This window comes from Hoplias malabaricus, chromosome X2, assembly GCF_029633855.1.
Source record: "Hoplias malabaricus isolate fHopMal1 chromosome X2, fHopMal1.hap1, whole genome shotgun sequence".
Lineage (NCBI taxonomy): Eukaryota > Metazoa > Chordata > Actinopteri > Characiformes > Erythrinidae > Hoplias > Hoplias malabaricus.
The window spans coordinates 13672845-13961202 of record NC_089819.1 but is presented as its reverse complement, the minus strand read 5'-3'; the positions used below and the strand labels follow the sequence as shown (position 1 = coordinate 13961202).

The window sequence follows — 288358 nt, the reverse complement described above, 5'->3', positions numbered from 1 at the left end:
CACAAATTTAAATGAGGATTGCTCTATTCCTGCTACATGTGTTGATAATATTGACTTATTTTTGTTGTTTAGAATCACAGGTGGAAATGTCTCCAAAACCGGAAGAAGGCTAACTGCATAATCAAAAGTGCTACAAAACTATGAGTAGAAAACAAATGAGGTTCTGTGGTAATTCAAACAGTGAAGAAAAACTTACAGACAAGTTAAAATTCAGCCATGTATAAACATCAGTTGTTATTTTCCACCAAACATACCATTCCACGTTAAAAGAATTTAGAGCTGCATTTCCCCACAGTCGTCTCCATCCCCTTTAATGCTGAATGATATACATTATACTGGTTTGGAGCAAAATGCTGCTTTCCAGACAATTTTTCTGGGAAGGCTTTACTTATTTCAAGGCCAATTCACATTCTGCATGGATTACAACAGTATGGTTCCTTAGGAAGAGTCCAGGGGCTAAATTAGACACTCCTCAGAGACAGTCACCTGTAGCGGGACTCAAAACCACAACCTGACCCTGAAGCTGTGTGACTGTAACACTACTTGCTGCCCAAATGGTAAACATTTCACTTTAAAACTATAGCATATGGTCCCTTTAGTTACCAAACATTTGCAGTGTTGGTAAAATAAGAGGTGATACAACACAGTGGAAAAAATGCCTTTGTTCCAAGATGGTTTTTGTTTTTTTCCTCCAACTTATGTGTTGCTGGGATTAAAGTTAAAATGGTCAAAATGTAATAAATAAATGTTGCCTTTTTCAAATTTTCTTTTAAATACAGAGGGTTTTTGATTTAGACATCAGTGCATTTTGTTCTTATTTACATTTCACACATTTTCACAGTATTGTGACATTCTTTTTATCAATAACACTCAACAAAGGTTTATTCTCTCAGCATTCAGCAAATGTTTCTGTATCTAAATTTAGAAATATATCTTTCCATGCAATAATGAACTGAGCTTTAAGGAAATGGCACCATTCCGGTCAGACACTGAATGGAGAACATCTGTGCAATGTTAGCAGTAGTGTTAATGATTATCTAGACTGTAAGTAATAACATTTCACAGATACTGAGTATGACACCTATCAAATGAGACACAGATATTTTCCATGGTTTGCATTCAAAAATTTGCATGTTTTCCTCCCACACCCCTCAGCTCTGCCACAAGAGTGCTGGTTACGGACGCTCTCATCAATAATCTATGAGAGCTGTTCAGCCTCTGGGAAGTACAAATTTGGTGTTAATTAGGGCTGCGCAATGCAGACGAAATAAACTGCAATTACACTGCAAGTGAGATACTTGTATTATAACAAACTTGGTTCTCATGAAGAACAGATCAAAATAGTGGCTGAAGATTTTTCAGATCATATCTGTGTACTGAAATTATTTATTTTGTTATGTGTTTAAACATTCATCTGCCAGGAGCAAATGAAAACAAGCCATTCGATTAAAACTCCATTTACACACTCACAGAAATGCTTGACACATGATTTGTGCTGATCAGAGTACTGAGCAAATCAGTCACGTCGGTAGTTCAGTACAACATTCATTTAAGTACACATTTTTTATAGGAGATATTCCAGTGGGACATTGCAAGAGCGATGATAGAACCTAATGAGATTCCTAAAAACAATGCAAGACCTTTGCCATATGTCAAGCATGCATCTTTAAAAGACTAGGGCTTAAATCTTGCTTCGCATCTTAAAAAAAAATCCACAGGTTTTTCAGTTCCTCCTTCTACCGTGTAGAAACCAAAAGAAACCAAAAATAAGAATGTGCAAATCAAAATATGAGGCTTCTAGTGTCCTCAGGGCAATGGACTGGCCCCAGAGTCCACTTAAACTGAACATGTTTTGGATATGCAGTTGTTTTCTTTTAGGTCCTCTGAGACTCAGGGTGGTCCACAAGTTCTACACTATTGTGAATAATAATAATATATAATAACCTTTTTCCATATAGCACCATTACTGAAGGTAATGACATGATACACAACAGAGACAACAACTAAAATAGAAGAAAAACATATCCATGGAACAGCACAGTGCATAGAATAGAATAGAATTCTGGAGCTGTCACAAATGAGAATAAAGTCATTATGTCCAGTGTCAAGAGCTGGCAGGAGGAATATAAATCCCCCCAGCATTGGGCCATGGAACAGTGGAACTGTGTTCTTAGGAGTGACAGAGCTCCAATCAATTTGAACTAATCATCCAACATCAGTAAAGGAACTCATTAATGCTGCTGTCAACTTCTTCATAGTTATTATTTACACATTATTACCAGTTTACCCCAGTTGAAGGGGGAGAACTATCATTAAATATCCTTGATTTCAGGAGAAACTGCTGCTACAATTTGGACACTGCATTTTTTTTAGCAGAGCACAAAACAACTGTATTAAAAACAAACAATACTTTTTGAAACCCAGCTCTGAATGTTGTGAATTATTTATATCATTCCTACCAGACACGGCTTCCTAGTTTGGGGAAGAGTGAGGTGTGGTTAAACAGGTGGCACAGAGTGAAAGAGGTGCCTAGCTGTGGTGTAGTGGAAAAGCTAGGGCGTACATGTGGGTTGATCAATGGACGGGGTTAAACAACACCTTTGGCAAAGGTCCGAGAATGTGGAGAAGAAATAGTATAGCTAACATCACCCCCCACCCCTCTTTGTGCCAACAATCCTGCACATTCACTGAGTTAGAGCCAAGCCCAACAGGTTTCTCCATCCTAGACGCATCAGTCTAACAGAAGAACCACCACCTTCATTTTGTAGCTGGACCATCGTTAAGGCAGTCATTGTCTGTGTGCAACCTGTTAGTGGGATTCTGTTGCTTCAACTTGCTCGAAAACATCCCCAAGTGATCTTCCAGCAAAACACCAGCCTCTTCACTGGCGGTTAAACCAAGCACGAAGCCTTTACATCATCCCGCGGACGCACTGTCTTCAAAAAAACGTTAATGGAACGTTTTTCCATCGTCTTCTCGGCGTCGTGGAGCAGAGACATAAACAGCGCAGGCCTGGACCTATAAGACACAACACGCCGCCGTTGGAGCGGCTGAACGTGAGTAAATAAAGAGCGCTTACCGGTCCCCTCCTCTTTAGAGAGACGTTTTTCCACAGCAGGAGGTGGAGCTGGTGAAGGAAGCCCATGGTCGAAGCTCTGGGAGCGGATCACCTATCGGACTCGGACTCGCCTGGGTCAGCTCTTCTCCATCCATCCGTCCATCCTATTTCTCCTCGTCTCGGTTAAACTAACTCTGGCTCTGTGTGTGTGTGTGTGTGTATGTGTGTGAAGCCTGAGCCGGAGAACTGTGGGCGGAGACCCAGTAGACTGACAGCTATAAGCGAAGCCCGCGGACGAATCGGTTCTTTATGAATCAATAGAACCAATCCAGCAGGCCGGATAAATTAGATTAGATTTAGATTAGATTCAACTTTATTATCATTGTGCAGAGTACAGGTACAAAGCCAATGAAGTGCATCTAACCAGAGGTGCAAGATAGAGTATATTTACATATAGAGTACAGAGTATATATAGATTATATAATGTATGTATACAGAGAATGAAGGGATACTGGGATGGTATAAAAACTATTATATATATATATATATAGGCAGGTGCTTTGCTGTGCAGTTGAGGTATTCCACTTGGTTGTTATGTTGTTTCCACATAGGTTCAGTAAAGTTGTTATTTAAACATTACTCACTGAGGTGGTTATTAAAGATACATTGTGTAGAAACTGTACCTTATAATTATAACTTCAAAATCATTGTGATGCTCCACTGACCTGTAATAGGAAAACAGAATCTCTGTCATTGCTATTCTGGGCTCAGCACTGCAGAAACTGCACATTGTGTAACTTTTAGAGGAGGGTACAAAATACCTGTGGGTTCATGTGACTGTCATTGGAGGTGTTTGGCACAGTCTCTGCTGTTTGAAGGGATGTTATGAGGTTGCTATGGTATTTGAAGTTAATGTGCATATGTTTGTTGTTAGTCTTCAAAATCAGAATTGCTTTATTTTGGCTCATGTAACACACTAATAAAAGACCAGGTGTTTACACAGATATTTACACAGTCAAGAGTAAATATGACATTAAACTAACAAAAGTATAAAATAAGTATATAATAGAGTAAAGCTATGGATTCATGAAATAAATGGTTTGTGGTTATTGATTTGGCATTGGCAATGATTACCAGTGGTTTTTCTGGTTTCCCAGGTGGTTATTAGAGTGTCACTAAGTGGACGCTATGGTCTGGCTGCTCAGTTGTAATATTTCTCTAACAAATATAAACATTTATCTTTTATAATTTAATCTACAAGTTAACCTCACTAACCCACACAATAAAACTCCAAACTGTAAAAAAGAATAATCTCTTTGACTTATAATAATTATTAGGATTTCATAAACCAATTTCAAGTGCTATGGTCAAATTGTAGCCTATGTTTGTCAATTGTTTGCAAACTAGCATATTTCAGTGGAAAGTTTATTTGGAATGTTTATTGTTGAAGAAATGTGAAATATGCCATAAAGTTTTCTTTATGTGCATAAAAAACTTTTTCTAACATGTTCAGGAAAGTGTTTTTTTTTTACTGATAAAATCAACAATAACTTGAATTGAATAACTGTGTTCAAACTTTTGCAAGCTTGAATTGAGTCAGTGAATCGTTGAACAGGACACTCCTGTCGTTGGAACGGACGTTTCCTAAGAGTCGGTTCAGCACACCGAATTGAACTTGAGCGGCTGCTGTTGAAAGCAGTTTAGTGTAGTGTGAGTATCCGTGGAAGAGAGGAGAGGAGGAGAGAGCAGAGAAGAGCGCTCGCGGTGGTGTGGAGCTGCTTCAGCTGAATCAGCAGTGATGCTGAGCCTCGTCTCTGCGCCACAGTACCTATTTATACACAGCAACTCGTGCATTAGTGTGGAGGTGGTGGTGGGGGCGTCGTTTACAGCAGCCAGGGGAAGAAACTCCTGTACTCAGGGTTACAGCTCCTTAGAGTTAAGTATTCTGCCTGTGACATCTACTTGATAAACTTGTGATCCAGACCTTCCACAGTAGCCTTGGGTGTGTTGAAACCTTCCTCATTTTTTTAAATGAAAGATGTTTCACGTGCTATTTCAGGTGCTATTTCAGGTGGTTGCTAGGCAGTTGGTCTGGTGTCTCTGGTGGTCGGTAGAATGTGTAAACACCTAGGTACTGGAAACCAATGCAGACATATGGCAATGGTTTCTCTCATTTCCATAGTTCCTAAAAGTATATTAGTGAAACATATGAAGTCCATTGTGTAGTTCCTAAGGAGACTTTTGATAAAAAAAAACCCTAAACCATTTTCACTGTTTTTCTTTAATTATGTACATTGAGAGATTGCCAATTAGAACCCTGCTGATGCCTCAGTCTTATCCTGAGGAGTCCAAAGGGGAACAATTAGCCTCACTCTCTGGGGATGGGAGGATGGCCTCCCCTCTTCCCCATCACACAAGCAAAGTGCAGGCAACTATCGGCTGATGTGCAACTATTGGCTGATGTACAAGATCTGGGCAGTTGGTGTTCTCCTCTAGTGAATTGAGCTGACACACATCACTGCTTTAGTGGCAGCTGGCTTCACATTTCTCAGGGGAAACAGTTTCCATCACCCTTTCATGTTGCTGGCATGCTGTGTGTGATTGGGGGAGTACTAACAATCATGCAGATACTTGGGATAAAAAAAATTCAAATCCATATGCAGCATTTTGAAATGGAATGCTTAATATGGCAACAATGGGTTGGATTTTCTATTATGATGTCACAAAAAGAGATTTACATACACATCTGTCTATTAAACTAAAATGAGAAGTGGTATATATATTTTATTATAAATTGCAGAGGAAAATATGTCTACAACAAAACTACAAACAGTTACTGCCCACAGGAGAATGAGAAGAGTCAAAGTACTTACAGATATATGCTAGCCATTAAAAAAATCTTTTTCTAATCTGGATTTAAAAACCTGCAATATCGTCTGGAGCAACCTTCAGAGTTTCTGAGATCTAGAAGTAGCTGTAACACGTTTCTTGTGCAATAATGGTGTCGTACATACATAGATGCATTAGTACATGGCTCTAAGCTGTGTGCACTGGGCATGTGATGTTAATTGAAAACATTAAAGTCTGTCAATGTATTGAGTGTGATTAGACTGTGTGATATTCAATAGGGCAGGTCCAGATGTTGCATGGATATTCGGGGCGATTTCTAGAGCTTTGGGCCATAAGCTGAGGGATTGCTGAGTGACATCACTATTGCGAGGACATTAGAAGCTGAGGCTTATAGGAGCTATGTGTGCATCGCATATTGTGCCCTGTTTGGACTCTTTCAGGGCAGACGTAGTTCCCTGTTCTGCAGGATATTACCTGTTTATTAGAGCTCATTCTCTCTGCCTGGGTTTCTTACACACACACACACACACACACACACACACACAAAATCACTAGAATGGTACTATGAGGTTCAGAGATTAATCCGAATACCAAATCTCAGATTTCGTATGCTTTTTGAAGAGAGATAGTGAACCCGCTGACCCCTGTGAGAATTGATGTTTTTGTTTGTTTTTCAGCTCCCCCTTGTGGCTAAGAACAATTTGGCACGTTCGCCCTTTAGGCCTGTGCTCCTGGCCTCCTGTGCACACTGGGTTTAAAATAGTGTCTGCCATTGGAATGATTTATGGATTAATATTTGTATTAATTGTGTTTCCACAATTCCAATTCTCCAATTACTTTTTTACATCATGAACTTGAACGAAAGTAAGCTCAACCAATCAGGGTTAAGTATATTTAAATATGATAATAAAGCTTTTATAACCAGGTCACGCATCTACACAAATATCCCAGATGTTTGATGTTCTTGCATTTATTTGTTAATTACAAAATTGTATGTATATTATTTTAGAAATATTTATGTAGGTTTCACTACCAAATAATCTGTAAAACTCCACTTTGGTTGAAATAAAGTGCTGCTAATTCAAAGCTGAGTTTGGTGTTACAGATATTCAGCCATTTATAGAAGAATGAAAGAAAACTTAAATTATGAAGTAGTTATGCACTGTTTTTGGGCCAGATTTCCATCCAATGATTAGACAGCTATAGTTCCACAATTTTAGCTATTAGTCACTGAACAACCCACACCACTGGAGGCCTGTCACATCAGCCAAAAGACACCTGTGCATCCTGGCAACATGCCTTGTGTTAAGGGGAGGACTGGAAGAGAGGGGGCCTATCCAGAAAGCAAAACAAAGTGTGCTCTCTACAGATTCCTGATCTCAGATTGCTGAGATTAAAAATGTAATATAAGTATAAAATGACAGTTGAAATTTACCTGTTTCACCTTTAAAAAGGGCAGAAAGTCTTTTCTATTATTGTGTCACAGTTCACTGTTTTTGTATCCGTTGTATTGGTATCTGAGTGTGGACCCACACCCTTGCCTCGCCACACAGTAATCATTGGTTGAATGTAGAAGGTCTTGACTGCTGCAGGCATTCAGATGAGTTTACTGAAAGGAAGTCTTATCGAATAGTCATCAGTAATGAAACTGCTGATAGCAGATTCCTTTCTGAATAAGGTTATAACACTTAGTTTCCAAAAACCAAACTTCCAGAACAGTTCACTTGCAGGAGAACACAGAATGTTCTCTATTATAAATGTAAGTTTATGCTAAGACAATTTAATTCCAAGTCATGTTGGAATATTTTCATTAATCTGTTCTTCATGACAGTTTCACACTGTGTAAAGGACAGCGACTGTGTCCAAATGCTTGTGAGTATATTAGTCACTCTACTGGTGATTAGAACAGCACATCCACACTGGAAACCCACTGGTTCCTGTCAGTTATCTGCTTGTACTTTGGGCAGGGCTCAGTTGAGTACATTTTGTCAACACACCAGCTTTCACAACAAGAAAAATGGTGCTCTAGGTTGACTCATCCTTTTCCTGTGGAAATAAGATTTAAACAAATTTTTTTTATTATTAGAGTAGCTTGAAATGGCTCCAATGGAGAAAGAAACAAGTAGCCCCTTTGCACTTTGTGGTTCAATTTTTATAAAATTAAACACTAATAAGGAATTAGTGTTAATGGCTTAATCCATATTTGGTAGATTACCTACTCGTAGGATCTGCCTATTTAATGTCATAAATTGTCTCTCTCTCATTTGCTTTCTATCCTGGACTTGTGCTTTTTTTTTGTCATACTTTACCACACCCCCATCTGTTGTTCACAGACGTCTCACCTTTCTCTTGTCATGCCCCCTCATTTGTGTCACATCACTGTCGTTCACAGGTGTCTCTCCTTTCCTTGTGTTCCTTTTCCAGCGCTCTTGTGTATATAAGCCCTGATTAGTCTTATATACCTTTCTGCCTTAGTGCTGTGTTAGCTTCTAGGTTCTTCTCTGTTTAGGGTTTTCTTCTTTATTTATCTCTCTTTAGTATATTAAAATCAGAAATTTTGTGAACATGAAATCATGTGAACAGAAATCATGTTTGTGAACATGAAAGTGATTTGAACTCTAGGCATGATCTTCTCCACAGCATATCATTTGCTTACATATTTTTGACTGCACCTCTCTTTGAATCGTGCAGCCCAGAGACAAATGAAGCCTTCTCTACAAAAGTAACTGCATTAAATATTAAAACAGTGCTGCCACGTGTAAACATATACGTACAGGATTTTCTGACAGCATCTTATGTGACCATAGCTGCCAGTTTCATACACATCTCTTGGGTGTACCATCACGATTCAGAGAGAGGTGCAGTAACAGTCAAAACTGTGTAGAGTTTTAATCTGCTTTTTTACTTTTATATTCACAAATTGTAGCACATTTAAAATTCAGAGATTACAAGTATGACACACTGCAAAAAATTAAATCTAAACAACAAAGTCAGAAAGTCTTAATGTGTAATAAACATGTTTTTTTTAGTTTAAGAACTGTCTTGAGTAGGTTTTTGTGTAAAATAAATCTAGTTTTTAGAAACTTTTTCTAGAATTGTCTTATTAAGAAAAAATTGCTCATTATATGGACATCTTTAAATGATATAAAAATGTGTTTTTGAGACCAGAAGAATTAAGGAAATCTCCACTATATATTAAAAAATTAAAGACAGCTTTACTTGCAACTCCAAATCCAGTGAAGTTGGGACGTTGTGTAAAACGTAAATAAAAACTGAATATGATGACTTACAAATCATTTTCAACCTATATTCAACTGAATACACTACAAAGAAATGATATTTAATGTTCAAACTCATTCATTCATTATCTGTAACCGCTTATCCAATTCAGGGTCGCGGTGGGTCCAGAGCCTACCTGGAATCATTGGACGCAAGGCGGGAATACACCCTGGAGGGGGTGCCAGTCCTTCACAGGGCAACACAGACACCCCTACGGACACTTACTGAGTTGCCAATCCACCTAACAACATGTGTTTTTGGACTGTGGGAGGAAACCGGAGCACCCAGAGGAAACATATCAACATACCAACTCCTCACAGACAGTCACCCGGAGCGGGAATCGAACCCACAATCTCCAGGTCCCTGGAGCTGTGTGACTGTGACACTACCTGCTGTGCCACCATGCCGCTCTAGCTGAATAATGATGCATAATAATTATTAGCTTTGATATTTGCCAAAAGATTAAAACAGATTTTGCATATTAGAACTGGATTTATGTTCTATAGACATATTGGCAATAATATAAGATTAATATGGGATTATGGTTCTGTAATGAGAATGGTTATTGAAAAATCTGTAGGTGTGTCTAAGGTGTATGTAGGTGTGGTCTGTAGGTGTGTCTAACAGAGTGGACAGTGTTTGTAAACTCCAGTCTGATCCACTTGTACCAACACAACACACCACCACAATACCACTGTCACTGTAGCAAACCATACCTGCTCTGTGGTGGTCCTCTGGAGGTCCTGAGCAATGAAAAACAGGGTGTATTTGGGCAAGCAGTCTGTAACTGTAGAACTAGAAAGTGCTCCTGTGTGGACAGTGGAGCTGAGAGTATAGACAGTGGGTATAGAAACAAGAAGAAGCAGACGGTTACATATTTAGATGTTGTAGTATGTACAAATAAAAAATTGAACTTTAATCCAATTTTTTGAGCAAGAATTGCAGTAGTTTTAATCAGTATTTGATTAATGCTGGGATTCTTCTAGTGGCAGAGTTGTTTTATGCAGTAAAGCCAAAAGAATTCACTATTGTAACCCCCCATATGTATACAGTATACTGCACACAAATATCTTTTTTATTATTATTATTAGAGCCAAACATGATTGTTTATTTTGGTAATATCTTAATTGGCAACACTGATATTAAAAATGGCTCATTTTAAAAAAAAGTCATTAGTCGCCAGAATTTTTTGGTCATCTTTTGACATCATAATAATGGAAACATTGGAAAACCCTAAACAACTACTGTATTAATAACAAGGTAAAAGAAGTGGCCAATATATCCTAATGTTTTTTAGAAATATTTTTATTTAATTTAGAAAAATATATTTATTTTTTGTGGATTAGAGAAAGAATCAGGATTAAAGGATATATTTTCTTAAATTAGTTTCTAACATAATGAATGTCAAATTATGTAAATATAATTAGAACTACTCAGTTGTAAAATATTATTCTTAGAATGTTTTAGACCCTCTCTAAGGGTGAAGAGGGTATTGACGGTTCCACGCTTGTGTTCAGATACGGCAGTGGTTTCCGTTTGGGGTGCCCTCAGTTATGTTTTAACGGTCACAGTACTGCACATTAATTTCACACTTGTGCCCTCCCAAATGGTACAGAGCAGTATCAGTCATTCTGTTGCATTTGTTACAAACCTATTAACCACAGACACACAAACTCACAATATACAATAAAGTGGCAATACAAATTATGCAACCTCAGAAACTGGTGTCTCGCTATGCATTACATTTGCATAACAGCAAAATGGTGCTGTAATAAGCATTAAAATGCTTGTCATGAAGGGGTTGAAAAATTCTGAGTCTGCAGCAATCATTAAAAGTGGCATTTTGTGTTGAATTTGGAAAACCACTTTGTTAGTTGTGTTGAGCAATTTAAATTGTTCTTCTTGATCCGCTTATTGCAAACATCTGACAATTTGTAAATCTTGCAGTGGGGGGATGAAAAAGTTTCATAGATATACAATGTCAATTCCAGAAATATTTGTTAAATATAATATAACCATAAATGTGTGATTTATTAATTCACTTAAAAATGTTTTACCTGTTTTTCTTTAAAATCTTCTTTAAATGAAGATTTTCTTCCTTATTTAAATCTTCTTTGAGAAACAGCAGAGCTGCAAAAGCTACTACTGCTTTACATCCTTCCACTGTGAGAATATAACTCTGTACTATGGGCCACAAAAAAGGTGTAGTTGTCTCCTAAAAATAAAAATAAACTCCAAAAAAAAGGTGATAAGAAAGGGTGAGAAATAACATAAAACCACATATAAAAAAACATGTTTGTTGAAGAGGTGTGTGTGTGAATTTAAAAATACATTCACAATTTTGCCCATTCAAGTTATTAGCAGAAATGTTTCTTTACACACAAACACACACACACACGCACATATATAATATATAAAAATAATTTCCTGTTTTATACAAACCTTTATTTAATGCCAATTTTGTTTTGATATATATATATATATATTTAGAATGATTAAAAATACTAAATGCCTCTTCATTGCTAATTGTTCCTTATTCATATGCCTTTGTTTATAGCTTGATTATGTTGTTTTTGTATAAATGAAGAGAGTGTTTTTGTGCAGGTGAAATATAAAACAGTAGAGGAATTGCAGAAAGGTGGGGCAGGACACACACGGTTATAAACTATACAAGGGGCATCTCAGTGTGCATTAACCCTTCAGCCTCAGCTCCACAGCATTGTCTTTAGGTATGTAAGTACTTAATATATTTGTAGAAACATTTGGGAGTATGCCCTAGAATTTGCAATATATAACCTCTCTGCTCTGAATATATAACCTGTTGCTCTGTTCTTCTGCATGTTGTGCAGTGTGCCTTTTGTATTTATCATATTTATTGTATTGTTTTCTGCTCTTGTGTTTGCATCTTTGCACTTTAATTAGTGTTGTGTTTTGTGTTGCTTTATTTTGCCCCATGGACAAAATGATTTTATGTCTTCCCATGATTTTTAACTCTCTGATAACTTGTGGCAGGGGTGATGGCTTTGGTGCTATATAAAGAAATTGGCATAAAATATTCTCAAATTAGTTCTGGAGAATTGTTTTAATTTGTCTTTTGAAATTATGTATGCCCACCAATGTTTTGTGTATTATTGTTTACCACCGTCAAAGGCTTATTAAAGCACATTGTTAAAGGAATTAGCTGATTTACTGTCAGATGTGGTTGTCAGGTTTTATTACTTGGTGATTTTAACCCATAAGAGCCCAGACTCATTTCACCATAAAGCCAATTTGAGAAATATAAAACAGATACTTTTGCACATTCATTGCAATATTCTGTAGGGTTATTATCATTTGTATCTATAATTATTACTATTATTTTGAATCCCAATGTAATCTAAACATCACAACAACCCATTTTTTAAATTGTATTTCAACATTTTGTTATTGAAATGGGATCAGAATGGAACACACCTTTTAAGAACTTAAATTTGCTTTTTAAAATAAGCATTTCTATTGTCTCTATGTACTCACAAGCACACCGTCATTTTGTAAATGTCACATGCAAAAAATTCAAAATTTACCATGTGACTGCACCCAACATCTTCAGTAAAGGTCACTTAGTCACCTCATAGTTTAAAGTGAAGGGGGTCTGGGCTGTCCGCTCGGTTTGTTTGACTTTGTAGTCTAGTGATGATGAGACGAAGCTTCGTGATAATGTTAAACCTTTCCAGCCAATGTGTTGCAAAATAAAAAAATTAAATAATAATAATAAAAAAAAGTTAATTTGTCAAGTCTTCAGGTGGATATTACCAGACTCATGGGGTCAAACGTATGTATAGGCCGGTGTAAACAATTACACAACACTGTTACAGTTTAGGTCAGTAAATGCTGATAATAATGATTTATATTTTATATAAGTGTCTGCATGTGTTTGATAATAAATATAATTTTATTGGACGTGTTAATATAATATGTATTAATTTTATTATTATTATTATTAATAATATCAATTGAAAGTCAGTGATGTTTAAATGGGCTATGAAGGGGAGATTTATACTATGTATGATATTGAGGCAGCACTGTGGCCTCCCACTTTCACAATCACACAATCACAGTGTCCATAAACTGTAAAAAAAAAAAATAAATAAATAAATAAATAATCTGTAAAATTTACAGAAAAAAAACAGCTGTATATAGTAGTGACAAATGAGAGAACGGACACTAAGATTTAGCCATACTGCATATATATATATATATATATATATATAGCCCTTTTTTGCTTAAACTGCATACTATTAGAACATTTTACTTTTTTGTCACGTCACCTGTTGTTGTTTATTAATATTAATAATACTTATTATTAGAATTATTGCTGATAATGATTAATTATTTTTTAATGAATAATTCAAATTTCCTCACAAAATGCAAAAATGACATTGGACTTTGCAGAAGTTAAATACAACTTTATTAAATTTGCATTCCTTAAAGGAACAGGAACATCTCTCACACTTCTTATTGTCTTTCATATTTCTTTCATGGCACGGTGGCGCAGCAGGTAGTGTCGCAGTCACACAGCTCCTGGAGGTTGTGGGTTCGATTCCCGCTCCGGGTGACTGTCTGTGAGGAGTTGGTGTGTTCTCCCCGTGTCCGCGTGGGTTTCCTCCGGGTGCTCCGGTTTCCTCCTACAGTCCAAAAACACACGTTGCAGGTGGATTGGCGACTCGAAAGTGTGAGTGAATGTGTGTGTGTCTGTGTCTGTGAAGGATTGGCGTCCCCTCCAGGGTGTGTTCCCGCCTTGCGCCCGATGATTCCGGGTAGGCTCTGGACTCCCTGCGACCCTAAATTGGATAAGCGGTTACAGATAATGGATGGATGGATAAAAACAGAGTAACTCTGATCAACAAAATAAAATTTGAGCATTTAAATCATAATAGCCGTTGTGGAATAGGTTCAATACGTTAGTACACGGGATTCTGAGCAAGAGCTCAAGCACTCATATAAAATTAACTTACAAATAAACAGAAATAAATGCTCATTTATTCTGTTTTATCCTGAGTAAACAGATACCTAATTTTTTTTAGACGAAACTACCTCAATATCTACATTGATATCGTCAGACTTTGCAGGTATTTCAGCGTTTTAAAACAGCAAATCACAGAGAGTATTCGCGTTTATTTAAAATCCCCACTGTCTCTCCAATGCTGAGCTGCAACATGGATTACGCATGCGCAGTCCAAAATACATTGGACACTGAGTTGTCACTTAAAAATTCCTTAGCCAATGGGAAGGCACCCCTGAGAAAACCCGCCCACGCGAGAGGTTTGTGCCAAAACTGGTCGCAAAATTCAGGGATCAGGCGCACAGAACTGAGAGAGCTCGCGCATAGAACGCGTGCAGCTCGCGCACAAAACTCAGAGAACACGGGCAGAACGAAGCACTCGCGCACAAAACTGAAAGAGCACGCGCAAACGTCATGGAGCACAAACGTCAGAGCTGGTTATTTTGTTTGCAAGTTATAAGTTTTATGTTTGAGATTATTTTTGTGCGATTCTCTTTGGCACAAATCTGAGTCCATATGTTCTCGCCTTTGGCTCTGACTCTGGACCCACCGCGACTCTGATTGGATAAGCGGTTACAGACAGTGAATAAATGAGTTTGATATTGGAAAAGAAAGTGTGCAACACATTTAACATGAAAACACATTTGAATATGTTTATATTTAAATAATGAATTTGTATTTTTATGAAGACAGAGCTGTTTTTCAACTTTCAAATAGCTAGGGCGGTTTATTTTTAATTTACGTGTTCATGAGTTCTTAAGTCTTTTCCTGTGTGCGCTCCTGCTGTTTTTTATATAATTAGAAAAATCGCTTTAAATATTTCAAGTGTTGATTGATGAGCACATTTGCCAAACGAAATCAATGTAATGGGTCTTGTTTCATTAAAAAATAAAAAACAATTCCATTCACGAGTTCATTTTATTTTTACAAGGGTGATAACTCTATTTACTTTTCCTTTATCATATTTTCATTATTAATCCATGAAGATTTATAGAGATCTGCGCAGCAAGTATGTGTGAACATTCCCTTTATTTTACCGTCATTCATAAAATCCATAACTCCGAATAAGGAGCCAATTTCAAGCTGCGAATAAGAAGCAGTGAATAAGGAACCAAAGGGGGGCCGCGAATAAGAAACTAACTTCAGCGTCGTGTGAAACGAGTTGGTAAGATGTTATGCACCACTAATTTTAAAAGAAACTGCACCAGGGTTAAACCGTTGGTAATTATAGGAAAGAAAAAGCTGAGCGAAAAGGGAACCTATATAACTGCAAGCTTATTGTTTTAATTTAAAATATATTGTATCTTATTTTTAATTCACGTTAGGAATGTGAGCGGGGCTTTTTTAATCGCATTTCAGCCTAAGCATAACCCCATTCTTATTTTTTTTAAGTTAATCATCTTATAAATGGCACTTCCTCGACATTTAGTTCCTAAGCATACTCAGCAGAGACCTGAGTTAGTCCTGTTTTACCCGCGATTTTTTCAGCCGTGCTCCCTTCCCATTGAAATACAGTTCTTTCTACACAAGTGAAACCAGTCTCACAAGATTTTGTTTCTATTTTGAAAGGCTTGCATCCTCCTCCTGCAAATTTGTTGTTATGCCCTCAATTTTTTAACAGGTTTTTGAATAACTTATTTTAAACTTAATGGAGAGGAAGACAACGGAGCAGCAGGGCTGTTTCTTAATGCCTCTTCATTTAAATTTGCAGCCTCCAGAAAGAGTTCAGGGCAGCCTTTCGACATTTTGCCCTCTTAAAACTATCATTACTAGACAGACATATGAATCAAACGTAAATGACCTATCTGTCTTCCCTTACTGCCCAATCTAGCCAATCAATCTGACTGGATTCGAGGTAGGCCCGCCCACTGACTAATGATGGATGATGTTTAAAGATTAATTTATTTCATAGTGTTAGAAATAAATATATACATTTTAAAATAATTAATTAATAATTTAAATAATAGAAGTTATAAAGTATTTAAAATGCACATTTAAATAATGATTAAATCACAAATTAATTTAAGCTTTTATTTATTAATAATTAAATGACATATTTAATTAATTCTCCTTTTAATTAATTATTTCTTTTTTCATTTAATTATAAAATATTGCCATAAAACCCCTCCATACACCGTAGCTCTTAAAGAGAGATAACAAACCAACACATAACAGAAGCAGAACAGAACAGAAACATAGATGTTTAATTCCAAATCACTCCATATGAATGTAGTGCACTATGCAAGTCATAGAATCACTGTATCTAGATATTAATAGCACATTTATATTTTATATAAGGGTGGCGCAGCAGGTTGCGTTGAAGTCACACAGCTCCAGGGACCTTGAGATTGAGGGTTCAAGTCCCGCTCCGCGTGACTGTCAGTGAGGAATTTGGTTTGTTCTCCCTGTGTCTGTGTGGGTTTTCTCTGGGTGCTGCAGGTTCCTCCCATAGTCAAAAGAAAACACACATTGGTAGGTGGATTGGTAACTCAAAAAAGTATCTGTAGGTGTGAGTGTGAGAGTCGCCTTGTTAAGGACTGGCGCCCCCTCCAGGGTGTGTTCCTGTCTTGCACCCAGTGATTCCGGGTTGGCTCCAGACCCACCATGACCCTGAACTGGAAAAGCTTTACTTTGTATTTAGGTGTAATGCATTGTAAAGCACTTTTTACTTGTTCTAAAAAGGTGCTATATAAATAATCATTTACTAATTTAGATTTACTTACTTACTCTCAACAGGAAAGAACTTACCCGCTGTGGTTAAGCTGGATGACCATTTTCTCCATGGGGTATTTACGGTGTTCAGTAGGTGCCCTTATTTTCCTCAGCTTCATCTCTCTAATGCTACATCTGCTGCTTTTCTGGCAGCTGAAACCCAACCAGGACCATGTGCGTCCCCAAAATCTGACCATCCTGCTGTGGCAATGGCCTTTTGGAGTATCCTACAGCCTAAAGGGAAATGTTTGCTGGGAAATGTTTAGCATCCCTGGTTGCTTCCTTAAAGATAATCAGTCTATGTTCTCTCATGCTGACGTGGTGGTTTTCCACCACCAGGAGCTTTCAAATGGTTGCTCAATGCTGCCGTTACATCTGCCTCGTCCACCAAGGCAAAGGTGGATTTGGTTGTCACTGGAGCCTCCACTCAACAACCACAATCTCAGTGCCTTCAATGGCTTGTTCAACTGGACCATGAGCTATCGCAGTGATGCAGACATCTTTATGCCTTATGGAAAGCTAGTCGCAAAAAAGAACACGAGCACATACTTTATCCCACAAAAACAAAATTGTCTAGTGGCCTGGGTGGTCAGTCACTACAAAGACCAACAAAAAAGGTCCAAGGTATACCAGCAACTTAGAAAACACATCCCGGCTGAGTTGATTGAAGTATATGGTCACTGGACCCAAAGACCACTGGCTGACAAAAATTTACTCTCAACTATATCTCGGTGTCTCTTTTATCTTGCCTTTGAAAACTCAGAGCACAAAGATTACATCACAGAGAAGCTGTGGCGCAACTCTCTGCAAGCAGGAAGTGTCCCAGTGGTGCTTGGACCTCCTAAATCCAACTACGAGCGTCTGTTGCCCTTAGATGCCTTCATCCATGTGGACGACTTCAGCAGTGCCAAGGAGCTTGCTGGTTTTCTACAACATTTGGCCTCTGATAGAAAAAGCTATGAGGCCTACTTCAGATGGCATGACAGTCATGAAGTGAAAACCTACACAGACTGGAGAGAAAGACTGTGCACAATCTGTTCAAATTACCACAAGCTACCTATGCACAAAGTCTACCAGGACCTGTATGGCTGGGTCAACAAGTAGAATCACACTTGATGCAAAAGATGATTTTGGTCTAAGACTTTTATTGTTTAACCATTTCATTGTTATCCATAAGTTCCCTTAATCAAACATCTGTGACATGCTTTGGTCAAAAAGCTCCTGTCCCTTTAAACGTAGTGTCAGCCATAGATGCTCCACCCATAAGGTGATGGAGAGTCTGGTGCTACATTCATGTGTAAGTCGGGTGGTAGATTCCTCAGAGGTCCAACTTGTTTCCTCAACTTGGTCGCATTCATGTGGTTTTTGTGGGAAGTTTTTTAAAAAGCATGGATGCTCTCAAGAGTTCCTGATTTTAGCCCTGTTTTTGAACATAAATATAGCAGAACAACATGAATTAAGTACAAATTGTACATTATTATTTGATATTTAATTGCTAATGGACTGTTCCGCCATGTTGGAAACAAGGCTTACATCACAACTTGGGTAGTTCGTGCTGCATTGAAAATTTTCAGAGGGTGTTCATGTGGTGTCTCCTGGTGGAAACTATTTTCCAACACCACTTGAATGCAGCATGATACTTACAGTGCACAAAGCTGGCCTCAATGTCTGGATTCTGCCATTGCCTTGCATTCTGATTGGCTCTCTGTACATCCGCATATACGCACTTCCACATGCATCAATTGTACTGGCTCTTACTGGTCCATCATGAATCCCCTCCTTCTACATGTCAAGCCAAATTAGCAGACTTGTTATTGGTCCTTTGCATGTCAGTCAAGTTCCTTTTCCTGCAGTAATAGACAGTTCTTGGCCTCTTTAAATGGTGAAAGTTACCAGATTCACCCTAGAGAATCTGGCAATGCGAGACTACTTTAAGTGAAACTGACCCACAGCACAATTCAGTGTGAGAGCCCAAAATTGAGGAGCAGAAGCTCTTGTTTTAGCCATTTTTTCTCTCTGTTTTCTTTAATATCTGTTATTGTTTTCACCATATTTCACTTTCAATAATTTATCATTTATCAATAATTTATAATGTAATGTTGTATTTACTTTGCTACACTTGACCTCGCCTTTTCTCAGTCACAAAAACATAGGTCAAGTGCTGTGATTGGAGAGGCTCAGTTAACACAAGCTGGAGAAATTTAGACGAGGAGGCAGGACAATTCTGAAACACAAAATTTACTTCTTTTTTTCCCACATTTTCCCACAGATTTATGCAGATCACAAAATTGAACTGGTCTGTTTAATTTGATTTCAGGTTGCAGTTTGGCAAGAGTGCCAGTTCCCCAAATGAATGTGCACATGTGCAATTCTCAAAATGATGTGCACATGCACTGAAACAGTAATTTATTTTCATAATGTTACTTTCAAAATGCCACAGTGCTGGACTGTCCTAGATCTACACGAGGCAGGTTAAAAACATGGTTACACCCTCTGCCCTTTTGTAAAAGGGAAATGGTAACAGTTTTGCATTTAAGATGCTAGCAGCACAGAAGATATATGAATTAATCTGATATTTGTTAAATCCATGCAGATACCAGAGCCCAGTTGGTCAAGTGATTTCAAATTGAGCGATAACATTTGCAAAAACCAAACCAAAGAATAAAAAATATCCTTTTTCATCTGTACAATTAAGTTTTTGGTGCTTTAACAATTATACACGTTTGTTATAATAATGCAAAAGCATAGTTTACATAAATATCAATGAAAGCTCCTTCAGTTTTTGTTATAATATACCTTATAACATATTATACCTATACTTAACATCTTTAACAACTTCTCAAAATCACTGTGTTGTTGGTTCTTATGAAGTGAGTGATTTGTAGCTGCAAAAGTTCCCCTTTTTCTCAGAGGAGGTGGGGAGAGTAGTCTGAGTTTGTTGGAGATGTTTGCTTGTGAAACTGAAAAGGTTGTTGACTGCATGTGAGTCAGAATAGACTCTGTCCACACCAGCCATGGGTGTGTGCACATGCAATAGTTTAAATAGAACATCTCTTTATGAGAATATGTAGTTCCCACAATGAGTGAAGGTGTCAAGAAATGACTTGAACAATTACATAACGTGTAGCAACTTTATACTGTAAAAAGGATTTTCATATTAAAACTATTCGGAAAAAAAGATTATTTCAAGAAACGAGAAGGTTCTTTAAGGCAAGGGGTGGGGGGGACTCTAGACCTGGACTGCAGGACTCCACAGATGGAAATTGTATTGGATGTTAGATCAGATGGAGAAGGAGCTGCAGGCCCTGTCCTCTAAATACTTTCACCACACCTAAAAAAATTTAAAAATTCTTTAGGGAAGCAAAAGTGGTTTCTGTATTGTGTCACATCAAATTGTGTCACACCACAGGAGAAATGCTAGCACAGTATCCGTAGTTTCAGGTGCTGCACATCTTGATGGTATGGTGTGGTATATGGGGTACAAAGATAGTGGGGCTATTCTTCATCAATGGAAACCTCAAGGCCACTGGATATATGAAATTGCTACATGATGATGTGTTTTCCTCTTTATGCACTGAAGCTGGCACGTTCACTGAGTTTTTCCAGCAAGGTGGTGCACCACCACATTATGGGCGTCAGGTCCGAGCATTCCTAGATGAACAGTTTCCTGGAAAGTGGATTGGTCGTTGTGGGCCAGTTGAATGGCCCCCAAGGTCTCCCGATCTGACCCCCTTAGACTTTTATTTTTGGGGTCATCTGAAGGCAATTGTCTGTGCTGTGAGGATACGAGATGTGCAGCACCTGAAACTGGATACTGGAAGCCTGTGCTAGCATTTTTCCTGCGGTGTTGCTATCAGTGTGTGAAGAGTGGGAGAAGAGGGTTGCATTGACAATCCAACACAATGGGCAGCACTTTGAACACATTTTATAAGTGGTCAGAAACTTGTAAATAACTCTCTTGTAAATAGAATAAAGTTACATTAAAACCAATTGTTTTCTTGTGAAATTCCCAATAATTTTGATGTGTCACATGACCCTCTTCCCATTGAAAAAACAAAAGTTGGATCCAAAATGGCCGCATTTAAAATGGCCACCATGGTCACCGCCCATCTTGAAAAGTTCCCCCCTCCCATATACTAATGTGCCACAAACAGGACGTTAATATTACCAACCATTCCCATTTTATTAAGGTGTATCCATATAAATGGCCCACCCTGTAATATAGAGACATTGCCTGTTTCTTACAGATGACTGACCTTCACTTGATATAAAGAGCCCATAGTCTCATATTTCTAGGGTGACCAGACGTCCTCTTTTACCCGGACATGTCCTCTTTTTTAGATCTCTTTTTTAAATCTTCGGATTGGACGGTCTGACTGTAGAGCTACCGTTATTGGTCAATAACCTTCTCTGTAAACATTTAATTGGTCAGTCTGCACGTCAGTAGTCGCCCACAACCCCCCCCCCCTCGGAGTCATGTCCTCTTTTTCACCATCTCAGGTCTGGTCACCCTACATATTTCTCCTTTTGGTTTGACTCATTTTTCATGCGTGAGTTTATGTATCTGAAAGTCATTCGTTTCATTTTGACCTCTCTCTACTACTTTGACTTAAAGTGAGAGTGAATCAATGGGGGCTAATCTACTGTAGGTGAAGATGAACTGCCATGTAGGTGGGTATATATATCTTAGCTTTTTTGACATGGGCTCTTTTTCTGCAAACAGAAACTGGGCTGGCCATCAGATCTTTCTGCTTCTCTTCCTGAAAAGAAATATTCTCAATGTGACCCACTGTTCTCACCTAGTGGTCAAAGCTAACACTACATAAGCACTTGTACTGTGCTTTTTAATTCTGATTTATATTAAAGAGAAACATCTCAGAATCATTAACACACTGGTGCAGCTGCTCTGTAACTTCACACACAGACACACCACACACACACATGTGAAAACAACATCTGTTGAATGAGTGTAATGAAATGAAAATAAAATTGGTTACTGTGAGAATTCCACTATTAATCATTTACCAGATGTAACCAGGAGTTTTGAATATAAACACAACCTAGATCTCAATGAATAAATTTTGAATATGAAAATTCCAAAGTCTTTATTCATTACATAGTGGAGAACAACAATAAAAATGATCAATGTAAATCAAAATGATCCCATGGAGGTCTGGATTTGGAATCATACAAATTACAGATTGATCCAACTTCAGTGGAAATTCCTCAAGACAAGTTAAAATGAGGCTCAGTAGTGTGTGTGGCCTCCACGTGCCTGTATGACCTCCCTACAATGCCTGGTCATGCTCCTCATGAGGCAGTGGATGTTCTCCTGAGGCATCTCCTCCCAGACCTGGATAAAAGCATCAGTCAACTCCTGGACAGTCTTTGGTACAAGGTGGGTGATGTCCCAGATGTGCTTCATTGGATTCAGGTCTGGGGAAGGGGCAAGACAGTCCATAACATCAATGCCTTCATCATGTAGGAACTGCTGACACACTTCAGCCACATGATGTCTAGCTTTGTCATGCATCAGAAGGAACCCAGGGCCTACTGGACCAGCATATGGTCTTACAATGGGTCTGAGGATCTCATTTCGGTACCTAATGACAGTCAGGGTACCTCTGGCTGGCGCATGGAGAGCTGTGAGGCCTGCCAAAGAAATACCTCCCCACACCATTGCTGAGTGTTGCAGGCAGCAGAAGGTTCTTCACAACATCTCCAGACTCTGTCACATCTATCACATGTGCTCAGCGTGAACCTGCCCTCATCTGTGAAGAGCACGGTGCGCCAGTGGTGAATCCGCCAATCTTGGTGTTCTCTGGCATATGCCAATCGCCCTGCACGGTGTTGGGCTGTAAGCACAAGCCCCACCTGTGGATGTTGGGCCCTCATACCACCCTCATGGAATCTGTTTCTGACAGTTTGCGCAGAAACATGGATATTAGTGGCCTGCTGGAGTTCATTTTGCAGGCCTCTGGCACTGCTCCTCCGGTTCCTCCTTGCACAAAGGAGGAGGTAGTGGTCCTGCTGCTGGGTTGTTGCCCAGGGCTAATTGACTCTCGTTTCTACTGGTTGTCTGTTCCATTTGCACAACAGCAGGTGAAATTTATTCACGGTCAGTGTTGCTTCTTAACTGGACAGGTTGGTTTTACAGAAGTGTGATTGACTTGAAGTTACATTGTGTTGTCTAAGTGTTCCCTTTATGTTTTTGAGTTGTGTAGAAGAACTGGATTGAATCTGATTCTATTTTATCAAAATCTAGGTTATTTAAGGAGATTCGCTGATTTCAACAATCTTGGGAGACAAAGCTAACAACTATTAGTGATTTTGTGTATTTGTATTTGATATGTGCATTATCTAAGCCATAAGGTGTTAATCAATGTTTATCTATTTAGTTTCTTGTCTGTTTACTTTAAAATAAAGCCAGCTAAGAAACAAAAAAAAAATCTAAATGCGCAATAATATACACTGAACTCATCAACAATCATGAATAATAGTTTAAATATAAATAAGACATTTCAGTTAAATAAACATCTATAAATAATAAATAATGAATTTTATAAACCTGAATCAATTCTCTTTCCCTGAGTGCACTCAGTCCCTACCGCCCCACAACACAAAGTCTTTTGTCGCTGATCCCATAGATGCTGGATGCCTGAAAGCTGAAGGCGTGCTCAGCAATGAGCAGACGATGCGATGACGAAGACTCCGCTCAGGGAGGATAGTAAAGCAGTACAGTTCATAGCGCAGTTCCAAATCCCCTCAAAACATTTAAACAGGATCTGTCCATGTAGCTTATATGAAAGTGAACAGTCTTCTTTCTCCATTTATTTCTGCTCATTTAAAACAATCTTCTAGAGGTAGGCATCAAAATCATTTGGAGTCTTTGTTATCTACACTGCTACTGAAGGAGCTACAGTTTGTTATTTGTTTTTTTTTTATTTGTTTTGAATTATAATAAACAGTAACTGACTAACTGACAAAACATTCTAATGGCTATATTTAAAGGGACAGTACAGCACTTTGCTTGTGCACTAGACTGCATTCTATTTTAGTGTATTATGTTATAAACCACACTGACATGGTTACACAGACAAATCGTTTTTCTAAGTTCAAAAATCACACACAGCAACTGCATGTACAGGACAATTTTATTAGCATGACACCACAAGTGACATACAGAGAGCCACTTCATTATGAGCCAAAATACTAATTAGAAAATTGTTAAGTATCCTTAAAATGTGACAAAAAGTGATTATCAGTATCAAAACTGTTTTTATATAGTACTGAGCAAAAGAGAGAGACCAAATGAATGTGTTTGAAGTTGCTTCTCACTGTCCAAGTAAATTCAACGACTTCTAATCCTATCTTTGGAAGTTTGAAACACTACCAGCACATTTCTGTAAGAAACTAAAAGCAAGACTTATCAAACAAATGGAAGGTATAATAAAATGAAAACTGAGCATAAAAAACAAACAGAATAATCTTCTGTAAAATTTGCTGTGAAATGTTTTCTGCTTTTTAACTGTTTCGAATGAAAATTAAATCACTGAATCCTGATCTCTGACTTTTGCAAAGTACTGTAAATTCCTTAAATATAACTAAAGTAGAAGTGTAAAAATACAATAACACAAACAAACAAGAAACAAAGTGTGCAAAAATAAATCACTTTCTACTGAATTACTCAAATGAGTTATAAAATTGTGAATATTGGAAATCTATTATATAAAAAAAGCCAAAATCAAGACATATTAAGATAAATAACAGAAAAGACATTCAAAATAGCTTCTGTATTTGTGGTGAAATGCCCACATCTTTAGGTTCCCTGTATATGACAGCAGTGTTGTAAGTCTGAATCTCTATTATTGAAGAAACAACTCAGTCTCAACATGGTTTCATTCATGGTTTGATAAAGGGAGTTTACAGGGGTAGGTGAAAATTGCGTTAAATATGAAATACCATATTATATAAACCTCAAGGAATAATCATTCCATATTTAGAAATGTACTTATTTTGTACTAGAAGTAACAGTAAATATTTTAAGCCACTCTGTTTCTAATAGCATAAATATTAGCAAAGTGGCTTTATAGAAAAAAAAGTGAAAAACATTGAACTGAACTGACCTTTTAAATTTCCATATAGTTCAATATTAATGGTGTAAACAAATTAAGTGTAACGTTATAGGCTTCGCTTTAGAGAAAAAAACGGATGTGTTCTCAGTATCGGTGTCAGGAACATCGGAAAGAGTTAATTTCCTCTGACATTGTTTTATTATAGTTTAAAGCAGCATTTCTCACCCCTGATTTTTAGGGGTTGATTTTTTAGCCTTGAACCTAAGAAATTTAAATTATCATCACAATGCTTGCAATTTGAATGTAATTTTGCACACGGATTGATGACCAATTATGCATATAAAAGAAACATATTGAAAAGTCTTAAAAGAACATAATGTGCATTTTATATCCTCAAATATCTTATCAATGTATTGATATTGTATTACAAATATTTTTTTAAATGCCATCTTATATAAAAAAAAATAATAATAAATAAAAGCAAATGCCATCTTAAATCCTAGTGCCTGTAAATGTCAGGTGGTATAAACTATGTGAGTTGGCAATACTGAAAACAAGTATGCACTAGCCGTTGTACTTGGAAATCCATATTAACATTTGTCCTTGAATTCAAGTTCATGCATTCATTTTTTTTCTTGTTTTTTTTTTTTTTTTTTTACAAATGAATTCAAAATATAAGGTTTCCTGCTCACCTGGCATTGTACCATAAAAATTACAATCATATAAGTGTTTATTTTTTATGAAATACACTGCTTATTTTTTCTTAAAGCATGTCAGAATAAAAATGCCTTGTTTTTGGTTGTCCCATGTGATGTTTGAGGGATGGACAGCCACACCATATTGGATTTTTATAGGTTGGGAGGCATAAAAGTTTAAATTAAATTTTAATTTTGTGAAAAGGTTTGGTGAAAATATTTTCATTTAACAGAGATATTGTACAATAATGTCCTATATTTATTAAAATATTTAATAAGCAAAATGTAACGCTATATTTAAATATAAATATTGCAGTTTAATGAACATTTCATTCACTGTCTATATTATCGAATGCAAGTCTGTATAACTTCACTTGTTATAAAACTATGGAACAAAACCATGGAAAAATTATAAAAGTTTACTCTTCTCTGTGACAAAAAAAAAATTGTATAAACAACAATTTTTTTTTACCAAATTACACCATAATAAAATATCTTTTCTTTTATGTACAAACACAAATATGATGCTCTTTTCTTGTACTCAGCTTGTTTAAATGAGGTAAGAATAGGAAATAATCTGTATCCGATTAGTATCAGACTTTTAAGGGTTAAACATTTCATGTAAACTGTAATTGCTGTTCCAAGGCCATTAATAAAGAACATCTGTCATATCCATAATGTAAATAACATTTTACAGTATTAACATTTTAAAGCAAATAACATCATATTATCAAAATTGCAATTTATAAATTCAATGCACATCTCATAATCAGTAGATGAGAAATCAAATAATAATTCTCTTTATGGTCAAAGGCTTAAACATAACGTTGCACTGCTATAATAAATGTAATGCATCAGGAATTACATACTGTTCTGTTATTGAATTCTTCAGAATTTTACAGAATAGTTGGAATGTGTATTAGCATAAAAAAATAAATAAAATGTACACAGTTTTTCTTAAAAATAATCAAACAGCCAAGATCTGTCAATGCTTGTATCTGAACTTTCAGATAGTAAATCTGTCATGGCTAAATGAGCAAATTTGGTATGTAAATTGTATTTTCCTGTGCATAATTCATTTAAATAATGTATTTCCCTATTTCTGCAAGAAAAAGGCTTCAGCACTCATACATAAAGTATTGTCCAAGGCTATCTTGAAGTATTCATATTAATGAAAGTTCTAAAATCAGTTTGATGCTGTGACCTTGTCAGTTAATGAGGCAAAAATGAAACATATATGTATATAGTAAAAGCTAAATATATAATTGACACCCGGTATTAACAGATTATAGAGGATATGATGTATATGGAAAGAATTATGTGTTCTATGTAGAGCCTCATTGTATGGCACATACATGTGCACCTACGTCACTGCGAAGAGCTGAAGAGTGCGATAGACTCTGACTGATCCCGCTGTTTCTCTGGTAAAGCATGAATTGGCTCTAGATCCACTGTTGGCTTCAGTGCCACTTTTATCCTCTGCAAAAGATTATGCACAATATATAGCATTTCAACAGAGTCATGTAATATTTCATATCATTAATTTTGTAAAAATACATTTTTGAAAAAAGTTTAACCAAAATCAGTATAAGACTGCAGTAAAATAACGCTTATTTTCCATATGTTTATTGAACACTGATTCAACACAGAAGTGTACATGATCTTGTCTATTATTTTGGCATCAAATTTAAGTTAATTAGTTGAAATATTTACATTTACATTTTTCTTATGGTCACTTCTTTTTTTTAGAATAGGCTTTTTAAATGCTATTTGAATAAATCAGCCTCTCTTCACATTAACAATTAATAAGGAATTGGCCAACACAAATTTTCCAAAATGATGAATTACTTGGAATAAAATCCCTCTATTTTAATTTACATTCATTTATGTAAATTCCCATGTACATTTTCAGAGATATACATCAATACCTCAGAATTATTTGTGTGTGTGTTTGTTTATGTACCTGTACTAAAGAGCCTTTATTTCTCCAGATTTCATGTGCAGCCCCCAGTGGGATCCAGATGATGGAGATTAGAGAAATGAACCAGCCCAGCACTTCAGCCCATAGAGGATAGGTGTAGGATTTGCCGTAGCGTGCAGGTGTGTACTGGATTATACTGGAGATCAGAATCCCCTGAACACAGAATGTGTCCTTGAGTTCGATAGTTGCTCTCTACAAAACTGGTACACTTTCTTTTGTCCTATGTTCAACCACTTAATGTCACTGGATCATCTGAATTTTGAGCTAACTGAGCCAAATATGAATAATGCTACATGTTGTAAAGAGAAATGGCAATTAGATTATGATGGAAATGCTTTGGGTTAAAGGTCAGTGTTAGGATGACAAAATTATATGAAATAAAAAAAAATAAAAAGCTTCTGTTCCCTCACCAGCACCAGCATGGGGGAGAGGAACTGCCAACAAACGCGAAAATACAAGTTTGGCCTTTTTCCCAACATGTTCTCCACCATCTTGCAAATCCTCTCCACACCTGTGGATTAGTGTGTGTCAGTGAAAGATATGAAGAAATAGATAAAAAATGATTCAGAAAAGAATGTGTCTCATACGGAGCAAATATATATTTCTGGATTTGTAACAACTGACATCTTACCAAAGATGACTGTGACTGCCAGCACCTCAAAGAATGCCAGAAACATGAGGGAGACGACTGCAGTATAGTGATCCATCAGCTGAAACACATATATACCACCCTACACACAAACACATAGAGAGATAATGTTATTTAATAACGAATATAAACCCCCAGCTACTAATCATCTTTAAGATAATTTTATATTTTCTATGAGGGGATTCAGAACAAAATTAGTACAATAAAATAAATTCAAAAGAATTACCATTTCTGCTTGCATTAAAATATTCTTGCAAGTGATCCTGTGTGTCTCACTCTGCCTTTGATTGTATTTTATGTGTAAAGTAAAATTTACTGACTTAGTAATAAGTGCAAAGGCTGGTCTATGATTGCACTACAAGGTTCCCACCATGCTTAGGAGGGCAGTCCAACTCCCACCTCAAATGGACAGCTCTTATCAGAGCTTACATTCCTGAACCCAAAGGGAAATGTTTGTTGAAGGAGCAGGTGTTTGCAAACTTTGGAGATTTCACTACTGTGTTTCAGTACTGTATTCAGAGTGGTATTGACTATGTTAATTGCTGGGGAAATGTGAGTTTTATGATGTAAGTTGATGTTTTACACAAAGATATAAAAGTTTGTTTACCCTGGTGATGTGTGGAATACCCAGCAGGAATCCCACAGCGCACACGGCCAGCACCAGCAGCTCCTTCCTCTTAAACACACGCAGAACCTTCACCCCGAACCCATCCATGATGCACGTCACTGCCACCTCTACCATCGCAAACTGTACGCACAATCACAGATTAAACAAACCTGTCTCAAAGTCTTTTACTCTTTTTGAATCTAAAGATGTCTGCTGTGTATGTTGATGCATTAACACTTTAGATTTATGTTCTAATTAGATCAATTTTGTTTCTTTGACTCTTTTTATGTACGTATGTAATTAATATGGAAGCACACATTCGTACATTCAACACGCACATTCAAAGGACCCTTTCAATGCATTTGTTATACACCAAAAATGGTATACACTCACTAAGCACATTATTAGGAACACTATAGTACTACTAGAAAAGGGCCTCCTTTTGCTGTCACGAAAGCCTTCATTCTTCATGACATGCTAGGGTGGCAAAAACATATTCTAAACAAGTCTAGAATTATTTCCCTGTGGCACTAGCTTGAAACAGGCAATGTAAACACATTAAAAACTGAATTGTTTTTTTTAAATGTATTGTCTGCCTCCTTCTTTTCCATTTAGAGAACACGAGGGAAAACTCAGAAAACAAACTGGTTCCTTGGTGGTTTAGTAATAAACGGCTTCTGTTGTTGACACGATGAAACTGATTCGAATCTCTACAGTGAACCAAAAGCATGCCATATCTTTCTGAATTACTCTTTACTCAGTTACCGTATTAACCCTTTAACAGTTACAGGTTATCTCATTAAGATTTCATCCAGAAAAACAGTGTCTTGATCTCATTATCTCTTTTTTCTAAAACAGAAGGGTTCTAGTGTTTAACTAATTTCCTTATATTTTAAATATATTTTATATTTTCTTTTCAGACATTGCAAGATACTATGTACTAAATGTTTGTCACTTGATGCAGTCCAGTCTATTAAACACTACTACACTAGATAGATTTAAACATCCTGAAATATATATGGAAAAATAACTGTTTACAGTAGTAACAGTTAAGAAAATTTCATCACACATTTTGTAAACAAAGGTTCCAAGTGTCCTATACTTTCTTTTTTTTTTCCTCACTGACAGTGCATACCTGGGTCATTGTACCTAATACCAGCAGAAATAAACATTACAATTTGTACTAAACTGTCACTAATCTCCATTCTGGTGAATTTTTAAACTGTGCAGCAGGAACTATGTGTGTGCATATGTGATTAATGGACAATTATTACTTACTGCTGAGACCATATTTGCACCACAAGGCCTTAACATGTGCTGAGATATTTAATTGATTTATTTATTTTGTTTAACACCAATTAGAGCAGCAACAGGTTTAAACAGATTACCTTTTTCACAATTTATGCAGAATTCATTTCTGCAGTTATTCCGCAAGGTTTAGTGTGAAAAAAAGTGTATGTGTGTTTCTGCTATACCTCACTGTCCAGGCCAAGGCAGAGCAGCATGAAGAAAAAAAGAGGAGCCCAAAGTTGTGAAATAGGCATAGTGGAGAATGCCTCTGGATATACAACAAACACCAGACCAGGACCTGAATACACACACACACACACACACACACACAAATTAACAGGACATGTGAACACACACCAGCACTAGCTCACAGGTGCCAAAACAACAGGCAACCATCTCTGTTTACAACCTCCTTCACAATCTCCAGTTAAACACAGTAAAGTGATATCAAAGTACACCCATTCAAACAGAAATACAACTCCACAGCAGTTTGACACCGGACATTCAGTACTTCTTCCACACTTAAAAATTCAGTTATCAACAGGTCTGAAACAAAAGAAGACCATCAGGAAGTGACAGCACAATAGTTATATATAAAAAAAAACACAGCAAAACAGACCTGAATCACTCACCCATTATGTCTTATTGTTTACTGGTGATAATAGAACAATAAAATGCTTTGTAGTTCAATATAAATTATTTCTTAGTCATAGCTCAAACAAACTGGATAGATCTCCATCACGTCATAGAATACATGCTCCACAGTCTAACTGTCACAAATGTTAAACAGGAAGAAAGATGCAAGTGTGTTTTGAAACACTGCTACAAAATTGCAGAACCCAGAAATGTGCGCTATTATGAAAATCACAGAATTTCCCAAGACTGTCCAGAATCTGTATGTTTTAAATCTTGGACTTTCTTTCCAGCTCTCCAATTTTTGTTAGGATAAATCATAAAACTGGTAGGGTTATAACTATCTGGAAGAGGACAAAGAGGCTTGTGAGACTGGGATTTGCATATGATTCGACTACATGTCATGAAACATCACAATCACAAACCCAGAAAGTCTTGAGTTAAATGAAACTTATACAAGAACCTATTGCATTGTTGAGTGGACTGGTTTATGGCTATGAATATGTAATATAAGGTAGTGTACAGTCCTTTTTGGCTAAGATAAGAGAGGAAAAGGAGGAGAAAGATCAGGTCTCAAGGACAAAAATACATTCTTTTAGTGAATAAACATCTTTCTCTGTACGTCTCTGAACCTGCCAAACTCGCCCACACCTGCTCAGTGTTCTATAATCACTTTGTTGTGTTTCTGGCAATGAGGTCTTTTTAGTGAGGCACATTTCATCAGGATATATCAAAAAATGTGCAGCTAGAATTTCTCACCCTCTTTCTTTGTTAGCAATGTTGGCAGAATGCCTCTATTCATAAAAGCTCAGTGCTATAGAAAAGCCTCTGGAAATCAGACTACTGCATAACATCCATATACAAAGCTGTAAAGTAACACTAAGAAGCTATATCATATAAAGTGCTGTATGAAACTGTTTAATTAATTCTAATACTTCTTATAGCACTACACAGATCAGCCATAACATTAAAATGGCCTCTACACTCATTGTCCAGTTAATCAGCTCCACTGGTGCAGGTGCACTTCACTGGTTTACAATTACAGACTGAAGCACACCTACTGCACTGCACACTTTTTTTTAGCCACATTTTAAATTATTTCTCAGTTGTCAGTGTCTCCGCAAGGCAGGTAATATTTGAGTGGTGGATCATTCATGCTTAAATGGAAAATCACTGATGCCTCATAGCTACAACATCAAAAGTAGAATTGACCAAGAGCCCATGTCATTAGGAGAAAAAAAGGAATAGGAAATATTGCTTTACCATCAGTTGCTATGTCATCCACAGGCAGGTTATGAATGTGTGCCATGTAGCCAATGGCAGAGAAGATCACAAAGCCAGCAAGGATACTTGTAGCAGAGTTAGCCAGAGAGACGACAAACGTGTCTCTATAACGAAACACAACAAATGAACCAGAACCTGTATAGAAATCTTTAAGTAGTTCCAGACAAATTTAAATTTTGGTTTAATCAAACCATACATTTAAACCAAGACCATTTTGGGAAAGGTTTTTGGGAATCATTCTGAAATTCCTCACCTGAGTATGTTGTTGTTGTACTTGTTGTAGCTGGCCATAGATATCATGGAACCAAAAGCAATTCCAATGGAGTTGAATATCTGTGCAGCTGCATTCACCCAAACCTTAAAAAGAAGGTAGGTGAGATTGTAATGTAGGAGACATGACTACATTTCCTGGTTAATTATAATAACATCTTGGGTAGAAAAGATTTAACGAAAGCATGCTCAAGTTTGTACTGTTAAATTGTAATTTCATATGTTAAACTGTTAAGTGTCTGAGGAGTGAATCTTACAGAATTCCTTGATATCATTTTATGGTAAGGTATGCTTTAAAAAGTTATATGTCCACTACATAAGCTTTTCATGACATGGGACATAAAACTACATCCGTTTTCTTAACAATCTCTATTAAATCCCATTAAAACGCACATGTATTTTCACCTCTATTACAGCATTGCCCTATAAGGACAGCCATGTATAACAGTGAAACTGACAAGAAACTGTGTTCACATTTTACATGTTCTTGATCTCAGACACTCAAAAACTGTCATGAAATAGATTCCATCAATGGGACAACCAAGGCAGACTGAAACTCACATAATGAAGAACATTTCTCAATGATCTGGTAAGACGCCTATTTTCCACTGTTGATCAGAATAGATGGCACAAACTAGCTGCCCTGGGTTTGATAAAACTGACTTTTACCAAAGCTTTTATGACATGTAACATTTGTTGGAGGGGCGGCACGGTGGCGTCGCAGTCACACAGCCCCAGGAACCTAGAGGTTGTGGGTTCGATTCCCACTGCGGTTGACTGTCTGTGAGGAGTTGGTGTGTTCTCCCTGTGTCCGCGTGGGTTTCCTCCAGGTGCTCTGGTTTCCTCCCACAGTCCAAAAACACATGGTGGATTGGTGACTAAAAGTGTGTGTCTGTGTTGCCCTGTGAAGGACTGGCGCCCCCTCCAGGGTGTATTCCCGCCTTGCGCCCGATGATTCCAGGTAGGCTCTGGACCCACCACGACCCTGAACTGGATAAGCGGTCACAGATAATGAATGAACATTTGTTGGAATATACCTTTATAATTTTTAATGGAGGTTTATATCAGTTGTTATGAAAGGTGTATGTAGGTGTGGTGTAGCCTGTAATAATTAACAATGGTTTAAAAAGTACTGGAATGGTTCTTTTTGTTGACAGACCACTATTCTATCAGCCTCATGGCTCCAGATCAAAATTACAGAGTTTAATAAAGTACCAAAACAAATTCATCAATCACTGCACCATGTTATCTCACCTGCACTTCAAGCAGCTTGCTCCATTTTGGCATGAGGAAGAAGAGGATGCCATCTTTTGCTCCTGGCAGCTGGACATTGTTGATCAGTAATGCAAATAACATGAAGTAAGGAAACGTAGCAGTGAAATACACAACCTGCAAAGAGAAGTTTTAGAAGTTTTAGTTTGAATCTTTACAACATTACAGTAGTAAGAAACATCTTGTGTTCTAAAGGTTTAATTTGTTTTTTATACAAATTAAAACTATTAAATGACTGATATACCATATAGTATTATTACCACAAGCATCTCCTACCCTGCACACCAGAGGTCCTCATTCTGAGGAGATCCTATGACAACACAGATTTAACTCACCTCCACCTCATCTACCCCTTAAAAAGTCACTCTCTTCCTGACACACATTACACCTGACACACTTTCAAAAATTTGTCTGACAAAAACATTCATTTGTCTTGCAAATCTTCCTGCTTGGTTCATTGGTCCCTAATGTCTAATTTTCCAAAGAATGCTACGTAGGAAAACTGACCTTTCCTGTGGATTTGACTCCTTTGAATATGCAGAAGTAAATGATAAGCCAGGCCAAAGCCAGGAGGCCAAACAACTCCCAGCGGACACCTCCAGCCTCCTCAATACCACTGGTCATCTGCAGTAGCTTATGGCTAAAAAACATCACACATAAGTTCCAGTTTTGTGTATTAAAGTTAGTCTGAGATTATCCTATTAATCTTGTTTCAAACAATTGAATTATCACAATTGAAGGGAAGACAAAGAGGTGGACATAAACACAAGGAATGTTTATTTACAAAACAAAAGTACAAACAGAAAATACACGAGCTTCAAATATTAACTACAACTAAACACAAACAAACAGGAAACAACCATGAACTAGTATAGACATACAAAAACACTCAGACACAAAAGCATACATCTATAAACACACAACATCAGACAAGGGAGCGCTGAAACCAAAGGGGTATATATGGAGCACAGACAAGAAACACCTGGGAAGGATAACAAGAGGGCAGGACCACAAAGGAGGCACAGGTGGGAACACTAATGACAGGACAGTGCTAAGGCGGAGCTAAGAGAGGAGACAGGAACCAAAACAAAAACAGAGCAGAAACAGGGAAAAAGTGTAACATAAACCTACAAACCTAATTCCAAAAAAGGAGTGTTCTTGGAAAAAACTCTTCATTTAATTCATTTTCTGTAACATTACTAGAATTTTTAGGTGCTCTAGATAAGACCAAAAAAGTTGTTAGAAAGACAGTTTTAGTCTAGAAATATTGTTAAAGGTCCTGAAAACATCTTTAAAAAGTTGATGCTTCTGCATAAAAGAAGCATGCAGGAAATACCTACTCAAGAAAGGCCTGCCATTTTTGCACAGATTAAGACTCAAGATAATGAGAATGTTTATTTATATATAACTGAAATATTTTTATTCCATCCCCATATGATTATTAGGTGTTCCAACTTTTGTAGAACATGGTGCAAGAATCAAATTTAAAATGAGCTTTTACAAAATAAATGAATAAATTTACAAAATAAATTAATAAATAAATAAAAACAAAATGTGTTTTGTAATTAAACAACATTTATGAATCACGGCATTATGTTTTTACAAGCATTTCATACATTTTCCAACATATGAATTAAATTTATACACCTGGTACTCACTCGAAGAACTGCTGACTGGCAGACTGAAGGTGGGTGGAGTTGCCAGCAAAGCCGGTGGAGCAGTTACTGAGCTTGTTCCAGGTATTATTGCAGGACTGCCAGGGCAAATTGGAGCCAAAAGAGTTGAAAAGGTAGTACAGAGCCCAGGTCATCAGAACGTTATAGTAGGTTGCCAACACATAGGAAATGACCACTGTAGCTAGTCCCACACCTAGGGACGCACAGGCAGAGGACAGAGTTATATAGCAGACAATGACACCGCTGCCCTTTCAGCATCATAGAGTCCTCCACTGCAGACTGAAAACACTTTAGGGTGGGTTAATACTGGAGCTAAAATTATTTCATGAAGTAGAGCATAAAACTGTCTGTGTAAAATATCTTAAGCTGCAGTTACACTGGATTTTCATGCCTTGATGGGAGGTTCTTGTTTTAGAGACAAATTCCAGTCCAGGATTTGGGCTAATCACAGCACTGACAAAGTTCTAATTAAGGTCATTAATGACATTTGATCTCAGTGCTGTCTTTCATACCATTGACCATAAAATTCTTATAGACAGATTTGCAAACAGGGTTGGATTCTCAGGAAATTCTTAAAGTGGTTTGTTTCATACCTGGAAAGCAGGAACTACTTTGTAGAAATAGAAAATAATATTTCTGAGACCATGCCACTGACCTGTGTTGTCCCCCAGGGTTTTATTCTTGGTACACTTCTATTTAATTTATACACGCTTCCTCTTGGCTACGGGTCTACAAGCCTATAGGCTGTCTTATTACAGCTATGTAGATGATTTATTAGGTCTGTCCCCAAATGACACTGGTCCAGTTAACTCATTGTGTAAGTGTCTTGAACACATCACTAACTGGATGGGACACAACTTTCAGCAGTTGAATAAAGATAAAACAGATAAGATTTGGCAACAGCAATGAGAGACACAGATTGGCTGCATATCTGGACTTAAGAGCCCTCAAATCTAAATAACTGGCTCGCAACCTTGGTGTATAGACCATTTTTTGTTTGCAAACAAAATGAGTGAATGTCATTTTGAATCATGCTTTTGCAATATATATATATATATACTCATTGTTATATCTGTCAGTACATCTCAAGTACTACAGGTCCAATGTTGACAGTTATTGTACCAAATTAAAGCTTAAAGTCACTGATTTCCATTGATTTAGGACTAAGGAATTAAAGCCAAAATAAGATATCCAAACTTCAGATTTCTTCCTCATCAATGACAAAACCGCTGCTTCTCGAAGCCTGAAGAGCCCACAAGTGGCTCACACACAAAGTTAGCACAACAGCTCTTACCTTAGATAGTCCCCTTAAAAACAAGACTAAATCTGAGTCTCTCCATCAAACTTTTCATGAGTAATCCTCATGTTTGTGTCAAGAGTACTGGCCGAAAAAAAATCCCCAAAAAATAGTACACATTTTCAAATTTTTTTTTAAATATGATACCTGTGGACCCATGTCACACTGCCATACTGATGTAGCTTAGGCGCTCAGCTTTCCAATGACATGTCAATCAAGTCTGTAGACCAATCAGTGGCAGAGTAATGGCAACGCGCATCCAAGGAGGAGGGACAAACACACAGCACAGCACATAAGTTTTCAGCACCTAACAGACCCAGACACCGCGACAGAGCCTCAAACAGTTCTGTTTGGCAGCCACAAGCTCCACAAACAATAATCAAGTCAATAAAAATGTTTCAAAGCTTAGATGTATTTTACTAATAAAATTTCCCCACTGAGGACATTTAAATGTAGCAGGGGTGTGGGGGAGGTTGCCTTGCTCTACAGCCAATCAGAGTGCAGCTCTTGTCTTTTAACACATCAGTCATTTAAAGGAACACTGTACTCGGTGAGAAACAAGTGTAAACATTAGAAATAAACTCAGTATATTAGAATAAAACACACCATAACTAATGTTTTTTACTGTTTGGTGTGTAAATGGCCACACCAAATGGGTAAATGGCCACTTGGTGAGGGACAGGTGACGAGTTTCTCATAGAAAGTAAAGAAAAACCCTAAGATGTTGACATTAGGTCTAGACAAGATATATACACTGTATTTTTGCAGTAAAAGTAATTATTTTCCTTATGGAGAGCTTGGGGTCTAAAGAGACACTTGGAGAGGTCATCTGTCCACTGTCTGCTCCAGCTTGAATAACTTCAAATCAGTATGAGGTATCAACTCCAAATTTTACCTGATGAAAATAGACACATAGAGACACAATTTTAAAAAGAAAAAAGTAATGGGACTCATGAACTCTTCAGTTTATAGTCACTAACATTTTTTTAAAATAAGACAAGCGCCTACATTTTAACACAAAGTAATATCATTCAGACAAAACCATGTTTTACATCACTCTTAACCACATAACACAAACAGTATGTGGTGACCTTGGTTCCTACATAAGTTCATTTAAAACGATGATTTTAAACACATGTAAATTAATTCCACCCGTTTTGATTGTCTAAATGGAATTAACTTCACACAGTTGTAGCCATATGAAACTTATTTACCATGTAAGAACTTAGGAATTAAGGAATGTTTGATTCTTTTAGTTTTAACAGTCTTTAAGATTTAAGTGTGAGAGGACACTGAATCCTCAGATTCCCATTTGGGTTGTGGGTGACATGAGTGACTAAGAGTGAAGAGAGGTCACTGATAACTTTCAGCAGATTTAGTCCCAAAAAGTCAAATTTCTTTTACTAGAAATTAATGCACATTCATCATGCTGCACTACAATCCCCCCTTTTGGTTTGATATTTTCCTTCTGAAAGCAGCAGACCAAGAATAAAGAGATGAATGTAGACAGTAAGGTCAGTGGAGACATTCATTCATACACTCAGGGTTGATGCCATTCTGGGATCATTTCATATGGGAATAATCCTTTATTGGTTTTGATCCAATATGTAAGCTGGTATTAGTGTTCGCCTTACTTTAAAAGTGTCTGTTAGCTAGGGAAAAGTTATTTTTACCAAAGGAAATTTTCAGGGGTAGTTACCCATGCAAATACTTTCAATACTCTTTGCCTTAGTGACAATTACTGGATAAGCAGAGAGTTCATCTATAGTTGAGCTTACTACTGAGAACACTGATTTAAAGTACCTAGTGGCCATAAGCCTGTGCACTATGGAATGTGAGTGTTGTCACCTTAGATTACTGAAGTAACAAAGAAAAATAAGTTTTTCAGTAAATAAAAAAAATTTACAGCAATACTGTATGTGCTGACTGCGTCATCACCTTTTGAATAGTTTATCGTGACTTAATGAATTAGCTGTGTGTAGCGACGGATGGTGATACACAAGGTAAAATATGAAAGACAACTGCTTTTAATCAACTTGTAATTACACAAATCATACACAAGGGTGCACCAGAGAAACTTTAAATGCCGTAGCGCAAGTCATGAGAAAGGGGGCACCATAAATTGATTTCAGTTGCAATAGCACAAGTCAGCCACAGGGTTCCTGGTGTTTCCAGTGTTGGGTCGGTGCTGATACCTATTTACTTAACTCCTCCACTTGGAGTAGGTTCACTGGTTTGGCAAAATGGAACCACTTCAGTTCAGACACTGAAGGGCAAACACCCCCCACTGCCAGTCTTAAAAAAGCTGGGACATTTTGAGTCCTGTTTGAGCCTCTAATCGTGGGTAACTTCCCACTTTAGACCGACTTCACTATTCACATTGTTTCACAAATTCAAGGCATGAGAAGAAGAATCTGTTAGTTAATGCAGAGCACTCAGACCTTGGCTCTGTCCTGCACTGCCGTGGGTATGGATGAGAATGGTGTTTCTCAAGGAGGGATTCCCTCCAGGATGAGTAGGTCAATTTTGTGGCATTCTCTGGAGCCGGAGTGACGTAGTCTGGGTTGCTTTTTTGTTCTCACTGGGCATTTCCATTGGAGCCAGCAGCTCTTGATTTGCCTCGTCAATCAGTTTCAGAATGAAGTCCGTGAACTTCTATCTTATCTATTTACTAATCACAGGGATGATTCCTTATTCTGGCCAGAAATAAGTTTCACCTGCTTTGATCAGCCATTAGTAAGATGTTTTACTGGGCAATAAAAGAAACAAAACAAGCAATAATAAGTTGTGACTGACACTGACAGAGTTATTTCTTAAAAGGCTTACATCTCTGTGAGCTAAAATCTAGAACTGATCCAAGCATCCTCGGTTCAGTTCTCAGATGGGTCCTTGTTCTTCTTCGTTGTGTCTTTTTGGAGCTTTCTTTTCCGAGCCTCTCTGAGTGAGTCTGAGTCAGCATCAGCATCAGAGCTTAGTTCTAGATCTAGGGCAAAGGGGAGAACCATAGGTTCCTTGATCAAAAATATTTGAATAATCCATAATCTTGAAGGTGATCAGCATACCTGTCCAACCTCCACTACATTACAATCTTAAGAATTTCAGTAAGATATGAGATTTTCTGACTACGCCACACCTGGAGGTTATACAGGCTGTTGCTCTGTTTTTATCTGTTTTTTATTTTTCTATTTTACTCAGGCGAGGACAGTGAAAGTACAGTGCAATTATAACTTTTATTTACTACATTTTATTTAGATTTTACCCTGAGAAACATTCTTGGATTTTCAGTGACTGAATCAGTAAAGTCCGCTGACTACCAAAGAAGAAATCTACAGAATGTCTTTTTGAGTTCCTGAGCAACTATGATGCCAAATTGTTAGTCTTCTACAAAGAATGACTGTTTTGAAAACATTCTGACCTTGTTATCAGAGTTTAAGGACTAGCATTCCTGCACTGTTCAAGGAGTATCAGAGAGTGGAAGTGCTGGCAGTGGACAGCGGGCAGTGGAGACGCACAGGACTAGACCAGCAGAACATCTGGATGGAGCCCCTAATGTAAGTACAGCTGATAGAAATGAGAAAAAATAGCAATGAGTCCACAATGGAAATAAACCCAAAAACTGTACTATATTCAGCAGTGCAGTCTCATCCTCCACCCCTGCAAGCACAGCCCATCCAGCCAATGCTAAAGCCAGTGCTGCTGCACTAAGGTAATAGCACAAAGCCAGAGGAGGAAATCAGTTCTAGTCACTTCACTTGCAGAACAGATTAGTATGTAGTGTGGTATGATGAAGGTGTATTAATTTCTAATAAGAAATTTGACTTTCTGAGATGTGATTTTAAATATCCAAACTTTCTTTGGTTTTCAGAGACATCCCCAAGCCACACCAAGCCAAGATTGGAATTTGAGACAAGTTTTTCAGCAAGAACGGGCTCCAAATTGATGCCTGAAGGTCTGTGTCAGAGAGTCATAAAACTGACACCATAGGCTCTTTTAAGGACAGTTTACGACATAGGGTCTGGAGGGTCATGCAACTCTTCTCAAATGCAGAATGCAGAGAGACACACAGACTCAGATAATATTCCACTTTGATTCCATGTCCTCTTACACCTTTTTAAAGACTGTTAACTCTAAAAGACTCAAACATCCCAGAGTTCTTACATGGAACACAAGTTGTATATGGGTACAACTGTGTGAAATTAATTCCATTTGGACAATCAAAATGGGTGCAATTAATTTACATATGTTTTAAATCACCTTTTTACATGAACTTATGTAGAACCAAGATAGCCACATATTCTGCGATATTAGGTTAAGAATTATGTAAAACATTGGTTATTCTTAATTATATTACTTTGTGTTAACATATAATCTTTTATATTGCAAAAGTATGATTCAGAATCCTGGGACAATCATTGAACAGGGATGGTACATGTTGTTTAATGACTCTATGGAGCTTATCAAAATGAATTAAATAATTAATTATTAATCAAATAATAATTCATTATCATTGACTCCACTATGTAGTGCTTATGCCACAGCAACGTGTGCATACTATTTCCACTACAAGAACCACTGCAAGACCTCTGTGAGCTTCCTACTGGCAGGGAACATACTTCAGGAGAAATAAGAAGGGCCAGCCATTCAAAGCACCCCAAAAGAGCCATAAGACCCCAGTCCATGGCCACAGCCAACACCCTTGTATTTGGAGGTGATTCTGTTCATGATGTGAAAAATCAGAAATACATAGTTCGATGTGACCATTACATCACAGTTTCTGAACTGAATGAAAAGCTTCCTACATTGCTGGCTGAACACACAACGTGTGAAACGGATCATTGTCCATGTTGGTAAGAATGACACAAGGAAGGAGGAGTCAGCGGTACTAAAAAAAAAGATTTTAATGTTCTTTTTAACACTCTGCTCGAGCTAAACATCCAGTCATTTATCAGTGGTCCGCTGCCTGCAAGGAGCACAAATATGTTTTCCAGGCTATTTGCATTAAACATATGACTGCAAAAAAAGCTGCAGGGGAAATGGACTGATTTTTATTGATAATTTTAATCTGTTTTTGGAAAGAGAGACTTTTTATCAGGAGGTGTCATACTGTTGATAGAGAACTTTATCTTCTCTATGTGCCAATTCTCTGTTCCCAGTAGCAAAGACGCCTCAGAGTTGACAGCCAAGGACTCTGGCGTCAGTTCAGAGACACAACATCCTCCATCTACTGAGAAGGCAGAGTCTGCACTAACACTCAAGGACTCTATCACTCCAGAACAACATCCTGCCCTTTCTGACAGTACAGAATCACTGGATGAAGGCCATGCTCTACGGTATCAGCTGCCAGAGACAATGAAACTGCATGAGCAATCTACACCATCCTCCATCTCTACCTCACCATCACCCCACCTGAACCTTCCAGCAAAAATGGAGAAGCTGGTATGTGCAGGGACAAAGCTGTCACTTTCCCTGTCAGGTAGTCCTCTGGTACAGAGAAAAATCAGTCTAGATTCACCTCCACTACCATCTACTGCCCCAAGGGCCCAACAACCCTCCTTTTCCCCACTACACTCACCAATCAAGGAATTACTTAAAACTGCTTTGAATAAGCTCAGCCAGATAGTTGAACTGTTAAACAAAACTCTTTTATAACTTAGAACACCTCAAAGAAAAAGGTAAGCTCCAAAACCATCAGATAGGCAACTTCGCTCTCATCGTCAACAAGAGCTCCACCCACCTTCTTCCAATGAAAGGGAAGAGGCCATCTCAAGTAATCAGACAGGTAGAAAGTGCTCCCCCACACTACAGTTTTAATAGTGTATGTAGACAAAACAGAAAAGGTGGTGGGACAGCCGCCCTGTTTAAAAATATATTTCAATGCAAGCATGCAGCGTTTGGTGACTTCCTCTCTTTTAAGTATCTAAGTAATGTGCTAAAAGATGCACTTTAGATTTTAATACTTACTATTTATAGACTTTATAGATTTATAGAATTTATTGATGAATTTACTGAGCTGCTAACAGCCATTGCAGCTGACTTTGATCACTTTGTCATTTCAGGAGACTTTAATGTCCACATAGATAATGACACGGACAAAACCACAAATTTTATTCTTTACTTGATGTCTTTGGTCTGTCCCAGTATGTGAATGGACCTACCTGCAACCATGGGCACACACTGGACTTGGTAATTAAAAAAGTGCTGAATATTTCATCTATAACTGTGAAAGATTTAGGGATTTCTGACCAATCCTGTGTCTTTTTTAATATTGAAACCACTCTAGCTGTTCAAACTAAGTCTGTCGGTGTGAAGAAAAGATCTGTGTACTGAGAACACAAAGGAGCTGTTTATGGAGGCTATGTCAAAAACAGTGCAAAATATCTCATTCTCCTGAAAGTGCTCTTGTGAACTTTAACTCCAAAGCTCTGAATCTTATTAACTGTTTGGCACCTCTGAAACCATAAGCTGCAGAAAAGCAGAAAGTACCATGGTGTACACAGTACAGAAACAGTCCTCACAAAGATCCTAAATGACATCCGTCTGATCTCAGACAGCAGTAAAATATTTGTGCTAGTGCTTCTCAATCTTAGTACTGCATTTGATACTGGATCTTTTTAGACAGACTAGAAAACTTGGGGGGGGGGGGGGCTTTCAGGAACAGTTCTCAACTGGTTAAGATCGTATGTAGCGGATAGAAATTACTTTATTGCTATTGGTAACTATAAATGAAAACGAACATTGTTGACCTTCTGTGTTTCACAAAGATCCGTTCTTGGGACTCAACTGTTTAATCTTTACGTTACCACTTGGACAAATCCTTAAAAATAATAATATAACCTATCATAGTTATGCAGATGACACTCAGATCTATTTAGCTCTGTCACCAGGTAACAATAGTCCCATCGACACTCTCTGCAACTGCTTAGTATCAGTAAATAACTGGAAGCTTCCTTCAACTAAACAAAAAGAAGAGAGAGGTGATTGTGTTTGGCAGTAAGGAACAAAGATTTGAGGTCACTGCTCAGCTTAACAGCAGATCTCTAAAGCCTAAAAACCAGGTCAGAAATCTTAGCGTAATCCTGGACTCAGATTTGAACATTAACGGCCAAATAAAGGCAATAACAAAATCTGCCTTTTATCACCTCAAGAACATATCAAAGTTCAAAGGCTATGTGTCACAACCAGAAAAACTCATTATTGCATTCGTCTCTAGCAGGCTGGACTACTGCAATGGTCTCCTTACTGGACTTCCCAAGTCCACAGTTAGGCAGCTGCAGCTCATTCAAACTGCAAACTATATAACTAGTTCTAATAAAATTACATATGATCCCTTTAGACAACATAATTAGAAAATACAATCATCATACTGATGAGGCAAAGCTTTATAAGTGGACATGGGAGTGTAGAATCCTAGAAAGTACAACTGGCAAGCCCTCTCCCCTATCACATATAACATGGAACATGGAAGACGTTGGCCTGGTCTGATGAATTACGTTTTCGTTTACGTCATGGTTTGTGTTACATCTGGGTGTGTATACATCAATTATCTGAGAAAGAGATAGCCCTATGGGAAGAAGGCAAGCCTACAGAAGAAATACAATTCTCTGGGCAATGTTCTGCTGTGTTGTCATTCATGAGGATATTATATTGATGTGTACCACCTACCTAAATATTTTTAAGAATAGCTAAATCCCTCCATAGCAAAAATATTCACTAATGGCTGAGGACTATTTCAGCATGATGATGTGCCGTGCTACTGAGTTCAAGGTCTTGAACTGGCCTCCAGATTCCCTAGATCTCAATCCATTTGAGCCTTTGTGAGACGTGCTGGAAAAACAAAGTCCAATCCAGAGAGGCCCTGCCATGCAACTTACAGGACTCAAAGGATCTGCTGTTAACGTCTAAGTGCCAGATATTACAAAACACTCTCAGAAGTCCGGTGAAGTCCAAGCATCAATGGGTCAGAGCTGTTCTGGCAGTATAAGGGGAATAATATATGTGCAATGGGGCAGCTGTGGCCTACAGGTAAGAGGATCCAGCTTGTGACTGAAAAATTGCCTGTTAGATCCCCTCTACCAGCAGAAAATATCAGGGTGGGCTGAATCGAATTTTGTCAATGTCTTATGAAGCTTGTACAACATATGTTAGAAAGAATTCATATGTACTTTATACATGGATAAGTGACTTTTATCAGATCTTTGATTTTGGCCTATACTATTAATAGCTATTTTTCTTGGCTTTTAGCTAGAGTTCAGAATGATCTCTTCAATGACTGTAAAATGTAATCAAACAAAGAGAGATGTTTGGAGGACAAAGGAACTGTGCCAACAGATTTCTAATCCATCAGATATATACAGCTTATAGACCTCATATGAAACCAAAGACCAGGATTTTCCCCATGGGCCACTTCTGAGTTCAGTTAAGTAGGATAGTGTTTAAAAGCCTGGGAATTTACAGACGCTGACTTTGGCTCCCAGAAGACATTCTAACATTACTTCTGAGCCTCTCAATAATGTTTTACTGGGAAAATAATTATACACAATATGTAGAACTTAAATTTTAATCAATTCTTAAGTAACAGAGTCTAAAGATCTGGGAACAGCAGGTTGAATGATATTATTCTAAACTATATCATATCTCTTACACATGTGAAGTTATGTATCTAAGTAGGCATAACTTCCTGAGCAAACCTTGCCCTATATTATTTGCTCTCAAAAAGTTTTAAATAGGATGCATAAACAACAGCATGTCTCAAACAATCATATTTATTTCTGAGAACATGGCTTACCTTATGAAGCTTATGTGAGAAGTAGGTTCAAAAAGTCACTTTAATGACTTTTCTTAACTGCCGTATTTCCATTTTTGCTCTGTGTTATTTGATACCCAGCACTCTTAAAAATAACACTTGCACTTAAAAGGGCCAGATCACAGTTTTTCCAGTGTTTTTCGGAGGGCCGGAATAACAGAATAGAGAGAACAGAATAACTGCAGCCAGAATAGAGAACATCTAGGAAAAAAATACTATATACCATGTCATAAATATTTTGAAATTAAAGTTGTTTATATGTCGAGAGTAAAGAAATAATATTTAGAAAGTACACGGTCCCTTTGAAGTATGGCATGGCAGTTAGTTCTGTTTGTGCATTTAAACTGAGTTTTACGGTACACGTGGGTGAGCGCACCAGGAAAACTTCTGAAAAGTGAAAAGTGCAGATATTGAATCTCCAAAAGAGCTGCGTTGAATCACAGATGGTGGCACTGTCACTTAATCAATACAAGATGGGGACAGCATCTCCTACGCAGCCGCCTGTTTACAGTGTATTGTCTCCTTACAGCCACAGCCTCTCACACATTAGGGATAAACGGCAAAGCCAGGTCCTATAAAATCTGTACACTGCTATTAGAGAGAAAAAATGATGACCTTGCAGAAATCTGTGGTACTGTGGTATCTCTGACTAGCATCTGAGTGTTGACTGGCCCATGAACTGATGGCTTAAGTCCTCGGATTAGACCACCGCACGTATTCCCTAATGTTAAGCTCCTGGGCTTTAGTCAATGTTTTCTCTTTTTGGCATAAGGCTCAGCAGAGGTTTTGTTAGATGCCTCTCCCTCAACATCCAAAACAAGGCTTAGCATACCATCCCAATGCTGTTTTTGGATCCAAATGTGTCCACCAAAGTCTCCAAAGCACTAAAGCCTTATGCTCCCACACTGACCAAGTAATAATTCGAGTCTGAGAGAATCAGGATCTTGAGGCAATAAAGAGACTTGGTCAGTAATGTACATCAGAGAATCAGATTCTTGAGGCAATCAGTAGCTTTAGTGAATCAGGAGCTTCAATTAATCAAGAGCCTAAATCAGGAGCTTCAGACAACCAGCAACTTCAGCAAAAGCATCAAAGAATCAGGAGCCTTAGTAAATCAGGAACCTCTGGGAATCAGGAAATTCAGTGACTCAAGAGCTGCAGAGGGTCAGGAGGATAAAAGAATAAGACGGTTCAGTGAATCAGGAGCCTGAGTAAATCAGAAGCTTTGACGGATCAGGAGTATCAGTTAATGAATTCTATAGACACTTTACATAGGAAAAGTAAGTAAATTAAATGATGGTTAAATTAAATAATGATTGAGTCAGGGTGCTTCAGAAGCTGTTCAGATTAATTTCTAGAAAAGTGTTAAAGTGTAGCAGTGCATCTTTGGAAGAAAAACTCTTGTTGATTTAACCATAACACCATGTTATACTCTTTTATTATTCATTCTCTCTTATGATTCTGATGCCTCATGACTAAACACCTACAATAAATCCTGCCACAATGACTACATAATCACCTAATAACAATTATTCAAGATGACTGCAAAAATTAAATATTTAGCTTAATTGTGTAGAACATAAATAGTCTTGATATCTTAATCAATCAGAATGCAAAATGGATGCATTTAGAAATATAGGTCATTGGCAATATTTACTTTTAAAAGAATTTACGCAATGATATTTGAGTTCATAGATCAAAAACATAAAAACAGCATGCCAATGTGTGTTTTCATATTGGTAAATAGTTTTAGAGAAAAAGGTACACTTTTTTGTATGTCATTCAGGGTGCTCAAAATCTGTACTCATTTATATACAGCATTGATAAATAAAAGTCTCTTTATCACACAGATTCATTAAAATGTTAACAGCGCTAAAGTAACAATTCACTTGAAGGGTTCCCTTAAAATCAATTGTCCCCATTATAGTCACAGCTATTTATACCCCAGTCAGGAATTGTCCTAAAAGCAAGAGTTGACTATCAGAGATGTTTACCGTTATTGTTATTGTGTGGAGTCCTCTGTGGGAGCTTGGTTTTGCATATTATGCTGATTCCTGATTGGAGCTTTAAACATATACTGGGAGGAGATTACATTAATTCTAAGAAAGCTGCGCCAATGCAAACTACCTGGACCTTCTGAAGTGAACATGCAAAAGCTAAAGAACAAAATAACCAGTCAGAAGAGTTTGGCATAAATGATTTTTCTTACTATTTTTAAGAACATATTGTTTAGCTAAGGTTTTTCACTCTGCCAGCCAATGTGGAATTGATATATTACATCTACTATAGTTTAAGAATAAATGTGTATTTGCAAGCAACCAGATTGGTATGGTCAGACTCTTGTCATATTGTTGACTAGTTTGACTAGTCAAACCTATGCCACATGTTCAAAAATATCATTTGAATCAGTTTTGAAAACATTAACAAATGAGACATGAATTTGACTAGTCTAATTTCCTGGTTCTCTTGGCCGGTTCACACTTCTGAGTATCTTACCTGCTTAAATCAGATATACCAAAAATGTACATGTGGGCTCTTTTGTTCTTTATATTTTACAGCAGTTATTAAATATCATATTGACTCTTTCTACTTTCTACTGAATGCCACTGCGGAACTGTAGAAAATGCAATTTAGTATATTAAATATTTGTGAAACGTGAGAACAAGGAAACAAATCCAAGGATATTTTCACATAAAATAAAAAACAAGTCATTCAAAATTACATACAGAAAGAGCTACCTGCATCAGTCCTTCTGTAAAGAAGCAGTCGCTATAGACTGAAATGAGTGATATATCAAGGACGGACCCAAAAGATTTGACCGGGTAGACTATCTCTGTCTTTGAGGAGATAAAAAAAAACTAAGGAGAGAAGTCTGGAGTTAGAGCAAATGAAAGCAAGACCTTTTATTAAAAACAAGACAGCATGATGACTGTTGATGGCTTGACCACTGATGGCCTTTTTGGTCCACAGCTTAAGAGAATTAAAGAAGATTCCTATCATGGATATCCATTTCAGAATCCTCTATACATGTCCAGTAGGAACCTTTCAAATTCAAAATTGTAACTTCTCTCAATTTATTTCATATTGCTTTTTGTGTATCTGTAATTCAAGGTACAAGGATGTTTAAGGTTACTGCTGTGGCCTTTACAGGATTATGTTAATTTAAATACAGTGCTTCCTGTATGATATATTCTAGCTGACATGGTAAGGTAGCACATAAATAAAAAGATAGGAAAGGATAAAGGAAATGTTGTATTTGCTAAATTTACAACTCTGCTGATATGCAAAGTGTCAGCAAATATAGCTGAGTGCCTGGTATGTACCTTTCTATGAATACTACCACTTAGAACAAGGAAACATGACTAAGGATATATTAAATTTCCCACAGTACATTCAACACTAAAACCAGCATCTTCATTTATACCATGACCGAAACATGGGAACTCGAAACTTGATTGGACTGCTGATGTTATGATAGGTAAAAGTTTATTCATTCATTCATTATCTGTAACCGCTTATCCAGTTCAGGGTTGCGGTGGGTCCAGAGCCTACCTGGAATTATTGGGCGCAATGCAGGAACACACCCTGGAGGGGGCGCGAGTCCTTCACAGGGCAACACAGACACACACACACACACATTCACTCACACCTATGGACACTTTTGAGTCACCAATCCACCTACCAACGTGTGTTTTTGGACTGTGGGAGGAAACCGGAGTACCTGGAGGAAACCCACACGGACACGGGGAGAACACACCAAACTCCTCACAGACAGTCACCCGGAGCGGGAATCGAACCCACAACCTCCAGGCCCCTGGAGCTGTGTGACTGCAACACTACATGCTGCACCACTGTAGGTAAAAGTTAATAAACTAATAATCCTAATTTTCTCTTTGCTGGACAGTACAAGCAGAAAAAAGGAAAAGGACTTAAGGTTTATGGTGGCTGGTCAAATCATGTACATCGAAAGCAAAAGTATCTAAATGCTCTATTTCATAATTTAGCTTTAACACAATATGGTGATGGAGGTAGCAATCAGGGCCCCTAAGTGGGTCATAGGCTGGGAGAGGTTCCATGATGGTACCGGGCTTCCCCCAGTCAGGGTTTACATGGACAACCCTGATGACAACTGTGCCTTGCACATGGTGGTTGCTGGGGAAGTTTAAAGATAATCTGAGGTTGGCTAGGCTGAAAGTTAAACCAAGCAAGTCTTGAAGTCTGTCGATTCTCAAAGGAAATTAGGATTAGGAAAGGATATTTGAATGGAGGGAGAAATGATTCCTACAGTACTGGAGAGACCAGAGTTTAGGTAGATGGTGCAGTGCAGTACTAAATGATACCGACCAAGTTGTGGGAATAAAGGCTGAATTAGTGAAGGTTATTAAGTAGTGTGGCATGGTAAAGGAGAGGGGTACTGGAGCTACCACTCACAAGTTAAGTTAAGGTATTTAAATGTGCAAATGTGAGTTGTAAGATCACTTTGTCAGGATCAAAGGATGCAGTGGTTAAAGCAGCAGCGCCAGTCACAAAAGCTGGAAAGAAGTGGAACCCATGAGTGGCAGTGCAGCTAGCCAGGAGCTCTTTAGAGCTAAGGGATGTGCTTGGCCAAGTGCAAAGTGGAAGAGTGAGCCTTGGGTCATGTGATTCGTGGGAAGCGTTTAGTAAGGCCACATCACCAGAGAGAAGACAAATGGTGACTAGATTTATTTGTGATCAGGAAGAGGAGGCACAGTGTGCAACAGCAGTGTCACAGGCAAAACAAGGCCTGTGGGAGAATCTAGAGAAGCGGAAGATCACTTGGCAAGAATTGTGGGCGATGGAAGCAAGTTGTATTAAGTTTTTGCTTGGAGAAACTTATGATGTCTTTCCAACTCCACAAAATCTTTAACAGTGGGTAGGTGAAGACCCTAGTTGTAGAGCTCAGCTTGTAAAGTTATTTTATCGCAGTGTAGGTATACATGGAAAAATAATCAGGTGCTAAGTGTTTTAGCATGTTTGTTGGACAGCAAATGCTTAGAGGTAAACTAATTAACGAGTGGTTAGGTTTGTGCATGAGGGTGAACGTATTCAAGAGTGTGCACAGGCTATAAATATTGGTAGATGGGGCAAAGCACGAGATTGGAAATTGCTGGTGGACATAGGCAAAAAACTGCAGGTCCAAGAGTGCATTGCATTAACTACACTGAGGCTAGATATGGTGCTGTACTCTGAAAGTAAGCGGATAGTTTATTTCATAGAGTTAACCTTTCAATTTGATGCAGTAGACGAAGCATTCGAAAGGAAGAAGCTGAAGTAGACAGACTTGGCTGCTCAGGTGAGGGAACATAGGTGGCAGGCACATGTTAGACTGGTGAAGATAAGTGTTAGGGGATTTGTAGTCAAGTTTTCCACATCCCTGCTTGTGCAGTTCAGCTTCAGGGGCCGGAAACTAAGGACAGCTGTAAAGGAATTATCAAAAACATCTGAAAGGTCTGAGTTTGTGGATAAGGAGAGCACAGATTAGTTGGAGAAATGAACTGTAGAGGTGCTGTTGTGTTGGTGGGTGATGTACAGTGACGAGGGGAGGTGCCTACCTGATGACCCCTGTGAAGTGCTAGTGATACAGTGGGTGGTTTGGGTACTCATGTGACGGGCTCAATGAGTAACCCTAGATGTTAAAGTTATCTGGTTGCAGATTGGATCACAACAACCTTAAGGTGTAGCTGTAGGATTGGAACAATAGAAATGATGTGGCTACCGGTAGGAAGAGAGTGGGGTGGGCCCTATGTAAAGCTCTCATGGATTGGCATAGGATATTTTTCATCTTATCTTGTGTATGATTATAATAACTGGGAAACCCTCATGAAATAATGCTTGATCAGATATCAAAAAAGAAAAGAAATTAGTTCTGATGATTGGTAATTTGGCAGATTAGTCAAATTATTTTTTCTGCAATAGTAGGTGGTTCTTGACCACATTAAGCAGCAAAAGGAAACAAATACTCCCTATGTGTCTGGCAGTGCAAGTAGTGGGAGTCCATGTAGTGGGTAATACTGCAAACGTCTCTGAAGAAAACCAGAATTAAATAATATACCAAAGTCTTTTTAAAATAAAGAACTTGAACTTGTATTTTTTCCTAACAAAAAATATGAACATTGCTAAAAAAAATCAGTGAAGCTCTGTAAGAAATATCTAGAATAATATCAACTTCTTTTTTTGATGATTCAATTACAGAGTCAGCTTTACTCAGATAAAAAGCAGTGTTTGCTAGAGTTAATAGAGTTTACTGCTGTGAAATCTGAGCCACTGACCTTATCAAAGCACCACTGAGTGATCAACCATCAACAGGTCATCAGATATCATCCCAAGTTGCAACAGACCAATATAACATGTTTGGTAACTCTTACACCAAAGCAAACAGAAGCATAGCAAAGGAGGGAGTGAAATGTTTATCAAGATCACAGAAGACAGTATGGCAAAATTACAGAAACAAGTGCCATCAAGAAAACATACATAATAATTACAAACAAATTGGATTTTGGATGTTCATTGGTTTACATTAAGATTAAAGATAAAACATAAATAGCACACAAGCTATAAGACTGATGTTTATTTTATCTGTTGTTGTATACTTGCAATTAAAACTGATCAGAATTGCTCAGACCAATTTTCATTATGTATGCCATAACAAATCTTACAATTTGTTGTTAAAAGAGAAGTCTCAGCAAATAATTATTTTTTCCGTATTGTTTCCAAGGTTTGTTTTCATTAGGCTTTCAGTTACTCAAAGAAATCTGAAGGTTACTTTTCCAAACCTCAAATTCAATTGCAATTCCTGTTACTTATATTCCAAGGGCTGTTTCAACTTGAAAAAAGAAATGCAAAGTGGTCTCTGGTGTTTTTTCAAAGAGCATTGTTGATTATCTTTATTTTTAGTATTTTTCAACATGCATTAGTATCAGTCATATATTTTTTGTTGTGGCATGTCATGTATTTTTGCCTCGAGAATGTGATTTTAAATTATTTTTTATGTCATGGAATGAATGAGAAGCAAGATTCAGTGCAAGGAAGTAGACTCTGTGCTTTGCAAAAATACCACTGACCTACTAATCTCTGAACCCACATGTATAGCTCATATGTGGGACAGAAAGTAATGAGTCATTACATTTGAAACATCACTGGTACTTTAGTTAACAGATACAAATACTTTCAGGTTCTTTTGCCTATTTGCTGGACGGAATATGCAGAAAGTAAGGTAAAATACTGAAGGTTTATGGTGGCTGGCAATCATTTATTCTTGCACAAAAATCACTCACCTTTGAGAATGGGACAGACTTTGGCCAGTGCATGAACCGGCCCCAAACGTGTGTACTGTCCAACAGCATACTCCATGAAGAGCAACGGGATACCACACAGGAAAAGCATGATTAAATAGGGGATGAGAAATGCACCTAAAAATAGACATATTTGTGGTAAATTACAGATTAAAGTTTAGTTTTTGTTAATTATTTATCAGATTTAAACATGTGCATTTGTACACTCATCTGAGGATTTGGAGTGCCTATCAACCCACAAACTGTAAAATAAAACAACTGAGTCAGTTCCTTCTGGGATGTAAACATTCTTACACAAAGTGCAGAGACTTTAGAATAACCAGCCCAAGAGAGGAAGAAATTCCCTATTCAAATCTCTGAGTGTGTACCTTGGAATGTGCATGTGTACACAACTTGTAATTTGGAATGTGCATGTGTACACAAATTTTAGGGTAAATAGTCTCTGCACTCCATATAAAATGCAGCACAAAATCAGATAGATTTGTTTTTGCCATGTTTTCTGACCACAAAAAAAATGATTGGGTTGTTCTGTTTTACAGTTTGTGGGTTGGAAGGCTCTAGACATTCCAATTAATTTTAGGATGTACACAACATATATTTGTTATTTTATGCCCGCTAGGTTGGTCCTGAAAATGCACCTAAACAAAAAATTAGGACTTTCTTGTGGTCCTTATAGCTAAAATAGTTAATTATTGTAAAAAATATTGGTTTTAAATTAGGGCTGGACAACAACTTAATATCAGTATACATCACAATATAAACTGTTTCAATAACAATGAAAGGATTTTTAAACACATTTTCATTATTTCAGTAAACATTATTTGGATTGGCGACTCAAAGGTGTCCATAGGTGTGAGGGTGTGAGTGAATGTGTGAGTGTGTGTTGCCCTGTGAAGGAATGGCACCCCTCCAGGGTGTTCCTGCCTTGCAACCAGTGATATTGGGTAAGCTCCGCACACACAGCAACCCTGAACTGGATAAACAGTTACAAATAATGAATGAATGAATATTGTATTGTAAACAAATGTACAATATATAAATGAAAATAAAATAAACTTCAATTTCATAAGAGCTATGTGGATTTGATAGTCTTTAATAGATAACCTTACTATGGTCTGGACAAGGTGCACACCCACTTTTCCAACAGTAGTATGCAGGTCCCCTTTTGCTGCAGTATTTCTGCTCTCCTGGGTAGGCCTTTGCAGCATTCATTCATAAGAGCAATAATGAGATCAGGTTCTGATGGTTGATTCGTTCTGCATCACTAATTCCACTCCATTAATCCCATACGTACTGAATGGTCCTCCATCACACTATGGAATGCAGTTACTCTGCTCCACAACCCAATGCTGGAGAGATTTATACCCCTCAAACCACTGCAAGGCATGGCACATGGTGACCATGAGCAGCTTCAGTAGCAACCTACTTCATTTTATGTGTCTGATCAACTGAATACCTGGGTCAACAATGGTTGTGTCTTAAACTACTTAATTCATTCATCATAAACATACACAGGATAAGATGCCAATCTATTAGAGCTTTACATAGGGCCCACCACACTCCCTTCCTAGCTGTAGCCACAAAATGTATGTTGTTTGAATATTACAACTCCACACTAAGGTTGCTGTGGCCATTTATGATCCAATCAGCAATCAGCTATATCTAGCAGCATTTAATAGTATCCTACACCTACCCACCTGGCTGTTTATGATCCGCTCAGCAATCAGCTATCCTTAACAAATACAGTTACTCATTGAGCCCAACACATGAGAACTCAAACCACCCACTGCATCACTAGCTCTTCACATGAGTCATCAGGTAGGCACCTCCCCGCATCAGTGTTTTGCTGAATGATGTCCACGACACCTGCAGAAGGCTCAACAGTGAAGTCTGTCATCCCTGACCTACACCCCTCCAAGCTATAGTGTTACTGTCCTACCTTACTCTTAAGCATCAACAGCTGTAATTCCAAACTGGCCTCCCTGGTGACTAAGGCTGTACCTAGCCCCACTGGCACCGTTAAAGCATGCTCAGTGCCACCAGTTCCATGTGAACTTTACATGCTACATCACCAACAACCACAACAGCACCTCACAGTGTTCTCCTTATGCACAACCATTGACTAGACCTTTCAGGCAGACTTGGCAACAAATCTCCACCGGTCTTACATGTGCCTGCCACTTGTGTTCCAACACCTCAAGTCATTGTCCACATACTTCATCCTCTTCCTTTTGAATGCTTCATCTACTGCATCCCCAAATGAAACTGTTAACTCTATGAAATAAACTATCCATTTACTTTCAGTTTAGAGCACCATATCTGGCCTCAGTGTAGTTGCACTCTGGGACCTTCAGTTTTAAACCTACGTCTACCATCAATTCTAATATAATTTATATGTCACCAAATGACATGTAGTGTTAATGTGTGAATGAAATTCCAGAGGAGGCAGACAGTTGAATTGACCTATATCTACCCAGGCACAGTGCCATATCAGTTTAAGATTAACAGCAGAATAAACAATGTAAACCAGAGTAAGCCAAAATCAGAGAGAGCATAATGTAGGTGAACTCACTGATGCACAAGAAAACTCAAATGTCACAAATTACAGGACTCTATTAGAAATATGTCCACTGTCAATGCTTAGTATACAGTGAAACCACTGTGTCAGGAGCACTGGTACTCTAACCACACGGTTATACCCTGCAGTCTACTGCTGAGGAAACTAGTCATGCAACTCAATCAGTGGCTTGCTTTCCTATACTCAGAGTACATAATCTCCCAATGAGCTTCGGTAGACAACAGTTAACGGTCAAATATAATGTGTTTTGTCACAGTTTTGATAGAAATGTCATTGTTTTTACCTTAGTCTCCAAATAAGCCCTCTGACAACCTTACAAGTTGTCTGACTAATGCTCAAACAATGGAACAATGAACTACAGCAGTGTTACCAGTATTTTTTTGATTACTTTTTTTTTTTTTTGCAGTGTTTTCACCCTTTATTTTTATCTTCTACAAATTTGGGAAATTCTCCACATGATTTCTTAAATGAGACATCCAAAGTGATGAATGCTTCTAAAACCTACCTCACAGAAAGCCATTACATGAAACTGTTAAGTTGTTACATTATTTTACAAACATTGTTCAAAAGGTTTTAGACTAAAATGTGGAAGGCTATAACATCATTATATATATATATATATATATATATATATATATATATAACTCACTTAGAACTTAATGGCAGCAATACACCTCAAAATAATTGGGACAGGGCCATGTTACAATTGTGTAGCACACCATCTTCTTTTAACAACAGTTTGTAAATGTCTGGGAAGTGAGGAGACCAATTGCTGGAATTTTGGAAGAGGAATCTTGTCATATTTTTGTCCAATGTTTTCTATTAGTGCTGGACTGCAGGCACCCAGTTCAGCACCCTGACTCATTTTCTGTGAAGCCAAGCTGTTGTGTTGGATGTAGTATTTAGTTTAGCATTGTCTTGCTGAGATATGCAAGTCCTTCCCTGAAAACATGTACTGTTCAGCATTAATAGTGCTTTTCCAGATGTGGAAGCTGCCAACACCTTAGGAACTAATGCAACCCTATAGCATCAGAAATGAAGGCTTTTGAACTATGTGCTGGTAACAAGCAGGGTGGTCCCTCTCCTCTTGAGTCTGTAGAACATGGCGTCCATTATTTGATTCATCTGAACTTAAAACAGTTTTCTATTTTGCCTCAGTCCATTTTAAATGAGTTTCTGGATCATATTAAGGCTTCTTCTTTGCATGATACAGTTTTATGACCTACAGGGCAAACTGTTCACAGATAATGATTTCCGGAAGTGTTTCTCAGCCCAGTGATTTCCAGTATAAAATCATTCATTCATTCATTCATTATCTGTAACCGCTTATCCAAGTCAGGGTTGCGGTGGGTCCAGACCCTACCTGGAATCATTGGGCGCAAGGCGGGAATACACCCTGGAGGGGGCACCAGTCCTTCACAGGGCAACACAGACACACACACACACACACACATTCACTCACACCTACGGACACTTTGAGTCGCCAATCCACCTACCGCCACACTCTTTTTAAAATCGCTCCTCTGGCTGTTTTTTATTAGTACCACTTACATTTCCAGTTTTTGTGAGGTGTTAGGCAGATTCACAGTGAACCATGTCACAATAAAATGCTGATGTCTCCTCCCTATGTTTTCAACCTGTTCCAGCTCCACACACGCCGGAGTAAAATAACCTGGAGACTGTCATGCTTAGCAATGGTTACTAGCCTTAAGTGTACATGTTTGAAGTGGAACGTGGGCCAGCTTGAGTAGGTGTTTCAGAGGACTGGACTGGAAAAATTACTAATGTCAATTAATTAACCCACCCATGGTCAGAAAATAAGGTAATATCTCTCTAAAATCCCAATATTTGCCCGTGCATCTATCATGACACCGTCTTAAATATGTCACACATGACATGATCACTACTCTGTCAGATGACGGATTTTATATAGTTCACTGATAACAGCCCGGATGATCATTTTCACCTTTGTCATAGATAACTTGATCTCTGTATTTCCTGAAAACATTTTGGAAGGTAGACTCATCTGACAACAGCAAGTTTACACTGTCTTTTTTCCACTTGCCTAATTTCTGCATACAACTGATGTTTCTCTTCCTTTTTGATATATTTCTTGATGTCAGTTCCCCTAAGTACATTTTTAATTATTTGTGTCCCTTGCCAAGTGTCTTTTTTTCCAGCTCTGTTCCTTAGCCATACCCTACACCTCTGAGCCTAGGTGTGACAGTGAAAGTATTCACAGGAGATTTCTATCATGCCTCCCTTTATTGACTCTCTCTGTGTCTTTTGTTTGTGGTTCACTGTTGTATTTCAATGTGTGAATGACTTGTTTTACAGGATTTATTTCATGTGTAATAAATTCCCACCTCGGTGTATCCTGCTGCTTCAGCATCTGCTTTGTTCACTGCATGATAACTTCCAAAGTAAACTGTCTTTTTATTTGCAGAATACATTTTATGTTTATGGGTTTTATTTTGTTGTTGTTGTTGTTGTTGTTGTTGGGGTTTAGTTTACATGGTACGTGATTTTGTGGGTTTATGTGTTGTCTGGTCTGTGGAGTAGTGATGATGGCCTGTTGGTCTGTAGTTGACTGTTTGAAAAATCTTTAAAGCACAAAGAAAGAAAAAAACTGGCACTGACACTGATACATACATGGTATGTGACATAATATATATAATGTCATAACACAGAGCCGGGTAATGTGTCATAACAAGTATTTGGTGTTGTCTCATAACACACAGGGAACTCCTGTCATAAAATCTATTGGATATAATGTTTTAAAAATATGGTGCATAGTGTCATAAAATCAGGTGTCAGGTACATAATATGTATTGGGTATTTTGTATCACATAATACCTATTGGGAACCACATCATAACAAAACTGCCATGTCATTACACCAAGCCTGTGGAACCATGTCATAACAGGTATTAGGCGTTGTGTTATAACACAGTGTACTCCTATTGTAATAAATATTTTGTCATTACACTGGGTTTCGTCTCATAATATCTATGGGGTATCATGTCATAACACATAGTGGGTACCGTGCCTTTATGTATATTGTGTATTGTTTCATAATATATTGTGTATAATTTTTTAAACCTATTGGGCTTTGTGTTATAACAAATGATATTGTACCGTAGTATATGTCGGTAAAAATGGAACATATACTCAAGTATCCTGACATATTTATAAAGTTACAACGTTGTCTTGTATAGGGATACGTATTGTGTATTTCAGCATTGTTTCACGTAAAGGGTGTAGTTTTGTAAAACATTGAGAAACAGTATTTACTATTACAATGCTACTGTTCTCAAACATCAATAATCTTAATATGTATTTTGTAGCCTAGTAGCAATGCGTATCAGCAACTGTAGTAAACTTATAAGTATCGCATAATGATGCCGTATAACCGTAGCGCGTCGTTATTCTCATTACGTGACTCACCTCCTCCGCTTCTGTAGCACAGATATGGAAACCTCCACACGTTGCCGAGACCCACAGCGTAACCCACCGAGGCCAGGACGAACTCCAGACGGCGAGACCAGGTCTCTCTCTCCTGTGACGAGATTTCCACATCCTCCAGCTTCATCAGCTCCACACCGCCGGCTTCCTCCACACTCTCGGTGGCCAGAGAGCTGCAGCCGTCCGTGGGAGGTTTACTCTCTGTTCCCTTCCCCATCTCACTGCAGAATACGAGCTAAAACGCTTCAGTTTCAAATATAAAAATGTAAAGGAGTGCAGAGGCTCAACCTGAGTAAGTAAAGGTCATAGAACTGACCGGGTGACAAAATGCTGGTTTTATATCTTCCTCAATTTGAGGCTATAGTCCAACCAGGTACCAGTTTATTATAAAGCTGATTTCTGACCGGCCCGCTTTATCTAGGTTCGAATGAATGGAGAGATAAACCTCACTGATCTACAATAATTCACATTTAATAATCCTTGTTTTCCCCACCCCGCAAAATTCGCCCTTTAGAGTGACTTCGATATGATTCCTATTACACAACTTTATTTCCTTGTAGTCCAGTCCCCGTTGTTTCCTTAGTGGCACGTTGCTGAGGGACGCCAGTTATACGGGTAAACCCCGCCCTCTTTGCACTCTGATTGGCTAATATAATCCTACTATTACAGCTGTATCTATGGCATACATTTCCGTTATTATCTGTATTACCTTTATAGACATTCCTTAAAAATAGTTGTTTCTGATTATTTACGGTGTGTATTCTGCCGTCACAGGTGTCTAAGTACACAAGCGTTTGTATCTACAGAGAAATACAATGTGAACCAATACATTTGAGATGGAGTGGCGTTTATTATCCAGAACGCATTATCCTTTAGCAACTGGACGGATATAGCCAAAATAAAAATAGAAACTCTGGCCATTCAGAACAATTTCAGGAGTCAGTAAATAAAAGAAAAGTATTAAAATAGTTTGAGACCAGTATAAGAACCCGTTCTATGATAACTCGATCAATCGGAGCACTGGGAGGGCGTGGCCTGGCAGAGATTGGGTGGAGCTACTGATAAGATAACGCTACTGGTTAAAGAGCGCGATGATGTAAGGAGACCCGCCCCTCCACACTGGTGTCTGTTAGACTCGAGGAAAGATGAATTTATATAATAATAATGTTTCATTTATATAGCGCCTTTCTCACATTCAGTGTCGCTTTACATCAATATAGACATAAATAAATACAGGGGAAGGAAAAAGAGAAACATTCAGTAGGTTGGCGAGAAACATTAATAGGCTTCGACCCTGTGCTGTCGAAAACATTTTAAACGCCCCTAAAACACAGCGAATTCAACCACTTTAAACTAAGCTCAATGTTAAATGTGGTATAAGTAGGCATAAAGCGTCTCAACATTGGACTGTGAAGCAATAAATCAGTGAGGGAGCTCCATTCAGTATTGGGAGGAGTTGGGGTAGGGCATGTGATACAGAACTTATAATCCCACACGAATACATGGTATACTAATTTGAATGCTATTCAATTGTATTTTTTTCAAAATATCTTTTACATAATTGTTTAAATGTGTTTATATAATAAATTCCTGCAATTAACTGCAATTAATTATTCCTGCAATTAATATTTTGGTTGTCATAAACAGATTATTATTAAATTTACACACCCACACACACACACACACACACACACACACAGAGAGAGAGAGAGAGAGAGAGAGAGAGAGAGAGAGAGAGAGAGAGAGAGAGAGAGAGAGAGAGAGAGATTGGCACATATTCCTCTCTATGTGTGATGTGTGTGTTGCTGTTGTACAATAATGTGATGCCTAAACAGAAGTCCCACTTGAACCTTAACACACTACAACCACTCATAGTCTGTACACTTCTCTTTGTCATTCATTCATTATCTGTAAGCGCTTATCCAGTTCAGGGTCGCGGTGGGTCCAGAGCCTACCTGAAATCATTGGGCGCAAGGCAGGAATACACCCTGGAGGGGGCGCCAGTCCTTCTCTTTGTCATTTATTTGCATCTTTATTACTTTACCACTGCAAAGCACTTAAATGTAGCTCTTTGGACTTATAGACTTGTTGCTAAGGAGATATATTACACCTGCACAAACTAGGGAAATGTCCCTAAAGGGAATTAAGTGAAATACCAGAAATTCAAGAATTGGTGTCCAAATGTAATTAATTCTCGGAATAATGAATGGCTCGGCTCGACACGCTTAAAACTTGTCGCTTTTCCACTGGCAAGGGTCTTCCGCGAAATGGAGACGGTGACGTCGAAAAAACCCGTCTCTAAGTGCACCCAACTTCCAAGACTGTTATTATGGACACACCCAGAACTTAAACCTGTATTTTCAAATATTCTCTCTCTCTCTCTCTCTCTCTCTCTCTCTCTCTCTCTCTCTCTCTCTCTCTCTCTGTCACACACACGTGTGCAAATCCAGGTATTTGCATAGAGCATTATCTATGTCAGAATCTCTGTTCAAGTTTGATTTGAGAGTGCAGCTCTTTGGAAAATAGTTCGTTCACCATGACACAGCAAAGATTGTTCACCATGACACGGCAAAGTTTGTTTACCATGACACAGCTTGTGTGTGTGTGTGTGTGTGTGTGTGTGTGTGTGTGTGTGTGTGTGTGGGTGTGTGTGGGTGGGGGGGTGTTGCTGAGAAAAGGGCTTGGTCTCACAGACTGACTACATACTGAGAACAATAACACTTTACACACAGACATGACCTAACATTAGTCCCATACAACAATGACTGGATACGGATGATACATTTATAGTTACTGGAGATATATAATATGTACTAATAATAATGAATACAAATTGTAATATATTAATAATTATTCCTTATTAAACCAGGCTATGAGACTAATTGTTATAGGTGTGTGATTTTCTATTTCACTGGACTTTAATCTGAGACACTACATGGAAACTCTCATTTGAATTCCATATTATTTCAGGTATTCAGTCTTTACTGGTCTGGCTTATAATGATTTGTCCCTTTAAAGGGGACAAACCCATTTTTTACCCCAAATCTCTTTATTATTCAAGGGGAAACCATTCGCAGTAAAAATAAATCCTATAAAATGTAAATTACCTTTCTGGTAGCTCAGCTAACACTAAAGTACCATTTATATTCAGTATATACTTGTCAAGTAAAATATAATTGTTTAAAACTTTTTACAAGGCAATGTGAGCAATGTTCAAACACAAAGCAATTCGAAATACTTTACAGAATCAAAAGAAACAGTAAAAATAAAACAATTAAGCATAATAATTAAAAACATAAAAGCCCTTTACAACAGTAATAAATGACATGATTAAAATTACATAAAAACATAAATAAATCAAAGCATTAGAACCTCATTAGAACATCTAGCACCTCAGAAAGGGCTTTGCACAAATAGTTAAAATTAAAATGATTGGAATAAAGACAATAAGTTAGAATATAAAATATGCAAGCTTTGCAAAAACTAATACGCTGTTGCAGAATTTAATGTTAACAGTACTTTAAAACCTGACTGACTCAGATGGTTCCAGAATTGTAATTTCACATACTCTGCTTCATAACTTTCATCTTTTATAAGATATATGGATGATTAAGGATATCATATGAGAGCTGGGACTGTATTCTTTCCTTTGTCGTGGTGTAATTTATGTAAATTATGTAAATAAATTATTAAAATAAAAACAAATAATGAGGAATCTGCCTCAAGCAAACAATGTACAATCCTTATTTTAAAAAAGGTAACTTTTTCATCATCTGTATTATAAGGGGAATTGTATATTATAGTGCATTACCTCCGATACCAAGTGCAGAAGGCACAACAGAGACTCTACTTCCTCAGGAAGCTGAAGCACTCCCACCTCCCTCAACACTTGCTGGTGAACTTTTACAGAGCCACCATCGAAAGCATCCTGACATACTGCTGCACAGTATGGTTCACCAGTTGCACAGCACAGGACAGGAGAGACCTTCAGCGAGTGGTGAGAGAGGTGGAAAAACTCATAGGAACTTCACTAACTCTTTTAACTACTGCCTGAGAAAGGACGCTAAAAACTGCATTTCACTGTTTTAACACTGTTCTTGAACATTGTTTTCTCAGCGATAATAAAAGCTATTCTATTCTTAACACAAGAGGGCACCCTAACCATTCATTTAACGCCTTATTCAAGGTAATGGAGGTCTCATTACTTCATTCATTCATCATCTGTAACCGCTTATCCAATTCAGGGTCGCGGTGGGTCCAGAGCCTACCTGGAATCATTGGGCGCAAGGCAGGAATACACCCTGGAGGGGGCGCCAGTCCTTCACAGGGCAACACACACACACACATTTACTCACACACTCACATCTACGGACACTTTTGAGTCGCCAATCCACCCATCAACGTGTGTTTTTGGACTGTGGGAGGAAACCGAAGCACCCGGAGGAAATCCACGCGGACACGGGGAGAACACACCAAACTCCTCACAGTCACCCGGAGTGGGAATCCAACCCACAACCTCCAGGTCCCTGGAGCTGTGTGACTGCAACACTACCTGCTGCACCACCGTGCCGCCCCGTAATGGAGAACTGTTTGACACAATTTTTTACACTATTCAAATATGTATTACTTTAAAAAAGGGCTAATAGCTACACACTTAGTAAGTCAATTATTGCTTGTTAGAACTCAATATTGCCCAATATGGCTTTTCATGGCCCATAAATCCATAACTTTCTTAGGGTCAAACCTCACATATTTTCTACTTTAAAGTGTTATTTTACAAAAAAAAATATTCCAAATATTTAGGAATTTATAATCATTCAAAATTAATTTAAACTTGTCTAATGTCTGAGCTCCTCTGATGGTCTCTGTCAACTATTCTATTTAAGAATGGCATAGAAAGTGATGGTGTTACAAAGCAGCTTTACAGACCTCTAAAATTAAAATTAAAATGAAATTAATAAAACCCCATGTGAGCAAGCTAAATGCAATTTTTCAATGACAAGGAAAATGTCCGTTGAAGCTGAAGCACCCTTTATCTAAAGAGAAAGGTTTATTTAAAGCAAACAAATTTCAGCCTAGATTTAAATGTAACAGACAATTCTGGAGAACTACCCCCCCCTGTCTATATGATTTATTCATTGTCTGAATCACCACAGAAACTCATTTGTAACTCGAGTTGTTTAGATTTGTAGCACTTTTTGTCTGTGTTTTCTAGAAGCCTGTTTCTGCCATATAAAATAATTTAAAAAATACATTTTTTTTTCATTAATATGTAAGTTGCTATCTCAATATCTCAAGACACTATCTCATCATTTGAGATACTAAGTCAATATACTGTGCCATCCAGAGTTGGATGATTGGATGATCTGTGAATGCTGTGTCAATGCAGAATTATGGATTTACAGTGAGTGTACATTATTAGACAAGTTGAATGTGTGCTGCCTGTCAAAGGTCTACACCTTGCCTTCTTTATTTAACATTTCAAAATAATATTTTTACTTGAGGTTTTACCTGACAATGTGTTGTTTTTTTCCAATTTCCAACGATCTCCATCAAGTGCTTTTATGGCAGAATTTGGCAAATAGTTACTCCTTTGTACCTTTAGGAGTCGGCTATTCCTATCTCCCTAGTTCAATGAAATGCTGAAATGCATATATAATAGGAGTTAAATACAATACAGATTAATACTATGAAGAATATAGCCTGAAGGCAGTGGTGCTGTGTGTGAGTGGTCAGCAGCTGGCGCTGTGGAATTAACTAAACGAGGTGGTGTTGTAAGGCAGTGGTCAACAGATGGCGCTGTGAGGTCAGTATTTTTCTGTCTTGCTCCTGAGCTCCTCTCCTGTTTCAGGTGTTAATGTTTGCTGTTTGATCCCTTCCGCTCTCCGTACAGGGATCTCACACGCGTTACGTCACCGGGAGGCTGCAGCAGCCTATTTCGCTCAGAATTGTAAAGAGGGAGGGAGAGAGAGAGAAAGAGAGAGAGAGAGAGAGTGTGAAAGAAAAAGAAACGAAGAGAGAGAGAGTGTGAAAGAAAAAGAAACGAGAAGAGAGGGAGAAAGCGAAGAGCAGTGGATTTATTACAGACTCGCTTTCTCAGATTTTCTCGTGTATTTTGTAGCACGTCGGAGCAGTAGGAATATCGGGAACAGCTCTCAGATGTGGAGTAGTATGTGAAGTGATATTAATGTTTGTGCTTCGAGGAAAATTCATCACAGAGAGTGAGAGTAGATGGACGAACAAGAAGGTAAAATACTAACACAGAGCGAGTCAGTAGAACTGAACACTGATGGACATTGTTACACGGACTGTTTCAGTGGTTTTTAAAACTTGGTTTTGGTATTTGAAAGTGTACGAGAGTTTAAAGGGCAATTCCACCGACCTTTCGATGTGTCCTGTGTGGTTCAGTCGTAGAGATGTCTTTTTAAAATGCTCCCTCCAGAGAAACTTAACGTTACTTTACGTCTTTACGGTTTTAAACTAACATTTTATCAACTATTTAATCACCAGTGTACCTACACTTTTTCTGATAAATGCTCCGACTTTAGTAGTTCTTCTTCAAATATATTTCCAATTTCAATGGCGCTTTTAAGCGATTAAACTCTTCAGAAGTCTAGTTATCACCACAACTGTGAACAACCGTGCTGTCAGTTTCTCTGGAAAACTGCATTTTTACATGCTAATCATTTAGCTGTACAGAGAGATTTTTAAAAATCAGTTCCCAAAATCAAATTGATGAAATATTGTAAACCAGAAAAGCAACAGAAACAATAAGAAGCATAGAAGTCAAAAGTAGTAGCTTAAACATATACTTATAAAATGAGTAACTTCCAGCCCTGCAGTGGAGTGTCTTAGTACATTCACTGAGCATAGGAAATTAAGGTCTTTATATAAATAAGTTTAAAATGTTCTAAAGAGGTTCAATCTAACATTTAATTTAAATTGTCACATGTATTTTTGTGCTCCATAGCATTGTATACTTCAGCCTTATTGATTTAACATAAATCTCACTTTTAATATCCATCTTAACTTTATCTTATTATCCATCTTTTAATATCCATCTTAACAGGTTTGGCCAATCATAATACAGCAGTGATTCTATTATTTCTAAAGCAACACGAAAAGCACAAAAAATATATATGAATAAATGTAAAAATGTAAACGCAGCTGTATCAGAGGGATGATATTGGATAATGGCCAGAGCAAAAAAAGAAGTAAAAATAGTCAGTTAGCCTAGTTTAAAGATCCCTCTTCTCTTCTAAATATAGCTATAGACACACTAACATAAACCATATTTTCAGCCAGCTCTCTTGGACACTGACCAGCAGGAAGTGATTACATAATGGGAGAGTAGTCAGACAGCTACAGTCTAACTGTGCCAAAGGAAAAAAAAATATTTGAAAATGGCAAGTAAAAGCATGCAGGGTGAGTAGTTTGTGATCAGGTGTAATGTTTTGTTGGTTTGTGTTTGATCCACAGATAGAACGGAGCATGTGTGCGCAGGATGTGGAGGCAGGATTCAGGATGCTTTTCATGTCAAGGTCCTGAAAGAAGCCTGGCACAATGCTTGCTTTCGGTAAGGTTTCGTTTCAATCTTGATCACAGCAGGGATCACACTCATAAAATGTGTCGTCCTACACTTCAATAAGTTCTGTGCCTTTTCATACTTACTATTTACATATTGCTATATAGCAAAAGAATGTTCAGAAATTACACTTTGTAATCTTCATAGCACACTGCTGCTCCTATTTCAGAAATGTTCTGAATGTTTCCTTGTCAAGTATTATCTGCAAATTCACATTTTGGAAATCACACATGGATATGACATGGAAAAACATGAATTTTCACTTATGAAAATCTTTTAAAGGTTAAGGCTGTATAGCCAACTATTTTATAAACGAGGCTTTAATAGTCTTTAATATTGATTTGCTTATTTTATTCAAATGTACTAATTTATATGTAAGGAGAGCTGTATGTTAAAAGCATCATTTTATTTTAATTGAGAATTGTAATATTTTTTCAAAAGTACTAGAAGAATTGTTGTGTTATACAGAAGATCATTCAGAGCAGATGGTGTATCATAGAGAATTATATTCATGCTGGATTGTTTTATAGTTATATTTATGATTATTATTATTATATTATTCCTGAGATTCCTTATGTCTGAGATTTTTTACAGCAGTGAAGATGCGAACAAGGTGGAGTGTTCCACAATAGGATTTCTCAGTTTAGTCAGATAATCTAAGACCAATATGAAGCCAGTCCAATGTGAGCCAAGTTGAGGGAGATTCCTGTTGGACAATCCTCAAATTTGGACTTAAGTCAGGTGGCTAATTGAGAAATCCTGCTTTGTGGAATACCCCCTATAGTTCACCCTGCAGGCAATACAAACTAGGGTATTATGTTATCCAGATTTACCAATGAATTCTAAAACGAGTATACGATTTCAGTCAAATATAATTATGGAAAAAAAAATGTTCCTTGTGGTTCTTTGGGGACTCTTATGCTTTATAGCACCCTGCTTGTATTACTCTGACATGAAAAGTACAGTTTAGGAAAAATCCTTATCCTATATACAACCTCATCAGGTAAAAATCTTATTACAGTGTCTCAGGCAGTGCTTTTATAACAATGTCTTGTAATACATTTATGAGGGAACTGTTAGCGACATTAAAGTCTTCAACCAGACTCCTTGTTCCTAGCACCATGACTGCAATCAGTTTTGAATCAAGTTTCATTTTTGTCTAAATTCATAATGAAGCCTTTCACATCAAATTCCACTGAATGACTTTGTTTATGTTTTAAGCATATAAATATGGCGAAAGTAGACATACAAAATACTGGATCATGGCCATTTTGATGGAATGTGAGATATTCAACCAGAAATAAGTACCAACAAAGATTATTTATACTTGGTTCACTTATCCGTGCTGTAAATATTGATTATAATAAGTTAAACATTAAGGTATGAAGAAGTAGTGCCATTGATTGGGGCAGGAATGCAGCTTTATTTCCTCTTCATGCATTTGACAACAATGAAGACAATTGTGGCTTGTCTCTAGGCTTATTTGCATAGAGGACTTGTTCTGTGGCCACTGGTCAGTCTTGTGAGTGACCACAGAAGTCCTGCGGTTGAGTAGTTTGGCTGTGTTAGTGTTGCTCAGTGTGTGTGGAGCTGTGTGTTTATGTTTGTGCAGAATGTGAGACTCTGTCATTGTGAACACTGTATGACAGGCAGATTCCACAGAACTGAAAGTGCTTTGTAATTCCAATGGAATGGAGTTGTTGATTCTGCAGAATGTTTATACACTCTGCTGATAAATTCCTTTACCTCTCTATTTGTTTTTCTCTTTTCCACACCTTTCCTCCTTCCTATTTTCTTTCTGTATTCTTTCATCTTGTTTTTTTTTATTTTCCCTCTCTACCTTATCATCTTCTATATGTACTATCACCCCTCTCTCTCTCGCATTCTGTGTTGTTATTCAGGTTTAATGATTGGTACGGCTAAGTGGTTTTTGAGCATGTTGTTGAGAGAGGACAGGATCAAAGTCCATTATCAGGCTGAACTGAGCTCCTGCAGAAACAACTCAGCTGGTTTCTTGCTTTGATCTATTGCACATTGGACTAAAAAAAGGCCAAAGTTTTGCTCTGTGCATATTCCTGGAGACATTCATTAATTGAATGTCCAACTTAAATCAATTTGAGCTGGCCTCAGATATATTCCTTTGAACTTTCTGCAGCAGTGGAATTATGACAATATTCAGTACAGATGTGCACTCAGGAGAAAAATCTCAGAATTGTGTAACACTGGTTTGCTTCACATTTGTAGTAACATTTGAAGAAAGCTTGAAGAAACTCGATGCAACATTTGAAGCCATGTACTTATATATAAACACACACACACTCACACACACATATATATATTAATACATACACAGGGTGAGTTGCAGGAAACCCTTTTATTTTTCGATATGCTACATGACCACCTTCCCATTGGAAAAACTTGCCCTTGATCTGGCTTTCAAGATGGCGGCCATGCTCTGGACATAGCCTACAAAGGCCCCCTCACACATTAATTGCTGGGGTATTCAGATAAATGGGTGTCCTATGATGTTTGACTCACCCTGAGAAAGTAACTGAACAAGAGTAAATTCAGTACATCTTAATATCATGTTATTATGTTCAAATATAAGGGAAAATATTCCATAAATGATGTTTGACTTGGATTCTATAACAATTCTAGAAAATCCTTTTTGTTAAAAGCATAACATGGTCTTCAGTTATTCAGAACAGAGCTCAGTGGCCTGCAGCAGTCTTACATAAACTAAACCAAGAATGGAAAAGTGTGTTTTGCACCTCTTCCAATCAAACTCTCATTAGATTTAATGGGAGCTGAAATCTCTTTTAGCAATCGTACTGAGTTAGGCCTTGGTGGCGGTTGAGGCCAAGGCCAAGACTCAGCCCAGATTAGAAAAGCTGTTTCTTTGAAACAGTTCATTAAAGCTTTGAGCAAGATTAAGGCCCTGATTAGTGAATTCCTTTAGCACATGTTAAATAATTAGTACATCCTGTTGTGCACAATTAAAGCAAGAGTTTCACTACAAAACAAAGTTGCCGTTTCCCTTTTATGCAAAGTGTAGTTGATCAGTTAAAACAACTTTACCTTTAAGTTCCTTACATGAACTTTAGGTACACTTTTACACTTTGCTCTAAGGATAATATAACCAAGTGAGGGAACCCTATGTTTATATAATATCATTGGATATACTGCCCTTAGGCAAAACATGGATTCTTTTCACTGAGTAAGGAATAATACCAAGAAATCGAGGCTTGCTGCAATTCCTTGCATTTACCAGGCTTTAAATACTCATCAGTAAGTGCTTGTGAGTAAATAAGCACATATAAAGACAACAATGAGGTGCTTAGGCTAGATAAAACTGTGAACGTACACTTTAGTGTAGGAACTGAGTTTGAAATTTCTTAATCATTCCAACATATCATGAAGGTGGTTCTCACAGTAGGGGGTGATGATGCATTTATCAGCTTTGATTAATGAACAACAAGTCTGTTTTTAGCCTATTGATGTGGCACACGTTAAAACTTAATCCCATCTTGAAAAGAAAAACCCCCTTGAAAGGGAAAGCAGGTCCATTAACTAAGAACACGGTTTCATTTGCTAGCATGGTTTTGTTTGTATAATTTCTTCACTCCAAAATGTAAAGAGCTCTAACTACATGAATTTTGGACAGGGTTTTAGAGAGGTATACCTTTGTTTGTTGTTCCAAATCCTGCACTTAAAGTCAAGTTAGACAAGTTGTCCCCATATATGTATTCTTATTTCATGATCTGTCCTGGATTTGTGAGACTTTAGTAATGCAGAAGGCCTTTGCTGTTTGTGTGATGTTAAGAAGACAAGGCCTTCGAATCCTAAATTTAGAGCCAAAGTCCAATGTAGAAAAGAAATGGTCAGGTATTCAAACTTCTTTCTGGGCCTGCAATAACTTTGTTGCAAATGTTAAATTGTGTGAGAAACCACATAAGCCAATATATTTGACATAATATTTAAATACAGTCTAAAGTAAGTGTTAATTGTCATGAGCTTCCATTCCATAGATATTTAACATTTTAGAATTTCTTGACAGTGTAGCTCAAGTGCTGAACTGAAGACGTAACCATAGCCACCAAACAAGTCTTGGCTGATTGACTACATTTGCAGGGCTGAATTTTTGGCAAACTTTCCATTAAAGTAAATGGAAGAAAAAAAGCTTTCTTCCCCTTAAACATGCTGGAATAGTTTGCATATGATCCATCTGTGCTGACGGGGGGTTTGCATGGTTTTCTGTAACCCCTAACACTGGGGCAGGTATGGACGTCTCTCCAAAGCTCTGCAGTCTACTCTTACATTCCTAGACGGCGATTCAGAGCTATCCAGACACACATCCTTACTATTACTCCTTCTCCTGGAAATGTCTGCTTGTCAGTCGTCCAATTAATGCCCCTTTGTGATCTGAGGAAGAGATGGTTGTTTTAAACACAGTTATGGGAGAGGCTGGAATGTATGCTGACCTGCTAATTGTGTTTGGGTTTCCCTTTTCTCGTAGGTCTGCCTTTTAATTAACATGGCAGGTTGTTGTGGGTAGCATCACATCCTCCTCGGAGTACAGGAGTCTGTGGATTAACTATGATTAAAATCTTGCTTTTGGCATTGAAATCTCTTTCAGTTCAGCACAGAAAATTGGAAAGAATTCCTCAACCTCTTTATTGTTAGTGATCAGACGCAGTCATATCATCTTTTGGAATAAGAGTGGAACAATTTGACTCTTTCTGCGACACTAGCATTCAACAAACAAATTCGTCAAGTAGCTTGGGGAAATTATCAAATTTTCAGCATTTTTTCCCTTACCCAGAATGTAGTTGCTAAGAGTTACTGGAACCATTCTATATATTTTTATGTATTAGTGATTAATACAGCTCAAGAATTAGGTCAGACTGGCTGGTCTGGAAAAGTGAGGATTTGAAAGAGGCTCAAACACAAAATCAACATCATACTGTTGGAGATATGATGACAGTTGTATGTCAGTCACTTGCTTTTCTGGAGGATGTCCTTTACCACGTTTTGACTCGGTTCTCTTTAGAAACCTTGTAAGCATCAGATACATCCAGAGTCCTCAGATTCATCTGCTCGGGGGAGAGGCCCAAATCACAGCCAGTATCACAAAATGTTCTTCGCATGTTTCATGAAATTACACATCTTAGCAGAGAGATCACTAAAAAGTTATGGCATAAAAGAAGAAGCTTCTGAATACAAATGATTCAAGTATTCCCATGTTTCAGGTCAACTTTCGATGGATTACTGTAGTACTTCAGTAGTGTTCTCTTCAAAGTAGCATCCTCAGAATGGAGATCATTTGTACTTGCTACGTGCCAAACCGTTTCCTTTTTTCCCCAGACACTGGCTACAGCTGAGGAAGTTAACAATGGAGTCAAGCTGAAAATTCAAAGCTCTTTTAAGAGCACTTAAAACAACAAAAGTGTTCATCCAGTCTCCCCATTTCCCCTCCCTGTACTTTTTCTTGGCTCAGACAGACATCAGCTTGTGCGCTTTATAAAGAAAACTCTACAACAATTGTACACACTCATCCATCGCTCCCACTCCATTTCTTTGTCCACTGAGAAGGTAGAATGGCCTATAAGTAGTGTGATTAAGGTTTGGAGAAGGGTGTATTGATGCAGGGTGTAAAAGCACTCCTTGTATTATTTTCATTCTTGTGGAATGAAGGAAGCACAGGACTGTTTGTTCTGTTTTGTTTGTCTAGGAGTGTCAACACTTGAACACCTTTCTTTCACCTGAGCGCTCTCTCTCTCTCTCTCTCTCTCTCTCTCTCTCTCTCTCTCTCTCTCATTCTCATTCTAACTCACACTCTTACTGTCTCTCCCTGAGTATTAAATGTAGGCATTAATTTGTCTCTGTAAAAAAAAAAAAAACAGTTTAGAAGCTATTAACATTCATTATACACAGTATATGTTTTGTGTATCATTATTGTGATGTTGACCTTTTTCATATTGCTGTTGCTTCAGTGTTTGTGGTCACAGGTGAGCTTTCTTTTAAAAGCATGGAGTGGAATGAAGTGTAGGATTTGAATTGTGGTGGACTGCTCTGACAGCACTTTACCGAAATTCTTAAGTCAGTAGGTAGTGAAAAATGCATGACTGCTCACTGTGTGCTTATTGTTGTACAGATGCAGGCAGGTGTTTTAGCAGTGGGAGGGGAAGGTGACAATAAAGCAAATCTTTGCATGCCTGTCTGGGTTTAAGGTGAAAGTTTATCGGTGAGCTGTGCTGGGTGTTTTTTTTTTTTTTTTTTTTTTGATGTGGGTGTGATGTGTGTACACCTGGAGGTCCTCCGTTACAGTCACAGGTTTTCCTCAGCAAGCGTAAGATTGTGTGAGAGTGAATGATTTACCAGTCCTCAGATCCACATGGCTTACCAGATGTTACCATGACATCACTGCACAGACACACACACACACACAACTATGGCTTACGCACTGATTAGGTTTATGAGAGTGTTTACCAACAGCCTATCAGAAGTTTGGGTAAAACTGGTATAAAAGCAATTTTTAAGGACTTAAATGAAGATATTTTTTTTTTCTAATAAGATTACGTTCAGACTTTAACCCCCCCCCCCCCCCCCCCCCCCACATGGTCCGTCAGGCTGGAGACAGGAGAACAAGACTGATTTCTTCACTCTGGCTAGTCTTCTATGCACTCCTTTTTGTTTTGTCTTGAACCAGAGCTTGTGATCTTCACATTCCCCTCAAACAAAGCACTCGCTGGGCAGTGGCCAGAGTCCAGATCAGTGGGCATTGCTCATGCTGTTTCTGGCTAATGTGATCTTTATCATAGTGGTTCTCAGCACTGAGCGGAACCTGCTCTTTTTCACTATGCTCTATTTTTATAATCTCTCTCTCGCTCTCTCTCTCTCTCTCTCTCATATTTTGTATTTCTATCTCATTTTCACTCTTTCTCTTATTCTATTACTTTTATCATTTCTTTTTCTGTTTCATTCTATCAGTCACTTTCACTTTCCTCCTCTGTCGTTCAGTGCTATATAGAATCGGATGTTTAGGCTGAACACAATGTTCCAGACACCTCACGAGAGACTTTTACTTTTTCTTTGTAGATGAATCACTGAGTGGCCCATGGCATTCAGAGCACACATGCAGGCTGGACTCAAATTAAATATGAAAAGCTTTCAAACCACTGCTCCAGATCTGCACATGAATCTTTTAAGTTGGTCTGGAATATGCCAGGAAACGAAGAAAAGCAGATGCTGTTCTGACTCCTGTTTTCTTTTCAGTTCCAGCAGCAGAACAACCAGCAATCAAGTAGACTGTGATATTGAAACCAGTAGTTTGATTTTAAAAAAGAAAAATCAAGTTTGCATGGTTTCTTGCTCACCTCAAATGTAGGGTTGGTGTGGTGGTGGTAGTGGGTAACACTGCTGCTGTCCATGTCAAAGACTAGGCTTCAGTTCACAAACAACTAGTAGGATTCTTTGGGCAAGACTCCTATGATTACGTTTACATTACATTACCTACATCTGTAGCAAGATTAGGATTCTAAGCCACTCTGGAAAAGACCAATAATGCGGTAAATTTAATTTACCAAAAAAAATGTACTTGGTGTCTGATGTCTCCTTTAGAGTTTTGCTGGAAATTCTAGTAGGAAACAAGTGATGGACACTTATAGGTTTATGGTTTGCAATTCACAGCCTCATATCTACTGGGAGCTCAGAATTGTCCATTTTGGAATATCCTACATTATACATTAAAAATTCTATGTTGTTTGAGTTGAGAAAAAATGTGGATACTAACCATAAGCTAGCATTGTACTAGTACCTTTGGGATGATTTGAGGTTGCCTTTGTTTCAAGGACTAACCCTCCAGCATCAGCATTTGATTTCAGGAGTGGCCTTGTGGCTGGATTCCATCAAATTCTAACAGAAATGTTCCAATATTTAGTCTAAAGTCTTTTCAGAGGAGTAGTGCGAAACCCACAGAGCAGTTATATTGTATATCAGTAATCATCTTACATCTGATCTGTTCATTGTTCTGAGTCTTTACATTGCTGTTACTGTTTTTCAGAAGTAGCAATTCCACCTAAATTGAAAAATGCTGCTTGAGCTCCAGGTGTTTTAGGAATGTGGAGAATGTGGATTACAGGTCTAGAATGCTTTGAACATTGTGTCCTCATTGTTGCATTGTTCACTGTGGTAAATTTGGACTGGTGAGAGTTGCAGCCATTTAATTGTATGCAAGGAATGGATGGACATTTTCTGAGCGCTTGTGTGTTCCTGAAGATAAGTGACACAGATCAGGTATTGCAAAAGTGAGTCAAAATTATTGCAGAAGGTTTTCACTGGCAATTTTAGTTGCTCGCACCCAGTGTGTCAAAAAAGGCCCGTCGGTCTTCTAAATTGTTCTTAAAAATGATTTGCCCTGACGAAACTTTAGGTAGAATTTTTCCTTAGGTAGAATTAAGAGCAACAATCTAAAGATCTGCTTTTCAAAGAGAATACTTAAAAATAGAGCTTAACAGATACTACCACACGCATATATATGAAGCCACAAGACTGATGGTAGACTAATACATGGCTAATAAGTAATAGCTGGCGCTCTATGAGGAAGCATGTTAAAATGTTGGCCTAAAATTCACAACCTTTTAATAGCTTTATGCCATGTTGGGTTTAGTCATTAAGTCCCAAATGAAATAAAATCAAAATCTTCAGGATTGGTGGGTTTTTTGACAGGTAAAACCACAGGATTGATGTGTTCACTGCAAATAACAATGCCTGCCATTTTCCATGAATACTTATGCCTCTAAACTACTGTCTTTTGTCTTTAGAACTGATGGAAATCTTGTAACAATATGAATTCCAACTAATTTCCTACTCATAACAAACTTTATTATATATAAACTTTGTTACATCTTCACAACACAGAGCACAACAATGTCACAAAAGATCAAAAAATATGCATTTACTGTTTATAAAACTGTGCTAATCCACATTAGAAACACACAAAATTACCTTTCCAATTAAAATTTCAGCAGTGTCCAGGGAGCTGCCTTTTCCAAGTAGTGTCAGTAAGTCTTTTGAGTTCACAAAGAATTAGTTTAAAAAGAGTTCCTGATGGCATCTTGCATTGTTTAGTGACTATTTTGCAGCATGCTTTCTCAATTGGATAATGAACATTAAAATATAGTAACCCCACCCCAAGAGATTGAATTGTTTTTAAAATTGAATGTCAAATTTCCAATCAGTGTCCTTCAGTTCCTTCCAAATGTCTGTTGTTTATGTGCAATGAATATGTAGGTGTTCAACTGAACAATGCATCTGCTAGTTTTGTTAGTTAACTTTCCTTTTTATCCCAAATTAAAGCAAACACACATTGTTTAATCGCATTGTGCATTTGTCTTCAGGGGAAAATAGTATCTACAAAAAAAAAATAAATGTTGTAACTGCTTGGATTCAGCTCTTATAATTTGCAATCTTCCATATTCCTTCTATTTTGATTTCTTGCTTTTTTTTATCTCATTTTTTTTCATTTGGTGCATCTCAGATTAGCAAAACTCAAGCTCAGGACATTAATGTCTTCTTTAACTGCCATAACTATAGGCATAGGATCACCTGTCCTGTCCTAACTGCTTTGTTTTTGATGTTATTTTAATATGCTCCAACTGTTACTTTATAAGTATGTGATCTCTGATGTCTAATTCAGCTTGATTTATAATAAAAGTGTGGCATCACCATTGGCTCGCCATTGTGATGTGAACTTCTTGTAACCTAGATTCACTCTTACCTTGTGCAGTAAAATTCACATAGAGCAGCTCTTGGTGGACATCCCTGCTTCACTCTTCTGTTTATTTCAACGTCCTTAGTCAAGAACTCATACATATCTATCTGTACCTTTTAGTTTCTCATAGAAGAGTCTGATCATACTGATAAATGTCTCAAAGGGAAATCATACTATATTAAGACAAGCCAATGATAATATCTAGAAACATAGTCAAAAGGCTTTTTTTTTCTAAACCTGCCACATGTATCTACCTTTTGATTGCATGTATGTCAGTATAATACACTGATAAAACCTATAATGTAGAGCGTCTTTTCTAGTACTTTTTTATAAACAAATAAAAGAATATTGGCCATCAGTTCGGACAGACATTGTAAAATTCAGCTGTGGCTGTTTACTCTACTTTGCCAAACTGTTCCTGAAAGACTGTTCAAACTGAAAGATTTATTCCTGCAGAGCTTGTGGTTTGATGGATGATTTTAATTTATTTCACATATCAAAAGGATTCAGACACAGACATAGAATCTAACCATTAGACTGATATGTCAGTTTCCCTTGAAGGCAATTGCATGTTGTTTTCAAGGCTCCACTTAGTTCTCACTGACAATGATCCAATCGTTCACACACTTAAACATCGCGGAACAAGCAGAGGCTTGTGCAGGACGAGCCTTGTACTTTCCATGTTCATCTAGATTAATGTTCTTCTGTAATAATAAAATGCCTGAGGGACTTTGCTCCACAGCTCTGAAGCTCGGTCGCCTTAAATTAAGTCAGATTCCCCCATTAGTGTGAGGTAGCAGCTGAAAGGAACATTTCTGTCTCTAGTGTGAGGAATGGTCAGCAGGGGAAAGTGTGTGACATCGCTTCATGATTACTTCTGGCTCAAGGCCCAAATTCCTCCTGTCTTGCTGCCTCAGACTTCATTCAGCAAAGCCCCTCTGAGTTTCTGTGGGTGGGCTTGTATGTGTGTGTGTCCCAAACCATGTCTTTTGTTTATCATTTCATTCCGTGTCCTCATCAAATCTCTTCACCAGCTCCAACAAGAAACATATTGAGATATTTTGAGCATGCTTAGATTCACTGACTCTCTCAGGCTCTCCTGTTTGAAAAGCCTCAAGTCTTTGAAACCAAACACCAGGGCTTTCCAGTGTGTCCTCACAATCACCTCATATTTCCTTTCCATTCTTACCTCCTCATAGCATGAGAGATTTTACCAATACTGCTTTGGATACCTACACTGTTTGACCAATAGACTGTGGGCACTTGTTTATCTGACATTTCATTTTACTGTCTCTATGATGCTTAGAATACTTTAGACTGGATGTTGGATTCCTGTGAGAATGTGGTGCCATTCAGCAACATGAGGTGAAGTTTTTAGTAATTTCTTCCCGCGATGGTTATACATAAATTAACTGAGTTGGGAACTCTCATTTTTTATAATTTCCTTAGAAATGCATGAGAAAAGACAATCTAGAGCAGAGGTTATCAAATCTTGACCATTGATCCAGGTTCCAGACTGGAATTTTAAGATGGCTTACAGTACCTGGCCAGTCAGGTACTTCAGCAGCTGCAGCTATAGTGTCATACTGGTTTGATACTAAAAATCCCGCACAAACCTAAGTCCACAATGCTCTGTGCCAGGAGTTGACTAGAGGGGTATAGAGCACCTAAGAATTGAGTTGTTCTCTGATGTGATGGAGCTCTAATGTTATATTTCGAATGAGCTGCAGTGTTTTTTTTTGTGTGCCAAAAATATGAGCGAACATCATTTGACTTCAGTAACATTATGGCTTTCTTTTTAAAATGGATGTTCTTACTGTACTTTTATACATTCTTATTTTTCTATATTTTGTCCTCAGGTGCTCTGAATGCTGTGATCGCCTGAAAAACTGGTACTATGAAAGAGACGGGAAACTTTTCTGTGGGAAACACTACTGGGAGAAGTTTGGGGAGCTGTGTCATGGCTGCTCACTGCTAATGACTGGACCAGCTATGGTGAGAAATAAATCATGCTGTCTTCTCTTGTTACACGTTTTCACATCGTTATTGACAGGAAAAAAAACCTTAGGGATTAGCGCATTGAGAAATGTAGTTTCAGATTTGCGGTCAGTAGATTAAATGGATTAAACAGAGTTTGACATTAAAGTCAATTAAATCTCTTCAAAACAACTATCACGATCTGGAACAGCAACAGCAATGGCAATTAAAATTTTCTTAACCTGTCAAGGCCTCTGGTTGTAATGTACTTCTGGAAATGAATACACAAATCTCACAGTGCAAAAAAGTCTACAAAATGATGTGTGCTCTAGATGGTGTGGTTTAGGATGGTATAATTAAAAGAAAATATCTTTGTAAATGGGTACTGATGTCAAATACAAATGGCAACTTCAAAAGTGCAGATAAGGGTGTTGTTTAAGCACCTTGGGTCTATGAGAAACGTTTGCTCTTGTCATATTTAGACATTGATTGAGAGATAAAGGAACAAATGAAGATGCTATTAAGCCATTTTCATATATCACTGATATCTACCAGTAGTTTGGCAGTGGGTGTGTTTGGACATCTCTTACTCTCACCACTCCCATGCAGAATGAATCATATGATGTTTATGAGATGGGAGGTTAGCTTATGAAATTCTGGATAAGCATCTGCTCATATGTCCAATTACTGTCTTTATGGCTCCTACAGGAACATTCCTTTGAAAGCTCTTAGTCCTGTTTTGCTATGTTTTTCTTGATGTGTCTGTATCTGGAGGTTTCAAAACATGTGCATTGCCATATAATCATGTGGAAATCCTACATGAATCAAAACATTTGAATAAAATACATTTAACTGCATTTATTAAATACCATTTTTAATATTTTTTTTAATAATTGTCTTTCTGCAACATTTCTGTTGTATTATTACATTAAACAATACATATAACACATTTTGGGTGACAGAGTGGTGCAGCAGGTAGTGTCGCAGTCACAAAGCTCCAGGTCACTGTCTGTGAGTAGATTGGTGTGTTCTCCCTGTGTCTGTGTGGGTTTCCTCTGGGTGCTCCGGTTTCCTTCCACAGAAACCTGGCGCCTCTTCCAGAGTGTGTTCCTGCGCCCAGTGATTCCAGGTAGGCTCCGGGCACACTGCAACCCTGAACTGGATAAGCAGTTACAGACAATGAATGAATGATATAACACGCTTTCCAGTACTTGGCCAAAAGAAGACCAGGTAACACCCATTCAGTAGAAACAAATGTGCAGATGTGGAGCTGATAGGGGTGCAGTGATACACAAATTTCACAGTACAATACATATACTCCACGATACATACGATAGTGATATTTTAATAGAAAAATTAAAATATATAAAAAATGGGGATATGGTGCAAATATAAGATCTATCTAAAAGCAGTCCTTTAAATTCCCAGTTTTTCAGCACTGACCTGATGCTCTCAGCACCGCAGCAGAACAATCCCCTCTAGGAGGGACTATGACTGCATTGGCTGCTGATTGGTTAAATAAAGGTGACGACCAATGAGATGCGAGTTCTCTGTTTAGACGCCATGGAGAATATTCCCCTCGCTCCGGCAGAGAGAAAGCTGCATGTTTCTGTCTCAAACCATCGCCATAACTATGTGACCTCAAAAATATCAGTTCAAAACAGAACACATCTTTTAGTGTCCAAAAACTAGCCAACCATCCTGTAAAATACGGAATCGTCCCGGGATTTTACAGGATGGTTGGCTAGTTCCAGCCCAGTTTTTCCATTCCACATCCAGCTAATCGTCCAATAGGCTAACCACAACTATAGCATGCCGTTGTTTCACCAGTAACTCTAAACACGGCATTCCTATTACGCACCATGTCACTAGATTCCGCATGAAACTACAGCATGCCTCAGAACTATGTCTTGCTCTTCAGGTGGCTGCAACTCATTAATGCGGGTTGACAAACTGCTCAGAATGGTTTTTAAAATAAAAATATTTATACATTTGATTCACAGCCCCTTTTGAAACCCCTGTATCAAGGGAAAAAAAAAAAAAAGAATCTTACTATTTGTATTGTGACACTCCTAGGAGCTGAGCGTTTATACAGTAGAATGGAATAGTGATCAGTTGGCTGAATATAAGCCAATGTGTGGACATTAAAAGAGAATGTAAGTGGAATATAACAGAAGCCAACAGGCAGTTATTGAATAGAATTTAAGCAAAGTTAAAAGTTAGGTATGGAATACAAGGGAGTGCAGCACCATACATACAATAGAAACCAGTCAGCAGGTAAAACAAAAGCTTTATACCTTGGTTTGTTTTGAGTCAAACAGTTGTATGTCCTTTTATAATTACACAGTAAAGGGTGTGGATTATTATGAGTGGTAATGGCCCTAATGTTCAGAGGTGGCAGATGGTAGGAAGGTTAAAATTTGTGTTTAGTATAAACTAAGCATGACACTGAGAGGAGAGTATTTGAATGTTACATGTCTATTCATCCAAGTCCTGGGTCTGCCCCTTCTCAAAACGTCTATGGTAATTACCTCCCACTAGTGAAGTTTAACTCCCCTGTTCTGTAGTAATCACTCCAGGCAGGGGGGAAGCCCTCCTCTTCTGCCCACCACTGGCATGGCAGGATTGCACTTAGTTTGTTTACTTGGTGCCCTGTCTTCATTTAGAGCTCTCATTATTACTTTCTCTCCTTTCTTTTTTTACATTTCTTTGTCTTTCATAGCAAAGTGAAAGCAGGCTGCCATTCTCCTCATTTGAACCGTTTAACTATTGAGTATACTTTGAGTCCAAAACTATAATCGAAGCCACAGTCCCACAGTTTGGAACAGGAATGGCAATATATATTTTCAAAATCTCTGAAAGGCTTCCTAAGTCTCAGTGCAAGACGATATCAATAGCACCTAGTTTCTATATGTTTTAAGAAGGTGTAAATGTTTTGATTCATGGGATGTGAAGATAACACATTATAAATGTGATTTAATACAAAACTGGCAACAGCTCCAAAGTGCAAACCTTTCTGTTTAATCACTGCATCTTCATCACTGCATCTGTATTGAAACACAACTTGTGTACTCTAAACAACTCTGATCAAAGCTAGAACTTTCTTATACCACCCCTAAACAGAAGAGCCTGTGTCATCCGAACTTTCTTCACATTACTGTAGTGAATGGAAATATGACACGTCACTTTTTTTTTTTCTGCCAAAATTTCTTAACGGCACATAACATTTGTGAAACGTTTAGAAACCTAGAGGGAAATTTGCTCTACTATTGCCTACTGATCAATAATACAATAATCAAACAGAGGTGCACTGAGGAGCTGTAAATGTGCTGGGTTAATAAATGTTTTAAACTAATGTCTTTTATATGTGTGCCTAACAAGGTAAACGCACAGTTTGAGTATTCATCTGAATATGTGGATTATAGCATGCAGATACAAATAGCACCTTCAAAGTGCTTGTGTTATTTAAGCATTGTTGGTATTTTAAGAACTAAACCTTATCTTATTTAAATATTTATCCACAGATAAGGGGACATGTGAAGATGCTTCAGCTCTATTAAGCCATTTTCCTATATCACTGGTATCTAAAGGTAGTTTGGCAATGTGTTTGGACATCTCCTTTCATTCTCACCACTCCCATGTAGAATGAATCATGATGTTTGAGATGGGAGATTTGCTTATAAGGTTAGCGTAATCAGTAATATAAATAAATCTGTTGTTTTAAAGGCTAAGTACCACTTAATGGACCTCCATGAATATTTCACATCATTTTAGTTATTGACATATATAAGTATGAATTAAAATGAAAATAGTAAGAAATAACATGTTTTCTGACTATCAATAAACACAAGTTAGGAACTCAAATTCCTCTGTATTTATTTATTTGACACTTTTATACAGCTGGTGCTTAGCCTTTAACAGAAAAAAGTACCCATTAAACATGCTTGATATTGTTTGCTGTTCTGGTTAAATATAAATTCATCCATATAAACAAATACCCGCATGCATACCTTACTGGGTATTATTAATGATAGCAAAATTAATTGGCTTTTGAAAGCTTAGCATTTAAACATTTATCCACGAGCCACAGAAGGCACATTTAGCCACAGAAGGCATCAGCTGCTTTGATCCAATGTCCAATAGATTTAGATTTTTCAGAGTATGGTGTGTGTGTGTATATAGTAATTCTTCACATTTGTATTAGCTGCTTTTTTTCAGGTTCAGCTCTCACATACATTCTTTCACTTTGACAGAGATGGCTATGGCCGTTTCCTCTGCTTGTGTTTTCTCTCCTTGTTGTAGAACAAAGGAAACATAGCTAGCGTGGTGGAGTTGGAAGGGTCAAGGTCCGAGCGCTGTTTGTTTTGCAGGGTTAGACTCTGAGCTCATTGCCTGTGGGCTGATGAATGGGATCTGAAGGTTGGAATGGTCTCTGCGTGTCTTGGTGATGTCATCATGCCTTTGGAATGCCTGGGCATGGCTTTTCAATAGAGTGCTTTGTAATCACAATGCAAATGTTAGCCTTAGACTAGATCCTGAACAAGCATGGGTGCACTGTTTTAAGAGTAGTACCAGAAAGCAAACCAGTCATAATGGGATCGTTTTTAATTGGGCAAATGTCGGTGCTAAAGTGACCTTCAGGAGTAGGAGGAATTTGCCAGTGTGCAAAATGCATAATAGCCCTTTTCTGTTTAGACTTGGATTGAGTGTTGCCAAATATTTTCTGGCTGGTGTGCTATGCCAGCTCTGGGGCCTGAAGTACAAGCAACAGGGTGTAAAAACCTCAGCATGTCCCTCAGAGGAACAAGCAGACTGGAACTGATACTCTTGAGTGTGTGCATGTCCGCCTCAGTATGTGTTCGTGTAGGAAAAACAACTGCAATATATTGAAGTGCTAATTGATATGCTAAATTTATTTGAGCATAATGCTACAGCTGGGGATGTTCTCCATTTAGAAAATACACTTATGGTTGTCATATTTCTATGAATATGTTCATCTACCTCCTTGGTCTGCATTTGCTGTCATTTGTAACAGTACAATGTAGTGTAGTGTGCTATATTGTACTATAATAAATGTTATGTATCCAGGTGCTGTATTTTAGCTTTAGGCTGACTAGAAAAATACACACCACATCAATGATAAAGCATATGCATTGATTATCGAGAAACTCTAAATATCTTGCATTACCCACAACCTAGAGCTAAAAAACACATTGTCTGGTAGTTTGTTTTCAACCTTCTAAAGTCTTCTTAGCTACCACTCTCCAGGGCACAGAGCTGCAGCTTGCAAACCAGGAGTAAAAACCAATTACAGATCCCAGAAAAAAGAGAATTTATAGACATTAATGAATTAATAAATTCCCATACACAATTGTAATAAAGCTAGTTAAATTGACTATTTTGTGTGTTTATATTTTGGAAAGGGAAAAACTAAAAACTAAAATTTGTCAAAGAAGTTGAGAAACTTTTGTAACAGAATCCCTGCTAGATTTGATGTGACTTCTTAGGGTTTCCAAGTGATAAAAGCGATCCATCTTTTCTGTAAAGGCCTGAAGAAAGGGAGTATCTTTTGCACTTCAGTGCTGAGAAATAACACACACACACACACACACACACACACACACACACACAAAGCCTGTCATCGTTATTACTGCATTACACGAAAGACTGTGACACAGCTTTACTCAGAGGTCATTCACAGTGTCAGTGTGTTGAGAGAAGTCTGCACATCACATGAACCATGGGAACTTTGACAACTTCTGCATAATCATTTTTCTTCACCAAGTGTCTTTGTGTATTCTGTATAGGCACATCTGAACAGATCGATTAATTCTTTAATTGATATAACTAACTTGTCTTGTTCAGGGTTGTGTTGAGGCAAGAACACACCCTGGATGAAGCACCAGTCCACCACAGGGCTATAAAACAAATTGGTATTTTATTAAAAACCTGATTGACAAAGCCATGCCAGGTGCAAAACAAACATTTTGGAATCATACTTATTTATATATTTTATATTAACATGTTTGCTTGATTTGAGAAGGCTATAAGCTTTTGTATTGCCTTATAATAGTACCATTATCTGATGGAGGAAGTTAGCAGGCCTGTGGTTTATCAGGGAGAGAAGTAAAATAGTCCACAGCCAGAAGGAAGCCATTTAGCCCATGATAGACAACTCTGTAACCATCTCTGCTAATCTGTTTTTGTGGTTTAGAGTTGAATTAAGACCCAGCGTATGTGTTTTGGCGAGACACTGTGAGCTCATTCCTTGTCTGTCCGGGCAGCCTTACAGCAGAATGTAAGAGATGATGGTTGTTAATAGCCAACACTGAAAATTTGTATCATTATTTTTAAAATGACAACAAACAGAGTAAATAACAGCTGGGTATTTGGGCCTATATCTGACTCTAACAGAATGTTATAGTGTCATTGGCGTTTGATCATGTGTGTATTGTCGAGACATGAGCTCAGCTAATCTCCAATTTTCTTAACTGTTCCAATTTTTTGGATACTGAAGTGCAATTGGAGAATTTTATTTTTGTACAAGAATTGTGTGTGTGTGTGTGTGTGTGTGTGTGTGTGTGTGTGTGTGTGTGTGTGTGTGTGTGTGTGTGTGTGTGTGTGTGTGTGTGTGTGTGTGTGTGTGTGTGTGTGTGTGTGTGTGTGTGTGTGTGTGTGTGTGTGTGTGTGTGTGTGTGTGTGTGTGTGTGTGTGTGTGTGTGTGTGTGTGTGTGTGTGTGTGTGGTCTGTACACACTGAGGTGTAAATCCACTGTTTGACTGCCACTCTGGAACTGAGCTGTGACTCAGGTTCACCCTGACTATGAATATTATACCTTGACAAAAGTAATAATGATTCACTCATTCATTGTCTGTAACTGCTTAACCAGTTCAGGGTCGTGGTGAGTCCGGAGCCTACCCGGAATCACTGCACGCAAGGCAGGAACACACCCTGGAGAGGGCGCCAGTCCCTCACAGGGCGACACACACACTCACTCACACCTATGGACACTTTTAAGTCACCAATCCACCTACCAATGTGTGTTTTTGGACCGTGGGAGGAAACATGAGCACCCGGAGGAAACACGGGGAGAACACACCACACTCCTCACAGACAGTCACCCGGAGCGGGAATCGAACCCACAACCTCCAGGTCCCTGGAGCTGTGTGACTGCGACACTACCTGCTGCATCACCGTGCTGCCGAAATAATGATAAAATTAATACATTTTTTAATAAAAGTATTTATTTCCAGCACATGTGAGTTTGGACACAAACTTCAAAGTCTCAGAACTTGATGCATGGCTTTTAGATTCAAAACCCAGAGACTCAAGATTTGTCACAGTGAAATCTTGCAGCTCTGGGGTTAGAACTTATGTCACAAATCCCAGAAACACAAGAATTGACTATTAATCACACACTAGAGACCAAAGAATTTACTCAGACTCAAGTCTTGACACTTTCACAAGTTACATTACAAGGAGAAGAAAAAGGTTTTCCGTGTGTCATAGTTTAAGCTTAAGGAAATAAACCTTATTGGCCTTAGTTTTTTAAATCAAAGGAAGGGCATACCTTTGTGTTTTTGTTCTGTGTTTAAACATGAGGAAATTTTCTTTCTCTTTTTTTGGGGGAGTGGGCAGACTTTCCGAGCAGTCTATTATATCATTTCTGTTTGTCACAAACCTGAGATTGGAGATTAAAATATCTTTGTAAATTGATGGAGATTGATCTATAGGGCAATTTATACTATAATTTTTACATGGTGTAAATTTTAGTTTACAAGTTGTGCTAAGTGACTTTTTTTTTTTTTTTTTTGGTCATATATTTACTGCCATTAAAGGTACAAATGTTTTCTTATTCTCTGTAAAGAAACCATTTTGACATAAATAGCCTGCATGTGTTTCCAGTAAGAGTTCAACATTGTATATACTGTTACATCTGTTAAAATATAGGCTACACCTTTATAAGAAGGTCAGCCACATGGCTAGATTAGAGAGAGGGACACAGAGAGAGAGATAGAGACAGACACAAACAAACACAGAGAGAGACAGAGACACACACAGGGGGAGAGAGAGGGAGGTGCTCAGTAGTGTGTACTGATCCAGACGAAAGGGAGGTGCTGATTGAATTACATCACTGAAAGTAGACAGGCCCAGACACAAGCAGGTGAGAGAGACTGAGTGTTAATAACAGAACACAAGCAAACCTTGTGGAGATCACAGACTGATTGGAACACGCACACAACTGGAGAACACCATCTCATCCATAATAGAATGGACAACCTCTCGTACTGAAGGCTTCCACAACGGCACACCATATAACAACCACAAGGACATGCTGGCTTTCCAGAGGAATTTCTTTGGAATAGAGGGTTTTCTGCCATGTTTTTCACTATGGAATGATGCTGATCCAGACTGGCCTGTCTGTGTTCTCAGGTGGCTGGGGAATATAAGTATCATCCAGAGTGTTTCCTGTGCCTGAGTTGTAAGGTGGTGATCGAGGAGAGGGACACCTACGCTTTGGTGGAACGCTCTAAACTCTACTGGTGAGAACATACTGTTTAACCTTCTTTCAGCCTCTGTTTTGTCTGTCCATTGTAAGGGTGCAGTCCCAATATGCTTACATGTTAAACTAAGCAAAACCAAAATATTTAACTGGTTAAAAACACAACTAGTGTGTTTTTACTATTTAAATATTTAGATTTTGCTTACTTTAACATTTTAATTCAGTTGCTATTTTTTTCCTTTCTGCCTAACATAACTAGAATATTTTTGCATGTTATGTAATGTTTATAGTATTGTTATAAGTTGGTGCGTAAGTTTTTAGGTTTACTGTCATGACAGGAGTTTCGATTATAATTTACCAACTCAAGGTTCAAACAATTAAACTGCTGTATTTACTTTTATATATTGATTTAATTGATTTACAATGTACACCATTTTGGATCTGAATTCTTTGTTTTAAGAAATTTGATCACCATAGACAGAAATTTTAGCATACTACTGCACAGAAAAAAAGACATTAACACTGTAAAACATTAGCTGACGTACCTGCATATGTGCTTCAAATATTGTTTTTTATTTTTTATTATTTTTTTTTTAAATGACGAATGAGTTAAATTCTGTATGCCTTACTGATTTTGGGCAGTTTTTAAATGGTTTGTGAAATAGTAATATTGGTTACAATAATTTGATATTTATATTTTATATTTCCAAAGTAGAATTAAGTATAATCTTTACATTTTTGTCCATTTAATGAAAGAAACAAATCTCCATAGAGAGATTAAGTCAAAATTAGACTTAATCCCTGTCTGGGAATCCAGCCCCACTTGTATGACTATCATACTCAGACTTAATGTTTAGGCTGAAGGTTTTCCATGGATGTGGAACAACAAATTTACATAAGGCTTTTAAATATAGATATTGTAACAGTGTTGGTGGAGCTATCTAGATTTGGTTTTGGTTTCCGTTTAGTACCTTTTTTTCCCCCAGAATATGTGATTTCACAGAAAAGTGTTATTACTATCTTCATACTTAAAGTTGTGAGGTCAAATTCAATTTCCGTAATTTAGAGGGTGTTTGTAACAGAACACAACAATAGCACAACAGTCATGATCAAGAATGTAATTACAAGTTGTATTTTTGAATATCTATTAATCAGAGAATCAACACTATGAGCAATATTAAAATTACAGACCTAAATACAGCCACATTCAGTCAGTGTTTTACATTCTGTACTGCCCTAAATTCAGTTAAGCAGGACTCTTTTTCTCTTTGGACTGAAGCATGCAATTTTTTCTTCAAAGTCTTCTTAAGTACTTAAAGTGTTATTTAAATATGGATGGTATGCATGATAAGCTCAGAGTATTAGTACTAAGAGTATAAGTATTGTGTTATCACAATAACAGTTTATTACAAATTTTAACAGGCACCTTTAACAGGAATGTTAATATTTTAAGACGTGTTGAGATGGCTGCTGTTGCTCTTGTGGGATGAAGAATATTAATGTTGTGTGTCTATTTATACAGTGGTAAATGTTACAAGCACGAGGTCTTGGCTCCGATGCTGGAGAGGCGGTGTTTGACTGACTCGTGTCCAGACTCACTTCCTCACACGGTCACTCTGGTGTCCATGCCAGCAGCAGCCAACGGAAAACGAGGATTCACAGTCAGCATACAGAGAGACTGCAGCAGCACCACAGCCAGCGTTCAGGTCAAAGAGTGAGTCTACATCACATCATACATCATTAAAAAGCCTCACAGAGCTCCCCAGCAGAAATGTCTAAGCCTTGGTCAAATCATCCAGAGGTCACACGTTTGATTGGCAGCAAGGCCGGGGGTCAAACAGAGCATAATTGGCCCTGTTCTCTTTGAGTGGAGAGAATGGTCCTATTAAGACAAAGCTAGCCAGCATTAGTGTCTTTTATGTAACATTTGTGTTCTTGTCCAGAGAAGATGAGCAGTCTAAAGAGATGCAGTTTGAAAAGATGAGCTGTTTGGCCTTATATTTTCTCACTGGAAATAAGTGCTTGTCACATCCTCCACTCTTTGTAGCACTTTCGATTGGAGGGGACAAAGCTAATTGGTGGAACAGGCAATACTATAACTGGGTTGAAAATTGGGTAAATATCTGCCTGCAAAATAAACACATTTTTGTTATTAAACATAGTATGAAATAAAGAATTAAAGCCTAATAACACTACATGCATTTAACAAGAAATCACGTTTTTACTCCATTTGAAAACACAAACTGTCATGTAGTCTCATCATGAAGAATGGAGTGTTTCTTTCCTTACGTATAAGATTTTATTTATTTATTTTTATTTTTTTCCTTTCCCCTCTTTTCTCTTTTGAAGTGTCCTTATGACTTATGGCTATATATTGAAATTTTGATCAATTTTAATGGCACACAGAGTGGATCTGTGTCGAGAAATCAACCAAAACACAGATGTGGCTTTTGCCGTACTCCCACACTTGTAAATAATGGTTGTAAAATGTTACATAACTGTAATTGCAGGGTTTCAGCATTCTGTGGTTGGAAGGGTATTTGAGAGGAATATGTACCAACTATTGTTTTATCTGTCCTTCAAGCAGTTAGATTTAATGACATATAGTTTTACTTGGTAAAATCTGCCAAGCAGCATTTTTTATGCATTTATGGCCTTGGTGTATTTTAAGGCAAATGCACATCTGTCTGTTATGGAAATGTTATGGTAGTAAACCTGCCAAGCCTGCTTTTGGTCCTTTAGGTAAACTACTATATGTGTCCACCTGGCTAAAGTTTCTCCTTGTGTGTGCACTTGCTATCATTGTTTCCTCAGGGTCAGAGGGATGCTGATTAGTCCAGAGGTCCGAGATGCCATTCATGTTGGAGACCGCATCCTGGAAATCAATGGCCTTCCAGTGGGAACATTAATGGAGGAGGAGGTGAGTTGATGTGTCAAAGACTAAGAAGGACAAGTTAATGATGAATTATGCTAATGTGGTTTTGTTGGAATGGGGTGCATCCACTACTAAAGGTGGAGAAGATGAGCTAGAATGCATGGAATGTAATATTTTACAAGCTAAGAAGTTCCAGGTAGCAATGAAGTTAAGGTGATTATGCCGGTATGTGCATCCTGCATACCTAAAGGTAGAAAATAAGATTTGGAATGCTAGTACTCTAATATCTCAAAGGTTAAAGAGGACTAACTAATATGATGCTATGGTACTTATTTTATAAGGGTATGTATCTACTACTAACTGAAGACTTGAGTCGACAGGCTTGTCTGCAAGCACTCTAATATATCAAATGCGTGGTGGTGATGAAAGTAAGATAATTATGTGGGAATGGAGTTTATTCACTGCATGGCAGCCTGTGTCAGAATGGTCATGCCAGCTTATTAGATTTCACAGGGTTTGCACAGACCCCGCCAAAGCATCAGAAGCTGTAGGTACTGCCAGTTACTGAAACTCAAAACGTCTGACAGATGATTGGGCTTTCAGAATTGTTTTGCCTGAGGATTGAGGATTAAATTCCCTTTTACATTCCCCTAAGACTAGGCTCATAAGTTAATTGTACAGCACCATTTATAAAGGTTTTACTGAAGGGACAAAAATGGAAATGGAAAGTGGGTGTATATATAGCTCACAGATGTTGGGTTTTGTTGTAGATCTTAATTTTTAAGTCAGATTACATTAGTGTTAAGTTGCATTTTGATTAATTGTTTGGTTGTTGTGGGACTTATATGACCTATTCATTCAAACTCCCTCAACTTCGTTTTATCCTTCAGAATTAAACATTTTGCACTTTAATTTTGTAACGATTGTATTTCTTTTCACTTTCAAAAAGCACTGAAAACTGACATAAATCCTTAAAACCTAAGGCTAAATGGGCAGGGCTAAATTGCCTTCAGTTTAAACCTTCAGTTTTCCATTATAAGTGCCCTGTAAATTTCAGTTCTTCTTGAATCAGGTTGCTCGTGTTTGACAGAGGGAGTGTACTTTAGTTTGAAAGCAAGTCAGAAGGAAATTCTGGTCTGATTCCAGTTTTAGAATGGTGTGTCACTCAGGTTGAAATGCTTGGTATTTTCCTATTTGATTTGACTTGAGAGAGATGCACATTCTGGATTCCTCATGTTCATCGTAAGTCATGTTAAATCTGTGATGTAATCTGATTAGACACATAAACATATTATGCAAAGATGTTTAATGAAGCCAGTAGGTTATTTTTTATCTTTAATGGGTGAGGCCTGAATCGTACTGAACCTTACTGCTTGCTTACATAGCTACAAGCTAACCTGCTTTACCTGAAAATGTTAGTGCTCATAGATATCAGTGATATTCATTAAAGAGTCATTAAAGAACCTCATGGACCTGAATACTTACTCACTCATGTTTAGCAGAACAAACATCCTCTACAAGAGGGCGCTGCTAGTGCTTAAATATTATATGGTGCTTTACGTCAGTGACACTGTTTTTCCTTTCTGACCGAATGAACTATGGTTCTTGAACTGGTTTTGTTAAGCATTCTAAGAATCTTGGTGCTATTCAGCTCATCTTGCTGCATTTCTACCAGTTTCAAAAAGGAACCAAGAAATATATCATAATTGCAGGGAATTTTATACTGCTCCACTGCTCCCTCACAGAGCTAATGTCTGTTTAACCAGGACTGTGCCATAGTCGTAGATAAATGGATAGAGTCATGCTTTATCCAGTGTTTTTATAGAGAGTTCAGTTGACAGTGACACATGATATACATGTGTAGACGATGCTGAGTTCTGAGACTTCCTTCTGTGCCTGTGAACAAGGTAAACAGCAATGAAAAGTAGCCAACGTATCTCTGACCACTGTCACAGAAACACACAGATGGAGCATTTTACTGTTTATATTTCCTTGCAATTTACTTTTAAAATCAGAAATCGGATTTCACATTTTCCATGTTCCTCATTTCAAAACAATTAAAAAAAAAATTTGGCAGTCTGGTAATGTTTAATATGTGATCACTCTTCTATTTTGTCTTGCATACTCATGGCATTTATAAACAAAGCACATTGCCACATCCATCGTTTCAATGAACATGGTACAGGACCCAGTCATTAAAAAAAGTAGAAAAAAAATAACTATTAAACAACAAGAAGACAGGTGATGCATGTTGGCTAGTGACACTGATATAATTTTTGCAAGTTATTAATGAAGGTTTTATAAAGACTAAGTTCAATAAAAACTAGAAAGGTAAATTCACATTATTCACATATTGATTTATCGCGACTATATTTTTGTCATTATCATGCAGCCCTGTGTGGCATTGTGTCACATTGTTATTTCACCTCAATTTTATTCTGTAAATATTTCGGATGTATCCAGAACTGACCTCAAGATTAAAATCAAATTGTTATTGGCTGTTGTAGGTGGAAGACCTTATCCACAGGACCAGTCAAACGCTGCAGCTGTTGATCGAGTATGATCCGGTCAGACAGAGACTGGACAGACTGCGTCTGGGATCCACAAACAACCGCCTGGGTGTCCCAGCTGCATCACGCCTACGTCTATCTTCTCCTTCAGATGCAGTGATCGAAAGAACGGCAGCTGACGAGGGCACGCTGAAAAGAAGGTCTCTCAGGTACAATAACCATGGCTGCTTGCAGTTTGCTTACTAAATTTTAATTCAAATATTTAAAAATACAATTATTGGGTTGCACTGGGCACATCATACTAATTTGAACCTTATGAACTGTATATTTTTGAATGTTCATTCTTGTGAAGCATATTAACTAAGATTTGTGGATGAGACTTACGAGGTTTTTTGACACTATGTATCATAAATTCTTTGGATAGCATTAGTACCACTGTGTACTTCTACTCTTATATTTTATATATATATATATATATATATATAAAGTATAAGGGAGGTTGTTGGATATTTTCCCCTGTTTTTCTATACCACTTTTAAAAGATATTTAAGATTTGATTAAATGGGTTTAATTTTAAATTACAGGCGCAGTAACAGCATCTGTAAATCTCCGGGTCCCACCTCTCCAAAGGAACTCCCAGCACTGGCACGAGACATTGGACGCTCAGAATCACTGCGTGCTTCCTCCAGTTGCTCCCATCGCATCTTCCGACCCTGTGACCTCATCCACGGAGAGGTGCTGGGCAAGGGCTTCTTTGGTCAGGCCATCAAGGTCTGTCCACTCATCATTCTTCCTTTTCTATTCTTCATTCTTAAGCCCACAGACCTTTGGTGGCATCAGGTGTTTTAGATCCTGTTTTCAAAACTACTTTGTTAAAGCAGGAGACTATAGAACAAAATGGTCACAGTTGGAAAAAAAATTGTTTATATTTAGCATACAATACTGCCATTTTTTTTTTCAGAAACCGTATTTCTGTCTTAAGAATACAATGACACTCAGTATGTTAGAGGTAGCTGATGTATGATTGGGAATTTTTTGTCCAATAGGTCACCCATAAGGCCACAGAGGAGGTAATGGTGATGAAGGAGCTCATTCGGTGTGACGAAGAGACTCAGAAAACTTTCCTGAAGGAGGTGAGATTAACTGCTTTACTCCAGCACTTTACACTGTTACAGTTTTCAGAGCTGGTTAATGCTAACTGCAGCTCATAAACGGCTAGTGGGTGCTTGTTAAATGACATTACAGAATAGGAAAGCTACCAAATTGTGGTGTTGTCCAGTGACATTTTATTGGCAGCAGTTTGAAATTAAGCTTCAGCTAGAATTTTTTGCATTGTGTGATTTGGTTAGACCTGGCTAGAAATAGGAATTGTTTATGAATTGAATGTTTACGCTGAGCGTTTACCACACGTGAAAATGACAGGAAACAGAGGCACTACACAACCCAGTATGTTCAACCCAATATGTTCGACCCTCAGTCAGACCCAGAGAAGAAGAAGAGGAGTCACCTGCACAGAGCCGGTCCAGACTTTCCTGGGGCCCTAAGCAAAATTTTAAATTCTGAGCCAAAATGAAAAATTTTTGACAATTGTACCTGACCCTCCACTAGTACTCTCCCTCCTTTTGGTTTAGAATAAACAGCCAGCCATATACAGAACAAAATGCAGTGTAAACAAACCATTTTTATTTAAAAAAGAATATATAAATAGTAATAGTAAGTAACTTTATACTGTACTGTTGTGTTTGGGAAATTTTAAACAAGTATTAGACCGTATAAGAACATCAGTATATGCTTTGAACTTTTCAGCTTCAAAGTTTGGTTCATGAGACGGTGGCACTGCGAGGCTTTTAAGGTTGTGAAGAACAGCTGGGCAGTGCATGCCACCTCTAAATATATTCCCACGGCTGTGTACATAGACTATTATTTATTAACAATCCAACTTCGAGAAGAACAGTCACAGGTTTACCTCACTGCTTTTCTTGCAGCTCAGTCTCGTGGAGTCTTTTTTTTCTCTTTTTTCCATTTCCTGAAGGATAGTTTCTCTTCATCTTCTGATTATACACAAACTCTCCCTAACTTGAGACAAGGGGGCCTTCGTTAATTTGCGGGGCCCTACTCAATGTGCCTTTGAGTGCATAGGTCAGTCAGGCTCTGTCTGCACAAACACCTTCACCAATGCCAGGATGATTCAGTGCAAATTTCCCTAGCCATCCAAATGGCTCGCAGAAGCATATGATTCCTGACACCAAACTCTTTCAACTGACTCACAGAAACCGGATGGAATTTTATTTTTTATTATTTTTGGCGCACTTAGCGTTTATAAGAGCAGTAGAGACCCAAGTGGAAACACAAAAGCATGCAAAAAGTGAGTCCCCTTTGAAGGTAGTCTTTATAAAGATGTTTTTAGCCTTTATTTTTAATACTTTCGAAGTCTTCTGACACGTTAGAAAGACTATGCATCGTTTTCTATTATTCAGTTAAGTGCCGTATTATTTTTATTTTTTTATTATTTATTATTTATTATGCTCTTGTCAAAATGATCTATTTAAATAGTGAAAATGAAAATGACTGAAAATTGACTTGTTAGCATTTTTTCTTTCTTTTTTCTATAGGTCAAAGTGATGCGAAGTCTGGATCACCCAAATGTTCTCAAGTTCATTGGTGTGCTGTACAAAGACAAGCGGCTCAATCTCATCACAGAGTTTATTGAGGGTGGAACCTTGAAAGACTTCATAAGGGACATGGTATGTCCAGACAGATAAATCACCCCTCCTACTGTTCTTCTCTTTCATTCTTAATAAGCAGATCTGGTAGTGGCTGCACAAAGTTTAGCCAGACATCGTGTCTGTAACTCGCTACCTCTAGTGTCCTGGGGTAAACTCTGCAGACGGAGAAAAGTGAAGGTACTGAACAATGAGAGAGCAAGTGAAGGGTGGGGGAGAAGGCGGAGCAACAGGGAGAGGGAGAGAGAGAGCGATGCATGTATTTAGAGAGGGAGAATGGAATGCAGAGCGAGGGGAAAAAGTGTTTCCAGGTGAGAGAGTTCAAAGAAATGTTGTTTTCCTTGCCTCCCACTGTGGCTGGCTCCAGCACATGGTCTGCAGATGAGGAGCAGGTCAGCACACAGGTTGCCTCACAGTGCTGAGAGGGCTTTTCTCAGCCTAGGGCATTCAATATTTGTATTTGTTCAAACATTTGTAGAGACTCCTTGAAATTAGTGAATACAACTGATTGTGGAACTCGATGCTCAGCTGTGTATACTAACGTTGCAAAGTTGGCACTTGAAATGCTGTTGCACATGAGTCAATGTTGATATTGCTCAACACAAAGAATATTATTTTAATGTTTAGTGTAAACTAATGCTACATGTAAATTTCAGTAGTTATGTGGTTTATAAATAGATTTTATGTATAATATATGCAGTGAACACTAAGTTATATTGTTCTGGATTAAATGCAGAAGACCCATTTCATTGTATATTCCACAATGACAAATAAATGCATGTTTAGGTTTTTTAACATTTAATCTAACAGACTTTAGCAGTTGATGTCCCCCTCTAGCTGTCCAGTGACGTATTAGCACAGTATCTTGCTGGTTTCACATGTTCCAGAAGAAGCATGTGCTGGCCTTCACCCTCCCAGTTTGGTGTCATTGTGATAATAGGGGAGTCTTCGAAAATGGGTGGAAAAAAGTGTAGTATTTTTATATATTTTTGGTTTTAAAATAACTTACTTGAATCTATATCAGCCTGGAAATTGCATCCCTGCCTCCGACAATTTAGTGTGTTCACCTGTGTTCAGTACTGAGGGAGATTTTTGTAATGCCACTTTGAATCACATGGTGCAGCTGTGATTGTTTTTGGTTTGCAAAGCTACTTATTGACACACTATATAACCCCCCCACCCCCCATCTCTCTCCCTTGTTCTCTCTCTTGCTCTCACTCTTTGTCTCTCACTTTCTCACTCTCTCTTGTGCTGGCTCTCCATCTTTCACACACATTCTTTAGGACCCATTTCCATGGAGGCAGAGGGTCAGCTTTGCCAAGGGCATTGCTTGTGGAATGGTGAGTAGTAAACTTGATTCACTTCAATGATTGACAGTGGCTTTAGTGACTGTTCACTGTTACATATACATGGCATTTACACTGGTCAGTGAATAACTAGCCTAAATGTGTTTGAAACTAACACATAGAAAAAACAATTTCATATTTGGCTTTGACTTTGGATGACATCTGTTTAGATTCTTTAGAAAATTATTTTAAAGTTAAAACATCTTTTCCAGTATAGGTTTGGTTTCCCTTCTTTACTGTATGCTTTGTATTCTTCTTATGCTTCTACTATATGCTTTGTTTTTATCTTATGCTTTTACTATGCACTGTTTTTTGAAAGTCCATACTCTTTACAGCTATCTAGCTAGAGATCTCCACTGCATCCATTACTTTGCGCTTTCCCAAGTTCACATGCATTAACATTACTGTCGGTCCCGATACTATAGAAGCACTTCTCTAGCTTTCTGAATGCGGACAATCTTTCCTTTAGCCTAGAACACTTTTGCTAATATGATCAAACTAAGCCTATTATTTCTTAACACATTTGAATGTTACTAATATTATCAGTAAAATAAATTCTTAATTTTATTTTTATAGGAACTACAAAAATGTTACTTTTATTAACTTGTTACTATTTGCAATACTACAAAAGGTATAGAAATTAAGTTTTGTTTGAAGTTAAAAATGAAGGTATTAATAAACAACAGCTTGACAAATGTGTAATGTCTGGGTAAAATGTATTATGTATTGAGTATCCCTGTTTATACCATCGTTTTATTAGTTATATTTCCTAATCTGCCCCATCCCCACTTTTGTCCATAAACAACAGAAACTTGTTACATAATGTTTTTTGGCTCCATGTCGTCCATCCTTTGCTTATAAACACAGTTTTGTGTCCTTTCAGGCATATCTGCATTCAATGAGCATCATCCATAGAGATCTCAACTCACACAACTGCCTGGTGAAACTGGTAGGTGACACAGTTAATGCTTGCTTCTTAATCTCTTAATGTAGCAGCCCCTGATTCACACAGATCATTCTCAAAAACATTCAATCCATTTGTTTTCACTGCTGTGAACTGCAGTAGTATGTGTGTCTGGAGTTAAAGAATGGGCTTTGACGGTGTTGAAATGGTGTTTTTGTTCCACTGCTGGAGGATTGGCTCTCCTGTCCCCGGTGCTGATTGGCCAAGGGAGGAGTACTTTAGCCTTCTTGTCAGCACAGACAGAGGCTGAGAAGGTGAAAAACAAAAACAAGTTATGCAAGAGTGAGCGAGAGACAAGACACAGAGTGAGAAACAGGCAGAAAGAGAGAGAGAGTGAGAGAGAAAGACTGCAGTTTCTGAAGATTCCTGGTTGTGTTATGAGGCTAGATAGAAGAATTGATGCTATGTCAGCGTGCTACAAAATATCAGTATGAAGTGTGAGTGAGTGAGACAGAAAGAGGAAAAAACAACAAAATGAATAATTCATGAACCTCATCATAAGTGTTCATCACCCATAGCCCACTGTGATACAGTTGTGTATCCGAGTAAACATTCAGATTCACTGTTAAAAAAAGAAAAGCTCTAACTGTGGTTGGTGCTTGTTTTTCCATTTGCAGGACAACACAGTGGTGGTGGCAGACTTTGGCTTGTCTCGACTTGTAAAGGACGACAAAGTGAAACATCCACCACCAGACAAGCCCAACAAGAAGAGGTTATTCCGCCGCATTGACCGGAAAAAGCGATACACAGTCGTAGGCAACCCATACTGGATGGCCCCGGAAATGTTGAACGGTTAGAAAAGCTCATATTCATTTATTTTCACAATATATTTAGATATCATTTGGACCCAGTGCCCAGCAGATTTTTACATCAAAAAATGACAATTTGACAAATATTACAGGGTGGGCCATTTATATGAATACACCTTAATAAAATGGGAATGGTTGGTGATATTAACTTCCTGTTTGTGGCACATTAGTATATGGGAGGTGGGAAAATTTTCAAGATGGGTGGTGACCATAGTGGCCATTTTGAGGTCGGCCATTTTGGATCCAACTTTTGTTTTTTCAATTGGAAGAGGGTCATTTGACACATCAAACAAAAGGGAATTTCACAAGAGAAACAATGGTGTGCTTTTTTTTAACATAACTTAATTCTTTCATGAGTTATTTACAAGTTTCTGACCACTTATAAAATGTGTTCAAAGTGCTTCCCATTGTGTTGGATTGGCAATGCAACCCTCTTGTCCCACTCTTCACACACTGATAGCAACACCGCAGGAGAAATGCTAGTACAGGCTTCCAGTATCCGTAGTTTCAGGTGCTGCACATCATGTATATTCACAGCATAGAAAATAGCCTTCAGATGACCCCAAAGATAAAAGTGTAAGGGGGTCAGATCGGGAGACCTTAGGGGCTATTCACCTGGCCCACGACGACCAATCCACTTTCCAGGAAACTGTTCATCTAGGAATGCTCGGACCTGACGCCCATAATGTGGTGCATCATCTTGCTGGATAAACTCGGGGAACGTGCCAGCTTCAGTGCATAAAAAGGAAAACACATCATCATGTAGCAATTTCACATATCCAGTGGCCTTGAGGTTTCCATTGATGAAGAATGACCCCACTATCTTTGTACCCCATATACCACACCATACCATCAAGGTGTGCAGCACCTGAAACTACGGATACTGGAAGCCTGTGCTAGCATTTTTCCTGCGATGTTGCTATCAGTGTGTGAAGAGTGGGAGAAGAGGGTTGCATTGACAATCCAACACAATGGGCAGCACTTTGAACACAGTGGTCAGAAACTTATATATAACTCATGAAATAATAACATTAAAACCAAGCAGGCCATTGTTTTTCTTGTGAAATTCCCAATAAGTCTGATGTGTCACATGACACATCTCTCTGAGGCCAGGAGTCCTAGAGGGCGCAACTGGCCTCTGTCTCTCTGCTCATGGTGCTAGTTAGCATAGATGTCTGTCAGCTGACGTAACAAATCTAGTCAGCTTGTGTTCTCCTCCAGGGCTTTAGGCTGTTCAGTGACATTACATTAGCCCCAGTTTGAGAAGAAGGGGTGCATTGACCTAAGGTGTCTCACAGGAAGCATGTGTTCACCCATACCCTCCTTGTGGCACCGTGTGCAGTTCGGGTGAACTACTAATTGGTGGAATTCAGAAAAGACAAGGAGGATTAAAAAACCCTCATTAAAATGGAGATTCAACAATTCTTTAAATGGTTTGCATTATTAATTTATTTAAATGTAAAAGAAATTCAGGTTATTCTAATGTGAAATGATGCACTGTAGAAATGAACTGACACAGAGTTTATTTAACAATTTATTTTTTATTTATTTAATTTTTTAAACAGGAATCCAGAGACCATTTTATATAAATGTAGCCGTTTCATTTGCACTCCTGAACCACCAGGGAGCCTCCACATTTTCACACATACTGAATGTTGATAATGGTGAAATTAAGTGATACACAATGAAATTGGAATTATATCAATATCGGCATATAATTGATTTTTAGATTATCTGCATCTGACCGATGCTTTGATTTCGCCGATATTCAAAACCAATAATTGCTGACACATTTATACTAGATAAAGACTAGATGAAGAAAGAAAGACTGATTCACATGTAGAAAAAAGAAATGGCACCTATTCTTCCCCCTCTGACAGTGGGAAGCTCTTTTCTGTATTACTATACTGTAGAATAGTTACACTGTAATATTCCTGCTGGTATTTATTTGTGTTTAATCCTTTGTGTTTAACATTCATTTATTTCATATTAATATTTGTATTAGTTTGAGGAGATCTTTAATTATATTTAACTTGTAAAGCTGTGACTAGACTCAGTAAGGAATAGTTGGTTAACAATTTTCTCAGGAAACACCCTTTATGTTATTGTTTGTGAGCAGTTGGTAGATAAAATGTTATAAAGAAGTGGTACATTTGTCAGTAATGTTAATCTAGGGGGTCTTATCCTTCTGCATTTTATAAATACATATATCAGTATCTGAATCAGCAGATATGTGCATGGATAATATCAGATGTCACCATCGGCCCAGAATTCTCATATCGATGCATCCCTATAGTGAAATTTAATATCAAATCCAGATTTCTGGATTCTCTTTTGTCTAATTCCATGTAAGCTCCCCTTATAACTGCAGACAATTACAATTCCACATTAGTTAATTTCTAACATAGTGTTGTCTATAAAAATGAACAAAAGTACAGACAGTTCAAGCTTCAGGGTAGTGTTTACTGTCTGTATGTATGCAGTTTACTTTTGGCCATTTATATTAATAAGTGTTTGTAAATTAGTATTGGTTTTTGGACTTTACACTTGCAAATAACAAGAAGTTTAAATGTAGTTTGTCTCTGACCTTTGTGTGGAACAGGTAAACGCTACGATGAGAAGGTGGATGTTTTCTCCTTTGGCATCGTACTCTGTGAGGTAAGATGTGGTGCTTTTGAAGCTTTGTTTTTTTGTTGTTTCTTCCTGAGACTTCTCTCTTCTTTCCTTTCTCTACAGTGAGCCTGTTTTGCATTCTGTGGTTATTCCAAAAGGATTTATGCAAATCTGCAAATGTGAAAAAAGCTAGACATATTCTCTCTCTCTCTCTCTCTCTCTCTCTCTCTCTCTCTCTCTCTCTCTCTCTCTTCTCTCTCTGTGTGTTGTATTTGCTTCTCATTCACACAACGTGGGTTTATTTTTCTCTGTTTTTGGCTGCAGATCATTGGGCAGGTGTACGCAGATCCGGAGTGTCTTCCTCGGACTCTGGACTTTGGGCTCAATGTGGGCAAGTTTATGGAAAAGTTCCTTCCTGAAGACTGCCCACCTGCTTTCTTCCCTCTGGCTGTGGCCTGCTGTGACCTGTTTCCTGACAGTCGGTGAGTGTAGTGCAGTAGCTGGAAGTGCAAATGTTAAAGTAGGTGTGGTCAGCTCCTGGAGACGATTACACCATGTTCACAACATACAACAACATTTCACCTCCCACCAAACTGTTTCTTCCAAAACTATATCACAAGAAGACACCCATGATTATGGTTTCACCACAGCAGTGAAATAAGCAAAACAACAGGGCAACAACCAACACTTTGGAAACCCCTCCTCTAATGGTTGTTCATAGTGTATGTGTCAACTAGCTTAAGGGAGAAGAGCTCATCTGGGACCATCCTTGGTGTCCTATGTGGAGCCAGTATTTTCATACTGAACGTCTGGATGAAGTGACGTTAAAGTTTTCGGCGCACCTGTCGTGTTTGTCTTTGTTTTGACTTGAGCTGCAATTTAAGGCATACGTCAGCAATAAAAGCTGAATTCCAGTCAGGTTTGTCAAGCATTTTCTCATGTCCTCCCATGGACACACCCAAAGGAGCTTTTTGCGTTTTTTCACCGGTTGTTGTACTCCCTAATTATGAATCTCCCCTGCAGTGAATGACCTGCATATTTCACATCAGTTTAGTCATTACTGGGTTAATGGAAGACTATATTCTTTTACCCTAAAAGAACACTACCTGCATTTTCCCTTCCTTGTGAATTTACTGCGTTTGACCTGTGTACATTCTCGTGACTTGTTTGTGAAACTGTAAAACCCACCCATAGATGAACTCTCTGCCCCTGTCCTGCACATTTGAGCATTTTCCTTTTTTAAATATCAAAAATCCCAGTCCTCCGCTTACCACAGGATAATGTTTTATAAGTGATACTACTATTTTTTCATAGATTTTAGGGTGTATGCCTTTATTAGAGCTTACTTTCTTTTCAGAATATTTGCTTGTATTTAAAAAAATATATTATCTCTAGGGATATTTTGCCACACTTCCAAAGTTTAGTCTTAAATGTTTGCTTGAATTTTTCAGGTCTGTCAAGTCTTGTGTGCATGTTAAGAGTCCCTTTTTTGTTCTGTATCTTTGAATAATTTAAAAGAACATTTCAGACATATTTAATTTTACCTACAAAAATGTAAGAAATCTTTAGTTTTGGAGACTGCCTTTCGTTTTAAGTTCTCTTTCTTCCTGCAGTGCGTTCGTTACCTTGTATCTAAACTCAGAAATATTAATTGTACTTAATGTCTGTTAATTTCTGCTAATTAAATATACAAAAGATGTGGTCTCTTAACATTTTCACGTGTCTCCTCTCCAGGCCTACATTCGAGAAGCTGGTGGACTGTTTTGAGGCCTTGGCGCTGAATCAGGAACTGGGCATCCATCTGCCAGCCGAGTTGGACGAACTGCAGCAGAATCTGTGGAGAACTCATGGCTCAAACACAAATGACTTCTCTCCCGACCCCAGTCCTACCACGCTAGTCCCAGAGCAGCCCACCCTGGAAAGCAACAGCACGTAGCCCACGGACACAAGGCTCGTCTGGACTCTGCGACCCCTGCTCACTGAGAGCCTGCGCAACGACAGCTGGAGCCAGTGACCAAAAGGAGCAGAAGAAACATCCCCTTTCATAATAACTTGCACAGATGTGTTTACAGCACCTGGAGCTGTGGAGATGAGATATAGTGTGGATGGCGGTAGGTGGGCTATTGGCCTTTTCTATGGGCATTCTAAAACTGCTGACTCTCTCAAGAGAGCAGGCACATTTCAGTGTTCTCCATGTTCTTCATATTCCTTTTCTTTTCTGCACGAAGGGGTTAGTTTTCCTGTATGATTACAGACTAATTTGGGATTTCTTGGTTTGCCGATTCTTTACGGAGTGCCTGCAACTGGAGGCGTGATGATGACTAATGTGTAAAATGAATCAAATGTCTGAAACGGCATGCAGCTGCTAGCGTAACTTCTGCTATGATCAGCAATATTTAATGAATCTGGACAAGTGTAGCATTAACATATTTTTAGACATCCTGGAGCCATGGCTGTCTAAAGATGTGCTCAAGTCTTCACTAATCAGTGGGTGTTAAATGCTAAAGTACACAAAGAGTAAGTTTAATCCTCAAATCCAATAATTACTGGGCCAAGCTGCCCCCTGGTGGTTGATTCCATGTGTACACCACTCTAAAGGGATCAGCATAAATCTCTTAAATCTCTTATTCACTATTTATTTAGGGGCTGCCTACACAGGGACTCGGTGACGCATGTAAACACTGAATAAAATATTGAAAGATTATTTCTTTCATATTTATGAACAGCTTGTGTGAATCAAGATTGAGATAATTAAATTATGTTTCATCTTAACTGTTGTAAATTCCTGGTTAAGAACATTATATATCGCTTCTATTAAATATTACACGTCTTCAAATTAAAGCAATGTATGTGCATTTATATTTTGTATATATTGCTGTATTGTTTTAGTTTACTTCCTTTACTTCCATTACTTATTTAGGTCCTCGTTAATGATGATTTGTAAGTTAAATAAATAAAACAAATCTGAATTTGAGTCCTAAATTGTCTTAGATTGAGTCCTTAGAAAGCAATGTGATTTATTCGTAATACTGAACACTATTCATAAATAACGAAGCACTGCTTGATTTAAAGGCACTCCTCTGCCATCGTGCATGTGTCAGATCTCTGTGTAGGTGGGTTTTAAATCGAGTGTAACTGAAGTCTTTTGCCTGCCTTGTTGTTATATAGCTCTTTAATTTCAAGTATGATGTAAATAGATTTCCCAAAGCAGCTGCACATCGTGATACCTGTAAAGCTGTTTGATAAATAGTACAGAACCCTGCAGTCCTGGTTTTGATCCCTCTCTCAAAACTGGAGCTGGCATTCTTGTTTGATTATACTTCTTTGACATCGGTGTGAGAATTGTAAAAGCTGTATGATTAATTTTCTGTAACAGTTTTGGGAGAATATGGGTTTGCTAATTGCAGAATTTTGTAGAATGTGAAAAGTACCATTTGTTTTCCCTTAGCTTTACCCTGAGGTACTGTGTACAAAATGTAACCACTACAATGTCTTTTACCTTAGTGTTTCTTACACTAATGTTTCATGAATAAATGATGAATGAGAAAATGCAGATTTTTTGTTCTTCAGTGGCCCATTATTATATTCATTCATTCATTATCTGTAAGCGCTTATCCAGTTCAGGGTCACGGTGGGTCCAGAGCCTACCTGGAATCATTGGGCGCAAGGCAGGAATACACCCTGGAGGGGGCGCCAGTCATTCACAGCGCAACACACATTCACTCTCACACACACATTCACACCTACGGACACTTTTTTTGAGTCGCCAATCCACCTACCAACGTGTTTTTGGACTGTGGGAGGAAACCAGAGCACCCAGAGGAAACCCATGCGGACACAGAGAGAACACACCAACTCCTCACAGCCAGCCACCTGGAGCGGGAATTGAACCCACAACCTCGAGGTCCCTGAAGCTGTGTGACTGCGACACCACCTGTGCCATTATTATATTGTCATCTGAATAAAAGCCACCACTAGATGTCGCTATTGGTCACATTAAATTAATGCTCCTTGTACATATGTCTGCAAGTCAACCCAATTAAAACTACTAGTTGGTATCAAATATAATCGCTTGAAGGTTAGAAACAAATAATTCACATCAATAAAGGACAAGAGGGCGTTTAGATTTCTGATGGTATTATTTTTCTGTCACAGCAGGAAAAATCTGCCAAACATAAAAAATAAAAAGTTCTTTCAAAAGTATATGCATGTGTATTCTGGTACATCAAGACTGCAGAGGAAAAATAGAATTCAAATTCCAAGCCATAGCAAAATAAACCAACCACAATCTCACACATTTCTCCCCAGTGACTGAATTCCGTCCGAGTGTAAGGAGCTTTAGGACAGGACTTTGTTGGTCTTTTCTCAGGGGAGAGTATGTGAAACGGATTTGCAGAAATCAGAGAATGTTCACGTTCTATCAGTTCCACCATTCAATAATCAACAAACCTTATATCATCAATATTGGTGAGGGTCCCATTTGCAGCTGTTCAGTCCTCTCCCCTTGACGTCTAAACCTGTACTGAGCCTTTGAAATACAGCACTGTTTATGAAGGGCACAGAGGTGCTGAACCACAACAAGTTGTAACAACTGGTCCCAAACCCCCCTTTCACTGTCTAGACACTTCAAGGACTCCCTCCCCAAACATAATCACCTCAACATCAGAAAAACCAGGGACATGCAGAGACTGTGACTCCACAAAACTAAGGCCATTTCTATGGAAACCCCTCGTATCACTTCACTCCTTTTCCTTGAACACAGAGTAAACACTCACCTCATGAATAACACTGTGCTGACTATAGATTGTGACCAAAGTATATCAGCTTTGATTGCTAACTGCAGCCACCACTCACAGAGTGCTGGATAATGGGAGGCACAGTAAGGCTCCATTCTTTCCCTCTCATTAGCAAAATGGACTTGGGGAAAAAACCACAGTAGCCGACAATGGGAAAGGAATCCCTTTTCCACAAACATTTCAGTTTAAACTCTAACACACAGCTTAACCTTAAATGAGTGTGTGGTACTTGCTAATGGACTGGCGTGCATGGGCATGAAGACTAGAGAGTCATTGTGGTCCATTTCCCATACAATAAGTAGAGTCCCAAATTTCACACTTGCATTTTATGTACTTGTGCATGTGGATACGCTTTCAGAATCTACTGCACAAGATCGCTATTCACAAACGCACACTTAAACCCACGCTGCATATGTGGCAAAGCATATTATTCCACAGGTTTATGAACTGCTGATGCAGTTTTGCAAATATTGGGAAGGGTTCCTGTCACAGTGTGATACAGTATATTTGCACAATAGCAGTCTTCCTAAATACAGAAATATCCAGAAAGATTTAGATGCATTTCTCAAATAAACAAAAGAAACCCTTCTGACATGCACTTTTATACATCCCCTCCGTCTCGTGTCCTTAGCAGAGTCCTCCTGCATCCTTCTCTCAGGATGGCCATCATTAAAAAGTGAAGGATGCCAACTGTCTGTAAATGTCTTCCCTTCTTTCTGAACAGGAGTTTTTAGACCAGGAGAGCGACAGAGAGAGTAGCTGTAGTGTTGGTCCGAAATGTTGCACAGTTTTGTAATTGTATCTTTCCCAAATCTATCCTGTGATACGTCTCTCAGGCTCCAGGGGTTCCAGCAGGGTTTATAAGTGGGTCTCCACCCTCGACGGTGTCCCGAGTGGGGGTCTGTGCGCTAGGCTCAGCAGTGATGACAATGGTGTTCTCGTCCACCAGTTCACAGGTTGGGTTGGCAAAGGCAGAGAGAGGGAGTGTGATGCGATGCATCTCGCGCTCATACACTCGCTGCTCATGCTGTTTTTTCAGGTCACGACCCCTGCAGAGGAAAACACAAGCTCGGGTCAATAACAGGTAAAGTGTTTCTTGTATATGTGCAACAGTTAAAGAATCCTGAACACATCCCTCCCCTAAACTTTAGCCATGTTTTGAAGAATATAATAACAGCTGTGTACTCAAACCTGCTAATAGTGTGTAGGTGAGATGCAGAACAAAACTCAAAATGGAGTCTAGATACTTCAAAGTTTCTTAACAACTCATTTCATTTAACTGCAGTCAGGAGGCAGCATTTAATCGAATTCAAGAAGTCTTCTATTACATAATGCAGTTATTCAACACTCTCTGCACAGCTGAGGTTCGTTTTGCTCTTAAAGATTTTCACAGCATTCTCTGAATGAAAGGAACATGTTCTGGTTCCTCTTCAGGAACAGCTTGTATTTGATTTCTGAGAGGATCTTTAGAAAGTGGTATTATATTTAGAAGCCCTTACTGGGTGCAGTGTGGAGCGCCAGCACAAGACTGTGACTTGGTTTGCTGCCGAGGGCTTGTGTGTATTTTTAGTCGACACCATTAATCTGCTGTAGTAGTGTGGAGAGGCTGTATTCGACCAATGAAGTAGCAAAGCTGAGCCAGTGGTGCAGGCTCAGACACTGACAACAAAATGATGGATAACCTTCATTCCCAGCATTTATTAGAAGCAGTACGGGGTGATGATGCAGTCTGAACCGACAGACGCTCATGGCAGGAAAGGGCGACACCTTGGACATTCTCCTCTTTCACTCTCCTCATTCTTTAGGTTTTTTCCTCTCTCTTCCTCAGTCGCCTCCTCTCTTTTCCTTCTCAACTGTGATGAACAAGCCTGCAGTGTGTTACACAATCATCCCGTCTCTCTAGGTGCCTGCAGTGAGCACTGTATTAACAACGGTTCAGTGTTCACTAGGGTTGGGCGATGCAAAGGGAACATCTTATACCATGATATTTGAAAAAAAATTAATTTATTGTCCACTTATCCAATTCAGGGTCGCAGTGGGCAAGGAGCCTACACAGAATCACAGGCCACAAGGCAGGGATACATCCTGGAGGGGGCGCCAGAACGTTGCAGGGCAAAACACACTCACACGTTCACTCACATACAATTATATCCTCTAAAAATGTGTTTTGAGCTGGAGTTTGCTGTAAAAACTCTGCTGTGGTGTGCTAAACCACAAGTGCCTGTTATGCTTCTATACCGCGTAGAACCCGCCTTATTTCGCTTACTTTTGAACTCTTCTGTTCCTCCAGTACCAGTCACTAAAATTTACTCTCTAGCAGTAGTGCAGAAGGTTTTGAGGTCAAACCTTTCCAGGTGAAACAGGTTAATGACAAACTGAAAACATACAAGATATACAGAGCATATTTGGTGGAGAAAGTAATAATTGTGGTATAATAGGTATTCTTCACAAGATAATAGTTAATAATATGTATTTAGAGATTCAGTGCAGTATTTCTTCCTGCATTGCAATAAATACATTCCTCATTCTGCTTACTCTTCTCCTTGTTCACAAAGCAACTTACATGCTAACAGCTTCCCTTCATGAAGAAACATCAGTTTACCGAACATGGTAAAGTGAGTGGGTTCTAAGGCCAAGTAAACATGCATTACAGAACACGCAAAGAGAACTAAAATTCAGGCAAAAATTGCTGTAGGATGGGAAGCCTTCAGTTGTGTAAATAATAGATGACTGCTCTCGTATTATTTCATAAATGCCTTGTAATAATCCATTGTTAAGGATGCACACACGTTATGTGCACAGGTCTATGTAGCATCAATTACATCACATCTGTAATATTATTATCAGGTTGATTGTGAATCATCAACAATATCTGATTACATCTCCCTGTTCCTCAGATCTAATTGCCATGTAATTACTATGTGATTCCTAATTGTATTCCTGTACTTAGTAGCACATGGGATATCACTGATTCAAAATACACTTATAATGTATTGTATATAATGTATATAATGATGAAATAAAGAGTTCCTCTACAAAACTGTATGGATGACATAACAGACCTGTCACAAGTGGTAAGCTTCTCAACATTGCGTGCTGCCTATGTTCATTAGTATTGAGCCACTTAAACAGAAAGATAATAATGACAGAGGCAGATAATCACAACTGACACACAAGCAGAGACAAAAAGCTTCAAGGGCAGCAGCCGGGTGCCCTGCCAGAGCTTCCATTAGACACAAACAGAAGAGTGGCCACTAACCATTGATCCAAGGCCAAACCTGGTTTTTGCTGATGTAAACGGACCAGGTCCATTTTCTCTACAATCATGCCTGAAGTAAGACTGAAAAACACTGATCTGAGAGCAGATTTGTGTAAGAGTTTAACTGATACATCATTTGTTGAACCCAATCTACAAATATTAAGGTTACACTGATTTAATATTCTTGGTAGAAAATCTGGTAGTGTAAATATAGGATTAATTATCAACATTATTTTAAGTACAACATGAAATAACAAGGTCCTACAGCAGTGACAGTCCTGTGCTTCAAAAGTCACTATTATCATTTCTCCTATCCAGTTCACTTCAGTGTGTGCTCAGTCAACTGACTGGAAAATAAGCTTATATAAAGTAGATAAACACAAAGTGCATCTCTCTCTCTCTCTCTCTCTCTCTCTCTCTCTCTCATGGGATACAAATGAAAATGAAAACAAATGAAAACTGTAAAAGGTTAATGTCGATGGATTTCTTTGCAAATTTCCTTACATATCACATATTTATAATTTTTTTTCCAGATTTCTTTCCCCCACAGAAAAAATATGTGCAGGGATATTTTCTACAGACCTGCAAAGTCGCATTTTATCTTCTCTCAATCTGAGCATATGTGTACATGTTTTAACGTGTGTGTGTGTATGTGTGTGTGTGTGTGTGTGTGTGTGTGTGTGTGTGTGTGTGTGTTTGTGTGTGTGTGGGAGGCCTTGCCTCCTGCTGAAACATTCTGTTCCTGTACTCACCTTTGCTGAAAAGCACACGTGCTCATGTCCCTCCCATAATCTCCACTTGAGCTCTCAAAACAACCCCTCCCACACAAAATGCTTAAAAACAGACAGCATTTCACAACTCTCAAAACATCCTCTACAATTAACCACAGCAGGACACTCAATAGCCGTTAGGAACCATGTGAGGTTTTAAAAATGTTTATGCAATTACTTTAAACCAGACCAGCCAGTATTTTACAGTAGGTTTAATTCTGCTGGTCTCTTCCTGCCCTGCTTCTGAACAAGCTGTGCTTTGTGGGGTTTTTTTTCTTGCTCAGTAAATAAAATGCATTATTGTGTGTGAAACAGAGTACTGACCGTTTATAAAAGTAGCCCACTGTGATTCCCACTCCCAGTAGGATAATGATTCCCATCATTAAAATGGCTAGAACATAGCCTGAAAGAGAAGAGCAGAGTTAATCAGCATTTAAGAGCCAATCATTAAAGAGTTTAATTCACGTTTTACAAAACAAAACAAAAAAACATTAAAAGCAGCAGCAGCAGCAAGAGTCTTACAGCTTTAAAAAGGCTCTCATTGTCAAACATTATTTTGAATAATTTTGTGATATTGTCTAAAACAGTGGCACGCCAAATGACTTTAAAAAAATGCCACTTAACTAAAGTACTAATTAATAACTGAAAATCTGAAGCTGAAAAATGTTCATGTGTAAACTACATAATGTTTCACTGTTTTCATTTTTAAGCTTTAATAAAATCCAACACGGTTTACGAATAAACGGTAGTTCAGTAGGAAGTAGGAAAGGCTGGGGCAGCATTCCCTTGCGTCTTATTTCCAAGGAGGGAACACGATCTCCCAGTATTTTGCAAAGTCCATGTAAAGAAAGCCCAGTTTCAGCTTCTTATTGATCGTAAGCGAAGGTTAGAGACAGACGTGAGTAATTTGGACTTTTTTGCAGAAAAGGACAAAGTGGAAACGAAGAAAAACAAACCGAGACCAACCCAGCGAAATACACCTAATGTGGCCGATCTTCGCATCATTAGAGTCCAAAAACACTGTTTAACAGAGCCACGCCTCCGTCACCTACTGACACAAGTGCTGAGAGCTGCTGTGAGCACCTGCTTCAAGTGTCACACTGTTCTCACCTATAGTCTATTAAAGTGTATATTAAGCTCTCTTCATGTTTCAGAAATGCTTATTTCCCCCAATTTGTACCTATATGTGCTCATAAATGTATAATTGTGTATAAGACCTACTGTTTAGGCCTAATCATTTGTATGTGCTCTATAGATTTTTTTTGTAGGTAGGGCTTTGATTTGATAACAGGTGATTCTTGGTCTAAAAAGTTTGAGAACCACTGGTACACTTTCAGTGGTGGTTTTGGATTATAAATGAATAACTTTGTTGAACAGTCCATTTCACAACCAACGTAAAGAAATGAAGATTCGGTACAATGATGCATTTCATATCTAATCATTCAGAATATATTATTATTATTTTTTTAATCCGTTTAATCTACTCCGTTTGTAAACGCATACAAATACAGCAGAGGTTGGGATTCTGACTTTGGAACATCCCTACAGTAATCTCCCAGGACCTACCTGTAGTCCCCAAGTCCTTCTTCTTCTTTGGTCCAGTCCTGACCCTCTGACTGACCCCCATCACCGGCTGCACTGCAGCGCCCTCTGGTTGAGCGGGGACGGACTTTGTCTGGTCCACTGTCTCTGACTTGCCAGAGGTGGGCACTGGAGAAGGGGCCGGAGCAGCTGGTGGCAATACTTCCTTCAAGCTATCATCTGTGGGTCAAAAGATCATATGCCTGAATACATATTCAGACAGGTTTTATGAGATAAAATCTGAGTTATTCATTTTGAATTAAGTGTGGATTTTTGTTGCTCTGAAAAGCCCCCTCTGTTATTAGCTCTGAGTTGGTAAGTACATGTCTTTCAACTGGCTGCACGTGTGGGGTCTGAAAAGCATTCACTGCTGTTGTAGAGAAGGCACATGTTAAAGTCACTGACCTTGGATTTCATAAAAACATATATGGGTTTACATCTTTTCTGGACTTGAAGACAAAGCATAGATAGACTGTCTCTGCTCAAGCAGCTTTTATGCAAGGCTAAACAGTACATCATAACAAAACATTTATAGCAGTATTGGCTCTTGCAAAAATATTAAATTACAGAAAGCTACAATATGCTAACCTATCATCAAATACGTGTGTTTTGGTTTTGTGAGCATCTTGACCAATCACACCTCTAGGTTCTCCCCATGTCTACATGGGTTTCCTCAGGGTGCTCCGGTTTTCTCCCACTGTCCAAAACAAATGTCGGTAGGTGGATTAGCTACTCTAAAGAGTCCCTAGGTGTGAGTGTTCTATTCTGGACGTAAATACAGAGATAATTAGTGTAATTGTAAAAATGTTGAGTCATTTTGCCTTGTATGCTGTATTATATGAATGCCTCAAGTCACATATCATCTCCGCTAACAACTTTCTGTGAAGTAGATTTATGCATTTAACCCTTCACAATGTCTGGGTCTGTTTCATCCACTAAGAGCAGCTGATTTATTATGTTTCCCTGCAATTGAGCATTAACATTTCACAACAAACCAATTGGAATGACTTAAGGGCTTTTCTGAAAAAACAGGGGACTTCCTTTATAACAGACAGACTGTGCAAACTTTGATATTCCTCTCATTCCTTCGCTATGAGCAAATTACTATGAAACTTTATGTTTTGCTTTTAAAATAAGCAGTGCTATACACAACAAGCTATAATCAATCGTGTTGCAGAAACCAGATGATCCACTTCCTGTCGTCGTTGTCCCCACCCACTCACGCCTTTAAGAAAGTTGTTTACCAACTCTGCTGGAGTTACACTGCATGAGGTCACAACAGGCCCAGCCATTCAGCGCCTGTCTCTGTGGTAAGCATTAAACTCTCATCCAATCAAAGGCAGAGGGGCATGTCATCCCCCTGTACTTGCACAGCTGCTAAACAAGTTTTCTTGTGCATGTGACTCTTTGTCTTTGTCTCTGAACAGAGGCCAAGCCTGATATTAATGTTTAACTTGATCTGTCTTGGCCAACACAAAAGCTAAGGGCAGCACTTAGAAAGCAGCTTGATTTTTAGATGAAGAGTTACCAACTGGCCCACTAAACTCAATAACATCAGATAACTGTTAATGTCCTTATATGCCTCCACTTCGTGTCCTTACACTGATTAATCCAGCAGCTTGACTTTGTTTTTATACACACCAAGGCTACAGCTTTAGTAGATGGCCAAATAAGGGGCTGATGAACAGGACAAGACACACTCTGAAGAGGGCAAATTGCAAACAAGCTCAGGTCCACCCGAGCCTGCTGAGTGTGTCAAATGTGGACACAACAATCATATCACAGTCTGAGTGTTTACTCTGAGGGAAAACCTAAAAATACACTCAAAGCTGGAGATGTTTTCTGAATGTTCCCGCTAATTAGGGCTTCAAAGTGTGGTGCAGTGTCCACTGGAGCTGAAGCTGCATATACTGTGAAATTTCTACATCCCGTTTAAAGCATTTTGTGATTTTGTAACGGAAATGCAAAGTTATGTAAATAATAATAGCATATTAGCATTATTAGTCTTAAAATCAGGACATTTTCTTTGCTCATCAGAAGAGATTCAACGCTGTGCTTTGAAGGACTGGCGCCCCCTCCAGGGTGTATTCCCACCTTGCGCCCAATGATTCCAGGTAGGCTCTGGACCCACCGCGACCCTGAACTGGATAAGCGCTTACAGATAATGAATGAATGAATGATCCCTTCTTGTCATGTAAATTTGCATGTTAAAGCATGTTTTCTGTAGCATATAATGCGAATTCACAATTCTTTCCTCAGCTCTTTTGACATGATAACTGCTGTGTACTATTAAAAATGACATTTGTTATTTTATGCAACCACACTTAGCCTAAAAATTAACTTCGTCTAAAAATGGCAAGAACAAACTGCAATTATTCTAATGTGTTCACTGAAAAAGAACACTGTGTTTATGCATAAGTTATGAACAGATCTAAAATGGCTACCTTGGCAAGAATCAATGGTGCATGCCTCTCTCTCGGGTAAACCATCTGGTCTGGAAATGTAGCACCAGGGCCCATCAGAGCCATCAGGATTACGACAGAAACTATGGTCCCCAACACCTGCGAACAAAGAAATAGTATGATTTATAGAACAATACAGATTTGAATGTAGGAGCTGACAAAGCTTTTCTATCTGACCTTTATAGAGACCATCAAAAAGAAACTGAATTAAACGATTCAGTGATATTTTCTCATAGAAAAGCCATCCATTCATTGTCTGTAACCGCTTATCCATTTCAGGGTCACAGGGGGTCCAGAGCCTACCCGGAATCACAGGGATCACACTGTGGAGGGTGCGCCAGTCCTTCACTGTGCAACACATTCACTCACATATTCATACTTATGGACACTTTCGAGTAGCCAATCCATGGGTTTTGGACCATGGGAGGAAACTGGAGTACCTGGAGGAAACCCACATGGACAAACCACTAAACTCCTCACAGACAGTCACCCGGAGCAGGACTTGAAGCCACAAACTCCAGCCTGCTGCACCACTATGCCGCCCTAGAACACCCATTCAAATAAACTAAAAAGTTAGCTTTGCTAGCTGTATGTTTCTTTTTCCAATCCTTTCCTATCTTTTTCCTATGTACTTTTGTACATTTATTGCAGTGTGCAAAATCAGAGACCAACCTTTATTTACTCAATAAAGGATTAAATTATCTATCAAATATAAGTCATTAATGGGCGGGTGGGGTGAGTGTGAGAACACCACTCACTGCAGTGTGTCTAAAACCTATTTGCGAAGAGAAAAAAACAAACGCCCCCCCAAAAAATAAAAAGAAGAAGAAAATTGGTAAATCTAACAAAGAAACCAATTTCAGAAAAGACTGGCTGCCAGTCTTTAACATTACAAAATGTGTTTCTTGGATTGTGAGAAACAGAAAATGCAAACAAATGAACTTTGGAGATGTAGAAAAATACACTGCAGATGCTGAAAGCTTTTCTTTTCCCCAAGTTGTTGCCACTATGAGTTTCTTTTAAACTTGTGTTGTCTTTTTTTCCTGATGTTTTAAAATGAATTATGTATAATTTTGCTTGTAAGGACATAAAGGTGGTGTCTGACTTGAGTCAAGTTCTGCAGTGCACATAGTTAAAGGGATACTTCTCACCTGCGTCTGAATCTGCGTGGTTCTGAACGTCATAGTCTCTGGTCGTGTTGATCCAGTTCAAACAAAGCTTTCCTGAGGAGGATTTCTGTTGCGTTCCTCTGTACTCCACACCGCCGGAGTCCTTTATACATTCTGGAAAATGTTCAAACGTGATGAAGGAATATAAAACACAGACCTCATTCACATACAAAATACAGGGTTTGAATAACCATTTATCAGAGAAAAACGAGCAGTATCCAGACCAGCGGCTAATGCGTGTGCAAATTAAAGTTGATATATTATCTAAGCATTATGTTTCCTTGGTTTTTTATCGCTAATATAAAACGTTTTCCCAAAACGCCTGCTTTATTCACAATGACCGTTGCAGGATAAGAAAACTGTGAAAAGAACACGAGGCTGTGCATTCAGCCTATAAACAGATAGAAACTAATAAACTGACGACAAAACATCGACACCTTCCCGGACTAACGCGTTTTAAAACTTTTAAAAAGCGTACAGGAGAGAACAAAGGGTTCCTTACCTTCGACTGGTGAAGAAAAGGCAAAAACAAGGCAGAGAAGAAAGACTACGTGTCCAAGAGTGGTCATTTTAACGCTTTATAGCGTGTTTATTAGCTACAGGCTGCAGTTCATATCGATTTAAAGCTGCACTGAGCTGCGTGTTTTTCTCAACGAAGCTTTCAACCTCTCTCTTTTTCTCTCAGGGTAGAGCTCTGTTCGTAAACATCCCTCTCCTCCCTCCTTTTCTCTTTCACTCCCTCTCTACGTCAGCAAAAAGGCTTTTTCACCCCCAGTGGCAGGCAATTCCTCTGTACCAAACGTTATTGTACAATGGTTAGTAAATAATCATTCTTCTATGGTCGCTGCACCGAGGGATTTGCCATTTTCTGTGGCTGTGTCTCTGTTGTGGGTGGGGTTCAGGAACAGTAGCTTCAAAATCAATTAACGTATTTGTTTGTTCATAATCTCCGTAGAAAAGCATGACATGAAATGGCGTGATCCAAAACAGCTGCATACAAACATCTTCTTAATGCTAGCGTCGGCCTGATGGGTCTTCACAGGACATTGCCACCACCACTTGAATGCTAAGGCTGCTCACACATTCACTCACTCACGTTTAACAAAATGCCCTAAAAGTGGTTCCCTACTTTACTTCAATGCTCCTTGTCCATGTTATTGTGGGCATTAAAACACAACATGTCAAAATATATCTGTCAACACTGTGTAGTGAATAAACCAACAGAATGTTTCAAAATGTCTGACAAAATCAGTTTCCATTAATGGCCATTACTTTTCATGAAATATTTTGTCTGACATTAAAGATGTGAAGATTTTTTATCAGAATATGAGATTCTTATTAGTTGAGATCTCACTGAGGAGTGTTGACTTGACTCTTTTTACCTCCGCACATAAAGGCAACCTTCACAATTTATTCATTCATTATCTGTAAGCGCTTATCCAGTTCAGGGTCGCGGTGGGTCCAGAGCCTACCTGGAATCATTGGGCGCAAGGCGGGAATACACCCTGGAGGGGGCGCCAGTCCTTCACAGGGTAACACACACACACTCATACATTCACTCACACACTCACACCTACAGACACTTTTGAGTCGCCAAACCACCTACCAACGTGTGTTTTTGGACTATGGGAGGAAACTGGAGCACCTGGAGGAAACCCATGCGGACACGGGGAGAACACACCAAACTCCTCACAGACAGTCACGGGAATAGAGCGGGAATCGAACCCACAACCTCTAGGTCCCTGGAGCTGTGTGACTGCTCACCATGCCACCATGCCATGCCACCTCACCTTCACAAATGTTTTTAAACAAAACATTCTGAGGATGTTTCCGCAGTTTACACAACTACAAAACTAAACAATTCGAGTTACAAATTAGTTTCTGTGGTAATTCAAACAGGGTATAAACACTTACAGACAGGTTAAACTTCAGGCACATGCAACAGTTGTTGTTTTTCCCTGAAAAATATGACTCTACCTTAAAAGAATAGGAGCTTCTGAATGTAAACAAACAGAGAGAACTGTTTTCCTAGATGTCCCATTAAATAAGCACAAGCACACAGCTCATGGAACTGAAATGTAACTGCACTAAATCACTAATGAAATTTAATGAAATGTTCTCCAATGGGTGGTGTAAAGAGCTACGTATCAAATACTGTCCTTGTTATTGCCACTCTTTATTATTTTTAACCTTTAAATCACAAGTGGCCATTTATATCTTGTCAACACTGTGTAATAAACAGATCAACAAAGAGGGTCCAAAATCACTTATTAATCTGCTAGCCACTCTCATAGGTGCTGTTTGTTTGAAGAAGCATTCAGTACATTCACTGTTGGTCCTAAATTGTCTGGCACAGCAGTACGGGCTCTGCTGAGTTTCCTGCTGTTGTGCTTGGCCATCTGCTGTGCCTGAAGCTCCTGAGCTTGTGGCTGGTATGCTACACCAGGCATTTACCTTGAATTTGCCAAGTGTGATTCTGGATCCCCTCAAATTCTGAGATTACATCTCACTTCTGACAACAATGTGACGGATTAGTCAAAGTAGATGATGGTAACATCTTTTTTAACTAGACATTTTATTCAATCAAGAACGCTACACATCCCAGGCATTAACAGTGCACTTGACTTTCTGGAACCAAGGAGAGTCTCCTAAAAAAGGTGTGGGATGTGCATCATGTGAGTTTCCCATAGCCCTGCCTCCTTAAACATCTACCAAAAAACATGTGAACGCCACAGTGTCTTTGTATGTTTTTGATGTAATGATGAATAAAAACAGAAATTGCTGAGCTTCTGCCCCTTTTCCCATCAATGTAAGGCCACAGGCTTTATTAATCAAAGCACAGTGGCACAAACGAATGAGGGATAATGCCTTTTGTTACTGTAGCAGAGAAACCCCCACCATTAAACACTGGCCTTTAGAGAGTAGGATCTGGATGGTCATATGACAGTCAGCAATGGACATACAAATTTTCCAGCAGCTGCTCTCTTTCTCACAGTCAGACACACACTCTCTCTCTCTCTCTCTCTCTCTCTCTCTCTCTCTCTCTCTCTCTCTCTCTCTCTCTCTCTCTCTCTCACCATTTCCTATTATTTGCTAATTTAAACCATGTACATGCTCATCTAGTGTTAGATAATTACTGTTATAAACACAATTAATTAATGTTCTGTATACACTCCAGAGTTATACTGGGTAAGGCACCAAACCAGAGTCATTGAGAACAAGCCAGGAGCACATCCAGGACAGAGCGCTGGTTCATCACACCGTATCATACACTTACACATATGGATAGTTTTGAATAGCCAATCCAACTATCATGTTTATGAACACTGGGAGGAACCCAAAGCAGAAACATGAAGGACACACCAAACACTTCACATATAGTGACCTGAGGCAGTGTTTAAACCCACAACCCCAGAATCGTGGAACTGTGTGACAGTAACATTAGCTGCTCGTTATTGTTTTCCAAATATATTCTGGTATCTCAAAATGAAGTGTGCTTTAAAAGACTCTGATTATCTGTGCTAAAGTCCTGTAGAAAATTTGTTTAGTTTGATCCAGTCCAATGAAAAAATACATAATATTGAAATATATGTATTAAAGTAGCTTATCGTTTCTGTAAAATTTAAATAAATTAATTAATAAATAAAATAAAATTCTCCAAATAACCCAAAATGGTACATTTTCAGGAGAAAGAAAACCCAAGTCATTTACATGTAAACACATCTGTCATTTTTTAGATATGTCAAAAAATCAGACACTTTTTCATTTTTTTTGACAGTGATAGTATGCAGATGGAAACATTTTTTAGAAAGAATTTTAAAATGCTCTTTCAAATTGTCTTCATCACTCAGTACAAAATAATTAATGCAAAATTGTATACAACAAATATACCACTCTATGTGAAATATATTAGTACATTAACTCTTGTGCAAAATCAGAGGATCTTCCAGTTATTTAACTGTTTACAGCCGGTAAGTACAAGTTATTCATTGTAAGAACGGATTCATACCTTTGAGGAAATTATGTAACAGTCAGTCCAATTGCCTCAGTAAGGCGTAGTGGGTAGTGTTGCAGTCACACAACTCCAGGGACCTGGATGTTGTGGGTTCAAGTCCCACTCCGGATGACTGTCTGTGAGGAGTTCGGTGTGTTCTCCCCAGTCCAAAAACACACCTTGGTAGGTGGATTGGTAAAAAAAAAGTGTCCTTAGGTGTGAGTGAATGTGTGTGTCGCCCTGTGAAGGACTGGCGCCCCCTCCAGGGTGTGTTCCTGCCTTGCGCCCAGTGATTCTGGGTAGGCTCCAGAACTCACTGTGCTCCTGAACTGGTGGTTAAGGACAATGAATGAATGATTAAGCTTGATAAATGGTTAAACCTATTAACAAATATGTTCTGAAGCTGACATTCTTGTGTCGACTGATGAAGAAAACAAAGAAAGGTGAGTGTCAACAAGCACTGAGGTTTAACAATGCAGATATAAGCGGGTTCACTATTTGGCAAATGACAGGTCACTGATAACCTTTCTATTTATGGGTTATAAATGATTATTAACCCAATTAATAACCATTAAAACAGATTCTAAATAATTTCTGAACATTTATAAGTGTAGTCTTATTCTAAATAGGTACCAATACATTTTCACACACTGTTTAATATAGCTTATTAAATAAAAAAATGGGAACAGACTTGCAACATCCAGCAGACCACCAAAACTGTCACATGAACAAGAAAATTAATCTTAGCTCTTGCTTCAGATCTGAAAATTTTCCTCAGGTGTTTGGCTGTCCATCCTTTACTGAGAGTAGAAGTCACAATATACTAAATACTCTGGCACTGAAATTTGAACTAGAATACTTAAACTAGACACCTGAGAGGTGGAGTTGGTTTCACATCAACTGAAGATGGAGAAAATGCATAGTTAACTTTCTGAAGTGCCTGTATAATTTTATGTTGATTTATTCTATTGGTTTTCCTGACACTGATCAATATAGTCATTTATATTTTGCTGTTAAATGATTACATAGAGGGCGGCATGGTGGCGCAGCAGGTAATGTCGCAGTCACACAGCTCCAGGGACCTGGAGGTTGTGGGTTTGATTCCCGCTCCGGGTCACTGTCTGTGAGGAGTTTGTGTCTTCTCCCCGTTTCCTCCGGGTGCTCCGGTTTCCTCCCACAGTCCAAAAACACACGCTGCAGGTGGATTGGCGACTCAAAAGTGTCCGTAGGTGTGAGTGTGTGAGTGAATGTGTGTGTGTCTGTGTTGCCCTGTGAAGGACTGGCGCCCGCTCCAGGGTGTATTCCCGCCTTGCTCCCAATGATTCCAGGTAGGCTCTGGACCCACCGCGACCCTGAATTGGATAAGCGGTTACAGATAATGATTACATAGAGGGCGGCACGGTGGTGCAGAAGGTAGTGTCGCAGTCACACAGCTCCAGGGGCCTGGAGATTGTGGGTTCGATTCCCGCTCCGGGTGACTGTCTGTGAGGAGTTGGTGTGTTCTCCCTGTGTCTGTGTGGGTTTCCTCAGGGTGCTCAGGTTTCCTCCCACGGTCCAAAAACACATGTTGGTAGGTGGATTGTCAACTCAAAAGTGTGTGTGTGTGTGTGTGTTGCCCTGTGAAGGACTGGCGCCCCCTCCAGGGTGTATTCCCGACTTGCGCCCAATGATTCCAGGTAGGCTCTGGACCCACCGTGACCCTAAACTGGATAAGCGCTTACAGATAATGAATGAATGAATGATTACATAGATTAAATGCCTGAAAAGTCTCAGACATTCGCATGATAATGTAAACTATTTTCAGAAATAATTTGTGTTGACCCAAATAAGGATTTAGCTGCAGTCTCTGACTCAATAAAGTCTAATTGTTTCATCGTGTGGACACAAACCACCGTATACTGGGCTCACTAAGGCATTCTAGAGAATGGTAGTAAATAGTCACATAATAATTGGACCAGATGGTCAGCTTCATATTCCGCACTACACTCCTGCCAGACAGCTCACACGCACACATGCACACGCACACACACGCACACGCACACACACACATGGGACAGCTCCCTTCAGACATCCTAATTAATACCACAAAGTTTCCTAAATAAAATGAGGCAGTGGTTTGGTTCTAGTGGATTTTTCTGGTAAAGTATTTCCTTTCAGACCTACAGTGTTTTTACTGAGGTGACTGGTGGGGCTAGTTTTATTTCTTGATTTAACCAAAGCTGAACTTTCAAAAGTGGGAAGAAAAACACCTGGATAGTTATAAGATATTTTCAGAATGTAGAAGAATATACTCTAATGTTTTACAGTCAGCGTAAGAGGATAATAGGACGTTCAGTAGTATACATATTTGTTACTAAATTTTCACAAGTATTGCACTCATATGCTACAAGAAAAACTGTGGCTCCACATTCTATTAAAGCAATAAAGCTCTAAAATGCTAAGGTTATTTCTCCCCAGTTTAATCACGTCCATTGTCTCAGACTCCCTCCAATCACACAATGCCACCAAACTGAGAGGGTGAAGACAAGTAGCGCATTTCTTCCAACTGTAAATACAGTAACAACTAGGAAGCTCAACATGGTTGAATAAGAATGTGAACTGCCCAGATCTGCCAGATCTAAATGTTACACAGGAACACAGCAAGTGTGTGGGATTAGCAATGACCAAACTGAGAAAAATAAGCTTGTTCAAATGCTAAATAAATTATAATGATGCTTATTGTTTTTTATTTAGGTTTAGGTGGGGGACGTGAAAGAACAGTGCTTTCTATACAATAAAACTGTACAACAAAAACAAGATAAACATAATAACATACAAATCAACAAACAGAAATGCTATGAAGTAAATCAAATAATCAAATGTTTTAGTAGAATTTTACATGCAGGCAAGGGACAGAGTTTTATATTTACTTTTTAATTCTGTTGCTGGGCCACACACTGATGCCCTCAGTCCTGATGCATAAAAGCATTTCTCAATGCACACAGGCGTTGTGTGGCAACTGAGAGTGGTTTTGTGAGCGATAAATCAACTCCTGCCCTCTGCTGTGGTCACTTCACATGGCAGATGGATCCTTAATGAGGCATAAAGGATGCTGTATTCTCCACAGCTTCACTTAGAAACTCCATCTCCTGCTCTGCCATCACAGCAACCATTACATCACTGCAACACCCACCAAAATAACCACTTAGTACCAGCACTGAGAGAAACCTGATCACAGCTCAGAGAGAGAGAGAGAGCGAGAGAGAGATGCTTTGTGTTTATCTACTTTATATAAGCTTATTTTCCTGTCGGTTGAGTGAGCAGACACTCTGGAGAGAGAGATAGAGAGATGCTCTGGGTTGGTATTGGGCAGTGTAAACCAGTCAGAGCGAGAGAGCAAGAGAGAGCTTTTAAAGCTCAGTCACAGACCACAGCTCTGTTCTCAGCCAGTTATAATGTTATAAACACAAATTATCTCATCACCAGACCCTCCCAAATACATCCATCTGCTTCTGAAGGGCAAATAGCTTAAAGCATCTTCAAAAATAAGGCTGTACAATGTCAGAAAAACAATGTCAAGGATACATATTCAGTACATTTAGTTACGGAACATAACTCCACCTTATTCTATTATAATTGTAGTTTTTAAAATTGTGTTGATTTCATATGCCCAGTTTAATCTCCATGACGTACATTGTGTTGTTTAATTTTACACAGTTCTATAATGAATCTTCTGGAGAAGAGAATGTAATGTATCTCAGCTACGTTCATAAATACATGGGTTGATTTAAAAACGTTAGCCCTGGCTTGTTCTCCTGCTGGTCACATTTGTGGATCAGGCTGCATTTGTGTGTGGATCTGGTAAAATACGAAAGGAAAGTCTCAAAATCCAAAAACCATTGATTACAAATGTACAAATCGAGACTGTCTTTACAAATATATGCAATGTACATTTAAACAAATGTTTTTATTGTCACAAAAAATTGATATATTTATGAATATTCTATTTGTGGGGCTGCCATGGGCTTGCAACCCATAGCAGCAGCAGCCATGGTATGATCAACCATGTGGATGCAACCAATAAAGGCTACTATGAAACATATAGATTTAATAGCCCTTGTGTCTGCGAGAGCAGGGGTGGAAGATGACTCACAGGAGGATTACGGACAATGAAACGGCTTTGACTATGAGAAAGAAGATAAACATAGTGGCAACTGGGGTAATAGGAGAAGGTGTTTAATTTGTGGACATTTGCATACTTTGTAAAGTATTTTGAGACTTCCCTCCATACAAAACTGGACTTTGTACATTTAAAAATTACATTTACACTGTACCTTTCTAAAAAATAATGTACCTCTACTGTAACTGAAATGCTTGTTAAAAAACATAACATACTGTCACAACACGATTATCCACTAAAACAATTCTATTTATTGTAGTTTACATTTATTGTACAAGCAATCCAAACACACAGATAAATAACATGATAAACAAAGTCAAATATAAAATAAGAAATAATTCACAATTAAAAGGGGACTTTTACTGACTCTTCAAAATTGTGATATGATTTATTTTTTGTTCTAGAAAAATCTAAAATTATTCACATTAGTTGTGATAGGCATTTCAAACTACACTGAATGATAAATACATCCTAACCATTATTTTTCACAAACATTTAAAAAATAGGTGGTGTATTCCTTTAGAACAAATTAAAATCTATACTTAGGTATAAAAAAACAGATACACACTCTTAAAACATCATATTATGATGATAATTAAAGTGCATATGCATAAAGATATGCTACGTTACATATGTGGGCTTTTCACTTTATTCAAAATGAAAAAGACCTCACACAGGAATAGAACCTAGTATTCAATATGCTGTTTAATGAAAAAGAAGAAAAAACAAACAAAGTGTGCACTGGCCTGCTTTCACAATAATGTTATCCTGCTTCAGCTTCATTGACGTCTGTTTGTCCTTACTCTGTGTGCAGGAGACACAGCAACACTGCAGCTGCTTCACTACTACATTCACTAACATTTTGTACTTGCAGAATGGCTTGGCTAACCTGGCAACCCTTATTATATAAATAAGAAATAAATCAGGTCACTTCAGAATGGCTTCTTCACAACCAAACACAGGGTGAAAACTGTGCCATCATCTCTGCCGTGCTGATCATTTAATCACAATCATTCTGTCACTGAGTTGATGAAGATGTTGGACAGGAAGACTCCAGTCATGCTCAGTTTTGTGTGTAAAGCCAGAAGGTCCTGAGCTAAAGTCAAGGGGTCAAGCAGGGCGTAGAGTTTGTCAGAGACTCTGAGGAGCTGCAGGAGGAAGGCAGCTCTGGCGAACAGGCCACAAAGATTGCCATGGAAACGTGGCTTCATCAGCACACTCAGCCAATCAGGATTCAGTGTGTCACCTAGACAAACACACAAGAGGCTCATTCTCAATCTAATCACACTCACCATGTGTAAACTTCTCTTTAACCATTGATTTCTCTGATCTATGATATAAAATAACAATAAAAACATTCATTATGAGATCTTACACCATCACTGTAACAAAACTGTATACAGAGGTATGCAAAGTGTTGAATATACTTTTTGATTTGGTGGCAATTTTTACTTGGGCAATGTTTGTGGCCACTGGAAAACTAAAGGGAAATAAAAACCTGTAATTCTGTCAAACAGATCAGACTGAGGGGTTCAACACTGAAGCAGAATGTTACACCTCATGCTTGCTTTAGGCTCTGCACAATAACTGATATATGATGAGCAGTAATTACCTAACTGAAGCTTCATGCAGACGTCGAGGTTCTCCCTGACAGAAGCTACATTCTGACTCGCCCACTGGTCAAGACCCTCTGCGAGAGAAGAGGATTCTGGGTAGCGTTTTGCCAGGCAAATCAGATATGGCAGCACAGTCTCTGAGATGACGGAGGGCTCCAAAAACACATTTGCTTCATCCTGCTCATACAGACTGCTGCATCTGGACAGTAAACAGAACACAAGCAACTCCAGCTGACTGAATAAACTGACACAGCTGTGTACATCCAGATGCACACAGCATTAGTAAACAATAGGTTTACATAAATTTAAAAATTAAAGAAATTCTGATCATATTCTGTTATACTGGCCCCATCCATTTACACAAAAAAGAGAGACGTCACAATACTTGTGCAATTTACAGAACTACTCAGACAAAATGTAGTAGGTCGAGCATGAATGTGAATGGTGTGGGACTCACTGTGTGTGTTTAGCCTCCTGCAGTATTATACTAAGATCACACTCTGGAAGGTGACACACCAGAGCCTCTAGAGTGCCCTCACTATCCCAAAATTCCTTGAGCAGCAGGTCCAGCAGTGAAGATAGTGATTGGTTGACCTGCAGCAGGAAACAACTCTGTGAGGAACCGTGTCCTTCAGGCTGGCAGAGGACAGAGGCAAAGACGGCTGCCTTGGTTCTCACTTGCTGACACTCATCCTGAAGCAGATGCACACCTATACTAATCAACCTATTCAAAAACACACAGACACACACAGATCATCTCTACAGACATGGTTCATACGCAGCATACCACGCAGACCACAAAATCTCCATGTTATCAAAGTGCAAACAGATCATTTTAAATGGGCTTGAAGCAGTTTGGTGGAAAGTAGAAGACTAAAAACAGTATAAACTGCAGAGTGCACAATGTTGACTTATTAGCCTTGGCATGACAAACAAACAAGTTGGAATAGACAAAAGAGCATCACCAGCAGAACAGTTGTATAGATTTTTGGTTTTGTAAGTCAACATTTGGTATTCTATCCCTTTTGGCCTGTCATTCCCAACCTCAGTGCAGAATGAACCCATGACTAGTGTCAGGACCAATTAACTTCAGGTGAATTAATTTGGAAGTGTTTGTCATAGAAACTCACCTTATGCTTAAGGTCTTTAGAGCTGGGACATTCCTTAGGCTCCTGATCACCACTGCAGCTCCACTCATGGATAGAGCCTGAGCACAGGCCAGACGAAGTGCCTCAGTGGCCTCTGCGTGACTGTGTTTCTCCAATAACACACACCAGCGCTGGAGCAGGGTCAGGTTCATGCTGAAATGCATACACAGATAGGTTACGTATTATTATTAGATGGTTATTGTGAATGATATAATTGATAAATAAGAGGGAAGAGTCAGCGTATTTATGCCTGCACATTCTCTGAGTGTCTTTTTAAGGTGGAAGGATAAAGAAATAAAAAGAAAGAGCTGTGGGTTTTTTCAAGTCAGCAAGAGTAGAGATTTCCAGTCTCACAAAGGTAAAAGTATTAAGCACTGTATAGCTCATTGTGAATGGTGATTTATCACCAATTTTTGTTTTTTCACAACTCCGCAAACTCCTTAATAGTCTAATTTTTCTGAAATTTCATAATATTAACTTCAGTTTGGTATTTTTCCCCATGCAAGTGAATGATGTCATATTTAATGTTAGAGCTAGACAATATGGCCAAAATTTATATCACAATATATTTCTTAATTTCAGTCAATACAATATAGTTCTGATACTGATATGAATAATAAAAAAGCCACAGAAAAACTGCCAAGAACTGAAAGAAATATGACACTACCATCAAAATGTCAATTATTATTTTTAAACTGACTTTAAAATTTAGTCAGTTTAGTTTCAATGAACTAACGGCGGTGCCTTGTAATGACCTTCAGTCAGTGACAGACGCTGTAAATACTGTATTGAAATACTGAAAATGTGTGTAAAAACATCGTTGTTATTAAAATGTTATATCAGGATATCTGGTTTTTTGCCTTTTGCCACATTTCAGGCTTCAAACATAGATAGATATAAATTTTTTATGAAGAATCAACAAGTGAGACACAATCGTGACGTGGAATGAAATTTATTGGATGTGTCAAACTTTATTAACAAATAAAAAACTGAAAAATGGGGCGTGCAATATTATTCGGTCCCCTTGCGTTAATACTTTGTAGCGCCACCTTTTTCTTGCAAAACAGCCCGAGCTCAGTGAGGGTGGATGGAGAGCGTTTGTGAACAGCAGTCTTCAGCTCTTTCCACAGATTCTCGGTTGGATTCATGTCTGGACTTTGACTTGGCCATTCCCACACCTGGATACGTTTATTAGTGAACTATTCCGTTGTAGATTTGGCTTTATGTTTTGGATCATTGTCTTGTTGGAAGATAGATCTCCGTCCCAGTCTCAGGTCTCTAACAAGTTTTCTTCCAGAATGGTCCTGTATTTGGCCTCATCCATCTTCCCATCAATTTTGACCATCTTCCCTGTCTCTGCTGACGAAAAGCAGGCCCAAACCATGATGCTGCCACCACCATGTTTGACAGTGGGGATGGTGTGTTCAGGGTGATGAGCTGTGTTGCTTTTACGCCAAACATATCGTTTTCCATTGTGGCCAAACTGTTCAATTTTGATTTCATCTGACCAGAGCACCTTCTTCCACATGTTTGGTGTGTCTCCCAGGTGGCTTGTGGGAAACTTTAAATGAGACTTTTTATGGATATCTTTGAGAAATGGCTTTCTTCTTGCCACTCTTCCATAGAGGCCAGATTGGTGCCGTGTATGCCTGATTGTTGTCCTATGGACAGACTCTCCCACCTCAGCTGTAGATCTCTGCAGTTCATCCAGAGTGATCATGGGCCTCTTGGCTGCATCTCTGATCAGTCTTCTCCTTGTTCGAGATGAAAGTTTAGAGGGATGGCTGGGTCTTGGTAGATTTGCAGTGGTCTGATACTCCTTCCATTTCAATATGATTGCTTGCACAGTGCTCCTTGGGATGTTTAAAGCTTGGGAAATCTTTTTGTATCCAAATCGAGCTTTAAACTTTATTATTTGTTAAAAAGGGTTGACACATCCAATAAATTTCATTCCACTTCATGATTGTGTCCCACTTGTGGTTGATTCTTGACAAAAATTAAAAATTATATATCTTTATGTTTGAAGCCTGAAATGTGGCAAAAGGTTGAAAAGTTCAAGGCCCTATGTACAGCCCTATCTAATGTCGCTACAAACTGTATATATGTAAATAAAGGAATATTTTGTTTAGGAAATTAAATAAATGAAATTTTGGACCATGCTGTACATAAAAATGAGAAAATACTGAAATTAAGTAAGTAAGAATATTGATCACAGAATAAGAAATTTAACGTGAAAATGAATTATTATATTCCACAAAACATAGTCTTTTTTTATAGCTGTTTTCACCAACATGGTGTAAAGTATATTCTCTTTGTGTATCTTAATATAATAACACATTGTAACCTCTAGCCTACAAGTCACCTTTGAGAAAGAAGCAGACTGACAGCACACAGAGCCTGTGAGAGAAGCTCTGGACCTCCTCTATTGTCCTGCAGATCGTCCAGTAATATCTCCACACAGTGCTGCAGTCCTGCTTCCTCTGCCTCAGAGAGAGGAGGCCCAGGCTTGGTTACAGCCAAAACATCTGGGCTCAGAACTTCCACCAGTGATGCTAAATACGCTCGTCTGTATTCAACATCCTGATCCAACAGCGCCTCCTTCAGGTTGTCCTGCGCACAGCATTCATATTTGTCAAAGCGTTTAAGCAAGTTTTTTTTATCTGACCTAGAATTAATGTTCACATAAATCATTCTGATGACAGACAGCAGTTTGGATTATTAGTTACTTCTGAGCAACTGTCTGCAAGCATGTTTGTCCAATTTATAACAGTGGAGGAAGGTAAATTGCTCATAGTGGACACTGTGATTCATCGTATAATTATATGTAGCAAACCACTTTAGCTCGACCACACAGTAAGCCATTTCACAACATTATTTCAGATTGAAATAATTCTACAAACTGGATTGAAACCCTTTTAGAGACTGTGGCGAGAGATGTACAACCCAGATAAGTTTTATTATATATAAGCCATTAGTCAAGCTAGGTGTGTGTGTGTTTGGTTCACCGTAGTTCACCGTAAACATTTCATTCACAATAGAAGCAGGGCATAAAGGTCTGCCAGGACCAAGCCTGTTCTGTAGTTAAGGATTACTTAAAACAATGCCTGCCCTAAAACACCCTAATCAGGCAAGAACACAAGCAGAGTATCAAAGACTGCTAGCATGATTTAAACCCCTCTGAGTAATGTAATACAGTAGATCTTTATAGCCTTCATTTCCTTCCATTGTGTTGGATTAAATAATGAGCAGAACTGGAATGCCACATGCAACAGAGCTTACCACAGTCAATCACAGGACCTTTATACAATCAAAACCTAGGGATCAAAATGCACCCTTCATTTGCAAAGTATAGGTCAGGGGTACTCAAATAGAAATAATGAGGGGCCACAATTTTTTTTTCAGTGACTCAAGGGGCCATTTATTGGGACCGTGTATGATAACGTATCATAACAATATAACGTATAACATTTATATATAATATTATGATGTTATATATATATATATATATATATATATATATATATATATATAACATATTAAGCACATAGGGCGAGTACTGGACGTTGGTAGAAAGAACGCAAATCTTTCTGTCCATTCTGGCTGGAACTGGCGGTTTTCGCTGTCCAGTTCTTTTTGGGGCAAATTTCGGGCATGTCATTATTGCTCCGGTCGGTAAACGTGTTGCTGCTGCTGAGCCAGAGAGTGACTGTCTCGTTTCCAAGGGCTTTACTGCTATCTGTTTATTGTTGCCATGGAGGCAATCCCTAGCCTCGTCTTGAGATCGCGGTGCGCGATTTCAAAATAAGAGCGGATAGCGCGATTGAAAAAAAATCATAATTAAAGAAAAAAAAAAACTTTTCAAAACAGCTCGCGGGCCAGAAATAGATGCCCGGAGGCCGCTATTTGAGTATGGGGGTATAGGTAGATATTACATTAGGTGATATTTTATGCTTACCTGCATTGTTCTCACCAGTACCTTCTGTAGGCTGGTCTTTTTCCAGCTCTGCCCCTCTTTTATCCACTTAATCAATGAAAGTTGTACAACTGTACTTTCATTGGACAGATTCTGCCACACTTTCCAAGCCCACTCTGGCTGTTCACACAGGAATTGCACTGCACTTTGGTGAAAGGAGACGGAGCCAAGCTGAATACAAAAGAAAGCAGAGAATGTCAAGGTAGAAGAATGTATGTTCGTCAAAACAGAGTAAACACTCCATATGTAGAGGTTTTAAGCTCCTAGACAGCCAGAAGCAATACAAAAGCATTCAAAAGTTAGGAATCAATGTTTTCATTAATATTCGATGACCAGGTACTGAAAAAGTTCTGTGCTGAACTGATGGCAATCCAGCAATGTGACGGTTAGTGGTGTGAGGTACTGATGTTGGAGATTAGCACTGTTACACAAATGGCACGCCAACTCATTTCAAAATATTTCAGATCACTCTAGAGAACGCAGTTCCACTGCTCCACAGCCCAGTGTTTGGAGCAAAAAAGTAGGAGCAGAATTCCTAGCACTAATCTCTGATGTCTAGAGTGTCACAATAAGCTCTCTTATTAGGCTATATGTGAGTTGGAATGCTGATTAGACAGATGCCTATGTAGGCAGTGGTTAATCAGACACATCATTAAGTGCTGAGGCACAAATCATAATGTGATTCTGTAAATAAAATAACAATTATTTATATGACAAGTGAATCCAGAATTTTGAACACAGACATATGTGTCGTAACGTGAATGTTTAATTCATAATCTCAGAAGTAGTCTGAAAGCTAAATATAAAGAAATACATTTTTAAAATGGGTACCTCCAGTGTGTGTGGAGCTCGGTGTATCTCCTCCAACAGCAGAGAGCACAGCTGAGAAAGGGAAGTCTTTGAGCAGTTGTCTCTCAGCAGCTTCAGCACCGACACAAACTCCTGTTGAACTAGAGGACAGCGCCGTGGAGGGGAAACAAGCCAAATCCGAGCCTCCAAACCCTCCACCACATCAGAGAGAGAGGACACACAGACGCTGAAATAGAAACAGTGATTCAGACCTATAGTTGCTATTGTTGTATGTAAAACTGTGGACATCCATGTAAAATAATGTTTCACTGAAGCCAATAAAGTAAACACAACCTCTACATGTATTATATCTTTTGTACATGTCATTTTTTATACTTTCCAAAGATGTTTCACAATAAGACAGCAAATAAAAAGCACATATACATTTATAAGTACAGAACTGTAGAAGGTAGAGCATGTGTACCATCAGCTAAACATGTATTTAGACAGGGTGCCCAAACCTTTGTTTACAAGTCTTGCAATGGAGATGCCTTACCTCTTCTTTGCAAAAATACATGACAAAAATTAACTGATTAAAATTACTGATACTGAAACATGGAGTGCGAAAGTTTTAACAGTGACACTATTTAGAACTTAACAGATAGTCTTGGTGCCAACAGTTATCTTAAGGTTACATGTATCCGATGCTAAATGTGACCTGCTTTACTGTATTTATACTTTATATTGCTGTACAATCTAGTGAATCAATGTGAATTTATAGGTTTGGCTCAACGCCACCTTTACTTGGCAGTTAAAGCAGCCTTATGTTTAAAGAAGTGGGACTGGGAACAGAAAGTGGCCCATTTGATCGTTTTTTGTGTGGTCACTGCCATGGATGGGTTTAATGCAGAGGCACAATTTATAAAATCATGTTTACATTTACATTTATCAAGCAAAATAACATCAGAATGTAATGAAGCAAAAAGCCCTAAAACAAATGCTACAAATTACCATCTTTGATTTAACAGTCCACACTGTGTTTCCACACTAACCCTAAATCTGTATGCTGTTCTCACTTGTTAGTCTGTAGTGCCCTGAGCAGTATGGCCTTTATCTGCAGGAGCTGGCCATGAATGAGGTTGTGACAGCATGGACTGTCCTTTGACTGCGGCAGTCCTCCCACCAACCGCAGGACGCTGGCCAGATACTCTGTGGGTGGTATCATTGCAACCAGGGCTCTGGATGACATCACTCTAACTGCATAGAGAGGACTAGCAGCTAACTGCAGCAACAGAGGCAGGAAGTCTGACAGAGTGCTAAGAAAAAGATAAGAAAATCATTCTCAATCAATAATACCTCAGTTTTCAAATTTCCTGCTAAATTTCTCTAAAGGCCTTTCCCACATTATGGAATGCAACAGAGGAAGAGGCTGGTGCCAGTCTGAAAGTCAAAGTCCACTGAAAGTCATACATTATTTCAATACAGTTCTTTTAATAATATAATCTAATAATAAAAAGTAAAAAAAATGTATTTACAACTATTGACATACGTGGTGATGCCTAACTTAGTAAAAGTAAATGCATCCCCAAATATAGAAACATGGTTTCTGTTACTCATACTGTGTTTGCTCCTGGGCTCCAGGCTGAAGCTTGGCCAGCAGTGTGAGGACAGGGTAAAGGGAAGGATGAAGGCTCAGTCTACCCTCGTGCAAATCTGCAGCTGCACTCTCTAGCGCCCCTTGGAGGAAGGGCTGAAGGTCAGGGTAATGGCTGAAGAAGGCAGTTGGAGATATACAGTGCTGTGCAGAGACTTCCTCACCAGCTGGTCGCTGACCCAACATACGAGAACAGAGAGAACCTGGCAAACAAAAGGTCAAGTTTACTAGAAAAATAACCAAAAAGCCAATTCCTTCAATATAAAGCCTATATTAACTGTGTTTCAAGCATTTTAAACATTATCTATAGACAAACATAAAAACACATGCTTTTTTTTCTATTAATTCACACCCTGCAGGAGAACCAAGATTCAGATAAGTTTGCCGTAGTGTCCTGTGGGATTCATCAAAAAAAGAAAAATACACTGTTTTCAAGACAGATAGATGATTGTAACAGTATGCCCACAGAACACATTTTTCTGTAAAACAGATACTACTGCCATCATTAAGGAAGAAGGTCTTGCATACTGTAGAGTTGGAGTGCTGCATTTCTCATGGCCCAGCATGGGGAGCTAAGCAGTGTGAGAGACAACATGGTGATAGAAGATGCATACTGAAGAATATTCAAACCCAAACTGGAACCCCTCACCAGAGTCTGCAAAGTGTGAACTGCACACACCTGGGGGGAGTGGAGAGAGGGAGAGAGAGAGAGGGGGGTAGTAGAAAGAGAAAGAGAGAGAGCAAGAAAAATATAGTAAGCCAGGCTCATGCCTCTATATATGAATATATGGCCTGTATATAGCCTGTTTAATAACTTCAATGGTGAAAGGGCCTGTACCTGAGGAAGGTCCACAGTCTGATCCCAGTCCTGAGGCAGAGGGGACCTTGCTGTTTCTAAAAGAGTGTTTACACTGTGTGCCAGAAGAGGACGAGAGGTGCTATTTTCCTCTGCAGCTAAAACACTGAGAATGAGCATGGGCAGCCCTGCTGCTCGCCTTGTCACTGAGGTAGCACGCGGAGCCTGAAGAACGCTTAGACCCTGAATACACAGGGTGAAGTAATAAAGCAAAAAACAGAAAAAATGAAGAAATAATTTTTCGAAGGATTCACCACACAGTATTTTATATTTTAGTGTTAGAACCACTAGGGCATGAAAAATACCAAAATCAGCACTAACGCCGTTTTTTGAGGAACAAACAAATTCCGCAACCATTAATAAAAAGTAATTTCAATGTCTTCAACATCATGAATGTATTTTAAATCGTAAGAATGTGGAACAATCACATGGGACATGCCATCCTCATACTAAGCATATGTAAGCCACAGCTGTATTTGGTAAATTACCTGCTGTAGCATATTTCCAGGAATGGCTCGGAGCTGTGGATCATAGCTGGTGAGGAGGGCAGAGCAGAACTTAATGAATCCTATACAACAGCCTTCCACTGCCCCCTGCAGGACACAAAAAGAGTAACAGGGTTATAATAGCTAAACTGTTGTGTAGAGTTGCCTACAGAAAGATATATGATATGTAAGCCATAACAGTTTTACAATTAGATCTCAAGATCTCAGGCTAGATATCAAAATTAAGTCAAACCTGATCACACTTACCCAATGTCTACATTTGAGAATAATGTCCTTAAACAATTTTGAAGCCCTTTGTAATTCTTCTACAGTAAGCAAGTGTGTTTCCTTACAGGACAGAATTCTCTCCACCAGCAAACCCAGAAAAATCCCTATTTCCTGTAAATGGAAAAAAAACATATTGTCATTGTTGGGAAAAATGCTTGTAAAACTTTGTTTTTGATGTTTTTCTTTTCTTATATTATTTGAAATAAATGTCAGTTTAAGCTGCATTCAAATTTCACGAATAGAGCAATAGACATCTTCTAAAATGCCTTGGAATGGATTCCTTTTCAAATGTATGAGGATTCATCTATTCCATTGTAATGTTTCTATTTTGCAGATTTATGTCACAACAGTGACAACATATAAGTGAAAAGGGAGCAAGTGGACAACAGCAATTTGGCTTGAAATGTGCCGGAACCAGAGGAAACTCAAAGCCCTCTATTTCATTACCAGGTTGAGTTACGCTGACCAACACAAACTCCACCACATACCAAGCCACACAACGCATAAAACAACCCCCCCCCCCTTTTTTTTTCCTAAAAAAAAAAACAAAAGAAAAACCACAAACTAAAAAAAGGGTGACTGCAGAGCATGCTGGGAGCTCCCCATCATCTCCCTGGCCCCTCCCACACACAGCACCGCCACAATATAATTTAAATATCAGATGCTCCAATGATATAATCTGATATTTTACTATGCTCCTAAGCATTTTAAAGTCTGCATATCATTCCTGTAAAGTTATTAAAGAATATCTGGATTCAACATGGCAACTTAATCCATTTAAACTGATCATAACATGTCTTCTAATTGAAATGTTTCAGCTTATTAAATCTTTAGCAGAACTTCTTTCATTTCCAAACATCTACCTTCAGAGTGACCCAGCAGCAAGTCAGAATCAGACTGTGCTCTTCAGACAGCAGCACATTCTCCTCCCCATCTTCATCAAGTTGCACGCCTTCTGAAGCTCCCTGGCCAATCAGAGAGCTAATGGCATTTCCCATATCACAAAATGAGGGTGGTACTTCTGGAATCGAGAAAAATGTAAACTTTCATTACAGGAGGCAACCAAACTTTATCAAATATTTCCTCAACAGACTGAAACCTCTCTCAGCCAGAATGTACCTTTGTCATCAGTGTGGTGGTCTCCATAGAGCACACCCAGTAAGAGTAGAGTGATCTTCTCTAGCAGAGATAGTATATGTACAGTAACACTGTGGTCCAATCCTTCAGTTATAGCTCCAGGCACTTCCAGCAGACATCTCTGCAGAGCACTAACAACACCTACCAATATGCAATTACACATAAAATATCACTGAATTTTCCATGTGACATTAATAATAAACTACAATGAAATATTATCTGTAACAGAACATGTTTGGAAAGTACACACACAGACAAACAAACAAAATAGTTGTGTTACCATGTAGAGGTGAGGAACGTGCAGCAAGAAGCATGTCCTCTTTGGCAGTAACGTAGTGTTGTTCCAAGCTTTTCAGCAGGTGTCCAATGAGTTTGGCTGACTGCACCTCATGTTGCTTCCCACATTCTGCTACCAGACCGTTCAGAGATGCACACCTAAAACCCACAAGAAGCTTTATGAGCACCTTAAACAGTAGTGTTTTCCGAAAAATTAAGTAGTCTATCATTAATACAATTGGAAATAAAAATATTATTTACGTGGATCAACAAGAAAAATACAAAAGTGGGTTTTATTTCAATCATAACACACCACGACAAACAATATGACAGATCAGAACGATGCAATGGCTGACTTCTCAATGTCTTAGAAGAAGCATGTGCTAACCATTATACTATAATCATATGATTAAGGGAGAGTGTAACTAGTGAATGGAACTGGCTATAAATTAATACAAAAATAAAATTGGGCAGAAAAAAAAAAACAAAAACAAAAACTCACTTCTGTAGTAGCAGTTTGACAATCAGAGCACCCATCTGGGCCTCCTGTACACGTGGACTTTGGAGCAGACTCTGTGCTCGACTCAAGAGCACACTGACCACATCACCCTGGAGAGAGCATGGAAAAAACCTCACCAGCAAATCAGCCACCTGCTCGCGGATCTACAATAAAGAGAGAAATACGTTTTGCTGGATGACAAAGGAATATTAACTACTTATTTATCTCTGTCTCTAAAAAAAATGATAAACCCTACAATTTCACATTTTTAGTTCATACTGTACTAATTTGAATTTCTTTTATTATACTTGCACCTCATTCGTTGAATCTTCCAAATTGCTAATCAGGACCAACTGTCTTGACCTGGAGAAGAAATCCCACTTTCCCCTATCTCTTGCCCAGTTTATCAAAGCAGACATGTTAGCTGAAAAAGAAAAGGAATGTGTTTTTGACAGATCAAGGATCACCATATAAAGAGGGGAACAATGACAAGAGCAGAATTGTAATGTAGCTGAATTAAATAAATATAGCTGCTAAGGCATACCAAAATTAACTGAACAATTAACCAATTTAATAAGGAGCTGATAAAGAAAAACTTTACCTGGTGGCTGACCCTTTTTCCTGTCTGGACTCCAGCAATCTGAGTAGGTTTCAAGGACAGCATTTAATAGCAGCAAAGCTGTCTTCTTCCTCTGGAAGCTATTACCAGGAACCAAGTAGGTCAATGGTAAATATGCCAGCCACTCTACAAAGTCTGAGGAAGGATACTATACATCAGCTTACACCGTCATATCCAACCGCAAATTATTTCACATTTGATTTCCACAGTCTTTTAAATGCTAACTGGAATGAAAACTAACAAATAAACTGCTGATCATATGGTCAAAAGTTATTATTCATCATTCATTTATTTTCTACAATCGCTTATCCTACCTGGAATCACTGGGCACAAGGCAGGAACACTCTCTGAGGCTCATACGCACATACACACCTTTGGACACTTGTGAGTGGCCAATCCATCTACCAATGTGTGTTTTTGGAACATGGGAGGAATCCGGAGCTCCCAGAGAAAACCCATGCAGAAACAGAGAGAACACACCTAACTCCTTACAGTCACCCAGAGTGGGAATTGAACCCAAAACCTCCAGGTCCCTGGAGCTGTGTGACTACACTAGCTAAAATTAAATAAACATTCAGATTTTAGGTTAAGCTATTTTCACCTATGTAACATACTTTTGGGGCGGTAGTGTCACAGTCAGACAGCTCCAGGGACCTGGAGGTTGTGGGTTCAAGTCCCACTCCCGGTGACAGTCTGTGAGGAGTTTGGTTTGTTCTCCCCGTGTCTGTGTAGGGTTCCTCCGGGTGCTCCAGCTTCCTCCCACAGTCCAAAAACACATGCTGGTAGGTGGATTGGCGACTCAGATCTTCCATAGGTCCGTAGGTGTAAGTGAATGTCTGAGTGTGTGTCACCCTGCGAATGATTGGCGCCCCCTCCAGGGTGTGTTCCTGTCTTGTGCCCAGTGATACTGGGTAGGCTCACCCGTGACCCTGAATTGGATAAGCGGTTTCAGACAATGAATAACTGAATGAACATACTTTGTATTATTTGTAAATGGTAGTATATAGGTGTCATGACATTTGTGTGATGCTAACCTGTGGCTTAAGCTTGTATTACCTGCTAACTACAGAGCCCTCAAAGCTTCAGTGTAAAAATAAATAAGTAAATATATATCAAAAACTTTACAATTTAATTGGTGACCAGCCATCATTTTAAGAAGTTTGAACATCCTGGACTTCTTCTGCAAAAATAGAAAGCCAAGGTAAATACAGCAGGCCCTTACCTACTCCATATTCAAGCTCCCTCTCTTCTTCCTCACTCAGCACACTTTTTCTTTGACACTTAAGGCTTGCCATGCAGCTGTCTCGAATACGCACCAGGAACTTCTTGACCCCTGCCTGGAGATGCTGGCGGAATGGAGATGACTCACTGTTGAGATTCAGAGGCAGGAAGCCCTTCATGGTGGAGTACTCCATCTGTGTAGGAGCCTCTTTAGTTTTTGGGCTACAGCAGAGAAAGTTGAATGCTGCCAGTCGGACATTGTCATCCAGAGAGGACAGGGCTAACCGTAGTGTATCCATGGCAACAGGGCTTTTTGAAGCCCAAGGTGAATGGCCACTCGAGCTCCGCTGGGCACTCATGATGCAGACCCAGGCTTGGAGGTGTCCTGAGGCAGTGGGGTCCAGAGCACACAGCAGTGTGTCAAAAGCTCCAGGGAAGCAGCGGAGAGTGGAGGGCAGGAGGTAGCTGGACCCATTATTGTGTAGTAAAGTCACATCAGAGGTCAGAGCTGTCAGAACCATTGGCTGCCAAAGTTGAGCCCACTGTTGTGCCAAATACAGCTCAGTAGGTGGGCCATCCTTTGACTGCGCGATGCTAAGTTCCTGTCTCTGTTCTTGAAGGAAGGACTTATAGATTTCAGAGGCACAAGGTGCAAGATAATTGGTGGAGAGGCATTTAAGTATATGACAAGGAAGAGCAGGATACTGTTCCAGAACCTGAAAGAAATAATGCCAGGTTAGTGCCATAGTGCCAATATTTATTTTATAAACTTTCTAGAATACTCAATGCTATGGCTGATACACCGAGGTCAGGGGTATTTCTTTTCTATTTCCAATTAGCTACAGCAGCGTAAACAGTATAGGAACCACTATTATAATGGGAATTTTCTAGGGGACTCTCCTGCACAATTTCAGGTATAGTCTGCCTCAACTCACATAATAAAGCTCAAGAAGATGTCAGAAATGAGCTGATCAGATATGTTGGAGCACTGAACATTTGAAATGCTCAGACCAGTTACACCAGGGGACTGATTAAAAACAAAAGATGAAAACCATGGTTGTACGTAAAACTCACCTTATCTGTTCCTACATATGGCAGAAGGGCACTGAGAGGTGAGTATTTAGCCTTGGACTCCCATGGCAACTCAGCGATTCTTTGCAGTAATTCCACATAAAGCGATTTTTCAGAGTCCCCAGAATGTTGGCAGTCCAGATCATAGATTTCCAGAAACAGCGAGAAGGCAGAGCGCACTGAATCAGAAATGCCTTCTACCTGTATATATACACATGGAGAAAACTAATAATATTTATTACTATCATAAGTAAATAATTACCATGGTGTCAGTGATGTGTAGGGCTTCATCAGTGGCAGTATAAACACATACTTTGATGAATTTATCTGTATGCATCAGCAAATCTCACAAAAACATTGATGTCCCTGTGTCTTACCGGACTCTCTGCATTATTCCAAATGATTTGCGCGAGTGTGTGTCGCAGACTTGAGCCTTGTCCCAGTAAAGGAGCATCAATCATCTCTGAAATCTCCAGGAGACACTCTTTCAAGCTTTTCAGCCACATGATAAACACTGTAATCAAAAAGACATACATTTAACAGACCTGTTTTTTTACAAAAACACACAGGAAACCAAAGGTAAATAAAGGTTGCACAGTGCAGTACCAGGCAAACACAGTAAAGTACACAGTTCAGTACCTTGAAACACATGGTATTGGTAATTCAGTTTCTTCTTGTGCAAAGTTGAAATGAGAGGAAATAATCCATCCAGGAGGAGACATGTCTGGAAAAAAATAAAACAGAGAGAACAATATGAGAAGGTGATAGCTGTCAAAGCAAATATCCTCCAACACAGAAAGAAAAGGCAGAATTAAAAGTTTCTGACAGCATGAAGACGACACTGAAGTTCTATATTAAAATGTAGATATTATTTTAGAGAGCTCTACTTCATAAATGCACATTTTTCCATTTTTGATTCACCATAAGAATAATTATTTTCCATTGGCTGTTAATTTTTCCTGCAAAAACAATGATCAGTGTATAATCTGAAACAGCAAAGATTGGATTGAGCAGGTCTTTGCACAAATAAGCAATCAAACAAGCAATTACTTTACAAGTCCATCGGTGTTGCAATTTTTTCTAAACTGTCAGTTGCCTCTTATTTATTTATTTATTTTTTTGATGTAGCACTTTGTTCGATATACCTTTTTTTATAAAGAGAGATTTGATCAGTTTTCTCTTTACAAATACAGAATGCTGGTTTGTACCCCATTGTTTGTATGGCGACTGATGAGGATGTCCTTCTTGCAGCAGGTCAGGAGTCCTCTGGCTACAGCCAGTTTTTCTAATCCATCCAGATCTCTGGGACAACAATCTATCTGCAGGCCACCTACTGTCAAACGCCACTGCTCTGGACACACACAAACAAAACAACAACAACAAACAAACACTCAGAAGCAGTATAAGTAAATGTTATTTAATATCTTTACATGATTTCATATGAATGGATCATTTTTAAACTACACAGTATATACTAATATTACAACATTTTTATTCTATAGGCAGAATTTACTTTACTGTTCAATAATAATTATACACATAAAAGCATACATATTTTGTTTTCTAAATGTGTTTAAGTGAATGATGTACAGTCAATGCTATGTTCATATGTATAGTATATGATAAACGGAAGGCCAGATGGCTCTCTTTCACAGTGCTTCTGTGTGTGCGATCTGTTGTAGCTCACCCCTGCTGGAAACCTGCAGCAGACTCCAGGCAGATGAGCCTCCGATCTCACTGTCTGTTGCTGTGGAGATCAGCATGGCAACTGCAGTCCCTGCCAGCAAACGAGTGTCTCTGTTGGAAGTCTGAGACAAATAATAGAGTTTAATTCAATATAATCACACAACAGAAATTAACTGCTATGGTGATACTCGAAAACAAATTTAGACCAAAATCTAAAATACTTCTATGTTGTTGTTTTTTTAATCAAAGAAAGAAGTGTCTACAGACATTTCTAGATTTTCTGAAATCATATTTATACAGCACCTTCATTAGACTATTGGTAAATATTTTGGTAGCAACTACTTGAGGACAATCTCATAAAAAGATCAATCATATAAACTACAATCACAAAACAAATTACAAAACTTCTAATGAGCAATCACAATTGCTTAAAAGGAGATAATGACTAATAAATAAACAATAGTTATTAGTGTTATTGCACTCATAGTGATAAAAGTAACAGGTTCTTTTTTATTACTACAATTATATTACCATTTATTAATCCAGATTCAGAATAATAATATTTTGTTAAATTGTTTAAATAATAAATCATTTGCCTTAAAAGGCAAGTTTGAATTTCATGTGACTTTTATTTATAAATTATCTTTATAGTGGAATGTGCTTGGAATAAATTAGGTCCAAAAAACCAAATCCCCAAGTGCAGATATTTACTCAACAAAATAGAAGTGCTGTTTCTCCCTGGATGCAGAAAAAGACCTTCAGTTTTCCATGTGTGAAGCAGTGGTATTATTACAGTATTTTCACTTTGTGAATTCAAAACAATGGAAATGGCTAGCACTGCTGATAACATGGGTTAGTGCTGTGAGACATATACAGGGTGTCAGTCTACTAACTACTATCTTTATTTCCAACAGTGAAACTACAGTTGGATCATTGTAATTATGTTTTAAAGTTTTGCGTCTAAAATATAGCACGCATTTCTCAAGTTCTAAGAATGCAAGGTATGCAGTTCTCGCAGAGAACACTAACCTCTCCTAAGATGATATTCATCAGAAATTCCAGAATCTTTGTCATGGATGGCTCGCCTTGCTGATCACCAAACACCAGGGGTTTGATTCGCTCAGTTAACAGCTGGAACACCTGCAGACACACCTGAAAAACAAGGCATGACCATTCAAACCATTTATCAATACAAAAAATGTCGCTTTAAATTAATTAAACAAACATATTCAACAAGGTTCAATGTCTGACCTTGACTGCCTGATAACAGAAAGATCCATTTCTCAGTGCTTCCTCTTTCAAAATAAAAGGGAATAACTCTGCAACTTTATCCAACAGAGATGGACAAGCTTGTCTTAAAGCCTCTTGTCCAAGTGTGCTGTCCTCCAGGAACATACAGACTGTTAAAGGAGATACAAGGGAACACACATCTTGCAAAATAATATTGACATAGCCATACAACAAACAAGTTTTAGTAAATGTTATAGGCTGTTGAGTTATTGTTAGCTATAGTTAGCAAATATTAATTTGTGATTAAAACTGCAATGACAACAAGCCTAACAGCAATAGCAAAATGACTGTTATATTACTGGACAAAATCCATCAGGATAAATCATGACTGCATATAACATCAGTTACAACGTTTATGGCATATACATGTCAATGTTATGTAAAAGGAGCCTTAGAAAGTTTTAAATTCAGAAATGCTGGAAAAAACTAAACAAACAAAAAATCCTTCAAAAAAAATATGTATTTACCAATGAATTAAAATAAGTAACACTTACTTATCTGAAGGTCCTTAAATGACAACACCTGGAAAAGAAGAGTTAACACTATTAATATATCGTATGTTCCATACAACACAAAATCTTAGATCATTGAACACATTTGTCCTTACCTGCTCCTGGTACAGTATAGAAAGGGATTTTTGGACCTCTTCAGAAACAATAGATTGATAAAACTGAGCTAAGTGCAGCAGCATCTAAGGAAGGGAAACAAGTCAACGTTATCCAAACCAAACTAAATGTACATGGTCTAGATCAGTGTCTAGTCCAAAACACCAACTGGTTTCTAAATCACACAATTCATCTTCAATCTAACTTGACCTTTAGCTAATGAATGGAGAACAGAACAACAGTATATTGCAGGGGACAAGAAGACTACAGCTATAAAACAATGACCTTATACAAAAGGTAAAATAAATGGTAATACACTGTGTTACAGTATAAGCTAATGACAAACAAATTGTAAAACCCATAATTATCCCGCCTGTCTAATGTTACTGCCCTCTTCCTTAAGTCCAGTAGTTCACCACACCTATTTATTAGTTAATAGTCTTGAGTTCATAAAAAACACAAACTGACAGTTTAGATAAAATGTTAAAAATAAATAAATAAAACGGTTGCATTATCATGAAAGTCTATTAGTGGCCCATAGTAACTCTTCAAGATAGACATCTATACACCACAAAGCATGATCGCCCCAAATGCTCCATGGACACTGAGGATGGCTACTTGCTGCTCTGGTTGTGTATGTTCACTGCCATGGATGGGTTAAATGCAGATTTAAATTTTCATTTTACAGTTGTGCAATGATCAAGCATTTTACTGATTAACACATTTTTCATACGTGGGAATCTGAAATCTACAGGTATCTGCACGCATGCATTGTAGTTATATGAATTATATAATTCACTATGGAAATGAGGAACTATCTGAATTTCAGACAGAGAAAGACACAATGTGTGACATAAACGTTTCTGAAAATCTCAGTTTCCCTTGTCCACATGAGAACACTATCAAAAGCATATTCAAAAACATCCACGTCTGTTTTCAGTTACATAAAATTCCATTTCTGTGTGGACAAAACGTAGACAAAAACCTTCATTTTTTAAAATATCTGGTCAGGGTGAGCGATATGGCCCTAAAATAATATCACATTATTTCAGGTTATTTTGGCGATAACAATATATTTGGTGATACGGCAAAACACTGAAAATTACTTGTATTTATTTCAAAAACAGACTACAGCAACAAAATAAATTTATAATAAATAATATTATATTAATATTAAATATATTAAATTACATATATTTAATATATATTAACAATATTAAAGGCTTCTTTCATTTCTAACATAATACCATAGTTTATTGTACATCTGAAATTTTAAAATCAAACCACCTCCACAAGCCACTCCACTTTTTTGGAGCAAATTCCTCCACCTCAGAGCCACTTTCCACCACACTTCACTGTGGCTAAATGACTCATGCAAAGAACGTTTTTTTTTTTTTTTAAATCGCTTTAAAAAATTATGACAATATTATTGCAACCGATACACTATGGCACAGCCCTAATATCTGATTTAGTGTGGACGGGATCTGAATCTCAAATGGCTTCCCACTTACTACATAATATACAGCAGAACTACACATGGATTAAATGATCCCAAAATTCCTACAGATATATTATTAATATCAATCTAATTTTATTTATATAGTGCTTTTCACAACAGAAATTTGTCACAAAGCAGCTTTACAGAGATCTGGGTCCAATATCAATGAAACCCTAAAAACGTTTGGGAATTTAGAGAAAAATAAAAAAAATCTATAAAGATAGCTGTAGGCATGGTCTGTGTCTTGAAGTATTTTTGTATTGATTCTAACAATAAAAGTCAAAATACCACATTTGTCCAACAGAATATTCTTGTAAGGTGGGCTTCTGCATCTAAAAACTGCATTATACAGTAATGTGCTAAATGATATGCCCTTTAATTGGGCACCAAGTGTTTATATGTTCAAAATTACTAATGTTTTAAATTATATATATATATATATATATATATAAACATTGTGATACTAGCACAAATAAATGCAACATAAAATAAATGTGATTGTGCAGCATGAAATCAGGAAACCAACGTGTGTATGTATCATTCTAAGTAACATTCAAAAGTTTAAACAATAAATAAATAATTAAATAGATAAGTTATTGTATTTGTTACTATAAAGTAAGTTGTTTTCGGGAAAAAAAAAAACTTTACCTTCCAATTTAAATAAATTAGAATATCATCAAAAAGTTATATATTAGAATATCATAAATCATAAAGTGAAGTAATCATATATATATATATATATATATATATATATATATATATATATATATATATAAAACCCCCAAAATCATTATCTCACACATATATCAACACAAAACACCTGCCAAGGTTTCCTAAGGTTTCCCTTTTAAAATGGTCCCATAGTCTGGTTCAGTAGGCTACACAATCATGGGGAAGACTGCTGACTTAACAGATGTCCAGAAGGCAGTCATTGACACCCTCCTGCGAGATATTAATGGAAAGTTGAGTGGAAGGAAAAAGTGTGGTAGAAAAAAGTGCAAAAGCAACAGGGATAACCGCAGCCTTAAAAGAATTGTCAAGAAAAGGCCATTCAAAAAATTGTGGGGAGATTCACAAGGAGTGGACTGCTGTTGGAGTCAGTGCTTCAAGAGACACCACACACAGATCTATCCAGGACATGGGCTACTACTGTCACATTCCTTGTGTCAAGCCACTCATGACACTTAGACAAGGCTAGAAGCATCTTACCTGGGCCAAGGAGAAAAAGGACTGGACTGTTGCTCAGTGGTCCAACGTCTTGTTTTCAGATTAAAGTAAATATTACATTTCATTTGGAAATCCAGGTCCCAGAGTCTGGAGGAAGAGTGGAGAGGCACACAATCCAAGCTGCTTGAGGTCTAGTGTAAAGTTTCCACAATTAGTGATGGTTTGGGGAGCCATGCCACTTGTTGGTGTTGGTCCGCTGTGTTATATTAAGCCCAAAGTCAGCACGATCGTCTACCAGGAAATTTTTGAGCACTTGAGCAGGATTTGGCACCTGTCCACACTGCCAAAAGTACCTGGTTTAATAGCACAATATCACTGCGCTTGATTGGCCAGCAAACTTGGCCGACCTACACCCCATAGAGAATCTATAAGGTATTGTGAAGAGGAAGATGAGAGACACCAGACCCAACAATGCAGATGAGCTGAAGGCCGCTCTTAAAGCAACCTGGTCTTCCATAACACCTCAGCGGTGCCACAGTCTGATTTCCTCATGCCACTGTGATACAGTAATTCATGCAAAAGGAGTCCCAACAATGTATTGAGTGCATATACTGTACATACTTTTCAGTAGGCCAATATTTCCATCCATCCATTATCTGTAACCGCTTATCTATTTCAGGGTCACGGTGGGTCCAGAGCCTACCTGGAATCATTGGGCGCAAGGCAGGAACACACCCTGGAGGGGGTGCCAGTCCTTCACAGGGCAACACACACACTCACACACATTCACTTACACCTACGGACACTTTGGAGTCGCCAATCCACCTACCAATGTGTGTTTTTGGAGTGTGGGAGGAAACCGGAGCACCCGGAGGAAACCTACGCGGACACAGGGAGAACACATCAACTCCTCACAGACAGTCACCCGGAGCGGGAATCGAACCCACAACCTCCAGGTCCCTGGAGCTGTGTGACTGCGACACTACCTGCTGCACCACCGTGCCGCCCAGGCCAATATTTCTGTATTAAAAATATTTTTTAATTGTTCTTACATAGCTAATATTCTAATTTTCTGATATAATGACTTTTGGGTTTTCATTGGCTGTAAGCCAAAATGAATGTAAGTGTCTTTGGGTTTTAGAAAAGCATTATATAAGAATAAATTATTATTATTATTATAATTATTATTATCATCATCATAATCTTCATTATCATCAATATTAAAAGAAATAAACGCTTGAAATAGATGACTCTGTAATGAATCTATATAAAATGTTTCACTTTTTTGATGATATTCTAATTTATTGAGATGCACCTGTACCATGTTCTGACAAAGCAGGGACCTATAAGAGAGTAGAGAGAACTTGCCTTGTCTATTTTCCTGCAGGCTGAGGCTGTGGAGGCTGTGTCCATCTGCAGTGCCAGAAGGAGCTGAACTAGGCTCAGACGATGATGTTGCTGTAAAGACAGCATTAACGGCGATGGGAAATTCTTCAGTATTTGACAGGCTTCCTCCAGACAACGCTCTTTACTTCTCCTCACTGGACTCCTGTCGGTAAACACAGGTACATTAATACACACCGAAGATAAGAAATGACTGTTATAGTCCTGACTGAAGTTCGAGTTGTTCTACGAACCTCATACTGTCTCTTAGCTTCTGCAAGAAAACACAGAGAGAGTTTTTGACGTGTGGAGCTTCACTGTCCTCTGAAATCACTGAAGCAAGAAGCGCTTCAATCTGACACTCGGTTGAGCTTGAAATAATCATTGCGGACCAAAAATGTAATATGCTTTCCTTCTACTTTTTACTTTCCACAGAAGACCCTCCACACCTTGTTGACTCTGCTCTCCAGTGCTCACCGTTACTGTGCAGCTGTGAGTCAGCGCCCCTACCGTCCTGGATGCCGTCGTTATTCAGAAGCGAAAATGTACAGATAGCATGCAGGCTAAAGGACTCAGTCCATGGTTAATGCTGTATGGGTTGCTGATACTATGAAAACCCAGTAAATTCCCATGTTTGGTAATTTTCCGCAAGCAAATAAAGCATTTATTTAATGTTGGTTCTGAGCTAAACATCGTTCCAGTCTAACTTAGCTATCACTAGCTAACCCTTAGCTCAACATGTATCTTTTATATACAATATTCGCCGCCCTTTCCTTTTTCTTACTCCTAAAATGGATAAAAAGGAGAAAGTACTGTATGGATGTGAAACGACTGGATGGGAAAACGGTTCTTATAACGGGTGAGTAACCGTTATAACTAGTGCTTAATAGCTGCAGTTGAGTCTGGTATGTTTTTGAATGTCTCCACATTAAGCTTGTTAATTTAAATTTGGCTAAGGTTTCTAAAAACACCAGCATATATATCTGTAAAGTCTGAAACACTCCTTATAACTTCAGAGAGAGGAGACTGGGTGTGGGTACACCATCCCTGGTTTAATTTAGACTATGCTTGCAGTAATTACAGTTATCCTTTATAAGCTCCTCTGAACTAATATTAATGTAGCCTAGCTTTACAGAAGCAGATGAAGCATGTCTCAGATATATAGGCATAATCTGTGTTGATCCCGTCTTTTGTGGCTTTTAGGTGGGAACTCTGGCATAGGTAAGGAGACAGCTGTGGCTTTGGCTTTGCGAGGCGCTCGAGTCATCATTGCATGTAGAAACGAAGACAAAGCAAGGAAGGCTGTAAGGGAAATTAAGGCCAGGAGCCACAGTATGAATGTCTTGCATATGGAGGTGGATCTGGCCAACATGAGGTCTATACGAGAATTCAGCAAAACTTTCCTAGAGAAAGAGAAGAGGCTGGATATTCTTATTAATAATGCAGGTGAGTGAAGTGGACATCTCACAAAGGTTTCAGCTGTAACTTTAGAAACTATCAGGGGTCATAGCTGGTTTTGTCCTTATAAACATTGTGCTTACATTCAGTAAATGATTTGAGAAAGCAGAGGAGAGAGCAGACTTGAAGGTGCTCACGTAATATTAACATTTAGATTCTCATTTGCAGTTATTCACACTAAATATTTTAATCACACACTAATATTTGCTACATCTCTGTCTCACTTTCTAAACTGTCCAGGTATGCCCAGTGTCCTGGACTGGACAGATGATAATTTCTCTATGTGTTTTGGTGTGAACCACTTGGGGCATTTTCTCCTGACCAACCTGCTGCTGCCACGACTGAAAGAGAGCTCCCCCAGCCGAGTGATTACTCTCACTTGCTCTAACTACAAGTACCAGAAACTGGATTTTCAGGACCTCAACTACAACCTCTTCCCATTTTTCACATACTGCCGAAGCAAACTCGCCAACATCTACTTTACTCAGGAGCTGGCACGGATGATGGAGGGGAAAGGAGTAACAGCTTATGCAGTACATCCTGGTGAGGCTTTCTTCAGTCAAAATGGCTTCAGTTTTTTTCTCATATATATATATATATAATTTTTTTCTTCATCTGATTGTACAATGCAGCTTTGCTTACTTGAATCTTGAAATGTGGTCACACTGTCTAGAATCAGATCCACCAAAAAAAGCTGATTTCTCCTGCAGTTTCTACAAAGCCATAGTTATGTAGATTTATACTGTCGTTTGAATCCAGAGTTTAATTTTGCATTAATCTGATTAATTCTACATACCTGCAAAAAAAGGCTACTATGTTATCATCAATATTTGGTCTGTAGTTTTCAGTGCCTTGGGGAGACGACCATTTGAGTCCTAAAAATCAGTTAATTAATGTTATACAGTATCTGTTGAAAACACACCGTACCAGTAGAATACAACTTCAATGTGTGTCTGAAATATAGCTCAGTTAATACAATTTATAGTGTATTAAATTTGTAAATTGTAAATCTTCCCATATTTTATAGATAGGTATAGGTCATAGATACAAATGGGTAAATTATGCCAAGTTCTGTCTTTTTCAAATTGGGACTCCAACACCCCTTTCTCCCTTGCATAGTAACCCAGAAATTTTGATTAAATAAATTACTTTAATCAAAGTAATTGTATGCTGTATGTGTGAATGCAAATGTACACATCTGTCCCAGACTTTACTGGGACATTATCTTGCTAGCCCCAAGTACAAAGTCTGGCTAATGTCTGGACATTAGGAAATGAAATTAACCTCAGATTCACTGGCAGAGAGTTGATCCAGCCTCCCAGACTTGTGAAGAATTGACTCTATGGGAGTCACACCTATTTTACCACATAGGACTTTGTTTTTAATAAAGCCCATTTAAAGGCTTCTTAGTTCAGTATCCAACATAATACCGTTTCCTATTCTCTTTCCTACTGTCTCCAGGTTATGTTCAGAGTAACTGGACCTGCCACTTCTCATTCCTCTTCCAGCTGCTGATGAAGGTCATCATGTTTATGTTCTTTGTGTCTTGCGAGGTCGGGGCTCAGACAGTTATCCACTGTGCTGTTGCAGACGATGTCGTCACTGACAGTGGTGGTTACTTCAGTGACTGCAGACCAGCCAAGCTACAGGCTTTTGCCAAAGATGCTGGAGTGGCCAAGAAACTATGGGAAGCCAGCGAGAGACTCGTCAAACATGCTTGAGAGCTGACTGATTATTTCTGACTTTTTCTTTGCATAATTTATGGAAACTATTTGACATGGGTTTTGTCCTGAATGAAATTCCATTAATTTCTTCATTGTTAAGCCAATTCTGTATTACTTCAGGGGTGGCACGGTGGTGCAGCAGGTAGTGTCACCGTGTGGGTTTCCTCCAGTGGTCCAAAAACATGTTTGTAGGTGGATTGGTGACTCAAAGTGTCCATAAGTGTGTGTGTGTGTTGCCCTGTGAAGGACTGGTGCCCCCTCCAGGGTGTGTTCATGCCTTGCGCCAAGTGATTCCATGTTGGCTCTGGACCCATCGCGACCTTGAAATGGATAAGCGGTTACAGACAATGAATGAATGTAACACTCCAGGTTCATACTGAAGTCTCTGGCAGGAAGAAAGTCTGTTTATTAGACTAAAATTAATTTATGCAAATTGAAAAATAAAACTAAATATTGAAAAAATATTTTGATATATTAGTTAATTTTTTTTTCTGTCCGCTGGTGCAGTTACATAATCACAAACCCAAAGGTCTTTTAAAAGGTGGACTAACATTATAACAATCTGGTTAAACATGATGGGAAAAAATGTCTTTAAAATGATATAATGAACCACACTTATTGTAGTGGTTCCCAGTTATTCAAATTCAGCTTGGGAAGAGCTTGTTAATTAAATTAAACTCATTAGTTCTTCGGGTGGTTTGGAAGCAGTGGACTCTCTAAAAAGTGCTCAGGGCCATGAACTAACAAGGAATAAAGAGTGGACTTAGCAGCTGGCTTTGTATATTACATAACATTTAACAAAAGCTGGACTGGGGAAGATGGGGAAAAATACAGAGAGAAACATGGGCATGATCCTTTAGTATTTAAATCTTCATTTTTATTTAGAACACTTGAACACATTTTCTTAAGTCAGGTAACACAGAGCAGGTTTGAGAACAGAGCAACACTAAGAATAATCAGAGAAATTAAAGAATATCTTATACAGAAACCCAAAACTGACAAGAGGGCTACCGTGAAGACTTCGGCTTCAGAGAAATCTACCCAGTGAAGTGGAAAGAAAGAACATCAGGGGAGGAGAATCAGGAATAAAGTGAAAACAATACAGTACTAAAAGGTAGAGCTCTGTGTTGTCAGTGCAGGTAATAGTACTACTTAAATTCACATCTTTCTGAAGAGTGCACGCGTTTAACTTATTATCTGGTGAGCTGGAACTGATAGAGTTTATGAGGAAGTACATTAACACTTGAGTTGGGAGCATGTCCCCTGACACATATCAAGTGTGGTCAGAGTCACCACAAATGAATAAAGAGCAACTTGCAGTATTACTTTATAGGCAGACGTATTAAACAGCACTGGCAAAAGCACAACCACTATAATTACTTCACAGTCTATTGAGAAGAATTCTATTATTCGTGCTGAATGCAAATGGAATCTTCAGCTTTTTGTGCACTCCTCGCATAGGATCTACTGTAACACTAGAGCATGTGTGATACAGAAAAGTCTCAAGACTTGTTCAACTCCTTTTTCTTCATAAACGTCCACCGCCCTGCATTGACAACAATGAGTCAAAATACAAAAGCATGCCATTGAAATATCACCACCAATTTTCATAATCTGATCATTATAGCTTTCATTAATATAATCTTCATCTTTATCATCTTGAGACAAAAATAGTTTATGCACGTACAAAGCTTGGAAAATAGATAAGAGAAAAAGGTTTAGGTAACCAGCATTCAATAGAAAATGAAAATGACAGTAAAAGGGAGAAAACAAAACAAAACAAAAAGAAAAAAAAAAAAAACACCAAACATTTGTTTGAGTGACTCATGCAAAGAAATTCCGCTAAAATACTAGTAAACTGCTGCTTTAATACCGTGTGTCCTGTTTAATAGTAATAATGTGCATCCTCACTTTACATGATTATTTTTCAATGCTAAACACACAAAGATTAACATTAGTACATTTTTTACATGCGTTTTTTTTTTTTTTTTTTTTTTTTTTCTAAATATATTTTCCAGGAGATGGATTGGTGGGATTAATTGGAGTACACTTAAATGAAATTGTCTCATCACTTTTTGTCAAGGCGAGACAAGATGGAGGTGTCCAGAGCTGGACACAATAGGATCCACAAAAACAAAACAAAAAAAGGATCCACTGTAAAAGTACATCCTAGTCAACAGCACAACAGTAGAGCAAAAACAGATTCCCAGATGCTTTGTTACCTTGTGGGGTCGCTCCAGTTGAAGAATGGGTTGTTTGTAAGTTTTGGGATTATTTCTAACTTAAAAAATAAGGGGGTCCTTGACATGTAAAAGATGTCATCAATGAAAAAAGCTATTTGACTAAAGCCTGATACCTTTACTATGCTTTAGAAAAGCTAAAGAACACAATAAGATTGTGGAAAGTCAGAGTAAGAGGAAAAACGCTGTACAATAGACACGAATTTAAAAGTTAAAAGGCATGTCAAAAACGTGAGACAAAATACTTAAATAAATAAATAAATAAATATGACCTGAGGACACAAATAATGAACGAGACTCTGAAATTGCCTCATTCCGACCAGACTTGAGTCCCTCATGCTTGCCAAGTGGCTCCCAAGCCAAACCAAACGCCAGCTGTTCTAGGTGTGATATGTTGCATCAACTTAAGTACACTTCACTGATGAAATATTGAACTGCAGACTGTCCTCGCAACACACACACACACGAAAACAAAGCATCTTAACTTTCATGACTCTTGAAAAAAATATCTTCATATCTGTTATCACTTAACACAAATACCTTATACGCAGCTCATTCACAAGATTGTACCTCCACATCCAGGGCGGCTAAAAAGTGTTCAAGTACAAACTCCTCAAACCTCCTTAAAAGAGCCTTGAAAACAAACAAGTATATCGTTCTTTTCTGAAATCACAATAGATAATATGGGTACAACTTCTAAATTATATTAAAACATGAATATAAAAAAAGCAACACTTTTGCCTGCGATTCTGTCAAATTTATCATACTCAAATCTACTGCCATAGCCTTGGCCACCACAGAGATTTGTGCTACATGCTTCCTCTTTGTTTAAGCCTGTAGAACCTTATGTAGCCTTGCATTGGCCACTGTGCACCATCACACTGAAACATTATTATAACACCTTCAACGTTTATAAGAGGAACCCACTGGTAGGTGTTGACCAGATGCACACTTTACTCTCCACAAGCTAGACTAATATGTAGCACCTTTGACAGGATTATGGCTTATAGTTAAGAGCTGTGCTGTGAAGCTACGCATGGAAACGGAAACTGTCCTTAACCTAGCTGTTAACAGGCTCAGCTGAACACTGAAACACACACAAATGTTCAAAATACTTCACCTGGGTGCTGAAATCAGCTTAAAATATACAGCAATGGATGACCACAACAGATGTAATTTAGTGATTTAGAATTTGTGCCCTCATGTGTCACAAAAAAAAAGCAGAAAGGCTGATTCGAGAAAGATCTACTCTTTTTTCTGTACAATGTGAAAGAAAACAAAGGGCACAAGTAAATACTGGAAGACCCCAAACATATCGCTGTGTTCAAAATCACTCTGTTCAGCTCTGTTTCCTACACATACACACTAATACCTTCACAAACTTCAGCAGTGTGAGCACACACACACACTTTGGGTGCTTTAAATCTTTAACCACTTGGAGAAACCAATACGGGGAAAAAAAAAAATAGAAATAAAAATAAAATAAATAAATAAATAAAATAATAATAATAATAAAAAAAACGACCACCCCCACCCCATTCGTTACTACAGAAACAGCCACTGTGAATACAGAGTGTCATGCTATCTGAAAAAAAAAAAACAATAAGGTTGAGCATAAAATATTTCAATCAGAAAATCACCAGCATCCAGAATTCTGCATTGTACCAATGCCACTCAATTGCTTTTGTGTTGTAATAATCATAGTCATAATATAATGAACAACATTAATAACAATATTAATGATGATTAATAATTATAATAATAATATTAAACACGTACACACACGTACGTGTGAAACACGGCTTTTAATTGACATCAGCACGGTGAGAGAGAAAGCATGACGTGTCACTGACAGAACACAAAGGGTCTTGCCATTCCTTTCCAGTCAGGACCACCAGACTCCATTTAGCATTCACTCATCAGGGTGTGGCAACACAGGTGAGAAGGATGAGGCAACACAGGAGATGCACAGAGATGTGATTGACAGGTGAGAGGTGGAGCCCAGTGTGGTAGGGTCAGGCACTGCAGACTCAAAGCCACATGACACTGGACTTGCTCTCTTTCTTTCTTCTATCTTTTTCTCTCAAGCTCCCTTTATTTCAGTCTCTTTCTTTCTGGCTGGGCGCTCTTCTCAAACGTGGCTACAATAAGCTGCCCCTGCAAACAAACACAAGCATTAATTTAATACCATCCAAAAAGTTAGCAACGACAAAACTGAAGCACTCCTTTTAGGTCTAAAACCTGCTATAAATAAGGTATCAGACTTAATACCAAAACTTAGCTGACTTTCCTGTTCTTCCTAGATCACCAGCTAAAAATCTGGGTGTTGTAACTGACTCAGATCTATCATTTGATCAGCATAGAGGTAACATTACAAAAACAGCTTTCCTACATCTTCGTAACATGGCCAAGTTAAGAAAGGCTTTATCCCTGCCAGATGCAGAAAAATTAGTTCATGCTTTCATTATATCAAGATTAGATTATTGCAATGCGCTACTGTCAGGATGCTTCAGCAAAAACTTGAGTAAACTCCAGCTAATTAAAAACGCTGCAGCCAGGGTCCTCACTAAAACTAGAAAATTTGATCATCTCAGTCCAGTATTATCGGCCCTTCACTGGCTTCCAGTCAAAATGTTTTGATTACAAAATTATTTTACTAACACGTAAAGCCCTGCATGGTCTCACCCCTGAATACTTGTGACACCTCATCACACACTATGACCCACCAAGATTACTCAGATCTCAGGGCGCCGGCCTCTTACTAGTTCCCAGAATTCATAAGACTTCGGGGGGGGGGGGGGGGGGGTTTGGGGGGGGGGCTGGAAGCTTTCTCTTACAAAGCCCTCAGCTCTGGAACAATTTTCAAACAGATTCATGTTTAAATCTAGGCTCAAAACCCACTTGTTCAGTTTACCTTTCTTCTAGTTCAAGGTTGTCGTTTCAGGAACATGAGGAATCATAGTAAACTCTGATGCTGTGTTCTGTGCTGCTCACCATTACCCACCATCATCAATGACACTGAAGTAGAAATGGAGTCAGATTTGCAACACTCTGACTGATGCTTCCAGTCTGATGCACTGTTATTACGCCCCCAGACTGATGCCACTATTATTACTATTATTATTATTATTATTATAATGTAGCATGATGACACTTAACTGGTTATAATTTAAAATTCTATCATTAGTTTGATCAGAGGGATGGATCTCATTTTTGAGTCTTGGTTCCTTCCAACGTTTCTTCCTCCAGCCTCGGGGGAGATTTTCCTTGCCACTGGCGCCTTTGGCTTGTTCACACCGGGCTTTGATTCAAATTATCTGTATTGGTACTAATTATGTAAAGGTGCTTTGTGACAATGTCAGTTGTAAAAAGCGCTATATAGATAAAATTGATTTGATCTGATCTTTAACAGCTCTTAACTAAAAACAATATTAATAATAATAATACATTTTAATTATATTTAATTATTAAATAATTAGATTAATTAAATAATTAAAATTATTAAATAATAAGATTTTATTTAGTATTTACCTCACCGCCCAATTATATACTTTTTGTGAGGAAAATATTGGGACAGTTAGGAAAAATTAAAAGTTTCATCTTGTAAATTCCAAACTTTTTATGGAATGCGTTGCTGGCCTGAAATGCTTGAATGAATGTATATTAACAAACAAAATGAAATTGACCAGACAAAAACATGAAATATCATGGGTTCATACTGTGTGCAATTTAATAAAAGTCAAAGTAATTATAAGAAACACTACATGTTTTTTTTTTATTATCATTTTCCATACTGTCCCAATTGTTTGACTTGTACATGACACACACTCAGAAAAAGGCATTCTGTAAATTTTTCAGGATATTGACAGTTTTGTCAAATTATCCACACATATAAAAAGCATTTAAATAACTGCAACCTCAGTTTAAATGACAAAATACCCTCCTTTAGGGACACCGAAGTGTATTGGAACTAACCTTCATTGGAGTGGAGCAGCGGGGGCTCCGGAGCAGTGGAAATGAACATTCTGCCACTTTGAGTCCCGGCGATGCCACACCCTCGTCTCCTCGGACTGGCTGCTTCGAGGTCGGCCCTGCCCATCCACATACTGCGTGAGGCGGATGTAGGCTATGCAGGCAGCGTCTTCACCAATCAAGTGCACATGTGGGTTCAGAATGGTCGTGTGGATGGGCTTGCTGTTCTTAGACAACACTAGAGAAGAAACACAACATTTTAAAGCAGGTCCTCTGTCTGCTGCTGTAAGGCTGATGTCATTAGAGGTAGAGTCAAAAACATACAGGACCCCTTTAGGCACAAAACCTCAGCTAAATGCAGTATATAAACAAAAAGAATTTACTAAAATCTCAGAAGGAAAAAGTTTTTTGCCCAAAAATAAGTAGATTTAAATAGGTGTAAACATTCTCCCATGGCACTCAATATAACAGACAAGAGATCAAAAAGAAAAGACACCTCCAGCATGTCGACTATGACCAAGGTTCTTTATTTCAGTGCATCCCCTTTTCAACAGCAGCATACCTTATATTGTAACTACAATAAAAATAATTAAAAAAAACAGGCTGAATCCCCAACTGAATGTTTTAGCAATGAAGTTTACTGTACTTACAGTTTTCAAAGTAGAATCTGTGGAAGTCCATGCCCTCCACAAGGTTTCCCAGGGCCTCTGGTTCAAATGAAGTCAAACCAGGGTCACAGATTTTACTGAGTAGAAAGGAAATTTAAAAAAAATGGAAGTGATTTATTTGACCTCTTTATTCTCCAGACAAAAATACATATGTAACAAAAGCACTGTCCAACACATATATTTAAAATCTTACGCATAAGCTTCAAAGTCTCCATTGTTGATGGCCTCAATCAGCTGTTCAGTGATTTTGATGATCTCCTGTTTGCGTGCTGTCAAAAGGAGAAGAAAAGTAAAAGTCAAGAGCAGATTTACAGTCTCTCTGCCTCTTAAACTCACAAGCACTGCATTAGTCACAAATCCATCAGAAGAGAAGGTCATTCACAGATTAATATTCAGCCCATGAATGAGTCTATTTGACCTACAGGCTGATCATGCTTCATCTTCCTGTCACTACCTCTGGTTACTACAAATGAAGGCCCAGCAATTTCAGAACAATCTGCTTTATCCAAATTCCTCAAAGAAGCAACAAGATATGACTGATAATAGTCTGTTAGCATTGCCAGCAAGCCACTCAAACTGCAAATCCACACCGGTAAATACTGCTACACTCCTAATGCAAGCACACCTGCTGTACTCACACTGTGCAGGAGGTAAGGGGCTAGAGGACGGCTGGGGGGGAGGGGGAGAAGGTTGTGTGGGGGTAGTGAGGGGTCTGTTAAGTGCTGCTGAGTCAGCTTCTGCCTGTGGGACAGGATTCCTGCGAGCGCTGCTCACCAGATCTGTGAGACGCGACACTGAGACGATCAGCAGCAATTACAAAGTGAGAGACGACAGGCGACACATGGAAGATGGAAGAAAGAAAAGAAGATGAATGAAAATGTAGAGAATAAACTGGGAAACAATGAACTTGATCCAATGTAGAGAATTAAAACTAAAATGCTAAATTTACAGTAGAAAGTACTGTTGGGGGATTTAGACATAACCACTGTAAAAAATTTGTTAAGCAATAAGTCATGACAACATTGTTTTGTCATTTACCTTAACTTATCAAAGTTTTGTTATTTCAACTGGATTTTAACTCAAGTTTTTAAACTATTCCAATGAAAAGGAAATTTGAAGGATTGAAATGAACTTGAAACTGAGTTCTGGCTATGGGCCAGGCTTTGGTACACCCAGGAAGAGCTCCCAGCATGCACCACGAGCCTCACTTTTTTGAGGTTTTATTTTCATTGTTGTGTGCTGTGAGGTTGGGAGTAATATATATGACGCTTTTAGGTTTTTAATTGGTGTTTGGTATTTGGTCTTTGTAGCGAGAACTGTGTTTTTTCCAAGGCCTCACCCTCAGTGAAACACTGCAGCTTTGGTGAGGTTCTGGCTGAGTCTTTTTACAAGTCACGCCCAAATGCTGCCTGTCGCTTGTTCTTATTCTCTGATGTTATTTTCAGAGAGTTTTAATAAAGTGCGTTAAAAGGCAACTATGACTCTGGACGTACTTCTTGACACCAGTCAAAAATAATTAAATTTAAGGCTCTTAACTTAAATACCTATGTTGGAATGAGTTGTGTACTTTCAATGTAAGTTGTTCAGTTGAAACAACAAGCAGTTTAAAGTCAAAGTCAAATCACCTTGCAAAGTAATTCAAAGCCAAATATGACTTAAAGTCATGAGTTGAAATAAATAGTAATTCTAATTGGATATAACTTAATTTGAAGGCAGCTTTTGAACTCATGATTTTCAGTTGAAGCTAGTGAGATATCTCACTAGCTTCAACTGAAAATCATGAGTTCAAACGCTTCCTTGAAATTTTAAGTTTTAAGTAAAATTTTTAGCTACATTACCCTCCTAGCTCCAAAGGGAATGCATTTTTTAAAACAGCAAACATGAGTACCTTGAAAGCAAGGGAATGTTTTTTTTTCCAAATATCACTTCTACAGTGACCACAAAGCCATCCAAAAACCCAAGCAAAAAAAATAAAATAAAAATGGTTCCCTTTAGTCTATCTATAGCAGCTGAATTCTGCTACTTTTTGTACTTACTCTGCATGGGAGTGTTTTGGGTTTGGGGGGTGGGAGGGGCAGTAGGAGTGGAGGTAGCAGGTAGGGGGCTGTTTTTGCTCCCCTCACCATCAGCTGCTGAGCCTGAGCCCTTGCGCGCCACTCCCAGTAGGTCAGTGAACTTGGTGGCAGCTGGGAGGGCCAGTAAGTGAGAGCAGAGATTAGAGAGCTGAATCAATGCTGAGGTAAAGTGCAGCAAACACAACAGGAAACATAACAGAAGAATGGAAATTACATGCAGTAAACCAAACACAAAGAACACTGTAAAGCTGGATTTAAAGTGTTTTGGACTAAATAATAATGATCTGTATGAATTAGAATAACGGTAGAGAATTCCAGAGCAGTGTGAATGAGGACTCAATAACACACTGGGTTGAGGAGGACAGTCTAGAACTGCATGAATATGGGGGAATATATTTTATTAAACCACAGTTTTGACCCTGCAATGTGACTGGCTGAGACCTTCCGGGGTGCCAATATTGAACGATAATGGCATTCTGACTGAAGATCTTCACATATTACTCTGCAATATATGCTTAACCTAACGTGTAACCCAACATAACCTAAAGTAAACTCTATTCCACCAATGTGGAACTGGTTCAGTTCCAATTTGCATACCTAATTTTGAACCATTCTGTGCATTTCCACCAAAATAAATTCCCAGCTGAAACTTTAATGAAGTCTGTGGGCATGTCTATCTGTTTGCACCAAGGTTCAAGAATCCTGAATGGAGCCAGTTCAAGAAGCAGTTCATGGTCAAAAAAGGGCCAAAAAAATTATGTGGAGGTATGGAAATGTTTTACCTTGTGAAAGGTTGATAAAAAAAATAATAATCATACATTTTGTGCTCTTTATCTCAAAACCTACCAATAAATTCAATAACAGAACTATGGTATAATCGCAAGGTTCGTGATCTTTGTACACAAGTGCCAATCTCATGTTATGCCACTCCCTCTTGTGTATTATTGTTTAAACAATATAAGAATGGAGAGATCGATCTAGACCAGTGTGAATTAGGAGGCCATTCAGTAAGAAATAATGGGAGAAAGCATTCTTAGACAATTAAAATACTGAGAGGACATTCTAGATCAATGTAAACTTAGGGAGACCAGTGGAAATCTTGGACAAAACCTTACACAGTTAATACAAACAGCTGCAAGAATAAAAGCTGCCAAAAGTTAATTTTTATATGAAGAAAGGGCAGTAAGAAAGAACCATTATTTTAAAATATAATGAGACACTAGCCTGCCAGAATGAACAATAGATAGCATTATTCGTTTTTGGCACTCCTTGTGAACAGTCATTAAGCTGTTCTCTGGGCAGACATGTCAGTGACAGAAGTGCCTTATTATAACAAAAAAGAATTAGATGAATGCAGTTTAGGGTACCTGTCAGGGATATTTTTCTTTTTAGCCCAGAATTCCATGTTCAAATAGGCCAATTTATACAGATGGGACTTTTTAATTATTGTTTTTTGATTAGAGCAAACAGATTAACTTCATGTCTTTTATGACACATTCTTATGGACATGAGTAATATTATTATTTCTGTGTTTGTCTGTGTCAACATTTTCTGGTATAAGGACATACATGCACTAACACAGCTGACAAAGCAATAGCAAGTGAAGTCAGAAATGAAATGAAAAGGCAAAGGTAATAGACAGGGTGTGTCACTCACTGAAGACAGCAGGGGTGGAGCCCTGAGTTGTGTGGGCGTGGTCAGACTTGGAACTAGTGTTTGATTGGGCAAGACCTGTGCTGTTATCTACACTCTTTCCTGTGGCCCAACCCCACATCAAAAAAGATGGGAAAATAAGACAGGAACATGATAGAAAGGGCGATATCAAGGATGCACAACATATTGTTTAGTAATGATTATGGCAACAATAGGTCTTTGCAAAACCCATTTCACAGGAAACAGGATTATGGACATTATCTGATGTTGTGCTTTAAGTATATTAGCCAGTCACAGCTAATCACAGTCCTAGATGAATGATTCTGTGGATGATTCAATTCACATAATCAAACAAAAATAAATTACATAATTTGATATAAAGTGATTTTATTTCATTCAAAAAGCAAGGACATTTGCATTTCTGATATGAGGTTAATTAATCGAAATAGAATATCATCTATATTGTGCAAATCTATGTCACAGAGAGACAAACAGAGCAGAATGAAGGGTCAACCCACTGCACAACTGAGTGCTTTCTTTAAAGACTTACACCTAATGCTGAACTATACGGCCAAAATTTATATAACAATATATTTCTTAGTTTCTGTGATAGGATATAATTCCAATGTTGATATGAACAATAAAAAAGATTCAGAAACATTGCCAAGAAAAACAAGACACATGACATCACCAACAAACCTAAACCCCTTGGCTTTGTCAATATTAATATTTTTAAACTAACCGAGTCGTGTAAAGTTGAGTGCAATGAACTGACGGCAGTGGCCTAATAATGAACATCAGCCAGTGACTGATGCTGTAAATAATGTATATTAAAATATATATTATATTCAGATATCAATATTGAATTATTGTCCAGCCCTAATGTACTCTTTACATATAACTTTCTGGTCTTGTGCAGAACAGAAAATATAAAACAGTTCATCAGAAAGATGAGAATAAACCAAAATTAAAAATAGAAACAGAATAAAAGAGAATGGTATGAAGACCATACAAAGTTAACAGGGCTGGTGTTACACACACATACAGCAAAAGCAAAACACAACAGATAATAAATAAAAATGAAATCACAGAGCACAAACTATCTACATGAAAAACCCCTCTCCCAGCCTATTAACCTTGAAAACAACATAATAAACTAAATATTCATGGTAGCCATTCAGAGAAGGAATGACAACTGATCTTAATTATTCAAATCAATCAATAAATTCAAGGGAACTGTAATTCAAATTATTCCAAGTGTCAGAATATTCAACTCCAAATCATTCACACAAATCAGATACATTACCGTTTTATGGTCTTATTTGCTTGCTTCAAAGAAGTGGGCGTCATAACTACAGTATTGTCAGGATGGCTCTTAGCTTTATGCACACACAGCCTGTTTCCCACTGAAGTTAATTATAGCACAAGGTGCCCTTGCCCTACACTAGTTGTGGAGAGTAGTAGTGACCACTCACACACTCTCTCACACATCTATCAGTGACAGTCTTTTTGCGGGAGCAGCTTCAGCTAAGGTCATTTCTAAGGTCATTCCAGTCCTAGTCAGCCACTGGGGCAGAGATGAGTTTATACAGTCTGCTGTATTATAAAGACAGATGAAATTATTTTAATGTGTTTCTCCTTCCCTGGTTTAACTGTGGTAAAGTTCTATTTCTGTTCTATCTAGCTAGTGAAAATTTGGAAAATTTCTTAATTAGGAAGCGTAAGGGGGTGGGACGACATAAACTGGAACCGAAAAATAGTTCTGAACTAAACTAACTAAATTTTCTGTAACAAATGAAGCCAAGAACAATTTGAAGAATCATTTAATTATAACAGCCCTAACCCCTGATTCCTTGAAGTGGAATTTCTGAGTCTTTCCAGTCAGATTTGTTTCCAAACTCACCTTTCATGTCTTCATCCTCCACTGTGGCATTACTGCTATCAGATGACTCCTAGGGAGAGAACAAGAGAAAATAACTGTTAAAAATGGCCACAAGTGTTTATTTCTGAGCACTGAGAGGGAGTATACTCCCCAAACCATCACACACACATTCTAATACACATGTATCCTCTTTAAACTTTTCACCAACAAAACCCCAGGGATCATATACGATTAACCAATTATGGATCCATGGCAAACCTCATTAGAAGACTCGCATCATGCGTGTCACAAATCAGCCATAACAATGACCAACTCTTTGTTTCTGCACTCTTTGTCCACTGACCATTCAGAAGAACTTTGTAGCTCTAGAGTTACAGGCATTATTATGTGTGTTACTCAGCATACATACATGGTCTGGACCCCCACAGGACCACCACGAAGCAGGTATGATTTGATATGAACCCCAAAAGTGCACCAAACAAAAATATCCGTGTCCAATGACCAATGATGGAATATTAGAGGATACCCAACACAAAAGGTGCAGACGACATCTACAAGGTGAAGCTCCTAACCAATGAAGAACAGGATGAAAAAGGGCAAAAAAAAAACTCTACAGAACAAAATGGTTCCTCTATGGTTAGTAGGACTGAGAGAAAAGTCAGTACTGAAACAAGGAACTGGTCATAATGTTGTGGCACACAAATACAAGGTTATGACACAAACATGCAGATATTACAAACATTTCACGCTCCACAGAAAATATGAAAGTTCTCAACACTTCAAATTCTCTGGAACCAGGCTGCATAGTGACAACTTAACAGTTCACACTACAGCTCATCTTTTCAGGAAAGCACAAAGTAAGACTCTGTTCAACAGTTTTAAATATTTCCATTTGTGTCTCTAGCATTAATGACTGGGTGCATTCGTTTCTGCAATATACTGCAATTCCGAACATCAGCCTTCAGCCACTTGGCCCAGTTTATATTTTGCATTTACATGTGATTTGATCATCAAGATAGTTTACATTTGCTTTTTAAATGTAGTTACCTCTTGTGGACCTTGCTCCTTAGTAGAAGGTTAGTGTGGTGGTGGTGGTGAACAAATATTATTTGGAAAACACTACAGGCTTTCTGTCTGAATGTTCCTGCAGATTGCACTGTATAGAGCTTATGATATGTATACTTGTCCATTAGATACATTAAAAGGCACCTAAAATGACAGCGAAAAGAGAACAACTTGACTTCCTATGTGGCCCCATTTCAACCCTCCTGAGCAGAGAATAATATGAGGAGAGATAGAGCAAGAGAAAAAGAGAGTGTGACAGAATGATGTCATGAGAGCAGGAAGGAGGGGGGAGGTCACCTGAGAAACAGAATGGAGCACCTGTTATGGCTGAGCCATGGCCATCACCAAGGACATCAGAAGCTGCTGTAAATAGGCCTTCAGTATGTGGGACAGTATCATTAGGAAAGCCTGAGTACGCCTTTTTCTTTCACTCTTACATCCAGAAACATCTCTCTACAGAGTAAAAACTTTAGAAACATGCTGAGTCTCATTAATGAAATGATGACAGCGGATATATATATATATATATATATATATATATATATATATATATATATATATATATATATATATATATATATATATATATATATATAAAAAATAGTCGTGTAATCTTCTGCATCCAGTGTATTGATGATTAATTTTGTCATCTAAAATATCAAAGGGACCAAACAATAATAAAGACACTTTCTTTGAAATGCTCCAGAATGTTGCAAAAAGATATTAGTTAGCTTAAGATATATTTAAAATGTACAGTGCTATAAAAATGTGTCAGTCTAAATCCCCCTATCCTTTTTACTCTAAGAGTAAAATATGCATCATCATCATTCAACTAGTCTCAGCCACATATGGCCCACCCACAACTGATGTTGTGTCTTATACTTTCAGTGCACGAATCTGGCTGCACTGCCAGGATTCTGCCAGTGGCATTCTGATTGGCTCTTTGTATATCTGTGTTCGTGCACTTTCGTGTATCATTTTGTACTGGCTCTTACAGGTTCAACATGAGAGACTCCCTCCACACATTAGACCAAAATATCAGACTTGTGTCTGGTCCTTTTCTGTGTCATTCAAATGTTCTTTTCCTTCAGTAGTAGTTGGCCACGTTAAGTGGTGAAAGGCACCAGACTCTCCCTAGAGTGTCTGGCTATGCGAGACTATCATGCAACTGCCAAAGGCTAGTAATCTTAAGGCAGGAAGATATGGCCAAAATTTATTATAACAATAGGTATCTTAATTTTGGCCAATAAGATATAATTCTGATATCAATATGAAAAAATAAAAAATAAAAAACACAGAAAAACTGCCAAGAACAAACAAGAAACATGACATCCAACATTCAACAAACCTCTTGGGTTTGTCAATATTAATATTTTTAAACTTGAACACAATGAACTGACTGCAGCACCCTGTAATGACCATTAATCCGTGACAGATAATGTAAATTGAAATACTGAACATTTAAAATGACACTGTTGTTATCGAAACATTTATATTGCACTATACTGAATTTTTGTCCAGCTCTAAGTAAGCTAACTCAAATTGACATCAGCAGTAGGGGTGGGCGATATAGCCCTAAAATAATATCATGATATTTCAGGGTATTTTGGCAATAACGATATTCTTGGCGATATGAAAAACACTGGAAAATACTTTTATTAATTTCAAAAACAGACTATTGCAACAAAATCAATGTCATATTAAAATGAATTATATTCAATTATTGACAAACAAAAAAAAATATTTACAAACTCAGAGCCACTTTCCACCGTACTTTACTGTGGCTAAATGACTCATGTAAATAACACATGCCAATAACATCCAATGCATGACGTTATTACAAGTCTGAATATCACTAATATCACAATATACTTTTTTAAAAATTACTTTAAAAATGATGATATTGTCGATACTTAGATAACTAGCTAAAAATAGACAACTAGTCACTATAGCGGAAGCTATGTAAAGCGCAATGATATTACAATCCCCATTTTTACATATTCTCATATACATTCCAAACCGATATTTATGTATGCAGGTCTGCCCTGATGCTCTTTTTAACCAAGCATCTTCTAGGCCTCAAACAATTAGTTTTTGTTGCATATTTTGTACCCGATGCCACATTTTCTGGATGCTGTTCTACATCCAACAAAGCACTGTATTGCTTCATTGTAGTTAATTAAGAAAAATCAGTTAACTAAACATATTTGCTGTTTGTAAATTTGAAAAATAAAGACAGCTTTACATTCTAGAAAACTGCAAATTCAAGGAACGCAATGCAGCTTCATCAGTTTTTCTATTCTGCATTTCTAAATATTACCACAAGGAGGCATTACTTCACACAGGGACTCAGAATCGGAATGCAGAGACACAGCAACAAGATGCCATGCAGTAACGCTGATACTTATTTCTGCCAACTGTTGCTATCCCAGTATGATACGTCACACACACCTTGTGCACAGAGTTTACACACTCCATTCAAAAGCCTCCTGCTCCTACTCAGAAACACATTATATACATGTTATGGATGCTAAGCTGAACACTACTCTGACAAGTATTCAGCAAACCCTGGAACAGAAATACTCCCTACAGAGTCATTTAAAAAATATTAAGTGTATTGTTAGGCTAATATAGGCATGTAAACTCCAATAAAGACTAGATTAATAAGCAGAATCAAATATTTTCAGGAAGCAAAATGGAAAATAGAAGAAAAAAAAAAAACAGGTTGTTATAATGCACATATTACACTACTAATATAATATATACTAATATAAACATGTCTTGTCCCAGCCTCTCTCTTCCACACACAGGTTAGTTGACATCATGGTCTATGGTCACAATCAAATAAATGCATTAAGCGGATGCAGATCAAGTAGATGATAGTAGGAAGAGAGGTGTGCGAAAGTGTGTTTGGGAGAGGGGTAACTTAGTCCCGACCAATGGATTATGGATAACAGTGCTCTGAGCTTCCTACAGCAACATAGGAGAAGGAGGGATGGAAAACATGAAATAAAGGGAAAAGGGACAAAAGAAAATAATGCAAGCAAGCAAGCAACAGACAGAGAGAGAGAGCTGGAGAAAAAAAAAGAAAAAAAAATATACGGGGGGAGGACGGGTGTTGAAGATTGCCAAGACTGAAAATACACTCACAAAATACAATCACAAACAAATAAGAACCCACAGATCCTTAGTCAAGCTCCTGCTTAAGGCTGAGTTAACTGCAACCAAACCAGTGAATAGTGTTATTAGAGTATTGCAATAACGGTTCATTCCTCCTTCAAATTTAGCAATGGAAGACAAAACAGAATGTGTTTTGAAGAGTTCTAAACTATTCACACATTTTCAATCACCGTTTAGGTCTTAGCAACCCCACAACTATGTACAATTTTGTCATTCTTATTATGTGCATTAATTAATGTATTTATGCTCCTAGGATGAAAAAGTAGCATGCATCATTCCATCTCTGAGACTTGGTTCAGTGCAACCTAGCCTTGGTGACAGCAACACTTTGAGGTTTCTGCCCATTAGAGCACTCCCTTCCATTGACTTTGTGTTTCATGTCTAAGAAGAACAGAACACTGACACTCACATTCCAACATTACAGCTGTAGGGTGTCTGAATGTAACTGGTTTAACAGATTCAACACTGGAATCCTGAATAATAAAATTAGAAGAGCTCACTCTCGGTTCTCAGTTTGGAACAGTGCATGAAGTAAACACATACACTTGCTAAAAATGCACCTAGCTTGTGAAATTAGGGGCTAGAATGAACTGGAACTACCATAAGAGCCTGGTATAATCCAGACAAGACTGAGGCTATTTTTAAGGAAAGCAGATGCATAACAATGTATTAGAAATCAAATAATGCATGTGACAAGTTTTTTGTCTGATGAGCCTTTATATACAAATCTGGTAAATTCTATTAATAAAGGTACCCCACAGTCAGAACCAAACCGATGGCACTTCATAATACTATTACTGATACTCATCAAGACAAAAATATTAAGATAATAGGAAGCTTATAGGCAACTTAAATTTATGGTCAGTTATAAAGAAGCATCAGATCTGACCAGTTTTCTTAATGTATGTCATTTCTGCTGGTCCATGTCGGCTAAATGTTCTTCAAAAATAATCACCCCCTACTGTTGCCCCATGCCTCACCCCCAGGAAGTGACATTTCCCCAGTAACCAATCAGCAATTAGCAGCCTTCTGCATTATGATGTGATTGCCATGACAACCTTTATCATAGGCAACAGACAGAAGTGTTGCATGCAAAGGCTTTGATGAGGAGATACCTATGGGGGTGCAGACATGTTGAATGATGAAAAACACCTCATAGACTCATCACTTCACTTGTTTAAAGATTTAAGAACTGGACATATGCAGCTGCACACAACTGTGCAAAACTTTCTCATTTGCAAATCACTGTGGCAGTTATAATGTTCCGAACGTTGATGTATTATTGGTAATCTCTTAATTAATAAGATTTGTTATGTTTATTAAGCCAATTGACAAAACAGGACACCAAAATGAGCTTCTGGTTTAAATCAACAAGATTTGTTTTTCTGGTTTTCAAAATTTCTTGTCAAAGGATTTTCTATTAATATTGGTCTTATAGCACAGGGGATATCACACACATCCCACATACAGCAGTAGAGCCCTGGTCCAAACAGAATGATATCAGTAAGGATTAAATAAAGCAAATGGCACAATTTTATGTTTGCATGTTTTATTAAAATGCTTGTGACACAAGATATTCTTGATTATTTTTGCTTTCAGTCAATAATTATAATCTGTGCTAGATCACAATGGGCCATATCACAATAAAAAAAAAATTGCAATTTGGCTCAGGTATTGAAATCATATTGTGTATTGTGGATCTGCAGTGATTCACCTACACTAAGCTTTATCTATGACACACAATAGCTGTCACCTAAAGAACATTCCCAGTGGATATTCTTAGCTTATATTTGTGAGTCAACCATTTTCTGTTTTAAGTACAGATAAATATGCTGAGATAAAGCAGATTTGAAAATCAGTGGTATATTCCTTTAATAGTTGCCTTACACTGTCTCCATTTTGTGCCTAAACTATTTACTCTGCCATTGTTCTATATGTTTGAGGACTGACCAAGAAAACGATCATTCAAATCATTTATATAATGGAGGCAGCAGTGAGGCTACTAACAAAGTCAGGGAAAATGGAGTAATAAGACAAGATTCCTTTGTGACCATATTCATCTTCTGCCTTCTGTGAAAACTAGGTAACCTTATCTGCACTTACAGAACCTCACACACAAACACTTCGATGGCATTAAAGGGCAACTATGAGGGATCCTAAAAATATGCTGATATATAGCACCAAGTGTTGTGGTGGCTATATGTGCTGTTGGAGTGTCGGTCAGAGCATAGTCCACTCTGAGAAGTCACAGCCTGTCTTTAAACCCTTAACAACTGTTAGTGTTCATTTGCTGAGAAGATTAGTGTTCACCCTAAAAATCCAGACCCTCACTACTCCATTCATTACCATAAATTATAAGTATACCTCTTATATAGTTCCTGACTGATTCACAAACTGGACTTGTACATTGCATGGGAGCGTATTTAAAAATAGTACCAAAATGGGATCTGCTATTACTGTCAAGTCAAAGAACATAATAATAATAATTTCAGATTTTACCCAATTCTTTTTTTAACCTGGAAAGAAAAGTGTAGCTCACACATTCATACATCATAAACACTGTGGCCTACCATACAAGCTGAGAGAGAAAATATAAATGGAGCACACGTGCACACACCCATGTTCAGGCTAAAGGGCCCAGACACAAACAGGAAAGAGTGGGATAGGAGAGGTAAAGGAACAGAATGATAGAGGAAAGAGGAATTAGAGAGGTAAATACCAGTGCAGGAGAGGGAAGGTTTCCTTTGGGGCTTGTGACTATGCTGTTTTTGGTGCTGTTGGTCTGGGGCTGTGCAGGGAAACATAACACATACTGGGTTAAAGAGGAACCAGGTTAAAAGTGATAGAAGATACGATCAGCATGCAGTTCACAGACACCAGCATTCAGCCTCACATACACACGGAAAATGTGAAGTCATACTGCATTATAAATGGACTTCAAGTGCTAAACTCTACCTTTGCTGTTACAAATACACACATTTAATCGCATATATCAGACTAATTTTGTCAATAGCTAATATAGATTGGGATCCATTCCAGTCTCAAATATTTTACTGGAATATTTTCAAATGCTGTGACATTAGACAACCTAATCTACTGTTAATGAATTGTATTGTTTAATGCACGAAAAATTGATTTTTTTTAAACTGCACAGCTGTATTTTAACATTGTGAGTTGTTGCTATTTCATGTCATGTCTAACACACATTAACCATGCTAAAATCACTAAAAACCCATGGCCTTCTCTGACTTGTTGTTTTATTAGACATTAACTGTGCCTCTGTGGGAATTAATTTGTACAATTACAGAATGATGTGAAAACAGACAAAATGTTTTCCAGAGTCACAAAGGAGAGTTCATTAAAAAAACAACAACATTATAATGCTTTTCATGCCAATTATGCTTAATAAACCTATTCCATTATGGCAATTACACATGCAACAAACACAGAATAGTATACAACACTTTGACAATCAAACAAATTCTGTTTATTTTACCAGAGCAGGTTAAACAAAACTGAAAACATGGCTGACTATTGCATTGGCTGGCCACACATTGAGCTATCTGCAGCTAACAATCCCCTTCCCTCATGTGGCCTAGTGTTTTCATTCATATTAATCAAAGTCATCATTATGACAGGATAAAAGAATCAGGCTAAAAAAAAAGGACTGAAGATGCTGAGAAAAAAGTGACAGGATTAAATGGCTATAGCACAGTTAACATTCAAGTAGACATAAACAAGCAAAAGAAAAAATACCATTTGGTGTTATGTCTGGTATAAACGGCAGATGAGTGTGTATAGGATCTTTGCAAAAACCAGCTTTCTGCCTTTTCCACAGTTGAGGTGACTGTCAGTTCAGAGGAAATGGACAAAGAAGAGGCGCACAGAGCAAGAAAAATTGCCTTAATTCTTTCACACCTGGACTTAAATGGAGGCCTCTGCCATTGTGGGGAAATGCTGTTCTCTCTGGTGTTTTATGTTCTAATGCTCTGCATTTGTAACAGTATGTTTGAGGGGAAAAAGCTACTGCTGTTTGTTGCTGATGTTTTACTTGTCTGTAAGTTTTTATTCACTGTTTGAATTATCACAGAAACCCATTTGTAAGACAAGCTATTTAGTTTTGTAGCACTTTCGGTAATGCAGTTAGCCGTCTCCTGAGTTAGGCCACATTCCTCCTTAAGTAATTCGAAACAACAAAAATAAGTCAATATTACCCACCTACTCAGCAGGAATAGAGGAATATCCTCATCTCTGTTCATGCTTTTCAACGTTTGGAGTTTTCTCTGTTGTCTAAATAACTCAAAGTCATGAGCAGAGAGAGAGAAACGCCTAGCATACCAGACTGAGACAGTTTTTTTTTAAAACTCATTTACAGAAACTGGGGCTTTGTAAACGCGGGATCAAGCATGCAAACAGACAGAAGAGCTAGCACATGGTGAGGAAACATCCTCAGAAATGGTTTTGATTAAAATGTGAACATCGCCTTTAAAGCTGGGAGATGCCACAGAATTGCTACTAATACAATAACATGGATATTAATACAGCAATATGTATCTCATTACAGAGGAAACATTCGAACGCGCACACAAACAAAAATACATTAGTATACAGAAATATGGCTTGGACCAGCAATAAAATAATAGCGTAAAATGATTTTGACTTTTTCCCCTTCATCAAAAAGATGGTTTTTGCTTGTATAAACACTATATAACATAGAAAAATACAAAAGCAGATCAATATCAAGGCAGTCAGATGACAATCATAATTAATCACATTATTTATGTAGCAAATGGTGTTAACCTTAGTCAATCACATTTCTAATTTTTTTTTTTAAAAGACTGAAATATAAAGGGCAGTATTTCTTCTAGCTACTTATTGCTAATCACTATACTTCATCAAAAGAACATTCAGAGGAACATACCATTTTTACGCTGTACTTTAACAAAATTAGTTTATATCTCATTTTTAGTAAATTATTAGTTTCATTAATAATTTCTTTTAAAGCATTAAATGTGACACGCTTGAATAAACAGTAAAACATTTAATAGGGTTTGGTTCCTCTTTTTGATGTTTAGTTCCATTACGACACATTTAAGGATTGATTTGAAGACAGGACTGCCTTGAGAACAGGTTTGGAAACACACTGACACAGATCATAATTTTTTACTAGTTTTTATTTACATTCAATTTAATAAATGGCCATGTTTTAGTGGTAATTTAATTATGTATATTGACTAGAAAGAAATGTCTTTCTCTTTCTGTCTTTAACAAAAATAACAAAATGTCATTAAAACTCAGAAAATATTAGAGAAATAAAAAGAAATTCCAAGTGCAGCTGTGTGCGATGTTATTCTACATAAAGACGAATAAGAAGAAAAGCCAATCTGAATAAGCAAAATGTAAGTGCTTGGACCTGCTTTAAGTTTCCTTTTCAGCGCTGGTAAAGTGTGATGCAGTGGGATGCAGTAAGGGAGGTCTGGTGGAGTGTTCTATGACCTTGACAGATAAACGATTAGACCATACACATGCAGAAGAAAAGAATGGGAAATCCAGATATGCTTAGGGTAGTAAGGATAAGCAGTAGAGCGTATGTAAGACCATTTCTTCAGCCACTGAACACGCCAGAAAGTGAAGGAGAGCCTATAGTAAAGGCTTGTGTCCATACTGTGGTAACAAACAGGAAAAGATGAAAGGTAGGATAAATGATGAAGGATAAAGAATATTAAATGGAGTGGTGATCTCACCATGTACTGAACGGTGGAGCTTGACTTCCTCTTCTGGAAGAATGGAGAGAGGGAGAAAAAGCAAAAGTGTTGAATCATCCCATTAAGTGTAAAGAAAAAGGCACTAGCTGTAAAAGGCAACTTCCAACGAGACGATGACCGACTAATATGTCTGACGAACATGCCCACTAGACACGTTTAGATTGAAGAAAAATAGGAGGGCACAATCCCAATCATCCAGAATTGAATATGTTCCAAATAGAAAGTATTCAGAAGCAAAATCGCTCAGGTTCAAAATCAGTCAGGACTTCACAAGACCAGGACTGAAATCAACCACAACCAAAATATGACAGAATTAAAAATTAAAGACTAATACTGTCTAGGATTAAAAATCAGTCAGCATTGGGAAAGGACAGTAGTCACTTTTAAGACCAAATCAGTAAAAGGCTTTTAAATTTCCGACATTTTATTCCAAACTAACCCACTAGCCATTGTGGTTCATATCAGTGTGTTCGTTTAAGTGCAAGCTTCAATTAAATAGCAGTGTTACTGTTTTTGCTACACACTGCATTACCATTTGTGAATTTGACTACAAAGTTTGTATGGAAGCGAAAGAACCTGGTGGAAGGGTAAAACAGGAAGAGAGTTATACACCAGGAATATGTTCAGAGTAGAACATTCTGGTCAGACATCCTTCAGGTGTTAAAGGTGAAAAGCAGTCTAGCAGAGGATATAGGGTCAGAAAGATGGAAGAAAGTGAAGGAACAGCAGTAAATGGGTGGTGCTTGTCTAGAGGGTGAGAGTGGAATATTGTGCATGGTCCAAAGATGGTAAAAGTTAGCATGCTGTAGCAGGAAAGTGTGAAGTGAATCATCAAATGCACTTGTGGCCAGAAATCTAGAGCAGCTAGCAGTATCAAATCTGAAGTGTAACATCCTATTAAAACACACAACAATTCTGCAAAAAGCTCATTTACAGTTTTGTAATGTAGTCAATCAGCAAGAACATATCTGGTGTTAGATTATTTATGCAGTGAAACTACTCATTAGAAGTTATCAAATATACAACACAGACAATTTCACAGATTGTGTAACAGACACCAGAATTCTTCAAATGGTATCAGTGTTACTGCTGGGTAGTCATGCTTCTGCAGACTGTAAAGAATCCTCAAGCTTTTCAAGGTAAGAGAACAGCAAATTAAAAATATTTTATTTCTGAAGGGGGGAAAAAATTAAAAAATTTATAGGTCAGGGGACATCACTTGAGCATGACTCACTGTTATATTGCAAAGCACCAGTGCTTAATAAATCATTGTGAATAATTTACTGTGTGATGAGAAAGATCTTTAGTACCTGAATTAAAATACACTCAGGTTTCATAGCAGTGTTTGGTAACTGCTGACAATATGTTCATGTCAATAAAAGGTGAATAAGTTCAGTCTGTTCCAAAGTAGTAAGAAGAAGATATTTGTGGGGTGGAAGGAAGCTGTAAACAGGGCATTTTTCTGCTCTGTTTTAAGGAGGACAAGTGACAGAGGGAAGGAAAGAGAGAAAGAGAGGGAGTTACAAAGTAAGAGGAAAAAAGAGCCATCGTTTAAAATGGCTGATGGAGGACGTGGGGGAGCCTGTTGCTAGGCGATGAGAGGAGCACAGTGATGCTATTTCTGTCTCAGAGTTTCCAGGGTTCAGGCTTGTGGCTATTCCTGGAACTAGAGTCACATTCCCAACTCAACCAGCTCTTCTCTCTGCTGGTGCTGTCTCACACACAAAGTGTGTGTAAGAGCAAGGTGCACTAGTATAATTGGTGTTAGTCATGGAGGGGGAGAAAAGGTCAATAGCCACAAGGAATTGTTATTATGAGAGGTCACTTATTGGCAACTCTTTGGGTGCATGTGCATTTGTTTGTGCTTGTTGTACATATTCACAATGGAAATTCCCTGATTCTGAAGTAATACCAGTGTAAACCTTACTGTGATCAAATGATTATTAAACTCAGATTGATAAATTGTTCTTTTTTTTTTTTTTAGAAAACAATGTTTTTGAAATGTTTAAAATTTGAATGTAAAAAAATCTTTCAAATACATAATGTCATGATTATAATTATGGCAAGAGTTATTGCCATACTGTGCAAAAGTCAGAGACCAACCTCCATTTATTTAATTTCTAATAGTAGAACCTGGCTGCACAATTCCAAAAAATGAAAAACAGATTCAGTGATGTTCTGCTCTGGTCTCGGGGGTCAGTCCACTGTTCTGAGAATGACAGCAGTTTTTTACATCTGTAAATGTTCTTGTATTTATCTTCTTTTTATCTTTAGCATTTATCACAGCATGGAGTTCCGTGGGCACTTCTCACAGTGGAATGGAGGACAGAAACAACAGCAGACTTTTCCAGATTCAAAGCAAAAGTGCAGCTTAATTTTCTCCACTCACACAAAGATCAAAGTTTTTATGGTTGTCAGGAGCTACATTTTATCTTTTATATATATATATATATATATATATATATATATATATATATATATATATATATATATATATATAAATAAATAAGTCATTGGATTGCCCGTTTTGGCTTTCCTGTTCCTTATTCAAGAAAATGATCATCTCAATATATAATCAAAACAAACATCTACTTAACGCCTGTTTTTGACTGCATGTTATTTTAAGGACATTATTATTACAAATATATAATGAGAGAGAGAGAGCTAGAGAGGGAATGTGTGAGTGTGTCAGTGAGTAAAGAAAGCTTAAAAATAATACCAAGGCTATCTTCACACATCAGTTTTGCCATTTTCCTGACTTTACTGAATGTGAGAGCCATCGTCCTGTACACTGGATTTGACTCTCACAGAAGATTCCAAAGCTTTCTCTGTGACATCACAGCCCCCTCCTTTTGATTTTCTTCTCCCCGACACCTCCCACACACACACACACGCAGACGGAAATAAACCTTCCAATCCGTTTCTTCTCATCTTTCAGGGGGGTATCGCTTTCTAGCAAACCGGATGAAGCTTGTTTTGCCCCTTTGGTAACACCTTATATTACTGCACCCTCATTTTTCCCTTATCACTACCTGTCAACTTGAATGGTAGGGAACAACAAATATTTGTTTGTACCCTTTCTATCCAAGTTCCTTATTATGCAAATACACTCCATTAACACTATTTTTAACTTGACCCGAAAGGAGCATTGTAATACTTGTTGTTGGGAATAAATATCAGTGAAGTGACAAAGTGGTGGAGTATTAATGTGAGGAGAAGCCGGTTAAGTGTGACATAAGTGGTTTGGTTCATTGTTGTTTTCTGATTCCTTAAAAGCAGGAAAGATCAGAAAGCTGGAAAGTAAACACTTCTCATATGATGGATATACAAATGCTGAAAAATCCCATGCTTTCAGTTTATCAACCAAACACAGTACATCATTACATCTATGTGATACTGAAATATCCAATCAAAGAAAAAAGTGCAATAATCACTAAGCCTAAATGTGGGACATGCATTTGGTCATTTTACACTGACAGCAAGAGCAACAGCACAGACACAGGCAGAGAAACAAAGACAGAAACAGCAAGAAATAAAAGAATTTTTAAAAATGCCATAGAGCAGCTGTACTAAAAGGAAATGTTTGAGAGACTGTCTTACCTTTACGTCAGCTTTCTTGTTCAGCAAACTCTTAGCTGCTGCAAAAGGACAATGGAAGGAAACATGTTCAGCAAACACCCAGTATTATTAAATCTCAGCACAGAACAATTATCCGAGCATTCTGTCCAAGAAAATATTATAAACAGTCCTCAACAACAGCATCATGGCTTTGGGTTCTAATGCAGTGACTTATCCAAGAGATGTCACAGTGTCAGGACTCAGCTACTCAGCTTCTGATCAGTTCAATCACCCTACTTGTGTATAGGAACCATCAGCTATCAGCTAAGTGCCTTCCAGAAGTATTAGCTTAACAGCTTAAGATGCCTGCGCTTAAATATGAGAGAAACCTAAACTCTAGAGAAGATATTATTCAAATAGAATAATAGGGGGGGGGGGTTTACAAAACCGGGTTTACAAAAACACAACAACATTTTAACTACATATTTGTGTCAGCAATGATATATAACAGATGAAAAACCCATCACTGTCACAAGAAAACCACTTGTTTCTCTGGCAAAAGTTTTTATATTTAAAGCCATGGAAAAAACAACTCATGTAATAAGAATAAACATTGATCAGCCATAATATTATGACCACCTCCTTGCTTCTAATCCCTTCTCTCAGCTCTTATACCTGCATGTAGCAGTCATGTGGGGGTCCTGACCACTGAAGAACAAGGGGACAGACAAAGTAGAGAGAGCAACAGTCTGTAATTTTAGAACTACAATGTGCTATAGACAGTGAGTGCAGAAACAAGGAGGTGGCCATAATGTTATGCTTGAATTGATCAGAAAGACTGCTAATATAAGATAATACAAATGTAAAAATAACATCAGCTAATTTCCCAGTTCACCTAACTGTGAAAAGCATCACTTCAAATGGTTCGTTTAAGATCTTAAACCAAATGGTTGGCTTAAGAATGTTAACACAACTCACGATTCTTCCATTTAACCTTTAATAAAATATTGTTATATTTATTTGCTGACAACCTCAGAGAAACATGATCTACCCAAATGAAAAAATGTCAAATCCCAGCATCAGTAGGTTACTGTGAAGCCAACAATGCAAGTATTGACATCTGTATTATGGAAATTTATGTAACAATTTGGGGAAATTTTACCTAATATTCAATGTTTGTCAAGACACTTTCAGGGTTATTTAGAAAATCTACATCCGATGCATGCTTTAAAGTCCCAATCGCTATGCTGCGCTGCGGCTCAAAGCACAGTCTCGCTCACGAGCCCATGCAGACACTGCCACTTGGGGGACAGGGCACTGTTTTAGACTTCATTCTTACAAGAACTTTGATGCTGAATGTCTTGAACTGAATATATATGGGTGGAGTGAAGCATTGCCTTCATTGAGAACCGACATTTATTAAAAGTATACAAAAAACACAATATCTGACTCTCCAGATAAACCCCGAACACCTACCCAAGGAACGCACAGATGAATAGCTAAACATTCGGTCCAGACCCAGTTGCCACATACGCACATCGCATTTGTTTAATTCCCCATAATTTCATGAGCTCAATTAAGCATTAAAAGTCAAAATACTGACACAGGCCTTTCATCAAGAACTGTGTTTTAGAACTTGCAAATAAAAATAATAAATAATAATAAAACTATACATTTATTCCCTTTAAACAAAAGTTATTTTAATTTCCCTTGCAGAGAAAAAGTTTCTTGTGACAGTATAATGAAGATACATGCGTTTACAAATCTGTTTCAAACCAAGTCTCATACACATCACACAATTACACACTGTACACTCATAGCCAGCTTGTGTTGGTATCTGCTGCAGCAATCCACTAGCAGAAGAGCAGACTTCAGATGAAGTCTAAGAAACTTGGTTTCCACTTTAAGGTTAAGGTGAAGATTGTCTTCACCTCATTCTACTGAGCCACAGGGTCCCAATGATAAGCCAAAGAGAACGAGAGACGTGATGATGACCACAGACCATGCTGAGACTAGACTTGGTAGTGGAGTCGCACCTTTTTTTCTTTTTTTTTTTCTTTAATTACTGCACATGGTGCAGTTACAGTCACAGTGCAATTACTGCACTGGTGGCTTAATGCCATACAAAGGTCTATATCTGGTATGGAGGTGGGATCATGGTCCCATCTGTGAAAAAGAAAAGGCAGATCTACTAAGGGCAGTTTCCAACTTTAATTTGGCAGGTCAGAGAGGCCAGAGACAGGAAACGAACAGTGATCCCTCAAGTGAAATCTTAACTTGTGCTCTATGGAGAGAGAGGGGTAAGATCCTTACCTTGGCATAAGCAGAGAGGGCAAGAACAAGAGAAAAGGAGGACAGCAGAGATAATTTAACAAAAAAATAAATAAATAAAAAATCATCAGCAAACTGAGCCTTACTCTTTAAGACTTGGCTCTAAATGCTCTAAAGGACACATTGATGTCAAAACTGACATGTCCTGTCCTCAAGATGAACTGAAAATGGAAAGAAGCTACCTACATCAGTAATTACTAATGGGAAACTGCAGGGAACAACTCTTCTTCTAAAGAAATTATAAAAAATTGGAGTTTCTAGTTTAAAATGCTGTGCTGAGCTGACAGTGCTGTCATAGTTTATTTTCTAATCGTAGGCAGATTAGAAAAAACAGTGAAATTCATGTCATGCTAACATTAGCCTTATTACACACACACACACAAAATAAATAGTCATTATAAAATTTCTTTCCGAGTTGCCCACAACAAATTCCCATTCATTTCAAAGGGATTCACAGATATATATATATATATATATATTTTTTTTATAAAGCGTGCCAAACTGGCGGAGCATGTTTAAGTCAGTTATGATAAACTATGGAAAAAGAGAACCACACAAAATAAATAAATAAAAAAACAAACAAACAACCCCACACACCAACACTTTTGTTGTGAGTAGGCCTACTTCTCAAAATAAATCAGTAAATGCAAACTCTAGTGTGTTTTAGAGATTCTCCATACTCCATTTTCTTGTTTTCACGTGGCCATGGAGAGGTATCTGTGCTGAAGCTACAGTCGAGCCTTAGGGAGCAGGGCTGAAGAGAGGCTAACCAAGAGAGGCAGCGTGGCATGAATATTTGATTGCAGGCGTGTGGAGAAAGCATCAAATATGAAGCGCAGCCTTTACACCAAGCCACAGCCACCACTCCAGCTGAGGGCACCAGCTCTCCTCTCAGCATTTCCAAACAAGGGCTCTTCAATGTGCTCAGTCTAACAGGATTTCACCGTTTACCATGGCCACACATTTAAATATTTGATTGCAGGTGTATGTAGGCCGCATCAAATACGAAGCTTAGCATTTTGCAGTAAGCAACAGCCACCACTAGACTCAAATGAGAAGTTGCTTTTTCAAACTGCCTGGTTCCGTTTTAATTGGATATTCGAACATGTTTCAAATGATCAAATGGGGCTTTTCACACTAAAACATGCTCAGGCCTTGCATCCTAATAAGGCTCATTCAGTCATGTGCAATTTTTTTTTGACCACTCCTGGTCAGATTACATTTTCTGTTGATTTACTAAGTGGCAATAAGGTAAAACATACTCTATATTGAACAAAGATTTCTAAAAATGCAGATTTTCTATTCATATATTCTTGGTTACACAGCTTGAAAACAAAGCATAAGATAACAAAACGGACCATCACTTAACCACAAACATAATATATGTATGTTTTCTTCCCCCAATATAGAGAATTCAGTAAATTAAAAATTGCAGACCTGTGTCCTCTGAAGAGGATATCTGCTTATTTTCATTCAAATCATCAATAAAAAAAAATGTAATTTGACAGGGGCAAACCTGACCATATGTACAAATATCAGTGTCAGTGGTAACACCTACCAACACTACAGTCTAAAGTTGGTCCAAAAAATGGTATATTCCAAGGTAGCCTGTGCACCAGAAACATGCACAAGTTGCAATATATCAACCCACCCCTAACCCACCCCTGGTTAGTGAACATGCGTTAGTCCAGTCGCCCATGCAGCATTCTGTACAGCAGCAGGCAGCCTGTTTCATTCCCACTTTTAGGGTGAACTCCACAATCTCAAACAAATACAGAGGGACAGGAAAGAGAAAAGAGAGAACAAGGCTAAACATTAAAAGAATGATGGTTACTGGACAGACAGGTGAAACTGGAACAAAGATACACATGAAAAAGATGATTTTGGAATGGAGACTGATGAAGAGAGATGACGAGACATGTAATAAAGATGGTTGCTCAGCAGTACTTCAATAAGATGGGGAGTATAACTCCGTTGACAATTACAGCTGACAGAGAATGACACCAATGAGCTGCTGGATGGGACAACAGAGGAGGTGAAGCTGAAATGAAGGGAGAGAAACTGAAAAGTGCAGCGTAAGACAAACAAAGGGGTGAAGTGAGACACAGGAAGAAGAGGGAGGTAAAGATGAGTAATTGTGAGTGGCACATGCTTTTAGCCCCATGCAGTGTGGGAAATGATAAATGTGGTTGAGAACGCAAACAACATACACTGGAAAAGAAAGGATAGGAGTATGGAAAATCATATCAGATAAAGGTGAGTAACTAAAGAGGGCAGTACTAAGACCAGAGGTGGGTGAATACACAGATAGAGGAAAAAGAAACAGTCAAGATAAGGGAAAAAAGTTAAACAGGGGAAAGTTAAGGAGAGGATGGAGCAGGGTGGAATAAAAGAAAAGGGGAGAGTTTGTGAAAAAGAGGACAGGGGGAGGAGAAAATGCCCCCCAGGGGGCTCTGCTACCTTGTTCCACCAGCCCTGCCGTGGTGCCTGCTGCTGCAGCAACAGCAGCAGCGGCGGCACTGACCGAGGCCGGAGCCGTGGTCTGCCTGCTACCCACTGATACAAAGGCACAAACGCACACAAAGTGAGAGAGAGGGAAACAGAAAGAGAGAGAGAGAGCACAAGGAGGAGAAAATTGTTTATTAGTCTAAGATCGTAGATGAAAAGAGGCTCTAACTGCTTTTCTTAGGGAGACCATGTCAAAATGATCCCCATTGAACTAAGTGGCAAACCTGTCATATCAGATGTTCATTTCTAAAGCTCAAGAGAACATCACACAGAATGAGTGTCAAACATAAACATATTCCTTGCAAACTGACACACAACAGTACCACATAAGGACAAGGAGGGACCAAGAGAAGTAAACAACAACTCCTTAAACTGTGTCCAATGGTGTATCAAATACGTCTGTCAGGATTAATAAAAAAAATAAAAAATAATAACACACACACACACACAGACAGACTGGGGATCTTGACACATCGCCAAAAAAAAAAAACAGGACAGCCCACTGGGATCTGGAAGATTAACATAAAGCAGACTGTGCTAACATGGTCTAACACACTTACCAGAAAAATTCCGTGACACTAGCATTGTAGTCAGGATAGCTCCCTGCAAAGAAACAGAGGAACTAAGGATAAAGGGGAAAAAGAAAGAAAGAAAAAAAAACCCAGAATGCCAGACAAAACATTAAGGGATTAATATGAGACATGCACCTTAAGTTTCCTCCTGGCATTGAACTTCTTCAGACACTCTACTGTCTCTTGTCTGTGCATCATGGAGGCCACTGTAGAGCGTTGCTATGGAGGGAGTAATAAAAAAAAAGAATTCTAAGATAACTGTGAGTATGAAGTTTTTGTGGGAGTACATATATTAAAGTAGAGATAACGTGTCATTTTTGTCCATGTGTACTTACGCAGACCCATGGGTGTTTGAGGGCCTCTTGTGCAGTAATTCTCTTAGCTGGGTTAATGGTCAACATCTGGTTGATGAGGTTTTTGGCTTCTGGAGTGACTGTGTCCCACTCTGGAGATGGAAACTACCACAAACAACAAAGAATTACCAAATGCACACCCAATGCTCCGTGAATTAAAAAAGTACAAAATTAAGCACAACCAGTTCTGACATCACTTTGCCCAAAACTGACCAGACCATATTATCATCAGGGTTTAAGTCCTAAACTTACCCAAGCTTTCCATATGCTTCCTATAAACCTACCCAAAAAGGTACATTACCCAAATTGCCAATTGTATAATCCCAAAGCTTTATTTCTTATGATAAAATAGAAATGGTATATTCAAAACAAATTAAATATGAGCATTCTTTTTTGCAGGTCAACTGTCAGATTGTGAATCAATTCATGTTTTTATGACCCATGTATCCATTTTCTCATAGGTGTGGGCGTAGTGGACCTTGGTGCCAAAACCTTACTGAGACTGGGTCTCTCCAGAATGGCAGGTTAAAATGTCTTAAGGTAATGAAAGTAAGGAAAGAATAAAAGGAAGCAGAGTACTTGAAATTATTTATCAGGCCAAAGTGCGAGGCAGGCAATGAATGCTTGAACATGAAATTTGAACTGATATATATTTGGGAAACAACATACATACCCAGCTGAACCTCATGGGACATAACCTCCCCTTGTCAGCTTTAGAGAAATATTTTAAGCTATAGCTTTTTCAAGATGTGATTTTATATCTCTGCAGTTAAACAATGCTCTGATGTGACAATGCCATTTGTGCAGATACTCTTCTCACATGGAAGACTTGGAAGTTGTGTTGTTTTGGCTTCATGTGGAGACAGGATTAAGCCTTAGAATATCCCTCTGCCCTTGTGATAGGGGAGCAGCAACATTGCTTGAATTACTAAGCTGCCACCTACTACCTTAGTCTACCTCATCTTTTTCTCAGAGCAGAACTACTGAGTTCCTATCACTGGATGAGATAAACTCACTTGCCATGGACTTGGATCAGACCCATCATGATCGTCGATCAAAACCTACTCATGGTACTACAACTGGATTCTACCAATGACAACTGTGTTTGCATTAAAACAGCTACCGACCATAGCAGAATCTGACTATTTGATCAAGAGGGCATCTCTGGTCAATGTGTTGTTTTTCCTGAAGAATATCTTCCATTTCAACCTACACTGTCTGGGCACTGTACAGAGGCACAGATGATGCTTTTACATTTTCTGTTCCAAAGAATTTTGCTCCTTGCTTTTCTACAAGTCACATCAAAGAGTCTGCTTAAATCTGCTGTCATGGAGATGGATTCTGGAACTCCTTGATGCAGACCTTCCAGCATTAGGTTATACTGCCTGAAATGGTGAAAGGCTCAGGACTATTGAGGCTTTTTCAACAGCAGTTTTGCTGCTAGCTACTGAAACAGGCACCTGAAAATTATTATTGTTAGCGGTCAGGTCAAGGCCTGAAACCCTCTCTACAATAGTTGACTTGAGCTTTGCCAAGACAACAAAGGCTGTCCTACAGAACGCTTAAGGTCAATTCAGTTCATAGACCACATCTCCAGACTCATTATGCCCTCATTCACCTCCACATAGTAAAGCGTTGCCTCTTTCCCAGCATCATGCTGGGATGTTGCCTGGTATGCCTCATGCTCCTATGCGTACTACCCAGAATGACATCATTTTTACGGCTCTTGGCTTTGGGCCTGTTGCAACTACATCAGTTCCAAATGTGGCTGGATAGATTCCATCTACAGTCAGTAAAAAAGAAACACTGCATGATGACATTTACATTTCAACATATGGCAACTATAGTATCTTAAAAATTAAATGCACTTTTCAATGTGCCTCTCGGCCTGCTCCTCTCACAACAATGATCACCACCGATGAATTTTCAACAGACTTCAGGAATGTTTGGCACTAGCTTGGCATCAGTGAGAAGTAGCAAACATCACTGATACAACAGCACAAACATTGTGTGTTCCTCATAGAACATTAACCCTAGGGCTTTAGAGTACATCACAATTTCTGGGAATCCACAGTCAGTCACAGCACGATGCTCAAATTTCGTTGCTTGTGTTACTCAGAATGGTGCAATTTCAAAGTGCCTTCAACAATACCATTGATCAAAATTAGCTGCTGTTTTCTTTATACAACCAGAGAAAGTGTCGCTTCTTAGAAACATTATAAAACTTGCAGAATCAGTATACAACTTATTGAATGCCCTTGTATATTAAACATATCTGCTGTAAGGCTCCTGTTATCTCCAAATCTATTTCATCCCCTTATTTAGCTAGCATTTGGGACCTTTACTTCACATCAGATACATACTATGTTTTGATATGTTGCATCTCCACTGCGTTCTGTGGTAGTTATGAATATATCAGTGACTTTTAGAGGAAGTCAACCATGTGTGAGGTATGAGTAGGATACTGATTACCTCCCACTAGGTATAAAATATTTATCCTCTCCCTAAACAGTGACACAGCCTGTCTATGGGAAAAATGACATGAAGGAATAAGTACAGAATGAAAATGTACACTTGAGCATAGAGGAGAAAGAATGATGGAGAGAAAAGTATAAGACAGAGGGAGGATTTGACTAATGTGTTAAGGAAGGAACTTAAGATGTGAGGGGGGAAAGATGACAAGCAAAGTATTGAGGGAAATAAAGAAGACACATAAGAAAGAGCTCAAGAGATAGAGAAAGGGAAAAGGACTATAACTCACATCGTAAGCTCCAGCTTTAATCTGCTGGTAGAGTTTGTGCTGGTCTTCATCCCAGAATGGAGGATAACCAACCAGCAGAATGTAGAGAATCACACCTGACACACACAGACACAAAGTACTGACTTTCTCCTGCGTTTGTACGAGTATGTCGCTCTTTTAGGAGTGTATGTGTGTGTGCTTTATTTACCACAGGCCCAGATGTCTACAGGTTTTCCATATGCCTCCTTCCTCAAAACCTCAGGGGACAGATACCCTGGTGTCCCTGCAAAACCTGCATAAAACAGAAACATAGTTATAATAATACTCTGCCATTATAAATGTTTAGAATACATAGTCAAAGTGATAAAACATATTCTGTGGACTACGTAAACAGTGGTTCTTATAAATAAAGCTAGGAGTTGTGTGTTAAAGATTGCTTTCATAGTAGCATATAGCCTTTCCTTTAAGGCCTTGACTGGAAACAGCTGAAATTGGGGAAAACAAGGTGGGGCACAATCTACAGCATAATTAATTTTATAAATAACTATCCGAGCAAGATCAACATTTTTATAAACAAACTACAAATCTCTGCTACTTAAAAAGTATATTGTTACTAGAACTCAACATTTATGAGCAATTCCATTAAAATTGAGCACAAATCACTTACTCTGCAGTCAGGATAGGATAGGTACATAATATAGGCCTACAATGGAGGGGCCATGCAAATATGGCAAATTTTATTTTCACCACATAAGCACAATAAACATTAAACATTTTACAAATCATGAAGAGATGAACCCAGCTGTGCTAAACTTCAATATGAACATTGCTCTGTATACAATTGAAAGGAAGATGATCAAAACTGTATACTGCAATTGTCCTGATATACAAGACTGAAAAGTATTAGAATTATAATATAAAACAGGTCTTGAGGGAGAATTAATGCCTGAGTGCTCTTTGTTTTAGCTGTTTTTCTTTTAACCTACATAAAAACAACAACAATACTTTTTTTTTTTTTTTAAATGTCCTAACGGGGAAAGATGAAGGGCATGCAGCAATTAACTGAATGAAAAACTAGTAAGTCTAGTACTCTTAAATGTGAAATGTATAAAACATGATACTACTGTGGTTCTACTGCTGTTACATACCAAACCATGCCTGCTGATCTCCCTGCACCTCGATGGCCAAACCAAAATCAGCCAGTTTCACGGCGGCATTCTTACACTTGCTGGCCAGGAGCAGGTTCTCTGGCTGGATGAGGAGCAGGCAGGACATTACTACTTCCACAAAAACACAGCATGCACACAAACATATACACTTACAGAAATATTAAACAAAGTGCCAGGCACACTGTACATGCAAACGAACACACACATATTGCTCACAGCTATATGTACAAATGCAAAACACATACACAACCACATCCCACATCTTCATTATATTAAATTTGTTAAGACAAACATACCAGCACCAACCCTGGCAAGTTAACATCATGCATTTTTATAAGACCAAACTTAGTTTCAGCAAGATAAATATATAGGTAATTACACTTCATTAAACACAAAGGAAATTACTGAAGTACTAAATCTATAGGTTTGATTTCATCAAAACAGTCTCATTTCACCCAACTGCCATCCTGAAACCCAGACTGAAGAAAATCAAGGGTAATCAAACATAATGATAATAATACAATAGGGCAAACTGCAGATAACATTCACAGGTAAATCAGACTATGTGCTTTTCCAAAGAAAGGAGCCAATCTTGCCAAATACATGAACTTATTTAGCCTAGTAAATGTTTCTCATTGTTACAGATCATCAAAGGCAGGATCAACAAATATCTAAAATAAAAACCAAATAGCTAATCTGTATATATTTTTGTCTTCTTGTAATGTTATATAATGAATTTTAAAACTGAGACCTATTTTTTTTTATCATAACATAACATCTTTATAAAATAATTAAGATTTTCTTTCTACTGATTCTGCTTTTACTATTCAATATTTCAAGAATTTCCCCCCCTCAGCCTAAACTGTGATTTCAAGATGGCAGTACAGTGAAAAGGAGTGTGATAAATATATCAGTTACTAAATAAATTGCACGTATTTCATGTCTAATCATTGTGCAAAAGTAACAGTTGATATTAACTTGGGAAAACGCAGGGAAAAATCATAAAACAAATACTACCCAAATAATACAATTTCACCAACTCTCTTTAAAAATGTTGGAAGTGTATTTCAAGAACAAAAAGATTTGCTTAAGCTCACATTACAAATATCTGTGTGCTCCTGCCAGATGACCCAGATTAACTAGCCTCATTACTCTCTGTCACTAACAGATACTAATAATGTGCTATACCCCATAGGACTTCCTATTATTCTGAATACACACACACACACACAAACACACACACTATCATATAACTAACAAAGACGTTATAGAGCTCTAACAAAACAAAGCACACAAGCCCTTTAGCAAAGACAGCGACAGCACTGCAGTTTGAATATGGCACATACATCTCTTTCCTGCATTGCAGGGGTTTGTGACACTGCAATCAACCTTCATCTATCTCTCACTCTTGTACACTGTTCATAGGCACTAGAGAATGTTCTACATCACTATGCAAGGTGAATAAATTACTGCAGAAATGTGCAGATATTCAGCGGTGAAATATATTACATATGTAACCTTTTCCTTTTACCAGACTTCTCCCAAATGTAGGACACAAACAGAATTCCACCTGCTCCTTACTTGTGAATCACTGACACTGTTCACATATAACCTTCCATTGACTGTAATTCAGTGTGTGACATCACTACGATTCAAGTCACTTCTAACATCTACTGATATCACTATCACCCCATTCACTTCAGGCTACCATGTACTCTGTAGTTCCTTATATGAAAACACATCGAACACACCTGTTCAGTTCTAATATCCACAGACTCTGTAACTTGGTTTATGACATTCTATCCATCTGGTCATTCAGAAATTTCTTTTGAGGCAACTGAATGACGGTGTTTTGTTTCCCGGCAATAACACAATGCCTCATTTGTAGTGGTCTGGAGCGTATGTGCTTATGTTTCTAACAAAAGGAAGCATGAGCATCTAGGATTTTTAGCCTGATTGCAATTATTTAAGCCAATTGCTGAAATTTCAGCAATTATTTTCCACAGTTGTTAGCTTTAATATGTTCAGGTCACACGTTGGGTTTGTTTTTTCACTGTTTTTCATAAAGAGAGTTTATGAGCCAGATCAGGACGATTTAAGCTTGTACATTAATAGTGACTGCACTATTTCCATGTTCACTTAAATCTTACGTCGACTCTGTCAATCTCTCTGTGACGTCACTACTATTCCAAACCCTGAGATCAAGATTCGCTAGCCTGTTCTTCCTTTACTCACCCGGGTGTAGTCATATCTCAAGGTTAATAATCAGTCTCATTTCTGAGAGAAACTTGCCAACACTGCAGAGTGCCAGAACGGAGAGAGATAATTTAAGTCTTAAAGCTAGATTGTGGGAGGAATTTTGATGAACAGCATAGCTTTAAAAAAGCTCCTTCTTTACAATGTGTAGTTTCTGCACTAACCTGCACCACTACCCAATTTCCTTTCACACCTACATGTACAAGACACACACAACAAAAGACACAAACACGCACACAGGAACAGCTTGTGGCAAAAAGACCATCGACTGCACTCAAAACACACACAAGTTCACAACCTGCTGAGCTGCCTGAGTTGATTTAAGTGGGTTAAGGTTGCCTTGACTGAGATTAGTTCAGAAAGGTCTATTACGCTCTGTATGTGTTTTTGTGCGTGTGTGTAAGAAAAGGGAAAAAGGTCCTGCTGTGGGCTGAGAGAGCTCTCCATGGGGGTTAATATGCTACTGCGAGTGCATGTGTGTGTGTATGGTTCAGAGGGCTCTCATTCCTGTACAGACTGCTGCATTCCTGCTCTGGAAGAGTGGGAATTATAGACCTCCATTCAAAAGGGCACACCAATTTAGGCAGATGTCAATATGGTGGTTCTACACACAGGAGACCCCGCTGACCTACTAAACAATAACACAGCACATGTCAACTTCATGTGTTTCTGTTAGGGATGAACCAACATGGATTTTATGGGTAAATAATTATAAGCAATATTTAACCCTTTGTTCTGGCCAGTATCTCGTAATTTTTTTAAGATTCACGCTGGGGGAAAAAAGTCAACAAAACTGTTATATCAAGTAATGGGTTATATTTATCTGATGTATTCCCACTTTTAAAACAATTAGAATAATAAACAACTAACAAAACCTTTAGCTCTCCAACAAACACCTTGAACTGCAGTTCAAAAGAGGTCTTTTTCAATTTTGACTGGGGAAGATGGCAATTATTAGAAAATGTTCCATCAAAAGGGGGTCTTCCTAGTCTATATAAAGGAAAAAACACAATCTAAAGAGTACTGTGGAAGCAACAGATGAAGTTATATATTTTTTAAATTTTCCTTCGGCAGCAGTTCTTAATGCTATTAACCACTGAAGTGTTATACAATGAAAAATATTATTGTACAAACGTTTTTTGCATCCCGAACAAACTTAAAGAAATATGTTTTGAGAAATTTAAACAGGTAACAATCGGACAAATGTGGAACAAGGCCACACAAACAAACTCACTAAAGACAGGACAAAAATACCCCCTTTCACACATGAACGGTAATCCAGAACTATTCCGAACATTACCTGGAGAGCTGACAAATTTATCCCTAAAAGCTGTACCGGACTTTATATTGCCAGTCCCCCAGTACACATTCTGGGTAATGTCCAAGTGAGCCCATGTGAGAATAGAGCTGGTAAGATTCTGGAGAATTCAGTGAATTCATGCCGTGCCTGCTCAGACATCGCCCCATGCCTGAACCATGCAGAAGTTTTCCAGCTATGAGAACACGTCTCCGGCTGGTTGCTACGTGTGAAAGGGCAGCACTAATCGTCTTCACATGAATTCCTAAAAATGTCCAGAGAATCCGGCTTGGACATTTTCAATAGTTCATGTGAAAAGGGCTAATTTACATCCCAGTAAAACATAAGGTCTTCCAAATGAGGTTTACTAATCTTCCAATACATGTCCTCTAGGCAGGATCCTAGTTTGCCTAAATCTACGGAACTTCGGATCAAAGTTACTTCACAACAAACTTCTCTAAATGACTCTTTCCAGAAACAGACTGGAAATAACTGTACCATTCACTCTAATCTGGCATTAAAAAGAAATAAGTATCCTAAGCATCATTAGGATTAGACCATTTACATACAACCCCAACACACTACCATGAATTTAAATGAAGAACAGACTAACTAACAAAAAAGGGGCATTTTCTAGAAAAACATTCAAATGTCAGCAAGGGTCTATGGTCACAGTGGTGCAATCTCTACACTGACTCCTTCTCAGCACTTGGTTTTACACTTCCATCAGAATGAAGAGAGGTTTGGGTTTTGAATGATGGATATAAATATATAAATTAATAAAAATTCACAAGCCACGAATACATTCTAAAAGTGAGTGCATAGGATACATTATGAAAGTATTTTGAACATATCCAAAAATCTGTAGATACATGCTCATACCAAATCCTTCAGAAACCATTCAAGGCTAATGCCGAATGTGTCTATTTCAACTATATTAATTTCACCATTATTGGGCTGTATTCGTATTATTACGATCTAGTCTTTGCTTTAATAGATTAAGTTTATTTGTTGAGTGTTGTTCTACCTTCCAGCTTCTATTCATCAGGAAAACCTTCCATGTATATGTTGGGACATTGCATCAAGATCTGATTGCACTGAGCAACAAGAAAATGCGTGTGGTCAGGTACTGATTGTAGATAATTAGTTCTCAATCACAAATTATACTCTAAATAATCACAAATATATTGAATGCAGTTCCACCAGTCCAAATAACACAGTTCCAGCGTTTCCCTGGGATGGAGACCTTGGTGTTTGCTCTTGAAGATACCCATCTATCTGCAATGCTTTTCTTTAGAGGTTATACAGTCAGAAAGTGCACAGATGAGACTCTGAGTCAGCAGTGGGTGTGTTTTTAAAGAGTGTCTGAATACTTTTGGACAAGTATTGTGTGGTCTACTCTTTACGAAGTCTTTTTTTCTTGGCTACGTATTTACAATTATTTAAAAAGTCTATACACCACAGCTGCTTTAGTCTTACCTTACAAGCTACATAAAACCTCCAAAATCTTTTGCTTAGTTCACAAAGTGATAGCTACATTTATACTGCCCACATGACACATATCAGACACCTGTATAATCCCAAACAGAAACACATTCATACCCCACACACTGCTCAACAGATAAATGACATGACACCTGTCACTCACCTTCAGGTCTCGGTGCACCACGCCCATTTGATGGCAGTGAAGCACCGCCTCCAGGATCTGCTGGATGCAATGACTGCATGCAAACACCAGGGGGCGCATGTTAGTCTGAGCAGCGCTACAGTCCCGTGCACAGGCCAGGAGTGGGGTTGGGGTGGGATAAGGAGACTTGTGGCAGGAAAGAAATTGTGGGGGGTGGATGACATCTCTAAAGACATGAGTTCTTGCCTCCCCCTCCCCTCAATTAGAGCAAGAAACACATCAGTGGCAAAACCAGCTTCAGTAAGCACAAGTGTATTTTAGAGGACTTTTCAACCTTGACGCCTATTAGTGTAGTAATAGAAAATTACCTATGGTTCAGCAAGCACTGAGATTCTTTCAGGATCTGCTATGGTGCTATATATTTATAGTGATGAGCCCATATTTGTCTAAGGTTTGAAACTGCTCCAGTAAAAACTTACCACAGAGACTTTACTCACTGTCTTGTGCACTTGGAAAAAACCCTGTGACTAGTCAGTCAAAATAAATAAATAATATATTGTCGCTGTCCAATCAAAAACATGTATCTCCATTTCTGTCAATTTTTAGTTTACTACAACCATTCAAACGCAGCAGCTGTCATTAACATTGTGTGAAAATGTCATGAATGAACCAATAGAAATGCTCCAGAATTACTTCAAAAATATTTTTTTTTACACTCACCTTTACTTTCCATTGAAAGTTTGAAAGGTGGTTTGTTCCTTCTCCATTTTGGGAGATACATATTTTAACAGAAAGCTGCATTTTGCCAATGATGTGCATTCGTGTCATCAGGTAGCATTATCAAAAGTCATACAAACGAAACCAAAATCACCTAGAGAGTGGACTGACTGTGTAACATCTATAATGCTTCTGTAGATTTCAATTGCTTGAGCTGTGCTACGGAGTTAGTGAAGGCTAGGGAGATAGGGCAGTGTGCCTATGGAGAGCTCTGATAATTCATTAATTCTAATCTATCCTCTACACTTCTCCATATACAGATCAATAGGATCTAACTACTTTACAGAGTACTGCTGTATAGTTCAATACAGAAATCAGTTTAGCCAGGGACTCAGAATTTAGTAACAGAAGGTTTAACAGAACCACTGATTTACTAACCAGGAAAAGCACAAACACTGGGTGAGAACAGATTATTATCTGTCACTGTAACAGATGCTGTTGGTTACACAAAGAAAAAGGGTTGGAGAGATGAAATTTGGTACAGGGGAAAACACGTACGAAAATGGACAGGTTACCATATATCTATATATGACTGTATAGATATATCAATACAAAGACTGGAAACGGTCATGTGATGTTCCTTTGCATGACTCTGTGTGTGTGTGTTTGTGTGTGGGAGGTTGTTTACATGCGCAGTGTGGGGCAGTAACAGCGCACACATGCATGTGAGCTGGTTGCTAGGAGACCACACTGTGTCGTCATGCGTCAGTATAGAGGGTGCTGTAGTGCTGGGGGTGCAGATTGTAGCTAGGTGAAATGTAGAGGGGTTTAAAAACAAAACAAAAAAAAAAGTTTCAAAAGCTCTTCGTTTTTGGGCAAAATTAAAATAATGTTGTTGTTAAAAAAACGACATATTTAACAGTGTCTACTATATATATATATATATATATATATATATATATATATATATATATATATATATGCCTTTCATTTTAAACAAGTCTGTTCTGGGAAGCAAAGAAAAATATCACATTGCAGCAGTAAATTTACAGGACAGTAATTTGGAATAGGTGAGATTTTTAAACTATACATAAATTTGAAATAGACAACAATACATGCAGCATTTGTCTACATTAATTCCAGTAAATTCACAAAATCCTAATAATATACGCTCAAAGAAAATCTTTCAGAAACCAAAATATATGAACATGAATGAGGTTTTAAAAAGGTAGAGATAATGATGTCCAATGGTTTTATAGCCACATGCTTCCATCAATGTAATATAAACATTCATTCATTCATTCCTTGTCTGTAACCACTTATCAAGTTCAGGGTTGGGGTGGGTTTGGGGCCTACCCGGAATCACTGGGTGCAAGGTGGGAACACACAATCACACGCAGTACTGTGCAGAAGTCTTAGGCACCTAAGATATATCTATATATTTAAACTAATTCCTTCTCAGTAAGAGTGTTGCATGTATAAAGTTATATACAATCACAGTAAATACAAAAAAAAATAATAATATAAAACAAATTCCCCCATATTTTATTAAAAAAAAAAATGTTTTTTCCTATAAAGTAGTAAAGTGTGAAGGACAACGTTTAGATCAGATTCTCCTTGATTGCAGGAAATTGTTAACTAATGATTTTAAATAATGCGTGCTATTGATTTATTAACCACTAAAACTAGGTATTGGATGATAACTTCAAATAATACAGACTGCCATGAGGAGAGATTTGGAAGAGAGTTAAACCAACACATTCACACACACAATATCACATTCACTGGAATAATGTTATTTGGTTTTATTCTAATGTCAGGTGTTATTTGTTGTTTGTTTGTTTTTTTTAGCAAATAAACACTTTCTGTTCAGACAAATAGCTTTTTAAATCTCAATCTCTGGTGCATAAAACTTTTGCACAGTACTGTATACTCACTCACAACTCTGGGCACTTGTGAGTCGCCAATCCACCTACCAACTTGTGTTTTTGGACCGTGGGAGGAAACTGGAGCACCCGGAGGAAACCAAGACACCGGAAGAACATACCAAACTCCTCAGTCCAGAGTGGGACTTGAACCCACAACATATGTTGTATATGTGCTCCAGTTTCCTCCCACGGTCCAAAAACACAAGTTGATATATATCTCGCTGGTCAAATAAAACATGTATTTATAATAGTAACTTTGCAGGGAAAGAAAAAAAAAAAAACTTCTAAACTTTTCAATGGAATCAATGTAAAATGAAGTTTAATGAAGTAATATTGGGGCATTTCTAATAGATCATTCGACATGAATTTTTTACACAATACGAAAGACAGCTGCTGTGTTTGAATAATGTAAGATTTTATATATAGGAGGGTGGGAGAGAGAGAGACAGAGAGACAGAGTCAGTCTCTGATTTACTTTGACTGGCATGGCACTAAAGACCAGAGCAGTAAATTAGAAGGCTGTCTCTTCCAATGCATAAATACTGCACAGGTCATACCACACAACAAGTGTGTGTGTGTGTGTGTGTGTGTGAGAGAGAGAGAGTGAGAGAGGAAGACAAGAGCGAGGCAAAGGCAATGCATAACCAACATTTTTGAGCCATTTTTTCCACCACCCATGAACCCATAACCGTGAACCCATGTATGCTGATATGTGTGTAGTATGCAACCTATATAAAATGTTAATGGATAGGAATATAAGTGCTGTAAAACACATTTGGAATGTAACTGTACATACGGCATGTCCTAATTTCATGATGTGTAAGTGATTATGAACACATGAAAACGTGAATATGAGTGTGTGTGAGTGTATGTGTGTGTATATATGTGTGTGTCTGTCTGTCTTCTCTCTTCACCTCCCCCACTGTCAGCTGTTGAGTGCTGCGGCCTGCTGTGAGGAAAGTCTTTGGGGTGCTGCAGCAGGAGGACTGTTACAAATGTTACTGTGTCAGGCCTCAAGGCTGGTTCGTACCTACTGAGGACACAGAACAAGCGCACGGCCAAGGGGACGTAACTGCAGACAGAACAGCCGGAATCACTGTCCAGTGTGTTTGGCTGTAAATTGTCATGAACTTACATGTGCAATGTATTAGAATTTTATCTACAGAAACTATATTTCAAAAGAACAGGAGGTATGAAGCCAAAATTTAAAGAGGCCATATTCATGTTCTGAAACAGAGCGTGCCGCCCCACATGGTCATTTGAATAAGTGAAATGTTACTTTGCATTTTTATTAAGGAGAATGTTTATTTCTGCAAAACAAAATGTTTATTTGTAGTAAACAGGAATCCAACCTGCACAGGCAAATCACAATGGATTTGAAGTCCAGTGACACCTCAGCTTGGCCGTAAAAGTATGAGGTCACCAGGGACAGTGGTGTAAACAGAATGAACATAGAGCAAACCGAATGCCCCGGCACTACACCCATGCACCATGCCATGTCCACATGTAGATACGAACAGCATTTAACCTCCAGTGTTATTTTCTTTAATGAAAACTATGTCGAATATTTAGTTGATTACCTATTTTTCACTAGGAAAACTGGATGAGAACTAAATAAAAATTATCATTTGACAAAAATTGCACTTGTGATATAGCAGCAGATACAGCTTTGCACCATGTACCTGCAGTCGCTCGTATTAACTCGATCTGTAAGCAGCTTCTGGGTCTAAGCCTACCCGGAATCATTGGGCACAAGGCAGAAACACACCCTAGAGGGGGTGCCAGTCCTTTACAGGGCAACACACACTCACACATTCTTACCTATGGACACATTTGAGTAGCCAATCGACCTACTAATGTGTTTTTGGACCATGGGAGGAAAACGGAGCACTCGGAGGTAATGTTTATGTTTATATCATATTTATATCATACTCCACAGTTTTGAATCAAACAGAATGACATTCAAATTATTCAGTACATATATCTATAAGCCAGTGTCAGAAAGGCTCTTTCATTTAAGTCATCCAAAGTGGGGTTTACAGCACACGTCTGTACATAAAAACGTGGATTATTGTGACAAATGGAGAGATGAACTCACTCCGTGAATGTGTGCGTGTGTCTCTCTCTCTGGTGTATTATAGTAATGTATAACACACACTCTTCTGCCCCAGCCACCAAATTATTCAACAGATAGCGAGGCAGAAGGATAGAGAGAGCATCTGCCACCCGCTTTGAAAGAAAGAGCTTACTGGAGTCTGCAAGCTGCTTTAATAATGGCAAATTCAGTCATTTTATTGCTGAGGTACTCAAGCTATTTTTATGATGCATAGTACTCAGCTTTGAAAATAAGCCAGCCTCCAAATAATTTAAAGATATTTATGAAGCTAGAATCTTTTTAATTGTGGTTATGTAAACGCAAAAGTACATTCTTCAGAACATTAATGCAACTTAAAGTTGGATTCTAATAAACAACACAATTATTTCCCCCCCACACAGTAAAAGAAAAGGGAAAATTACAAAACTAACTCAAAACAGAAAGTGGATTAAGGTAAATAATCAGTCTAAACCAAAACAAACTGACAGGTCTAAACACATTGACAAAAATTCAACACAAGTGCTGTGGTTAGGAAAAGCTGAACTGATGTACAGAATAAGGACACTGGGACTGGGTTTGGGGAGGCAGACGCAAGAACAAAAGCTCGTGATGCCACTGACAGTCTGACAGACAGGCAAGACCCACAGACGGACAGACAGAAAGGTGCAGGCAGTGACAGACAGACTGACAGGCAGAGAGGATGTGAGTGAGCTACATACTAACCTTCAGGTCCCTGTGCACTATGTCATGTTGGTGAATGTGATTGACACTGTCTAGAATCTGATGGATACAGTGACTGTGAAGACAAAAAACAAGGGAGAAAAAGAAGAGGGAAAGGAGATAGAGGGACAGGGGAGTGATGGGAGGGAAGGAATGAGTGCAAAGGAAAATAAAAAAAAATACATAATGGTGAGCAATGGTGACAAATCAAAATTACATAAAATGGAATGGAATTCAGTACAGTGGAACAGAATGCAATAAAAATGAGGATGAGCAGGAGGAATTGAACAGAGATCAGAGGTGCAGGGAGGATCAGAAGAATGGAGAGAAGAGTGAAAGAAAAGGAATGAATATACAAGGCAAAAAAGTGGAGGAGAAAAAAAAAGATAAGTGGAGGAGGTGAGGAGACAAAGCATTTTCAACATGATGAGACACAAAACCAACAACAGCACACAGCCTGACATGCTTACAACAGAGAGAGAGAGAGAGAGAGAGAGAATGCAAAATTTAGAGAGAGAATGCTAATACAGGAAGAAATGGTGGAGGAGGAAGATTGGAAGAGAAGATTTAAGTATTGTATGTGTGTGTTTGTGTCTCTAAGGCAGTAAGACATTCATAAAGGATTAAATGTGTAGTATGTGTGACAAATTACTGGAGCAGTGAAACAGCCTGCAGAAATATCTCTGTCATACACACACACACACAAAATACAACAGCAACCACATTGTGAATCCTCTGATTCCTAACTCATTAAATCTATGAGGAAAAACAGGATTATACTGAAGGTCCTGAGCTAAATCACACGCACACACACACACACACACACATACACACATTCTGACAATTGCAGAAGATGAGTTAAGGGCTGTTACGAGTACTTGTTTAAATCAGATTTGATTTATATTTCATAATTTGGCAGATATTTAGTGTTAAATATAACAAATGAGGCTACAAAGACTATTCAATATTTGATTCATCAGGCCATTTCAGTTCCATAATTACACTGTTTCAACAGTCTGACTGGAAGGTTTTGTTCATTGGCAGTGCCTTTAAAGAAAAGAATCTGTTCACTATTTCTGTCAAATGTTATTTTTATACTATTTGATATTTTTAAATGTTGATGTTGAAAATATTTGTAAAAATCAAATATACAATATTCACGATTCTAATAATAACCTAATGCCCATTCAAACTACAAGATCAGAGAACACAAATCACTATAATTACTCATACACACAGGCTTCGGTCCGTTCTTTAGCACACTGATGACAGAAACAAAGCCATGAGTGACACTGTTTGACAGAAAGAAAAATATACAAAAAAGAAAGAACGAAAAACAAAAAGACAGAACAAAAGTAGAAGGAAGGAAAGAACAAAAGAAAGATCAAGACAAACTCAAAAAAAGTGGAGAAAAAGATGAAGTCCTAATTACAACAGTTAATTGGCGGCCTAGTTCTACCTCTCTCTGAGGACAGAGGACAAGAGAGAGAGAGTGAGAAAGAGAGACAAAGACAAAGAAGAATGGGCATAGAACGAAGAAAGACAGTGAAAGAGGGAAACAATGGGACGAAAAATATCTTACCTCACAGATTATTAAATTATACACTAAGAATTTCAAAATGATTTAATGTATTATTAAATCTCAAATTTCATCATGATCTGTTCTCATTCCAATTTTTCATTTTTTGCATGACATTTTCAGTAGGATACTGTATCCATTAATGTCACTGGAGGAACTGTTAACGCATTAGACACTAAGAAAAATATTCAATTTTTTTTTCGATGTTTCCATTTGAAAATAGACATTAGAAGCATACACCAAACATTATAAAATAAATCATCACCCTCAGATTTAAACTTATACTGAGGGTCGGAATTTGTGATCTATTGGTGGAACACAGCTGTCTGACTGAAATTATCCTGTGGCATTAAGCACTACGTTATTTAATACTCGCAAAACACCTGCACGTGTAACTACAGTACACATTTACATGCACATAACGGACCAACTGGGCTCTAGCTCAATCTAAGAAGTGGGACAAAACCTAGATATTTAATTGAGTAAATAAATAGCGAATAGTCTTAAAATAAACATTTTATAGATATAAAATTGTTTTTATAAATAAAACATTTTTATAGATGTGCTGGGGAAAAAAATAAATAAGTAAAAAAAAAAATCGCACAAGTCTTATCCAAGGCAAAGCACTTGTTTATACATTTATATCACTTTCAATATGCTGTGTTCTAGCCATGAAATGAAATAATGTAATTCTAGACCAGAACAGGACTCGGAGTAGGGGTCAGCCCCACACGGGGATTGTAAAGGTATACTCACACTTTGCCTGACTGCACTGTACCCTGCTGAAGCATGATCGTCCCCCTTTCACAAACCCCCGCTCGTCTCCACTCACATTACACGTAATGTTCAGGGCCTGTGCAAGCATCACCCTGCAGCTTTCTGTCCTAAAATTTACTAAATTCTTGTGTGTTGTATTCAGTTCTTCCTGCTAGGGGGGGGTGATACGGCCCTAAATAATATCACTATATTTCAGGGTATTTTGGTAAAGATATTCTTGGCGATATGAAAAACACTGAAAAATATTTTAATAAATTCAAGAGCACACTAATGTAACAAAATAAATGTTTTATTAATATTAATTATATTCAGTTACTTATTTAAATAATATTAATAATATTTTTAGTATGAATAAAATAAAAACATTTAAAACAGCCAAACAACAAATGTGTATAACATTTGCTTATTTTGTAAAAAACTTTAACTTTTGCTGTTCATTTTGCTGTACAGTGGTCACTGACACCACGGTCATGTTCTGTGCCTGGGCACAGTTAGCAATCACACTGTACTGTGTACCATACCTCAGTCTACCTCTCCAGTGAGCCCGGGCACAGATCAACATACCGTTCCCCAGTCACGGTACCAAGTGAACACTTGTGCTATATGAACTGGACTTTGGGGCTCAAACATGCTTGCCCATGGTACAGATTACATAGTGTGTGCACACCCTAAAATAATTTCCACAACAACAATGACATCGCTCTGCAGGCATTTCAGAACACAAAATTTATCTCTTCTGAAATTTCTCCTTTACTGACCATTACAAGAATGACTGAAAATCTGGAGGCAATTATTTTTGTATTATTTATATCTCACATGTACAGTTTAATAAAATCACAATATAAACCTGGGAATGTGTGTCGTTACACACGTAAAGATAAATCTATCTGTGCTGTTTACAGCAATATATCCTATTAAGAATAGCATTTATTTTTTTGCTAATATTGAACCATTGATAAATATGCTTATAAGTGCTGATATTGTCTAAGTCGTATGCACTGCTGCCAGACTATGGTGCACATTAAATCTTTTGATGTGAAGTGGGTTGTAACAAATCAACCAGCCAACTTAGCCTGTTACATGATACTCAACACCACACACACCCAGAGTCTAGTGTCAGCTATACAGGACAGTTGTCAAAATGAGGTTCTTAAAAGAAGACTGAAAAAGCAAAGTCAAGAAAGACAGACAGAAGCTTCACCCACACACAGTACTAATAAAACATTGACACACTCATAAACATAATAAACATAAATAGAGTATAGTTTTAGTATTCATTCACACCCACCCACCATAAATATATATACATATATGTATTATGTCTCTGAAAATGCCAATAGATAAATATATAAAATATAAAAATCGGGGCTACAGCCACTGGTCTTTGTGTTAGCTTTGTCATTACAAATGTAGTTAAATTTATAAAAATCAAATTACAGTATCCCAGCATAATGAGCAAACATCATTTCTTCTGGAGACGTTTTCCCAAATCTGACATGGATCCAATACAGATATAGTGGAGCATATTTAATTAACACCCCATCTAGTATAGCGTGTGCCTTATTGACCATCACAAAGCATGCCACTGATTCACTAACATAATTATTGTTTGCAGGATAACATAACACAAAAAAAGTATTTAGTAAGTTATGCATGTAATCTAGGGTAGTATACAGCCTAAATATGCCTGTTCTCCAAGGGACTCCTTTGCATATACTCCCCACCACACACACGGCCCACAATCATACAACATGCTGTGAGGCTGGACAAGCTTGTTTTCTAGCATCATGGTGAAGATGCATGGCTGTTTCCAACATACTGCACTAAACAGGTTCAAGTGTTCACTTGCTATACAGTGAATTATACATTGAAAATAAGGTTATCTAACCACAAAAAAGTTGCTACAAAAGTACATAATTGTGTGTAGAGTACGGATCACTCAATTTCAATGCCTTTTTCTTGACCTGTAGAATGTTGTGCATATATGTTTGTGAGTATGTGTTTTTGCAAAGGAGATGGCTGAAAACATGTGGAGGAGAAGAGAGAGACAGTTCAATTAAGAGCAAGAAATAAAATAATAATAAAAAAAAAAGCTACAAACATAAATATATATTGCCTTTCAGACCCTGAGTCTACTATAGCCTGCTGATTTTGTATAAGCTAACACTGTTGAGTAAAAACATTCACGGGCTACTGTTTTAAAAAATTATCTAAAAAAAATAAACAAATACATTTTTTTTTTAAAAATTTAGAAATTTAAAAATTTCTTGCTTTAATTAAAGAGAATGTATCATTTCTTAAGTTTCAAAATCCATCCAGTCCTTTTATGGAAACTAAGGTGATATTAATCCACCTACCTATAGTAACTATGACCCACACAATTACCACAAAGCCCATCAGAAGAGATATGTAAAATATATCGAAAAACGCTATATCATATATCCTGAAGGCACTGTACCATAAATAGCCAGTTTAATTCTAAGGTTTACAAAGAGGTTGGAGAGTGGGCATATAAAATATATGTTGACTATTTGTGGTACATCCAAAAATAATATACAATACAATGGATGATTATTGCACCTTTAACTCTATAAATGAATGAAACTCATGTTTCACATTTCAATACTAAAACTGTTAAAACATGAACCAGTGTGTGAATGTGCACTAGTGATGGTGAATAGAGAGACCAATCCAGATGAATGATGGAGGAGAGAAAACAAAGGGAAACAAGAGGAGAAAAAGACAGAGAGAGAGGATCACGACAGCAGAAGAGGAGAACAAAAAAAGACGAGTGCTGCATACCTGGCATCAGCCTCACTGTAGTATTCCCTGGCTACAATGTCCTCAAACAGCTCTCCTCCCGTCACTCTGCAAAACAGAGAAACAGCACGTTTGCATCAGACTCTGACACACAAACACACACACTCATTATTCAGCACTAGTGAAAAAGGTAACTTGATAATTAAATGTGAACAAGGGGATACTTTCAGAGTAGAGGTCTGTTCACACTTTTAAAAAAATTAATAAATAAATAAAAAAAAATAAAACAAAAAATATAGTCACTAAAGCCTTGACATATGAACTCGAAAATGCCAGGTGTTGCCCTTTCACATATATAACATGGAGATTGCGCGTCAGGCGCCTTCTCATAACTACAAATATTCAGCGTGTCTTAGGCATGGGGCGACAACTCTGCAGCGTGTGCAGTTTATATGGCACAAATTCACTGTGAATTCTCTGCCATTTTACCAGCTCTATTCACACATGGGCTCACTCTGACATTACCCAGACTTTGCACTATGAGTCTGGCAGGATAAAGTCCAGGTAATGTCCAGTTATTTTACATGTGTGAAATGAGTATAAATGATAAATGATGATTGTGTGAAAAAGAAGCCCTGCATTATTTCCATGGAAACAATAATCCACCATGACAGTTCTAGGTAAATCTCATTCTGTTATGTTAGAAAAACAAGATGATGTTATTAAATGATTGAATGGAGAACTACTAAAATTGTGAGATAAAAACCTCTAAGAAAATGAAAGCAACTGGTGCCATCAACATGACTGTTAACACATCATGGAATGTTTGTGTCTTCAGTGACACAACAAGGACTTAGTTAAGTCAAAGCAGGGTTGCTGTGAATAATCAATTAGAAAAATAAAAAATAAAAGAAGGGGATATTATACCAATTTGTCCACAAATCAACAGTTCCCTGAGGTCTTAATGAAACATCTGTGACATTCTTGGTCAAAATACCACAAGGATCAAACAACATAACACACTGATCCCCTGTCTAAAAAGCACATATTGCTTTAAAAGGTGAATGAGCCTGTTTTCTCTGACCACAGCACCCCACAGTGAGAAACAATTGAGCAGAAGCTCTGGATTTTAGCCATTTTCGCTCCGTTTTTTCTTCCCCACCATTATTTTCATTAAATATATTTACTTATTTCTAGAAAAGTGGGGATGCTGAACAAAATTTAAATAAAAACAGAATGCAATAAATTGCAAATAATTTAAACTCTAAATGGAATTTAAAATAGAACAAAGACAAGACCTGTTTTTTGAAAAATATATTCCCATTTTTCAGTTGATGCTAGCAACAGATTCTAAAAAAAATTGTAGACTTTGTGAAAAACAAACAAAAACAAAGTCTCTGTCCGGTAAGCTAGGTTTTCTCCATCTGTCTGCTAATGGCAGAAGCATCGGCAACAAATAAACATCTAAAAATTGAAAAGCACAAACCAAGATTAGAATATTCTTCCATTCCCGCTCCATAGTTGGGTAATTATGGCCTTATTTTTGCTGTTTCAGATCACTTAAGTTGGAAATATTGGGAGATGGCTAACTGCATTATCGAAAGCACTACAAAATGAAACAACTTGAATTACAAATTAGTTTCTGTGGTAATTCAAACAGTGAATAAAAACTTACAGAAAGTTCAGCCAAATAAAACAACAATCAACTTCTTCCTCAAACACACGATTCCACTTTAAAAGACGTAGAGATTATGAATGTAAACAAACCAGCGAGAACTGCCTTTACACAGTTTACACTGCGCTAAAAACACTAGAACGGAGACCCAGAACTATTGAGCGTTTGAAATCCTATAAAAAAAAAATGCAATAATTATTCACTTTCAAAACTACAGCAACTGGCCTCCTCAGTTGCCAAATGCTTAAAGAATGTTGTTAAAATAAGAGACGATACACGGTAAACACTGTGGATCAAGTTGCTGGCATCAAATTCTAAATGGGCAATTCATTTTCAAAAGACAATAAACATTCTCAAATATAAATCAAAGTTCAGTCTTGTGATTGAAGACACTCGGATAAGGAGCCAGGACAAATCTAAAGGATCATGTTAAGTAAAGAGCAGCAAAAATATAAACTCGTTTTTACTGATTATGCAAACCACAAAAACCTAACAGGGCAGGTTTATTACACAGGTTTATGGGTTGGTGGGTGCACCCAGATAAATGTGTTTATGCATTGAAAAACTGAGTTTCTTATAATCTGTCCCATTTTAACACAACATGTAACTTCTTTATAAGGTTAAACGAATGGGTAGCACACAGAATGCTCCAATCCCACCTGTTGATTCATTTAAATCTGAGCAATGTGAACAATGTGAGCAATGTATAGCACATGATAAGAGTTCACTACCAAAAATGAAGTTGTCAATCCATTTACAGCCTGAAGTATGCGCTACTAATGGCCTATAATCCAGACAAACATTAACGTAAAGCAGCTCTACAAACGACCACTTGATTTTGAATTCTGTAGCCTCTCCAGAGTTTATAACAGATTCAAATTATGCATGGGACACAGGCTCTCACCCACTTACTATTAAGATTTTAACACTAAACTTTTGATTTCCTTATTTGGCATTAACCTACGCTGCCTTAATTCATGCTACTTTTTTGTATGTTGTGAATCATTTGTTCAACATTCATGCTCAAAAAGAGTACAACAATATCAGAGTCAAAAGAGGAATAAATCGCCACCAAAGCCAAAAATAAAGTAAGCTTTAGAAAAAAGCCCTCCATAAGAAGGTGTGAGAGTGAGAACAATGCACAGCTTACAGAGAGCACTTAAGAGATTCTGCATGCCAAGAGTCTTAAAACTGAGAAGCACAAACTTACAAGTCAAAAAGCAAGTAGTGGAAGCCTTCCTCTGATATGCTGTCATGAAGTCGAACTGTAATAGAATGGATAATTTATTACAGACATCTACAGACAACTAATTTAGTGCATGAGTGTAAGCAGAGCTGAGAATCTAGGGCTTTAGTTGAGCTTTAAAAATCTTACCAATACAGTTATAGCAGTATAACAGAAAATAGTCATGCAATTTATGTGTTTAATAATTTCTTGAAATGTTGGTAGGCATCTTTATTACACATAACACTTACCAATATTTGGGTGCTTAAGCAATCGACAAATTCGAGCCTCTCTCTCGAGCTTCTGATGATCTAGAGAGAAAACACACACATGAACACACACACTAAAACAATAAACAGAGAATACTTTGTGATATCCATGAGATGAGAACTGTTTACCCGTGTGTGTGGAGTCTGGGATAATGAGCAATTTTGTGAAAACAGTAAATCATCTAGTTATGAAAGTGCACAATTAAAACTGAAGCTCATTTAATATTTTCTGAAAACATTTAAATTTCATTATATTCGACTGGTAAAGCTCAGAACTCCCTGCTTTCAGCATAATACGCTATTAACCAACAATATTGTCTTTACATTACGCTGGCTGTAAAGCAATAATTCTAGTCATAAACTTGCATAATTAGGGTTTCTCTGATTTCAGAAGACTGGATGTATAATTCACAGATATTAGCTAAAAATATAGCTGTTTTTATTAATCATTAACAACTTAATTAAAAACTTCTGTAATTTAGTAATGATCTTGCTACTTGGGTTTGTGACACAGACATTTCAGGACCCTGACAGATAGGCCCCTAGGTTTTTCACCACTATCTTAAAAATCAAAACAAAACAAGCATAAACACTGATGATATTCTCAGTACTCATAAAAGCAGAGAGCAATGGGAATGTAATGACTAACAGACTGTGTTTCACTGACAGGGCTTGGTGTCTGAAGCAGAATGAGTATATTATATTAATCCTGCAGGAAGGAAAAGGTCACAGCACACCACCCAGTCCAGGCTACATTCACCACATACACAGAGAGAGATCTGTTCTCTCCATTTCTCATATATAACCTGCATAATATCACACTGATGACTTCAACATCAGCCAGTCTGTTTGCCAACAAAACATTCCATACCGAGCTCTCGCAATAAAAAATGATCTAGCTTAATAATGACAGAGAAAATATAAATCACACATGAGAAAACCAGAGAAAACAGCTGGCAGATATAGAACAATATGTCACAGCTGACACAAGAATATTTACTGAATCGTATATAATATATACATCCCAAGTAATCTAAAGTATATATTAATGTATATTTAAAATATTGCTCATATATTAAACCTTCAAATTTGTTCAAATTATTGCTACAAATAAAATTTTACCTTAATATAAATTTAAGATATTTTCATAACATTTTTCTTTCTAGTGTAAAGACTAGAAAAAAGTAGTGGAGAAACATAATAGACAGATTTTCAGATTGGTGTAGTCTGCCAATTAGGCAATTAAGCCTTAATACTGAAACAGGATATTGTTGAAATCAGCTGAAATTTGACTTGAAACTTTAAAACTATCTGAGATGTGAACAGACCCCAAAGGTTATTTGGAGAATCTTAACTGTACCCCATGCAATATATACTGTGGCATGTTGCATATCTTCTAACATCCCATATTCAATTTTCACTACACACAAAGATTCGACATTACACTGACATTTTTATACTCTGTTATATTGGTTATTGGAAAATCGGAGAACCGTAAACCCTATCCAGCGGGTCCAGTCAATGAAGGGATTTGGCTTCAGAGACCCTTAAAAAAAACAAATACCACTTCTGTGGTTTTGTTTTGAAAATTTGACTTGGTGGGGAAAGGTTTAATGTTTTTTATTGTAGGCTGATTCATTAAAATTGTTTTGGTCAATATGTTTTCATTGCTATAATCAGTAAAGATGTGAATAAATAAGTGCAATATATGTGCAATATATAACCAAATTAACCCTCTGCCAAATAAAATTTTAAAGTAGACAGTAGAAAGGAGAAAGAACAACAAAATACCAATACTTAATTTATAAACAAATAAATAAATAAAAAGAGTTGAAAGTCTTGGCACAAAGTGCCTAAGTGCCAAATCACTTTTTGGCTAAAGGGGTAAAACCAGGTGATTGTTTATTTTGGCTCTCCAGAAAAGAAGAATTTCTCTGAAAATATCTGAAAAATGTAGTTAAAAATAAATAAATAAATAAGTTAGGACTTATTTGAAAAAGGTTTTGCAATAAAACCACATACTAATCAATATCATGTAAAACATACCGTTTATGGATGTTGATTTAATCATTCATGAACAGGTTATGAAGTGCTATGTAGGCAACATTTATTTAAATTACCAAATTTTCTCTGAAGAAAAACATGTTAAACATGGTCATTTTCTGACAGAAATAAAATTACAGAGGAGCCCCAATAAAAAAAAAGAAAATTACCCCTGGATCCCAGGGATATTTAATCCTGTCCATAGATGGCTGGACAACTTTCCTCTTTGAGACAATTCTACACAAGTGACTGAGTGAATGTGTGGTCTACAACAAAGAACCAGTACAGGCCTAAATGCTAAATCCCTACAGCTCTTATGCTGGCATGGTTAGGGCCCACATTTGTAGAGTAACTGCAAGTCGATTAATAAACAATACATTGACTGACGTCTATTAAACAGTTTTAAATACAAAACAGAACCTTACTGTGTTTACTTCAGTTAAGATGGACACTGTTATAAAAATTGTCTGTGAGCAAAGCTGTGTCCGTCTCCTGCTCTTATCTCTGCTTACTGCACTCACTCATGTATAAAGCATTACAGCTCTCCCACTCTTTCACCTCCAGCTGATCTCTGCCCAGTGATCATGACGTGAAAGTGTGTGCGTGCGTGCACGTGAGCATTTGAGTGTGTATATAACCTACATCCACACTAATCTCTCGTATTTGAAATCTGCTTGTTACAGAGCCAGCCGGCAATAGCAGGCCTGATGCAGAGCTGACCACACACAGTCCACCCCTAACCCCCCTTATCTAAACACTGTGACATTAAAGCCAACTGGGCAGTGAGAGGTCCATCTGGTCCAGTTGAAGATGCAGCATAGCCACATGTGGCCAGGGCCCAGCACTAATGCCTGCTGGAGTCCAAACCAACAGCCTGTATTACTTCTTCACAACTCCAGTATGTTTTATGTTCCCATATTGTATGCAAAAGCTGGTCATTTGAGGATTTTCTAACTCAAAATATTAACACATACTCTACAGAACACATTTCAACACATTTTGAGGCACAATTACCGTCCAAAAATCAAAGGGGAACCACAAGGTGTAAAAAGTAGAAAGTAAAAAATAAGAAACATTTTGGATATGGCTCTTTCAAGATTTCCTTCATTATATACACTACCAGGTGTCAAGTGAGCTGGTGTAGAATAATGTATTTGTAAGAAATGCAAGCCTTCATGACATATTATTTCAATCTGAATATATTGTATAGTGGAGTCAACACTAAGCTTAAAATTTGCTATGCAGAAGTAAATCATTAAAAAATATTATGAACAAAAAAAAAAAACCTTTTTAAAAATTATGAGAAGAGTTATGAGTCAGGAATTTTAGTACAGCCCTAAATACAGACCCTGAAGAGGGAGTACCTTACTGATATTCACAATGTCTGCTACACCTATACTTTTCAAACAGAATTTGATAAGTATTTCACAAGCTCAGCATGGGAATACACTCCAAATACCAGAATCTACTGGCAGCAACTGATGATACTGTGGTGTTAGTGCAAACAGATACAGGAGTAGGGCTGGGCAATTAATCGAAAGTGTATCAAAATTCAGAACATCTAATCAACATAATTTTGTCTAATTTGATTATATGCTTTTTTTTGCTTTTGGTTTGGATGTGCTGTGTTTTGACAATAATTAAGACGACACTGAGGGAAAAATGCACAACCAAAGTCACAAAGCACATTCAAACACCAAATATAAACAGTGCTCAGAGAGCACAAAGCTGCCAGCAACATTAGAAAAAAAATATCCCATATTTAATACTGGACCATATTTACAATACATGCCTTGTCACTGAACTATGAACACTCAAAAATTTACAATTAATCGTTATATTGATTTGTGCTCATATCGCCCAGAACTATCCAGGAGCCTCTCAGTTTTGAGAAATATACAACATCAGTATATTTATACCAAAATGCAAGTGAGAAACAGCCAGTAAGGCAAAGGAGGTATAAAGGCTACTGATCCAGACATATCTGTGTGAGAGCGTGTGAAGGGCATAAACAGGGAAAGAGAGAGAAACCAATAAGAGAGCAAGTCCTGAGAGAATGAAGGAAGAAAATGAAGAACATGGGCAGCACGTACAACAGTGAGAAAATCCATGGCTCTTCAACCAGCTTCATGACCCAAAGGAGTATAAAAAGATATGTGACTGCACTCAGCTTTTACGTACGTGAGAAAGCATTATCATCACCCGGTGTGAAAATTGAAGCTTCAGACTAAATGAAGCCCACAAAACAGCTCAAGCAATTAAAAAGGGCTCAAAGCAACACAGACGTCACTGAAGGTCCGGGAGCTCAGAAAAGGGCGGAGTTAAGAAAATAAATAAATAAACAAAAACATCCCAGATGCACTAATGTAACTATAAAATATTACACATCGTGATACTAATAACCCTTATGAATAAGCCACAAAACATGGCACAGCAGGGCTCTACAAATACCAACCAAGAACTCGCTAAAACCACACCACAATCCTGGCTTGGGTTCCCAGCTAAGAGCTTCCAGATTTGGGCCCCATGCCTAAAGAGCAGAACTAAATATTTTCTCACTAGATGGAAAAAAAGGCATTGTTCTAGAAGACGCAATTGCAGGATGCCAAAAATATCCAAATTGTTTCTATAATAAATATCACAAGCATTGTGTAGATTTAACTGGACTTTCAAAAAACATGCTTATAAAATACATGTGCTTCAAATGAAGCATTGGATTAGCTTTTAATATGCACAAATCAGCCATAAAACTATGACCACCTACTCATTTCTTCAATCAGTGCCCATTCTCTTAGTTCCATTGACCATAAACAGACATGATGTAGTTCTATAATCTACAATTACAGACTAAACTCTAGCTGTTTTTACTTTATTTGCCCCAATTTCACCCTGTTCTTCAAATAGTCAGGACACCCAAAGGACCACCAGAGAGCAGATGTGGTTTGGGTGGTGGATAATTGACAGCGCCACAGTGACAGTTGCATGGTGGTTGGGTGTTACTGTGTGTGCTGTGCTTTTGTGAGTGGATCAAACACAGCAGGACCTCAGTGTGTGGATGGTGTATTATGGACTAGTTTAGCACATAGACTCTTTTACTAAAACAGCCATGCTGTTGCAACCCATGCAGAACATGGACTGACATTGTCTTACTGAAATAAGCAGGTCCTTCCCCAAAAAAGGTTATATATATATATCTGTGCTTTCACAGATTCCCCAAGTCTCTCATGCCATGTAAAGTAATGCTCCTTCATACCATCACATATTCTGCACAAAGAAAAGTGCATATTATTTGAATAGGAATGTATCCCAAGCATAAGCCACTCCATTCTTCCCAACCACTATTCTATAATACGATTCATCCAAATACCTTGTGTTTTCGATGAACCAATTTAGAAGTATTTTAGAGCGGCTCAGTGCTGATACAGAAAAGAGATTAATTTTGCATACATTAATGCAACCCTATTGGGGGACGTGGGTCTAGCGGATGCATAAACACTTATATTTCAACTTAATGTAAACCATACTAATGTAGGAAACATGATAACAGACATTCTAAACCACAAAGCAAAAAGCAGCAGAAAGTACCCTCCTCAAAGCATGTCGAAACCATCTACAGTGCTGCGGAACCTGTTGCTAATGATTTTGAGAAACAGCAAGCATCAGCCAAAACCCATGCTGGGAGATATTATATAATGGAGAAGAGAAACACATGAGCAGATCTCAAGATAAATGAAGGGAAAATAAAAATCAGAGGAACAAACAAATTATCCCAAATTAATCGTTCATATCTATAAGGACAATTAGCATGCATAGGAGCCTAAATGGGACACCAGTCGGAGTGTAGCACAGTTTCCAGTAGGCTGTGGGGAAAATGAGGTCATTCTCTACTGGAGCTAATACACACTGCTGCTAATGCACACTGGCCCTTTACAAGCTCATACAATGGCATAAGATTTAAGGTTTAGGCCAGAAAAGCCTGTCCCAGATAAGCAGAGATGGCACACTGCTTTATTAACATAAAATATGAGAAAATAACTACCCATTTTTTGTGCAGATATTCAGTTTATAATTTTAGGGGAAAATTTTACAGTATTGATAATGACAACATTGCACTCCACCCATATTCAAGCACTCTAGTGTAAATAAATAAATAAATAAAAGCCCCCAGAAAGCTTATTTGGGGTCAGTCAAGGTCTTGTTAGCCCACGCATATACCGTGACTAGTGAGCTCTCGGCAAAACATGGCTTTGCTCACCAGCTGTGAGCCACAGTACTCTGCAAGAAACACCCTTGAGATTGAGATTTTAAAGAGGACAATGATCTATGAAAACATTGGAAATCATTAGTTGTGATTTGTTCCCCTAACAGGAACCGCTGGCTTTGGAAACCACAACAATAGGTTCTTTTGTTGGCCATTGTTCCAAGGAGCATTTGACCCTCTTAAGAAGAAGTAATGGCATCATTTTACAAGCTGCTGTTGTGAGTCAGATATAAACAAATGTGATCTCAGCTGTAGCTTGGAGGTTTCACAAGAGATTAGTTTGCTGGAGGTAGACAACTCTCTGACCAATAGGTGCCCTGCAAAAGTTACAGGTAATATTTACTTCCTACTCAGCTCGCTTAGAACCAAGTACCAGATTTGCATAATGGAAAAACAAAAGAGCTGATTAGAGCTGAGTTTAGTAGGGTCCATTCAGTAGAAAAGTGGCAGTTTTGTTCATATAGAGTAGGCTTTGATCACAACACATGGGCTTTATAAGAAAAACTTTTTCTGTCAACCGAAATATTACTTTGAGACTTGTCTTGAGAATGTCTAAACATCATTGGTTTGGGTTAGAAAGCACATCCATCCCATTAGTACATTATAAAAGATTTAGCAGTATTTCTGTAGCCTTATATGACGCTGACCAACTCTTATACCCCAGTCCAACTCTCTCCATCAAATAAACAACTACATAAACAAACACGCACAGCTCCCACCCACTGGCCATCACTTCATTTGATGAGTGCTGACCTTAAATGTCTGACTGCAGGGCAGTCTCTACACTATACACATACTGACAGAGCTGTCTCAGTACACGCACACCACTAACAAAACACACACCACTGTAGCCCCTGGATAACAGGACAAGTAGCAAAATTTTACCCACTCTAAAATATGATGGTTCTATAAAAGGTTCTTTAGTAAAGAAAATGTTTCTATACAAAACCCAGAACACTTGAAGAACCTTTTGCATGAGTAAAGTGTTCGTTGCATTGTGGAGGGGTTTTTCAGACTGATAGAGAATGTGTTATAGATGGTTTTAGAAAAGGCTTCTATGTGGCACCAAGAAGGGTTTTTCTATTATTACAATGGCAAGATTGTTACAATTAAAAAAACACTTTTGGTGCCAGATAGAAAAGTTTTCTAAAAAAAGATGCTATATAGAACTATTTATAGCACATTCTCCATCAGTCGGAAGAACCCCTTCACAATACAAATCATGTATTCAATCATGCAAACGGTTCTTCAACTGCCCAGGGTTATATGGAACCATTACTAGAGAGAACCTTTTACTATATAGAACCATTTTCTTTACTAAAGAACTTTTGTAGAACACCATTTTTAAGTGTTGTTTGACCGTTCAAACTACACAAAGATTTGTCTTCAAATAACATGCTGCCCGCTTGCTGTATGTTGCTATGACTAATTTTGCAACTGAAGACCAGGCTTCAAATACATCTTTTAAATGGCAAGTTACATTGATGGCTCTGTTGATAAAACTTATTTCCACCTACTGCAATGGCATGAACTTGTACATCACAGGAAGTGTGAACAGAATCTGAAGTTTCATTTATAAGCAAAACTCAGCTCTAATTAAGTAGTATCAAAACTTTAACAGGCAACACTGGACAGTATTGGAAAAAGATCTTGGGGAAAAGAGAGAAAACTAACAAAGAGAAAACTAACAAAAGCAGCAGCACAGTAAACAGTCCCAGTTCTACATAAAACAAGATTCAAGTTGGATGACTGCTGGTGCCTACAATCTCAGAGGAGCTGTTGCCGTTGACAGAGTATGAAATGAAAGATTTATACACTCACTGTTGTTCTAAGTACAGTCTCGAATGAAAATGATGAAATAAACCTAGCTGTTTACACTCAATCTACAACAAAAATGCTCTGCTATTGTAAATTAAAAAAGTAGTATATTTAAAAAAACATTTAAGCAAATAACGGATTCAATTTAAAAGGGCACTTTTATTTTTAAAGTGAGCCACTCTAGAGCTGCGTTCCAAACCCTTGGCTGCTGGCAAGGTAGGAGTGTTCTAGGTAGGACTGTCCTATGAAGACTCCTTCTTAGTAACCTAGGCCACACAACTGGAACAGTCTAAGGTGGCTGCGTCACTGGAAAGGTCTTATCTGCCTAGAGGCACTAACAGGAGTTAAAATAGACTGGATTTGCTTATTAATATTATCCTGCAAGACAATACTATTAAAAATGTGATTAAAATTCTTTTTTCCCCAAACTTAAACACTCAAACATTGCTGGGATTTGTAAATAATACTACTAAATAAAATATATGCTTTCTATGGTACTGTAATAAGCCAATTGGCTTATTAATTAAATATGGGATAGAGAAATAGTTTAATTAATCAGTTAATTTACACTGTACAAGATAAACTCTGCTACCGAAACTCCTGAAGCTATTTGCCATGTCTTTTTTATTTTATCCATATGTGCGCAGAGAATTGTGGGTAACTGGGGGCCAAGAATTATATGTCTAATGCGTCGTCCAAATCGCACGGAACGCAGGATGCATTTCCCAGCTGTATACGAAGAATCCTTCACATTGGAACGGCCTTCTATGATATAGTGCCTAAGAAATGCAGCAGTGCTTGGCCACAGCCTAGGCTTTAGAGGGCAGCTTATTTCTGTGTAAGAACTCTTCAACATGTAAAAGGTCTAATTGGTCGATTTTCTACCTTGTTTTTAACTGGATAAATATTAGGGCTGTTTTCTCTGTTTCAACATGTATTCAAGTACATTATTTAAATTGTTTGGTTTAAATGTTTAAACCCTGAAGAAGGCCTATGTGCCTAGAAGACTAATGGCCTATGTGTCTAGTCCTCTTTTCCCTTTTGGAAAACATTGGAGTCTGGTTTTGCTTGTCCTGAAAATAAGAGCAAGTCCTGCACAATGATATCTCATCTGTTGCAGCACATATTGTGTTAGTCATCCTCTAGTCACAGGATGCTGTTGGCTGGGTATTATTGGCTGTTGGACTATTCTTAGTCCAGTATTAATACTGATTAATTAAAAAAAAATAATAAAAAAAAAAGACATCCAGTAGCACTGCTTTGTCTGATCCAGTCATAACAGTTATAAAGCAAACAAACATACCACTACCATGTGAGTGTCACTGCAGCTCTGAGAATGATCCACTAGGTTTGTGTGTGTGATATCAGTCATTAATTATTCTAAAGGGATTTACCATCCTGTTCTTTTCACTGATTCTTTTCACTCAAACAACTGATCACTGATCAGTTGTTTGAGTGGATCACAGATGGAGCAGGAAGGCAGGTGTCCAGGATTTTGATCCGAGCTGCTCAAAAGATAACTGCTGGAATGTAATGAGGCTTGTTTGTGGTTACTGCTGGTTTCTTCTTTTGACTGATGACGTTGTTTGAGAGCGTGCTGCCCGGGCCATGGATCCTCTCTGTGGTTCTTGGTGTCAGATGAGCATCCCGTGCTCAAGGCATGTTACTATGCTTTCACATGCTAGCTTGCTAGCGCTAGCACACACACACACACACACACACACACACACACACACGGAGAGAGAGTACAGCTGCCGAGTGCCACAGCTGCCTCTACTGCCAGAGATCACTTAAAACTCTTCTCTCTTTCACTCGGGCAATCACTCATATTCGTCAAAATCACCCCATCACACTGCCTCTTTTACAATCAGCTTCATATTCCATCTCCATAACACATCATGCTGCACAGTTCATTCCAAACTGTCGCTCTCTCACTCCATCATTATCGTTTTTCTTCTTTTTTTTTTCCTCTGTCAGTTTTTCCTCTAAATTTCTAAAGTTGTTTTTTTTTGCATGTATTGTCTTAGATGTATACAAATGTGGGCCTATTCTTTTGATGGAAAACCAACTTCCAGTAATTAGCAAATAATCTGTAACCAGCAAGCCTAGAATCAATAACACAACTCAATCTATTATTGTTACATTATAGATTATTAAAGTCCTGTAATCTGGTAATTGGAAGAAACACACATTTCAAACATAAACATACTATCTCTGTGTGTGTGTGTATATATGTGTGTGTGTGTGTGTGTGTGTGTGCGCGCGCGAGTGTGTATATATCTAATGAATAATAAAATTAACACACAAAGGTAAAAAAATATATATTTTAGTGTGTCTTTTAATTTAGTTAAATATCCTTTTCATGTATAAGTTTTTTTTATTATTTGGTGAAGAAATTGATGCTGCTTTCTGTAATGAAATTGCAGTATATATTTAAACTGTACAGAAATTTACAAACTGTAAATTTTGGGAATATATGAAGGGGAAAATTTTTATTTAAAAGTGCTTTAGTTCATTTTGATGTACTACATCATGATAACAATACCACAACAACTCTAGTAACTCTCAGTCAAGAAAACTCTCACTCCACTATCCACAAAAATCCAGTACTTCCAAATCTCTCCTCCATTAGCCTAGTTCTTCAGCTTACCACATCACATCCTCCTTTTTTAAAGGAGGATGAAAGTCAGAGAAGATGAAGAGGGGAAAAAAGAGGGGAAAAAAATAAATAAATAAAAACCAACAAAACACCCACACATTAAGCTTAAGCACTCTGCATTTGGCTCCACTTTTAATTGCTAGTTGGCCAATTTATAAAATACACTGTGTAACATATTTTTACTGCAATATAATACATTAAAAACCATTAACTCTGACCAAAGGTGTTGATACAATCTGCCTTCACATGTATCTGACACCTATTGGTTGTATTTTAATAGAACAAATTCTGTGATGCATACAGCAGTAAAATGTCAGCTAAAATTTCATGATTGTGTCATGTAAAGCATTGACCAACAAAATCAAAATTCACCTACCATTCCCCTAATTATCATCAAGTGTAAACCTTCAGCTCATTCACACACCCTCTTTAATAGTATGTTGCACTGATGAACACGAGCATTATCCATGTTATCTACAAAGAACGGTCAGTATCATATGGATCCTATGAATGCCCAAATGTCCAGGATAGTTTTAGCTGACAGTAACACACTGTCCCAGGGAAATAATTTTAAAGAAAACACATGGCTGGTGTTTTAAGAGCTGTGTGTCTGCACATATGTGATCGACTGACAGCCTCCAGACCTACTGCCAGGGCCGCTAGATAGCAATGTGCAGTAATGGTATCTTGACTAAGAACTTAAAATTTTCTTGGGAACAGGTCCACCAGTCCATGTGTCAGCACTCTAATCATTGACTGAATTATACCACACCATATGATATTCTAAACCATTTTTCCAAATCAGCTGTTCACTAAAAGCTACAGGAGTCAAAATGCTTTTTTGCCACAATGAACAGTGAAGGCTGTCAAATGCTTGGCAACACCTGGCAAAGCAGCTGCAGGGCTCATGTTACTCACAGGGTGACATATTTACACCCCTGTCCTGTAGGATGCTGTAAGAAAAACTGTGCTCGGAGTCTGTGTCACTGATGCGGTATTTGGCCTAGGTCTTGGCTGTAACCGCTACCACTGAAGCATGTGCGGCTGACCGGCAGTCATTAGAAAACCCCAGCACCTGTGAGTAATCAGTATACTGCTTTAGAGCTCCAATTTTCTGCTACTATGTAATTATAATATCTGAATAATTATTCTGTAACCTAATAGAGAGACCAAATTTAACTATGTACAAACACTTTAAATGTCAAATCAAATTATTGTGCATTTTCTGTCTGTCATTTGGGGAACATACAAAAAATTAAGACTCAAGACCATGACCATCTGCCATCTTGCAGAGGGTAAAGGGGATTGGCATGTATAGAAGAAGGCTGCCAGCAGGGCTGTCACGATCATGAAATTTTAACTGACGATTATCTGTCATACAAGTAAATGCAATTAACGATTTGTCTGGTTTTTTTGTTTGCTTTTTTACACCCCCAGTATTGTGATAGGCCTTTATGCTTAATGATAACATAATAATGTGCACACACTATTATGGTAAAGAAAGTCAGTTTATTGAACAGTTTATTCATAAATATGTGTAAAAATATTTCCCCCTGTTTTTAATTAAAATTAAAATTTTATGTTTGAAAATTATATTTGCAATATCTCAAAATAAGCAAAATAAATCAAATGTACTATGGCTTAAACATGTGTTATTTACTGGTTTGGCATATTCTGGGCAAGGAATACTAAGGCTATGTTCACACAGCAGGTAAAGAGGCCCAGTCATATGTGATACAGATGTGTCGTTCACGTGGCTGTGTGAACAGCACAAATCGCATTGAATCTGACTTTTTCACTTCAGCTTTGGGCCACTTTCATATAATCCATGACCATCTCTGGAATTTTGAGGTGTTTAGGAGGTGGAAATTGCCAGGTCAAAGGATTTCCCGTTTAGTAAAATATACTGTGAAACTCCTGAAACAGGTTACTATCTCTCATTTATGAGAAAATAAAATGGAAATTTGTATAAATTTTATTATTTTTTAAAAATAAAACAAACAAGAGAAGACCTTTTTTAGTAGTTCTATATCAGTTTGATATTGTTCATGTCAGTATGAAGCTGTATAAATGTGGAAATATTAATCTCATTATGTCGGTGCTCGTCGTCATCTCTTTAGAGACTCGTGTTAGTGAGAGACCCGGGAAATTTGCGCTTAGAGTTAAAGAAAAATCAGTTCACGTTTTATTACTCAATAGAGTCTTTAATTAATACTCTGTTTCTGGAATAAAGAAAAGGGAGGTTTTGTGACACAGCTCTGCAGTAAAACACCAGTCCGGTCCCATTCCTTCATTTAAAAAAACGTAAGTGTTTTGTATGAAACAGACGGACATTTCCTTCTGGTCAGCGCCTGAAGCATCATTCTTTGTGCGTGCGGCTCAGTTTAAAAAATCTGATTTGGTCACAAAATCACATTTGGTATACTTTTACCTGTTGTGTGAACGTAGCCTAATATACTCGCCCGAGAGCCTCTGAAATGACCAACTGCCGGGAAGAATCTGTTGATGCCGTTGGCTTCCCAAGTTCAGCGAACTGCGGTGGTGGATCCGCAGATGATTTCTCAGGTTTGTTTTATTGGCACTTTTTACAACTACCGTTTAATAGCACCATTTGTTTAGAAATACATGTAATTGATATTCTGTTTGTTGGAATTGAAATAAAATATAATATGATAACAGTCCGTGCAAATCATCACAGATAGCTCAAATAATCGCGACAGGTCTAGCTACTAATACACCAGTTTGGCCACTTTGGGTTATCAACCAAATATTCAACCATTATGAACAAGTGTATGATTAGAAAGTTACATTTATTCTGTGAAAAAAACCCTGTAGCATTATATATTACGCAATTTTTAAAAACCATTTACAAACAATTTATGAAAACTTAATATTAAATTACTGATAAATAGCAACTGCCTCAACAATAAAGAATGATGGACCAATTCATACTTTTTAATTACCATTTGTGTACGTTTCTCTATAATTAAAAAAACTAAACACTTTGGTAATAAATGACACCAGAATGGCACTCTCTGGTTTGCTGTGTTATCATTATAAGGCCCAATGATTTCAACTGTGTAGTGGAGAAGACCTTGCTTGTTGTAATGACACTTGTAAACACACAATTTTTACAAAATATATCTGCAGTAGCTCAAACTTTACATGTTCCAAAATCTTGGTGCATCCTATTAATCAGATATCAAGTATAAAAAAAAAAGTTACTCTGACTGGAAGTTCTATTAACGTCGGTAATTCTGCTATGTCAACTATAGGATAGACTCTGTGACACACACATGGCACTTCATAAACAGATTAAACAAGAGCAAGGGTCACCAAGTATATGCACACCTGATTCTATTTGTTCAATCAACTAGTCTCAGTCTTTTAACAATTAGCTAGTTATACAGTGTGTGCTCCTTCTTGGCTGGAATGAAAACCTGCAGCAACACTCACCATTTACACATAAAATTCATGAACCCTGATCTAGGGCATGACAGTATCTATCATTGCAATAATTCTGCAGACCATAATGGCTTGTCTATATTTACATTATCATCCAAGTTTACAAGGCTTCCACTATTTCTTATGTCTACTCACATTTTTTTTAATAATTAAACATATCCTAAACATTGCACACCATTAGAATGTGTGTAAAACATTTGTTTTTCAGTAAAAGTGGTTTTTTTTTTACTTGATAACAGTTCCACTCATAATTCACCTGAATATCTGAATACAACAATCAGCCACATAGTGAAAACAGTACAAAAAGACAGCATGCCAAAGCAAAAGAAATCATAGCTAGATTAGGAAAATGCCTCACCTCTTGCCGATAGTTTTTTGGTGTTGATGATTTTGGCAGCATACTCTTGGCCTGTGCACAGCTTCACACATCTCCGCACAACCGAAAATGCTCCCCTAGAGAAAAAATATAATAAAATCAATATATGTGGTCAAGCATCATAGCTATTATGTAATTAAATATCTCTGGCATATGCTCCATTAATAACAGGAGTCAATGGGAAATGTCTGAATGGTTGATACTGTAATACTGCAATATTACTACTAACCCAATTGAAACTGCATGAAGATGGTCACTTACAAACAAACAAAATAAAAAAAATAATTGCACTCAATCATACATAGCATTACTCTCCTTCCAGTCATTCCTTCCCTCCAGACTGTTCTTCCTGCACACCCAGCCCTCCTGAAGAAAATGAAACTGATCTCATCACAGGGTGTTGTTCACAGTGTACGGTGTTAATAAAATATACACGTCTGGACTTGGAATATATTAATCAAAACACAATCCACTAGAAATGTTTTTTAGGAAAATTATGTTTGGACAACTGAACTACAATAAACATAGAAAAATTCAAAAAAGAGGTAATCCATTTAAATGATATAGGTATTAACATTTTCACTTCATAATGTTGGAATTAGAATTTATCAGTCATTTTGGTAAGAAATCAAATAATCCAAGATGTTCAAATATAAAGGCCAATCAATAAAAGCTGATTAAACTTACAAACTTTCAAATACACTTCACTAGAAACACAACCTGTACAATTTATACTTAAAATCCAGGCATTTGATCATGATAGTTTATAGAATAATCACTGAACACTTCCCCTCCTGACTTACTGTGGTAGCACTCACTCAGTTATCCACAAGTAATGTTTCAAATGTCAATACACTGTTGCAAATGTTAGGCCTTATTATTAGTAGGTTTATGGCCATTGTACAAAAGAACCCTAAGAGCAGATACTTCGGTAGTCTAAGAATCTGATAATACACTACCTATGCACAGGGGGATTGGACCTTTAGTGTTGCAAGAGGTAACTGAATTTGTATAATAAATTATAAATAACACAAATTCTTAGGGAAAATTCTCAATCTTTCAAATCAAATCTCTAGTTGTTCTTTTACTGGTCAAAGTCAGTGTCCAGACAAAGTGCTCTTCATTAAGCCACACCAAGTACTCTTAGGGGCATTAAAGTGATCTATGACATCTGCGTGAACGCTAGGGCTTTGCAATATTGATAATTTATTCTGAGGAATAAATTGCTCAATATTAAAATAATGCCACCCACAACCACTAGCAACAAACTGTGTGTATGAGAGAAAGGGTCACTTTTATTGATGCCCTTAGTGAAATCCCTCACTGCATTTAACCCATCCATGGCAGTGAATGCACAAACACACATTAGTGAGCAATTCTTCACATACATCATGGGTAGTGAACACACACTCATTGCACAACGGCACCTGGGGAGCAGTCTGAGGGTTAGGCGCCTTGCGTAAAGGCACTTAAGCTGTGACTGAATTTTTTTTTCCAGCCAATCCTGGGAATTAAACTGGTGACCCTCAGATCTCAAGCTTGCTTCTCTAACCTCTAGGTCCATAGCTGTACCTAAGATTGTGTAAAATAAATGTATGCAAGTGTGGAGTAAAATAAATAATACTGATAGATATAATCTGCCTCTGGTAGATATGTCATAGAACAGTGATCACCAACATCCTTACAAACGTAGACGATTTTAAAATACCTTTGAAAGCTAAACAAATGAAAGATCTACTGAAAATAACAAAGCTGTATATGTCCCCATAGCCTCCAATAAATTAAAATGAAACGTTAATGTTTACTTCATTAACGTATAGCTGAATGTTGGCTTTGGTGGTACTCAGTGTCTGAGGCTGCACTCACATAGATACATATCCTACAGCAGCTCTTGGCATGCTCACACCCACATTATTAAATGTTTTCATGTGTTTTTCATGGTTATAAACAATCTATTAACAATTTAATTACCGTATTTTTTTCCCCTTATACAAGGATTTAGGTTATGTATTTCTCCTGTTTATACTTCTGCTCGAAGAATTTTCTGATAAATTTTTTGCTTATCAAAATACCCTACCTATAATTTTTATTTAGGCAGCTGTACAAAAGTACACCATGTTAGCACATTTTGACAGAACACAGTGGTATAGTGTGGCTCTCACTTGTGCTGTACCTTGTAATCTGCATGTATAATTTCTCCCCTTTTAAAAACCAAAACCAAAATCAGTGCTGCCACCATGTTGGCTCAGGGAGGGCAGAGACAGAGCAGAAGCACTATTGGTCAGAAATGTGAATGTGTGTGACAAAATTTATGTCCCTGCCTAACTAGTTAGTTACTAGTACTACTAGGGACTACTGTGGATACACAATGATGCAGCTATAGTAACTTAAATGCGATAACCAAAGCAGCCATGATATTGCGATAGACTTGCATGGTGTTGGAGATCAACCTTTGGATCGCAATCGACTGGTTGCCGACCACTATCATTGAACGAATGAATAAATAAATGAATAAATACATACATAAATATTACTTTTGTGTCAAGCATCAAAAAATTTGTAAATTAAGTTACATCAAGAAGCATGTTTATTCACAGCCATTTAGAAATGGAGAGCTTCAAAACAGTTTGTTTATACAGTCAGGCACATCCTGTACTCTCTCTCAACTCCTCTTGATTTTTCACTTTTCTTAGCATTTCCTCCACTCCCACCTTTCCATTTGTCTGCTCTGTTAAAGCTGTAGAACAGACTGCAGATTCTGTCTGTCTTTTTTATTTAACAATAAGGAAAAAACATGACTATTGCGCATATATACACAATGTTGTATATAGTCCTAGCCCTAGTAAGCACAAAAGTGACGCGTGTGTTTCTCTCTCTCTCTCTCTCTCTCTCTCTCTCATATATATATATATGTGTGTGTGTGTATGTGTGTGTGTGTGTATGTAAGCTCTTACTCCTCTTCTCTCCCACCTTTGGCTGCATTAACAGGATACTGTATATTTCAAGCTGCTGGATAAAGATGTTCCTTTCACTATCACATTCAAACAGGGCAAATATTCTTGGCTGCAAACCTCAGCACATATGGCAATGTATTCAACTCCTTTAGGAATGGGAATATATTTCAGGCATACTGGAATGCACAGTCGTACATACATCCTGCTGCAGCTGAAAGATCTTATTAAGGTAATCTATTTCATGCATTCACATATGGCACGGTGCAAAAGTCAAAGACCCGAAAAGTGAAAACGAGATTCTCATTCAGTTTTTCAAAGGAATCCACAAAGGTATACTTCTACACCTCCAAATTTCAGCTTCTTGAGATCCAAGTCATCTCATTTAGAAATTTTTGACTTATCATTCCACAAAAATTTACTACAAGTACTGATGTTTTATTAAGATAAAATCTTCTTATATTTTGTCTGTTATCTTTTCTCAGTAGACAGTAGAATCTTCTTAGAAGACACTGTTTCAGACTCAGTGTTAAGCTGTCTTCACACAGTGGAAGAATGGACAGAAAATACCAATGGATCTGAAGCAAGTGTGGAGCATTTTAATGCCCTACCTCTCAAAAATGACTGCCTTAGTATTGTTTAAAAACAAAATGTATTATTTATTTATTTATATATATATATATATATATATATATATATACACATACACACTATATATACACTAAATACATACTAAATTTTTTATATAAAACTATAAATTATTATAGTATATTATTATATATATTACAATCTTACTCTGTTCGACCATAAGATTGAGACCACCTCATTGTTTCTATGTTCACTGTCCATTATTTCAACTCCACTGATCATACAGGAGCACTTTGTAATTCTACAATTACAGAGTGTATCCACCTGTTGCTCTGCATACTTTTCTAAGCTCCCTTTTGTTCCTTTTCTTCAAAGGTCAAGACCCCCACAGGAACACCACAGAACAGGTTTGATTTAAGTGGTGAATAATTTTCAGAGCTGCTGTGACAATGATGCGGTGGTGGTGTGTTCATTCATGGTGCACTTGTACAAGTGTATCAGACAAGGCAGTGCTGTAAGAGTTTTTAAACTAAGTCCGCTTGGCTGTTGCTGCACACTCCTCTAGTCCTACATCGGTGGTCATAGGACTCTGTTGACTGGATATTTTTGGTTGGTGGACTATTCTCAGTCCAGCAATGACATTTAGGGATTTAAAACCTCCAAGAGCACTGCTGTGTCTGATCCACTTGTACCAGTGCAACACACACTAACACTATATCTAGTGACTTCTGTTTCTGAAAACATGTGCCAGAATCCAGAAACGCTCACAATTCATGTTAAACATTCCCACATCTCAGCCTCATTTCAACAGAAAGTCTATCACTAAGCCTCATATACAGCAGCCTTCAGCATTGTGTGCCCTTCCACTCTCTCTGATGTGGGATTAGCCCGGATGTGCTGTAGCTCTATTGGAAATGTACAGAGTCATTCTCAAAAATCCCTTCTCTTCATTTCCTCAACCTCAATTTCACAACATCAACTCACTGCCATCATTCACACCTGACTCTGCACAATCCTGCTTTGGAACACTGAGGCTTTAAGGATAAATCATTTTCAGGTTTTATATGATTTTTGTTTTTAGTTAAGAGAGACAAATGTTATTTTGACTATGGGATGTGGATTTGTACATACATACCAAAACATACTCACAGACAGACAGACACACACACAGTAACATACACAGAGCCCTACATAGCCTACATGCTATCTCTATTACCAACACTATCTATATCCATCCAGACATCTCTAGAGGAATACATGGCCTGTTTCCGAATATTATCATTATCTGTGCCAAACAAGCAAGCACCTTTCTCTAGGTTTTTCATAAAATACAGTTTCACCCATTCCTTTTATCTAATACACAACTCTAACTGACAAAGATGTTAAAATGAGGAACATATTAATTTACTACTACAAAAATAATTCAATGTTCTCAGTAGCTGGGGAATACATAGCAACATAGAGCTGGGGAATATACAGGAACAATATCAGGAGTGATGGACCTCCTTTGGGATGAACTGGAGGGGCCTTTGAGAACCAATTCTAATCATCCAACCTCAGTAGCTGGCATCAGATCCTTAGAGTAATGTTCAAACATGTAGGGTAAAGCCATCCAATTCGAGTACTTTCATGATCCAACAGATAAATTTATTTCCAGAAGAAATGATGGATAAGCAATATTTCTGAAAATTCTGATACCTGCTATTTTATGAAGCACACATATTTCTATGACATTTCCACACAGAACATTTGTTATGAACTATGTATGTATATATATGCAGGTATAAATATAAAGGTTTAGCGATTTTTTTACCAATATAGTCAGCAATGACGGTTTCAATTGCAATTACTTTCTATAAACTCATGGTCACATGCAAGTGAATTGCGGTATACACCTCAAGGGACCTCATTAAAAATGACTTCTGGGAAACTGCATATTCACATTTAAAGCCAGATTTAGGTGGTTACATTTTCAAAGTTGCAAAATATATACTTGCATTTATAATTTTAAACTATCCCCTAAGCGTTTTGCTGAAGAATGTAAAAATGATTTGGTAGGCTATTTTATTTAAATACAGACCGCCCGTACGTCATGGTTGTGAGATCACAGCACACAGCTGCATCTGATTGGTCTAACGTATTTGTATATAACTCACAAGCTGTGTTATTGAGTTACATTTGTCCACTTAAATTGTTCACTTTATGTTTAAATAAAATTTCAGCACTTGCCACTTTAAATCATTTTGCGACTTTACATTTGCTATATTGAAAGAAGCACGTTTAAAACACTTAGCCTTAGGAAATACTATGAAGCTCTGTAAAAAATGCCCGGCACAATAGAGCAACAGAAGGCTGAACACATTTCGAGGGGGAGGGGAGGGGGGGGAGGGAGCTGCAAAAGGGGCGTAGCACCAAAACCAACTCTCCCTGAACTAATGTTGGGCTTTGAGCAACGGCAGTTTCCACTTCTGCAGCGTGACCAAGGAGGAACGATTACTACACACCAATAAAACATAAGCCCCCTTTCCCGCCCAGTGAAAATCAGGTATTTAGTGTGTTATATCACACTACCATTACCTCACACAACGAGGCTGAAGTTGGCTTCCTTGTCGCCTGCTGATTATACGAATTCTCCGTTCCACCTTAAACAGTGCAGCAGTTGCATTAGTGTTCAAGGCGCCAGAACGTAGCTGCTGCACATTTTAAGGTGGAACGGACAATTTGAATAAGAAGCAACGGCAAAAAGGAACCCGAATGTCTTTTGAAAACGCAGTCAGCTGAACATACGGCTATTAATATGTCTATCTTTAACGTTACTCACTTTCCGAGCTCCTCGTAAAGCTGATATTCGTCTGTAAATCGCGTACAAGTTGTTGTAGCCATATCTGTCTCCTCTCTCTCTCCTTCTCGTCACTGCGTCTTGCTGTTTTCTGCTGTTATTTGTTTAGTGTTCCCTCTCTCCGTTATGAGCCTCTGCCGTAAAGAAGCCTTGAGCTACAGCTAAAACTCTGTTGGGCTACAAAGGCGCGTCCTGGCCCCCTTCTCGCCGTAAAATGTGAAAGTAAATCAGTAACGTAACCACGGTGGCTGTGTCGCTCTCCCCGCTCCCTCACTGCTGTTTATTATGGAGATATGCGCGCGTCACCTGCCGGCGCTCAGCTGAACTGCGGGCGTGGGCAGTAACTCCAAATACGGACAAAACACAGGAGGGCCCTCCAGCCTCGGAGGGTGGGCGATATTTACAGATGGCTTCAAGATAAACGATATTTTTGGTTGTAGTTAAGGTTTCGAGATTTCCTATAGGACGAAAATGCACAGTATAAAAATGTTAAATATTATGCAGTAATATCAATGACAGGAACATTTTTCATATTTACATAAAATGTTAAAAATAATGTACTCTATCTTAAAATGTGATTACCGGATGCTCTAAACACTTAGTGGAACTGGCTTGTAACTCACTTTCTTATTCAGTTTACATTTCACTAACTGCTCCACTATTTACATTAATTCGTTTTCATGATAGGGCCATTGTTGTTGGTTTGGAGGGAGGTATTGGTGTTTAAGGGACTGTTACTGTCTCCATCTCCTACCTTGATGAACTGGAGGGAATGATGTAGACCTTATTGTTCAACATCAGTCCCTAACCTCACTAAGAAATGGTCAACACTGTAATATCACACTTTTATTTCATGTCACTCTTTACATGATGCTGCAGAGGAAAACTTGGCCAAATTCTCACACTGTGAGATTATCATGCAATGTAAACCTGCCTTAATACTCTTACGACTGAATGAAATCAAATCCTCACAATAATGTTTCAATATCTAGTCTACAGCCTTCCCAAAAGACCAAAAGCTTTTACTGCAGGAAGTGTGGGACATTTTTAAAGAAAATTTTAGATGAGCAGGTATCCACAAACCTTTGGCTATAAATCATACTTATGGAGTATGGACATTATTTTATCCATAACTAGTAGCCTTAGTAAATTATTGGTAAAAATGTTTCCTTAAAACATGAAAACCACCACTGACTCTCCAACAGAAACACATCACACATTCTGTTTATTCAAACACTCGTTATGTGGAGATCTGCCTTTAAATACAAAAATAAATAATAACACAAACGTCACTGATACAGCAATGCATTGAACACCGATGTAATGAGCAGGAAATTCAATAAAATATCTTATTGCTTAAAATTTTAACATGCAAATTTTAATTAACCACTCCCAGTAATGCACCCAGTGCAAAATTCATGATTAAAATGTTAAACTTAACTCAGCTCCAGAAACACACTCAGGCTAAACACACTCTCTGCTAAAAAAAGAAAATCGTTATGCTCCACTTTCATACATTATACACAGTCCTCAGTCCAATCCCAGTAGTCTTTTCCTTCTCTTAAATCCTTGATTGTTGCCATGCTTTTCTGTCCAATGCAGTCTCTACCAAGTGCAAGATTCCATCCTGAAGTGAATAACATAACATGTGACTAATGGAATTAGGTTCTCATCCCTGATTGGAGACAGTCTTGAGTCAGAGGTAAGAGAGATACATGAAGATAAAACTGATATCATCCTGCTATACGCCGCAGTGAGTTCACATGTAGATGGAACAGGAAGTCAGCATATGAAGCCCCTCCATTAGGACTCTTGTCCTCCACCAGGAGGCGCTGCAGAGACTCCTCACAACTGTCACCTTCCTTCACTACTTTCAGCTGCAAACACAGAAATAAACAGGGTTAAAAAATAATAACCCTGTTATAATAATAATTTCTCAGTTAGCCAGCTAACTTAAGTCTAAAGTTGAGGATTGTTCAATAGGAATCTCCCTCAGCTCTGTTGCTATTGGACAGGCTTGACTTCGGGCTGAAGTTATCTGGTTAACTAAGAAATCCTACTTTGTGAAATACCCCCCTGGGAAGGCGGAATGATTTTTAAAAATATCTAACTTTAATGTCATGTTTTCAACATAAATTAAGCTCCAGTCTCATTTTTCCAAATAAATAAATACATGTAGATATAACATATCTATATATAAATATATAACAAAAGCATCAAGTGATTAAGAAAATACATTACATAAACAAAAGTGACAACAGTATGTAACAAATAAACCAAACCCAAGGATTACACCATGTTGACTGTGCAGCTCTAGCAGCACACCTGCGTCAAATGTCAAGATGTTTAAAGAATTGTTCCTGGATTTAAATTAAATATAAATATAAAATCATAAGCAGACACACCTTAAGTGTAACGGCTGCATAGGATTGAAGTTTGATGATGAGATTCCTAAGGTTGACTGAAAGAGGGTTATCCAGCACAGGAAGATTTATCTGCAAAACACATACACACAGTCAGGATGATGGGTATACACACACACACACACACACACACACATATATATATATATATAACAAAATATAAATGAATGGTGATTTTTGCATTATGTGTAAGAATGATAAAGTGTCTATATACAGTAAGAATCCTGTAAAACTAATCCTAACATTGAGCTCAATATAAATAAATGTTTTGGTTTTTTTTATACAAGAGACATGTTTAATAATAAAAAATAAAGCACTCCACAAAGTTGAGGCCTTTTTATCTAAAAAATATACAGAAACACAATCACACACTCAGATAGGAGGAAAAATATTTATTTGAATAAAAGTAGATAAGTCACAGGAAAATTGCAAGACCCGACACAAGAATGTAACAACTCTCTGAATCATCAAATCAGAGTCCAGCTCCAGGTATGTCTCACCTCTCCGGATATGAGTGAAGAGAAGGAGGAGACGCTGAAGAGCAGTGTTAAGGCCAGGGGTGGCACCATACTGCCCACCCACAGCAGCAGAATGAGAGGAGAATACAGCAAGTAGAGAGAGTCAGACTTAAGGTTGAAGGCAGAACAGCGCACTGCAGACTCAAAGCAGGAAGCACTGCATCTCTCTGTATTTACTGGCTACAAAAAATACAAGATCCAAAGCAAGACTCGTTACATTACAATCACCAAAAAAATCTACTCTTAAATGAGCAACAAACTACACCACCATTCAGAAGTCTGGAATCAGTTTACATATTTGTATTTGACATGAGTTATTCCGTGTACATGGAAATGTTATAAACTGGACTTCAAAGGATTCAGTATTTTGAGAAGATATAGAAAGCATATTGTCGATGTCCAATGAAAATGCAACTTCAAAATATCAACTTGGCAGGGAAGGGAAAAGCTTAAATTTCAATGGAAGTCAATGTGTATATAAAAAAAAAAAAAAAAAAAAAAACTTATATGAAAACTATATATATATAATCCAAGTTATATTAGAGTATTTCTAGATACATGTTTTTGATCAGAGAGCTAGAATACCTAAATGCTACTGAATAATAAACCACAATTATGTATGTTTTAGTCGTTTGTCAAATTATTAAATGGTATTTACAAAAGGCAGTTTACCTCATCAAAATAAACAAAGAGCTAAGGGCATTAAAATTGCATTTCAACTGCAATGATCCTGAAATGTGTTTAAAAATATTTTGATTATATTGAACAAAGTTTAGCCCACTTAAATATATAGGTTATTTGTCAAACTTTAAATGTTAATAATGAAATATTTTAAAAATATTGAATATTAAAAAAATTGAAATGAATAAATATTTTGAATACGTTTAAATATTAAAATATTGCCAAATACTGCCAAAAAAAGCAACACCATCATCTTCAAACAGCTCTGAATTTCCAGCCTCTACAGAAGTGTGGTGTGATTATATTAAGCACTTGACAGGGAATCATCTCAATGCAGGGATTAATTGCAGGGGAACTGAGTGTTCAGGCACCTCACCAGTAGCAGAACGAGTGGGTAGAAATGAGCGGCAGTGTTGCGTGTATCCATAGAGACGGTGAGACTGCGCAGTTGCAGACGATAATGCACAGAACTGCGCAAACCAGGCAGCAGCACCTCACTCTTCCTCAAGCTGTTAATGTAGACTGGCATCACCTTCAGAAACTGAGGCAGCACCAGCTGAGGGAAACGCAGAAATGTTATCATATATAGTATAATATCATATATTTAATAAAAATTGTATACACAAAAAAAACAGAAGAAAGATAAAGAGGGATAGACATAATAAGCAAGAAAAGACAGAGAAAGAGTCAGAGAGATGGTAATCACAAGAAAAGCTGTCACAAACACACAAAAGTAGACATGCAGACAGAGCCATAACAGCAATCAGACTACAGAAATAAAATAGAGCTTTCCTGGTACCGAGCCATGAAGACTTAATGAAAATGGCTTTGAAAGATTTTGGGAGAAAAGCTATATAACAATCATACAAAATAATTCATGAAATAAATATTAAGAAGCGTATTTGAGCACATGGCACCCCACCAGACCCAGTAAACAAGTGTTAGAGTGAGTCAGATGGAAAAGATTACTCAATGACGTTTGTGAATGTGTTATTTCTAAACTAACCTGTCCAGGGGAGACAGAGGTAGTGCAACAGTGTTTTCTGTAGCAGGCTAAAGTCTCAGTGATTTCCATCTGAAGCTCTTCACGAAGACACTGCAGAGATGTTTCCAATGCTGCGCAATACACTGTCATACACATTTCACATGAAACAGACAGAAGTACACACAATATCAAAAGGTCAAATGTTGAGTATCTCATCTCACCTTATATTTTTGTAAATTATTGTGCCCTTTTTTTTTTTACATTATCTTGAAGAGCACTGTATATGATTCTGAAGAGTGACGGCTCATGTTTCAACTTAGCAAGGATGCCACCATGCCCCTTATTTCAGTGCTACTTCAGAACCTTGTGCTTTGTGCTTTGTTTTACAAAAATTGAGCCAATCCGATTCCTGGGAGCAGTGCCGAGGCTGGATACAAACATCAGACTTTTTTTTCCAGCATGTAAACAAGCCAGATGAGCTAGCAAACTATGAGGAATCTTTTACTGAATATTCCAAGTGTTTTGGATTGAAATCATATGTGTGTATATATATATATATATATATTGCCTTTAAAAATATATTTTGGTTAGTTTTATATGCTGAAGTGTAGAACACAACAGGAAACAAAGTCAGTCCTTCTGCTGATGAGTGTGACGGCGTTTAACAGTATTGTACATCAAAAGGCCAGAAAACTTCAGCCTACTCTTTTTGCAGTAGAAAGTAAGCAGTGTCTCAGCTTGGCTTGTTCGGAATGTGTCCAGTAGGTTCTGGGAGCAGGCCAAAGTAACAGTGTGCACCCGTGTCCTCTGCTCTCCTCTGGAGCTGCTGTACGACAGAACTGCCTACAAGCACACAAGAACACACAAAGATGAGACGCTAAAATAATCTTTATTCACAATTTGCAACAAAAAGTGTCCCTAAAATAAAAATCAGTAAAACAACCTGATTTTTAAAAAAATACCTGAAAGTATTCATTTTATTTCATGTCTTTTCCCTACTGTGATTTTATCAGGGAGTTGCAAATCAATTTAAGAGAAGCATTGTTAGTCATAACATCCTTTTCATGTGCTCAGTGCTACTATTCAAAATCTGAAAGGCACCCAGATCTTACTCCCCTCAAGTGTGACCTGAAACTACACATAAACAAACCATCTTGCAATGCTCAGTTTGTTTCAGTTTGTTAGATTTGTGTAAATGTCCTGCTTTATTGTGTGGTCATTTTAAAACTTAATTAAAATTCCAGTAGTATTTGCTGTAATAGCTTTAGCCATTGGACCCCAAGTTGTGTTCTGAAACATTCTGCAATAGTCTGGTTTAGTTAATGTACTTTGTACTATGTACTTTGTATGTTAACAAAACTAAGAGAGCCTACAGTTTAATCGTCATAGACAATATTCCTCAGATAAATGTGCTCTTTGACTGCTCAGTGACAAAACACAGTTTTCACTTTGCAAGATCTGTCAATTTTATAAAACCAAGCTTCTATCTTTTTTTTTTTTATTGTTGTTCTCACCTGTATGGCCACACCCCTTATTTCATCAAGGGATTTGTTGTGAATGAATTCAAATGCCAGGGCTGTGTGATGATCAAGTGCTGCCATGGCAACACAGCGGGAGTCCGTGCTGGCAAGGAAGGCACCATAGCAACCAGACACCCGTAGTTCTACAAAAAAAAAGTCAGACACAAGTTACAAGCTGTCAACCCAAACCCTCTCCCTATTCGACTCAACACTTGAAAGGACTTTTTATTTGAAAGGCATATTTTCTGGCAGTGAAATAACAAGAATTAAACTTTTGCTGCAATTTACATCTTTTGTCTCAAGGTGCTGTTGGGTCCTTACATTACCTCTGCTGACAAAAACTCTCAGCTGTGCTTTGTATGCCATCTCAGTGTTCACACTCATCATCAGGTCTCCGCAGAAACGTGTTCTCTCCACTTCTGACTAAGGGGCAACCAAAAAAGTTTTTTTATAGACTTTACAGTGCCATATAAAACATTACATACTCTAAAAGCATATGATAAAGTAGTGATATTTATTATTGTTTTGTGGTTGAGATGTTAAAACTACAAGAACGGATGACCTTTTCACCCAATCACCTTTCATTATTACTAATTAAATTACTATTAAATTCAGAAGGGAAACATACGATTCATTGCATAATTCAACAAGACTGCGGTTTTGCAAAACCATGTTTAAGAATGTGTTTATACTTGTCAGCTATAGTTCGAATAAGTTGCAATTGCTCTGTTAGTGTGGTTTGTTATGTATGAATGATTCCTTTGGAACTATAGTGCTCACCAAGCAAGCAGACTAAGATTGCCTGAGCAGGTGGGTCTTAGTTAATCTCTTAACATATTTGGTGCTGTTTATTTCAAGTATGGACACAATATGAACAAAAGGCTTTTAAATGAACCGAAAAGAAGAGCTAATAATCACAAGATGTGCCCTAAATTCACCGCAATAGAACAGGGCTTTTGGAAAACCAGCAGAGGAAACAACCTGGAGTAATGAGAAATTTCTGACATTTTAACCATTTTACCACCTCTTGCTGGTATACACAACCCCAATATATACATTAAAACCAGCCTGACCAGAATGAGAGCGCCCAATTTCTTATGTAGAATAACATATAGATGAGGGAATGTCAAACTCAGTGACACATCATGATTCGCTGAGGTCCTACAGAGTCTGATACCCCTCATCTAGTGTATATATCAAAGATAACATCTACGCTTAAAATATGTAAGACTGCAAAATGCTGTCTAGTGGGTGCGCTGTATCTTGAGTAATGTGCTGTTCAAGAGATTAAGATCAAATCTATTGAGTACGGTTTCTGTCAAATAGTTGTTAAACCCTGGGTACTACCTGCAGACTGTTGTAGCAGATAAGTTTGCCACCTGTTAGAAAGGGGATGTGCCCAGGCCAAGCCCCACCCACATCCTGCTGTGAAAACACATACATCTGCACACTGCAGCCTTGACTAATGCATGCCTTGGCCAATGAGGTGGAAGAGTCTGGAGCTTGAAAGATAGACTGGAAAAATGAATAAATAAATAAACATACATACATACTCAGACAAGAATATGTTAAATTCAATTAGATTTATAATAAAAATTGATTTATGTTTTCATTCATTTTACCTCTGGTTTGCTAGAGGTGAAGAAGCCTGTGGAGCCTTTCTTATCTAAGATTTCAGTAACAGGTGAAGACTGGAAGACCATGAGCATTCCAGGGCAATTTGCAGCCTGTTAGAAAGAACACCAAAGTGTGTTAAATACCTGCAGGAACATGTTGAATGATTTCCTAAAGAATTAGGTTTACAGCAAACAATTGGTTGTTTTAAGAAAGATAACACAGTTTTCTCAAAAAAGATGTAGATGTGTGCAGGGTTAAACTTTTTCTACCTGTAGGATCTTGAGTGCAGCAGAAATGGAGAGATAATGTGAGCCAGAGCTTTCCTGGGTCTCGGCATCAAACAAAGGAAGTTGCTGCAAAATGCTGCACAGAATAACAAAACAACAGAACCACGTATATGAGTTAAATGGGTCTTATAATGGCAAAAATCTTTTTTTGCTTTTATGAAGAGTTTCTAAATATCAAAAAGCAGTAAGTGTGATGTGAGCTACTGTGAAGTTTATTTCCACATATTATATATAATTATTATTATAATATATATTATTTCCTTGATCTTATGAATTTGTTATATTTGCAAACTGCTGATCAGCCATTATCTTATGGCCAACATTTTTTGTGAATTTGTGAATTTTGTCAGCTACAATTACAGACTATGGTGTATCTGCTCCTCTGCATACTTCGATTGCCCTCTTTCACTCTATGCTTCAGTGGTCAGGACCCCAGAAGCAACAGAGCAGGTGTGATTTGGGTAGTGAATCATTCTCAACATGGGCAGAACAGTGGTGCAGCAGGTAGTGTCGCAGTCACATAGCTCCAGGGACCTGGAGGTTGTGGGTTCGATTCCCACTCCGGGTGGCTGTCTGTGAGGAGTTGGTGTGTTCTCCCTGTGTCCGCGTGGGTTTCCTCCAGGTGCTCCGGTTTCCTCTCACAGTCCACACGTTGGTGGGTGGACTGGAGATTCAAAAGAGTTTGTGTGAGTGTGTGTGAAGGACTGGCGCCCCCTCCAGGGTGTATTCCCGCCTTGCGCCCAAAGATTCCAGGTAAGCTCTGGACCCACCGTGACTCTGAATTGGATAAGCGGTTACAGATAATGGATGGATGGATCATTCTCAACACTGACAGAACGTGGTAGTGGTGTGTTAGGGTGTGACATTAACTGCAAGAAATAGACAAATTTAAAATCTCTGATGTTGACATCCCAAATAATAAGATGTCATAGGCAGCTAAAAGATTAAAGTATGTCTAATGCAATTTGTTAACAGTAGTTCTTATGAGCTTATAGACTGCTTAGTGTTGTGTGTGTAACCAGTTCTTGATGATGGTAAAGCCCTGTATTGATTGGGGAGTAAAGATCCTTATTTTGTGTATTGATGGGAGGGAATGCTGGATCTACTTCATCAGTGGTCAATGGACTTTGCCCAGATGGGTTTAAAAACTCCAGAAGCAGTGATTCATCTGATCCACTTATACCAGCACAACACACACTAACACACCACAACCATGTCAATGTAATTGCAGCACCGAGAATTAATCACCACCCAAATCATATCTGCCCTGTGCCATTGGGTGAAAGGGGGCTAACAATGCATGCAGAACAACAGATAGACTACATTCTGTAATTATAGAACTACAAATTGCTCCTGTATTTGAGTGCAGCTTAAAAGGATCAGCAGTGAGTGTATAAACCAAGAAGTGATCGTTATGTTATGGCTGATCAGTGTACATTACAAAGACAAATACAAGAAAAAACACCCCATTAAACCATAGTCATTAATGAGACTGAGCCGTGTGTCTGTTGTTACCTCTCTATCGTCTGTCTACATTCTTTAACAGGCAGCAGAAGCCCCTCCCTAACAGGGAGCTCAAGCTGATCTGTGTCTGTGATGACCATCATATGAGGGCGGGATAAAGTTGGGCTGAGGTCATAGAGGTGGATCCTGCTGTCATAGGTCATCAAACCAACTCTGAGATCTGACTGGTCAGCATCTTCTCCACTAGATAATTTTCAAGAGAGTCAGAAAGGAGGGCACAATGTGTTTGTGTTTGTGTGTGTCACTTTATATTTCCATACCCATCTAGAGACAACAGTAGGGAACAAAGCTGCTGACAGACGAAATCCAACTGCCCTGATCTTATTGCTGTGGCACTCACATCAACAGCCAAAAGCAACACAGCAGGCTCTCCCTGTTCATATAAGAGAAATACAGAAGAGTATAACAGTGGAGGTTGTAGTACACACAAAGAGAAACACACAAACAGCAAAATCTACCATTCCTAATGTCTTTTTTTTTTTTTACAGGATAGCTCATTTGTATCTTCATCAAAAAAATAAACAAAAAGCAGATGCACACAGAAAAACCCAACCCAATAAAACCACCTATATATCAACCAACATGATAGACATCTTTTTAATAATTCACAGAGCAGAGATAATGTTTAAGATCCTGACCTTCTGTGTTTCCACTATCTCATATGAACCCAAACTGAGCTCTGGTTTCTTCTCATGGTCAATTCGCTGGCCCTTGTTTGTAGGCTGATATGACTGCCATGGGACTGAGAATGAGACAGAAGGAAAATGTAAAATGGTGCAGCAACAGGACAGTGGAGAGAATACAGATTTATGGGAAAAAAATGTTGTATAAAAGGGGAATTCTATTCACAGTGTCTATTCAAGTCACAATATCTGTCAACAACAGCTATGTTATTTGTTATCTAAAATAGCCTGTGAATATAGACAGCCATTTTGTGTAATAAAGAAGTTTAGACATATCAGTGGAATCCTCTTGAAAAGCTAAGCTATGCTATTTGTTCATTTAGCACAATGCACCTGCACTTTTTTGTAAGCCTAATTTTAGTTTATGCCAAACTGTTTTGTTAGACTTGGACTACTATTATGGTTTCATTTTTTTTAAGAATTTAAAGGCTATTTCTTTACAGGGCCAGCTGCATGTTTAATAATTAAATCAAGCATAAGTTAATATAAAAGGATTATACTGACAGCTACAACTGAAAAGTAAAATGGCTGAAGAAATTAGTCTCTGATTCATTCTGACCTTCTGTGAGTTTGCCGCAGAATGGGCAGTAGAAGCGCTGGCCACAGTCCTGCCAGCTCATCGCAGGACTCATGAATGCACCACACTCCACACAGCCCCTGACACATTTCTGTGTCTCACATACAGGCACGGACTGCTGCACACATATAATATCACACATTAATCCAAAATAGTAAATACCAAAACAAAGACAGTTAACAACATATATTCTACAAGAAAAATGTACTCATTTTTACTCATATTAAAAATATTTGATGAATGTTGTTTGTGCTTCTTTCAACCTGTAGCTAACAAGTAGCTAAAGAAAGAAAAAAGGATCACTGCCCAGCTTCCATAATTGTAGAAGCTGCATGTGTGGGTCTTGTTACCTCCTGATTCTCAGGTTTGGCCAGTGGGCAGAGGATGGCTCCCAGAGGCAGGTGGCTCTGCTGCGCCAACTGCTGCTCAACAGGAAAACTGTATGATGTGCAGCGTACATACCGAGCAGTAGCATTACCTAAAGGGGATGATTTAAGTTCACACTTTAAGAACACTTTATTTTAAACACTGCAGTTAAAGAGTTTGGGAACACCATGTTTTTTTTTTTAATGAAATCTGAACTTTATCATTTTTACATTTTTTAGTGAAAGCTCTATTGTCTCAAATTGCAGTTAGACACAAATATGTTTAACACCATTTCCAAGCTAAGCCAAAAGATTGCGTGGCCAGTGATAAAGGACTAGTGCTTTGGTACCACGTCTAACATTTTTTGCATTATTGTTGAACCTAAAAAACAATAAACCAGTACAATAACAATAACAAAGTTTATACATCCATTAGGTGAAACCAAGGTGGAGTTAATCTTTGTTGTGTAGACCAGTGCTGTTGTTTTGTAATATTTCTCAACCTATCCATTTATATCTTAGTCTTACTTTGTTAAGCCATGATTAAATGTTTGAAATGCTGTCATCAGAGTAAGGGTATAAATTTACTAAATAAAAATTACAAACATAAACTCAAAAACTTCAAGATCTGTGGATAAGTGCTGATGTGCAGTACCTCTGTCCTCCAGAGTGCAAACAGTGGTGGAGAGTGGTGGGACAGAGGAATGAGGTTCTGAGAAAAACACTTTCCCCTCCCACTGAGCCCTGTCCTCACCCAGTACCTGCACCTACAGCAGGTTAGAGAGAACTCTTAATTAGAGAATGTGATGTTATTGTTAAGTTATTATCAATGTGGGTATTTTGACAGTGCATGTTTGTTCACACTACAAAGACAGATGTTGTTTACATACATATAAAATGTGCACTGACACAGTGGAACAATCAGATCTAAGCAACAAATCAGAATTTATATGATGCAGAGTGTGAACATAACCAGAATGTTTCAAAACAGAAGAGCAGACAGATAGGTCACATATTGATGTGTAGGTGAGAGCAGACATACAACACTGGGAAGTAGTTGAGGGTCCATGCCATAGCGAGATTCTAATTTGGGGCTGGACATAGGACTGGTCTAAATGAGGAAAAAATAGAGAGAGAGAAAGAGAGAGAGAGAGAGAAAATGAGAATTAAATACTAGTAGTAGTTCCAGTGTAGTAGTTACTATATGAAATACATAAACTCACTGGCTGTGAGATTATTCCCTGTGGTGCCATTTGTGTTGGACTGGTGACATCTTGGACAGGTTTGAATACACCTGTGTCAAGGTCAGAAAAAAAAAATAAATAAAAAAATTATTTTAAATACTCTTTTGTTTTACATAAATAGACAATTTTATCTGCCACTGATATTTAAAACACTACGTAATTCAATGCACTTTCCTCACGCTTTGAACATTAACATACACACATTTTTTTCATTACAGATGCATCTGATTGTAATATATAATGAGTCTTAAAAACTGACTCTTTAAAACATAGCAGTGAGTAATGTTAGTTAGGTGTTTGTTGTCCGTTCAGAGCTATTATCAAGGACCAAACAATAAGTCAAATATGTAATTCTCAGCGTTTATATTATTCATTCATTCATTATCTGTAACCGCTTATCCAGTTCAGGGTCGCAGTGGGTCCAGAGCCTGGAGGGGGCGCCAGTCCTTCACAGGGTAACACACTCACATTCACACCTACGGACACTTATGAGTCGCCAATCCACCTACCGACGTGTGTTTTTGGACTGTGGGAGTAAACCCACGCGGACACGGGGAGAACACACCAACTCCTCACAGACAGTCACCTGGAAGGGGAATCGAACCCACAACCTCCAGGTCCCTGGAGCTGTGTGACTGCGACACTGCATTTATATTATCGCTATCTGTAACAATAAATATGATTAATATATTTACAGGTCACATTTGATAAATAAATTAAGTGGCAACTTGACTTCCATACCATTACAATGCGACTGTGAGGGGGTCCAGCAGGTGGTCTGTTGTGGATAGCCTGAACCCAATGAAGATAATGACCAAACTGCATTCATGTCAGCTGGTCCGCTCTGAGGAGGATTGCTGGACATTCCAGGAGGAGATCCAGCTGGAGACAGGACAGGGGCCCAGCTCTTGTAGTCTGTCCATGGCTGCTGAGACTGATGCTGGACATGCTGTCCATAGCCAGGATGAGCAGGATTAGTGACCGGAAGCTCCATCGCATTTAGATCAGTTCAGCATTTATTCCACAGCAAAGAGCATTCTGCTGGAAAAAGGGCAATGGGGTGTCCTACAGGTCTTTTTAATACAGTAATGTGGAAGGTGGCTGTTCCACAAAGATAGATGATTTAGTCCTGATTTGAGGACTGTCCAGGAGGAATATCCCTCTGCTCTTTTCCGTTTGAACACGGTTGATTTTAGACTGAATATTTCCGGCTAAATTAAAAGAAAAAAGTGCATCACGTTTTCTATTTCATTGTTTATCTCAGTTAAAAAAAAACCTGGACCGTAGATTGGCGTAAATAATTAATTTAAGACAAAAATATTTTAACCAGTGATGTCTATATTTTGCTCAAGACTGTAGGCCCAGTGCTTTTACATTCTGCGGGTTCTTACTCGAATTTTCCGTTCCTCCTTAAATTATCAGGAACTTGATCGCACCTGCTGCAATATTTAAGGGGAACGGAGTATTCCCATTAGATGGCGAACGGCATTTTGTGAGGAAACGTAGAGCAGTACAGCTGATATCACAGATACGGTTCATTCTATATATTCAGACTCAGAAACATGTCCAAACACTGGACGTGTTACAATCGATCTATAAACGACCTTAAACCGCTGTTCACCTCCTCAGCTCTCAGTCACGGAGCTGACACACGGCAGCATCTCACCGGCGGATCCCCTCGGCTTCTACACTGTAGTCTAACACCTCCACTCGGTCCTTTAGTAATGAGCTTATCATCAGAGCTTCACCCTGAGATGATCCCTGTTGTTTTAATGGATCGTTACAAACTGAAAATTGTCCGTTTATTTCACCGCCGCCTCGAGCGACCGGGGATTCACGACCGCAATCCCAGGACCCTGTGTTATAAGTACACTGCCCCCTAGCGAAGTGGATATAAGGACATGGAAAAGCTGGATGACAGTCGGAGTGTGAATACAGAGTGGGAATAAAGTTTTATATGTTTAACGTTGATGAAAAAAAAGATGGCCAAGCCTTATAAGACTGTGATCAAGGCTAAAAGGAGAAATCTGTTAGATATTTACTGTACTTAGTCATAAGATGTCCAGGGTGATCATAGATTAAGGAAACAGGCTAAGATGAAGCACTGGCATCCTTAAGAGCAATGCTGAAGCAGTATAATCTATTTGAGAGATGCCCAATCCAGAGCAGAGCTCTACTGGAATTTCAGCCTGAGATCTGTATATACACATTATAGTCCAAACCCACTGGGTTGCCAGGTCCACAAACATAGCATCTTGCAGCTTTAAAGTGAACAAGTGAACAGAGATAATGTTAGATTTTTTTATATTATAGTGTATAGATTAAACGAGTAAACGCCAAAGTTTGTGTGTTTTATGTGAGGACTATGTGGTGTGTGTTTTATTAGAAGAATGTGAATAACAACATGATCAAAATGTGTAAATAGTTCGTGTGTTTTAAAGAATTTAGTGTTTATTAAATAGTGCTTATTCGCCTATTTAAGGTGGAATGGAAAATTCAAGCTCAGTAATATATCACAAATATAAGCTTTTAACTATTAACTATAACAAGTTTTATCCATTTTAAACCACACACACACACACACACACACACACACACACATATATATATATATATATATATATATATATATATAATTATTATTATTATTATTAAATAAATATGGGATATCACCTTACAACCTCTGTAACTTAAATCTTATCTGTAACTGATGTGGGTGGTGCAGCAGGTAGTGTCGCAGTCACACAGCTCCAGGGACCTGGAGGTTGTGGGTTCGGTTCCCGCTCCAGGTGGCTGTCTGTCTGTGAGGAGTTGGTATGTTCTCCGCATGGGAGGATGTATTCCTGCCTTGCGCCCAATGACTCCAGGTAGGCTCTGGACCCACCGCGACCCTGAACTGGATAAGCGCTTACAGATAATAAATGAATGAATGAATGATGCCTTGTGGTGATTGTGTCTCCTCCTTCAACATCCACAACTGAGGTGCCCTTCAGCAAGGCGCATAATCCCAAATTACTTCTCAATGTTGCTGACTGCTAAGTGTGCTCACTGCTCCTAGTGTGTGTTTGTCTGTAAGTATGTACAGTATGTGTCTGTGTTCACTGCCACGGATGGAATAACTCTTTTGGGACTATTTCGTAGTACATTTTAAAATGTAAATAAAGAATGTATCTCAGGAGGGACTGCTGATCTGTAATGTCTAAACGAACCGCTTGGTGTCAGTGCTGTGTCATTAACTAACCCTGTAAATTGTACTGATTTTTAGTCGTAGTTAAACAATACGTCATACACATATAAAAGCACAATTCCTGACGTAAAATCTCAAGAGCTCAATAACTAAGGTGAAACCTCATAAATTATTTCAGCTTCTAGCATAAATTTAAATCTATTAGGCTTTAATTTCCTCTTGGTCTAAGGGTTCTAGGGTTGTGAAGTGTGGTGTGTTCTCCATGTCTGTGTGGAGTTACCTCCAACGGTCCAGAAACATGGTGCTAGGTTTATTACCTTTTCCAAAGTGTCCATTGCCAGGACTGAATGTGTGAGTTTGTGGTGCCCTGTAATGGACTGGAGCCCCATCCAGGGTGTGCTACATTGACTACAGACAATAAATAGATGATACAGAAGGTACAAATCCATCCAAATCCTTTATAATCTATTAGAAACTGATTATAGTCTCTACCATCCATCACTAATTACTGTACACTCCTTTTAATCTAATGAGATTATTCAAGTAGTGTTGAAATCCAGGTTTTGCTATTTTCTCTCTTGTACATTTCACTGAAGCAGCCAAAGAAATGGTACAAGTAGGTAGCATGAAATACACGAGATTATGAGACATAAAATGTAAGAATTGCTGTTTTCAAATCCTTTAAAAAGAATAAAAAAATATCATTACCGGATAATGGCACATGAATGGCACCACCAAGTCATTTTTAGTGGGAAACTTGATAATAATTAATTGTCTGTAACTGCTTATCCAGTTCATGGTAGCAGTGGGTCTGCAGCCTACCTAGAATCACTGTGCACAAGATGGAAACACACCCAGAGCAGGGCTTAACACACTACCCCAGGACCCTGGAGCTGTGTGACTACCTGTTGCACCACTGTGCTGACCTAACTTAAAAATTATTATATATATAATATGTCAATATACTTATATACAAATATTGCACTTTTAACATACCCAAGGGCACATTACAATTAAGTATTAGAAAAAAAACAAACAGCATTTTCATTGATTTTTTTTTTAATGGATGTTCAATGATATTGTTTCCTGATCAAAAGTCATTTGAATGCATTTCTTGTCATAGAGTATAATTAGGAACTTCCAAGCAATACTTGAATATAAAAAATGATAGCTTTGTATTCGCCAGCATAACATATCTGAGTTATTGTACTCCTTCAAACATGTTGGGATGACAGTGTACACATGTCAGGAAGCACAGAATCACCTTCACTCACCCGCTTGGAATTATTCATTCATATATTGTCTGTAACCCGGAATCACTGGAAGCAAGATGGAAACACACCCTGGAGGGGGTGCCAGTCCTTGGCGGGGCGATACACACTGACACTTATAGACACTGTTTTTCAGTCGCCAATTCACCTAACAATCTGGGTTTTTGGACTGTGTGTGGAAACTGGAGCGCCCAGAGGAAACCCACATTGACACAGAGAGAACACACCGTACTCCTCACAGACAGTCACCCAGAGCAGGGCTCGAACCCACAACCACAGGAACCTGGAGCTGTGTGAGAGTGACCTGCTGCGCCACAGTGCTGCCCAAGCTTGGAATTGGCAATGGCTAAAAATATGATGATCGCTGGTTCAATTCTTTCATCCATCTAAAACTGGGTGTACAAGAAAGCACAATTGGCCTTGCTCTCTGGATGAGTAGGATGCCCCCCTTCCCTCCATCGTGTGGCTGACAATGGGAAATCTCTTCCATCTCATGGGGACATGGGGAAATCTCTTGCTCTTCCAGCAAGTTCAGATGTCCGGTGGCAGTAGTTCAGAATGAGGTGGTAGATGGCTTCTCATGTGCTTTTACTTTCAACCTCCCAGGTTTGTGGCATTCTTTTTGACTGGTGGAGTCCTAGCTAAGTGTTGAGTAGGTGTTTTCTCCCCAAGTTTAAAGCAAGCCAATGTCAGGATCGTAAAGATAATTCTTTACACACATCTCATGCATTAAACAATGTAAGCAACAGAATTTTTTTAGAAATGAATTCTAATAATTACTGGAAGCATAGAATCTAACACTGGAGCAACGTATTTAGGCAATGTTTAAAAAAGGCCTGTTGATCACTCATGTGGATCATGTTTTATTTATTTAGTACTGTAACTTATCTGAACTTTAATGTGCTTTAGGACAATGCCCTCTATCCCCATTTCAACTCTTGTACTGAAGGAGAACCTGAGAATGGATTGAGGCTGAATCATTGTGGTTTGAAGGTGCAAGTGTCCAGAGGTGTCCTCTGTCTGGAAAAAAAACCTGCAAGAGTGAGAACAAGAATGGAGGTGGAGTACAGAGTGGCGAGGTGATAAATATTTCATGTGCTCCTCTGTGTGCCCTCGACCCAGTGTTGTAATATTGATGTGGTCCAGGGGTCCTATAGGCTATGCTCTTAGCCCTGATGCACACGCACACACACACACACACACACACACACACACACACATCAACAGATGCAGACACAAACACACTGAAGGCTATGTTTGTGGTCATACACGACAACACCTGAGATACTGTGATTGCCAAGGACAGTAATGTTGTAAGAGATGTCATATCATCCTCATGCTGGGTGTCATAAGTTGGGTAGTGGGTGGAAGGGGTTACTAACTACTATGTTAATGAAAATACTATGGTGGCGCAGCAGGTAGTGTCGCAGTCACATGGCTCCAGGGACCTGAAGGTTGTGGATTCAAGCTCCACTCTGGGTGACTATGTGTGAGAAGTTTGGTATGTTCTCCTTGTGTCTGCGTGGGTTTCCTCCATGTGTTCTGGTTTCCTCCCACGGTCCAAAATCACACGTTGGTAGGTGGATTGGTGACTCAAAAGTGTCTGTAGGTGTGAGCGTGTGTCGCCATGTGAAGGACTGGCGCGTGTTCCTGCCTTGCACCCAGTGATTCCGGGTGGGCTCTGGACCCACCGCGACCCTGAACTGGATAAGCAGTCACAATGAATGAATGAAAATACCATAATCTTAAAAAGGCTACATATGAAGTGAAAGGTTAAATTGAAAAGATGTTTACAAATCACAGAAAATGTTGAAGTATGAAAATACATCATTGGAACAGAGTCTTAACAAAATAACTAGGAAGACACCATGGGCTCCAGTCCATCACAGGGCTTTACTCACCCACCCAGTCACTCACTCAATCACACCTGTGGAACCTTTCACCCAGCCAGTCACCATGTGTTTTTGGAAAATTGAATCACCATATTATTTACATCTTTTCCATGATAAATGTAGAATATTAATGTAGTATATTAACAGCTCTCTTATTGTTAATATACTTTACTCAAGGAACAAACCACTATTAAATCCAATTCTACTGTAGGCCTAATCCTACAATGCGTTTTGTCTTTTGTTTCTGTCTTCATCTGTGCTAAACTCCTCTAAACCCACAGAGCTCCAGGATACTGGGCCTCAAAGCAGCTTTTGGTTTCATGGTTTTATTGCAGCACTTAACCCTGCTCACAGGAGGAGACAGAGTTCTAAAAGAAGGTTTATTAACTCTGCACAGCCATGAGGACATTTACAGGAGGAAGCAGAGAGCAGGGATTATAGCAGAGTTTACTCATCAGACCATATGATTTATCGCAGGTGTCATAAAGACGACCTGTATACTGTAATATTGTCCATAATGTCCATAATGTGCTGTAATACAATATAGTTACAGTAGGTCAGTACAAACTAGAAAGCTGTAGCAGCTTCGTTTTCTTTTTTTATGTTCCTAATTTTTCTATCATCAGAATGATATACAGGGATTACATACATTTAAGGACATTTTGCAAACACCTTTTTGATTTAATGCCACTGTACATTTGATGTGTTACCTAAAGCCTCTGGCTCTTTCACCGGTTTCTTTGTTGGTGTTTGTGGTTTCATCTAAATATATTTGTCAACGTTAGTTTAGCCCATGGATTTTGGTGCTGTTTCCTGAATTATATAGTTTGTGTCATCAAAATCTTTTAGACGTGAAGAACCTCATGGAACTGGCTTGTAACTCCTTCTCTGACTTCCTCATTGACTCACTTTTATTAATTCATTCAATATCTGCTTATATGGCGCCTACACAGAATTGACATAAAAAAAAGTCACTGTCACAGCACTGTCACAGATAGACCCTTAAATTCAATCACAGGTGAAATAATTAACTCCTAATGTGTCATTTAGCTAATCAGAATCTTCTAAAAGGCTCAATTTCTGAAATCCTTCAAACTGTTTATAGTGTCTATCCACTTTTTGACCCAGTCAAAATCTGAATATTCTCATGTTACACATTTTAAAATGAGCCCTGATGTCATCAAATTTGATGTCGTTCTTTAAAAATACAAATCACTTAATCCCCTTTAGCATTGGCTCAAGGACCACCAGAGTGTGCTAACTTGTGGTCCATGGCCCAATGGTTGAGAAAAGCCTCTTCGGCAGAGAATACATTTCTGCAAACTGTAATGTAGATACTTTTTATTGTCTACATTAAATGTAGTGAGAAATTAAAAGAAAACAAATCCACAAAACAGTCCCTGTGCAAAAGTTCTGGCACGTTTTATATTTTATGTTAAACTCAGCAAATAACAGTAATTTCTTATTAAAACATTCCAAAAAGTGACAGGTAAAATGTGTTATTAAAGTTTATCTGACTGCGAGTTTTTCTTGAGAGTGAGAGAGTTCCAATCATAGAAGCATACAAGTAAAAGGAAAAGCCAGGTCATGTTCACAGCAGATCAGGACATTTTTTGTAATGTGGCTGAATAATGCAGAAACCTTGGCTTATTAGAATTTTTAAGCTCTCTGGGAGTTTTACAGAAAGGGCATGGACAGAGACACCCAATGCATCTCGTAGCACCTTTACAGATAAGAGAACACAAACACAGCATTACACCAGCTGTAACTCAGTCTTAACTTGCACTATGGAAAATACCTTCCTAAATATCTATAACAAAAAAAAAAATGCCATGAAATTACTTGACTCAACTGTATATATTATTTCCACATGTTTTGCATCAAATCAACCAAGTTTAAGGAATGAAGCCAGCCACTACTTCTTTTCAAACCAGTGGCGGATGCTGGTCTTTCAAGGAGGGGAAGCTCAATTTCGGCCTACATCATAAAATGTGTCGGTTTATTTATACGTAAATTCTACCCTCCGTTCCTTTTTAAGAAAATCTGTGACCCTGTCGTACCAACAAGGCGTCTTTTCCAGTGACTTGACTAGTGTCCTCTCAATGGCCAGCAGAGCTAGGCTGCTTAAACGGCCTTGGCCCATGTGAAGTGTGTCTGCCTGCGCTCCCACGGATCTTTACACCAAAGGATCGCTGATTCGCTCATTTTAGGGGAAGCTGAGCTTCCCTTGCAGTCTTACAGCAATCGCCACTGTTTCAAACTATTGCTAACAAAAGAAAACATTAGTAAGCTCAAAACTATTGGAGGAAAATGTTAATGGATCCGTTTTTAAATGTTATTTAACATATGCTAATGGTGTTCTATATATTTCCCAGAGTTGGATGGCTGATCACTATGGTATCATTGGGACTTGGGGAGCAAAGGTTGGCAAAGGTTTTTTCTAAATGCAGACAAAATGTGATCTGGATTTTCATGATGTTAATGATGTTTTTAAAAATCTGTATAATCTTTATACATGTAACTAGGGCCTGAGTGAGCACAGAACATTAGCTGTTGGTTTGACTAAATCATGCCCAGGAATAATCAGCCATCCAGACAATACACAGCACTGACATGATAACAAGAAGGTCAGTGTGTGGGCTTAGATGTTATTCTCAAGCTTGCACTGTTACTAAGGTTACTTTATATTATTTTAAACTCGCTGATATTATGTCTAAGTTGATGTGTAGGAGAATGTGACAGGAATAGAAGTGTATCACGAATGCATTGTTGAAGTGCATTTAAATTTGAGGCATCGTAATAAGTGCTATGCTGTCTATTTCAGTCTCATGATGTAACGTTAAAACACAAAACAACAACAATAATGATAATATTAAAATAAAACATATCTGAACCTGTATCTGTTTTTGAGGTTGTGTTTGGGGATAGGATCGGAACTGAAAATAATTGGGTCGGCCCGTCGCTAACTTCTCTCATTGTGTGATAGATAGGCCTTGACTAATACACTAATCCTTGTGGATGATGCTATGTGTATGATAACAATTAAGGGGCATTTATAGTCTTATAGAAATTAAAATGAGCTCTAAATGTTTTAATCCAAATTATGTGTTGCTTACTTGTTTTGACATTAATGGCCGTAATAGTCACAGTTCACTACGGCTTATTTTGACACCATAATATGGAAGTTGGAAAAGGATCTTTTGGTCTGCAGAAGTTCAAACACACACATACTCTGTGATGAGACCGATGAGACACACAGAGACTCCCTGCTGACAGTAGTCTTGACAACGACTCAAAGCATACTCCCAGCAGACCCTCCTGTCCTCTACATACACTCATTAACTTCATCATCATCTTCATCACTGCACATGTGCATGAGAGAGAAAGCGAGAGACCCCAGATAAGCTGCTAACCTTTCATTACCATCATCATTATAGTACTGAGACACAAATGCACTAAATTACAGCTTCAGTTTCTTCTCTCTTCTATTAAATACTCACACTCTGCCAGCAAAGTCACCCTTTAAACATTTTTTTACCATTTCATCTTCCTACATTTTGCCAAAATGTATTTAGTTTTGTTAAATAAAATAAAAATTAGTTTTATTTTATTTAAAATATAAAAAGATGAAGTTTTGAATGCTGTGATGTTAGATGGTGCATTGCATAGAAGCATACCAACATATTAGAAGTGGAGTGTTCATATTCTTCACAGTCTACATTTCACTGGCTATTAATCACTGAATATTTACACCTTGTAAGACAGATTTCATCTTCCATAAACAAAAGAATCAAAAACAATAAAACAAACACAACATAGCAAATAAAGACAAGTCCGGTCTTTAGGAGATACCAAAAAGGGCAGTAGCAATGATTTGCAGTTTCATATGATCTTTTTCATATAATAAAACCTGCAGCTTTATCTTGGCATGGTCCACTTTGTTGAGTGAGGTTATTTGTTTTCAAAGCAATTCAGACCTCCCAAAAGCCTTTTCACCTCACATTGCTCACTAGCAGCTCAGTAACAACATTTATACATATGGTGCTTTTCCACTGCATGGAAACTACATGACTTGGAACGGCTATTTTGCTTTTCCACTGCCCAAATCTGGCACCAGCTCCCTGGAACCGGATAGGTTTTCAGTCCCAGCTCCCCCGGAGTTCCCACCGTGCCGAATAGGTACTAAATGGTGACGAGTAAACCCCGCAGAGCACTGTTTGACCAGAGTCTTGTCAATCAACATGAAATGCAGAGCTCATTCAAATCCAGCACAAACGGTCACTTGTAAAGGCTCTTAGGTTATTGCAGCCTTCATATTTATTTTTATCGGACTCACAACGGCAGCTCGTAAAATTACCTCGAGGTGTTTTGAAGAGGTTTATATGCTTTTTGGGCCGATGGCGGACGAAAATTTCCAATGAAAGCCGAACGTTTAACAAGTAACAACTGATCTGTGAGAACTGGGGCACGGAGCTGTGTTTAATCAAAAAAACAAAAACAACATGTGATTACACGATGAATAAACTGTGGCTAACTTTACCGCTGCTGTTGTTGTGGTTTTCAAAGACAGCGATTCCTGTAAGACATGGGGTTTTACGATGTCACAGGCTCCATTTTGCTGGAGCACACTGACAATGGAAAAGTGACAAGCTTTAAGCGTGCCGAGTCGTGCAGAGCTGGACCAATGCGATGGAAAAGCACCAATAGGCTGTTTAATTTTGTAGCACTTCTGTCTGTTTACTTTCACGCAGTTAGCAGCCTTCTTGAATTTAGAGTGACTTTCTATGTAAATAAACTTAACTAAAGCAATATCCTCATCTCGTTTCATGATTTTCAAAGCCAAGACAATTTGTTTTTTACTCATTTAATGACACCAGGGCTTTATAAACACATTACACTGATTTTGAGGTTGCAAATGTTGAGGAAACATATTCTGTATTTTAAAAAAAGTCTTTTTTGATTATAATATGTTCTCTTTAACATTGATTCCAGCCATTTTAAAACCAATATCCATATGCAGATCATCTATATTCCTCTCATTACCATATGTTAAGAGAATTGTCTCTCTCTCTCTCTCTCTCTCTCTCTCTCGCTCTCTCTCTCTGGACCAATGCGGTGGAAAAGTGCCAATAGATCTTTTGTAATTCTTTCATCCTAATCAGGGTTGTGCTGTTTCAGAAGCCTACCTGGAATCACAGGACACAAAGCTGGAGTGTCAAAGTCTTGGCTAATCTGATAGCATGAGTTATGAGGAAAAATATTTGTATCTGAGACTATTTCAATTCAGCAGGTGGAATGACCACCGGGGTCATTCATTTTTATAGCCATGTTTTCATGGCTAGAGGGTACAATGTCTGCTGATAAACACTGGAAACATTCTCTCGTCCCTATGCTTGATCAGGACCTGTGGAACAAATAGAGGTCCCGACCCAGATGGCCCCCTACAAATCACCTGCACCACATGCAGGTTTATTTACTTTCTGATTTATTTGCATTGAATAGCTGTGTGGGAATGGCCTGCAGGGGACAGAGGGGTAAATTGATGTTGTTTGAGGGTCATGGTGTTGTTGTGAAAGGAGACCAAGGCCAAATATATTTCTCCAGGAGGGGCAAAGAATTACTGTATATTGTATACAATGCACGAGAGAGCACTGAGCATGAAGGTAATACTAATAAATTAATGACATTCTAATTTCACTAGCCCTGTAGCAACTCTCTCTCTCTCTCTCTCTCTCTCTCTCTCTGTCTCTCTCTCTGTCTCATATCCATAAGGCCTAGTGTTGTTGAGGTCGTGATTAATGAGAAATGAGCCCAGAGCTTACACTCCAGACTCCCTGAGCTAATCTTTAAGGGTGGTGTTTGTCACACACGTATGTTTCTTTATCACATCCTGACTCTAACACACACACACACAGATTTTAGTTGCAAGAGGCTTATAGGGTTCTTGGGGATTTTACAGCTCCTTTGAAGAGAGGCAGTTTTTAAGGGGGCGATGCATTAACATGTTAACATAGATGATAATATTCACACTAATAAAACAAACCATGGAAGTGATCTGGGAGCTAGAAAGGTGCTATATAAGTGTAACTATAAATACATAAATAAATCTGTTTCTGTGTCATAGAAATTAAGACATTACTTATATAGCATTTTGTGATAATGTAAGGTGTGAGCTTTATCTACAGTGGCCCATTGTGCGCATTGAAGAGCACAAATCAGAACAGATTTCTTTTTTAACTGTAAGAGCTTGCTTTACTATGTAAACACTAGAGGAAATGCAGTATGACTTTCAATACATTGTCCATCCCCTGTGCATAAGTCATAAAAAATATATACAGTGTAAAGTGCACACATTATTTTGCTAGTGTCATAGCCCTTGATGAAATTATTGTCCCATCCAAATGGCCACTCAACACATACATTTTTCAGTATTTATTGCATCCACCCTTATTTTTCTGCACCTCCAAAGCTCAGTCTTAGAAGCGGGTTTCATCTTCGATTTTTCCTGATCAAAGTAATAGTAAAAATGTGGATCTGGAATGGTCAGTCCATTGCTTTAAGAAAACCAGCAACGTATTTATCTGATTTACTAATTTCTTTGTGTCAATTTACCTTTACAACAGCTACAGATTAACAGTATTTTTTTTAAGGGTGGGAAAAAGATGTATTTTTCACACCTGAAACAAGAGCATTTATTCATTCATTGTCTGTAATCGCTTATCCAGTTCAGGGTCCCGGTGGTCATTGAAAAATAAAATTTTATCTCCCACATATGTAGAATACTGTAAGCTGTTAGCTAGGAGACTTGATCTGGGTTGAGTTTGTATTATATTTTATATGGAAACAACAGTATGCCCTATAAACTGTATGAGGGAGGTTAGTAGGTTAGTTTGGTTAACAGTGACCTTTTGCATTACAATGCAAAGCATTAATATCATAGTTTTAAATAATCCCTGAGTGTTATCTAACTACTCAGCCCATGAAGACAATGCCTACAATTCGGGAGACCTGCAGTCTTCTCTGGTTTGTTTACATTCAGAGGCTCCATCTATATCTTTTAAGGTGGGTTTATATGTTTGAGGAGAAAATATGCAGGTTTGTAGGTGGCTGAGTTTAGGCTGTTTAGTTTTGTAGCACTTCTGTTTGTTTACTTTCATGCAGTTAGTAGCCTTCTGAATTTAGAATGAGTTCCTATGTAAATAAACTTAAATAAAGCAATATTCTCATCTCTTTTCATGATTTTCAATGCCAAGACAATTTGTTTTTTACTCATTTAATGACACCGGGGCTTTGTAAACACATTACACTGATTTTGAGCACACAAGCGGTTTGGCGAGGTAGCAAATGATTCTCTTTAACATTGATTCCAGCCATTTTAAAACCAATATCCATATGCAGATCATCTACATTCCTCTCATTACCATATGTTAAGAGAATTCTCTCTCTCTCTCTCTCTCTCTCTCTCTCTCTCTCTCTCTCTGCCCTCTCTCCTCTCTCTGACTAACACACACAGAGAGAGAGAGAGAGAGAGAGAGAGAGAGAGAGAGAGAGACATCCTCTCCTCAGTGGACTTGTGCTGATGTGTCTTGGGTTCTCTTGCCTCTGGGTGCTCCAGAATGACGTACACAAGAGGTCTAGAGTCTGCAGTGTGAAAAGCCACAAAACACACAGGTGACACAGAGGAAGAGGAAAGAGAGAAAATTCACACTATTCCTGAAAACAATACTTAGGTAATTTTGACAATTTTTGGAATTTTCCTAGACAATTGATGCCACAGACACTCATTACACAGTAATAACAGATACAATAGCACGCGTGTGTTCATTTCTGAACAAAGGTTTGAAAAAAGGGAGCAGCCTGAGGGGGTTTCCAGATTGAGGTGACGGCGTCGGTACTGAGGTAATTGTCCACCATTCCCGTTGCGTCCATATCACCTACCCCACTCTCAGAGAGAGCTAACCCAAGCACGTCTCCACACAAATGACTTCTTTTCTCCTGAGGATTAGGCCAGAGAGACCAGAGTGACACAAAAACCTGGCATGTAATTAGTTAGCAACAGAATGGCTGATAGACTCTTCAGTCCCAGACCAAAACACACTGTCTCTACCTCATTCGGCACATATCCCAAAAGTTCGTGTAGATATCCCTTATACTGAGTACAGCTTGTACAATCTCCATAGAAAAGAACGAAATGAAGTAGAACATCTGTGCATGAGCTCCCATTAAAGATCCTGTGGACTCATGGGGTTGTTGGAGAAGTTTTTGGGAATAAATTACACAAAGTCTCAAGCTTGAGAGGAGAAAGAGTCTCATTTATTGGAAGACAGAGATGTTTCTGGGTCACCATCCAGCACTGAGATGTGGAGCATTTGAGGGATGTGCCTGAACAGTACCTGACCTCACAAATGTTCCTATCTCTGAATCTATTAAACTTCTTATAGCAAGTACAGCCATTACAGATGAACATTAGTACTAGCTGCAGAAAAGGGAGACAACTCTAATATTAAAACCCATCATTTTAGAAATAAACATTGAATGAGCATGTGTCTACAGATCATTGGCCACATGGTGTAACAACTTTCTAATCCGAAACTGCCTTCTAGCAATGCTACTTTAACTGGTTCTTAAGCTCTATGACAACTTTGCCACTTTTTTCGAGTCACATCATCTGGCAGGATTCAAGAAGAATCTCTGACTGAGTGAAACTTCAAAGTTCATTGACATAATTGACTCTATGACTCACAGATTGAGTCACTCAGTGACTTGGCGACTCCCAGACTGATTGACTGACTGGATGGCTGTCTTAAAGACTTATTGACTGACTGACTCATTAACTCACTGGCTGCCAGATTCCAGACCGATGAAACAAGCATGCTTGATGTTTCAAAGGACATCAAAGTGCATCAGGTGCCATACTCTGTGTGTGTGTGTGTGTGTGTGTGCTATAATATCAGCAGTAGTACATGTTTGGTGTTCTCCCAGTGATCATTTATAATAATCATAGACAGGGTAGCTACCTGTAAGATTGGATCACACTCAAGACTGAGATTTATTGACATTAGCTTGCTGTCAGTTTTCCATTCCCTGGCTAAACTGGGCTTGCCTGGTCTTGCTTGGGGTAGGTGTGATGATGGGTAAAATTTGGTTTACCTACGTTATAATGTCACACTAAGAGCATAATTGCTTCCTTTGATGTAAATCCACAGCCAAACAGGAAATCTTCCATGCTGAGGAGGCCCCTTGGTATTTACTTTCCTTTCTTTACTCAGAAGTTAGCTCATAAGATGCAGAACACAGCACCATTAGCTCAAGTCTCGGATCATTGTCTATTGATTGCATTGGAGCATTTTTTTCAGTTTGGGTGCCAGGGCTTCTGTTCAACTGCCTGCAACGCTGTGCAATAACACACTCAGCATGGAAGTGGAGGTCTCTTAGCGACAGATCTCTTAGCGGGCAGGTTCACAAACACAAAGCCTCGACTCCTCGCAGCCTGGGTTCTGGAACCCCAGCTGCCGGGCCAGCAGTAATTAGGCCCTGCGCTACTTCGCCTTGATTGAGTTGATGCATCAATAGCTAATGAACTATCCTAAAAACAATTAGCTCCAAACGCTAAAGTAAACCATATGGTTCAGGAACCAAAGACAAAGCGGCACTTGAGATGGACAGAGCTGGCCAAATGGTGTGAAGGTCTTTGCTAGGTTCTCCTAGCTTTTGTTTCAAATGGAAAAGGCAGGGATTAATTTGATTTCATTGCCCATTCACGAAGGGCTAAACCAGACACTGAGAGACTCTAGATAATGTCTCCTTGAGAGACTCCAGCAATGAAAGCCTTCTTACGATCGTCCAGTGCACTGGGCAGTGCAGTGTCAGCAAAGATTTTACAACTGCTCCTCTAATGCACCAAGAGAGGCTTTCAAACAGGATGCTTTCTATTGCGCAATTCAGCCTAATGCAAATGTGTAATGCAAAATATATGGACATAAAGCTTTCCTATATCTGTCCTTATAACGATTCCTAACACAACAGTCTTTAAAGTCCCCTTTTATGTTTCTTGTGCACTTTATTTATGTGTCCCATAAATCTGCAGGGACATTAAAAGGACACATTCACTACAAAGCGCTTTATGTTTCAAACCTGTAATAAACACCATTAATCTCCACAATGACCGTCAATGACAAGCAAGCCGTTCGATGAGGAAAACTAACAAAAACAAATCTAACAAAGGCATCCAAACATGCTAAGCACACAAGCATTCCTTTTCAAAACCCACCTCCTTGACAGTTTATTGCAACAGTAAACATAGCAGGTAGGTGTATAATTTAATGTTCAGAAATATGAATAATAATATTAATAATAATAATAATACATTATATTTATATAGTGCTATATATGTTGTGATTGCAGGTAGGAGTGAGTTTGGCCCTGTGCAAAGCTCTAATGGATTGGCATAAGATATTTTACATCTTTTCATGTGTATAATAACAATTTAAAAAGTAAATATATATATATATATATACTGGTTTTAAGCTGCTTAAGGGTTCTCTTTAAATATGCACATGCCCAGAGCCTGTAAAATTGGTAAAAGTGGTAATTTTTCATCTTAATACTGTAGATTTCAGTATGAGCTGCATAAACAGACGGTTCTAAATGGGTTTTGTGATGTCACAAACAAGCCAAACTACTCTAATGGTTTTGGAAAATAGGAATTAAGATTGCAATAAGTGACTTTTGTTAGGTGCACAAACAAGGGCACTAGTGCAGAAAAGAAGCTAGTGAACCAAACCAATATTTTGGCTTTGGTGTTTGGTGAGGCTGACAGAGCCTTTATCCAGCATCACACAAACCATCCTTTTGAACACTGCTCTGCCCACATCAATCGCAATACACCAAGCACAACACACACAAACATATTAACAAAGACCAACAAGAACAACAAGAGCCAAAAAATCTCCAATATAACCCCTAAAATTATGAACACAAGGAGCCACTGTGCATGCTGGGAACTCCCCTGTGTCCAGTGTTCAGCAGCCATCAAACTATTTAGAAATATCCACCTCTGGATCTCTTGAATGCAAATCAGTGCAAGAGAATCAGGGAAGAGAATATTAATATGTAAGTCTTAAAAGTAGAGAACCAAAAACGGCCTGTTAAATTTAATGCAAAATGGCTTTGCTACATCAACCACACATTTGCTATAGATGTGGTATAATCTTAGGGAAAACTAGGATGTGGGCTCTTTAACACTCCTTAGAGAGGGTAGTGTGAGTGTGTGTGTGTGTGTGTGTGTAAATGGGTTATGTTAAAGGGAGTCATCTGTCAAATCTGAAATTATGGGGCAGGGTTTTGAGTGACTGTTGGTTAATGCATTAATGAATCATTTATGAGGAACTATATAACCCATTTCTAAAGTCACTTTTATGCATTTTTAATTCTCCCCAACATTCTACAATTAGAAATGTCTGACGTGATGAAAATGCTCTCGAGCTCGGTGGTTGAAATAAAGTAATTTCATGGCAAATTCACTTCAGAATTCCTAAGGCCATATAACCCAGATTCAGAGTTTTGAAGGAAAATAGCTGTGCCTCTAAAAGGATGGCCTTAATCACAACAGTAAATTCCCTCACACTTTCATCTTTGTTAGAGCAGAATAAAGGAGGCTCAGCATGTGACTTAAGTCAATGAAAAGAAATCTCTAAATGGTAAGGTTAATTCTGCAGCAGGAGATATACCAGGGTGAAAACTGAAATGACAAGCAGGGAGCTCAATTCTGGAGCGGCTTTGGCCTCTCAATACTGTCTCAATACTGTGTCAGCACTCTGCAGCTGCAGCCAAGATGGCTTTAAAGAAATCATAAGAGCTTTTTTTGTTTTCTTCTCTTTTTTTTCAGGAGCTCAAAAAAAAGCCCCTGTCTTTTTATTCCAGGCCTGAATCCTAGAAGCGGCCCACCCTCTGCGATTCTGGGGTTTGCCCCCTCCCGACACCCCTAAACCGAGCCATGGAGGAGAAACAAAAAGAAGCTTTAATGAAGCAAACAAGAAAAGAGCCTCCCCCTCTAAAAATGACAGTGATAAGCAGTTTGCTTGGAGCAATATTGGAAGAATAGTGAGCATAAAAAAAATCTGATTTTGTAGAAACAAAGAGGGAAAAACGAAGGGGAAAGCTGAGCAGAAAGAAAAGAATGAGCACAAAAATAGCAGAAAAGTTTGTGGGTCTTGGAGACTATGTTTATTGCTGGGTTTTTGTATGAGAGAATGAGAGAGAGAGAGAGAGAGAGAGAGAAAGAGAGAGAGAGAGAGAGAGAGAGAGAGAGAGAGAGAGAGAGAGAGAGAGAGAGGGGCAAACGAGACACACTCACAAACAAGACAGCTTCTGGATGTCCCAAAGGAAGAGAGTGTGCACCCCCCACAGAGCGCAGCAGCAGAGGGGCGCGGCAAACCCTCCACCCACCCCAACACACACTGTACACATGCACACACACACACACTGTACCCTTTACAACCACACCACAATCCCCGAAAGGAGAGAAGACAGTAAGAGAAAGATAAACAGACTGACAGTTTGATAGACTGACAGACAGGTAGGGAGGTAAAGAGACAGACAGCCAGGCAGTCAGAAAAACAGACGGATAGAAAATGACACATTGATGATAGCTAGATAAAATACTGGGCTAAAGTCTGACACTACCCTTCATTTATTTGATTTCCAGATAAACATGTCATTTAGTTCAAGCTACTCATGTTTCAGGGGACCTTTTGAAGGAGGCAAGGTATAATCTCACTGCATGAGAAAAGGGAACAAACTAATGATAAAAACCTGCATAATTTGGGTACATTATGTCTTTACTTGAAAAGTGATCATTTACTGCTATCATTAGAAAATCCTATTCCACAGACTTTCTACAAATTTGGGAATAAAAGACCAGTGAGTCCAGGGTGTAGGGAGAAGGATTAATTTAGTGGAATTCACAGTCTCACACAGTGTGATGCTCAATTTTTGTCAGCACACTTGTGTTACTCATAATAATTTAGTTTTCGTAGCGATTGCAACAATACTCATGATCAAAATGAGCGGCGTCTAGAAAGTGTCACTTCCTAGAACCATTATAAAATTGTCTGCAGATTATACATATATATACATAATAATGTTTGTGAGTCTGTATATTTTCATGAGTACAATACTAAAATAAATTTACCCTTACAGCGCTGAGATGAAGTAACCCCGCAATCCAAATGTGCTGTAGGGGGGATACATCTCTGCATTTCAACTCAGTAGGGGTTCTCTCCCTTTCAAACCCTTTTCACTAACACCCTCAGGTCTCTCTCTGTCTCTCACACACACACACACACACACTCCCCTTGGCTCACACACTATCTCTATTACCACTCTCTTCCTCAGTCTGGAGTAATTGTCCTGATGGCATAATCTGGTTGAAGTGCTGGAGAGGGGCTGTGTCACCTGCTGGACTTTAACGTGCTGATACGGGAGGACAGGCTCAAAGAGAAATTGAATTGATTATGATGAAAAGAACTATTTATTTTAGCTCTCCACCATTTGGCAAGAAGCTTGGGGTATTTACACACTTTACATAAAACCTCATCATTCTGTGAGAAGAGATTTGTTTTGTACTCAGTTGGTGCTATTCACTATGCACCGCTTATTTTTATTATTTTGTAAAAAATAAAACAAAAACAAAAAAAAAAACCCAAAAACTACAATATCAAATGCATTTTAGTCTTGCCGTGTAAAAAGGGCCACTTTTTATACACCACCCTTTCTTCCAACATAAGGGTTGTGCGCTGAGTGAACTACTGCATCTTAAATATTTATTTATTATTATGGGCCTGATTCTTGAAAAGTTTCTTTTCAGAGTGAAGTATTTGTAAAGATTTTTAGAGATGTGCAGTGCTAATACTCACATCTGACCGACAATGACCATAAAAACAAGCAGATAGCAAAGAGAACAATATGGCTTTTTAATTATTAATTGGTCTTTTTTGGATTGGAAGCAAAAGTAGTTAATTTACTCTTTTATTTTCAACCTCAGAAAGAGTTTTTAAACCATTTTCTATCCAGACTCTATCCTACTCCTGATAAAGCAGAACATTTATGGTTGTCCAATCTGAAAGTGCAGTCTGGACAGTGAGAGTGTTTAATAGGGAATCTACAGTGTGAGGAGATTAACACAGACAATGGACTGATGCAGTGTATTTTTGTGTGCTTTGTGCCAGCCATCTCTAAGTTATTCATGATTCCTGGGATTTTTTTTTCTGAGGCAAATATATTCACTCCCCAACCCCCCAAATCATCATCATGTAAAAAGACAAAAAAATAGAGTACGGAGATACAGAGAATGAAGGGTGCCTTGACAGAAGTTGATGCATGTGTGTGTGTGTGTGTGAGAGAGAGAGAGAGAGAGATGAAAAAGAAAGGAGAACAGAAAGTGTGTGACATAAGTACACTCTGTAATAGAAAGATACAGAGATGAGGACAAAGGGATAAAGAGAGAGAATGAAATAGATAAAGCACAAGAACAGAGACAGCTATATTCTCTAAAACCAGAAAGGAGAGAGAGAGAGAGAGAGAGAGAGAGAGAGAGAGAGAGAGAGAGAGAGAGAGAGAGCAGGGAGGGATTTCCCAGTGGCAGCAGGTTTGTGCTGTCTCTTTCCTTCTCACACTCAGACTGCGTGCAGCACACACACATGCACATATACACACACATACTCTCTCTCTCTCTCTCTCTCTCTCTCTCTCTCTCTCTCTCTCCCTGCAGATAAATGCTGAGAAAAAAGATCTGCTTTCACTTATACACACTGTCTTCCTCTGATACACACACACATACACACACACGGAGATACCTTCATTCATACACACATTCACACTCTCACTCTGAGTGGGAGCCAAGAAACGATTGAGAGACAGTGGGAGAGTGAGGGATAGAAAGCAATAGAGGAAAAGAAGAAACAGAGAAAGAGTAAGAGAAACGAGGAGGAGGGAGAGAGAGAAGTCAAAGGATGGACCTCAGGAGGAACTTGAACTAAACCCTCACAAGAGAGAAGAGGCAGACTTTGAGAGGAAGCTTCAGTGGAGACCAAACTCAAAGAATTCAGGTACTTTCTCTCTCTCTCTCTCTCTCTCTCTCTCTCTCTCTCTCTCTCACTTCAGTCCTATCTCTGTCAGTTGTATTGGTTTATTCGTCATGAAATACTCACAAACCTAAAAAAAGGCACCATTAGATCAAGTTCAGCTGTATATATTGTAACATTAAGTTGTATGGTGGTGGGTGTGTGATTGAGTAAAGTGAATGATGTGATCAGATATCTGTGGTAAGTCATTAATACATCTGGGATTCCCTGGTTAAAGGGCTTCTCCTCACCAGAGGCGACATGGGGGATCCAGCTGTGCTCAGCCAAATGGGTGAAGTGTGAATGAAGAGGTGTGTGTGTGTGTATTTTTGTGTGTTTGTATTGGTACATTCACAGAAAATTTTAAATCATGTGAAGATGAATTGACCATTAGAAAAGTCAAACATTCCCTGGACCACAAAACTTTTGCATTGACTTGTAAATAAAATCTGAAAATTAAAATTTATATTACATCTGAAATATTACCATTTTCATTAGATCAGGTCTCATTCTGTTCTTATGATATCAACAATTATACATTATGTTTTTCTTCTTCTTCTTCTTCTTCTTGTTCTTCTTCTTCTCATTATTATTATTATTATTACTTTGGTAGGATATTATTATTATTATTTCTGTTACACTATTACTTGCATATAAAATTAATTTCAAGCACATTAGTATTAAATGCAGATATATAATACACACATTGCTTTCTAAACATCATAAACCTCATGAAATATAAGCCTCGTGAAATGAATAATTTATAGAACATTTATATATACATATCACATATGAGCTCATTTTATGTATATTATAATGGCTTGCCTAATAATATGGCCTTTTTATATTATACCTGTTTAAATATCTAGATATCATTATGATGTCCAAATCATGTGTCTTCAAAATGGTAACTTTGCATGAGAAATGAAAAATCTTCTGAACCTTTAATGTAAAATTTCCATCATTTGCAGCATTATGCTGGTGTCTTCATCATGAGATTTCTACATAATGTAGAGGGCAGAAGGCCCTTTTAAATTATGTACAATAACAAAACACATAAAAACTTTACATAAATACAAATGGGACATTACATTATTCTTAAAGACACTACAGATCTGGGTGTGAGGGTTGGAATGGCAGATCAATTCTTCAGCGAGGTCAGGGGTTAGAGGAGGTAAACAGGTCAAAGTAAAGATATAACCAAAACTTCAGACTGTCAGCAAAACATATTAATCCATCCGTGACGTTTGGAGCATTTAGAATGTGAGGTCAAATAAGACATGTACTTAGAATGAAAGTGCATTTGAGGACGGTGTCAGGCCGCTATAATTCTGAGATATTGTTTGTGTGGTTTTTTTTTGTTTCTTGTTGGGGGAGGGGAGAGGGTGGTGTCTCATGAATGTACTAATAGTAAGTGATGCGGATTCTCAGACATGGATTAGGTTTAATCTTCTAAACTGCCGAACTACTGGTGAATCATCATCTGTTAATTCACCTCACTCCAGACTTAAACTTTATCTCACTCTGGAAACCTGGCTCTACCTGGGCTTGTTTAAGCTGTGACTGAAAAGGATGGTAGTTATGAACCACACACACACACACACACACACACACACACACACACACACACTTAAACAGCCTGTACATAGAGTGAAACAAAGGAAGAAGTGATTGGGAGAAAGGTAGAAAGAGAAAGAGTGAACAAACCTGATAAACAATAAATACAAGAGACAAAAGTAAAAAATAAAGAATAAAGGAGCTTGAGATAGAAAAAGAACAGAATGAGACTGTGAGGGAAAGATAAGCAAGGCAAAAGAAACATTGAAAGAGATAAGGAGTAGAGAGAGTGCAGGAAAAAAGGCAAAAAGAAGCAGTGAGAATAAGAGAGAATGACAAAAAAGCACAGGGAGAATGAGAAATAACGAGGACAAACAAAAAAAAACTGAGAGATAGAAGAACAGTGAGACAAAGACGATACACAGAACGTGAGGGAGATTCTAAATTCTGCACATTCTCAGCCTTCTGCAGGTCAGCTGTCAGGTTTATCTTATGGGAGTGAGCGAGAAAAACACAGAGAGACACGAATATTGAGCTTTTGTTTTCTTGTCTTAACGTTTGTAGCCCTGAATGACCTGTTTTAGGGGCAGTGCAGTGCATTATGGGAGACACGTCAGTACACTATGGGGCATTAGGGAGCAGGGGACGTAAATAATAAATATCATAATTTATGAGCGAGGAAGCTCTCCTTTACTGGAGCGCAATGAACCATATTTACTCAAGCAGGGGGAGGGGGGAGGGCTTGTCTTATTCAAATTTTTAAAGCGCAGGGTTCAGAGAGCAGCGCAGTAGGGGAGGATAAGTAAAAACACTTCATAGTGTCAGGATTAAGTGAGTCACAAGACTTCAGTGATCTGTCAGAGGATTTATTTTTACCATAATAACACAGTCTTGCACTTCTCTTAAATCCCCTTTTCCCGACACTGTCCGCAATATTTACCCAAACTGATGACTTAAAAGGACCAGTATAGGCTCAGCTATGAATCTTTAATCATCCAAGGTGAATTGTTCACTGCGCTGCACGCTATAAATAAACGGAATTCCATGTAATAATAATAAATACACATTCAATGTTTCTTGAATTTATATAATCCTGTAAAAATTAAAAGCTATGTGATTATAATAACAGCTGTATTTCATCGTACATGGCACTGAGCTGGAATGAATATAAAACAGTACAGTGGGCTACTTTGCTGAGATCATTTTTTCATTTTTTTTATTTTAGGCCCAGACAGCCGTAACATACAAAATATACATTTTTTAGGAAAGACCTGCTTTCAGTTTGTCAAAAAAGAAATAATAAACTGTAGACATCTTTTTTCTGCAGCTCCAAAATTCAGCCAAATTTCACAATCCAGAAATCCAAATCCAAAATGACAAAATGACACTGTCGTTTTCAGTTTCTAGCGTAAACATAATACATTTTTTATTTTGTAATTGCCTTTTCAGAGTAATGAACTTTCTTAAAGCGACACACCCTTTTGTTTTTACTTGTTTTCCTTTGACTTTTCTCTTTCTCTTGTGAATGAAATATCTTATATTCTACCTTATACCTATCTATCTATCTTACCTTCTATCTACTGAACACAGTATTGGCTGTATTTACTGGAAATCAAATAAATGGTGGGTGTTTTCTGGCTTTCAAACACCACTGCACATAAACCTATATGAATGTACATTATATTTAATGGAACATAATGAGCAATGATCACTGGTGCTGCTACAATAATAATCAGTTAAATTTTAAAAATGACATCACTTATATTAGCAACAAAACCAGCACAGGTTCCCTCACTGCAGCATTAGCATTGTTACACATTTGCATTTTTCTTTGTTATAATGAGGTAATTAGAGAGGGGAAAGATTCAAATTAATTAATGATTAACATGAAATGCCTCTGGACACTGGGTTAATGTGTCGAATGAATTTGATTTAGAAGTGAAATAGTGTTTCATCAATTATGGTACAGTACATTCAGAGTCTTTGTTGGAATTTTTTTTTCTGTCTCTTTGTTTGTTTCTGAAGCTTGTTCATTTGGCCATTGTTCACCTTCAATGAAGCAATACTCCAGTGGTTTTTAATCTACTCTCCTTTTGCCACATCTGCAGCACATGCTTTATTTACACATACGCTAATTTCCCAGAAACTCATCTGACTCAACTGCAGGCATGTGTAGAGACCCCATGTAATTAGTAAATGGGTCAACCATTGTGGACACAGGCGTTCAGTGGCACATCCATTGTTCGTATAATCACCACAGCATTAGCAAGAAAGGAATGGGACACTTTAAAGCAGCTGCACATGATCCTAAGGTCAACATGCTCAATTATATGCTCAATATAAACCCCCCTGAAACTGAACTGTGGCCCTATGGGAAGTATGTTTTGTGTAATAATGGAGCTCCATTAAGAACCTGGCTAGGAATGTTTTTTGTAGTGTTTTTTCTAGAACTAGATTCAATATCAGAACCTGACCTCACTAATGGTCTAATGTCTGAATGCAATCTAATATTCACAGAAATGTTCCCACATCTAGTCTAAAGCCTTCCTGGTGAGATATTAATAAACTGGATATTTCTTTTACAGAAATAGAAGCATCACTATGTAGATTCATTAAAATCCACATATAGAGTTAAAATGATAAAAAGTTGGACAGCTTTGACACCCGATCAATTGACAGATGGACTGACCCAGGGTGCCTCCCTCTCTCAGACTGGACACTGGACATGAGCTGTTGTTATGAGCATTATCCATATGTTGTCAGTGACAGTGTCAGTGACGGGGGGCTTCCAAAAAGCCCTGCTTGCTTTTGCACTAAACAAAATTTTAAATGAGGATCATTTAAAGGAAATTTCCAGTGTTCAAGTTAAACACAGAATAGCAATTTTAGCCTTTAGTATGTTAAATTATCACAGACAAGCATTTTGATGCCTTTCCCTATAATTAGAAAAGAGCAGGAGTTTCACTGATTCAAACCATGTTTAAAATAGATTCCAGTGGGCTTTAAATATTTTATAAATTACTAGATAACTGTATACGTTTTATTGTTTATTAATTGTATGCTGGGTGGCACGGTGGCGCAGCAGGTAGTGTCGCAGTCACACAGTCACTCCAGGGGCCTGGAGGTTGTGGGTTCGAATCCCGCTCCGGGTGACTGTCTGTGAGGAGTTGGTGTGTTGTCCGCGTGGGTTTCCTCCGGGTGCTCCGGTTTCCTCCCACAGTCCAAAAACACACGTTGCAGGTGGATTGGCGACTCGACAGTGTCCGTAGGTGTGAGTGAATGTGTGTGTGTCTGTGTTGCCCTGTGAAGGACTGGCGTCCCCTCCAGGGTGTATTCCCGCCTTGCGCCCAATGATTCCAGGTAGGCTCTGGACCCCCCGCGACCCTAAAATTGGATAAGCGGTTACAGATAATGGATGGATGGATAATTGTATGCTACAAGGTATGGCTGATAGAAGCTATAAATATATGTGAAACCTCATCCTGCTGATTGCATGATCATGCTATGGCATTTTTAATCTGTCCTTTGCTTTGTAAAATCATGAAGGAGTCCAAATATGTGTTGAAACATTGCTGCACCTTACACTGACATTGAAAGACTCAAAAACCAGCAAGCTTTGTCAGATGTGAACTTGTGCTGGCAGCAGAGGACAGTTTAAGGAGATCGAATTGTTTTTGATCTTTTTTAAGTTTAATTGTTATGTTACTTTCATGAAATGTCAGTTGTGGTAGATTGCTCTCGGTGTGTATGTTGCATTTAAATTTCTACTGCTAAACAACATTGTAAAGTACAGGATCTGTTTGAAAAAATCGTTTTAAACTGAGCTTACCAAAGTGAACTTTCCTACCTTCATTCAGTCATATTCTGTAACAGTTTAATCCTGTTCTACATTCATGGTGGGTCGCAAGCCTACCTGGAATCATTGGGTGTAAGTGGCTACCTGGTGCTCTATCCTGTGCTCTATCACCTGTGCTCTATCACACTCATCCCGTCACTCACACCTGTAGCTACAATTTGCATAGCCCATCCAGCTAACTACACGTTTTTCTGGATTGTAAGAGGAAACCACAATTAAAGACGGTTTTCAGAAATCCAATTCATTTTTCTCATCCAGAAATTGTGATAAGATCCGGAATTTCAAATTTGGGCATGACACAAAACTTCAGGGACTGCTTGACACAAGTGAAGCAACTCCCAGTTGGCTTCCATTAGAACTGTGTTTTGAATCACTGTTGTCTTTGATTACTGTATGCTACAGAGTCAGCAGAGAAAGATTAGTTTGAGAAACACTGGAGTTCTCCTTTAGGCAGATGGAACAGCACGAAGCCTCTGATTGAGCTGACCTTTTCTCCCTGACCTTGGTGAAGCATGTGAAGACGGTTGTTGTCGTCCTCCTGAGCATACCGGCTGATTATCTGTATGATACCAAGCCTGGAGACAGAGTGTGGAGGCAGACGTGAAGCCATTTTGGAGTCATAAGCATTCAGTCACAATCACGTCCCCCGCCACGAGCTTAATGTTCCGACACCGCACTTCTGATGGCCAGCCGAGAGGCTCCAGGCTGTATGGAGACGGGGGGTTTACACCAGGCCACTGCAGTCATTATAACCCACACAGATGCTATTTATGAAAAACAGTGCCCTCAGAAAACTCCAAACATTTTGTTTGTTTGCCTTTTAAAGATAGAAACACACTTGCTGTGCTGCAGGTTTGGTGTGTGCTTCCTAAACAAACGTGCGTTTACGTCTTTATAATCGTAAGTGTGTCTGTGTAGGTGTGTGTCTGTGTTGAACTCTGCTCGTTTTTTGGGTCATTAGTGCTGAAAGTCTCAGTCTGCGGTCCATTAAGATGACAAGCTACAGTACACTGACTGACCTCAGTGCCACAACACAGCACAATCTCACACGGCATAATAATACACAACAGCAGAATACAACACAGTACATTACAACAGAACACAACACTACACGGCACAGTACAATAGAACACAACATGGTATTGCAGAACATAACACGGCACAACTCGTCATAACAGAACAAACACAAAACAACTCAGCACAGTGCCACAGAGACATTCATTCATTCATTGTCTGTAACTGCTTATCCAGTTCAGGGTCGCAGTGAGTACGGCACCTCACAGCATAATGTAAATTTGTATATAAAAGTACAAAACACCTTAAGGCAACATGGCACAGCACAATATAATACAGTGCAACACATTACAACAAGCACTAGCAGGGCACTGCTCAACAGAATTTACATTCACCCCACAAATTCAATGCCTGCCAAAAAAAAAAAAAATCATCTCATTGCTGTGAAACAACATCACACACACATCAGCACACAGAGAGATGCAGTGTGCAGTTTCAACATGAATGGCTGACAAACTAGGACATTCTTGCTTGTATTTCAGACAGAAGAGAGAGTAAGTAATCTTGAATGAGAACCTCAGGGTTTTGCTTAATGACAAAGAAGCCAGTAAGCTGTTTTTCATGTTGTTTAATGGTGAGGGGATCTGAGGACAAAAGCAGCGATCTGGCACAGACAGCACACGGAAACACCAGAGGAGTCAGTGAGTGGAACCAAAGACATTAGCTGAGTGATTACAAACTTACTGACAAGACAACCTTGCACACACACACACACACACACACGCACAAACACAGATACACAAACACACATTACGCATGCAAAAAAAAATACAAACACACCTGCCTGAAGACTGACAGAGCTATTCATCTCTACTCTACACAAATCTTTCGGTGCTTGGCACTAATTGGCATTGCAGAGCGAGACTGAGAAACACTTGTTTCAGTGCTGATGGGTTCTCCCTCTCTGAATGTTCTTTTTATCAGATAGTTTCACTCCTGCAAAAGAGATGCTTGTTTTTTTTTTTTAAGTGTAACCCTGAAATATTTGAATAAAATACAGTAACTCAACAACTTTATTTTAAGCACTGTACAAGGCAGAATTGTGTTGATGTAACTAATAAAAAACCCAGTGTAAATTCTTTAGTTGCTCTATTTGAAATGATGATAGTGGTGATTATAATTATTATTATGATATTAACCCAAAATACCAGCTTTATATTATGAGAAATTCTGATGTTGAAAGGACCTATAGAAATAAATACCTCAAAGCGGTTAATATATTATATGTATATTTAAATAAAATATAGGTATAATATTAAATATATTTTTTATTCTGTGCTTTAATGATGTCACAAATCATTCCACTAAAATAAACATTTATTATGTCTTATTTTCAGCATTGCAGTTTTAAAGGCACACTAACAAATGCAGTGTGTTTAATAGTATGAGATGTAGAGTTTGAAATATATATATATATTTTAATGAATTGCAACACTTTTTGATGTATAAAAGATTCAACTCAAAATGTTCACCCAGTGTTAATGTAAATATTTTCCTGATGGTAATATATTAACAAAGTATAGTTATGTTATGGAATTTTACTGAATTTACAGTTTAATTCAATGTAAATAACAGTATGCTGTGCTTTTGATGTGACTATTTTGGTGGAAGTTACCTGTACACTATGATTCAAGGGAATGTGGCATTATCTGCCCCAGTTTTACACATCTGTCAGAAATCTAGACCGTGGGGGGCTGGGGGTGTTTCTGTCTGTCTTACACTGTGTATCTTTCACTGCTGCTCTCATAACAGGTTATAAAACGTCCTAACCAACATACAAATTTACATAATAAACACTAACCTGCAGGCTGTATTTCTCACGGATTGCACAATATTTCACTCCCACAATTATAGCTGAAGCATCAGACCATTATCATCAGTATGGGCTTCATTCATTTTACCTGTAACAAGACACAAACTATGGCATCATCTGCAAATATGGTGTTCAAAAAACCTCTAAACAGGCCCCCCACCCTCTCTCTCTCTCTCTCTCTCTCTCTCTCTCTCTCTCTCTCTCTCTCTCTCTCTCTCTCTCTCTCACTCTCGCTCTCGTGTGTGTGTGTGTGTGTGTGTGTGTGTGTGTGGCCCTGTGGAAAATAACCTCAGAGGAACACTTTCTAATGAATGGCTGGTTGTTAGAACACCTGATGTAATGTTAGGTTCTAATAGTTTGCTGGGAGAACAGAATCGCAAAAATCGCCTTAGTGCTCAACTTTTAATTACATGATTATAACCTCATATTAAAGGTGTCAAAACAATCAAGATTTTGTTGCTAGTTTGCTTCATTTTTCATGTTAATGTAAAGTTTTAATGCATAGTTTAATGTAGCATGATTTTCCCATACAGGAGGTTGATTTCATATTATTAAAAACAGGAAGTACAAGTGGTTTATCTGACAGTAAAAAATAGCTACCTAAAATAAAGAAATTAGGGCGGCATGGTGGCACAACAGGTAGTGCTGCAGTCACACAGCTCCAGGGACCTTGAGGTTGTGGGTTGTGGGTGACTGGGGAGTTTGGTGTGTTCTCCCCGTGTCCGCATAGGTTTCCTCCCACTGTCCAAAGCACATGTTGGTAGGTGGATTGGTGACTCAAAAGTGTCCGTAGGTTTGAGTGTGTGTGTGTCTCCCTGTGAAGGACTGGCGCCCCCTCCAGGGTGTGTTCCTGCCTTGCGCCCAGTGATTCCATGTAGGCTCTGGGCCCACCGCGACCCAGAACTGGATAAGAGGTTACAGACAATGAATGAATGAAAAAGATCTAGAGTTATTACATTATTTTATTAATGCAATTGAAATGTAATTCTGTAATTCCAGAGTTTTGCCTATTTTACTGTAGCACTATTCGGATAGGATTTGTTTTTACCTGTAGATGTGGAGTAAAATAATAATTACTGGAGTATCTCAGGGTTTTTCCATCCCATCCAAATAGACAGTAACTAACTTTCCTGAAGTGCAGGCTCCCATTTCTGGAAAGATTCCTGAGTCTTTTACCTACTGTAAATTGAGCAGTAAACCCCAGTTTATATTAGTCACGTCCAAACTGACATGTGGGTGAATATTCCATCATAACCTAGGGAAAACACATTTTTTGCTAGTTTTCTTGAGAATGGGGCTGTAGGAGGCACTTAATGATAAAAATATATATACCGTTACAAAATATAAGGCTAAACGTGGCTGCTGACGTCACCCCACATTTAAATCCACAAAGTGACCTAAAGCATCACTCAGTTAAGAGACGTTTCTGGTCATTGCAGATGCATTACCCTTTAAGTTACTATTAAATGGTTTATAATATCAGTTACAGTAACTGTGTGAAGGATTAGTAAAGTTATCTATTTTGAAGATTAAAGTAGTGACAAAAGTCAAAATACTCTAGTAGCCTGCTGTGTCAGATCAAAAATGTGTGACTGCAATCGAGTAGCCATCTCTGCTATTTTCACCAAGATTTCACATTCAGTGTGAATCCACCATAAACATTGCTGACACTTTGTCCAAATGGGGAACATGTATGAGAAAAGATCCATATAAAGTCACAACACATTTGTGCTATTGCTGCTAATTACTTTTACTGCTGAGGCTTAAAATAAGCACATCGCAGGTGGAACAAAACCTTGTATTTGCATTTTTGTACATTTTATAATATTTTGCCCGTGCCAGCTGTTCATCACACTGCATAGAAATTTCATGATGAACAGTCCTAAAGAAAAGGTCCAAACTTCAAAATTACTTGAAATAAAACATTTATGCATAGATCTTCTTTATAAGTAAAGAGTGTTTTTTTCCTTCTCCAGAAAACTTATCATTTAAGACATACAATGTTTTTGGCTGGCATTGCTGATATATGTCAACCTGGAGCTGATCTTTATTTCAGAGTGTGTCATGAGTTCAAGAAAGCTGAAACTGTGTTTGAATGTAAAAAAGCCAAAGCAACGTGTCCCTGATGTGGCCAACTTACTATTTGCCACATTTTCTTCTCCAAACATTGTGCAGCTATTCCCCTAAAGAAAAGACTAAAGGAGGTCAGTCTTCACACCCAGCACCAGTGAAGCAGTGAAGTTGCTGCTCATATCCAACACACCACTCCAACCTCCATCTGCCATTCGCGCCTATTTACTCACAAACCCCTGCTGAGAAACAGATTACATACAGACACGGACACGCTCCCCTCCAGACACTATTGACATTGTTCGCAATGTAGCAGCACAATACGGCAGACCCACTAACTACAGCTGCATAATTTGGACAACATATTAGCATTGCAGTAATATGAATACATTCTTCACTAATCCACACACAAATGCATTCTTAAGCAACCGGTGCTAGATTGAGAGTTTTTTAGAACATTCACAAATATTCATTTACCCTGCCAAGACACTTTAGAGTGAAACGTTTGAAAAAGGGTCTTTTTCAAAATGATTTGAATTTAGAGGAGGGCTAGCAATGCCAAACGATGTGTAACTTATTTAGGACTTTTTGTTCTATGACCCACAGGGTATTAGTTATTTTATTGGTTTTTTTTCACAACTTATATTCTGTTAGCTAAGGTTTGAACCACAGCATCATAAATCATGAGTTGCATTGCTGGTGCTATCTGAGGCCACAAGTCAAATAAAGCAAAAATGGCCTCACCCTGTGTGTGTGGGTGTGTGGGTATATGCCCCCCACACCCCCTCCCCTGGTGCCACTTTCACTCAGCATGATTCTAGCTAATGCAGATGTCCTTTAAGTAAAATCATGGAATTGAGCAGTTCAAGGGCTTTTGTTAACAACAGATTGAAATGAAGCGGGGCTGGTTTCATGCATTTTTGCTCCATTATATGGACATCTATATAACACTGGCAGAAATACTCGTCTAGAACTGTTATTCACAATAAAATGATTTGGATTTTTATTCTAAGAGACATTTTGGAAATATAAGAACTGGCAGCATTTTCAAATTGAGGTTATAAAATGTTTAGTATATGTATAAATAAAAATACATGTTGAGATTTTGATACGACAGTGACAACATGCATAGATAAACAGGCTCAAACACAGAGAGAGAGAGAGACATGCACAACAGAAAAAGTGCAGAGCACAGGCTAAATCTCCTCACCCCCTGCTGCTGGAGCCACATTGGAATGGTTTGCTTGTCACTGTGAGTTTGTGAAAGTGACAGTTTGATGGCTCCAGGGTCTTCAGCTGTCAGTTAAACTGAAGTGGAGTGGAAATATATGGCAGTATCACAGATTCTGACATACTGTTAGTATGCTAAATGCTGGTTCAGAGACATTTCACTGTAAAACCCACATGCGCACACACACACACACACACACACACACACACACACACACACACACACACACACACAAACACACAACTGTGCATCCTTTTGTCTTTTTGATTTTGTTCCCAGACAGTAGTCCTTCATGCCAGGGAGAGCAAATGATATAATCAATAGAAATGCAATAGAGAAATCAGTGCACAGTCAAGGCATGAAGGAGAAACAGTACTGATACCCTCACTCTTATCTCTCTCACTTCTCACACAGCCTCCAGTGAAAAATCCACTTACCCTTTACATTGTGACAATACAGTTGAGATGGTCCTAAATCAATTGACATCAACATGAAAATAACTTTATAACTTTAAGCAAAAGGTTTTTTTCTTCTCTTATATAGTTATTATTTTGTGAATTGTCTGAAGTGTCTGATCATCAGATAATGTGTGTTTATTTACTTCTCAGGTAGATGCCTATTCCCTTTCTGTAACTTTCATATTTTGGACATTTCAGTAGGAAGTGCACCTCTCTCTCATTCCCTCTTTCTGTGACTACTGTATACGCTGTACACACATCTCACCGTTATGCATCAGAATCTTATCATCAAACTGTGGCATCATCTGCAAATTTGGTGTTTAAGAAACATCTAAATAGCCCCCCCATCCCACCCAGAAGCTGTCTTGTTTGTGAGTGTGTCTCGTTTGCCTCCCTCTCTCTCTCTCTCTCTCTCTCTCTCTCTCTCTCTCTCTCTTTCTCTCTCAATCAATCCCTCTATTTACAGTACATACCTTTTTATCTCTTAGTGGCTGCTAACACAAGCATACCAGACAGACAGGCATGATTCCATGAAGGCAATATGCCAGTGATGATGCTCTTCATGTCAGCAGCCGCATTAATTAGAGTGTACCATCCACACACACACACACACACACACACACACACACACACCATCCTGTGGCACAAGATTGCCTTCCCCCAAACCTAAACCACCCAAAAACTCAACAGCACACCCCAAACACACACACACACACACACACACACACACACGAACATGCAGAGGGGAATTCTGAGCTCCTGATATGGTTGACCCAGATCTCCAAGCGTATATGAGCAGGGGGTGAGCCAGGGACAGAAAAAGAGACCAATAAGTTCAAACTCCATTTCCAGAAAAGTTTCCAAAAATGCAATAAAAACTCTGTAATTTGTTAATTTACTTGAAACTTTTAAATTTACTATGACAAGTCTATTTGTTAAATATAAGCAACTAAAAAAACTGATCCCTGCAGCACACCCAAATCAAACTTTAATCAAACCTTTTCATTGTTTGGGACCTGAAGGTATTAATTGTTGCTGATTTTCAAGGGGACATTTTACCCATTGTTGCTGTATACAAATTTTGAGTTCCAGTCAATGGTTGCAGCCCCATGCCATGTCACGGATTTCATAGGAAAAAGCTGTATGTCCTTTTCAAGTATGGCATGTAGCATCTGATGTCTGTCTGGTCACAGAAAACTTGTTTATCAGCATTATGTGACATGGTTTCTGCAGAAGCTCTGCCTTCAAATTATAGTTTTTAGTGATGAGCACAACATGGTGAAATGAGGCAGATCTGTGTGAACCTTGCAGAAAGGTGTTCAGATATGGACAATAAATTCCTGACCAATAGCAAACCTTTGGAGGCAATGGGGGAAAACACTTAGGTATCACAAGTATGCCTGAGGTATCATGAGGTAAATAAAGATTTGTTATTGGTTTCTTGTTCACTTGGTAACTCTGTTATATAGGTTACATTTTTCTTTTTTTTCTTTTTTTTGTTGTAGTTTTATGCCTCCCTATTTCTGCTTATGTCCTCCTCTTTTGGGTCATGAAAGTGAACACCTTATTGGGCACAATTGTCAGGCACATTTGGCCACGGTAAATGCAAAGATGTAAATGCAGTCTCGCACTGGGAATGCTCCATTTAAACTTCTTTGCCTCTGTCACACCTTGGTTTGAGTGCATTGCAGGCGTCATGTTCTATTGTTTTTTTATTTAAAAAATAAAATCAGGTTTGTCTGTGAAAACACTGAAAAAAAATTTTTGTACAATAATCAGCTCAATAAATCATTTAAGACCTTTAATAAAAGAGAGAGAAAGAACAAAAAAATGACCACAGAAAACATATATAATATATGAGAAAGAATGGATAGAGCAGGAAGAGAGAGTTAAAAGATAAACGAGAGAGAGAGAGAGAAAGTGAGAGAATGGGGGTCAGGGCAGTCTTTCATAAAGAGGCTAATTTAGAGCACAGCTGGTGTCTGTTTGTAAAATGCCTGCAGACTGAACACAGGATAGAGTGTGTGTGCGACAGGTTTTTTAAAAAAGAGACTTATCTACCACCCTCTTCTCTCTCTCTCTCTCTCTCTCTCTCTCTCTCGCTCTCCCCTCAGTGACTCCCTCTCTCTGCTCCAGTCATACGAGAGCAATTGGATCCCCACACGTGCTGTAATCCACATCCATTTCTTTTCACACACCTGGGTTTACAAACTAATATCTGTATATGTAGCGTGTCATTGTGTAAGTTCAGTCATTAAATGCAAATGCATTCATTCATTATCTGTAACCGCTTTTCCAGTTCAGGGTCCCGGTGGGTCTGGAGCCTACCCAGAATCACTGGGCGCAAGGCAAAAACACACCCTGGAGGGGGTGCCGGTCCTTTACAGGGCTACACACACACACACACACACACATTCTAATACATATACACCATTGCAAAATAAACTGACCCAAAATAGGAAAACAGAGTTTTAATAGTAATAACCATATGATTTGTATAGAATACTGCAGAACGGCTTGTTTACCACAATTAAAAATTGTATGGTATCACTTTAAAATAAGGCTACAAATAAAATGATTTATAAATTGTTTAAAAACAATGTTTATTTATTACATATATATTTATAACATATATTACCTATATGTTAATTAGGTGGTAAACACCATACAGGTCATTAATAATCATTTGTAACACAGAGATAGTAATGAAATCATTTTTGTCTAATAGGGAACCTGTCAGAAAACTTACTCAAAATGTCAATGTAAAGAATAAATTCAGACCTGAGAATGTGAATTTAGTTATTTCACATGTTAAGCTACGCCATTGCTCCGGTTTCCTCCCACAGTCCAAAAACACATGTTGGTAGGTGGATTGGCTACTCAAAAAGTGTCCGTAGGTGTGAGTGTGAGTGTGAATGTGTGTGTGTGTCTGTGTTGCCCTGTGAAGGACTGGCGCCCCCTCCAGGGTGTATTCCTGCCTTGCGCCCAATGATTCCAGGTAGGCTCTGGACCCACCGTGACCCTGAACTGGATACGTGCTTACAGATAATGAATGAATGAAAGAATGAAGTTATGCCATATTATTATTTGTGTATAAAAAGGCTGTTGGTTAATTCATTAAATGTTTAAACATATCAACACATATGTGATGAAGCTAATAGGCTTCATGTTGACTGATGGAAAAGGAAAAGTTAGTATTCTGCAAGATCTGAGGTTTAACAGTGTAGATGGATATAGGTTCACTATTTGGCAAAGAACAGGTCAGCATTGCCCTTTCTATCTATGTGTTATAACCCATTATTAATGACTATTAATGTATTAACAACATAATTAATAATTACTACTAAAGAGATTTGAAACTTTATTTTTAACTTTAAATTTATAATCCCTTATAAGTGTAGTCTTACTCTAAAGTTGTATTTTGCAAAGGTCGCTGAACTTGTGTTTTGTTCTAGTATGTATTTAGATTTAAATCCTACAGAAAGAATTTTGACTCACATTTAATACAAACTAAATAGAAAATACTTTTTATCTCAACTGATGCCAACAACGCTAAGTAGAACAATATTGACTTTTTTCCCTAAAAACTTTCTGCAAGCCTTTAACGTGTAAAGAAATCAAAGGGGAAAGCACTATGCTAAGTTTCTTTTATTAATCCTTGATCTTGTTAGCTGAAATCAGACCCTTTAGACTTATAATGTAATAGACTGGTTTTGCTGGGTGAGAGTACTAGCTGTTGCCATTTTAGACTTGCTCATTTTAGTTACAAATTGTGTTACAGAAAAGCTAGAAGTATCTGCCTTTAATCTTGATTTCATAAGTGTTGTCCTAATGTGAAAATGCCACAGCCCTCATGTCAGGGGCTGATCTATTTTTTTTTCTTTCTTTCTTTGATAGTGTGTGCTGCAATCTTCACATAAAGAAAAAAATAGCATAGTTCTGGGTAGTTTGTTTTACCAATGCCTTAAATAACAAAAAAAAAGATCAAAATAGTTGGGGCAGAGAGGACAGAGGACAAAGTCTCCAGGATTTAAAATCTGTAATGAACAATCGCTTATATATAATGACATAGACATGTTTCTACTGTGTGTGTGTGTGTGTGTGTGTTAGGTCTACAAAACCCCTGGAAACAGAGTTCAGTTACTGAGGTTGTTCAATGTCAGCAAACGAGTGGACTCTGGAGGTAGTATTTGTGTGTATGTGTGTATTGGGGGTGGGGTCGGGGTTATGATCATATTTCTGGTGACTCATGACATTCTGTTATTCATAGAAGAGGATTAAACTATTCAGTATGACCCTGTGAGTTAATGGAGAAATGTGGATCAGTGCTTGCTGCTGGCTGTGTGTTCTCTGCAGGGGACTGCGTGTGTGTGTATGTGTGTGTATATGTGTGTGTGTGTGTTTGTGTGTGTGTGTGTGTGTGTGTGTGTGTGTGTATGAGAGAGAGAGAGAGAGAGAGAGAGAGAGAGAGAGAGAGAGAGAGAGAGAGAGAGAGAGAGATCAGCTAAGGCTGAGGAAAAAGTGGCTTTCTGTATCCCTGGGTCTGTGGGTCTCTGATAAAGCCAAATACATATGAGGACACACACGCTTTTATGAAATAAGAATTTAATCTAGTATGATATGGTAGGTTCAGAATGTGCCATTCACTCTCAAGTCCCTGTAGTCCATATATGGAAACTGTTTTGAAGTCAATGTTTTTGTGATGTCACAAAAGCCAACAAATAAACATATAAGGCTAATAAGACCATCACATGCCTCAGGATGAGTCTCAGCCTTATGAGAGTGTTTATGTGTCACTCAGTCAGCAGAGAGGAGAAAGGCTTCTCATCTGTCACCTTTTTTTCAAGCTCTATTTACCAACGGAGCTGAGCCTGCTTCCATCTGCAAACCATCAAACTCATTCAGCATAATTAAGACTTTAATACAATGACAGAGTCAGCAGTGAGTGTGTAGTTGACATCACACTAGAGAATAAAGATGCATCTGCATGCTCAGAAAAAAAGGCTACATTAAATGGGTGTGTTGTGGATGGGGAACATACACTAAACATTCAGCTGGATACATACAGCTTTATAATGCATTGCCAGTAGAATGGGACTCTCAAGGGCAGATGCACATCAACCTAAATACACTATACCAAATGCCAAGCATGTGCTGGGGGCTATGAAGCACATCTCAGATTGTGCTGTGGAGCAGTGTAACTGTGTTCACAGGAGTGATGGAGCAGCAACCTTTGGTTAAGTTTGTTTGTGATCCAGAACTAATCATCCAGCATCGGTACTTGACCCTTCTACTATGTGTGTGGCTGAAAGTAATCAAATCCCATACAGCTTTGTTCCATGAAGGACAAACCCCCCACTGAAACTCTTGATTTTAGAAGGAGTATTGATGAAGGTTAATAAAATGTGTCAATATGCATCTCCCTACAAAGAAAGTGAATAATTTATGAATTAAATTCCAATCTAAGCTACAAACCTGAACTTTAATGCCATTGATTTGGGGCAGATGTTGCCTTTAGTTTAGAGAAGTGAGTTAGGGACTGGAGAGTAACTAAGGCGTCAAAATAGGTTCTAAAGATCTGAGAAGCAAAAAACACAATCCATAACCAATAAATTACATTCTGTAATTGAGAAAACTGTCATTAATAGTGAGAGTTATAAAAACAGGTTTGTAAACAGAATATTTCTGTAAATAATCGTCTATTTTGAGTTTAATATTCTTGAAAAATCAGTTTTCGCTTTCTTTCTACCTTTTCTCAGTTGCTCTTCACCGCCTCCAGAAGTTTCTCGCTTTTGACTTTTGATGGCAGTTTGTGTGTTCAGTATCACAGATGGGTTAAATGCAGGGAAGCAATTTCCCTAAGGGGATCAGTAAAGACGATCATCCATCTTTTTCTTGTTTTACCTTTAAATGTATCTGTACAGTGTTTTTTTTCTGACTGGGATTATATATATATAATATGCTATATATAACGGAAATGAAAATAACTGTATAATTATGCGCATGTGTTGGTTTTGTGTGTGTGTGTGTGTGTGTGTGTGTGTGTGTGTTTGTGTGCGTGTGCATGTTTGTGTTCAAGTGAGGTGAGGATAGGGAGAGCAGGCAAGGATACACTGTCATAGCAAAGGAGTCACAAGGGAGTCATGCACCCCACTTAAAACAAGACATCTGTTTTTGTACGCATACTTGCAATCATTTCAAACACACATCCACTGCTATTCTCTACATTCTGTGGTTGGAAGACCTGAGAAAAGAACATGTTGTGTTCATCTACTATTAAAAATACAATTAAGCAGTGGGAAATCTGGTGGAAGGAACTGGTTGCAGTTGCTCAGGTGGATGTGCACTCAAGGGCACAACACTAGTGTTTTAAGACAAGACTGTAACCTTCAGTTTCTAATAATATACAGACATCTATTCAGTCGTCTGTTTGTGTGCTGGCTTTGCCCACTGGAAAAAAAGTCATAAACATATGGAAAATATGATTGCACATTGTCAAATCACATTTTTACAATAGAATCACACATTTACATAAATAAATAAATAAATAAATAAATAAATAACTCATAGCACGGGCATGATGCAACTGTTTAAAGCACTGGCTCTTGTCATTGCTCAAATGTGCATTCCCTCTCCAGTGATGCTTCAGCAGTTGTCCAAGGCCAGAAGTCCAAGAGAGCACAACTGGCCTCCTTTTCTCTGTGTAGTAGGATGGTCCTTTCTCCCATTACTCAGCAGATTGCTAGCCAGTGAAATGATTTGTTAGCTAACATAACATTGTGCATGACAACTTTACCTGAAACCTATTGGTCTGGGCTGACATTTACAGCACATTCAACCAAAACTAAATCAAATAGCTGTTTTTCACAAAATCTCAAACATTCTGGTCAATATAAGCCAAGGTGAGATGATATTATGACAAGCTTAAATTGCCTAGAATTGCCTTCATTGCTTATAATATTTTCTTTACATTACCACAAAAACGGAATCACTGGTGTTAATATAAGCATTGTTTCGAGTGACCTACAGTCTTAAGACCATAGCTGTATCTTTACTCTAAGTCACTGAGGGTTATTCTGTTTTGTAGAATCCATAGACAAGCATTCTTTATATCTAGGAAATAGGGTAACTCAACTATCATAACATTCCTGACATTCAGTCACACACAGTCCACCACATGTAGCATAAAAAACATTTTAAAATGCCAGAAACAACTCTATTTAGAACAAATGTATTGCTGTAAGATTAAAGTGTCAGACAGCTCATCAGACAGCTGACTAAGGTCTGGGTCAGACATTATTAGACAGTCTAATGATGCATATCACAGATCCTGAATGGTGTGGCCACTCTTTTATTCACATTCATTACAAAAATACTCATTTAAATGAGACTATTCTCTGCATTTCCTTTTGGTCATTTAAAAACAATCATGTAGAGAGTATCAGGTGAAATTGGAATTAACAAGTTTATTAAAGTATCTCCTTGGCTTCAATAATACCTTAAAGTGGCCAATTTCCTGATCTGCAGAAGTTTTAATTTGACATAATAACAACTTTGGAAAACTTAGTCCAGTTCACGTATGGGCATTTGTAATGTCTGAAATCACTAGCTCAAGTTCACAGGCCATAGTCACTGATACTTCAGGTTAACAGTCTTCTAACTGGGGAATAAAGTGAGAGCCATTACTGCAGACAGCTCACTCTGTAATGACGGAAGTTGATGATGCTTGTAGCGTTAATGATGATGATGATGTTGAGCTGGAGCGCATGCGCTGAGGGGTTTCACGGCAACTCCCAGCAGTGCAATTATACAGCACGAGGAGGAGTCGCTTGTTTACATCACTTCTCTGCTCCAGACCAGAGAAGGAGGAAATTAATAACCCCAACTCAACAGGGAGGCAAGAAGATGTGGTTAAAGTAGCCTAAGCCTATACTATGTTACTTCAGTTTAAACAACAATTCCAAAAAATCATTTTCCTCACCAAAATATTGTAAACGATATTAATTAAAGTGTTTCGCAGTTTCTGAGCCGTCATTTGGACGGCTGTGTTTAAAATGGATTTGGTACTGAACTTTTGATACAGCCATGCTAAAAGGTGTCTGTATACTGACTGTTATTAGCACGAAAATAACTTAGCTATGTGGTGTTTTAGACATTTCATCAAATGAAACATAAAACAACAGCTGAACTTTCAGCAGCTGAAATTCCTGTTTTCAACATGTATGCGTAACTCGCCAGTTTAAATATAAACAAACGTTCAAAGCGTTTTAATGTGCATGCGAACTAGGAACTAGTGTTTAGAACGAATTTTATATCCAAAATTACCAATATACACCTTTTCTGAGTTTTATCTGGAATAGCAAAAATGCTATTGGTGCTGAAAGAGGGGCTGAATTTAACAAAAAAAAATGTCCAAATACACTCTGTGGAAAATACCTTTTTTTTTTTGGTTCAAATATGAAAGAAAAAAATCCACCGAAATGATGGGCTCATGTTCGTAAATGAGTAATTAGATCTGTTCAGGACCTGCAGCTTTTATTGTAATTCTTTTATTCCCCACATGAAGGCGACAGACAGAATTTTTCAGGAAATAGAAAGTGCAGGGGCTTCTGGGATTTCTGCAAGCCCAAGTGTTGTTTTCAGTATGAATGTTTAATGTGCTTCCTCTGGCGACGATTTAATAACAATGCTAATTAAATCACACAGAGAATAGTATTCCTATTGCGTACGGTTACACAGACTTATTTATCGCTTGGTTATTAACGCATAAAGGGAGTCTCTAAAAGGAATCATTTTTTTACTGTGAAATTTCGGTTGATTTATAGATGACCATTTAAATATAAACCGGACTGTAATGCAACAGTTTAACACATAAAATACTATATTGAATCAAACATAATTTAAGTCAGAGATACATTCAGATATTTTGTATCAAATTATTGGTGAAACACAGTTAATTATTTAAATTAACCCCAGTTCTGATTGGCTAGCCTATATTGTAATTTTTTCCAAAGAATATTCAAGGCTGAAGCAAGAAAAACTTTTTAGAATTCCTGCCACAGGCTGAATAAGTGGATACATGTAATTTCTTCTTCTTATTATTATTATTGTTATTATTATTTATACAACATTAAGATTTTTTAGCTTAGTTTTTGTATATGGTCTTCATGGATAAATGTGTAAATACCCTTTAAAATATAAAATTTATATAGAATACATCAAACATCAAATTTCCAAGAATCAAGGAATATTTCATTTTCCATGGTGTGTCCACACTCACGTTTTACTAGATATCTCATAATACCTTAATATCCTCTATTCATCTGAAACAAATTCCTGTTTAAACTAGCCTCTTGCCTACTTTTCTCCACAGATATCTACAGAGATCTGAATCAGTGACTGTAGACAGCTGTTGTATAGCAGTGTGTCCGTGCCCTCCGGCTGTGTGTGTGTCCCCTCCCTGCTAAGCATCTTTCAGTGAGCTACCCTTGACCTGACTGAAGTGTCGCCATGCTGTGGACTCTTCTGTTGGCTCTGATCCTGTTGCTGGTGCTCCAAGCCCAGCTGTGCATTTGCTTACGAGAGCTCAGATCTGTGGCCTTGTTGAACTCTGCAACTTCTGAGAGCCCAGCTCAGGCCCCGAATGCCACAACTTCACGCCGAATGCCAGGGGCCATCATCATTGGGGTCCGGAAAGGGGGCACCAGAGCTCTGCTGGAGATGCTCAACATTCACCCTGACATAGAAGTGGCCAAGGCTGAAGTCCACTACTTCAACCTGGATGAAAATTTCCGCAAGGGCTTGGACTGGTATCGTGCACAGATGCCCCTCACCTTGCCTGGGCAAGTGACAGTGGAAAAGACGCCTGGCTACTTCACAGCCCCTTTGGCTCCATCCAGGATGTGGTCAGCAAACCCTGCGGTTAAGCTTCTACTAATTGTCCGCGATCCTGCAGAGAGACTTGTGTCAGATTACACGCAGGTTCTACACAACCGGCTCCAGCAGATCAAGCCTTATCAGCCTCTAGAGGAGCTTCTTCTAAGGCATGGAAGGATCAACCCCAGCTACAAGGCTCTCCAGAGGAGCCTCTACCACCAGCACATGGCCAGGTGGCTGGAGTTCTTCCCCAGGAAGCAGATACACATTGTGGACGGAGAAGCCCTGATTCAAAACCCATTTCCTGAACTACAGAAAGCCGAGAAGTTTCTAGAACTTCCACCACGGATAATGCAAGACAACTTCTACTTCAATACCACCAAAGGTTTTTACTGCCTACTTTCTGAGGGGCATGACAAGTGCCTTGATGACTCCAAAGGGAGGCCGCATGCTCCGCTTAGTAATGAAGTGTTTCAAAAGCTCTGTCGGTACCTCTGGGTCCCCAATCAGATTTTCTTTAGGATGGTGGAGCGGACCTTTAAGTGGTGCTGATGAAAGGTGACATAATTGAACTGCAGAAAAGCTTTTATAACTGCAGATAAGAAGCGTCCATCTGGTCAAACCTAGTAGTTAACTGGCTGAGTACTAGTTTGTATAATAGCCTGTTCCTGCCTCAGATTTAAAAGTCCTTAAACAGAAAGAGCACACAGGATGAGGGCATCAGATTGCACCTAAAGAGCAAAAGTTCCTCCTGGTGTTGGTTGTGTGGAATTGCACTAATGACGAGTAAATTCAGAAGTGTGAACTCACTGTATGTATAAAATGTAAATGTGCTAAAGATTTAAAGCCTTCATTTTGCAAAGTGTATAAAAAATAAAGTAAATATGCAAACCTTCATTTGGCAAAATACTGTGAAAAAAAAATGCGGTAATTATTGGGACTGAATGTTTAGGTAATAGGGATTGTTAAACTCAATCCTAAAACTCAAATATTACCATTTTATCTTCTGTCCAATACAACAAATGGACATTCATCTGTGTGCTGAGCTGTTAAATGCAATGAAACATGCAATGAAAGTGACTAAATCTGTCACTTGAGGGGAATGCCTTTATGTGTGTATTAGACAATTGTATCCAAACTGTTGTGAAACAACGTTTCAGACATTTTTCAATTTCTTCAAACGTAATGCCATGTAAGAATTTTGGTGAAGGAGCCATCAGAGGCACTAATCTCTTCAGATATCTAGCTCCTCTTACCACCACTGTAAAAAAACAGGAAGTCTGTAGGTTTCTCTAAAAGACATTTCACATGGATGGTTTTGTCTGTACATTAATCATCAAATTATGTAGACATTTAGGAAAAACTTTTGTGAAATTCCCCTTTAACATCAACAATGTGGTGGCACTCAACTTAACCCCAACACAGATTTAGTCTTTAAATTGTGTGTATTATTTGTACCTTACAAATCTTTCAAAAGTTGTAAATAGCATGACTGTGAGCCATATACCTTCTAATTCAGTAGCTGTTTTTTTTTCATATTTGCTATTCATAATGCTCATAATTTTTACTTGAAATATTCTTTGAAATGTTTTGAATAGAAATTTCTATTTTTTAATAAAACCATTAGAATTAGTTATTTTTTGATGTCTGTATGCACTATAAAATTGTTTTGTATTCAGTAAATATATGTACATTGAGATGTACTCGAAATTCATACCTACATGAATTTTGGTGATGGATACCTACTATTTTGGTGATGGATAAACACAGTTCACTCTCTTATTCAGAGGCCAATGTAAACAATCATCTTCTGATTTTGTAATTAAAGATTTTTTGATTGTTTGGACCCACTGTTCTCTCAAATAATGTCTGTATGACCTGAAAGGTGAAATACTGTAAAAGCATTTAAAAATGCAGTCCCACAAGTGCAATGATAATCTTATGTCCATTTGTCTGTGACTTTTGGAAATGTTGGACAGTAGACAATTAAGTATTAGAAAAAGACTCTGTGACCTCTCTGTGATAGCAATGAATATTTGGCCCAAATGTGGCACATCTGCAGGCCTTATTGCCTACATTTGGCCATGAATGACCCCATTGGTTCAGGGTGAGTATGGCTGCATCAATTCAGCCACAGGTCCACCATATATGAACCAGATATCAAGTGTATTGTGGACCAAATCAGGTCCTTGCCTTTGATGGTGATTTGTTTTTACTCATTTGTTTGGTGAATGTAGAGACTAGAGTTAGTTGTTAGAGCTGATTTTGTTATTTCAGCCTTCAAAGCATCAGAATGGATTACTCTAAGAACAGAAATGGCTCATAGAAGAAAACTCAATCTTTTTAGCAAGGGACCTATCACCTGTTTTACTTGTTTTACCTGTTTCTATTCACTGTATAGCGTAGTTCCCATGGGAAGGCTAATATAGTAAGAAAACACTGAGAATGAAATTGTGAATTCTGTCAAAGACAGAAAGATATAATACAGCTACTTGACACTGCAGGACTTGACACAAACATATTGCTTGTGTTATGAGCCGGGTGAAGCTTTGACTGTGCCCAAAAATAGTTGCTAAGTGACAGTATCTTGCTGTTGATCTGAACAAATCTGTATTAAACAGGCTACAAACACAAAGCCTTTCCTCATTACATATATTCTTATTAATTTAAAGGTAATGTCAGAGAGGGATATATTTTGAAGAAAAATAGTTCATGCTGGGCTGGAAGGAAATGTTTAATTTAAGAAGCATTTAATATATACTGTAAGTCTTATAGTGAAGATGCTATTCTCTGATCATTTGGAATTCCTTTCCATCTTCTATCCCAGCAAAACGTATATGGGATCACCACACAGGCCTTTTCTCACACGTGCAGTAACCCAGATATTTTCCGGACTCTACCCTGAGGAAAAGTATGCGTGAACACAAACGTCTAACATTTATACTGAAGTGAGCACATACGTGAATATAACTAGTAAGCTTCTGGAGAATCACCTGCATGAACTGCACAGGCACTGACCCATGCCCATTTTTATGGCTTTGTACCAGCTGAGAACATTGAAGCAAATAAGGGAACCTCAAATGTGACACACAAACATTTTTTAACCAAATGAACATATTTGGCTTTGTAAAACATGTCAAGCAATTACAATTAAGTTTCAGCTCAAGAATAAAAAAAATAATGTCAATGTTGAGGTAAAAAAAGAAAAATGTTGTAATTTGCTGTTCCAACGCCACAAGCACAATGTTCTGTTTGTGAACACTGAAATCAGCTTGATGTAGAACAGTTTTTCATTCACTGAGTTTCATCTTCAAAGAATTCAGGCTAAAGGATGAGCAACCAACTACTAATTGTATTTTTTCTTGATTATTTTAGATTTTTTTTTCTCAACATTGTGATTTCATATATAAAAAAAATACTCTACTGGTTTAGGAAAAAACAATCTATTAATCAAAATTTTATATGCAGAATATCCCACCAAGACAGTATTAATATTCATATATTAAACAGAAATTGTCCTGTGTCATATCTGTGATTCATTTATTTGCTACAAAAATAAAAAAGCTGGATGAACATTCTTTAAGAATTTTGGTGATTCAACAGCTTTCACCAGGAGTCGTAGCCTGCCGTATCAACATCTATTCAGATGCATTAATTAAGATAAAACTGACCCACCAAAACCATTATTCATCCTCACTGTTTTTGCACAGAAAAAGTAAAATTAGCAAAATTGTTATAAAAGGGGAAATAAATTAATAATAACAAGAAACGGTTATGTAAAAAACTTTCAGTTCCATTTTTCAGTATAAAACATTTCCATAGCTCTGGCCAATCAAACAAACAAATTCTTTCACAACAGGATGATAACAATTCCTGCTTGTCTCTCTAAAATAGCTTTGAAGGGGAGGAATATGTTTTTAAACTAATTGTGTGGATAACAATGCAACCTGACAAATCACTTGTGGTTAGCTAGTACAACATTAACATTAACTTAAAAAAGAAGAAAAAAAAAATTAAACAAAAACAGGTGAATAAATGAACGCAAGTTGATCTGGTCACAGTACAAACGAGAGTCCTTGAGTCCAGGTCACCATGGCTAGGATGATGGTGATTACGCAGTCTTCTGCTGGCCCTTCTTTCCAATAAGGGACTTGTGGATGTGAGGGATCACACCTGGAAAAAAAAAAAACCAAACAAACAAAAAAAGAATTATTCCCTACCCAATAGAGTTGCAGTTCTTAACCTGGATAAGATATTAAATAAAAGGCTGACACTATACAATCCAGATTATTTAATTGGCATAGTACCAACTTGCTTGGAATGCAAAATCTATACTAAATGTACTACAGTTCCATATAATTCTGAAACAAAGCATCCCAACTCACCACCACCAGCAATGGTAGCCTTGATGAGAGAGTCCAACTCCTCATCTCCACGTATGGCCAGCTGTAGATGGCGAGGAGTGATACGCTTCACTTTCAGATCTTTGGAGGCATTTCCTGCTAACTCCAGCACCTTTGGAAAGTAAACAACAGCCAGTTGATAGCATTTTAGTTTAGAACATTTGTATACATGGAAAACCACTAAGGTAATTGGATTAGTTTATTCTTACACCGCTGAGGAGTTAAATGATAACTCGCATAATCACTGATTTTACCTCAGCTGTCAGATATTCAAGAATGGCAGCGCTGTACACTGCTGCTGTGGCCCCCACGCGTCCATGGCTGGTAGTGCGGGTCTTCAAGTGCCTGTGGATACGACCCACAGGGAACTACAAACAGGCAGAAAAACAAACTATTTCTTACCGTGAAACTTGAAAATATACTGATAGATTAATTTTATTAGAAAAACGACTGACTGATAAAAACAAAAGCAAAAGTTCCAAAAGCTAATAACTGAGTAATGGGAAATTACTACATCACTAAAATAAAGCTGGTCTTACTGACCAGGGTCTTAATTTAGCATCATTAGAAATGGTATGGCTCACAATGAAACTATAACACGACTAAACAAGGACACACATACTCCACTGCAACCCTGTCAAACCTGCTTTTTGCCTAGTGACTCTACATTTGGGAGATTACATGGATAAATACCCTTCACACAAGAATGACCCATTTTGAAATGATATGAGTCTAAATATCAAAATGACATCAATGCACCTACAAATGAGTATCAAATCTTACCTGAAGACCAGCCCTCTGTGAACGAGAAACCGCTTTCGCCTTGGCTTTCCCACTGTCTTTTCCTGCCTTACCACCAGCCTGGAACAGAGTTAAAGGGCCATATAAAGTACAGAAACACCAAACAAACAATAGCACAAAACTGCCAGATTTGTTCAGATAAGCAAAGTATATATAAAAATTTGCCAAGGTTCCATTTGGTTTAGTAAATTCAGAGTATTACATAGGGATGAACAAAATAGTGTATGTATCAACATTGCATTTTAATACAATATTGCCTTACAGAGCTGTTGTTTTCTTTGCCTGTGGTCGGCATTAAATTCAGGATTTAAGTCCACAAACAGATCTATCACTACTGTACTTTTTGACATATTAAAGTCACAAGGTCACTTGCAATCTCTAACGTGTATTCTGACGTCAACTTTTCCTCTATAAGCTAATTTCAAATGAGTTGCTTCTCCTTTCCGTTTGTTTAGAGAGAAATAAGAGTGGAAAAATTGTAAATTCTAAAGCTCCTTGCAAACGGAGTTATAAATCCGAGATCGAGTGGAGCTGAGAGTATACGCCACTATTTACTAAACAACTCCTGTTTACTTTTCAAACAGATGTGCTTCCCGCCAAGTCAAACTACTCGATTCTTCGGAACTGAAATGTGCTTACAGCGTGTATTTGGTGTTTTGATGTGCACTCTGTTAAATTGAGAACGAGAGGCAGATTAAAATCGGCGGCAGCTCCCCGCTGCCAATCAGTGAAATAAATAAAGATTGTATCCATCTCATTCCAAGTATCCATTCCACCTTAAATCGTGCTGCAGCCACAGGCGCGTAAAAGGTGCTGCAATATTTAAGATGGAAGTGAGAATTCGAATCGAACGAGAAAAAGTTAATGTGCCAATATATTAACCGTTTTTTCATTCCCTCAGTTATCGCAAATGCAAACCTCGCAACTAGCTAGACATATTTAGGTCTAAACACACGTTGCAGTGTTTTTATCCACAAAGAAACATTCTCTTTGTGGCCACAATAATCGGATTAATGTAGAAACTGGCTTCTTATTCGACTTTTCAATTCCTCCTTAACCGATACATTCCGGTGCCCGAGGCTGCTGCACTGTTTAAGGTGGAACGGAAACTGGAATTAAAAAGAAGCTGGCGAATAAGAACCCGAGTTCAGTTTCATCAGATCTACACCTACGGCACAGCAACGTTATCTCATTTAACGTTTTTTCCCCAACCGAGAGCCGTTTAAATATGTATAGTGGGTAATTTTTCGAAGAGTAATCACAAAAACACTACGGGAAACCCGTTAAAGACACACTCAACCCAAACCGTGTCGTTTCCCGTAGCGTTCACTCGGAGAAAATAACAAATGAATTCAGCAGCGGGGAATAAAACACTTAAAACAAAGAAAACACACAGCAGAACACTGCTCTGCGAAATACGGAAAAATACACATACTGATAGGAAAAATGCCACAAAACCCATACCATTTTCACGGTTTCTTGCTTTGAACGTGGACTCGGTAGATAAACCAATTTCGCCTCAAACACAGAGGAACAATAAAGCCCCTTTAGCAGCGAACACTCAAGACTTACCGAGCACAGCCCTCAACCAATCATAATACACGATACTGGTTCGAATTTTCTATCCGACCAATAAGAGCAGGCCTTGTTTAAAAAAAGTCCTCTACCATCCCCCCACCGATGAATGGCATGTGTACAGACAGGCGGTGGGCGGGGCTTTGAACAACTGGCGAAATTTACAGAAAACATAAAGAAAGTTTACTCGGGTGTTTGTTTGCTTCGGTCTAGTCGCCCAAACCCAACCTGTCGGATTCTATTTTAACGTATGAAAACAAATTATACGTTGTTTTTGTGAGAGAAATTTGTTAATAACCATCATGTGAGTTGAAAAATATTGTGTGTACATTTTCTGAATTTTTTAACAATATTAAAGAGGAACAAAAAGAGTTTCATAATAAAAACAGGTATAGCAAATCAGGAAGACACACGACTAACAAAAGTAAAAATAAGATATGCATTTTCCATTCAAAGCCTTTATTGCTAATTATGAGATTAATATTTCTTATTAGGGCTGTACAATGATAATGAAATACATTTTTTTTTATCATCACATATTTGCTTTAGCAAGTATTAGCAACTGAACAGAATTTAATTATGTATTTACAATAGTCTAGGGGGTCAGAATGCACATTACATTTATTCATTTTATTTAATTTCCAAACTTAAAACAATCATTTTTTAAGTTTTTAAGTTCAAATAATTGTAATTTAGGTGGATCTATTCCCATTTCTGCACTTGTGGTCAGACCAAATTTTACATAGTTCTATTAGTTTTTACCTCCAATAACTCAGTTAAGCAGCTGTAAATATGTAATTAAGACAGATCAGTGGTGAGGTTGATTTCTATGTAGTTTGTTCAGTGTCATCTGAACCACAGCCAATTGCCTTCACAGCAATGTTGACAAATTAAGGAGGGGCAGGGCCTTGACTATTGATTGTCATTCTCCATCCATCCATTATCTGTAACCGCT

The 288358-nt window shown here is 38.1% G+C and overlaps 11 protein-coding genes across 27 annotated transcripts in view; 4 read left to right on the top strand and 7 right to left on the bottom strand.

Moving 5' to 3' along the window:
• The window catches only part of LOC136676226 (ATP-binding cassette sub-family A member 2-like), an 85965-nt gene extending 82744 nt beyond the window's left edge, over nt 1-3221 (bottom strand). Inside the window, exon 1 of the mRNA XM_066653072.1 lies at nt 3080-3221. Within this exon, the coding sequence (XP_066509169.1) occupies nt 3080-3145 (66 nt within the window). The 5' untranslated portion in view covers nt 3146-3221. The remainder of the gene's footprint in view (nt 1-3079) is intronic.
• Nucleotides 3222-16994: 13773 nt separating this feature from the next.
• LOC136676596 (alpha-(1,3)-fucosyltransferase 7-like) lies at nt 16995-18044 on the top strand. Its single transcript, XM_066653700.1, has one exon. It carries the CDS (start codon nt 16995-16997, stop codon nt 18042-18044), a length of 1050 nt encoding a protein of 349 aa, XP_066509797.1.
• Nucleotides 18045-24082: 6038 nt separating this feature from the next.
• LOC136676476 (sodium- and chloride-dependent GABA transporter ine-like) lies at nt 24083-59332 on the bottom strand. The gene is made up of 13 exons (XM_066653534.1): nt 58810-59332; nt 52768-52902; nt 35355-35565; nt 34204-34336; nt 33679-33813; nt 32408-32511; nt 32134-32258; nt 30423-30535; nt 28948-29088; nt 28323-28422; nt 28102-28202; nt 27674-27844; nt 24083-27189 (listed from the first exon to the last, which is right to left on the bottom strand). The coding sequence occupies exons 1-13, from the start codon at nt 59042-59044 to the stop codon at nt 27079-27081; spliced, it is 1815 nt and encodes a 604-aa protein (XP_066509631.1). The 5' UTR covers nt 59045-59332; the 3' UTR covers nt 24083-27078.
• Nucleotides 59333-64693: 5361 nt separating this feature from the next.
• LOC136677249 (LIM domain kinase 2-like) lies at nt 64694-104332 on the top strand. Its single transcript, XM_066654734.1, has 16 exons — nt 64694-65074; nt 66307-66403; nt 78044-78179; nt 86595-86704; nt 88187-88378; nt 89479-89584; nt 92047-92258; nt 92634-92820; nt 93096-93182; nt 94662-94793; nt 96056-96112; nt 97002-97067; nt 97700-97874; nt 100494-100549; nt 100829-100986; nt 102239-104332. Exons 1-16 carry the CDS (start codon nt 65059-65061, stop codon nt 102438-102440), a joined length of 1989 nt encoding a protein of 662 aa, XP_066510831.1. The 5' UTR covers nt 64694-65058; the 3' UTR covers nt 102441-104332.
• Nucleotides 104333-104634: 302 nt separating this feature from the next.
• LOC136677540 (phosphoinositide-3-kinase-interacting protein 1-like) lies at nt 104635-115234 on the bottom strand. Its single transcript, XM_066655116.1, has 6 exons — nt 115044-115234; nt 114524-114655; nt 113355-113471; nt 110896-111090; nt 109654-109732; nt 104635-106349 (listed from the first exon to the last, which is right to left on the bottom strand). The coding sequence occupies exons 1-6, from the start codon at nt 115108-115110 to the stop codon at nt 106133-106135; spliced, it is 807 nt and encodes a 268-aa protein (XP_066511213.1). The 5' UTR covers nt 115111-115234; the 3' UTR covers nt 104635-106132.
• Nucleotides 115235-123056: 7822 nt separating this feature from the next.
• LOC136676667 (tRNA (32-2'-O)-methyltransferase regulator THADA-like) lies at nt 123057-146505 on the bottom strand. Its single transcript, XM_066653820.1, has 31 exons — nt 146210-146505; nt 145941-146121; nt 141910-141993; nt 141797-141824; nt 141264-141412; nt 141042-141164; nt 140014-140134; nt 139535-139677; nt 138966-139050; nt 138704-138840; nt 138330-138527; nt 137257-137971; nt 136017-136169; nt 135730-135839; nt 135419-135579; nt 134921-135075; nt 134623-134781; nt 134367-134524; nt 133483-133614; nt 133219-133323; nt 132713-132913; nt 132403-132553; nt 131840-132077; nt 131297-131536; nt 130263-130467; nt 129414-129602; nt 127821-128068; nt 125441-125611; nt 124768-125034; nt 124307-124509; nt 123057-123940 (listed from the first exon to the last, which is right to left on the bottom strand). Exons 1-31 carry the CDS (start codon nt 146338-146340, stop codon nt 123705-123707), a joined length of 5577 nt encoding a protein of 1858 aa, XP_066509917.1. The 5' UTR covers nt 146341-146505; the 3' UTR covers nt 123057-123704.
• On the top strand, nt 145965-149561 carry LOC136676666 (retinol dehydrogenase 11-like). The gene is made up of 5 exons (XM_066653819.1): nt 145965-146137; nt 146391-146814; nt 147159-147401; nt 147654-147956; nt 148875-149561. Exons 2-5 carry the CDS (start codon nt 146694-146696, stop codon nt 149132-149134), a joined length of 927 nt encoding a protein of 308 aa, XP_066509916.1. The 5' UTR covers nt 145965-146137; nt 146391-146693; the 3' UTR covers nt 149135-149561.
• Nucleotides 149562-150012: 451 nt separating this feature from the next.
• On the bottom strand, nt 150013-225057 carry LOC136676377 (calcium/calmodulin-dependent protein kinase type II subunit beta-like). 14 transcript variants are annotated; one of them, XM_066653338.1, is made up of 24 exons: nt 224776-225057; nt 218398-218492; nt 203776-203835; nt 203510-203564; nt 200667-200732; nt 195512-195584; nt 184848-184950; nt 183908-183991; nt 183721-183815; nt 180942-181064; nt 180742-180825; nt 180595-180637; nt 179987-180082; nt 175238-175275; nt 171617-171649; nt 168592-168660; nt 161649-161697; nt 159749-159847; nt 158054-158203; nt 156656-156811; nt 156211-156286; nt 156000-156094; nt 155353-155587; nt 150013-153534 (listed from the first exon to the last, which is right to left on the bottom strand). In XM_066653338.1, exons 1-23 carry the CDS (start codon nt 224835-224837, stop codon nt 155355-155357), a joined length of 2037 nt encoding a protein of 678 aa, XP_066509435.1. In that variant the 5' UTR covers nt 224838-225057; the 3' UTR covers nt 150013-153534; nt 155353-155354. The 14 variants fall into 14 exon arrangements, with proteins under 14 accessions (XP_066509435.1, XP_066509425.1, XP_066509426.1 ...); XM_066653328.1 differs by lacking the exons at nt 156656-156811; nt 159749-159847; nt 171617-171649; nt 195512-195584 and adding an exon at nt 190070-190142; XM_066653329.1 differs by lacking the exons at nt 156656-156811; nt 159749-159847; nt 171617-171649; nt 195512-195584 and adding an exon at nt 190070-190142 and having other exon boundaries at nt 175238-175272.
• A 673-nt stretch (nt 225058-225730) lies between these two features.
• Nucleotides 225731-239058, bottom strand: LOC136676210 (protein transport protein Sec24C-like). 3 transcript variants are annotated; one of them, XM_066653054.1, is made up of 21 exons: nt 238839-239057; nt 237959-238255; nt 237197-237267; nt 237016-237084; nt 236629-236740; nt 235959-236086; nt 235591-235726; nt 234987-235090; nt 234609-234721; nt 234340-234531; nt 232807-232900; nt 232543-232647; nt 232268-232435; nt 231247-231343; nt 230915-231063; nt 230105-230243; nt 229422-229543; nt 228792-228971; nt 227717-227914; nt 227199-227288; nt 225731-226670 (listed from the first exon to the last, which is right to left on the bottom strand). In XM_066653054.1, the coding sequence occupies exons 2-21, from the start codon at nt 238209-238211 to the stop codon at nt 226527-226529; spliced, it is 2664 nt and encodes an 887-aa protein (XP_066509151.1). In that variant the 5' UTR covers nt 238212-238255; nt 238839-239057; the 3' UTR covers nt 225731-226526. The 3 variants fall into 3 exon arrangements, with proteins under 3 accessions (XP_066509151.1, XP_066509152.1, XP_066509150.1); XM_066653055.1 differs by having other exon boundaries at nt 235591-235723; nt 237959-239058; XM_066653053.1 differs by having other exon boundaries at nt 237959-239057.
• Nucleotides 239059-258392: 19334 nt separating this feature from the next.
• LOC136677138 (heparan sulfate glucosamine 3-O-sulfotransferase 1-like) lies at nt 258393-282672 on the top strand. 2 transcript variants are annotated; one of them, XM_066654564.1, is made up of 2 exons: nt 258393-258674; nt 280122-282672. In XM_066654564.1, the coding sequence occupies exon 2, from the start codon at nt 280259-280261 to the stop codon at nt 281174-281176; it is 918 nt and encodes a 305-aa protein (XP_066510661.1). In that variant the 5' UTR covers nt 258393-258674; nt 280122-280258; the 3' UTR covers nt 281177-282672. The 2 variants fall into 2 exon arrangements, with proteins under 2 accessions (XP_066510661.1, XP_066510662.1); XM_066654565.1 differs by lacking the exon at nt 258393-258674 and adding an exon at nt 278526-278664.
• A 624-nt stretch (nt 282673-283296) lies between these two features.
• Nucleotides 283297-287431, bottom strand: LOC136676661 (histone H2A.V). Its single transcript, XM_066653806.1, has 5 exons — nt 287293-287431; nt 285811-285888; nt 285282-285395; nt 285010-285139; nt 283297-284797 (listed from the first exon to the last, which is right to left on the bottom strand). The coding sequence occupies exons 1-5, from the start codon at nt 287293-287295 to the stop codon at nt 284736-284738; spliced, it is 387 nt and encodes a 128-aa protein (XP_066509903.1). The 5' UTR covers nt 287296-287431; the 3' UTR covers nt 283297-284735.
• Between the last annotated feature and the right edge of the window lie 927 nt (nt 287432-288358).

Excerpts from the sequence above, each read along its gene's own strand:
- LOC136676596 (XM_066653700.1), top strand. The coding sequence starts at position 16,995 with ATGACCATTTTCTCCATGGGGTATTTACGGTGTTCAGTAGGTGCCCTT.
- LOC136676476 (XM_066653534.1), bottom strand. The coding sequence starts at position 59,044 with ATGGGGAAGGGAACAGAGAGTAAACCTCCCACGGACGGCTGCAGCTCT. Across the intron at positions 32,512-33,678 it reads GCAAGCTGCTTGAAGTGCAG|GTTTGGGTGAATGCAGCTGC; the intron begins GTGAGATAACAT and ends CTTCTTTTTAAG. Across the intron at positions 30,536-32,133 it reads GGATGACATAGCAACTGATG|GTCCTGGTCTGGTGTTTGTT; the intron begins GTAAAGCAATAT and ends GTGTGTATTCAG.
- LOC136677249 (XM_066654734.1), top strand. Across the intron at positions 89,585-92,046 it reads GAACATTAATGGAGGAGGAG|GTGGAAGACCTTATCCACAG; the intron begins GTGAGTTGATGT and ends TGGCTGTTGTAG. Across the intron at positions 97,875-100,493 it reads GGCCCCGGAAATGTTGAACG|GTAAACGCTACGATGAGAAG; the intron begins GTTAGAAAAGCT and ends TGTGTGGAACAG.
- LOC136677540 (XM_066655116.1), bottom strand. The coding sequence starts at position 115,110 with ATGACCACTCTTGGACACGTAGTCTTTCTTCTCTGCCTTGTTTTTGCC. Across the intron at positions 111,091-113,354 it reads CACCATTGATTCTTGCCAAG|ATGATAGCTTGAAGGAAGTA; the intron begins GTAGCCATTTTA and ends TTTGACCCACAG. Across the intron at positions 106,350-109,653 it reads GTGGGCTACTTTTATAAACG|GGGTCGTGACCTGAAAAAAC; the intron begins GTCAGTACTCTG and ends TTTCCTCTGCAG.
- LOC136676667 (XM_066653820.1), bottom strand. The coding sequence starts at position 146,340 with ATGATTATTTCAAGCTCAACCGAGTGTCAGATTGAAGCGCTTCTTGCT. Across the intron at positions 133,324-133,482 it reads TTCTCAAATGTAGACATTGG|GGGGCAGTGGAAGGCTGTTG; the intron begins GTAAGTGTGATC and ends TGTGTCCTGCAG. Across the intron at positions 131,537-131,839 it reads GGAGCCCAGGAGCAAACACA|CACTCTGTCAGACTTCCTGC; the intron begins GTATGAGTAACA and ends TCTTTTTCTTAG.
- LOC136676666 (XM_066653819.1), top strand. The coding sequence starts at position 146,694 with ATGTATCTTTTATATACAATATTCGCCGCCCTTTCCTTTTTCTTACTC. Across the intron at positions 146,815-147,158 it reads GAAAACGGTTCTTATAACGG|GTGGGAACTCTGGCATAGGT; the intron begins GTGAGTAACCGT and ends TGTGGCTTTTAG. Across the intron at positions 147,402-147,653 it reads TATTCTTATTAATAATGCAG|GTATGCCCAGTGTCCTGGAC; the intron begins GTGAGTGAAGTG and ends TAAACTGTCCAG.
- LOC136676377 (XM_066653338.1), bottom strand. The coding sequence starts at position 224,837 with ATGGCTACAACAACTTGTACGCGATTTACAGACGAATATCAGCTTTAC. Across the intron at positions 183,816-183,907 it reads TGTAGACATCTGGGCCTGTG|GTGTGATTCTCTACATTCTG; the intron begins GTAAATAAAGCA and ends TGTGTGTGTCAG. Across the intron at positions 156,287-156,655 it reads CCCCTTACCTCCTGCACAGT|CACGCAAACAGGAGATCATC; the intron begins GTGAGTACAGCA and ends TCCTTTTGACAG.
- LOC136676210 (XM_066653053.1), bottom strand. The coding sequence starts at position 238,211 with ATGGAGCTTCCGGTCACTAATCCTGCTCATCCTGGCTATGGACAGCAT. Across the intron at positions 234,722-234,986 it reads AGATAGTGGAAACACAGAAG|GGAGAGCCTGCTGTGTTGCT; the intron begins GTCAGGATCTTA and ends TTATATGAACAG. Across the intron at positions 232,648-232,806 it reads CTGCACTCAAGATCCTACAG|GCTGCAAATTGCCCTGGAAT; the intron begins GTAGAAAAAGTT and ends TCTTTCTAACAG.
- LOC136677138 (XM_066654564.1), top strand. The coding sequence starts at position 280,259 with ATGCTGTGGACTCTTCTGTTGGCTCTGATCCTGTTGCTGGTGCTCCAA.
- LOC136676661 (XM_066653806.1), bottom strand. Across the intron at positions 285,140-285,281 it reads TTGAATATCTGACAGCTGAG|GTGCTGGAGTTAGCAGGAAA; the intron begins GTAAAATCAGTG and ends TACTTTCCAAAG. Across the intron at positions 284,798-285,009 it reads GGCTACCATTGCTGGTGGTG|GTGTGATCCCTCACATCCAC; the intron begins GTGAGTTGGGAT and ends TTTTTTTTCCAG.